The 287,522-nt window shown below is 47.6% G+C and overlaps 1 protein-coding gene across 4 annotated transcripts; it reads left to right on the plus strand.

The window, feature by feature from the left end:
* The first annotated feature begins 1,243 nt into the window (after positions 1-1,243).
* CLEC16A (C-type lectin domain containing 16A) lies at positions 1,244-243,158 on the plus strand. Of its 4 annotated transcripts, XM_049904934.1 has the most exons (24): positions 1,244-1,514; positions 17,443-17,571; positions 23,463-23,596; positions 27,697-27,845; positions 31,942-32,047; positions 33,858-33,981; positions 37,508-37,682; positions 39,541-39,594; positions 43,027-43,140; positions 79,119-79,350; positions 97,662-97,797; positions 101,938-102,038; positions 116,654-116,776; positions 119,594-119,703; positions 120,746-120,790; positions 123,459-123,509; positions 126,372-126,500; positions 134,701-134,821; positions 188,255-188,406; positions 193,370-193,574; positions 195,466-195,633; positions 230,644-230,808; positions 236,907-237,030; positions 240,323-240,381. In XM_049904934.1, the coding sequence occupies exons 1-23, from the start codon at positions 1,435-1,437 to the stop codon at positions 236,981-236,983; spliced, it is 2,880 nt and encodes a 959-aa protein (XP_049760891.1). In that variant the 5' UTR covers positions 1,244-1,434; the 3' UTR covers positions 236,984-237,030; positions 240,323-240,381. The 4 variants fall into 4 exon arrangements, with proteins under 4 accessions (XP_049760891.1, XP_049760889.1, XP_049760890.1 ...); XM_049904932.1 differs by lacking the exon at positions 236,907-237,030 and having other exon boundaries at positions 240,323-243,158; XM_049904933.1 differs by lacking the exon at positions 236,907-237,030 and having other exon boundaries at positions 79,119-79,302; positions 240,323-243,158.
* The last annotated feature ends 44,364 nt before the right edge of the window (positions 243,159-287,522 follow it).

Raw genomic sequence — 287,522 nt, forward strand, 5'->3', positions numbered from 1 at the left:
CCAGTATTTGTTGAACACCTACTATGTGCTAACTCTCGTACTGGGCATTGGGGAAAACATTGGCCCGTGGCCCAGTTGTTTCCTTAGTACAGGTAATAAGAGAGTAGGCCTTTGTTGACTATTGTTGACTATGAGGTGTAAAAATGAATGAATGAATGGTGAGCAGGGCAGTTTTGCTTCCATGGAGCTTACCACTACTAATCTAGAAGAGAAATTCCGATACATATTCTTGGCTCTTTTTTTTTTTTTTTAATGTGATAGTTTGGGAAATGGCATGGATTTTGGGTGCAGACCAAAGAAATCCACTGAAAGGACAAGATGTTCAATTTTGTACACTGTTGCTTGAAATCCTTTCAATAAACATTAAAAAAAATTGAAGTAGAAAAAGAAAAAGCCCACGAGGACAGATAAGTCCATTACAGATTTGGTGCAGTTTTGGTTATTGGGCAGTAAAAGTAAGGATGCCTGAGTTTGAACTCTGGTTCTGCCTCTTATTAACTGCGTGACCTTGAGCAAGGAAACCTCTCTGTAACTCAGTTTCTTCGACAGTGAAATGAGATTAATAATTTTTTTCATAGGGTTGTTGTGAAAGCTAAGTAACTAAACATATGTGAAGAGTTTAGTACAGGGGTGCCTAGTATACTTCCTGCAATAGCTATTCTTATTCTTATCATAAAGCTGATAATTGTTCATAGTGGGTTGCTATGAGTCGGAATCGACTCGACGGCACTGGGTTTGGGTGGGTGGTTGCTTTTATAATTGCACACACGCCGACACTAGTTTGCGGCAGTTGGTCTCCGTTCCCCGTTATCTGCAAAACACAAGAGACGATGGCATTGAGAAGCGGCGGCCGGCGAGCTACCTCAACACTAGCTATTAGACGCCTACTTTGTGCCGGGTTTCAGGCGCGTTTCTCGCACCCGACAGCTTCTGGCAGCCCAGCAGCATCCCCGCTCCCGCCCCGATCCCCAAAAAAAAAAAAATTTTTTTTTTTTTTTTTTATCATCAACATCGCCACTATCCCCACCGGTGCCCTTCTCAAGGCTCCGCCCATAGGCCTCTTATTCCCACCCACTCTGACGATACCGCGGCTTCGCCTCCTGTCGCCCCGCCCCTTTACGAGGGTCGCGGGCCTGCTGATCCATGATGCGCGCCGGTCCTTGTAGTCCGTTCACAGAGTCCCGTCGTCGGAGGCCTCGCGGGAGTACTGCATTTCCCAGTGTTCTTTGCGGCGGCAGCCGTAAAGCGCAGCGGCCGAACGGCCGGTTCCGGCTGAATGTCAGTGCGGGGTTGTGGGCTGGGGAGGAAGGTGGTTGGCGGTATCTCCACCACCCCCGCCTCTGCCTCCTCTTCTTGAGCTGCCCCGCGGGCGCCAGGCTGCTCCGCCGCTCGGGCATGAGACCGTGAAGCAAACGTCGGGGCTGGGCCGCGGACATGTTTGGCCGCTCGCGGAGCTGGGTGGGCGGGGGCCATGGCAAGTCTTCCCGCAACATCCATTCCTTGGACCACCTCAAGTGAGTGTGTTGGGGAGCGGACAGGGGGGAGGCCGCGGGGCTGGGTACGGGGGTGGAGGCGCACGGTCCTGGGGCGGGGACCCTGTGAGGTGTAAGAGCGGAGGTGGGGCGGAGAGGGGCGCCTGGGGAAGGCTGTATGGTGGTTACGAACGAGCACTTTGGAGTCGGAGCGCCTGGGTTCGAACCCTGACCCCGTCGTTCCTGTTTGTGACCTTGGGCAAGTTGCTTAGCATTTCAGGGTCTCAATTTCCTCACGTATAAAGTAAGGGGATGAGCTTTCAGTTTATGGGCACGGACTTCTTTCTTGACGGGACAGACAGTGGGCACCAAGCTTCCTTCGGGTTGTACTTTGGCTGGATAGTGTAGGAGTCAAAGGCCTAGAGTCTTGGAGTGGGACAGACCTGGGTTCGACTTTCCATTTGTGACTCTAGGCCTTAGTTCCCTCAGTTGTAAAATGGATATAGTGACAGCACTTCTTCCTAGGGTTGTTTTGAGGTTTGAATAAGAGAATGTAGGTAAACCTGAGAGAACTTATAAGGGTGCAATAAATGACAGTAGTTTAAATGCAAACAGAACAATTTTGGGGGGGCGGAGGGTAAGAGAACCGTCAGAAATAATGCTCTGGGAGAGGACAGGTGGCAAAAGGGTTCTTGGATTCAGCAGTGCCAGGGTATGAAGACACTGGCTTTGCAGTCAGATTTCTGTTCCAGTCCTGACTCCACCACTTGATAGCTGTGTGACCTTGTGCAAATTACTTCACTTCTCTGAGCTTCAGATTCGCTACCTACAAATGGTGACCGTGATCCTCATACAAGGACTCAGTAATGTCATGCAGTGAACTGTCACATAGTAGGTGACCAATAGTGGTAGCTGTGTTCATTAGCTTGGCAAGCCCTTCCCAGATCACCCTACCTAAAATTCACCCCCCACCCAGTCCGTTTCCATCAGATCTTTCTCTGGATTCTTTTCATTGTACTTCTACTATTTGCAATTACCCTGTTTATTTTTACTTCTTTTCTGTCTCCTGCTTGTTTGGTTCACAGCTGTATTCCCAGCATCCAGCACGGTATGCCTGGCACATAGTAGGAACTTAATGAATACCTAAAAAATGAAAAAATGAGTGAACAAACAAATGATTGAGTTGGGAAGAAGCACAGAGCAGGCAGGCAGAGACCAAGGATTTGGAGGAGGGGTGTGATGGAACATAGAGACCTTTGAGGAGGGAGTGACTCTGGGGAGGAAAACGTGTGTGTGGCGGGGGAGAAGTAAGGGGTTGACTGGGAGTAGGCAAACCCTGGGTGGTAAGAAATAGTCAGGTGTCCAAAGGGAGCTCCCAGAGTTACTAATGGAAAAGGAAGAGGGTTGGAGGGGCAACAATAGGAGGAAGACAGGAGGCCGTGGAAAGGGACTGGTAGGAGGGGAATTGGGTGAGAGACTTCTCATTGAGGGGAGAGACTGAGATTCTCAGCTGTGCCCTTTCTAGCATGGAACAGACATTAATACATGTCTGTGAGTCTCAAACAGTGGGGCAGGGGGGCTCATTGTGTGGTGAGGGATAGTTTTGTGGGTAGTGAGAGAAAGGGAGTGGGCAGGGAATCAGGAATCTTAAATGTGAGGGCAGCTGGATGGTGAAGGGGGAGGCTGGAGGATTTCAGGGAGAGGCTGAAGGATTTGAGGAATTTACAGGGTGGGTGGATGTGGCTGAGAAGGGAAAGGTGGTAATCTAGAGAAGGCACAGCCTCCTGCCAGCCCCCAGGAACCTTCAGGCTCTCACCTAGCTCTGCCAGACTTTAGCCCTCTTAATTATTTTAGTATTTATTTAATGGTCTGTTCTCTGCCAGGTACTTGGTGAGGACTTCTTGTGTGTTATCTCCTTTAGTCCTTACAATACTGTGAGTTATAGGAATTATTTTTATTTCCACTTTATAGATACAGAAACTAAGGCTCAAAGAGTTTAAGTCACTTGCCTCAAGGTGGCAACAACTGAAAAGCGACAGAAACAGGATTTGAACCAAGGTAGTCTGACTCCAGAGCTTGCACTCATTACACTGTGTTTCTGAATAAAATTTCCCCATAAATCAATTTGGGGAGACTTCTGACTTGGCTGAGTCTCCCTACCAGTCGGCATCCTTGCCAGCCAGCCAAGGAATGGTAAAGGTTTTCAGGTTCCTTTGAAGTATCTTGGGAACTGCTCAGGTTAATTGTTTAGTTCATGAGTCTGTCGGGTGCTTTTTTGGAAACCGGAACTGCTTGGCATGGATCAGGCAGATTCGCTTAATCCATGTTACAACCTAAAGAATATGGCCATTTGCGTATTGGAGCGGGGCTTAGAAGGCCACAGGGTGATTTGGAAAAGAGTGCCATGCCAGCTGAGTTCCTACCCCAAGGCTTGTGGTACTCTTTGTGTGACTCTGATAGTAAGCATCTTGGGCCGTGAGTACAGAACAGCTCATTCCCCAGGGAGCTCACATGAGGCTGGTGGGGGAGACAGCCATAGAGACAAGGGCCGTGCAGTGTGACAAGTGCTGGCATTGCCGGAGTCCCAAGGTTCTTGGAAATTTCCGGAGGAGCCAAAACCAGAGCGGGAGTCTTCAAGAGCCCTAGGAGTTACCATGTGGCGCTGGGGTGAAATACTGTAACCTGGACCCTTGGTTTTGTAGGAGTGTCAAGGTGGAGGCAGGCAGTTGTGGGAAACAAGGCTGGAGGTTGAACCTGCCTTGGGCGTTATCTGACATGTGGAGTGACCAACACTCCCGGTTTACCTGGGCCTGAGGGGTTTCTCAGTTTTCAGGGCTAAAACTGAGAGAGCCCTGGGCAAGCCGGGACAAATTGGTGACCCTACCAATGACAAAGGAGCCCTGGTGGTGCATTGGCTAAGCACTCGGCTGCTAGCTAGAAGATTTGTGGTTAGAACCCACCAGCCGCTCCACAGGAGAAAGATCTGGCAATCTGTTCCCATAAGGCTTACAGCCTGAGAAACCCTATAGGGCAGTTCTACTCTGTCATATAGGATTGCCCTGAGTTGGAATTGACTCGACAGCATACAGGTGGCAAGTGACAGGCCTTGACATAGGGCAGTGTGGGTAGGGAGGAGAAGTCAGGATATTTAAAATAATTTAGAATTGGCAATTATTTATATATATATATATATATATATACACACACATATATATATTTTTTGCATGGTGTTAGAACACCTGGGAACCTTTTTTTAAAAGTAGACTTTATTTTTTAGAACAGTTTGATATTTGCAGGAGAATTGAGATGATAGTATAGAGTTGGAAATGTTTTTTAACCACAGCATTCTTCATCACATTCCCAGCTTGCAAACTGGAAAGAACAATGAAGGAATCTTCCTGTTAGACAGGGTTTCACTTTTGCTGAACGATGGAAATCTGTACCTGTGTTCTTTGTCTGCTGAATTGAGGTAGTGATTTAGCTGAGAAGGATTGAAATAGTCAAGCGGTAATTTGCCATGTATCACAGGTAGTTTATTGTCCAGGTTAGTGAATGGCGAGGGTATGACATTTCCTGATGCATGCCAACCATTGAGCAGAACCTTTACCAATGGAGTCATCTGAATGCTACTAGAACATCACCTTTACCAGGAGCTGCCAGTCCACAAACTGATAGAACTTTTCTCTTGTTATGTTGTTGCCTTTGTTCTGGTCACCTTTGTGTGGGGGTCAAGATTCTTGGTTGCATTTGGCAGAAACCCAACTCAAATTGCCTTAACCCAAATGGAATTTATTTACTCCTGTCACTGAATGGTCTATCATGGCCAAGCCATGGCCGGATCCAGATGTCAGTTGTCAGGACACTTCCTCTTTTCATCTTTCAGCTCTGCTTCTTATTGGTGTCATTCTAAGGCAGGCTCCAGGCTTACATCACAATCAGTTTAGCAATCCCTGGGAGAAAGAGAGCTTTTTAAAATACTGCTAACAGAAGGCCAGAATTGAGGACCAGTCTGGGGTCTTATGCCCATCCCTGAGCTAATCACTGTGGCCAGAGGCTGGGGTACCCTGACTGGCCAAGCCAGATTCATTCTCCCTTCCCTGGAGCCATGGGGATGGGATGAACCTCACACAAGCTAGTGGAAAGAGAATGGGAAAGGGGAGTGGTTCCCATAGGAAAATCCGGGGTTATTACCCAAAAAAGGTAGAGGATATATACCTAGCAGACAGATGCTCACCAAAACCAAAACCGTGGATCCATGATTCCGACTCATGGTGACCCCATGTGCTGTAGAGTGTGGTGTACACTCCGAAGGGTTTTCAGTGGCTGTGATCTTTTGGACGTAGATCACCAGGCCTTTCTTCCGAGGCACCTCTGGGTGAATTTGAATCACCAACCTTTTGGTTAATAGCAGGGTGCTTGACTGTTTGTACCACCTAGGGACTTCAGATGCTCACTACTCTTGGTATAGTCAACTTTTGGCTAAGGTAGCACTGGTATCTTTAGAACTTGGGGTACAATATTGTCAGATACGTTTTCTTAAACTATAATATTCACCATATCACACTCCCAGCACCACTTATAATGGTCCCAGGCAGCAACTATGCCATGTCCAAGTTCTTATATTACTTCAAAAAGCTCCAGACTCTGTTCTTACCCATCTGGTTAGGGAGTACCTAGGTGGGTCCTTTAACCCAGGCTAGGGGGTCAGGAACGTCCTTGGTAGGTAGGCAGCCATGTAGTTGGAGACCTAAAGGATGAGTAGTTGTTATCTGGCCATAAGGGGACAGGGTAGGAGGGAAGATATTTCAGGCAGAGGAGAGAACATATGAGAAAGCCTGGGGTGGGGGGTGGTGGTGGGGTGGTGTGCAGAGAACAGGGTCCTCGGGAAGACTGGGTCATGGAGTAAGGGCGTGTGCACAGGGTGAGGGGGTATAGGATAGGGAGTGGAGTGAGGAGGCAGGAGAGGCCTCCAGAGGCCAGGGCCCGCTGGGCCTTGCAAATCATGTTAAGGAATTTGGACTTAGGCTGAGAACGACACGGAGCTATGGAAGGTTTTTAACCAGAGGAGTGCTGTGGTCGGCTAAAGTTTGGAGGAGGCCAGACTGGAGGTGGGGCACCCACTCAGGAGGCTGCTGCTGCCTGGTGGTGAGTTCTGGTATAGCCAGCCATAGTCCAAGCTTACTTCTCTAACTTCTCTTGTACTCTAAGTTCCATGCATACAATTAACATATTATTATATTATCTTCTCATTGCCAAAGGGTGGCCTAGCTTTGAGTCCTGTAGGTTTTTCATGCTTTATCCCAACATTAAGTCAGGTTCCCAGGAAGCTGGTCAGGGTTCCTCACGAATGCCCTTATATAATTTCAGCCTAACTGTCCTGTTTTGGGCTTTTATCTAGGTTTGCTGGAAGACCTTTTATGGACTTTGGCCATTATATCTTTCAAATAAAGACCTAAGTATGTGACATCCTTATCCCACCCCACTCCAACCCTTTCTCAGAACGAGGAAGAAGCCCCTGCCTCCTGACCAGCGGTTCTCCTTCCTCTTATTAGGCAGCAGGGGAGCTGTGTAGCCATTACAGAGTCCTCTGTGTTGGCTGTGAGGAAGCTCAAAACTGAGTGTTTTCCTCAATTGTGGGAGTTTTCATTATCTTAGGTTTTCTGGAATAATTGTTCTCTTTGGCCTCTTCTTCCTTATCATTTGACTTTTTCTGCTTTAAGAGTTTTCTGTCTAGACTTTTGGCTTCTGTTTAGTGTAAGCGTCAAGATGTTTTTAGTTCAAATAATAGACTGACTCAAACAATTGGCACTGGCTTGGTTAAGGGAATTTCCTGCTTCATGTTACAGAAAAGCCTATAAGTTTGCAGGGTTCAAGTAGGGGTTGATTGGGGCACCAGCTCCAGTTCTCGTGTTCTTTTGCTCTGCCCTCCTCTGTGTGAGTCCTTTGCCCTCGGGTTGACTTTTTTGTGGCTATAAAATATACGCCTAAAAGCGCAGGTGGCATAAGCGGTCCACAATCCCCTGCCAACCTGAAGGTTGACAGTTAAACCCACCCAGCAGCTCCATGGGAGAAAAGCCAAGAAAACCTTATGGAACAGTTCTACTCTGTCAACATGGGGTCATCCATGGGATTGCCGTGAGTTGGGGCCAACTGGACGGTAGCTAACAACAACAAAATATCCGTAGCCCACCACACTGTCCACTTGGTTGTCTTAGAAGCCGGGAGTGGAGTCAGCCCTATCCAAATTCCACTCAGTGCGGGTAGGGTGGGATGGATGCTGGGGAGGAAGCCAGCCATGTCTACCACAGTAAACCTTCTCAAGAAACCTTAAAGAGCCTGGGGACCCTGATGAGAAGGACATCCTTCCTACTCCCCTGCTCACCGGTTGCTTGCTCCCCACTGTTGGAAGCTCTTGTGAGACGTGGACCTGTGCCTAGCTCTGTCTGAGTCAAGTGCAGGGACAGACCTCTTATTGTTTGTGACTTAAACAGCTGAGCCAGGTGAGAGCAGCCTCCTAACTGGCCTCCCTGCCTCTTCCTTTGCTCCCTTCCGTCCATTCTCCATTCAGAAGCCAGAATGCTCTTTTAAATTTTAAATCAGCTCTCCTCAGGTCTCCATTGGCTTCCCGTGCACTGGGAATAATATCCAACCAACTTTCTCTGGCCAACAAGGCCCTGCATGACCTGGCCCCTACGTCCACCCTCTCTCTCTGTTCACGGTGTTCGAGCACACTGGCAATTTTGTGGCAAACTATTAGCTAGGGTCTTTGCACTAACAACTGCCTCTGCCTAGAACACACTTCTCCTAGATCAGTGAAAGGGCCCTGGGTGGCACAAATGGTTTGTACTTGACTATTAACCTAAAGGTTGGTGATTTGAACCTGCCCAGCAGCACTGTGGAAGGAAGACCTGGCAATCTGCTTCTGTAAAGATTACAGCCAAGAAAACCCTGTGGAGCAGTTCTACCATGTAACACATGGGGTCGCCAAGAGTTGGAATGGTTGTAACAGTGAGTTAGAGTTTTGGTTTAGCACATGCTTCCCCTAGATGAGTGGTTCTCCAACTGTAGTGTGTGCCAGGGCAGTCTGGGTAGCCTGTTAAAATGCAAACCCAGGCCGTCCTCTGGCTCAGTGGGCCTGGGGTGGCCCAGGGAGTCTGCTCTCAGCACATTGGGAAACACCGCCACCATTCTGAGCAGGGCCCAGCTCAAGTGACACCTCCCCAGAACCTTCCCTGACCACCGTCTTTGAAGTAGACCTTGCCCTGTTACCCTGATTGATTTTATTCAGTGCAGTTTTTGCCATCAGAGATCATCTTATTTTGTTATGTGTCTGTCTGTCTGTCTCCCTCAGTTTGAATACATAGCAAGTGATCAATGAGGCAGTGACTGAGAGAGGCTAGTTCTGGGCAGCCCTTTGCTCCATAGCTGCTTGCTCTTGTGGCCAGTTTGGTCACAGCGCCTGTGCCAGAGCCATGACTTCTAGAGTGGAAAGCCCTGCTGGAGGTTCAGCCTACACCCTCATGGTGATTGCTGGCTCCCAGGCCTCCCAGTCCTCATCTCACTCGCTGGCCCAGTTTGACATTTTTGGGGGGTAATTCATCAGCAGAAGCAACGCCTATGAACACCTTTCCCTAATCTCCCAGCCTGATTCTACCCTGGGTGGGGCTTGTTCTGCTGGCTGGATGCTGACCAGAGGGAGATTTTCAAGGCCCAGGGTGGGGCTCTTTGGGGACACCTGGTGCTGAGCAGGCCCAGCAGACAGGCTCCGTGTCCCCACCTCTCCCTACCCCCACACCTGGGACAGTGTTACTTGGAGGTGTGTGTGTGGTGGGACGGATTTCTAGTCCTGCCTCCATCACTATAGTTATTCTTTCTCAAGTTCTGGCTTGCAGATAAGCTTCAGGATCTTCCAGGAGAAGCACCCTAAGAGGCATGTTTTGTTCTGTGGTACCTGGGGTCGCTGTGAGCTGGAACCGACTCGAGGGCACCTAACAACAACAAGAGGCGTATTATTATACACGTCATAAAAGTTGGAGCTGTTTTCTGAAAATGCAGTCATTAAGATGAACTTAGTATGTCTGTTCCTGAAATGGACGTGATTGCTGATTTCTGCAGGGTGTGAGGGTTGATGACTAAAGTTTTCACTTGTGAAATAAGCGCTCTCTTGAGAAAGCAGGGTCTGTCGAGGCCAGGTTTGTTTACAGTCCGGAGACCTTGGTGATGAGTCCCTCGGGTGTTGGCTGTAGGTTGGCAATAGGTTGCGGTTTGTCAGTCTCTAGGCATTTCAAACTCTTAAGATCATTGTCAGTGTGAAGTTTACTAATGTGCAAGGGTCTCAACTGGGACTCTCCTGCAGCACTTATGTTACCCATTGACCCATTGCCCTCAAGTGAATTCCAACTCATAGTGAACCTAATGCTGGCTCTTTAAAGAAATGGAGTATGGATGAGGTATAAGGACTTGAGATCTGATAAATATTATCATGCTTTTGGGGTGGGGTTGGGTTTTAGTATATTTATCGATTTGGTTTTCTTGTATGTTTGGCATTCATAACTTCATGTAAATGCTTAGTAATAAAAGTGCTACTTCTGTCGTTGTTTGCGTTTTCTCTAGTATAGTGGTTGAAAGGTCCAGAGTCGGACTGCCTGGGTTCTAATGCTGGCTCCACCCCCGCTATGCTGGGACCTTGGGCAGGCCAGCTGGCCTCCCAGAGTACCAGCCCACAGGGTTGTCGAGGGTGAAATGAGTGACTCCACTAGAAGCACTCACAACAGAGCCTGACAACTTGCTTTTATGATGATGATGATAAAAATATACACACACAGACTTTGGAAGAAAACGTTATTAATTTAACAGTTGTTATCGTTGTAAGGGAAAATGTAATCAAAATCTTAATTTCTGTAGTTGACTGTATGCCCAAGGTAGTCACTCTGTCCTCGGGAACTTACCATACCTGAGACGGAGACACAGCTTTGTACGCAAAGATAGTCATGGTGGCATTGTTGACCATCGTAAACAATCAGGGACCTTAATGCCAGCAGGAGAGTACGTAGCTGCTGAGCTTCTCTTCAGTGGCTTACTATATGCAGTTACAGGTGTTTCAGCATGAGCTCCACTACATAAAAGCAGGAGCCTGGTGGTGCAGTGGCTAAGCACTTGGCTGCTAACCAAAAGGTTGGCGATTTAAACCCACAAGCTGCCCCATGGGGGGAAGCTGTGACAGTCTGCTTCCATAGAGATTACAGCCTTGGAAATGCTATGGGGCCGTTCTCTGTCCTTTAGAGTCGCTGCTTAGCAATGGGTATGTAAAAACAGGAAGGAAAAAGACCAGGGAAACACATCACAACTCCAAAAGTGGTCATCTCTGGGCAGTGGCCTGATTGACAATTGCCATTTTCTTTATTTTTTGAAAGTTTCCAACCTTTATAAAATGAGTGTTACTTTCATCATACAGTTATTGAGTTATGTTTGTGTCTCTGAGGTGGTTGAATCACTTGGTCTTTCAAAGCTCTGGAATTAGATGCTGCATCAAAAGATTAAATCTTAATCCATTCAGCTGTTTTTTTTTTAAATACATGTAAGCAAACATACATTGATGGTCTCGCCCTAAAATATTACCTTAATATAGTATGCTAGGCATTGTGTGGACAAAAAGATGAACAAGACTCAGGTATCATCATCTTAGAGCTTGAAATCCAGAGTGTATTTCTTTCCTTTTTTTAAATATTGTGTTTTAGGTGGAAGTTTACACAGCAAATTAAGATTTCCGTTCAACAATTTATACACAGACTGTTCAGTGACACTGGTTACATTCCTGCAATATGTCAACACTCTCACCATTTCCACCCCGCCTGCCCTGTTTCCATCCATCCAGTTTCCCTGCCCCTCCTTGCCTTCTCATCTTTGCTTGGGGTAAATGTTGGCTGTTTTGTTTCCTATACTGTAATTGTTTAAAGGAGCGTATTCTTCACAGGAGTTGTTTATTTTATTGGCCAATCTCTTATTTAGCTGAAAGGTGACCTCTGGGAGTGGCTTCAGTTCCAAGTTAAAAAGGTACTTTAGGGCAGTGGTCTCGGGGGTTACACTAGTCTCTGCCAGTCCAGTAAGTCTGGGCTTTTTTATGATTATGAGTTTTGTTCTACATTTTTTCTCTCATTCTAACCAGGACCTTCTATTGTGTCCCTGGTCAGAACAGTCAGTGGTGGTAGCCGGGCTCCAGTGTGTATTTCTGTGTATTAGCAACAACCATTTAGAAAATAAGTATTCCACACAATACCATTTACAATAACATCAGAAACATCAAATACCTAGGAATAAATCCAGCCAAAGATGTGCATGACCTCTACCCAGCAAGCACTGAAAGAAATGTAAATATTGTAAAGACGTCTGTTCTTTCCAAATGTAGCTATAGATTTAGAGTAATCGCAAAGGAAATATCAGCAGGTATTTTTGTGGAAATTGACAGGATGATTTTTAAATTTATATGGAAATGCAAAGGGCCAAGAGTAGCTAATATAATACTGAAAAAGCAGAAGGAAAGAAGTTGGAGGACTTTAAAAAAAAAGAACAGTTGCCGAGGTGTCATTTCCGACTTTCGGCAACCCTATGTGTGTCAGAATACAACTGTGCTCCATAGGGTTTTTGTTAGCTGATTTTTCGGAAGTAGATCAACAGGCCTTTCTTCCAAGGCACCTCTGGGTGCAGCCAAATGTGCAAACCGGATTTACATTACCATATAACAAGATTTATTTTGAAGCTACAGTAATCAGGCAATCTGGTATTATGTAAGGTAGGCAAATAGATCAATGAAATTAGAGAGTCCAGAAAGAGATCCTCGTATATACAGTCACCTGATGAATGACAAAGGTGACACTCGAGTGCAGTGGAGAAATGAGGGCCTTTTGAGTAAAATATAGGGGGAAAAAAGCATTTTGGCCAATGCCTCATACCATGTACAAAATCTGTTCTAGGTGTACTCTTAAGTCAAAATGTGAAGGGTAAAACTGTAACATTTGTAATGGAAATTGTAGCATTTCTTCCTGACCTGGGGGTAGGTAAGAATTTCTTAAGCTTCATACAAAAAACACTCTCTGTCACAGGAAAGACTGATACATTGGACTGTGTTAAAATTAACAACTTCCATTCATCAACAGGCCACTATAGTGAGAGTGAGAAGGCAAGCCATAGTTAGAGAAAATATTGGCAGTGTGTTGACAATATGTATGTCCACTGAGGAGCCCTGGTTGCGCAGTGGTCAAAGTGCTAGACTGCTAACCAAAACGTTGGTGGTCCAACAGTCACTCCGCACGGGAAGGATGTCACAGTCTGCTTATATAAAGATTTACAGCCTTGAAAACCCTATGGGGTAGTTCTACTCTGTCCTGTAGGGTTGCTGTGAGCCAGAATTGGCTTGATGGTAACAGGTTTTTTTTTTTTTTTTTTTCTGTATATCCAGTAAAGGATCTAGATGCAAAATTAATAAAGAACTCTATCAAATAAGTAAGAAAAAGGTACCTAATAAAATATGGGCAAAAGACTCACACAGGCATCTCACAAAAGAAGATAACCATGTGGCCCATGAACGTATGAGAAGGCACTGGATTTCTTTAGTCATTGTGGAAGCATAAAATCCCAATGTAGTATCACTATACATCCAGCAAAATGGCTCAACTGAGGAGAGCAAAGAACACCAACATTGGGGAGGCAATGGAACCACTGGAACTCCCAGCTGTGGACAAGCGACTGGGTGTCCCCAAGGCTCAGCTGATGTATTGGCCTGTGCAGTAGTGGTAACAGTGTGCTGTGAGTATGAGAGTCATGTGCAGCCCCTTGCACAGAGCCAGACACGCAGTCGCCTACCACTGGGTTTGTCTGTAAGCACCCCTAGTAGTTACTAGAATTTCTTTCAGAGATCTTTAATGAAAGCTGTGACGATGACAACAACAGCAATAGCTAGTACTTGTATAAACCAAAACCAAACCTGTTGCCACCGAGTTGATTCTGACACATAGTGACCCTATAGGACAGAGTAGAACTGCCCCGTACGGTTTCCAAGGAGTGGCTGGTGGATTTGAACTGCCAGCCTTTTGGTTAGCAGCTGTAGCTCTGAACCACTACACCACCAGGGTTTCCAGTACTTGTATAGTACATACTAACTGCCAGGCACTATTAGTTAGTTATCTATTAACTTATTTATTCCTCCCAACAATACCATAGAGGTAGGTACTTAATTATTTAGATACTATTGTTGCACCCATTTTACAGATGAGATAACTGAGGTGCACAGAGGTTAAGTAACTTGTCGAAGGTCACCTAGCTAAGAAGTGATGGAGCCGTGCTCGACCAGGCATTCTTGAGTCAGTGTCTGTATTCATCTGTATGTTCTACCATCTGTCAAGAAATGACCCAAACATTCCACTTCCTGCTCTGGTTTTTCTGGAACTTCCCATTACAAGTCCCCCCTTGAATTCACTTTTTCCTGACTCCTTCCAGCCTGATCTGTCTTTCGTAAGTTCTGGAATATCCTTTGTATAGTTTAGAACAGCCCCTACCATAAGAACCATGACACAGTAGCAATAGTAGCAGCTGATGTCCTTTTGAGTGCTTACTGTGTCCCAGGCACCGTGCTTGGCTCTTACTGTGTGTTATCACATTGAATCCCTAGAACAACCCAGTGAGAGGCCTCGACTGTTACCACTGTTTTATAGAAACTAAGGTTCAGAGAGGTCAGATGCCAAGGCCACAGTTACCAGTGGCAGAGCCAGGATCAAGCCCAAGTCTTTCAGATCCAGAGCCTGAACTCTTCACTGCTCGGTGTTGCGATGGCTGCCTCTGGTATTTGCGTACGTGGCTATGTTCAGCCTCATGTGCTCTGATCTAACTTAGTTTATGCAGCCCTCCCCTTCAGCATTTATTGAGCACCTATCGTGTACCAGACATTTTGGAGTATAAGATTAATTAGATGACGTTTCCTACCTGGAGGAACTCGGATCTAGTAAGGGAGGCAGATCATTGCACACCTGGGTGGTCTGTGCAGTAGTAAATGTATCATGGGTACAGAGGTGTCAGAAAAAAGAGAGCGGTCAAATCCCCTGAGGAGTGGGATGGAGGAGGCAGGAGCTTCATTTACGAAGATTCTCAAAGGGATGCCTAAGCTGGGTTTTGAAATATGAGTTTGCTGGTTGGTCAGGGCAGCAAGGTCTAGGCAGAGGGCCCCATCAGTAGAAGTCATGCCTGATCTTAAAGATATTAAACTCTTCTATCCCTGTTAAAGGAGACCTAGTGGTACAGTGGTTAAAGTGCTTGGCTGCTGACTGAAAGGTATGTTGTTTGAACCCACCAGCTGCTCCTCGGGAGAAAGATATGGCAGTCTGCACATCCATAAAGATTACAGCCTTTTAAACCCTGTGGGGCAGCTCTACTCTGTCCTGTAGGATCACCATGAGTCAGAATCGACTCGATGGCAATGACTTGGCTTTTCTTTTTGGTATCCCTGTTGAGCATCTTCCCTATCTGAATTCCAAACCATTTGGGAAATAAGTCGAGAGAGCCAGCAGATGGAGAATCAGAATGCCGTCATTATTGCTGATAAACACCAGTTTGGGGGATGAGTGCAATAGGCTTACAAATCCCTCCCTTTAAGCAAGACCTTGAGGTCAGCCCACCCAAAGGAAAGTTTCAGTCTGCAGAGCTGATCCTCTCTCTGAGACTGCTGCCTCCCATTGGGCCAGGAGAGTGATGCCTGTGGATGGTATTCTATACACGGGAGGAAATGCCAGAGTGGGGGAGAATCTCCATGGCCTCCCTCCCCCAGTAATCCCTGACCATGGCAGGAGGTTAGGCATGTTGTGACTGCATCGAGGGTGTCACGCATAGCCATAGTGTGAGCGGTGCAGTGGCTCTGAAACTTCAGTGCGAGCTTGTTCAAAAACGCACGTTTGGGCTTCTACACCCACGAGTTGGATTCAGTGGGTCTGGGGTGGGCAGCTAGATAGAGCCTGCAACTTACACGGGCAGTTTTGATGCCGGCAGTCTGTGAACCACAGTTTGAAAAACTGTGCTCTTTGAGCCTCTTGGAAAAACTTGTGGGAAGGATGCACTGAGGGAGATGGAGGTGTATAGATTTAGGAGTAGATCCCCTGCGAAACATCCCAGCGTCTTCAGCTGCTGCAGAGCTACCTTATCACAGAGGGAAACAGACCTTGTGCCCCCACCTGCAGCCTTGTTGGTGTATTGGGCACTGGTGGCGGAGGATGTCTGTTTTTGGAGAATTATCCTAGTTATTGCTTGCGGTTTTAATTAAGTAAATTAATTGCTTAATTAAATGATTATACTATATATTTAAAATATGACAAATGGCAACAATGTTAATAAATGAAACTCAGCTCCCCTTAAGCTGTATATTCCTTTTTATTGTTTCATTTTCAATGTTCTGCCTCTTATACCTTACCCAATTCTAGAAATTTAGATGGAACCAGCTTACCTAAAGGAGACCTGGTGGACGGTGGTTAAGTGCTTGGCTGCTAACCGAATGGTTGGTGGTTTGAACCTACTATTTGCTTTGCGGGAGAAAGATGTGGCAGTCTGCTTCTGTAACGATTATAGCCTTGGAAATCCTATGGGGCAGCTCTCCTCTGTCCTGTAGGGTCACTATGAGTCAGAATTGACTCGATGGCGGTGGGTTGGGTTGATACTCTGCCTAATCCTTCTCTGATTTGCTCTCCCCAGTCTCTGTCCCCATCCTCACCCCCCCCCCATCCCTACAACTGAAGGTGGCGGTAAAAGAAATTAGGAGGTGACTTCCTGAGTCACTTCCTTCTTGGCATCCCCTTTTCCTTCCCGGGCCGAGGCCCCAGTGACGGGTGAAGTCACCTCCATCTGTGGGCCCTGGAGAAGCCATCTCTCAAAAGCCACATCAGGCAATGCTCCCAGGGTAACTGGTCAGACTGCTGGCCCCCATGCTGATCAGGCCTGGCCTCGGCAGTCCTTTTGGTCTCTGTCACTACAGGCAGAGAGGGCCACAAGGATAGGACTGTGTCCAGCTGTCTCTGCCCAGCATCTGGCACAGGTTGAGGCAGCCAAAGCCTTCCATGCCTGTTTGATGGATGAAGTACAGTGACATAGTCCCTTAGCTTTGTGAATTTAACAGTTGATACTCATCAAATAAGATCATTGCCAAACACTTGAGTCATCGTTTGCAACAGGCATGCTGCACTTTATGGGAGTCCCTGAATCGTGCAGATGGTTAACATGCTCGACTGCTAACCAAAAGGTTGGTGGATTGAGTCCACCCAGGAGTGCCTTGGTAGAAAGGCTTGGCAGTTTACTTCCAGAAAATCAGCCTCTGGGAAACGCTGTGGAGCAGAGCTCTGACACACATGGGGTCACCATGAGTCGGAATCGACATGACAGTGACTGGTTTTACCAAGCATTTCAAGAGTAATCTTAATTGCACGTGATTTTTGCCCCAGCCACCAGCTTTGGAACCCAGCATCCCTGAGCTGTGACACCACCTTTCTAAATCTCTGCACGCAGCCTGGCTGCAGGTTTCATGCTCGGCATTTGGCACTGAGCCATGTTGCTCCACTTGCCCCACCAGCATCAGAATTGCCTGGGGAGCAAGTGAAAAAGGCTGATTCCTGGGCCTCCCCTCAGCCCTGCTGAGTCACCTCCCCGAGTGGGCTCTGGAAGGTCCCACTTCATCCGCTGTCTTGGCGATTCCCTTATACGCTGGAGTTTGAGAATGGCTGTCTGCCTTAGTTGCATTTGTGTGTCCTTGGTTATTTAACACTTCAAAGCATTGTTTGCCATTTTTCTTGGATGATGTGTTATGTCTAATCTGAATGGGAAATTGTGCTAACTGAATCTGAAAAAGCACAGCATTTTGTCCCCAAAATACTGCGGATGGTCATCGAGCATGGCTTTTATTTCAGTTGGTAATTTTTAATTTTGTTTTTTCCCTTTCTCTTAGGTATCTGTACCATGTTTTGACCAAAAACACCACGGTCACAGAACAGAACCGGAACCTGCTAGTGGAGACCATCCGTTCCATCACTGAGATCCTGATTTGGGGAGATCAAAATGACAGCTCTGTCTTTGAGTACGGGTTTCTGATGTTTCTTGTTTTTTTTTTTTTAATTCTTCTTCTCCCTTTGACTGTTTTTTCCAGAAGTATCCCATAAGTTCTGATGATGTCAGGATTTGATGCTAGTTTGGTCGTGTACATTTATCTATCTATCTGTATAAACGTCCTGAAACATGGTGGAAATGCAAGTCAAAAATGGGCAAGTTGTGGAAATGAGTGTCTCTAGAAAATCTGAAAATATTGTGGATAATTTTCCAAGTAGTGTCTGATTATCTCCTTGGGGAGGAGAAAAGGTCCTGGGCAGTTAGGTTCTAAGTGAACTGTAGAACCTTGTCCTGGGGGAGTCACTGAACTCTTGATACCATAATCCTTTTCACTTAAGTTTCCAAGCAACCACAGGGTGGAGCCCCTGTCGCTATCTCCATGTCCTAGAGGAGGACACTGGAGCTGGAAGAGATGGTGTCACTTGCTCAGGGTCACTAGCTGGTCATTGGTGGAGCAGTGGCTCACACTCAGGGCCATGGAGGGCTTTTCTCCTCATCCTTGCACTTCCTAGATGAGCAGCTTTAGGCCAGGCTCTCTACCTCCCCGAGCTGCAGCTTCCTCATCTTTAAAGGCGCAAGTAGAAAGTTCCTTGACTAGTGTTTGGTACAGAGTAGGCCCTAGCAAATGAAAACACACGATAATAACAAAGGTGCCCCTTTGTCATTGTTAGCTACTGGTTGACCCCTGTTCACGGCAGATTCACGCATGAGGGAAAAAAATGTTGACCGGTCCTGCACCATCTGCATGATCAAATATGGATCAGACTGTTGTGATTCGTGGGGTTTTTACTGGCTCATTTTCGGAAGTAGATCACCAGGCCTTTCTTCACAGCCTGTCTTAGTCTGGAAGCGCCACTGAAACCCGTTCAGCATCAGAGCCACACACAAGCCTTCAATGACAGATGCGTAGTGGCTGCACATGAGGTACATTGGCCGAGAATTGAACCTGGGTCTCCTGCATGGAAGGGGGGAGAATTCTATTACTGAACCACCAATGTCCTTCTAATGGTATCTCTGCTAGACTGTTAAAACCAAAGGCTGTAAGCCATGTCCTACCCTGCCAGCAGACCTGTCTCAATATCTGAGTGCAGAAGGATTTCGAATTGGGTATGACAGCCCACCAAACACAGATTACAAATATTATAATCTCAATTATAAACACTGAGACCACTTTTAAAACTCATTAAAAAACAAAAAGGGGTTCCATTTTCCAGCTTGGCCACTTATGTTGTTGTTGTTGGGTGCCATCGAGTCGGTTCCAACTCAGCGACACTTTGCACAACAGAACGAAACCCTGCCCGGTCCTGCGCCATCCTTACAATCGTTGTTATGCTTGAGCTCATTGTTGCAGCCACTGTGTCAATCCACCTTGTTGAGGGCCTTCCTCTTTTCCGCTGACCCTGTACTCTGCCAAGCATGATGTCCTTCTCCAGGGACTCATCCCTCCTGACAACATGTCCAAAGTATGTAAGACGCAGTCTCGCCATCCTTGCCTCTAAGGAGCATCCTGGCCGCACTTCTTCCAAGGCAGATTTGTTTGTCCTTTTGGCAGTCCATGGTATATTCAATATTCTTTGCCAGCACCACAATTCAAAGCCATCAACTCTTCTTCGGTCTTCCTTATTCATTGTCCAGCTTTCACATGCATACGATGTGATTGAAAATACCATGGCTTGGGTCAGGCGCACTTTGATCTTCACGGTGACATCTTTGCTCTTCAACAGTTTGAAGAGGTCCTTTGCAGCAGATTGGCCCAATGCAATGCCTCTTTTGATTTCTTGACTGCTGCTTCCATGGTTGTTGATTGTGGATCCAAGTAAAATGAAATCCTTGACAACTTCAGTCTTTTCTCTGTTTATCATGATGTTGCTCATTGTGAGGATTTTTGTTTTCTTTATGTTGAGGTGTAATCCATACTGAAGGCTGTGGTCTTTGATCTTCATTAGTAAGTGCCTCAAGTCCTCTTCACTTTCAGCAAGCAAGGTTGTGACATCTGCATAACGCAGGTTGTTAATGAGTCTTCCCCCAATTCTGATGCCCTATTTTTCTTCATATAGTCCAGCTTCTCATATTACTTACAAAAAAAAAAAAATTAGGGGGTAGCTCGCTCTCTTCATCAGTAAGGTGGTCTGAGATAAAGTTACTTGTGGAAAACGCGAACTTCTTAAAATGCGAACCTTCTATAACTCTGGCCATGATCACCAAAGGAAAGCATATGAGTAATGAAGTGAGGTGTTGCTTATAGATGGGACTAACTTTCTTTAAGGAACCATGGGGAATGAGAAGAAAAAAATCTTTTTTTGTATCTTGTTTTTGGAAATGAGAAAGACCCTTGGGAAAATGATCCAAAACTGTGTCCTCCCTTTACTAGCATGGACTTTCTTAGTCCCTCTGTAATCTAAGAGAAACTACTGAGACGCTTACAGTTCAGTGGTTTCTAAATGGCCACCCAACAGAATCCCCAAAAGAGTTGGTTTTTAATAAACTTCCTATTTTGCAATAATTTTAGATTTACAGAAAAGTTACAAGGGTAGTACGGAGAGTTCCTGTGTACCCCTCACCTGGTTCCCCCCATGTTAACATCTTCCTTCACCACGTGCATCTGTCACAGCCCAGAAACGTGGGCACAGTACTATTAACCAAACTCCAGACATTAATTGGATTTTACCAGTTTTTCCATTATTGTCCTCCGTCTGTTCCAGGACCCCATCCAGGGTACCTCATTGCTTTTTGTTGTCACGCGTCTCCGGTCTGCTCTGGTCTGTGATGGTTTCCATTTTCTGTGACCTTGACAGCTTTGAGGAGTACTGGCCAGGTGTCCTGTAGAAAGTCCCATAGTCTGGGTTTGTCTGGTGTTTTTCTCATGGTTACTCTGGGGTTATGAGTTTTGGGAAAGAAGACCACAGAGGTGAAGTGCCTTCTTAGCACATATTGTCAGGGTATATGTGATATCAGTAGATGTTGACCTAACCACTTGGTTAAAGTGTTTGCCACGTTTCTCCACTGGAAAGTTGCTCTTTTCTCTTTATCTATGCTATACTTTGAAAGTGAGTCACTCAACTATAGCCCATCTTCAGGGGAGTAGGGTGCAGGTGGGAATTAAGCTCCACTTCCTGGAGGGAAGAGTATCTCCATCTGTTGCTTGGAATTGTGCATGGAAGATTAGTCTCCCACACTTATTTATGTATTCAGTCATTTATTCATATCAGTGTGAGCTCATGGATATTATTCTCTGGGTTATTATCCAATTCTAAGTTGTATATTTTGTTGCCCAGATTGTTCCAGCTTTGGAATTGTAAACTCTTTAGGTGGCTCTTGCATCCCTTTAACATGCCCCATCCTTTTGTTTTTTTGAGCACTTTCTGGCACTACAAGATGCTCTAGGCTCGTCTTGTGTTTTCCCTCCCCCGGCCCCAGAATCAGCCATTTCTCCAAGGAATCCCCCACTTCCGTAGGGAGTTTTTAAAAATCCAGGTTCCTAGATTTGATGCTAGACCTACTGAATCAATCTTTGGGGCAAGGCCTAGGTACTAGCATTTTCACAAGTTCCCTCTGGCTGCTGTGCTGCAGTGAGTTTGTTGGGTAATTCTTGGGAGCCACTGACTTATACATCCTGAAGTGAAAACCAAGCAAACTGATGGCCATTGGGTCGATTCCAACTCAATAGCGACCCTATAGGACAGAGTAGAACTGCCCCGTAGGGTTTCCAAGGCTATAATCTTTATGGAAGCTGTCGTGGATTGAACTGTATCCCCCTCCCCCCACCAAAATGTGTCAACTTGGCTAGGCCATGATTTCCAGTATTGTGTGATTGTCCACCATTTTGTCATTTGATGTGATTTTCCTAAGTGATGTAAATCCTAACTCTATTATGTTAATGAGACAGGATTAGAGGCAGTTATGTTAATGAGGCAGGTCTCAATCTACAGAATTAGGTTGTGTCTTAAGTCAGCCTCTTTTGAGATATAAGAAAGACAAGTGAGCAGAGAGACATGGGGACCTCCTGCCACCAAGAGTGAAGAACCAGGAGGGGAGCACATCTTTTGGGCTCCGGATCCCTGTGCTGAGAAGCTCCTTGACTGAGGAAGACTGATGACAAGGACCTTCCCCCAGAGCCGACAGAGAGACAAAGTCTTCCCCTAGAGCTGGCAACCTGAATTAGGACTTCTAGCCTCCTAGACTGAGCGAATAAATTTCTGTTTGTTAGAGCCATTCACTTGTGGTGTTTCTGTTATAGCAGCACTAGATAACTAAGGCAGAAGTGGACTGCCACATGTTTCTCCCACGGAGCAGCTAGTGGATTCGAATCACTGACCTCTCAGTTAGCAGCCGAGCACTTAACCACTGTGCCACCAGAGTTCCTTTCATGAAGCGAAGGAGGCCAAAATGGGCCAAATGATAAAGATAAGCTGGGGATTAATGTGAACAGCATTGTAGACAAACCAGCTTCCAGAATCAGAGCTGGAAAATATTTCAGGGATCTTTTCTAGGTCATATTTATTCGTTCATTCACCCTTGTATGGATTCAAACAGAAGTTCCACAGCACTGAGCAAGTGCCATACCCAGGATCCTGCCACTGTGGAGCTGACAGGCGAGGGGAGAGAGATGCCCAAGACAACGTTGACCAGCAGACACAAGTAACTATGGGGATTCCTTCTGAGTCTCCCAAAAAAGAGGTTTATGGTCTTAGCTTGAATACGGAGAATGCCTAACCAGAAACATGTTCTCCTTTAAAGAAGGGCGTTAGGGGCTTTGCTTCTTTTTCAAGATTAAAAGAAGCAACATGTATCTCAAAGAGCTAGTGCTGCCCAGGCTGCAGGCAGACAAGTGCTCTGTCCAGAGTGAGAAAGGTAGAGACGCACTGGGAGACTGGCTAGGTGCCACCACACATCAGCATCTTCGTCTTTCCTCCTAGTTCTTTTTCCCTATCTGTGGAAACTATAAGCTTTACGATTTGGAAACGAAAACTCTTTAAATTTAGCATTATCTCACTCCTCTGCAGAGAATTCCAGTTTGTTTGTTTTTAAACCTTCAAAGATGAGAAGAACAAAGGGAAGAGGCTAGTAAGTACATTCATTTCCTGCAGCTTCCATTACAGACTAGCTGGCGTATTACAGCAGAAATGTATCCTCTCCCAGCTCCAGAGGCCAGCAGCCTGAAGTCAAGGCGTGGGCAGGGTCATGCTCTTGTGGAAGGCTCTAGGGAAGAATCTGTTCCATGCCTTTCCCTTAGCTTCTGGTGTCACCGGCATTCTTTGGTGATCCTTGGCTTGTAGATGCATCACTGCAATCCCTGCCTCTGTTTTCACACGGACTTCTCCCTGGTGTGTATCTCAGTGTCTCATCTTAGGAGGACACCAGTCAGATTGGGGCCTGCCCTAATCTGGTTTGACCTCATCTTTACTTGATTATGTCTCCAGAGTCCCTATTTCCATACAAGGTCACAGACACAGGTACTGGGGGGTTAGGACTTTTAACATATCTTTTGGGGGGACACAGTTCAACCCATAACAGTAGGGGAAACTAAGGAAATAAAGTCTTTGATGGAAAAATGCCGCTTGTCAAGATTACATAGGTGAGTGTGTGATCATTTAGTAGGTATAAGTCTTTACCGTTCTGTCAGAAATCTAGTTCACTGCTTCCCAGAATCAACACTGTTCTCGTGTCCTGGGAAGAGAGCTTGGGAGGATGCATTTTAGCCAGGATGGAAGATGGCATTGTGAGAACTGGCTAGTGTGGAAGCCAAGGGCATGCAGGTGGTGTGATGGTTGGGAGGCTGACATGCATGTGCCCTGTATGTAACCACAGGATGAGCTGTCACATGTAGAAAGTAAACCACTGACTCTCCTGTTCTTTCCCCAGCTTCTTCCTGGAGAAGAACATGTTTGTTTTCTTCTTGAACATCCTGCGGCAGAAATCGGGTCGCTACGTGTGTGTTCAGCTGCTGCAAACCTTGAACATCCTTTTTGAGAATATCAGCCACGAGACCTCGCTCTGTAAGGACACATTCCTTGACCTTTGACTCTGAGTCCCTGTGCGTCGGCAGCATGTAGCTCTGCATCGCTTTCGTGTTGGTTTTTGAACGTTGTGTTTACTGCAGTCATGTCTGCAGCACTATGAGGGCTAAGAGAGGGCTCCTCTCTTCTGAGCGCTTCTGGGGTGTTTGTATTTCTCTTTTTAGCTTAATAAAGAATTGGGGTCCCTCAAAATCAGCCAATGGAATAAGCATTGGAAGAAGCAGGAGGGAGAAGAACTTGGCCAAAAAGCGTACAAGGGCATGAGCTTTGGCACCTGACACCCCTGGTTCAGACCCAGCTCCCTGACTCACGAGGGTGTGACTTGAGCTTACTGCTGGCCCGCGCTGAGCCCCAGTTTCATCAGTAACAACTACCCTGAGAGGCAGGTGCTGTTGGACCCTTATTTTAACACTGAGTCTGAGTCACTGCCCCATGGTTACAAGCAAGACCAGAATAGAGGAAGGGTTTCAGCTTAAGTGAGTTTAGCTCAGTGATTCTCAACCCGAGGGCAACATGTGGAAACATGTCACAATTGGATGAAGCGGGTACTACTGACATCTGGTGGGTAGGGGCCAAAGATGTTGCTAAATATCCTACAATGCACAAGATAGCCCCCACACCAAAGAATTTTCTAAGCTAAAACGTTTGAATAGTCCCAAGGTTGAGAAACTCTGGTTTAGCTCCCACTAGCTTTATTCCAAGATGATTAAAGCAAGCCCCAGGCCCTACCTATGAGAAGGAAGGAAGAGAAGACACATGGCTGAAAGGTCAGCATCAAAGGCAGGTACGAATAGAAGATTCTGGTGGGTAGTGGGAGAGGTGGTGGTGTTCCTCCCGGGCAAAGGAGGGGAAGAGGCAAGAGCTGCTGAATTGTGGCTCTTGGAAGCAGCCACTAGGTGGTGCTGCTGTCTCAGCAGCCTTCTCTCACAACGTCCGATGAATGGGGGTTGACACATGTCACCCAAAGTGGTTTCCCTTGTGATCAGCGTCTGTTACGCTGGATCAGAAATGAGTGCAGTTTCTGAAAACTCAGACCAGACTGGGTCCACAGCCGGTTCTGCCTTGTGCTCCTCATATGTGCTCCGGGGTGTTAGCTCTCCGGGGTGTTAGCTCTCCAGGCTGCAGCTTCTGCATCTGTAAAGTGGAGAACATACTAGTAGTGTGGGATAGAGTTGTATGAGGGTCCGTGTGATAGCATGTGTACAGAGCTTAGCACGTGGCCTGGCAGATGGGAATGGTCAGTAGCGTTAATTACTTCAAATTAACATCCGGCATTCCCCGAAGGTTTGCTCCGTGGTAACCTTTTCTGAGCTCACCAAGGCTCAGGGCTGCTGGATTAAAGATGGGGGCTGGGGTAGTAAAAAATGGCTTTTGGAGGATATTTCTGGATCACATGACTTTTCTTGTCCTGGGACTGAAAACCGTGCCCTGCCACGAGAAACACAGGCAGACGCCACTGGCTTCATGGAGGCTTCACCAGAGTGCTCTTTTAAGCTCTGCAAAGGCAGCAGCAACCACTGACTCTTCACAAAACTTGGATGTGCAGGGGGTGAGAAGGATAGGGAACCTTTGTTTTTTTATTTTTGTTTTCTAATCAAAGAAAACGTCCTCATTGTAAAAAACAAAACAGAAAAATCAAACATCGCTAAAATACAGAAAGTAAAAGTTCCTTATGTTCTCACTTAGCAGTTCAGTGTTCATGTGCATTTGTGCAGTTTGCTTTATTTTATTTTTTCCCAACCTGTATCCTAAGTCTTTTCATTGTCTGTTACCTGTCTCTGCCTGGTTTGGTTTAAGAGTTGCATCTGGCTGTCCCATCATTTTTTTTTTGCCTGACCGATGGGCATTTAGGTGGTTTCCAGTTTTTCATTATTACAAGCCACCCTTTCACAAATGCACCTGGTGTCTGTTGGGTTTGGTGACCTAAGTGATAGAAGGCCCAAGAGACTGAGGTTACTTACAGACTCCTGGGTTTATTATAAAAGGATACCACAGGAAGTCAGCCACACAATGAGGGTGTAATAGAAAAATCCCAGCCAAATAATAGAGGTACCTCTGCGGCTCCCAGGGTGCTTCTGCCACCCACAGAGTCCTTTCTTGGAGGCCCTGGAGAAGTCTCCGCTGGGGAGTGGATGGAGCCTGGGGTCGCTCCAGCTCCACAGTGCAGCTGGGGGCTCATATTCGCAGGCGCACAGCTACAGCAGTCAGCATAGGCACATGTGTCTCTGATGGCACAGAAGCCACTTGCCAGTCATAGCTGGGCTCAACAAAACATCCATCTGGTCACTTCTGCCAAGCCACTTGTCCCCAACCACAGCCAGAATGGCACAGAATGGGGAGAAGAGGTGCTGTAGGCACCAGAGTCACCTGGACTGCTTGTTACCAGTTAAGACTCTAGGTGGGTAAATAAATTGTGAACAATTCAAAGAATACAATACTACATAGCCAAAAAAAAAAAAAAAAAAAAAAGGAATGAACTACTACCACCAAACACAGCAATGTGGATAACTCTCAGGCATGGTGATGAGTGGCAGAAGCCAGACGGGAAGCAAGCGTATCGTACGACTGCATTTATGTGAACTTCCAGAACAGGCACAACGAATCGAGGTGACAGAGTTAGGATTGAGCTGCCTTTGGAGTGGGGGCATTGACTGGGTAGAGGCACGAAGGAGCCTTCTGGGGAGCTGGATACGCACTGTGTCTGATCTGGGCGGGGGTGGGCCTACACAGTGTGTGGACGCAAAAATCTACCACGCCGGACACTTAAGATTCATGAGAGAGATGTGTATGTATATGTGTGCATGTGTATATTTAAGATACGTCTAGTTTCACACATATCAAGCTGACCCTCTACCAAGCATGATGTCCTTCTCCAGGGACTGGTCCCTCCTGATAACATGTCCAAAGTATTTAAGAAGTCTTGCCATCCTCGCTTCTAAGGAGCATTCTGGCTGTACTTCTCCCAAGGCAGATTTGTTCGTTCTTCTGGCAGTCCATGGTATAGTCGATATTCTTCACCAACACCACAGTTCAAAGGCGTCAGCTCCTCGGTCTTCCTCATTCATTGTCCAGCTTTTGCATGGATGTGAGCCGTTTGAAAATATGGCTTGGGTCAGGCGCATCTTAGTCCTCAAGGTGACATCTTTGCTTTTTAACACTGTAAAGAGGCCTTTTGCAGCGGATTTGCCCAGTGTTCATCTAGCAGCCAGTGTTTCAGAATCAGCAGATGTAGCACTAAACTCTCTTCTCCAGCTTCCCTTGCCCAGTCAGAGCTCTTGACCCACTGGTCTTGCATTTCCTCTGGGCTGCTCTCTAGCCGGCCTCAATGACCCAGGCCCTTATCACCCAGTTTTTATTGTTGGCCCCTACTGGTGACATCAGGCCTTGGTTCGAATCCTGTCTCTGCCACTTACTTTCTCTGTGTCCTTGGGCAAGGTAATCAACCACTGTGAGCTCTTTTTACTCACCTGCAAAATGGGAAGAATGCGAACTACGCTGCAGTACTGTAGTATTGTCATGATGATGAATTACACTGGGAAGCCCTCAACTCCAGCGCCATGCCGCCATAGAGTAGGGCTCAGCGTAGGGGGCCTGTGTGAAATTGTGTTGCTATATAGGGAGGGAAGAAAACACGTGTAGCTTTTTTGGTATTCAGGGATGATTATGTAATTTTTTTTTTGTGGCAAAATGGGGAAGCTTTTTATAGAACACAGTGCTTTTTACCCTCATCTGTGGGTGGTTTGTGATCATGCCTACGCACCAGTTAACCTCCCCACCCGTCTCTTGTTGAACGTTGTCAACAGTGAAACCAAAACGGTCAAGTGTTTTTTCTATTTGGTGGGGGCTGGGGGCCTTTCTCTGGTATTGCCTTTGAACTTCCTAGTGACTATGTGTAGATGACTTCTGGGTCAAGAGGAAGCTGCTCTCTGTTAGTTTGTCTAATCCCAGCAACCCAGGAGCGCAGTTGGTTCAGAATCATTAATGTGGTCATCTACTTGTTAGTGACATTTTTTTTTCCTGTCTTTATGGCCACCATGAGTTAACCTGTCTGTTTTGCTTTGTTTTTTTTTTTCTTCTAGATTACTTACTCTCTAATAACTATGTAAATTCTATCATTGTCCATAAGTTTGACTTTTCTGACGAGGAGATTATGGCATATTATATATCATTCCTGAAAACGCTTTCGTTAAAACTCAACAACCACACTGTCCATTTCTTTTACAACGAGGTAAGTAACTGCCAAAGGGGCACATTTGGGGGTGAAGCCATCCAGCCATAGCAGCACCTTGTTGGGCCTAGGAGGCCTTGTGTCTGTTGATGAAGCAATTATGTGTCTGCTATTTCATGATTTTCCTAGCGACACTGTTTGGCATGCTGAAGTTTTTTTTTTTTTTTTAATTTGACAAATTAACTGTCCATTTTTAATGTCACGTTCAGTTTGTGCCACCTGAGAGCAGGGCGGAGAAATGCCAGGACGTTTTGACCTGGAATAGTGTTGGAAAAACAGTGGGAAGAATAGGAACTTTCCTTCTCTGTGGGAAAAACAGGAACTTGAGTCAGACCCAGCTTTGCCACTTCTCTGCTGTGTGACCTTAGGGAAGTCCTGGTTCCTCTCTGAGCCTCAGCTTCCTCATCTGGAAAATGGGGGTTACTAATACAGTAAAACCTGTAAAAGCCCAAACCCCTGTAAGGCGGAAACCTGTCAGAGAAGGACAACTCAAATATTTTCCATTAAAATGAGCAACAGGTAAGTGGTAGGACTGTACCCGGTCAAAGTGGAACAGTTGTGAGACCCAGAAAAGCAAGATGGCCCTGCAGAGTTCTTGCCCTCACAGGTTTCACTGTGTATACCTGGCAGGGTTTTTCAGTAATTAGATGAAATGAGACGATGTCCTCAAAGCACCTTATGTGTACCTGGCTCCCTAAAATGTAGCCGTTGCCATCCTTTGCATGCTTATGTCACTGCTGTTCCTTGGGAGAATTATTAACCACTTAAATGAATAGCTGCAGCTCTCACCCTGGATTGCACTAGACAGTTCAAAGGAGCTTGAACAATGAGACCAGTTTATTTCACACACCCTAAAGTACCGACACCAGCTACCCTGGGCTGGTTCATCCAGTGGCTCAACCCACACCGTCAAGGACCCGGGCTTTCCCATCGTCCTGTTCTCCTTGCCGTACAGTTGGCATCTTCCTCAGGCTCAACCCCTCATGGTCTCAAGATGGCTGCAGCAGCTCCGAACACCACATACTCACATGCCACCACTGAAAAGCCTGAGGAGATCATTTGCCTTCCTGTATCCCTTTTTAACTTCCAAACAACTTTCCCAGAAGCCTCCCAGCAGACTTCCTCTCATGTCTCCCTGGTCTGAATCCCCTCACCTTTCTCTGTCAGTGTGTCAGGAACTTGGGTGGCCTGGCAGAGAAGACCTAGCTTGGTCTTTCATGAGGCTGCAGTCATCTGAAGGCTGGGCCAGGGTTGAAGGATCTGCTTCCTCACATGGCTGGCCAGCTAGAGGGAGGCCTTAGTTCCTTTCACCATGGGTGTCTCTGCGGGGCTGCTCGAGCGACTAGGGATTCACAGCACAGTGCAGCCATCCCCCTAAGCGGATGGTCCAGGAGACCTCAGCAGGCTGCAATGTCTTTCATAATCTAGCCTCAGAAGTCACGCACCATCACTTCCACCATATTCTTTTGGTCACATAGGCCAGCCCTGATTCAGTGCGGGAGAGGACGACACTGTGTGTGAATATAGGAGGTGAGGCTCATTGGGGCCCTCTTGGAGGCCACTTAGCATGCAGCCACGTGGTATTTTTGGGCAAGTGTCGTCTTCAGGTTAGCGGGTCATGTAGTCTGGACAGCCGATATTTGCAGTCAGACCATATTCCCATGCATGTTCTCTAAGTTTGGGCCCAGTCCATCCAGCTGTCCTGATAGAATGTGGCAGTAATATCCTGGACTTTGTTTTTATTTGGTCCTCAAATAGAAATATTAGCCACAAAATGTGTGACAGTTTTTAAAACATCACTTAGCCTAGCACCTGGCACATCATAAAAACCAAAAAAACCAAACCCAGTGCTGTTGAGTCGATTCCAACTCATGGCGACCCTAGAGGACAGAGTAGAACTGCCCTGTAGAGTTTCCAAGGAGCGCCTGGGGGATTTGAACTGCTGACCCTTGGGTTAGCAGCTGTAGCACTTAACCACTATGCCACCGGGGTTTCTGGCACATCATAGGTGCTCAGTAAATATGTCCAGGAAACAAATGAGTGGTTTGTTCCCAAGGCTATCCCAGGTGCAAGAAAATGCACCTGTGAGGGTGAGATCAAGGAGATGGCCGGGTTCTCCCTCCATTCGAGTGTGGCCAGGCTTGTGTGCACCCAGCAGAGGGCAGGCGCCGGGGTTCTGTGCAGCTGATGGAGGGCAGTTACTGGGGTTCTGGGGCCAGGGCGATGCTTCTGGAAGAACACCCTGCTGTTATCAGAGGAATGCTGGGCTCCTCCTTTTTGAGGTGGGCTTGGTTTCCTCTTTTATGTGGGCCAATACAGAAGCTACCACTTGTTAAGTGCATGCTGGACTTTTAGTAGTCAAGGTGGCATTGTCCCTACTTTCCCACAGTCAATATCTTAGTCACCTAGTGTTGCCCTAAACAGAAATATCACAAGTGGGTGGCTTTAAAGGACAGAGGTTTATTCCTTCACAGTTCTGGAGGCTAAAAGTCCAAATCTGGGCCTTGGCCCTGTAGATTACTTCTGTGGCCTCTCTCCTAAGTTTTCTGGTGTCTGCCTGTAGTCTTTGGCGCTCCTTTGTTTGTAGATGGGCACTCACATGGCATATTAGTCATCTAGTGCTGCTGTAACAGAAATACCACAAGTGGATGGCTTTAACAAAGATAAATTTATTCTGTCACAGTCTAGGAGGCTAGAAGTCTGAATTCAGGGTGCCAGCTTCAGGAGAAGGCTTTCTTTCTCTGCCAACTCTGGAGGAAGGTCCTTGTCATCAATCTTCCCTGGTTGAGGAGCTTCTCAGCACAGGGCCCCTGGGTCCAAAGGATTACACTAGTCTTCTAGCTTTTGTTACTTGGTAGTATGAGGTCCCACTGTCTCTCTGCCTGCTTCTTTCTTTTTTTTTAATATCTCAAGAGATTAACTCAAGATACAATCTAATCTTGTAGATTGAGTCCTGCCTCATTAACATAACTGCCTCTAATCCCGCCTCATTAACAGCGTAGAGGTGGGATTTACAACGCATAGGAAAATCACATCAGATGACAAAATGGTGAATTGTCCCACAGTACTGGGAGCCTAGCCAAGTTGTGGCACACATTTTTTCAGGGACACAATTCAGTCCATAACACATGGCGTATGCTTTCCCTGTGTGTGTGTCTCTGTGTCTGTTCTGCTTGTTTTGTAACTCAGAACTGATTAGGTTTAGGACCCACCCTATACTGGTATGACCTCATCAACATGACAAAAGGAAACCCCTATTCCCAAACAGGTATAGGGGCCAGGACTCCAATATATATTTTGGGGGGACACAATTTAACCCATAACAGCCAGTTAGGAAGGATTGGTGTAGAGGGTGATGGTCGCCTCAAAGCTCATGGCTCTCCTCTTCCCCAGATCCCAAGTGCTGCCGAAAAATTGGCCACAAGAGGGCAGCAGAGTATGCCTCTCTGTGGTTCTGGGCCCCGATGCTGATGGACTTTTCCCTGAGGCTCAGACCGTGGTTTTCTCTGGTTCTGAATGGTTTTGATTATCTCTTTTTAATGTCATAAGATTCCTGGGACCCTCTTCCTCCCTGAAAATGTTAATTTACATTTTTAGTATTTCCAAGTAGAGAAATACATTTTAGCCAAAAGAGACTAAATTTAGTAAAACCTTATACCATTTGCCTTTATTAGTTGAATAGCAGCTAATGATAGCAGCTTTATTACTGAGTGCTTATTAGGGTCAGGCACTAGACTAAGCCCTGTTCCTGAAATGATATTATTTAATTCTAAGCACCACGAAGTAGGTATTATTTATAGATGAGTAAACTGAAGCTTGGCAATACGACATCACACAGCTAAGAAGTGGAAGAGCAGATTATGAACTCAGTCCTCTTAATTTATGTTGTGAATCCCTTTCTGTTTTCTCCATGGTCCCGCCTGCATGCTAGGATCTGCACTCTCTCTTCCCTCGTCCCCCATGGGGAATGAACCACTGGCTTAAGGTTCATGTTGGTGGCATTTTTTTGACCTCTGATAGAATTCAGAAAGTTGGGATGGGGGGCAGGTCCCTCTTACGGGCTTATAACTTGTTCCTGATACTTTTTATGTTCTAGCACACTAACGACTTTGCCCTGTACACAGAAGCCATCAAATTTTTTAATCATCCTGAAAGCATGGTTAGAATTGCTGTAAGAACCATAACCCTGAACGTTTACAAAGGTAAGTTTCCTCACAAGGTCGTGCCTCGTCTGTGCTCGTGCTTGTGTGTCTGTGCATACACTTCTCTGGAGAGAACTATGGAGCTAATTTATTAGAAGCTGTGATTGCTTGTCTTGTAAAAAGCTGGTAACCGCCGAGCATTTAGCTGGCCTTCTGTAAATTTTTCTCCCTCTGACTTCATGTGTACACATGGTGACAGAAGTGCTAAAAGGAGTACTGGTGTCCTGAGAGGCACACATGGGATTCAGAGCAACCATGTTGTACAGTAAAACCTGTGAAAGCCGGAACCTGGGTAAGGCGGAAACCTGTCACTAAAATGAATGATAGGAAAGTGGTAAGACTGCACCCTGTGAATGGAGGAAAACTGTAGTTTGATACAGCAAAAAAAAAAAAAACCTGTTACCGTCAAGTTGATAAAGTTGCCTTTTAAATATTAGATTTTGACTTTGTGCTTCGGCTTGTAAAATACACTTCAATACAGCTAAAAAACAATACAGCTAGGGGGTATTTATCTTTGAGTAATATATAAAGGCAGTTCATGTTACAAACAGCAGGGGGCAATGTTGCATTCTCAAGTAGCTGCAAAGCTCAAGCAGTAACAAATTCCTCCTGTGAGAGGTACTTAATCCCCAAAACATTGGCTCCAGGAGAAAACCCTTTTGTGGCTCCCTGCCTGTGCTTAGCACAAAGGCTGGCTGGATACAAGTTTCCCAAACGGGAGAAGCCATCCAAGGCATCACCTTGAAAGTTCTCTCCCTGATTCTGGGGCTATTTTCCCTGTAGTCACCACTCTGGAGCTGGGTTTCTATATTCACAGGGATCAGAGGCCTTTGACCATCCTATGTTGGGGTGTTACCACTTGAGGACCCCCATTAGGGGTGGGGGTTCATGCCAGCTGAGTTCTGGAATTGCCTTAAGTTTAAAAGTCTGTCTCAGAACCCACCCAGAGGTCGCAAACTCAGGGCCTGATGGCCAAATATGGGCTTCAGACATGCTTTAATTTGGCTTAGATGGTTTTTTTTGGGGGTGGGGGGAAGTGTGGTTGCCAATATTCTTAAATTGGGAATTCTTGCGTAAGAATCTGGATTTCCGACTTGAAAATGTGTGGATTTGGCAGCCCTGACCTCACAGCCCTTCAGAGCAGTGGTCAGCTGGTGCTGAGCGCTGCCCCCTCTGGGGTCCAGGCCCCAGCTCCCCAGTTCACATGCTGGGCCTACCAGCTTTGTGCACTGAATCAATCCCACAGGCTTCTGAGATTGTGACCCTGGTCCACAGTGAGGTTCTGCTGCCTTCTGCTCTCTGTTTTCTCTTGCTGTCTCCTAACTTGGGTCTTTCTGTTTAGATGCCCCTGCCCTAGCTCCTATCCCTGAGAGGTGTCTCATCACCCCAGTTCCTAACCCTGTTAACTGTTGTCTGTTTTTGCCTCTCCTTCAATGACGATTCCTGTGTTCCTTATTCCAGTGTCATGTAAGTTATTAACCTCTGGTTTTCTGCTTTCTTAACTTATCCTTGCATATAAATACAGGAAACTTGCTTGAGAATGGTCTAGTTTTTATCGTAGACTCTTTAGTGCACTATTAATGGTTAGCATAATTAACGTATTTTATAAATTTAAAAACAGCATCAGAACTGCCTTGATAAGTACAGGTTTATGAATAAGATAAACATTTTCAAGCATTTTCAGGAAAGACAGAAAAGATTCAGGCTGATAGTAGAGGGCATTTTCTTTGCGTGTGTGTTTTTTTTAAACTCCCCCGAGTTATTTTTGGTAGCTTAACTTTTTTGTTTTTCCCTTTGTGAATTTTCTCAGTGGATAACCAGGCCATGCTGCACTATATCAGAGACAAAACTGCTGTTCCTTACTTCTCCAATTTGGTTTGGTTCATTGGGAGCCATGTGATCGAACTTGATAACTGTGTGCAGACGGACGAGGAGTAAGTGACCTTCTCTGGTGCTTAGTAGGTGGACAGAGTGGTTAGGGGAGAATTTGGTTTTCAGTAAGGAAACACAGGCACTAGAACAAAACTTATCAACCTGTGTGTAGTCAGAGTATGGACTTCATACGCTAAAAGGCTCTACCTGCTGGTTTATAACAGTGGAAAGTGGGAAACAACTCAGGTGCCTCGCAGAAGGGACTGGGGTCAATTAAGTGTGGCACACTCATAGATGGTGTACCCATTACCAAAACCAAACCGTACCAAACTGATTGCTGGCAAGTTGATTCTGACTCATAGCCACCCCGTAGGACAGAGTAGAACTGCCCCCATAGGGTTTCTAAGGCTGTAAACTTTACAGAAGCAGATGCCCACATCTTTCCCCTGCGAAGTGGCTGGTGGGTTCAAACTGACCCATTACTAGGCAGTTGGTAAAATGATTAAGGTGATCCATCAACTGGGGAAAGGATTTAAAAAAAAAAAAAAGTGGACTGTTCATACGTGGAATATTATTCATCAATGAAAAGGACTGGAGTACTGATACCTGCTACAGTGTGGAAGGACCTTGCAAACACCCTGAGCGAAGGAAGTCAGACACAAAGGGCTCCACGTCGTATGATTCCATTTACAGGAAATGCCCAGAATAGGAAAATCTATAGAGACAGAAGATTAGTGGTTGCCCAGAGCTCGGGGGAAATTGTCAGGGGGAAATGGGGAGCAACTGCTAATGAGAGTGAGGCATGAGGCAAATGTTCTAAAATGGATTGTGGTAATGTTGCCCAGCTCTGTGAAGATACTGAAAGTCAGTGAAGTGTACACACTAAATAGGTGAATTTTATTGTGTGTGAATCATATTGCAGTAAATTTTATCTGTTAAAAAAAAAAAAAAGATTACAGTGGTGATTTGTCACTAGTGATGAATAGAAACCTCAGAGCAAGATTTCTAAACCTCGGCACTATTAGGAATCAACTCGATGGCAACAGGTTTGGGGTTTGATTCTGTGTTGTGGGGAGATGTCTTGTGCATTGTGGGATGTTTAGCAGCATCCCTAGCCTCTACCTGCTAGGTGCCAGTAGCAAACCCCCACCCCCAGTTGTGAAAACCACAGATAGCTCATTTGTGCCAGATGTTCCCTGGGAGGCAAACTGGCCCCGTTAAGAACTCTTGCCCCAGTGTGAGAGCTTTGCATAGGCCTGGTGAGAGCATGCCTGCATGGGTCAGAATGGTAAGGGGATCCAGGAAGGAGGTCCCCTGGAGGTGGTAGTGGGGGCTAGGTAGAGGATTAGATCTGATATTGGGAGAGAAGCAAAGATTGGTAGATGGAAGATCTAATGGGGCATTTGGCAAAACTAAGGACATGTGAGGATACAGAAAATCACTGCTATGAAACATTCTGAGGCACTTAGCTCCAGAAAGAATGAAAAGCCGTACAAGGAAGAAAACGAAACCCTCGTTCTCTATTTGGCTGTGTCAACACCAGTTATCAATAACTGTTGGGGGAGCCCTGGTGGTGCAGTGGTTAAAGCACTCGCCTGCTAACTGAAAGGTCAGTGATTCAAACCCATCCAGCCACTCTGCGGCAGAAAGACCTGGCAATCAGCCCCCGTAAAAATGACAGCTTAGGAAAGCCTATGGGGCAGTTCTGCTCTGTAACACGAGGTCCCTGTAAGTCGAAAATCGACTCGACGGCACCCAACAACAACAACAACACTGGGGGAAAGAGTGCGGAGGGCACACAAGGAATTCTGTCATGGCAGGAAGTCAGTAGGTCATGTAGCAAGTGTATCAGTCGCAAAATAGACGTCCATGCAGATTTTAGAGAAATAATGGAAGGAAGCACCTGCAGAGACAACTGTCAGAGTTAAAAATCGCCTCCTCTAAGCGTTGGGTCGGGAGGCTGGGCCAGGAGCTGCTAGTTTTCAGTATCAGGGAGTTAGTACTCATGGATTTTTAAATCTGTCTACATATGTTGCTTTGATAATTTTTAAAGTAACGGTGTAAAAAAAAGGGGGGTGCATTAAATATCCTGATATAGAGAAGTGCTCACAATATCTTATTAAGTGTGGAAAAAGTTGTGAAACATGATGCATGTTCTAGGTCTTGGGTAGGATGGAGAGTTCGTAGATATTCATTGTGTTATTAGGCTTTATAACCTGGAAACCCTGGTGGTGTAGTGGTTAAGAGCAATGGTTGCTAACCAAAAGGTCGGCACTTCGAATCTGTCGGGTGCTCTTTGGAAACTGCATGGGGTAGTTCTACTTTATCCTATAGAGTCACTATGAGTCGGAATCGACTCGACGGGAACAGGTTTAACCTGTATTTGCTATGGATCCTTACTAAACATTTTAAAAATATAGTAGAGGAATAATTAAAATTATGTGAAAGAAGTAAAATTAATCCTGTTTTTACTTCTTTTTTTTAAAAAAGTATATAGTTAAGTGGATAACGTGCATTTTATATGTGACTATAGGGAGGGAGGAAACCCTGGTTGCGTAGTGGTTAAGTGCTATGGCTGCTAACCAAAGAGCTGGCAGTTCATATCCACCGGGTGCTGCTTGGAAACTCTATGGGGCAGTTCTACTCTGTACTGTAAGGTTGCTATGAGTTGGAATCGACTTGATGGCAATGGATTTGGTTTGGTTTATAGGGAGGGAATATAAATATATAAAAACAAACTGTAAGGTCCTAGATCCCAAAATGTTCTTAGTGAGTATCTGTTAGTTGTGGGAGTATAGAAGACTTCTTTCTTCTTGCTTTTTTATTCTTTAATTTTCTATTTTCAAAAATGACCATCTCTTACTTTAGTAAGAGTAATAATACAAACAAACAGTCTCACCTTTGCTAGATTGTTCTTTGCAAGAGGTATGGTGTTGAGGGTGGTGCAAGTGTGACCACTGGCCATTTGGCAGCTCTGTGCTTTTAGGGTGTGAGACAGATTCCACCTGAGGGGCCCACCCAGCACGCTGTTGCTGAGCTGCAAGGAGACAGAAACCTCTGGGGCAGGGACCGGACAGGGGGCTATCTTGTCCTTCCCTGTGCCCTATGTGTGGCTGGGGCCAGTGGGAAGGACGCAGCTGCTAAGGCCTGCTCTTCTCTTCAGGATGCCTCTGGAGCCTTTTAATTATCGAGGATTTATTGCTCCATTAATATTGCTTATCCTGGGAGCCAGGGAATCTTGCCACATTGGCTAGTGACTACTCTTGTGAAATGGCTTGCCGTTTTGCTGCTTTTTGCATTGTTTACCCCATTTGTTTTGAGCTGTGGTGGTGTTGGTGCTGGGGTGAGTTGTACTGAGGTCTCCCTAGGGTGAGGGCCCCCCAGGAGTCCCCTGAAATCAGTTGTGGCAGACCCGCCCATTTTCTCTTTGTGTTTCCCCCCAGAAGGGCCAGGGTAGGTGTCTTGAGACTGGCTTAAATTTTGGTTGCTTGAATGAATGCACCCCCAGTGACCCGAGTTCCAGGCCATTGATTTTTGGCCTGAGTGCTCTGGGCTTTGGCTTTTAGCTGAGGTTGTTTTTCTCTGCAGGCACCGGAATCGGGGGAAACTGAGTGACCTGGTGGCTGAGCACCTGGACCACCTGCACTATCTCAATGACATCCTCATCATCAACTGTGAGTTCCTCAACGATGTGCTCACAGACCACCTGCTCAACAGGCTTTTCCTGCCCCTCTATGTGTACTCGCTGGAGAATCAGGACAAGGTGGGTCTGCGGGGTAGGGCTGGGCCTCCTACTCCTGTTGGTTCAAGCAGCTTCAAAAGGGGTAAAGTGTGGGCTGGGGGAAAAGAAACATCACCGTGAAAAAGACTGAGCTTTGCAAGGAACCAAGGCTTGGAGCCTGAGAGATTCCTTGCAAAGCACACTGAATTTCCTTTCCTCTTATTTCTTGTGTCAGTGAGTGTGTGTGTGTGAGACAGTGTGTGTGAGACAGTATGTGTATGTGTGAGTGTGTGTATGTATGTGTGTATGACAGTATATGTGTGAATGTAGGTGGGTGTGTGTATGCGGGTGTGTGTGTATGAGAGAGAGAGTGTGTGTGTGTATGTGTGTAGACTGTGTAAGTGAATGAGAGAAGATGATTTCTGACATTAGAAGGAAACAGGAAACCTCTACAAATTTAGGTTTTTGGTTTCTGTGCATCTTTCTCTTGAGGTGTTTCCATCCCCAGTAACTTTTCCTCATGGCTGTCAGTGCTAATTGACTTGGAGAAGATCCAGACAGCGACCAGACTTGCTCAGTGGGATGGGAAGGGATGGCCATGTAAAACTTAGAAACACATGCAAGACAGTGATTGTCCACCTTCAGCCAGCCTCGAATCCTTTGGGGGTGCTGCGCAGACCCTCAGGCCACCTCCTCCCCTGAGGGATCTAGTTCAGTAGGTCTAGGGTGGGGCCGGGAAGCTGCATATTTCACCTGCCCCACACGTGATTCTGAGTTGGTGGTTCTGGATACCCCATGAGAAATACCGGTTCAGGGAGGGGAGCCCCATGCCCAGTGTCTCTCAGGTTAATGTGTGTGTGTGAGAGAGAGTGTGTGTGTATATGTGAGAGAGAGAAGAGGGCAGGGCAGAGCCAGTAGCTTCCTCTGCAGGGGTTTGGTCCTTTTCATCTGTGTCCCAAGGGAATGTAGTTTTCCTTTTGGAGATGGAACCTGTGATTCTTGCTAAAAATAAGCCAACTGCAGCCCTAATTAGATCTACCAAAGGCAGCTCTGAGGGGTGTGGAAAAAGCAGAATTGGAGTTCTCAGACCTGGGTTCAAATTGCGCCCTCCTTTTGCTAACCTTGGACAAGGCAGTTAACCTCTCTGAGCCTCTTTCAAACAGGGCTTCGAACCAGTTCATTCTGGTTCGAGCCCTACTGAGAATTTGCATTTCCACCCCCAGATAAACCAAGCCAGAATCTACATTTTAACAAGATCCCCAGGAGATTCTTATGTATAATAAATTTTGAGAGCCAGCTGCTCTGTTAGCTGTTCTCAAAATTGGTCCCTAACCAACAGCATTAGCATCGGCTGGGAACTTGTTAGAAATGCAAATTCTCAGCAGGGGTTTGAACCTGAATGAAGTCCTGGTTTCAAAAGAAGCTGCAAAATGCTGGTCCTACAGATACCTCACGGGGTTGGTGTGAACTGAGGCACATTGAAGCTCAGTACAAATAAGGCCAGAGAGACCCAAACCTTTCCCCGTCCTCCTGTTTTGAAAGCCCCTTCCTGAGAACAGGCTCCCTGGGGGCTCCGTGCCCCCCAGATGGGGGACATCGACATACTTGGTAATTTAAGAAGCAGGTTCTTCTCGGGGACCCAGCCTTTAACCCGTGATTAATAACAGGAGCTTTCTCAAATGGAAAAGCAGCTGCCTTAGAGATGGTGTTATATGGGATTAGGCTGCAAGTTCAGTTTGCAAAGTGGACTTTTGCACGAGGGAAAGGGCAGCCCCAGGGTCGCAGAGGAAGTTGGGGACAGGGAGCTCCCTTGTTCGTACAGAGCTTTTGGCTTCATATATTTTGTGTCGCTCACTTGCGTGATGTGAACCTCTCTCTCTCTCCCTCCAACTTTCTCTAGGGAGGAGAACGCCCGAAAATCAGCCTGCCGGTTTCTCTCTATCTTCTCTCCCAGGTATGCTGACCGCTCACCTGTGTCCCTGCCACACGTGGAGGGTCCTTAGAACACTGCTGCTGCCTCTCAGAAACCTCCCAGACCACATTGTTCCACCGTCTCTCCCTGTGTCCCCAACTTGAAAGAAATAACAATAAACAGAAAGGGGAGTTCTAGTTTGTAGACATCAAATACAGGTGGTATGTATCCTCATTGTGGTAGTGGGTGGAAGTTTAAAGAGAAGCGAAATTAAAAAGATACCAAACCTGGCATGTAGGCAGTTGATTTTTACAGTGAGATGGAGTTTTCCAGAATGACGAGGGAGTGCACCAAGGAAGTATCTTGGAGATGTGGGCTGCATTAGTCTTATTCACAGCATTTTGAAATCAGCCCCAAACTGCAGGACCTTGTGTGTGCAGAGTGATCAAACACACAGCAGCTCGGTTTAACACACATCCTCCAATAAGGCTGTTTTTTAAGGCTTTTGTTGTTTTTCTAGCTCCCCCATTACCTTCTGGAAGGTACCTTGTAGGAACCGCAGCTCCCAGATCTGCATCTTGAGCCAATTTATCCTCCTCCCCCCTTAAACAAGTGTGCTCCCTTCTCGTAATTACGTAATATTTACAAGAAGGGAAAAACTCCATGGTGATCCAGTTACATAACTGTAAAAATATTTTTTTTACGGGCAGTCCAGCCTCTTGAGCCATCTCGTTAGACTGTCAAGTAGTTGAACGTTTGAGCAGAGCCCTGTCTCTACTTCTGCAATGGCACGGGGATTTATTTGCTTTGATCAGAGCAGGCCCTTCTAACGTGATCTCCTTGGCTGTTTTGAGTTTCCGGTTGGCCTGAAGAGAGAGATTCCAATGCAGCTCCTCCCAGGAGGCAGACTGATGGGGACCCAGTGCAGCCTGGTCACTGTTCGCATCCTGAGCCTTGCCTTGCCCTGGAAGCACTGTTTGCTCAGGCTTCTTCCCCTGCTGAATGCTCCTTTGTGTGGCGGGGCTCAGCACAAACCCCAGATTCTTCTGGCAGCTTTGTCTGCCACCTCCTCATGAATCCACCAGCATCGTCTGCTTGGGATTCTGGGAGTCTGGCAGGACTGAGCAGGTCAGCTGCACCAGCCATAGGAATCCCGTGGGAGCATTCTTAGGACCCTTTCAGCTGTTGAACGTTGCAGGGGCAGGGGCTCCCTCAAACCCCCATGCTGACACTTGAGGGAGAGGGCCAGACCGTTGTTTGAGAAGCCTTTCTCTTGTTTTCTTCATGAGAGAACAGTAGCTTAGGCACCTAATTGTTTCATTGTCTGCCCAAAAACATAGCTTGTAATTTGGTATTTTTCAAACTTGAGTAATAGACCCTGTTTAAACGTAAAAAATTTGCACACACACACCCTGCATTTTCATTTAGTTTTATTATCCAGAAATAAATAATGTTGCCTAAATGCATGAAAATCAAAAATGAGTTGTAAATCCCTTGTCCGGAAAGCCCCGATAGGCCTTGACATCACTATAAAATGAAACATGCATACAAATTATGTTACAAGCACAGCTACAAAATCAAGAAAAATCATGTTAACAACATTAATAAACACTAAAACTGGACTGCTGCAACCACAGGAACGGGGCGGGCAGCGTGGCCTGAACACGTATCCATGGCCACACAGTCACTTTCCCTCTCACCGCTGTCGCCGCTCAGAGACTGGGGTCCACAGGCATGAATCATCTTTGTCCACTGGACCTTAATAGGTGCTCACTGAATGCTGTGGACTGAATAAAAGAGATGAGTAAGTGATCAGCCAAGGTAACATCCCTCCAAGGTGCACAGTAAATATTTGTGGAATGAGTGGACTCCGTGATTTGGGGTTTTGTTTTATGGTCGGGTGGAATGTGGTGGTTATTTCGACACGAGGAAGGTAAGAGGAATCACCATCCTCGCAGTGGCTAACATCTGAGTGCCTGCCGCAGCCTCGAACACGGGCCACTCTTTTGATCTCATGATAGAGTCTCCCTTGGATTTTAAAAGCAGACGTGCTTTGTTCAGTTAGGTGCCACATTTGGGTATTCTGCCTGAACCTTTTTATTTAATTGGAATTATGTTTGTTTTGTGAACATGCGTTCACCCTGTTGCACAGTGCAGACCGATGTATGGGGAGGCTCTCTCTTGCCCCTGTCCCCAGGCACCTGGTCCTACATACACAGAGGCAACTAGTGTTACCAGTTTCTGCCTTTACTTTTTATTAACAAAAAAAAAAAAAAGAAAGAAAAAATTTTGAAGCCTAGAATTCAAAGAAGTGAAAATCAAGTTTTCTTTTCACTTTTGGTCAGTCTGCTGGTTTCTGTCCCCTGAGACAGCTACAGCTGTAGGTCTCTTTTGTGTCTTTCCAGAGATGTTCTGTGCCAGGGCTTCTCAAACGGGGTGATTTCACCCGGCAGAGGACATTGGGCAATGTATGGAGATGTTTTTGGTTGACACAAATCGGGGAGGGAGAGTTATTGGCATCTAGGGGATGGAGGCCAGGGATGCTGCTAAACATCCTACAGTGCACAGGACAGCCCCCCACAACAGGGTATGATCTGGCCCAGCATGTCAGTAGCGCCAAGGTTGAGGAACCCTGTCCTGTGTGTATAGAAGCAAATACAAAGTGTCCACACACATACACACCCTTTTCCTAAACAAATGGTAGGTACATCACTCGCAGTTCTATACCTTGTCGCTTTTACATTTTAAAACCAAGTAGCAAGTGTGTCCGAGCTGCCTTTGCTGGCGGCTTTGAATTCCCTGAGCCTCTGGATATTGTGCAATAGGGAAGCAGAGCAGGGTCATCCCACACAGCCCAGTGCCTTCTGATTGTGCGTCCTGCCATGACTGGGTCTGTCTCTTGTGCATGTGGCTTTTCTGCCCCCCAGTTTCCACACCCTTCACAGCTGCAATGAGACCCAGTGTGCTGAACCTACCACAGAGACCGGAGCCCATTCCACTGATGGCAACCATGTAACCCACCCTCTGCCAAGTCCATGACTGGAACAAGGCTGCCCACCCCTGTTCCCCTATAACTAAAGTTTGGGATAGTGCCTTCTAGCCTTACCATGATTGAATTTGACATGAAAATGCCTGTGGAAAGGAAGGAGCGTGCTGGTTTGGCTGTTCCTCTCCCACATTGCGCCATTCCAGCCGGATTTGGCTTCAACCAGCCATGAAGGATAGTCTTGTTTTAATGTGCTTCCTTCTGGTGCAGAGCAGCCAGCCAAGTAAGTCTGAGAGAGGGAGGGACCTCAGAAGGGGAAAGCAGCAACTATTTCTTCTAAATGTGGCACATTCTTTGAATTTTGTATTACAGTGATTGCTGCTTAATACAGGATGTACGTAGCCCAGCTCTGTTGTTTCAGATTAAGGAAGGGAGAGGTTGAAAAACTGCACACTTTAATGCAAGTCCCATTTCTTCTTTTTCACCAGGTTTTCTTAATTATACATCATGCACCCCTGGTAAACTCCTTAGCTGAGGTCATTCTGAATGGTGATCCGTCTGAGATGCACGCTAAGACTGAGCAGGATGTTCAGAGAAGCTCTGTAAGTCATTAGCTTTGGCACTGTTTCTCGACCTTGAAAAGAAGCCCTTGCTCACTTTGTTAATGCGTGTGTTTCTCTAAAAGTAGAAATTATCATTATGCGCATACACAATGATGGTACATCAGCTGGTCAGCCAGTGAAAACCTTATGGAGCACAGTTCTACTCTGACACACGTGGAGTCACCAGGATTGAGAATCAGCTCGACTGGTTTTTAATCAGAGCCTTGAAATTTGCACCCAGGAATATCTCAGATTACGTACTAATAATGAATTCGAATGATCATTGTTATTGGACATGGAATTGTACTGCTCTGGGCTTCAGATTGCATGTCTCTGAGACACTGATATTGGGATAGATTGAGAGAGTATGTGGGAAAATAATTTATAAATTCTATGGCACAAATATCAACAGAGGCTGGGCAGGGAACATCTATGAATGAAGCAAGCTCTTGTGAGACAGTAGGGAGCGGTGGGGACTGTGGCAAATTGGACTCACATACCTCCTCATTGAGCCGTTCAACCCTGGCCTGTACTTGCTCTGTAGGAATATGGATGCAGTATTGCCAAGTCTTCTCATGTTGCCTGAGAAGATAGAAATGAGCATTTTTATGTAAAATCTCCTAGTTTCTAAATTTTCACAGAACTGTGGTCTAAACTGTGGTCTGCAGAAGCCTACAGGTTGCACTTTGTACATCACTAAAGGAAAACACTTGAAGACCAATATGATGACTTCTCCAGAGGCTGGCCCACTTTGACCCCTGCATATCTCCTCTGTTTCCCTCCTACCATCCCGCATGTTGTCCTGAGCTACAGGCCACCTTAGTACTGATCCAGCTTCCTGTGTTTTCTGTCTCTGCACCTGGGCCCTTACTACACCCACCTCCTGGTTTTCTCTTGTCCAGGATCTTCCTCACTCTGAGCCCAGAATGGCAGGTATCTTGTCTGTCGGACATCTTTTGTGTGTGTGTGTGTGTGCGCGCGTGTGTGGTTTATTTTTTATTGTGTTTTAGGTGAAAGTTTACAAATGAAGTCAGACTCTTATTGAAAACCTTATATACACCTTTCTATATACTCTCCTAGTTGCTCTCCCCCAATGAGACAGCACACTCCTCCTTTCCACCCCGCATTCCCATGTCCATTCAGCCAGGTCCTGTCCTCCTGTGCCTTCTCATCTTCCCTCCAGACGGGAGCTGCGCACATAGTCTTATGTGTCTACTTGAGCCAAGAAACTCACTTCTCACCAGTATCATTTTCTGTCTTTTAGTCCAGTCCAATCCCTGCCTGAAGAGCTGGCTTTGGGAATGGTTCCATTCTTGGGCTAACAGAAGGTCTGGGGACCATGACCTCCGGGGTCTTTCTAATCTCAGTTAGACCATTAAGTCTGGTCTTTTTATGAGAACTTGAGGTCTGCATCCAGCTGTTCTCCTGCTCCATTAGGGATTCTCTGTTGTGTTCCCTGTCAGGGCAATCATCAGTTGTAGCCAGGTACCATCTAGTTCTTCTGGCCTCAGGCTGATGTAGTCTCTGGTTTATGTGGCCCTTTCTTTCTCTTGGGCTCATGTTTTCCTTGTGTCATTGGTGTTCTTCATTCTCCTTTGTCGGTGAGTTGAGACCAATTCATGCATCTTAGATGACCGCTTGCTAGCATTTGAGACCCCAGATGCCACTTACCAAAGTGGGATGCAGAATGTTTTCTTAATAGATTTATTATGCCAGTTGACCTGGATGTCCTCTGAAACCATGGTTCACAGACCCCAGCCCCTGCTACTCTGACCTTCAAAGTATTTGGTTGTATTCAGGAAACTTCTTTGCTTTTGGTTTAGTCCAGTTGTGCTGACCTCTCCTGTACTGTGTGTTGTCTTTCCCTTCACCTAAAATAGTTCTTGTCTACTATCTAATTAATGAATAACCCTCTCCCTCCCTCCCTCCCCACCCTCGTAACCATCAAAGAATATTTTCTTCTGAGTTTAAACTATTTCTTGAGTTCTTATAATAGTGGTTTCATATAATATTTGTCCTTTGGCAACTGACTAATTTCACTCAGCATAATGCCTTCCAGATACCTCCATGTTATATTTCACGGATTCGTTGTTTTTTTCGTTGCATAGTATTCCATTGTGTGAATATACCATAATTTATCCATTCATCTATTGATGGGCACCTTGGTTGCTTCCATCTTCTTGCTATTGTAAACAGCGCTGCAGTGAACATGAGTGTGCATATATCTGTTTGTGTGAAGGCTCTTATTTCTCTAGGATATATTCCAAGGAGTGGGATTGCTGGATTGTGTGGTCGTTCTAGCTTTTTAAGGAAGCACCAAATCGATTTCCAAAGTGGTTGTACCATTTTACATTCCCACCAGCAGTGTATAAGTGTTCCAGTCTCTCCATAACTTCTCCAACATGTATTATTTTGTGTTTTTTGGATTAATACCAGCTTTGTTGGAGTGAGATGGAATCTCATTGTAGTTTTGATTTGCATTTCTCTAATGGCTAATGATCGTGAGCATTTCCTCATGTATCTGTTAGCTGCCTGAATGTCTTCTTTGGTGAAGTGCCTGTTCATATCCTTTGCCCATTTTTGAATTGGGTTATTTGTCTTTTTGTAGTTGAGTTTTTGCAGTATCATGTAGATTTTAGAGATCAGATGCTGATCCGAATTGTAGCTAAAAATTTTTTCTCAGTCTGTAGGTAATCTTTTTACTCTTTTGGTGAAGTCTTTGGCTGTGCATAGGTGTTTGATTTTTAGGAGCTCCCAGTTATCTAGTTTCTCTTCTGCATTGTTAGTAATGTTTTGTATACTGTTTATGCTGTGTATTAGGGCTCCTAACATTGTCCCTATTTTTTCTTCCATGATCTTTATCGTTTTAGATTTGATATTCAGGACTTTGATCCATTTTGAGTTCGTTTTTGTGCATGATGTGAGGTATGGGTTTTGCTTCACGTTTTTGCAGATGGATATGCAGTTATGCCAGCACCATTTCTTAAAGAGACTGTCTTTTACCCAGTTAACTGACTTGGGCCTTTGTCAAATATCAGCCACTCATATGTGGATGAATTTATGTCTGGATTCTCAATTCTGTTCCATTGGTCTGTGTATCTTGTTGTACCAGTACTAGGCTGTTTTGACTACTGTGGCGGTATAATAGGTTCTAAAATCAGGTAGAGTAAGGCCTCCCACTTTGTTCTTCTTTTTCAGTAATGCTTTACTTATCCAGGTGCTCTTTACTTTCCATATGAAGTTAGTGATTTGTCTCTCCATCTCATTAAAAAATGCCATTGGAATTTGGATCAGAATTGCATTATATCTATAGATGGCTTTTGGCAGAATAGACATTTTTACAATGTTAAGTCTTCCTATCCACGAGCAAGGTGTTTTTTTCCACTTACGTAGGTCTCTTTTGGATTCTTGCAGTTGTGTGTTGTAGTTTTCTTTGTATAGGTCTTTTGCATCTCTGGTTAAATTTATTCCTAAGCATTTTATCTTCTTGGAGGCTGTTGTAAATGGTATCGATTTGGCGATTTCCTCTTTGACTTCCTTTTTGTTGGTGTAGAGGAATCCAACTGATTTTTGTGTGTTTATCTTGTATTCCGATACTCTGCTGAACTCTCAGTTTCAGTAGTTTTCTTGAGGATTCTTAAGGGTTTTCTGTATATAAGGTTGTGTCATCTGCACATAGAGATACTTTTACTTCTTCCTTACCAATCTGGAGATGCTTTATTTCTTTATCTAGCCTAATTGCTCTGGCTTAGACCTCCAGTACAATGTTGAATAAGAGTGGTGATAAAAGGCATCCTTGTCTGGTTCCCGATCTCAAGGAGAATGCTTTCAGACTCTCCATTTAGGATGATGTTGGCTGTTGGCTTTGTTTAAATGCCCTTTATTACATTGAGGAATTTTCCTTCTATTCCTTTTTCTCTGAGAGTTTTTATCATGAATAGGTTTTGGACTTTGTCAGATGCATTATCTGCATCAATTGATAAGATCATGTGGTTCTTGCCTTTTGTTTTATTTATATGGTGGGTTACACTGATTGTTTTCCTAGTGTTGAACCATCCCTGCGTACCTGGTATGACTCCCACTTGGTCATGGTGAATTATTTTTTTGATGTGTCGTTGAATTCTATTTGCTAGAATTTTGTTGAGGATTTTTGCATCTAAGTTCATGAAGGATATAGATAGGTCTGTAATTTTCTTTTTTTGTGGTGTCTTTACCTGGTTTTGGCATCAGGGATATGGTGGCTTCATAGAATCAGTTTGGGAGTATTCCTTCCTTTTCTATGCTCTGAAATACCTTTAGTAGTAGTGGTGTTAACTCTTCTCTGAAAGTATGGTAGACTTTCCAGTGAAGCTGTCAGGGTCAGGGCTTTTTTGTTGTTGTTGTTGGGAGTTTTTTAATTACCTTTTCAATCTCTTCTTTTGTTATGGGTTTATTTAGTTGTTCTACCTCTGTGTTAGTTTAGCTAGGTAATGTGCTTCTAGAAATTTGTCCATTTCTTCTAGGTTTTCAAATTTGTTAGAGTATAATTTTTCATAGTAATCTGATGTGAGTCTTTTAATTTCAGTTGGGTATGTCGTGATATCACCTATCTCATTTCTTATTCAGGTTATTTTTCTTCCACTCCTTTTTACCTTTTGTCAGTTTGGCCAATGGTTTATCGATTTCGTGAATGTTTTCTCAAAGAACCAGCTTTTGGTCTTGTTTACTCTTTCAATTGTTTTTCTATTCTCTATTTCATTTAATTCTGTTCTAATTTTTATTATTTGCTTTCTTCTGGTGCCTGAGGGCTTCTTTTGTTGCTCTCTATTTGTTCAAGTTTTAGGGATAGTTCTTTGATTTTGGCTTTCTCTTTGTATGTGTGCATTTATTGATATAAATTGACCTCTGAGCACTGCTTTAGATGTGTCCCAAAGGTTCTGATAGCAAGTATTTTCATTCTCATTGGGTTCTATGAATTTCTTTTTTCTGTCTTTAATTTCTTGTATAACCCAGTTGTTTTTGAGTGAGGTGTTGTTCAGTTTCCAAGTGTTTGATTCCTTTTCCCTGCTTTTCTGTTACTGCCTTCTGCTCTTATGGCTTTATGGTCAGAGGAGATGCTTTGCCATATTTCGATGTTTTGGATTCTGTTAAGGCTTGTTTTATGACCTCATATGCGGTCTATTCTAGAGAATGTTCCATGTGCATTGGAAAAGAAAGTATTATCGGCTGCTGTTGGGTGGAGTGTTCTGTACATGTCTGTGAGGTTAAGTTGGTTGATTGTGTCTTTATTGATATTCTTCCTGGATATTCTGTCCTTCACCAAAAGTGGTGTGTTGAAGCCTCCTGCTATTATTGTGGAGCTGTCTATCTCACTTTTCAGCGCCGTTAGAGTTTGTTTTGTGTATCTTGAAGCCCTGACATGGGCTGTGTAAATATTTAATATGTTTATATCCTCCTGGTATATTGTCCCTTTAATCATTTAGTGTCCTTCCTTATCCTTTGTGGTGGATTTAACTTTTAAGACCATTTTGTCAGAAATTATTATTGCCACTCCTGCCCTTTTTTGATTGCTGTTTGCTTGATGTATTTTTTCCACCCTTTGAGTTTTAGTTTGTGTTTTTAAGTCTAAGGTGTGTCTCTTGTACGCAGCACATAGACAGATCTTTTTTTTTTTTTAAATCCATTCTGCTTACTTTCTGTCTCTTATTGGTGTGTGTAGTCCATTTACATTCAGCGTAATCAGGAATAGGTATGAGTTTTTTTTTTTTTAATTTTTTTTTTATGAGTTTAGTACTGTGATTTTGATGTCTTTTTTGTGTGTTGTTGACAGTTCCTTTTTTCCACTTAATTTTTTGTGCTGAGTAGTTTATATGTTGTCTTTTCTTCTTTTTCATTTTTGTTGATTCTGTTTTTGCTGAGTCTTTATGCTTTTCTTGTGTTTTATTTTCATGTGTAGGATTGTTAGTTTCATTTGCAGTTACCTTAATATTTACCCCTGTTTTTCTAAGTTTAAAACAAATTTTATTTATGTTGACTTAACTTCCTCTCCATATGAAAAATCTATGACTGCATTTTTTAGTTCCTCTTTATTGATTTAATGTTGTTATCTTTTACATTATGACATTGCTGTTTCCCTTTTTTTTTTTTTTTTTAATCTTTATTTTTGTGATTTCCCTATCTGAGTTGATATCTGGTTGATCTGTCCTGTGTTCTAGTGTCGGGTTGGTATCTGATGTTATTGGTTTTCTAACCAGAGAACTCCCTTTAGTATTTGTTGTAGTTTTAGTTTGGTTTTTGCAGATTCCCTAAACTTCTGTTTATCTGGAAATGGCCTAATTTCACCTTCTTATTTGAGAGATAGCTTTTCTGGATATATGATTCTTGGCTAGCAGTTTTTTTCCTTCAATGCTTTTTATATGTCATCCCATTTGTCTTCTTGCCTGCATGGTTTCTGCTAAGTACTTTGAGCTTATTCTTACTGACTGTCCTTTGTAGATGACTTTTCACTTATCCCTAGCTGCTCTTAAAATTCTCTCTTCATCCTTTCGTTTTGGCAGTTTAATTATAATACGTCTTGGTGACTTTCTTTTGGGATCTACCTTATGTGGGGTTCGATGAGTATCTTGGATGGATATCTTCTCACCTCTCACCATATCAGGGAAGTGTTCTGCCAACAAATTTTCAACAATTCTCTATTTTCTGTTTTCCCTCCCTTTTCTCATACTCCTATCACTTGTAGGTTATTTTTCTTGATATGGTCCCACGTGATTCTTAGGGTTTCTTCTTCTTCTTTTTTTTTTTTTATAATTCTTTTATCTGATTTTTTTTCGAATATATTGGTGCCAAGTGTTTTATCTTCAGTCTCACTAATTCTGACTTCTAGTTCCTTAATTCTGCTCCTCTGACTTTCTTTTGAGTTGTCTAATTTTGTAATTTTATTGTTAATCTCCTGTATTTCTGATTGCTGTCTCTCTATGGAATTTTGCAGCCTATCAAGTTTTTCATTATGCTCTTGAATAACCTTCTTAATTTCCCCCGCTGCTTTATCTGTGTGTTCCTCGGCTTATTCTGTGTTTTGCTTGATCTCCTTCCTGATTTCTGTAAATTAATCTTGTATTCTGCCTCTGGTAATTCCAAGAAGACCTCTATGTCCGAAAAATTCCTTGATACCTTGTTTTGAGAGCTTTTTGAAGTGATAATGGTCTGCTTCTTTATGTGATTTTGTTATTGACTCTTGTTACCGAGCCATCTATAAGTTATTGTAGTAATTTATTTTATGTTTGCTTACTGTATCCTAGCCTGTTTGTTTTGTTTTGATATGCCTAAATAGGCTGCTTGAGAGAGTTGGCTTGATTATTTGCACCTTTGAAGCTCCGATGTCCTGTCACCAGATGGCTAGAGCTGTTACCAGGTATATGAGCCTAGGAGTCCATTCACTTTTCTTGTATGGATGCAACTTAGGTGTCCAGGTAGTCGGTCACCAAGTGTGTGGTGCAGGCTCTCATCTATAGTCTTAGAGGGGCACGGGTGATTGGTGTAGGCACAGGTATCTGGTTGCAGCAGGGGGTCATGCCCTGAGCAAGGCAGGGGCTGGCAATTGTCTCCTGAGTGTCTGTGAGGAAAGCGCATCCCTGTTCCCTAGAGGGCAGAGGTGAATGTGTTCTGCAGCTGGACCATGGGGACCCAGTGCTTTTGGTTGTAAGGATTGGGAGGCACCACTTATCCTTGGACCCCTGTCGTGGGTGGCTAGGTGGCATGGGTGGAGCTACAAGTCCTCAGGGCCCTGATGTGGGTAGGTGAGAACCCTGTTTAATAGGCAGAGCGGTGTCAAACATCAAAAACCCACCTTTTCAGCACACAGCTGAAACAACCGAAGTCAGATCTCAGGCACATACACTATTGTAGGCTGCGAGCAAGGGCCTAAGCTCCTGAAATGGGCCCCCACAGGTCCATGCAGAGGTGAAAGACATTCAGAGTTTGTGGACCATTTGTGGCTGGACAGGAGCTACTTCTGCCTGAGTTCCTAGCTTAGGGGAGCTGGCAGATTATCTTTTCCCCAATTGTTATTCTTTTTCCAAGGCTGGGAGAATGGCTCAGGACACGCAGCAGCACCTATCTCAGGCTCAGGGAACCTGGCTTGGGTGTAGTAAATTAGGCTCAAGTACTTAGCTTTTGCCAAGAGCACTGTTCTCCTTTGATGCCAGAGGCGTGAGTAGACTATGCGGCTCACTGTTTCTCCCTGAAGAAACCAAGTCCCGAATGCTACCAGCCCCACTGTGGTCATGACAGGGGATCGTGCCTGAGGGGCTCCAGTTCCTGCTGAGTCAGATCTGGCAACTCCTCACCGCTTCTGAACCGTCTCTCCCTTCCCCTTCCGCTTAATCCGATTTCCTAACTTTGCCTTTGTGTTCAGGGCTCCTGACTTGTCATATATATAATTGCTTCTCTTGTTTTTTGGGGTCTTTGTTGTAGAGGGATCACTGGAAGCATCTGACTATGCTGCCATCTTGGCCCCTCCTCTCATGTCTCTGTCGGACATCTTGTCTGTCATGTATCTGTTGCAGACAGGGCTTGACATACATGTTTACGATGAGCATAGCGCATTTACACAAAGGCTGTTTCATAAGTGTTCTATTTCTGCAGCCAGGTTCTCTGGCAGTACCCATACAGATAAAAGGGCTGGGCTTGCCTGGGGCAGTCAGCTCTGCCTGTCTGAAGAAGCAGGTGGAATGTGATCCTGCTGCCTGAGAGGCCTGGACTGCATGGAGTATAATTACCGGACACCCTTGCCCTTGTGGTTTATCAGTGTATTATAGTCTGGGTGAGCTGTTTTGCCATTCAAGGGAGCATTAGAGTCCCTGAAAAGGTTCCCAGAGACTTTCTGTCCTTGTTGGTGGTGGCGTTGATTCAGCTGAATTGAATGGGGCCTTTTCATGGCCCTTGTCTGGCCTAGCCCTTTATTGATTAATTCAACAAGTGTTTCTTAAGCTCTTCCTTTGGGCCAGGTATCATGCTGTTCTGGGGATCTACAAAAATATAAAAAGTCTCCTTGCTGCAAGGGAGCTTTCCAGTAGAAGAGATAGTCATTGATCAGATATACAAATGATACGCATAAAGGGAAGGTGTAGTGGCCAGTGGGCAGTGGCAAGTGCTGACCAGGAAAGACTTCCCTTAGTGGTCCATCCCATGACAAGGCTTGGTCTGAAAATGTGGAGTTGGTTCAGTGTTCATGTAGAGGAAAAAAAAAAATTTTTTTTTTTTTTTTGAACTATTTCTCTGCAACTTAAACTAGATTTTGCTGAATGGTCATGCTGGATGGAATGTCAACTGAGCAGAATCGTCAGGGCTTCCCAGTCACAGCCGCCAAGCACTTGACCTCCTGGGCAACCTTGGGCATGTTATTTCACCCTTTTATAACATAAAGAATAAGTCCTACTCAGAGGGCTGTTGAAAATATATTTAAAGTGTCTAGCAAGGGCCTGACAGGTGGCGGCCTGACCATCAGACCCATTAGGTTGAATCCTCATGGTGCATATAAGTAAATTGTTTGAATTGTCAACGTTTAAAATTTAGGAAGTTTAACGTAAAAGCCTGGATTTCCGAATTCTTTAGAACAACTGGAAGTTCTGGTCCTCATTGTGCAAAGGTTTCTGCAGGATTCTGCAGAGGCAGCCTCCTTCAGCCAAGGCATGTGCTCATCATTAAATTTACTCCATCTCCCCAGACCACTGATTTACAATGTTCTTGTTGTTCGGCGCCTTTGAGTCGCTTCGATTCATGGTGACGCCATGTTTCCGAGTAGAACTGCAGATTGCTGGGTCTTTCTCCACAAAGCCTCTGGGTGGGTTTGAACTACTAACCTTTCAGTTAGCAGCCAAGTGCTTAACTGTTGTACCACCAGGGTTCCTTACACTGTATTTACATCAGTAACAATTTGTGATGTATTGGGTCCCTTTTGACTTTCTTCTGTGGCGTGATTTCTCAGGAGCTCAAGATGGCACCTAAGAATGTCAAAGAATGTCTTCCTATGTGACACTCACTTCAGCGCTGAAGCTAGCCTTGGTGTTCCAAGCAGTAAATCCAGATGTTATTGGGGCTCTAGGTTTTGCAGTTTCTACCAGCTCTCCACCCCGGTCATTTCTTTTCTCTAAATTTTATTTATTTTGTTGTTGAGAATATGAATGGCAAAACATGCACCAATTCAATAGTTTCTACATGCACAACTTAGTGACATTGATTACTGTATTTTTACACAAATGACGCATGTCTTCTACATTTGTTTGCCAACCACACTCTCCCCCCCACCGAGGTGTTTTCATAAGCATACTATGCTAAATTTTTTTTTACAGCAACATGTAAAAAAATTGGCATAGCAGCATTTATGAAAATACCTCACAGGGGGTGATTGGCAAACAAATGTAAGAGGCATGTATTATTTGTGTAAAACTACGGTACATTCTTCGGGTTGTGCAACCATTCTCACCCTACTTTGCTCAGTTTTTCCTCCCTCATTTATATAAACTCACTGGGCCCTAAGGTTCCTATCTAATTTTTCAAACTGCTGTTGTTGATTTGGTCCCATATAGATAGTTCTTAAAAGAGCATAATGCTCAAGGCAGACCTTTTTTTTTTTTTTTTAAATAATTTTTATTGTGCTTTAAGTCAAAGTTTACAAACCAAGTCAGTCTCTCACACAAAAACCCATATACACCTTGCTACACACTCCGTATTACTCTCCCCCTAATGAGACAGCGCGCTCTCTCCCTCCACTCTCTCTTTTCATGTCCATTGCACCAGCTTCTAACCCCCTCCACCCTCTCATCTCCCCTCCGGGCAGGAGATGCCAACGTAGTCTCAAGTGTCCACCTGATCCAAGAAGCTCACTCCTCACCAGCACCCCTCTCCAATCCATTGTCCAGTCCAATCCACGTCTGAAGAGTTGGCTTCGGGAATGGTTTCTGTCCTGGGCCAACAGAAGGTCTGGGGGCCATGACCACCGGGGTCCTTCTAGTGTCTGTCAGATCATTAAGTCTGGTCTTATGAGAATTTGGGGTCTGCATCCCACTGCTCTCCTGCTCCCTCAGGGGTTCTCTGTTGTGTTCCTTGAAGGCAGACCTTTTTCACTAGTTAAGCTAAACTATTGTCCGGTTTTAAGAAGACTTCAGGGGATATTTTTGGTTTAAGGTCAGGGCAATAGTTATAGGAATTTATCCACCTCCATGGCTCCAGAAAGTCTAGAGTCGGTGAGAATTTGACATTCTGCTCTGTATTTCCCCCCTCATGATCAGAATTTTTCTATGGAATCTTTGATCAAAATGTTCAATAATGGTAGCTGGGCATCATTCAGTTCTGGACTCATGGCAAAGGAGGCAGTTGTTCGTGGAGGCAATCAGCCACACATTCCATATCCTCCTCCTAATCCTGACTCTCCTTTCTATGTTGCTTCAGGTGAATAGAGACCAAGTGTTGTGCCTTTGATGGCCACTTGCAAGCTTTTAAGACCCTGGGCACTATGCAACAAACTAGGAGGCAGAACAGAAGCACTAAACACATTATTAGGACAATTAACTGGGATGTCCTATGAAACCACAACCCTAAACCTCCAAACCAAAGAACCAGATCCTGTGAGGCATTTGGCTGTACATAAGCAGCCTCAGCAGCTGCTTTTTTTTTTTTTTCATTTTGGTCATTGTTGTAAATATATCTTTCACACAACTTTTGCCAATTCAACTTTTTAAAGGTGTACAGCTTATTGACAGCAGTACAATAATTGGCTCTGCAACTCTTAATGCAATTTTTCCATCACCATTAATCCCCCTTTTCCTCCTCATTCCTGGCCCTGGCAACTACTAATAAACTCTGGTCTCTATACATTTGCCTTTTCTTGTCTTTTTATATAAATGAGGTCATACAATATTTGCCCTTTTGTGATTGGCTTATTTCACTCAGCATAATGTCTTCAAGCTCCATCCATTCTGTAGCATGTATCAAGACTTCATTTCTCCTACTGGCTGAGTAGTATTCCTTTGTATGTGCCACATTTTGTTTATCCATTCATCCGTTGATGAGCATGTAGGTTGTTTCCAACTTTTGGCTGTTGTAAATAGTGCTACAATGAAGATTGATATACAAGTCTCTTTTTTAGTATCTTCTTTCAAGCCTTTTGAGTATATACCTAGGAGTGGAATTGCTGGGTCACATGGGAGTTCTATTTTTAGTGCAATTTTTTTTTTTTAATGTTTATTGTGCTTTAAGTGAAAGTTTACAAATCAAGTCAGCCTCTCACACAAAAACTTATATACACCTTGCTACATACTCCCAGTTGCACTCCCCCTAATGAGACAGCCCGCTCCCTCCCTCCACTCTCTCCTTTTCTGTCCATTTCACCAGCTTCTAACTCCCTAAAATCTCTCATCTCTGCTCCAGGCAGGAGATGCTAACATAGTCTCAAGTATCCACCTGATCCAAGAAGCTCACTCCTCACCAGCATCCCTCTCTAACCCATTGTCCAGTCCAATCCCTGTCTGAAGAGTTGGCTTTGGGAATGGTTCCTGTCCTGGGCCAACAGAAGGTCTGGAAGCCATGATAACCAGGGTCCTTCTAGTGTCAGTCAGACCATTTAGTCTGGACTTTTGCGAGAATTTGGGGTGTGCATCCCACTGCTCTCCTGTTCCCTTAGGGGTTCTCTGTTGTGTTCCCTATCAGGGCAGGCATCAGTTGTAGCCAGGCACCATCTAGTTCTTCTGGTCTCAGACTGATGTAGTCTTTGGTTTATGTGGCCCTTTCTGTCTCTCGGGCTCATAATTACCTTGTGTCCTTGGTGTTCATTCTCCTTTGATCCATGTAGGTTAAGACCAATTGATGCATCTTAGATGGCCGCTTGCTAGTGTTTAAGACCCCAGACACCACTCTCCAAAATGAGATGGAGAATGTTTTCTTAATAGATTTTATTATGCCGGTTGACTTAGATGTCCCCTGAAACCATGGTCCCCAAAGCCCTGCCCCTGCTACACTGGCCTTCAAAACATTCAGTTTACTTCTTTGCTTTTGGTTTAGTCCAGTTGTGCTGACCTCTCCTGTATTGTGTGTTTTCCTTCCCTTCACCTAAAGTAGTTCTTATCTACTATCTAATTAGTGAATACCCGTCTCCCACCCTCCCTCCTTCCCCCCTCTTGTAACCATCAAAGAATAGTTTCTTCTCTGTTTAAACTGTTTCTCGAGTTCTTATGATAGTGGTCTTACGCAATATTATTCCTTTAGCAACTGACTGATTTCACTCAGCATAATGCCTTCCAGATCCCTTCATGTTATGAAATGTTTCACAGACTCATCACTGCTCTTTATCGATGCGTAGTATTCCATTGTGTGAATATACCATAATTTATCCATTCATCTGTTGATGGGCACCTTGGTTGCCTCCATCTTTTTGCTATTGTAAATAGTGCTCTGGTGAACATGAGTGTGCATGTATCTGTTCGCGTAAAGACTCTTATTTCTCTAGGATATATTCCAAGGAGTGGGATTGCTGGATCGTATGGTAGTTCTATTTCTAGCTTTTTAATGAAGCGCCAAATCAATTTCCAAGGTGGTTGTACCATTTGACATTCCCACCAGCAGTGTATAAGTGTTCCAGTCTCTCCACAGCCTCTCCAACATTTATTGTTTAGTGTTTTTTGGATTTCCGCAGCCTTCTTGGAGTGAGATGAAATCTCATTGTAGTTTTGATTTGCATTTCTCTAATGGCTAGCAATCGTGAGCATTTCCTCATGTGTCTGTTAGCTATCTGAATGTCTTCTTTAGTGAAGTGTCTGTTCATATCTTTTGCCCATTTTTGAATTGGGTTATTTGTCTTTTTGTAGTCGAGTTTTTGCAGTATCATGTAGATTTACAGATCACGCACTGATCGGAAATGTCATAGCTAAAAACTTTTTCCCAGTCTGTAGGTAGTCTTTTTACTCTTTTGGTGAAGTCTTTGGATGAGCATAGGTGTTTGGTTTTTAGGAACTCCCAGTTACCTAGTTTTTCTTCTGTATTGTTAGTAATGTTTTACATACTGTTTATGCCATGTATTAGGGCTCCTAACGTTGTCCCTATTTTTTCTTCCATGATTTTTATCATTTTAGATTTGATATTTAGGACTTTGATCCATTTTGAGTTCATTTTTGTACATGGAGTGAGGTATGGGTCTTGTTTCATTTTTTTACAGGTGAGTATCCAGTTATGCCAGCACCATTTGTTAAAGAGACTGTCTTTTCCACATTTAACTGTTTTGGGGCCTTCGTCAAATATCAACTGCTCATATGTGGATGGATTTATGTCTGGTTTCTCAATTCTGTTCCATTGGTCTATGTATCTGTTGTTGTACCAGTACCAGGCTGTTTTGATTGCTGTGGCAGTATAATAGGCTCTAAAATCAGGTTGAGTAAGGCCTCCCACCTTGTTCTTCTTTTTCAGTAATGCTTTACTTATCCATGGCCTCTTTCCCTTCCATATGAAGTTGGTGATTTGTTTCTCCGTCTCATTAAAGAATGTCGTTGGAATTTGGATCGGAATTGCATTATATGTATAGATGGCTTTTGGTAGAATAGACGTTTTCATAATGTTAAGTCTTCCTATCCGTGAGCAAGATATATTTTCCCACTTATGTAGGTCTCTTGGTTTCTTGCAGAAATATTTTGTAGTTTTCTTTGTACAAGTATTTTACATCTCTGGTAAGAGTTATTCCTAAGTATTTTATCTTCTTTGGGCTACTGTAAATGGTATTGATTTGGTGATTTCCTCTCCAATGTTCTTTTTGTTGGTGTAGAAGAATCCAACTGATTTTTGTATGTTTATCTTGTGTCCTGATACTCTGCTGAATTCTTCTATCAGTTTCAGTAGTTTTCTGGAGGATTCCTTAGGGTTTTCTGTGTATAAGATCATGTTATCTGCAAATAGAGATAATTTTACTTCTTCCTTACCAATCTGGATGCCCTTTATTTCTTTATATAGCCTAAATGCCCTGGCTAGGACCTCTAGCACAGTGTTGAATAAGAGTGGAGATAAAAGGCATCCTTGTCTGTTTCCTGATCTCAAGGGGAATGCTTTCAGACTCTTTCCATTTAGGATGATGTTGGCTATTGGCTTTGTATAAATGCCCTTTATTACGTTGAGGAATTTTTCTTCTATTCCTATTTTGCTGAGAGTTTTTATCATGAATGGGTGTTGAACTTTGTCAAATGCCTTTTCAGCATCAGTTGATAAAATCATGTGGTTCTTTTGTTCATGTGATAGTTTACATTAATTGTTTTTCCAGTGTTGACACATCCCTTCATACCTGGTATGAATCCCACTTGGTCATGGTGAATTATTTTTTTGATATGTTGTTGAATTCCATTGGCTAGAATTTTGTTGAGGATTTTTCCATCTAAGTTCATGAGAGATATAATAGGTCTGTAATTTTCTTTTTTTGTGGTGTCGTTACTTGGTTTTGGTATCAGGGATGTGGTGGCTTCATAGAATGAGTTTGGGAGCATTCTGTCCTTTTCTATGCCCTGAAATACCTTTAGTAGTAGTGGTGTGAACTCTCCTCTGAAAGCTTGGTAGAGCGCTGCAGTGAAGCTGTCTGGACCAGGGCTTTTTTTTTGTTGGGAGTTTTTCGATTACCTTTTCAGTCTCTTCTTTTGTCATGGGTCTATTTAGCTGCTCTATTTCTGTTTGTGTTAGTTTAGGTAGGTAGTGCGTTTCTAGGAATTCATCCATTTCTTCTAGGTTTTCAAATTTGTTAGAGTATAATTTTTCATAGTAATCTGATATGATTCTTTTAATTTCAGCTGGGTCTGTTATGATATCGCTTATTTCTTGTTTGGGCTATTTGCTTCCTCTCCTGTTTTTCTTTTGTCAGTTTGGCCAATGTTTTATCAATTTTGTTAATTTTTTTCAAAGAACCAGCTTTTGGTCTTGTTAGTTCTTTCAGGTTTTCTGTTTTCTATTTCATTTAGTTCAGCTCTAATATTTATTATTTGTTTTCTTCTAGTGCCTGAGGGTTTCTTTTGTTGCTGTCTTTCTATTTGTTCAAGTTGTGGGGATAATTCTTTGATTTTGGCCCTTTCTTCTTTTTGTATGTGTGCATTTATTGATAAAAATTGACCTCTGAGCACTGCTTTCGCTCTGTCCCAAAGGTTCTGATAGGAAGTTTTCTCATTCTCATTGGATTCTGTGATTTCTTTATTCCATCCTTAATGTCTTCTATAATCCAGTCTTCTTTGAGCAGAGTATTGTTCATTTTCCAAGTATTTGATTTCTTTTCCCTGCTTTTTATGTTATTGATTTCCGCTTTTATGACCTTATGGTCAGAGAAGATGCTTTGTAATATTTCAGTGTTTTGGATTCTGCTAAGGCTTGCTTTATGCCCTAATATGTGGTCTATTCTAGAGAATGTTCCATATGCACTAGACAAGAAAGTATACTTGGTTGCTTTTGGGTGGAGTGTTGTGTATATGTCTACGAGGTCAAGTTGGTTGATTGTGGCATTTAGATCTTCTGTGTCTTTATTGAGCTTCTTTCTGGATGTCCTGTCCTTCACCGAAAGTGGTGTGTTGAAGTCTCCTACTATTATTGTGGAGCTGTCTATCTCACTTTTCAATGCTGATAGAGTTTGTTTTATGTATCTTGAAGCCCTGTCATTGGGTGTGTAAATATTTAATATGGTTATATCTTCTTGGTATATTGTCCCTTTAATCATTATATACTGTCCTTCCTTATCCTTTATGATGGATTTAACTTTAAAGTCTATCTTGTCAGAAATTAATATTGCCACTGCTGCTTTTTTTATTGTTGTTTACTTGGTATATTTTTTCCATCCTTTGAGTTTTAGTTTGTGTCTCTAAGTCTAAGGTGTGTCTCTTGTAGGCAGCATATAGATGGATCTTGTTTTTTAATCCATTCTGCCACTCTCTGTCTCTTTATTGGTGCCTTTAGTCCATTTACATTCAGGGTAATTATGGATAGGTATGAATTTAATGCTATCATTTTGGTGTCTTTTTTTTGTGTGTTGTTAACCGTTTCTTTTTCCCATTTAATTTTATGTGCTGAGTAGATTATATATTGTCCTTTCTTCATATTCGTTCTTGTTGATTTTGTCTCTATTTTTTTCTTGTATTTTGTGGTTACCTTATTATTTACCCCTATTTTTCTAAACTTAAACCTAACTTTTATTTCTTTTTGTTGCTTTGTCTTCCTCTCTGTATGGAAGATCTGTGATATTTCTTAGTCCCTCTTTATTGTTTTAACGTTGTCTCCTTTAACATAATAACATTGCTGTTAACCCTGTTTTGAGCATTTTTTTTATCTTGAATTATTTTTTTGATTTCCCTCTCTGGGTTGAGTTCTGATTGATCTACCCAGTGTTCTTGTCTTGAGTTGATACCTGATATTATTGATTTTCTAACCGAAGAGCTCCCTTTAGTTTTTCTTATAGCTTTGGTTTGGTTTTTACGAATTCCCTAAACTTCTGTTTATCTGGGACTGTCCTAATTTCACCTTCATATTTGAGGGACAGTTTTGCTGGACATATGATTCTTGGCTGACAATTTTTTTCCTTCTATTTTTTATAGAAGTCATCCCATTGCCTTCTTGCCTGCGTGGTTTCTGCTGAGTAGTCCGAGCTTATTCTTATTGGCTGTCTTTTGTAGGTGACTTTTTGTTTATCCCTAGCTGCTCTTAAAATTCTCTTTATCTTTGGTTTTGGCAAGTTTGATTATAATATGTCTTGGTGACTTTCTTTTAAGATCTACCTTACCTGGAGTTCGATGAGCATCTTGGATAGATAGCTTCTCATTCTTCACGACAGCAGGGAAGTTTTCTGCCAACAAATCTTCAACAATTCTCTCTGTATTTTCTGTTATCCCTCCCTGTTCTGGTATTCCAATCACTCGTAGGCTGTTTCTTTTGACAGAGCCCCACGTGACTCTTAGGGTTTCTTCATTTTTTTAAATTCTTTTATCTGATTTTTCTTTAAATATATTACTGCCAAGTGCTTTACCTTGAAGTTCAGAAATTCTGCCTTCCACTTCCTCAGTTCTGCTCCTCTGACTTTCTCTTGAGTTGTCTGCTTCTGTAATTTTATTGTTAATCATCTATATTTGTGATTGGTGTCTATGGATTTTTCCAGCTTATTAAATTTTTCATTATGTTCCTGAATAATCTTTTTAATTTCTTCACTTGCTTTATCTGTGTGTTCCTTGGCTTGTTATATGTATTGCTTCATTTCCTTCCTGATGTCTTGAAGGGTTCTGTATATTAACCTTTTGTATCCTGCCTGTGGTAATTCCAGGAATGCACTTTCATCTAGAAGATCCCTGGATTGTTTGTTTCGAGAGCTTGTTGAGGTGATCATGGTCTGTTTCTTTATGTGACTTGATACTGACTGTTGTCTCTGAGCCATCTGTAAGTTATTATGTTAGTTTTTTTTATTTTTGCTTACTGTGTCATAGCTTCTTGCTTTGTTTTGTTTTGATATGTCCAAATGAGTTGCTTGAGTGAGCAAGCTTGATTATTTTCACCTTTGGAGCTCTGACGTCCTGTCCCCAGCTAGCTGGAGTTGTTCTCAGGTATATCAGTCTAGGAGTCCATTCACTTTTCTTGTATGAGTTCAGCTCAGGTGTCCAGGTAGCTGATCATCAAGTGTGTGGTACAGGCTCTGCCCTACAGTCTTAGGGGGCGGGGGTGATTGGTGTTGGTACTGGTATCTGGTTGCCTCAGGGGGTCACACTCTGAACAAGGCAGGGAGCTGAGAATCGTCCCCTACGTGTCTCTGAGGAAAGTGTGTCCCTGTTCCCTAGAGTGTACACATAGGTGGGTTCTGAAGACGGACCATGGGCATCCAGTGTTTTTGGTTGTAAGGACTGGGAGGTACCAGTTATCCCTGGACCCCAGTTGTGGGTGGCTGGGTAAGCTGAGTGGAGCTACCAGTCCTTAGGCCCCTGATGTGGATAGGTGACAACCCTGTTTAATAGGCAAAGCAATGTCAAACATCAAACACCCACCTCTCCGCCGCACAGCTGAAACGGTTGGAGCCTGCCAACAGGGGCCTGTTCTCCTGAAATAGGCCCACACAGGTCCACACGGAGGGGAAATGTACTCAAAGTCCACGGACCGTTTATGCCTTGACAGGAGCCACTTCTGTCCTGAGCTCCCCCGGTTAGTGGAGCTGGCAAATTATCTTGCCCCCTAATTGCAAATTTATTCCTTCTCCAAGGCTGAAAGGATGGCTCTAGGCACTGAGCAGGGCCCATCACAGGCCCAGGGAAGTCAGCCCCTGAAGCTGGCTTGGGGGTGGGGGGGCATGGTAACATATATGCCGAGAGCACCGTTCTTCTCAGGTTCCGGAGGTGTGAGTAGGCTGTGTGGCTGGCTCCTTCTCCCTGAGGAAACTGCGGCCGAATGTTAGTACCAGCCCGCTGCCGCTCCAGGAATGGTGCCTGAGGGCTCCCCGCAATTCAGGTCCGGTAACTCCTCTCCACTTCTGAACTGTCTCTTCCTCCCCTTGCCCTTCAGTTTGTTTTCTAAGGTTGCCTTTGATGCTCAGGCCTCCTAACTTGTCATAAATATACTTGTTTCACTTGGTTTTTTTGGGTCTTTGTTGTAAAGAGGGCTCGCTGGAAGTGTCTGTCTATTCCCCATATTGGCTCCGCCTCTTTAGTGCAATTTTTTAAGTGAATCTTTTTACTGAGATTATTGTAGATTTGCATGTGGTCGTTAGAAGCAATGCAAAGAGATCCTCTGTACCCTTTACCCAGTTTCCCCCAATGGCAGCATCTTGCAAAACTGCAGTACAGCATTACAATCAGGATATTCACATGGATAAGTGGGATTCACAATTTTAGTAAAAGCAAATTGCAAAATGTTACACTGGCCTCCGAAGGAGCCCTGGTAGCACAACAGTTAAGCGCCTGACTGCTAATCGAAAGGTTGGTGGTTTGAACTCTCCTGGTGGCTCCATGGGAGAACAACCTGGCGATCTGTTCCTGCAAAGATTACAGCTTAGAAAACCGTATGGGTCAGTTCTACTCTGTTACGTGGAGTGGCTCTGAGTCGGAATTGACTCGATGGCACCTAATGACAGCACAACATATTGGCCTCTCACTGAGGACAACCACTTTTGTTGAGCCCTCTAAGCAGAGGGAGCGCAGAGGAGATCTCTCTGGCTGCAGAAGGCTTGCTCTGGGATGCAGTTCCCATTTCCATGGTGATAGACGCACAAGCTGCCTGCGGGACACAACAACTCATTGTGGCGGATGCTTAAATGGAAAATGCGATGGGGAAAGGAATGGCCAGCCAGATGAAAGTGCCGGCTTTCAACTTCCGATTATTGCCGTTCCTCATGTGCAGAATAGAAGCTTGTTGTATTCTGGTGACCACAATTGAAATTCAGGAAGAGTGCAAGGTGACTCTCGTATGTGACTTGTTTGACAATAGTCATGGTAAGACCTACCTTCCTTCCCTATGAGTGAGAACAGTCTCCTATTGTTTCCTGTCTAACTCGGATGTGGTCTGATCAGACTTGTTTTAAGTTTCTTGGTCTTTTTTAACCTACTTTCTCCTTCCCGTAATTTGTAGATAAGTTACTGGTATTGCTTCATTTTTACCAGCAGACCTTTCACAAAACCAAACCAAAATTGAAGAGAGAGAAGCCGATGGGAGAGCACAGTCAGTTGAAAGGGCTGTAATTTAGGGTTAAATTTAAAACACATCAGCATGGTTAGATAAATGTGTAATTGAAATTCGTCTCTGCATTAAAATCATATGGTTCTTGCTGAGGGATAATTCTTGCTGTAACTCTAATGCTTAGCAGATAGAGTTTCTTGCCTGGGGATGTAGAGTAAGAGAATACTAATTCTGAAACTGCTAACATCTCATTACTTTTGCAGAATGTATGTAGCGAAAAGCCTATGGGACCTGCATCATTACCTGTAGGTACTTTTTTTTTAAAGGGATTTTTTTCATCCCGGGTTTATATAAATAGTCTTCTTAGTTGTTAATTCTTTGGCCAGTTCCTTCAGCATACATCTGTGGTGTGCCTGTGCTAGAAGATTAGGGGTACTGCCGTGCCCAAGAAAGACACCATCCCTGCCCTCCCAGGCTCCTCATGCCCCGTGAGGATGGGGCTGTGTGTTGGAGATCTCTGCACACCAGAGCCTTCGCGGGCTGGCCACAGGGGGTACATGCAGGAGTGTTCGCTTCAGGGATGAAAGACTCACTGGGGATGAGCATGTGGCGGGGTCAAAAGGCCTCTCGTGATGTTCTTGATGGTTCTCCTTCATGTGCTACCTTCCCTTTGGCTCAGAGGCAGGGTTGGGGGAAAGGAGTGCTGAATGGGTTACTGTTGGTGCCATTCCACATCCCACCCATGATGCCGGCTTGGGGAGGGTTAAGAGGGTGGGCTCTGGATCCAGACCGAGGAGGCTCAAATCTTGGCTCCTGATCTTCCTGGGTGTTTGACTAGGACATGTCATCCATCTTGAAGATGAGAGTAACAGCAGCTTCCTCGTGGGTTTGTGGTGAGGATTAAATGCAGTTAAGTTGATCATTCCAGAGCCTAACACACATCAGGGGCATCAATAGTAGATGCTCTGATTATAAGAATCTTCATTTCTGAGCTGTAAAACAGTCCTACACCCCCTACTTGGGCCCTGCCTTCTGGGGCTGGTGAGCAGACCCGATACCTGACTACCGTGGACGTACACAGACTTTCCCTCTGGGAGGGGCTTTACACCGGGTCCGGAAGGCGTACTACCAGCTGCTGTCCAGTCATTCCGACTCATGGCGATCCCATGTGTGCCAGAGCAGAACTGCACTCCATAGGTTTTCAGTGGCTGTGATCTTTCAGAAGTAGATTGCTAGGCCTTTCTTCTAAGGAGCCTCTGGGTGAATTCAAACTGCCAACCTTTTGGTTAGTAGGTGAGCACTTAACCATTTGTGTCACCCAGGGATTACAGAAAGCATAAAGGGGCTGAGTATAGCAACAGTGATAACAGCAGCTCTAATATTAAATGTTACTGTTTATTGGCAGTGGGCTAAGGCCTCTGTGTGTATCCTGTGTCCTTTGACTCAGCTGGCTCCAGCTTTCATCTCTGGGAATTGCGAATACTTAACCAGCTAACATGTGTTCATGTGGGTGGCTGGCTATGAATTGAGAATAGGGACTGGGGTTTCTGGATCAGAGTAGGCCTGCTTATCCCAAAATAATGACATTGACTTTGTCTCCGTAGGCTCCAGACTCTAATCTGGTCGGTTGGGTTGAGCTCCAAATGATTCTCTGGGGATCCAAAAGAGTGAGCACTCCCCTAAAATGTCAGCCACCCCTTCTCTGCAAGTCACCTGTCATTCCAAGTAGCCAGACCCTCTGCAGAGCAGCATACAGCACCAGGCTATGGCATGTAGAGTCAGTTGCTGGGGAAGTAGCAGCCCTGCTTCTGGGCTTCTGTGTTTGCAGACTCAGAGCATTCATCATTGGCTAGGGTCTCCTCGTTGCTGCTGGAGGGTTGTCTTTCCCACCCGGGCTTTAACCAGATGTGAGCCAAGGCTCCCTCCCATGCACTGAGTGTGTCAGGCAGAATAGTCCCCCTTTAGCCAGGATTATAGAGCCCCCCCATGTTGTTCAGTGACCCTGACCTCACTTGTGAACCCCCAGTTAATCAATGCTGCTTCTCAAGTGCACACATTCTTCTTTCCTTGAAAGTGGTAGTAGACTTCTGGGAGAGAGCTGGTTGTGAACACAGAAGGAAAAAAATAGACTTCTGTAAATCAAGGCCCTTAATTGGTGTGGTAGCCAACATTCCCACAAAAGAATAGAACTCACTGTGTACTTCCCCTTCTGTGTGTGGCTATTGTGGTCTATCCCTTATTACCTCCATGGGATGAGAGCTCCAGGGTACCATTATCGCCCACAGAGGTGTTGAGTGTGGTAGCTCTGGTTCACATATGAGGAGTTGATGGAATCAAAGAAAATTCAGAGTGCAGACATGTTCCAGATATGAAGGGGGCATTATTGTAGATGAGATAACCATTGGAAACAATTTCCCCTCCCTTTCTGCCAGAGCAGAAGGTGGGGCTTGCCAACTGATGTGAGTCCTGTGGGGTTGTGGCTCCAGGAGGGAGCAGCCTTCAGGCAGGGCGGCTGGGATGCTTTGGAACAGAAGGGCCAGTGGTGGTGGCACCTGGTCCAGTTGGCCAGAGAAGACCAGGGACCCTACGGATTGCCATGGAGGAACCAGCGGGGAAGAACAGTGGACGAGAGTGGGTGGGTGTAGGTGAGAGAGGAAGGCCCTCTGACTCAGACGCTGGCTGACTTTCCTGAGTCTGTCCTGCAGTATGTCACAGATCAGGCTGGGGCGGCCCCAAGGCTGGAGACTGCTCCCTGGCGGGGGGCGTATCACATGTACACGCTGATTGGTGCCCTTCCCTAGTCTGCACTGGGCCATTTGTGACTTCTTCCAGGTTTTGGCAAAAGTCAGGACAATTGAGGGTAGGAAGCAGAAAAAAGATGCTCATACTTCTTGTCTGTCTGTCCATCCTGGGGCTTTGTTAGTTTTCATTACCAGGATGGCTCCCTTTGGGCATTGAAGTTTTCTTTCTTTTAATAATATTTTATTGAGTTTTTGGTGAAAGTTTACATGGCAAGTTAGATTCCCACTTAACAATTTCCACACAAATTGTTAAGTGACATTAGTTATATTTATCAAAACGTATCAACAGTCTCTTGAAGTATGTTTGTTCCCTTTCCAGTACTCTAGATTCCCTGCCCCCTTCTCATCTTTGCTTTTGAGAAATTGTTGACCTTTTGGTCTCCTCCTGATGGTTTTCTTAAGTAGGACATTGCGCTTATGGGTAATATCCTTTATTTTGGGTGCCACTCTGCTATTTTGCTAAAAAGTGATGTCAGGATAGGCTTGGTTCTAGGTTTAAAGAGTGTCTCAGGGCAGTAGTCTCAGGAAGGCCTCTGCTTTCTACTGTTTCAGTCGTCTGGCCTTTTTTGTTTTTTTATATAAGAATTTGATATGTGCTCCATACTTTTTATCCCATTCTATCTGGGACCAACTATTGTGACCCCTATCAGAATGGTCAGTGGTGGTAGCTAGGTACCATCTAGTTCTTCTAGTCTCAGGTTAAATGAGGTTGTGGCTCTTGTAGACTCGTTTCTTCTCTGCAGTTTTGGTTACCATCTTATTGTTTTGCTCCTGGCAAGTAGAAACCTATAGTTGTGGCTTAGATGGCTGCTCACAAGCCTTTAAGACCCCAGACGGTATTCACTTCACCAGGAGGGCATTGGAGTTTTTTAACGAGACTCTGAGTCTCTCGAACCTGGGTCAGTATATATTCATCAAATAATTACTGGACATGCCAGGCACTGTTCTAGGCAGTAGAGCTACAACAGTGCACAAAGCAAAGAGCCTTGAGCTCTAGGAGCCTCCATTCTAGTAGGAGGAGCAATGAAATGACTAGTAACCATGGCAGCATGTTAGAATGTGAAAAGTGCTCTGCAAAAGTAGAGGTAAAGCAGAGAAGCAAGAGGGGGTTGCTAGGAAAGTGGGTGGTGTTGCTCTCAATAGCGCAGCCAGGATAGGCCTCATTGGGAAGGTGATGTATGCACATAGACTTGAAGGAAGCAAGGCAGTGAGCCATATCCATACTGGGGAAAGAACATTTGGGGCGGAGAGATCAGCCAGTGCAAAGGCCCTGAGGTGGGAGCATGCCTGGTGTGTTGGAGGAACAGTGAGCAGCGTGGTGAAGGGGAGCATGGTAGGAGAAGAGGTCAGGGAGGGAGTGAGGGTCCAAGAGCTTGAAAATTTTCACGGAGGGAGATGGGCACGTCCTCGTCTTTGCGTCCCCAGTGTCCAGCATGGTTCTTGATTGATAGAAAGTGCAGTAAACATTGGTTGTCTTGAAATAACGAGCCTCTTTCTCTTCCTCAATGGGAGAACCAAGCACTGATTTCACTCTAATGAGACTAGGACATCCAGTCCTGGTCAGTGCCAGTCCTCAAGCCAGGAAGTCCAGTTCTGCTTGTCGGCTGGGGGGCTGCACATGGGTCAACCCCTGCCCTCTCCAGGTACCTCAGCAGAAATAACAACAGCAGGGGATCAGGGAGAAGGAGATCACTCATTTCATGATTGAGGGCAGTAAACACGGCAGGTATGTAACTGCCATCCCAGGAGATGATCAGTGGGGCTTACCTAGAGGATGCTGGCCTGAGCATAATTGGCCACTGGTCACTTGCTGGGATGCTGATAACATCACCGCGGGAGATCCTTGTGGTAGTCCCCAGCCAGGCACTCAGACAGATTCGAAAGCTTCATGGGCAAAGAGAAGAAATAATCACATTTAAAGGCTGTGTTTACTCAGCAACATTCTTCTGGGTGATTGTTCGACTGTGGCCGAGTCTCTCCCTGTTTGGAGTAGCGTTATCTGTTGAGTGCTCTCTGTGTGCCAGGCTGGCTTGCCTGCTCACCCTTCTTTATGCCTTCCTGTGACCGCCTATTGGGTTCCCCCACCTTCCAGGGAGGCACTCTGCTGGCCACAGGGACACAGGATGAACTATACAGACAAGGCCCTGTCTGGACATTCCAGGGGGAGACAGACCATAAACACATGACCAGGGCATCCCAGATTGCTTATCTGGGTCTGTGAAAGGAGTTGAAACTTTGGGTGGTGACAGTGAGGGACGTGCCCCAATGAGTGACATTGTACTTGAGAACCAAAGGATAAGAAGTAAGTCCTGCTAAGGAAAGGGGGTGGGGTAGGGGTGGGTGCTGAGATGGTCAAGGCCTCCAGAACGTCAAATCAGAGGCCTACGGTGGGAGTGAGCTGGGCTTGTTGGGATTAAAAACGAGGCTGGCATGCAGGAGATGCCTAGGCCAGCGGGAGCAGGGGATGCTGCTTCACTTTATAGAGTGAGAACATGCTTTTGCCGGTGCCTCCTTTAATGCTCATGATAACCCAGAGAGCACAGTGCCGCTACCATCCACACTTTGCCCTACAGAAACCGAGGCTGCAGGAGGTTACGTGGTGGCCTGTCGTCACGAGCTCCAAACCCCATGCTGTTTCTGTGCCATGCCCTTTTGTCACCCTCTGCATGATCGCCAGTTCAGTGAAGCTTGCCATGTGGGGTCGAGGGCTCTGGACTGAACGTTTTGGGTAGCTGAGAGTCAGCAATACTTTATGGTTCATTACCTTTCTTAGAGAGCAGAATGTAGCAGGGTACTTACTCTTTATAAAGAAGCACCAAATACGTGCTTGGCTTAGTGAGTATACGATGTTTGATTTGATTTTTTGTGATCAAAGAGGCAATTTAGATGCTCGTAAGTATTATGCAATCAGTTCATCCCACAATCATTTATTATTGGTGATGGTCGAGTGCCAGGTATGGATGGGTGTTACAGAGCACAGAGAAGGTGGCCTGAAATGGGAAAGGTAAGGGGGCTGAGGCTGGTCTTCTGCAGACCGAACAGCACCCCAGAGGTTGCTTTCTAAGAATAAATCACAGTGACCTCTTGATAGCACCTGCTATTTGTCTCAAAGCTGGAGTGCTGAGCACGTGTGCACATGTGAGTCCTGTGAGCCTGGTGCAGTTCTGCCTAAATGGGCACTTCTTTGGTTGATGCCTCTGCAGCTGCGATACTCCCTGATAATCAGCCAATCCGTGGAGAAGAATCCCGTATGCCTCTTGTTAATGGAAGTGGCCTGTTACCTCTTCATGTTTCCCCACTCAATAGGTTTTATTTTCCCCATTAAATTTGGCAGCGTTATCAAATCTCCTCAATGAAGTGGTTGTGATTACGCGTTCTGGGTGCGTGTTTGGGCTTTGGTTCAGCAGCCCCGCATTACTCACAGTCTGGCATGTAGCACATGCACCCATACATCACCCAAGGGCGTATTCCATCAGGTGTTTGCTTGCTAATCACCTCGTTCTGGAATGAGAATAGGCTCGCCCTACGCCAATTATTGGCCCAGCTTCACTTTGCAGCCAGTTACAAGGCCATGTGCTGTGGCGCCGTTAGTTACATTTGGTACAAACCTGGGCCACGGTGATCCCCTGTGTCTTTTGGGTAACATGGTGCTCTGTGTATATGAGACAAAAATGCAAAATAATTACATGTTGAGGACAACCAAAATCATTGTCAGAGGGCCACTTAATGAGGGACATGTAAACTTTCTGACCTTTTGTCCCATTAGCATGCCAGGAACATGGCTTAGTTTTTATGTTGGGAGCCTCAGCAGGCGTTTACTGAAAGAATTTAATGTTTGAGCAGTGTAGTATGGTGGTTATTCATGTGGGCACCAGAGCTAGGCTTCCTGGACTCAGATCCCAGTGCTGCTTCTCACCAGCGGGTGACCTTTGTCAAGTCCATTGCTCTTGTAGCTCCCTTTCTCATTCAGTCGTCGGGGGATAAAATGAGTCAGGGTACGTAAAGTGCTCAGAACAGTGCTGGGCACATTTGAACTGCTCACTGAGTATTCATGGTGGTTGTTCTTAGCTGGGTTATACAATAAAGTGTGCTACCTCTTGACACCTCACAGCGGTCCTGTGAGGGAGGTGTTCATATACTGCCCGTTTGATGGACGTGGAAACAGGCCCAGAGAGGAGACGGGACTTGTCTAAGTCACACAGGCAGTGGAGTCAGGACTCAAACCGTGGAGGGTGGGACTTGAACCTGAGCTTCAGCTGTCCCAGCGTTCAGCCCCTGGATCCCATGCTGACTTTATGTCTGTGCCCCCCTCGTCCCAGAGATTGGGAAGGTCGGCCAGGGGCCCAGGAGTGCCTCCAGGAGGCTGAGCCTAGCCCAGTAACAAACCAGAAGGAGGGAATAGTAAGTTGCTAGGAGCTAGGGAGTCAAGTTTAAAATGAAGAATGTGATTAAAAAAAAAAAAAATAGCCTCCCCCCCCCCCATTTCTTCCATCCTAGTGATCGGAATTGAAGGAAGACTCATTAACAACCTGCTTTATGCAGATGACACAACCTTGCTGGCTGAAAGTGAAGAGGACTTGAAGCACTTCCTGATGGAAGATCAGAGACCACTGCCTTCAGTGTGGATTACACCTCAACATAAAACAAAAACCCTCACAACTGGACAAGTGAGCAATATCATGATAAATGGAGAAAAGATTGAAGTTGTCAAGGATTTCATTTTACTCGGATTCACAATCAATGCCCATGGAAGCAGCAGCCAAGCTATAAACAACACATTGCATTGGGCAAATCTGCTGCAAAAGACCTCATTAAAGTGTTAAAAAGCAAAGGTGTCACTTTGAGGACTAAGGTGCGCCTGACACAAGCCATGATATTTTCAGTCGCCTCATACACATGCAAAAGCTGGGCGATGAATAAGGAAGACCGAAGAAGAATTGATGCCTTTGGATCGTGGTGCTGGTGAAGGTTATTGAGTACACCACCAAGTGCCAAAAGAACAAACAGTCTGTCTTGGAAGAAGTATAGCCAGAATGCTCCTTAGAAGCAAGGATGGTGAAACTTTGGCTCACTTACTTTGGACGTGTTATCAGGAAGGGTTGCTATGAGTTGAAACCAGCTTGATGGCACCTAACAGCAAGAGTAACGACTAAAATTAAGTCTCTGGGTGGTGCAAATAGTTAAACATCCTCAGCTGCCAACCAAAAGGTTGGAGGTTCAAGTCTACCCAGAGGTGCCTCAGAAGAAAGGCCTGGCAACCTACTGCTGAAAAATCAGCCATTGAAAACCCTATGGAGTGCAGTTCTACTCTGACACATGTGGAGTCACCATGAGTCAGAGTCAACTCAATGGCAGCTGGTTACTAAAATTAAAATACAAAATAAAATGCAACAGGTACCTGCGGCCTCTTCCGGGTGTACGTTCCAAACAGCTCCTGCTGGAGCTCTGAGCTGGCCTTCCCACCATTCTCTTCTTCCTGGGTTTCTGGTGAATTCCTGTTAACAGTCAAAACTTGGATCAGGCATTTCCTTCTCTATGAAGACCTCCTGTGCTTTCCCCGGCGCCAGTTCTGCCAAGTCTCCCCACTGCTTCCTCTCCCCTCATCGCTCCTTGTGCAAACCTGCTTTGGTATTTGACGCATGGCCACATGCTACTCTACAGTACATTGCGGGATGCTTGCTGTCCCCAGAGCTGGACTTCCCCTGTTCTTTTTTTTGTGTGTGTGTCTGTGTGTATGTGCTTTAAGTGAAAGTTTACAGCTCAAGTTAGTTTCTCATACGAAAATTTGTACACACATTGTTATGTGATCCTAGTTGCTATTCTTATAATATGTCAGCACACTCCTTTCCACCCCAGATTTCCCTTGTCCATTCAACCAACTCCTATCCCTTTCTGCTTTCTCATCCTGCCTCCGGACAGAAGCTGCCCACTTAGTCTCAGGTATCTACTTGAACTAGGAAGCACATTCTTCACAAGCATCATTTTATGTCTTACAGCCCAGTCTAATCTTTGAAGAGCTGCTTCAGGAATGGTTTTAGTTCTGGGTTAGCAGAGAGTCCGGGGCCATGTCTTCGGAGGTTCCTTCAGTCTCAGTCAGATCATTAAGCCTGGTCTTTTTACTGGAATTTGAGTTCTGCACCCCACTTTTTTCCTGCTCTGTCAGGGACTCTGGACTTCCCCTCTTACCCCAGTACTCGCCACTCAGTCTGTGCTCTGTGAATGAAGAGTTCAGATCTCTGGTGACCCCAGCGAATTCAGCTCCCAAGTCATTTAATTTGCTCCTAGCTTGTCTTTGGGGCCTAACCTCTGGTAACCTTTTAATTTTTTCATTGAGGGTTACCATAAATGCAGTAAAGTGCATAAAGTGCACTCGTCTTAGGTGTACTGCTTGATGATTGTGTAATGTGATTAGGTTTGTGTGTCATTCAGATCAGGACAGAAAGCCTTTCTGGCACCCCACATGGTTCCTTCTCAGTCGGTAACTCACACCTCCCACCCCCAGGGTAATCGCCATTCTGACTTATAAAGGTGCCTTTTTAAAAGGTCTTTTTTGCATTTAAATGGTGCTGGCAAAGTTTTCTTGGGGTATAACTACTTGCTGGTATAGAAGCGTGTAGAGTAGAAAGTGAAAGTTCCCCAGCCTCAGGATCTTCCCCAGAGGGAATCACTGTCTTCAGTTTGTGTGTCTTTCCAGGCCTTTCTCTGTGTACTTTCATATAAATATCCATACCCAGCAATACATGATATATACGTATACGCATGTTTCAGATCTTTGGTTTTGTTTTCTAACCATAAATGGAATTACTTGTTTATTCATTCCTTTTACAACTTTCTTTTTCACTTACAATCTTACAGTCTGTCTCGGGTCTTCCAGACCTGGTGGAGATCATATCTGTTTCACATCTGTGCCATTGGCCATGTCTGCCTCACTCCTTCACTGGGGGACCCAGGCCTTGCTCTCAGATCCTCCATTAAAAAAAAAAAAATTTTTTTTTAATTGCCGGTCTGTGGGAATTCACCTTCCCTGGAAGATCTGACATTTAAGCAAGGACCCAACCGTAGGTTTGAGGGATGCAAAGCTGGTGGAAGGTGGCAGTAACCGGCAGGTGCAGATACTTTAGGGAGTAGTTAAGCCCTCTGGGCACCCCTGAAGTCACACTGCCGGCCTTCAGCTGGCCTTGACCCTGAAGCCAGCCTGAGGGTCCAGCCACAGAGGGGGCCTGGTCGATTCACTGCAGTCAGCAAGAAAGGCCCCATCTCCATGTTCCTCTTAAAGCTCAGGCTGCAGTTACTGGGAGGTGAGCCAGTGGCAAATCTTGAACCTGACTGTAGGTACAGCATTTGGGAAACACTGACCTTGTTTGCAAAATCCTACTTTCTGGGGCACGTGTGTTGTGTACTTTACGAGATGATAAACCCAAAGGCCTTCTAAATTTTGACTCTCAAGTGGGCTTTTTTCCCACTTCTTTGTGTTGGTTTCATTGAGCTTTTTTACTGTACTGAGTTTGGCTTCTGAGGGTGTTAGGCTCTTTTCTTTTCTCCCCCCCTTCCTTCCTTCCATTTTCTTCTTTCTCTGTTGCTGGCTCTTTCACTCTGGGATCAGTATGGTGCAAGCGTTCATTCCTGCATTCACTCAGCAGCAACATGGGAAGCCTCTGCACTGCCCTCTAGTGTAGAAAACAGGGTGGGCCCTTCTCCTGGTGGGTTTCTAGTCTGGGACATCTGGACTGGCACATGACAGACTCCTGGAGGAATCTGTTGTTGTTGTTAAGAAATTTTATACACAAATTATTTTATGACATTAGTTGCAATCCCCACAATATGTCCACTCCCCCCATTTCCTTTTCCACCCTGGGTTCTCAGTGTTCATTCATCCAGTTTTCCTGTCCATTTCTCCCTTCTCATCTTTGCTTTTGGACAGGTGTTGCCCATTTGGTCTTGTATACTTGATTGAACTAAGGCACATTCCTCACGTGTGTTATTGTTTGTTTTGTAGGCCTGTCTAATCTTTGGCTAAAAGGTGGACTTTGGGAGTGGCTTCAGCTCTGAGTTAGCAAGGTGTCTGGGGGCCATAGTCTCGGGGGTTCCTCTAGTCACACTCAAACCAGTAAGTCTGGTCTTTTTTTGTGGTGGTAGCTGGGCACTGTCTATTTCTTCTGGGCTCAGGCTGGTGGAGGCTATGGTCCATGTGGTCCATTCGTCCTCTGGACTAATATTTTCCTTGTCTTCAGTTTTCTTCATTCTCCTTTGCTTCCAATGGGATGGACCAATAGATGTATCTTAGATGACTGCTCGCAAGCTTTTAGGACTTTAGACACTACTCACCAAAGTAGGATGTCCAACAGTTCTTTATGAACTGTGTTATGCCAGTTGACCTAGATGCCCCCCAAGACCATCGTCCCCAGCTCTCAGAGCCAGTTATGCAGTCCCTCAAGGTGTTTGGATACGTCTAGGGAGCTTCTGTGACTTTGCCTTAGTCAAGTTGTGCTGACTTCCCCTATATTGTGTGTTGTCTTTCCCTTTACCAAAGTTAACACTTGTCTACTATCTAGTTAGTGATTCCCCCTCCCTAGCCCTCTGTCTTAGTCATCTAGTGCTGCCATAACAGAAATACCACAAGTGGATGGCTTTAACAAAGAGAAATTTATTTTCCCACAGTCTAGTAGGTTACAAGTCCAAAGCCAGGGCTTCAGCTCCAGGAGAAGGCTTTCTTTCTCTGTCAGCTCTGGAGGAAGGTCCCTGTCCTCAATCTTCCCCTGGTTGAGAAGCTTCTCAGGTGCAGGGACCCCATGTCCAAAGGCATGCTCTGCTTCTGGTGCTGCTTTCTTGGTAGCATGAGGTCCCCAGCTCTCTGCCTGCTTCCCTTTCCTTTTACCTCTTGAGAGATGAAAGGTGGTGCAGGCCACACCCCAGGGAAAATCCCTTTACCTTGGATCAGGGAGGTGACCTGAATAATCCTTTTAACCACAGGCAGAGATTATGATTTATAACACATAGGAAAATCACCAAATGCAGGACAACTACACATGGCCTAACTAAGTTAACACATATTTTGGGGGGGACACAATTCAATCTATTATACCCTCCCTTCCCTCATAACCATCAATCCTGGAGGAATCTTGATGGGAGCAGCAGGAATGATCACAAATCTCAGCCTACATTACCCAGCCATGTTCTTCTCAACTTCTCTGTGATGATTGTGGTATTTTGACATCGTTGATATTAAAACCAATGTACCAACCAATCTACCCAGGTTTTTCACATATAGAAGAATAAAAAGGAAACAAAACTCATCCATAATTCCAGTGTCCAAAGGACCCTTATCACATTTTTAAGAAGTTAATATATGTACATGATTACATTTCAAACCAAATGGAAATGTATAAAAATGAAACAGTAACAGCACACGTGTGGATGTGCACACACAGTGCATCGGCTTGCTTTCTCTCCCCACAGATGAAATGCTAGTGCATTTTTAAGTATCTTCCCAGGAAAAGCTGGGCGTACACCATCATGTCTAGCCTTTGAACAGCTTTAAATGTCTGCTCACTACTTTTGTTTTTTCATTCTGCAGCTGTTTCTGCAGCAGTACATCTAGATATGCGTCAGTCTTTTTGCCAAATACATGCGTTCCCACTTCATTGCCAGGCCATAATGACTTAACCACTCCCCTATTGATGGACATTTAGGTTATTTCCAACTGTTTACTGGATAGCTGCATTTTAAAGGTTTGAAATTTCCCTGGTAAGCACGCCTTTTTGTTTCCCCCAGACACTTTATCTTCAAGAGAAGTAGATCCCTTTTGAAGGTTTTCTTATTTTTACAGTTGACTTTTTTTTTTCCCAATGCAGGCAGGGAAAGGAAGGTAGCTGCTTTTTGTTGGATGCTTACTGTATCGCCAAGCTCTGAAGACCTTTATATCCATGATTATGTTCAGAACTAAAAAGGCCAGAATTATTTGTCCCTTGTTTTAGATGAGGGACCTGTGGTTCAGAGAGGCCCTACAGCCCAGAACCCATGGGCTTTGTTACAGCCCTTCCATTCTGCCCATTGTTCTGTACATCTGAGTTCATGTACGGTTTAAAAAACCACTTGCTGTCAGGTCACTTCTGACTCATGGTGACCCCATGTGTGTCCGAGTAGAACTGTGCTCTGTAGATTTTTCAGTGGCTGAATTTTTGGAGGTAGATCACTAGACCTTTATTCCGAGGCTCCTCTGGGTGAGCTTGAAACACCAATCTGTCCACGTTAACTGTTCTGCACCCTCCAGGGACTCCGTATAAAGCTTAGGGAGAAGTTTCTGCATCAATCCATTACAGAGAACTTCTCTGTAACTTCTAACTCGATAGTGTTTTGCTCTGTGTTCGGTCTCACTTTTCTGTTTTGGAAAGATTTTGACTGCTGTGTGACATGCTATAAAATTCACTGGGAGTAGGTAGTGAACAGAGGAAGCCAGTCACTTAACCTTGGGGCCTAGTTTGTGGGTCCCTGTCCTTCAGAAGGAGAGTAGGGCACCCAGGACTGTGTTCCGTCACACAGCGTCCTAAGTGAGCTCCGGTGGATCCTCTCCATCGGGCAATGCATGCAGGGACTCACCCTCTCTGCACTCTGGCTTGCTGGCATCTGTGATATGCTGTCTGGGTTTCCTGGATAGTAGCTTCTGTCTCGATTCATCTGTCATTTTGTGGATGATTAATCCAAAGTGGGTGAATAATAAAAATTAATGTTTAGGTTTGGATGTAAATTCGGCTTTCAATTAGGTTTTGTTTTGAGCATTATTAAAATTAATCTGAGCTCCTTGAGCTCAGTCCACTTATTGGCAAGATCTGGGCCCTGGAATAAAATTGATAGTTGTTTGGGGTAAATTCATAAGGTGGGTAATACATATCAAGATAATGGAGGAGTCGCCTTTTAAACTCTTTGCTTTGTCCTTTTTTTAAGTGACAAAATCATGGCCAACATCATCCAGACTCTAAAAAGAGAAAAACACTTCAATTAGAAACCTGCCCGCAAATGGCCAGATAGTTTTCTTTTGTCTTTGCCCCTTTCTAGACCTGATCCACTTGGCATATAGATACACTTTTTAAAGAGCACTAAATCTGGAGGCAAGTTTGAGCCGGATAAAACTCTTTATTATTTTAGGAAGAGCTTGGGCTTCAGAGTCAGAGAAACTTAGATTCAAATTCTGACTTTCTAGCTCAGTAGCTGTGTGACATTGAGCAAGTTACCTAACCCTTCTGAGCCTCTATTTTCTCATCTCTAAAATGGGACTAATAATCCTTATATCCTGATTGTTAAAAGGACTGAGATCGAGTCATGTTTTCCACCATGTGGGACCACTGGTGACACTTGGGCCTTTTTAAATTGTCTTTCAAGTCTTCTGGTTTTTTAGGGAAAAACTTCTTCCTTTGGAGCAAGCTGACCTTTAACCTCCTTCCTGATACTTGTTAGGCTCCTTTTTTTCTTTTTAAATAATTTATTTTGTTTTTGTTGTTGTTGAGAGTATACACAGCAGAACATACACCAATTCAAGTTTCTCTGTGTAGAATTCAGTGACATTGATTATATTCTGTGCAACCATTCTCACCATGCTCCCTTTCTAAAGAGAGCCCACATTTGACCTGCCTTGGAAGTACAGCCAGAATGCTCCTTAGAAGCGAGGATGGTGAGACTTTGTTTCATGGGCTTTGGACCTGGTATCAGGAGAGACCAGTCCCTGGAGAAAGGCATCAAGCTTGGTAAAGTAGAGAGTCAGTGAAAAAGAGGAAGGCCCTCAGCAAGATGGATTGACACAGTGGCTGCAACATTAGGCTCAAACACAGCAACAATTGTGAGGATGGCGTGGGACTTCTTGCAGTGTTTTGTTCTGTTCTGCATAGGGTCGCTGTGAGTCGGAACCAACTTGAGGACAGCTAACAACAACAGTATACCTTATATACCTTGCTTTTTATTTTTTTTATTTTTATGATGGCAGGTACGCCATTGTTTTATTTGCTACAGTGATACACAGTTTCTTTAAAAAATACGCTCACATAAGTTAAGAAGGTAATGACTTTGGTGTGCTGGAGCTAAGTTGCAAATTGTGTGGGTGGAGTGTGGGTTTGAATCCCAGGTGTGCTACTCCTCGGCTATAACCTTGGGCAGACCTCTGAGCCTCAGTTTCCTCATCTGTAAAATCAGGATAGCGACAGTACTACCTTGTGGGGTTGTAGAGTTTAAATGAGATACTTTACCCAGAGCCTTTAGAACAGCATCTGGCAAATATGCAGGACTATAGGCATGTTAACCAGAAGTATTTTTCTATGTGACTAACTGACATTCGGGGAACATTGAGCTGGTGGTGTTGAATTGCTTAGCAGAATTTCCACTTGGCAACAGAGAGCAATTAATGGTAGCTGAGGCTACTTTTATTGTTCAATAATAACACAGTATATTAATACACGTCATGTTGGTGCTTAATTTCTTGGTCACAGGAGCTGTCAGGCAGCAAGGTAGCATCAGGTGAGTTTCTAGCGTTCACACCTGTCTCTTGTCTCTGTTGGACTTTTGTAGGCCAAGCCCAGCATTCGGTGTTTCATTAAACCCACCGAGTCGCTAGAGAGGTCCCTTGAGATGAACAAGCACAAGGGCAAGAGACGGGTGCAAAAGAGACCCAACTACAAAAATGTTGGGGAGGAAGAAGACGAGGAGAAAGGGGCTGCCGAGGATGGTCAAGAAGACGCCGAGAAGCCTAAAGGTACAGAGGGTGGTTCAAAAGGCATCAAGACGAGTGGGGAGAGTGAAGGTGAGTGCGCCCGTGAACGTTGTCCATCCCACCCCATGGGGAGCCAGGCTGCCTTTCCTGCCTTCTCCATCCTAACTGCTGGTCCCCTCCTGTGTGTTCATTCCTGGCACTGTGTACCTCATTCTGTACAACCCAGCCATCGAGACTGTGTGGCTGTGTGTCACACACACAACCCACACAAGTCCCAGCCCTCGCTGAATGGAGGACCTGGAGCAGGGTTCTTTACTTCCATGTGCCTCGATTTCCTCGTCTGTGAAAAGAGGCTAACAGAGTGCGTACTTTGTAGGGTTGTTGTAAGAATGAAATGACTTTATGTATGTAACATGATTAGAACAGTGCCTAGCCCCATGGTAAATGCTGGACAGTTAGCTACTACCGCCACTGCTACTTATCACCGTTATCATCATTGCTGTTGTAGTTTTCCCCACGGCCCAGGATTATGATTTTTGAGAGAAGTCATTATTTCCAGGGCACTGTAGGAAGGAAGGGGCTCCATGTTTAATGAAATTATATGCTTCTAACATGATGATTTTGTTTTTTGAAATCAAAATAATCTCCTAAGTTCATACATTTAGATTTTTAAAAAGCCCTGGCTGCTTAGAGTGAGGTACACTGTGTTAGGTGCCTGTGTGCTCAGTGAGCAGAATCATTCATTCCTCTTTTTTCCCTTGTCAAGGATGATTCTGGTTGATTTTTCACCTCGCTCTCATTTAGATGCTAAAACCTTCCCAGACTGGAGAGCATTGTCTGCTGTGGGATTACACGCAAGACTGAACTGTCCAGTCCCTTGTGTCATGGGCCAGGCTCACAGCCATGCAGATGGGGTCTCTGGCCAACGTCGCACCACACCTCCTGGGATGAATCTGGCCTCTCCTCACCAGCCTGGCTGGGGTCTGCTGGGGTGTGGGTAACACTGCATGTGAGCCATCCACCTGGGACCTGGGTTTGAGGTGGCTGCACCAGCCTGGTGGTAGGAGGCCCCTAGTCAAGGGCATCTGAAGTTGTAAAACAGAGCAGCTCTCTGAATCAGTAACTGAGAGCTTGTTTGCTTTTAGAAGTTTACCGGGATTCTACAGTCAAATTGCGCCCCCATCCCATCCCGCCAGCCCCATGATGGTTTTCTTGGCAGTTGTCAGTGAATGCCATGATCTCATTTTGATAAATGTAACTAAAACATCTCTCTGATGTCACCAGGGCTCTGTTTAATCCCTGAGGTCACCAGCATACTTTTTTTGCTGTTCAAAGCGTGCAGTGAGCATTTTGGTTTAAGAATGCTTTATTTTTTATTTTTGGTTTGAGAAACCTTTGCCAACAAATATCACTTTGGTGGGGAAGTGAGGGGCAAACTCAAGGTAAGTCACACTTAAACTTGCCTATTTGGGTCCTTTCGATTTTTTTTTTTTTTTTTTTAACTTGGAAGCACATTGCCTGCTAACCCCAGTGTCTAGCTATCCTATAGCCATGTTGGGGGAAGAATGGATGTCCTCAACCCATTTTCATACACTGTGTCCTTGTCAGTTTTATTTTGGAAAGATGTTTTGTTTTTTGGGTTTTTGTTTTGTTTTGTTCCAGTCCTTTTAAGGGATGCTCTCTCACCAGGCCCCAGCCATGACTAACAGTGGTGTGGATGGGACGTGGCAAGCTTGGCCTCAGCAGTACAATCCAACTAGTCAGCCGAGCAGCCAGGCACATCCACTGTTTCTGCTGGCCCAGCACCCATCCCCCTTCTGCTGATAAAGAGACCTCATTTTTTATTTGGTGTGCAGACTTCTTGGGTGCTGAGCCCACCTGCCATGTGCAGGGCACCAGGGGAGGGATTTTTTTCATGTCTCCAGAAGTGTTTTCCAGGCAGCTCCTCTGCCAGGGCATGCCAAGCAAGGCCCAGGAATGCCCCCAGAGACTTTGCCTGGACAGTCGATGCTGAGTCTGGAGCCGCTCAATCGTGGCTCTCAGCTGCCCCCTCAGCAGTTTTGTCACTCCTGTTTTCTTGAACGTACTAGCTATCCCAGAGTGTGATGGGCCTGCCATCTCCTCACCCAACTTGCCGTAAATAAATACAACTCTCCCAGGCCCATCCTGCAATGAGACACCCAACTTGACAGCAGCAGTTGTGTTCCTGAACTTTCTGAATCGTATGCTTGTTCTCCTAGCTAGTCTCATATCTGAAGATGCAGTTAGTATGTTTCTCTCCTTAGACTGTGTCTGTTTGAGTGAAGCTGCACAGCTGTTAATTCCTATGACTTGGGAAGGTGTCAGGCACATTTTTTCATTCACATCTCGAGCCGAAGTGTAGCATTGGGTGGGGTGTGTCTGAAGGTGGGAGAGCTGACCCCTAGGCCTGTCTCAGTATCTAGATTTCCTGTGTGCTTTGGACAGTGTCATTAACCTGATGTTTTCCTATCTGGAAATTGTGAATATAGAAAATATAATTGCCATGCTGCTTTCTATTTTCTTAATGAGGATGCGTTAGGACTTTTGTGATTGTAAGATGCAGAAATCCAACTCAGATTGGCTTAAGCAGATAGGGTGATTATTGTTCACGTAACTGGGAGGCTTGGGCAGGGCTGGATCCAGGCGCAAAGATGACAATAGGCCACTCCAGGCTTGCATGCCGCCAACTTTGCCACGTTCTAGTGGCACTGGCTGAGATTTGGGGGCTGATGCTCTGTGGAGCTGCTGACCCTCACTAGGGTCCTGTGCCCACCTCTATGTGGGATGATTGTGCAGGCCTGGGTCATGTGTCTACCCCTTGAGCTACAGAGAGATGTTGCCCCACTCAGATGACATGGACAGAGTGGGGGGAGGTAGCTTCCCAAATGAAAAGTGAGGTGCCTTCATCAGAAGAAGGGGGCATCGGTGCTGGACCGGCAGAAACACAGATGTGGCCTAGGGAGGGCTCCCCTAACCAGCCAGTTAGAGAGTCACCGTGTCCCTGTTGCTCATCTCTCTCAGGGCCATCTTTCCTCTGTCATGTTGAGATGATATGTGGCCATTTTCTCCTCCACACAATTTCTTCCCCGGCAACCTTCTGTCAGGAGCCCTGGTGGCACAACAATTAAGTGCTTGGCTGCTAACTGAAAGATTGATGGTTTGTCCATCCCTGAAGCCAACTCTTCAGACAAAGATTAGACTGATGACACTCATGAAGAGTGTGCTTCTTAGTTCAAGTAGGTACGCGAGACTAAATGGGCAGCTCCTGTCCAGAGGTGAGATGAGAAGGCAGAAAGGGACAGGAGCTCATTGAATGGACACAGGAAATCTGGCGTGGAAAGGAGGAATGTACTGTCACATGATAGCGATGGCAACTAGGGTCACACAACAATGTGTGTATAAATTTTTGTATGAGAAACTAACTTGAGCTGTAAATTTCACCTAAAGCTCAATTTAAAAAAAAAGATGGTTTGAACCCACCCAGTGGCTTTATGAGAGAAAGGCCTAGAAAACCCTGTGGGGCAGTTCTGCTCTGGGATCCCTATGAGTCAGAATTGGCTCGATGGCACCTAACAACAATAATCTTCTTTCATTGTCCCTGGATCTGGGGTTGATGACAGCCTGGTTGTAGCCGAGAAACAGACACAAATGACTCTTTTTTTTTTTTTTTAAAATAAATTTATCTTTTTTGTTATTGTTGAAAATATACACAGTAGAACATACACCAATTCAACGATTTCTACAGCAAGTAACTCTTGAGTACAGAGCTGCTAGCACCAACTCCCCAACCCCCTGCCACCCCCACTGAGTAATGACATCTTTACTTAAAAAGATGGGCTAGAGCATATGAGTAAAAAGGGCATGTGGTCATAAGTCACGATTTTGCCATGACCTGAATTGAGCGTGGCATCAATGTATTTTTTTCTACAGATGCAGCACCCAGAATTCGCACCTCCTCCACAGTTAAGCCCAGACAAGGAAGCTGTGTGAAATGAATGTGTGTCCCTAACCCATCCACTTCCACCCCCAGTTTGCAAAGAAATTTGCTCTCCCTTGGGTCCCAAGTGATGGGTCACTCATTCTGAAACCCAGAAAATCACAGGGCCCCTAAATTTGCAGAAATAGAATACTGAAAGGAAGAGGAGGTATGTCATCATCCTTGTAGCCCTGCCCAGGAAGTCAGATGTCCCAGGATGCACAGTGTTCTCTTAGCCTGCTCTTTTTGGGAGGATGGCCACCCTCTCCTTCGGATTCACTGAGAGCAGTAAGCTAATAAGCAGACCCAAGGGAGAAAATGAATTGTTACAACTTCTCATTTGAAAAATGGATATTTGTCTTTTGTATTTTGCTTATGGAAAAAGTAGGCATTGATTTCACGGCCTTACCTTCAAAGCTGCTCTTTCCTTGGAATTCTAGCCAGGGCATGGAGTGAAGGCAGCAGGGCAGGCTTTGAATCGGTCCATGCAGGTGGGACTGAGGGATACCTGACGTTTGGAGTGCCGGCTTTGCTTTTTTTTTTCTCTGAAATGAAATGGAACCTGGCCTCATTCCTGGCTCCTATGACAAAGCCAGAGCCAACCCTAGGCCTGGCGGAGTTTTCTGATTGGGGCGAGCCAGGTGCAGGAGCTGTAAGGCTGGGCTCTGAATCCCAGCCCTGCCCCTGAGCAGCTCTGTGACTTTGGGGAGGCCGTCTCTGTCTCTGAAGAGGGGACTTCCATTGTGCCTACCCCCGTCGTCATGCATGAGAATGTGAGCGCTGCAACATTTGGCACGTGACACCTGAGCACTGAATAGAGTGGATCCTGGCCAAGAGGGAGGGTGGAGCAGGGGTCTTGGAAGGGACATTGAGTTTGGTTGGGTGGACTCTGTGCTTGGGCATCCTGGCGAGTGTGTGTGCACATGTGTGCATCAGTGTGAAAGAGAGTGGGAGGGGGGAGGAGAAGGACCGGTTAGGACCGGGCTGCTGGCGTGGAGGGCTGGGAGTGCCAGCTTCTCACTGAGGCTAATTCATCTAAGGAGGAGGGTTGAAGGCACACCCTCTGAAAGGAAACTCCAGAAACCGTTCTGCACTCCAAACCAAACCAAACCTGTTGCTGTCGAGTTGATTCTGACTCGTAGCGACCCCATAGGAGAGAGTAGAACTGCCCCATAGGGTTTCCAAGGGGTGGCTGGTGGATTCAAATTGCTGACCTTTTGGTTAGCAGCCCACCTCTTAAACTACTATGCCACCAGGGTTCTACTCAGTCTCCTGTTATTCAGTAGAAGATGACTGAAAAAAAAAAAAAAGGAAGAGTTGCCCCCAAATGTACAACACACTCACCCTGTCACTGCAGATGCTGTTTGCCTCCTGAAAGTCTCCTCCAAAGCCAGCCAGCAACATGCCGTTCTTCTGTTGTTTCCTTGGCAATCAGCAGCGGCATCTTTCCCCTTGCTCGTTTCACCTTCTTTGAAGGCGTTCTTTTTCTTCCCTAACCCCGTTTTTATGGCCTGTCCTTGCTGTGTTTGCTGGAATACAGAACACAGAGGACAGTTGATAAAATTCCTGAATTTGTGGAGTCAAAGAGGATTAAGAGGTCATGCCTACCATTTCCCTGAAAAGCACTTCATTTACCGAATATTCATCAGATTAGAATGTACATCATCCGCAGCAGGCTGACGAATTGTTGCTGTTATTTCTAAAAACCAGAGTGTCACAGGCATTGGGGAAGCTCAAGGGTTTGGCCAGAGTTGTCATCTTGAGAGGCAGAACTTGATATCTTTGGGTCCCAAGGGTCTGAAGGTCTCACCTAGCCTGCCCTGGCTCTTCCCAGCAAAGCCACTGCCTGGACAGTGGGTGGGTACACATAGTCTTTCCTGCTTTTGAGGATTTTGTGGAAATGATGCAGGCTGCAGAGGGTCTGGGTGGGGGCCAGCCAGAGTGAGAAGGGTTGGAGATGTGGGTTCCTGATCTCTGCATTGTAGCCCAGCCAGCTGTGAAACCAGGAGCAGTTATTCAGACTCGTGAGAAGAGGGGCTTCAGCTATGTAGTGGGGTCGCACTATACCGCCCAGGCTAGGGTATTGGAGCATGTGAGATTACGGGCCAAGGTGCCTGGCACGGGATACCAAACAGGCCGTTTCTACAAAGCAGCTGATGGTCATTGCAGTGTAGAGGAGAGCAGCCTGGGGCAGGGGCACACCACCTAAATCTCTCTGTGCCTCAATTTCCCCTTCTCCAGAATGCAGAGATTAGCTAGATTACCATCACCCAAGTGTTGGTTACAGAGATGATGTTAGGTGGTGCAGAAAGGCCGTTGAATAACGTAGTGAGAGAATCTTACTCCGAGGGACTCCGAAGCCTTCCTGTTTGGTGTGAGGGGTCTTTAACACCTAACAGTTTGAATTTCCGCTTTAAACACACACAGCAGGCCCAGCACCTCTTTATTTATTCATCATGTGTATTTTTATGGCTGCTTTCTATTTATACCAGTTTTGTATTTATATTAGTAACTTTTAAAACTTTTTTTTAGAAAATAATTTCAAATTTGCAAAGAGCTGCTAAAATAAAAATAGTATAAAGAACACCTGTTTGCCATTTACCCAGTTTCACCTTTTAACATTTTACCCCATTTGCTTTCTCATTTGCATCCCCCACTCTCTCTCACATGTACACACACACACACACACACACACACACACCCCTCTTTTTTCTGGGTAAGTTAACGTGCATCATGTCCCTTCACCCCTAAATACTTCAGCGTGCATTTCCTGTGCATAGGATAGTCTCTTTCGTAGCAACAGTACCATTATCAATGTCACCGCACTGTCCACTGTCCATGTTCCAGTTTTGTCCGTTGACCTAGTAATGTCCTTTAAAGCAATTTCCCACCCTCCAGCACCAAATCCAATCTGGGGTCAGCTAGTACCCTCACTTATCACATTTCTTTAGGCTCTTTAATCTGGAACATTTCCACAACCTTCTTCTGACTTTCATGACACTGACCTTTTTGAAGATTATGGAACCCTCCTCCCTTTTATGTTACTAGAACATTCCTGATTTTGTTGTTCCTCATTGTCTGATGTGTCCTCATGATTAAATGGAAGCTATGTGTTCTTGGCTGGAATGGGACACAGATGAGGTGGTGTCATTCTCTGGGTATTACAGATGGAGGCACATGGTGTCTCTCCATCCCTTGCTGGTGATGTTAATTTTGGTTATTTGGTTAAGATGTTACCTTGTTTCTTCACTGTATAATTACTTTTTTTCCTTTGCAACTAATAAGCAGTCTGAGGGGACACACTTTGGGACAGTGTGAATCTCCTGCTTCTCAAGAAAATTTGCCCCTAGATTTGGCATCTGTTGATGATTCTTGCCTGATCCAGTCTGTATCATTGTGGTTACGAAATGACAATCTTCCAACTTCAGCGCTCCCTCTGCCTTTAAGCAGTCAGTCCTTGGCATTCTACTGCATTCAACATCCCTCCTTTTCCCCCCATTTATTTATTTATTTGTTATTGATATGGACTTGTGAATTCCAATTTTTTTTAGTGTTTATAATTCATTATGAGTCGGAATCGACTCGATGGCACTGGGTTGGGTTACTGTATTTTATTATTTTGGTGCTCAAATTGTCCCACATTTGGCCAGTGCGAACTCTTGCAAGTAGGCTGCTATGTCCCTGTGATAAGTCCCATTGTGTTTTTGAGCATCCCCTTCCTTTCTGGCATAACAAGGTGCTCCAGGTTCATCTGGCATCTCCCTTGCCCATCCCCAGAAAAGTCCTGGTTTCTCTGCACGGGAGTGGTTTTAGAGACTAAGATCTGGGTACTTCATGTGCGCATTGCTGTTGAGCTGTCTTTTCCTCTTGGCCCTGTAGTGGACAGAGCTAGGAAATACGTACATGTATATACACAAGATACACATTTATACACATATCTGTCTACATACATGCAAGCATGTATATGTTATGGGGTGCTGTCGAATCGATTCCAACTCATAGCAACTCTGTATGACAAAGTAGAGCTCCCTCATAGGGTTCCCTAGGCTGTAATTTTTATGGGAGCAGATCTCCAGGTCTTTGTCCCACAGAGCCGCTACGTGGGTTCGAACTTCCAATCTTTCAGTGAGCAGCCAAGAGCTTAACCTTTGTGCCACCAGGGCTCCTACATATACGTACTTTAGCAGCCGTAAGTTCATACCAATACCTCCGATTCTAACTGATTCCCACAGGGTTCTTTCTTGCCTTCCCCCATTCTACATTATGTGTCTCTTCTTCCCCGGCTCCCAGCAACATTGTACATTTATCTTCTCAATCCTATAATACATTTAAAAACATTTCAGAATTGTTTCACCTATGCCACTATAATAAACAAAGGACTAAAGAGAGTTCAGGATTTGTTTACAGTTCTCTCCCCTACCCCCAATACCTTGCCTATCCCAAAGCTGAGGGTAATAATCAATCATTGTGTTCATAAACTACTTGGATGAAGCTGTCCTTCCTTTCTTTCCCCCTTCAGGGTGGTCTTCATTTGAAGTAAATTTAGGCTTATATATTTTCCCAGTTTGCTTTCAGTTTTAGGGTTCCCTCCTTCCAATTGTGATTGATTTAATTTCTTTTTTTGAATATGTAAATATTAATATACTTCCAAAACTATACATATGTTGAAAGAAGTGTCCTTCCCTCTTACATCCCTCCCATCCCATGCCCCCCACCTCTTGTAGATAGCTAACTAGATTGCTTTCTGCCATATCCTTGCCGCTTACGTTTTTGTAGAGATAAGCAGATACATGCCTGTTTTCCTGCCTTCCCTTCTTTTTGACACACAGGCTGGTATACTGTGCCTGTCCTTTGCACTTTGCTCTTTTCACTTAGCAGCATCTCTGGAAACCGCTCCGTATCAGCTCCCAGAGACCTTCCTCATTCTTTTTTGCAGCTGCACTGTGTGTGTACACCATATACACACAGCCCCTCTGCCTGGGCATTTAGGTAGTTTCCAGTGTTGTGCAATTGCAAATAATGCTGTGTGTGTACATTTTCACGTTGTTGGAGGTGTGTCTTCTGGATAAATTCCTACAAGTGGGCTTACTCAGTTGAAAGGTATTAAAAAACAAACAAAAACCTGGTGCCGTCGGGTGGATTCCGTCTCATAGCGACCGTATAGGACAGAGTAGAACTGCCTTATAGGGTTTCCAAGGAGTGCCTAGTGGATTCGAACTGCCGACCCTTTGGTTAGCAGCCAAGCTCTTAACTACTACTCTACCAGGGCTCCTTTGAGGGGTATAATAGTGATTTAAAGTTTCCTTTTAAATTGTGTTCATTAAAAATAAAAAGGGCAAGACAGTTCAAATAAAATGATTAAATAAATAACAAATAGTACAGGTGGCACACAGACATGGCAGAAATCTTAAAGACAGGCAAATGACTGAGATTTAAGCAAAACTGGACTAGATTGTCTCTGGTTTATGTGGCCCTTTCTGTCTCTTGGGCTCATAGTTACCTTGTGTCCTTCATTCTCCTTTGCCCCAGGTGGGGTGACTGAGGTTTAAGCAGACTCCAAAATAGTACCTGGTGGGGAGGTGATGGGCTCAAGGTCTAATAAGTGAGGTTCGGACAGAGCCCCCAGAGATGCATCCTTAGAGCCTGAGTCCCAGCCTTGGGCCATCAGGTGAAGTCCGTGTCCACGTGAGCCCACTGAGCTGCTTCCTTGGTGGTGGCAGCATGGCGGTGTGCAGGGTGGGAAGGTGGGTGCGTGTCCCCAGGGAGGAGGGGGAGTGGCTGCACAGAGCCAGGTCTGACGCTCCTGTGTGGGATAAAGATGGGCTCACTGTGACCCTGAGTCTCCACGCACGGCCACACTTCTCCCGCATCATCTTTAAAAGGTGGCCGTGGAATCCATTTTAGAGAGTGGTGGTTGAGAACCTGGCAAGACCCTCTCCCCAAAAACATCACCTACCACCCCCACACCCATGTAAAATTCCGCCTACAGATCGAGTGAGTTAGACTCTAGACCAGTGTTATTTTTAAGGTTTTTTTTTTTTATATAAAACCATTAAAAAGAAGAAAAAAACTATTATAAGAACTCAAGAAATAGTTTAAACAGAGAAGAAAATATTCTTTGATGGTTACGAGAGTGGGGAGGGAGGGAGGGAGAGGGGTATTCACTAATTAGTAGACAAGAACTATTTTAGGTGAAGGGAAAGACAACACACAATACAGGAGAGGTCAGCACCACTGGACTAAACCGAAAGCAAAGAAGTTTCCTGAATAAAATGAACGCTTCGAAGGCCAGCACAGCAGGGGTGGGATTTTAGGGACCATGGTTTCAGGGGACATCTCGGTCAATTGGCATAATAAAATCTATTAAGAAAACATTCTGCATTCCACTTTGGAGAGTGGCGTCTGGGGTCTTAAACACTAGCAAGTGGCCATCTAAGATGCATGAATTGGTTTCAACCCACCTGGGGCAAAGGAGAATGAAGAACACCAAAGACACAGGGTAACTATGAGCCCAAGAGACAGAAAGGGCCACATAAACCAGAGACTCCATCAGCCGGAGATCAGAAGAACTAGATGGTGCCCAGCTACAACCAATGACCGCCCTGACAGGGAACACAACAGAGAACTCCTGAGGGAGTAGGAGAGCAGTGGGATGTAGACCCCAAATTCATGTAAAAAGACCAAACTTCATGGTCTGACTGAGACTAGAAGGACCTCAGAGATCATGGTCCCCAGACCTTCTGTTAGCCCAAGACAGGAACCAACTCTTCAGACAGGGATTGGACTGGACTATGGGATAGAAAATGATACTGGTGAGGAGTGAGCTTCTTGGATCAAGTAGACGCATGAGACTATGTGGGAAACTCCTGTCTGGAGGGGAGATGAGAGGGCAGAGGGGGTCAGAAGCTGGCTGAATGGACATGAAAATAGAGAGTGGAGAGAAGGAGTGTGCTGTCTCAGGGGGAGAGCCACTAGGAGTATATAGCAAGGTGTATATAAATTTTTGTATGAGAGACTGACTTGATTTGTAAACTTTCACTTAAAGCACAATAAAAATTAAAAAAAAAAAAAAGATCTGCTGAAGTCCTTAAAAAAAGAAGAAGAAGGAAAAAGACTGGGCATTGAAAAAACTAATCTGCATTCATCTAGAAAATTAATCTTTGTAATAGCTCATTCCACAGCTCTCCTGGCTGGATGACACATGCGGGGTTGGGGGAGGTATGGTACAGCTGTAAGGACCAGGGTGCAGCCAGTTTGGGGACCTCACTCTGCATGGTGCTGGTGGGGGTGCTCTTGGCAGGGACCCTCCTGGCTTCCTTTGCCACATCTCCAGTTGTGTGGCCTCAGAAAAGTTGCTCTTGTCTGGATTCTTATTTCCTGTATACAACATCCAGGGCTGGACCAAACCAGTGGTTTTCAGGCACTTTTGTGGGAAGCCCCAGAGTTCCGGAAAGGGAACTTAGGGGCCTCTGTGGAGTGGCTGAGGGAACTGGTGAATGGGAGGGGTTTGGGCAGTCACCCATCCTTCACCCAAGCAGTAGCTCTGCTTTCATCTGCTTTCTGCACATGGAAAACGCCATCCACAGGCCCCAACTGCTCAAAAAGAAGACCAGGAAGCACTGGACTGAATTAGCTTTAGCCTCTCCCCTCCTCCAGAATTCTCATGGTATCCAGGGAGAGTGAAAAGCCAGAAAAGGAACAGCCATATCACAGCAAGCTTGGTCTGTAGGCTGAGACATGAGGGCTTGGCCCTGTAAGGCTGGGGAGCCCATGGAGCTGAGTTCCCACCATATCAGCCCCACAGGGGTTAGGGCTATGCCTGGGGAGCAGGGACCTACAGTGTGGGCAGTGGCTACACAGGCCAGGGCTGTAGCCAGAGGCCTGAGACAGGGCTATCAGCATAGTCTCGCTTGGTAGACTTCAGGTGTCTTTGCCAGCATGCCCCATCAGTAAAAACAAACAAGTAAATTCAAATATGCACCCCCCAAAATGTATGAGTATTTATTTATTATAAATACATATTTGTATTACTGTGCTACTGTTATGTACGTTACAGTGGACAAAACAGATTTTAAAAAGATGAAAATAACTAAAAGACTCACTGCCCAATGATTCACCCTGCATGCTCACTGCAGAGTATGTCCTCAACTTTGGGGAGGGGAAGGGTTGCCCGACACAGGTTACTAGAGGTGAAAATGCAAGGAGATAGAGAAGATGAGACCCCCCCAAGCAGCTAGGTGGCTGCTCTTGGCCATACTCGTGCCCTGCCTGTACTACAGGCCCTGGCCTAAACACACAAGGCCGCTACTCATGTGAAGCCCACATTCTCATGGCAGACTCCAGACAAGCAGTAAATGTTGTTGTTGTTAGGTGCCTTCGAGTTGGTTCCGACTCATAGCGACCCTATCCACCACAGAGCAAAACACTTCCAGGTCCTGCACCATCCTTACAATCGTTGTTACGCTTGAGCTCATTGTTGCAGCCACTGTGTCAGTCCCCCCCGTTGAGGGTCTTCTTCTTTTCTGCTGACCTTGTACTTTGCCAAGCCTGATGTCCTTCTCCAGGGACTGATACCTCCTGACAACATGTCCAGAGTATATAAGACACAGTCTCATCATCCTTGCTTCTAAGGAGCACTCTGGCTGCACTTCTTCCAAGACAGATTTGTTCATTCTTTTGGCAGTCCATGGTATATTCAATATTCTTCGCTAACACCACAATTCAGAGGCGTCAATTCTTCTTCAGTCTTCCTTATTCATTGTCCAGCTTTCACATGCATATGATGCGATTGAAAATACCATGGCTTGGGTCAGGCGCATCTTAGTCTTCAAGGTGACACCTTTGCTTTTCAACACTTTAAAGAGTTCCTTTGCAGCAGATTTACCCAATGCAATGCGTCTTTTGATTTCTTGGCTGCTGCTTCCACGGCTGTTGATTGTGGATGCAAGTAAAATGAAATCCTCGACAGCTTCAATCTTTTCTCCGTTTATCATGATGTTGCTCCTTGGTCCAGTTGTGAGAATTTTTGTTTTATGTTGAGGCGCACAATCCATACTGAAGGCTGTGGTCTTTGATCTTCATTAGTAAGTGCTTCAAGTCATCTTCATTTTCAGCAAGCAAGGTTGTGTCATCTGCATAACTCAGGTTGTTAATGAGTCTTCCTCCAATCCTGATGCCCCGTTCTTCTTCATATAGTCCAGTTTCTTGGGTCATTTCCTCGGCAAACAGGTTGAATAAGGTATGGTGAAAGGATACAACCCTGGCGCACACCTTTCCTGACTCTAAACCAATCAGCATCCCCTTTTTCTGTCCGAACAACTGCCTCTTGACATATGTAAATGTTCCTCATGAGCACAATTAAGTGTTCTGGAATTCCCATTCTTCGCAATGTTACCCATAATTTGTTATGACCCACACAGTTGAATGCCTTTGCATAGTCAATAAAACACAGGTAAACATCCTTCCTTTTTATTTTAAACATCCTTCTAGTATTCTCTGCTTTCAGCCAGGATCCATCTGACATCAGCAATGATATCCCTGGTTCCACGTCCTCTTCTGAAACCGGCCTGAATTCCTAGCAGTTCCCTGTCGATAAACTGCTGCAGCTGTTTTTGAATGCTCTTCAGCAAAATTTTGCTTGCGGGTGGTATTAATGATATTGTTGTATTAATTTCTGCATTCAGTTGGATCACCTTTCTTGGGAATAGGCATAAATATGGATCTCTTCCAGTCAGTTGGCCAGGAAGCTGTCTTCCATATTTCTTGGCATAGACGAGTGAGCACCTCTAGTACTGCATCCATTTGTTGAAAATCTCAGTTGATATTCCATCAATTCCCTGGAGCCTTGTTTTTCACCAGTGCCTTCAGAGCAGCTTGGACTTCTTCCTTCACTACCATCAGTTCCTGATCATATGCTACCTCTTGAAATGGTTGAACATCGACTAATTCTTTTTGGTATAATGACTCTGTATTCCTTCCATCTTCTTTTGATGCTTCCTGTGTCGTTTTTTTCCCCATAGAATCCTTCAGTATTGCCACTCGAGGCTTGAATTTTTTCTTCAGTTCTTTCAGCTTGAGAAATGCCGAGCATGTTCTTCCCTTTTGGTTTTCCATCTCCAGCTCTTTGCATGTGTCATTATAATACTTTACTTTGCCTTCTCAAGCCGCCCTTTGAAATCTTCTGTTCAGTTCCTTTACTTCATCGTTTCTTCTTTTTGCTATAGCTGCTCGACATTCATGAGCAAGTTTCAGAGTCTCCTCTGACATCCATCTTGGTCTTTTCTTTCTTTCCTGTCTTTTCAGTGACTTCTTGCTTTCTTCATGGATGATGTCCCTGATGTCATTCCACAACTCGTCTGGTCTTTGATCACTAGTGTTCAATGCATCAAATCTGTTCTTGAGATGGTCTCTAAATTCAGGTGGGATATACTCGAGGTCATATTTTGGCTCTCGTGGACTTGTTCTAATTTTCTTCAGTTTCAGCTTGAACCTGCGTATGAACAATTGATGGCCTGTTCCACAGTCAGCCCCTGGCCTTGTTCTGACTGATGATACTGAGCTTTTCCATTGTCTCTTTCCACAAATATAGTCAATTTGATTCCTGTCTGTTCCTTCTCATGAGGTCCATCTGTATAGTCACGTTTATGTTGGTGAAAGAAGGTATTTGTAACGGAAAAGTCGTTGGTCTTGCAAATTCTATCATTCGATCTCCGGCGTTGTTTCTATCACCAAGGCCATATTTTCCAACTACTGATCCTTCTTTGTTTCCAACTACTGATCCTTCTTCTTTGTTTCCAACTTTCTCATTCCAATCACCAGTGATTATTAGTGCATCCTGATTGTATGTTCAATCAATTTTAGACTGCAGCAGCTGATAAAAATCTTCTATTCATCTTTGGCCTTAGCGGTTGGTGCGTAAATTTGAATAATAGTCATATTAACTGGTCTTCCTTGTAGGCTTATGGATATTATCCTATCACTGACAGTGTCGTACTTCAGTATAGATCTTGAAATGTTCTTTTTGACCGTGAATGCAACACCATTCCTCTTCAAGTTGTCATTCCTAGCATAGTAGACTATATGATTCTCTGATTCAGAATGGCCAATACCAGTCCATTTCCGCTCACTAATGCCTAGAATATCGATGTTTATGCATTCCATTTCATTTTTGACAATTTTCCTAGATTCATACTTCGTACATTCCAGGTTCCGATTATTAATGGATGTTTGCAGCTGTTTCTTCTCTTTTTGAGTCGTGCCACATTAGCAGATGAAGGTTCCGAAAGCCTTACTCCATCCATGTCATTAAGGTCGACTCTGCTTTGAGGAGGAGCTCTTCCCCAGTTGTCTTTTGAGTGCCTTCGAACCTGGGGGGGCTCACCTTCCAGCACTATATCACACAGTGTTCCGCTGCTACTCATAAGGTTTTCACTGGCTAATGCTTTTCAGAAGTAGACTGCTGGGTCCTTCTTCCTTGTCTGTCTGAGCCTGGAAGCTCACCTGAAACCTTTCCTCCATGGGTGACCCTGTTGGTATCTGAATACTGGTGGCATAGCTTCCAGCATCAGAGCAACACGCAAGCCCCCACAATATGACAAACTGACAGTAAATAGAGAATATAAAATCCAGGTAGTCATAAATGCTATAAAGTAAAAACAGGGTAAAGGGTGGGACAAGGGAGCGGGAGACAAATCTCCAGGACAGAAGAATTCAAATAATTTATGTAGATACTCGCCCCTCAAGGAGGTGCAATATTACTCCCCACTCCTTAAACTTGCGCTGCGCTTAGTGACTTCCTGCCAAAGAGTGCAGTGTGGAGAGAGGGGGACAGTAGCTGTATGGTGGGGAAACCTCATGAACAATGGCTTGGCCACGTGATGAAGGTCAGCATCAACAGGGAGAAGTTTTGATGATGGGATGGGATAAGAAGGGTACTCTCTTAGTCATCCAGTGCTGCAGTAACAGAAATACCACAAGTGGATGGCTTTAACAAAGAGAAATTTATTTTCTCACAGTCTAGTAGATTACAAGTCCAAATTCAGGGCGTTGGCTCCACGGGAAGGCTCTCTCTTTCTGTTGGCTCTTGAGGAAGGTCGTTGTCCTCAACCTTCCCCTGGTCGAAGAGCTTCTCAGGCGCAGGGACCCTGCATCCAAAGGATGTGCTCTGTTCCTGGTGCTGCTTTCTTGGTAGTATGAGTTCCCCAACTCTCTGCCTGCTTCCCCTTTCCTTTTATCCCCTTACCTTGGATCAGGGAGGTGACTTGGGTAAGGGTAGTGTTACAATCACACCCTAATCCTCTTTAACATAAAATTACAATCACAAAATGGAGGACAATCACAGAATACTGGGAATCATGGCCTAGCCAAGTTAATACACACGTTTTTTGGGGGGGAAATAATTCAGTCCATGACAGGTACTTTCCCTCTGTGGTCTTCCTCCCCAAAAAGTGTAACTTCAGCCTAACCAGGAGAAAAACATCAGACGAACCTAGATTTAGAGACATTCTGCAAAATACCCAACCAGTATTCACAAACTCTGAAGGTATTCAAAACCAAGGAAAGTCTCAGAAGCTGTCAGCCCAAAGGAGCCTAAGGAGACATGCAACTAAATGCAATGTGATACACTGGAAAAGAAAAGGGACCTTACAGGTAATTAGTATAATTTGGATAAGATAGGGAGTTTGTTGTTGTTGTTAGTTGCCATCAAGTTGGCTCTGATTCATGGCGAACCAGTATATAATAGAACAAAATGTTGCCTGGTCTTTCACCGTCTTCCAGCACTATATTGGACAACATTTTGTTGTGATCCATAGGACTTTCATTGGCTAATTTTCAGAAGTAGATCGCAGGGCTTTCTTTCTAGTCTATCTCAGTCTGGAAGCTCTGCTGAAATGCTGAAACCTTCCACCATGGGTGATTCTGCTGGTATTTGAAACACCAGTGGCATAGTTTCCAGTATGACACACTGACAGACAGGTGGTGGATATGGAGTTTAGTTAATAATAATTCAAAAAGAAGTAAAGGGAAAAGTGGTAGGGGAGGGCGTCTGAGAACATGTCTCCCAGGAAGCGACATTTGTGCTGAGTCTTGAATGATGTGATTGAGCCATGGGAAGAGAAGACCTGGGTTAGAGTGTTCTAGGCTGGCAGTTCAGATCCACCAGGCACTCCTTGGAAACTCTTTGGGGCAGTTCTGCTCTGTCCTATAGGGTCGCTGTGAGTCAGAATTAACTCGATGGCAGTGGGTTGGGTTTGGCAGAGGATATGGCTGTTTAAAGATCCTGAGGTAGAAACAGGCTTGGGGCATTCAGGAACTAGGGAGAACTCCAGCACAGCTGGTGTGACTTGAGCCGGGTGGAGGGGGCGGGGAGGTGAGCTCAGAGGTGGACAGGGGCCAGCCCATGTAAGGCATTTGGATTTCATCCTAAGTGTGACAGGAGGGTGTTGGAGAGTTTTGAACAGAAGGGTGACATGTGCTAATTTCCATTTATAATAATTTCATGTCTGTGTGGAGAACAGACTGGGGTGCAGGAAAGGAAGAGGAGGCCAGTTAGGAGGCCCTGCAGGAGGACAGGAGAAGATGGGGGGGGGCTAGACTAGAGTGGTACCAGCGCAGGCAGCATCTGGGTCCACGGTATACGTTGTCATCCTTTCAGAAGTAGGAATGCAGGTTCACATTTCATCATCTTTATTTTTTTCATCATGTCTCCTCAAGATGGGGGAAATGGTATTAGAGGGCCCACATGTGCACAGCAAAGAACCCCATTTTTTTGAGAGACCTTAAAGTGCAGTGACCCTCCATCTTTAATTCAAGATGCTCTTTCTTTAGTGGTTCGTACATTTTTCTGAAAAGTGAAATGCTTACCCGTGCTTCAGTCAGTCACCATAAGTTGCCTTTATTTAGTTGGGAAAAAATAAAATAAGGCACGTAAACTCTCCCTTCCTTCTGGAAGTTGTGAGTGGAAAGGGAAAAACACAGGCTTTTGGAGTTATGTCAAAGACTTTTCTGAAGTATATATAGCTTTAGAATATTTTCAGTGAATTTGGTTGTATTTTACTGACCACAAATAATTTCTCCTAAGCTACCTCAAATCCTTTGGGGAGAAAGCGTGTTATTGATAAAGGGTCTCTGTTTTGATCCTGAAATAAATGATTGCAATTCACGTTTTCTTGTCAAAATCAGGCACACATCTCTTGGTCTTTCTGAGATGAATGGAAAGAGAGGTCCTAGCCTCTGTCTTACTTGTCCTCCAGTGTGTTGTTGATGTTCGTGGCGCCGCTGTGGAACACTTGCTGGACACATGAGGAGCAGTTTTTACGTGTCCTACTTTTCGAACATGAGTATGTCTGTTAATACAGGTCTGTAAGCTGTCCGACCTCATCCCAGTTTCCGTGTTTGTTTCCAGAGATAGAGATGGTGATCATGGAACGTAGCAAGCTCTCAGAAGTGACCGCCAGCACCTCCATGCAGGAGCAGAACACCACGGACGAGGAGAAGAGTGCCGCTGCCACGGGCTGCAGCGAAAGCGTGCAGTGGAGCAGGTAGCTGGCCAGCAGAGGGGGCCCGCCCTGCTGCTGAGTGTGCTGTGTGCCGCGGGTGGGGGTGCCCAGCAGCCAGCCATCTGTCTGTCCGTGGGGATTGTTGCTGTCTTACGATGAGGAAATGGGTTCAGCACTAAGGTTAAGTGTCTTGGCCAGTGTCGCCCAGCCCAGGGTGATACAAAGAGTAACCCAGAATCTCTTCCCACCACACCAAATGGCCTCTTCTGTCTCTTAGCCCAACCCTCCTGCTTCCTTTCCTTTCTCTGCCCTTCCTCCAGCCTCTAATCACCAGAGATATGGTCTCTCTTGAGAGGCCAGGGGGACAGAGCCCATGTGACATTGTAGTGCTCACCCCTTGGGAAGAGACTGACAGGGCTATATCACCACCACACCCAGAGTACTTTGGTGCTGGGCCCTGTCCTAAAGGGTGTGGCCTTGCCTTACATTGGCTGTTCCTAAGAAGGCTACCCCTTGGGGTCAACCTTGGATCCCCCTGTTCCCATTCATTCACTACTGTGCGCACCACCGTCCAGGGAGCCTGCCCCCACTGACTGAGCCGGCATGATCTAATGTTGCTGTCCATCTTCGACTCTTTGCCTGATTGTTCATTTCAGTGATCGCCTGCTGAACCTAAACTCTCTCAAACCTCTGGGACACCACCCCTCAAGAATGGGGTTGGGTGGAAGCTGCTCCCAGTCTATGCAGTGAGCTGTCTGTCAGGAACTTCCTCATTTCAGGGTGATGGCCTCATAAAGTGGCCCCACAGCCCAGACCACAGAGTCCCTCTGGTCCTACCTTGTGTTAGTAAATGCACAAAAAGCCTTTCAGTTCCTCAGTCAGCCTACTCGGCACTCACTTCTGAAACACACAGCTCCCATCCTTTGTATTAATCCAAAGCAGAGTGAAAAGTTGAAGCACACTCATTTTTTCCTCCACATCTTGTTTATCTCTGCTTGGCAAATGTCTCAGTTACCTAACAGATGGAATTAATTTTTATCAGATGCACAGGGAGCCGTTTTTAGTTTTTGTTAAATAAAAAACATATTGGAGGGTGGTGCAGGCTATCAATTGCTGTACCTTATAAAGACCTCTTTGATTTTGTTTGACAGCAAAAAATGTAACACATGAAGCTCTGAAAATTAGGGAAATCATTCTAGACATAGAAAGGGAGGGGAAGAGACCTTTAGATGCTCAGCACAGAGTTATTTAGAATATGCATAATTGGTAAAACCAGGAATGACTAGCCTTGGGGAATGCTTAAGCAAATTAAGGTATATTTGCTTAATAGAATATGAACTGCCTTTAGATGAATAGTGTCATGATGTATCCAATTTTTTAGGAGCTAATAAACGGAAATACGGCACATATTTTACATAGTATGGTAATACTGTAGCTTTGCTACAGGAAGCAAAACACCTGGGTATTGCCAAACCAAAAAAAAAGTTGGGGCGGGGGGAAGAAACTGACCAAAACATTATGCTTGAATATAGAGTTGGTAGCTTCTTTGTTTCTAAATCTTAGTAAAGGGAGAGGTTTTCTTAGGGTTGATTGAGGTGGTTTCTTAACGTTGCATGGCTTTAACTGACATCTTCCACCACTTGGCTTATGATGAGAACTGATGCGGGTGCCTGGAGTTGGGCCACGCCTGGCCTTGTGAGCACACAGCCCAGGAGCCCCTGGGCCAGATCTCTGCACCTCACTGAGCCCGAATGCTAGGAAGAGACTGGCCCAGGGCGACAGCTGCCTTCTCCTCTGCAGGTGTCCAGTTGTTGGTGATCAGAAACACCGCCTTGCCCTCTGTTACCCCAGCTCCCAGCACCCAAGCAGGGAGGGTGCTGAGGTGAGGGAGGGTGGAAATTTGCTTTCCACAATGCAAATTGGATCTTGACATTGAGCCACAGCCCAAAGAAACAGCCTAGAAAAGGCAGAACTGTTCTTATAGCCCTCATACATTCTGGGCTGTATCTCCATTTGGAGTTTAATATAGACATAGCTAAGGAAAAACTATTTTAAAAAATTGTTTTTAATTGCAAAAATAATTCACATTAATAAAATATTAAAAACCTTAAAATGTGTAAAGAAGAAAAAAAGTCTCCATGAGCCCAGCATTCATAGGCGACTGCTATTAACATTTTGGTTGTTTCCTACTGGTCTTTTTTTTTTTTTGCCAATGTTTTGGGAATTCTGCCCTCTTTCCCACCAATGTTTTGGGAATTCTACCCTCTTTCCCACCAATAGCTTGGACCATACCATGTTCATCATTTTTTATTCTTTTTTTCTTCATCTGTATCAAACTTCAAGTGTCTTTTTTCATTTTGTTGTGCGCTTAGTAAACAAAATGTGTTATGGCTATATGATACCTCATCTTGTGAAAGATGGGATGTCCACTCAGCGCTTCCCTTACGATGGGGCATTTAGTTATTCAGTATTATTCCCAAATGAAACTACAGCCTGATTTCCAAGTAGCTGATTTACCAGAAAATATTTTATACTTTATCCTGCTCCCAAGTTTGGAAGTGTTATCATGGGTGGCTTACAGAAGCCCAGACTCACATGTGATAAAACCATCAACACAGCCAGGACGTGATTGATGCCCAGTCCGGGGCGAGGAAGGTACGGTGGGCTCAGGAGAAATGGAGACTGGACATAAGTGCCCCCTCCCCTGAGGTTTCTTTTTTAATTTTAGTGTCTCATGTATTTTTTTGAAATGTTATGACAAGTACATTTTCACTGTTTTTTCTTTTGCCTCTTTGAATTTAATATTTTGATTCAGTGGTACATTTACAGGGTTCAAAGTTCAAAAAGTATAAAAGGTTACGTGGTGAAAAGTCTCCCTGTTCCTCAGCTCCACCCAGTTTTACTCCCTTTAGGCAACTCTTATAGATAGTGAACCTTGTGTCCTTCTGGGGTTAAGCGTGCCCTTAGTCACTCATTGAGGTGATCTGCTGTCTTGGCCTTAGAATTGCATCCAGAGAAGACAGCTGCAGAGGGCCACAGGGTCAGAGCTTCCTGCCAGCAGGCCCTGTCTGTTCATACACTATTATCATTGGGTTGAAGAATCTTTCTGAACTGAGCCCTTTGTCTGGAAGGGCAACATCTGGGGCGTGCTGTTTCTGATGTTTGTAGCTGCTGTCCAGATCTCACCCACAAAGCATCAGAGGCAGGAGACCTCGTTATGGATTCTTACCAGTCGGGGAAGGTTGGTCCAAGAAATTGCTGCGATCAAGAGAAAGTACCCTTGGAATATAAAAATTGTTGTTGTCATGTGCCATCAAGTTGATTCCAGTTCATACTGACCCTATAAGGATGGAGTAGAACTGCCCCATAGGATTTCCTAGGCGGTAATCTTTATGGCAGCAAATCGCCAGGGCTTTCTCCCATGGAGCCACTGAGTTAGCAGCTTAACCATTGCGCCACCAGGGCTCCTTGGGTATTAAAAATAGAAACCAAGTAGCAGCTTCCATGTCCTGAGCCCTTTCCAGTGTGTGCCTGGCCCTGAGCGGAATGCCTGTAAACCATCGTTTCATGTGAGTTCTCGCAATAACCCAGCAAAGCTGCAATCCTCATTTTCACAGATGGGGAAATAGAGAGGTTTTAGGTAACTCGCCCAGTGGCATACAGCTAGGAAATGAAAGAACCAGAATTGGAACTCGGCAAGTCTGGCTCTAGGGCCCACATTTTTTAAATCGTTTGAACCTGTGTGGATTTCGTCTGGTACTGTTTGTCTACCACATTACCTTGTTTTCTTTCCCCATTCTCTTGTCACTCTTTGAAATGAGGATGTGTGTCTATTGATTCTCAGTCTCTGCCCCCTCGTCTGGCATGCGACCTCTACAGGAGCAGGGACTCTCATTTTCCCCCAGTGTCTGGGGCACCTAGTGAACGATTGTTGAACCACTCAGTGGTCTGTTCCTTGGTCAGTTTCCCCCTCTAAACAGCACCTCTTTTTGGGCATAACCACGCTCTGATTTGTCCTTGCGGCCTCAGTGCCTGGTGCTGGATGGGATACCGGGAGTGCGATGAACGTTGGTGGGCTCATGAGTGCAGAGCTGTAGGAGAGAAGGGCAGCCCACCCCCCATGTGCAGGTGGGAGGAGAGGGGTGTTCACGAGGCTCAGGCGCATCCCTCCCTCTTTTCTAGACCCTTCCTGGATATGGTGTACCATGCCCTGGACAGCCCGGAGGATGACTACCACGCCCTCTTCGTGCTTTGCCTCCTCTATGCCATGTCACATAACAAAGGTAAGCACGTCCCTCGCCTGCCTTCCTACCTGTGGCTTGAGTGCCTATTATCATCCCTCTCCTCTGCTGTATGAGGTGGAAGGAAAACTGCTTTCTTTGAGGAATTTCTTTCCTGACTTCAGCAGACTCCCACAAAACTTCTCTGCAACCTTGTTAGAATGTCTCAGGTGTTTCTCTGCAGACTGAAGTCACAGGAATTAGTTACTCAGGTAGTATGGGGGAAAAGGGTTAAAATGTTGACTGTGCAAAACCCAATATGACTGTGTTCACACTGTGGTTTTCTTTCAGCCCCTTGCTTGATGAACTGACTTAGTATCAGACCTCTTTCCTAACATCAGAACTGAAATTGGTCAAATTGTAACCTTGGTTTTGCTATTTATAATAGTTGGTGTTATTGCTCAGGGTTCAGAGCTAAAACAGACCCTTGGTGGAGCTGTGGAAGCATAGGTTTCCTTTCTGAAGAAAGGTGTGGCTCTCTGGCTTCCATTGTTGAGCCTGTGTGATCAGGATCAGCTCTTGTGGAATTAGTGGGTTTGATTAGAATTCATTCACTCACTCGCCCACTGCTGACTGCTAGGAGCAGCACCACCTGCCTTGGCGTGGACAAGCTCTGAACCTCCACCTCAGAATCTCTTAGAAGAAGTCAAGAATATTCCATCTGTCTCCTGCGGCAAGTGGGGCTTGCTGTAGATGAGACATTGATTACATCGAGTGATATTTTAGTAGGTTTTTTGTAAGCTTATTGGGGAGCTTGTGGAGGTAGTTTTTACTAAGATAGCCTATGACTAGAGACATTTAAGAAACACTCAGCATAACTGTAGTAGGCTAATTGGTCACCCCCAAAGATATCAGGTCGTAATCCCCAAAACTGGTAAGTGTTACCTTATTTGCAGATGTGATTAAATTAAGATTTCGAGACGAGGGGATTATTCTGGATGCTTTGGGTAGGCCCTGAAAGCCATCACAAGTGTCTTTATCAGGGTGAGGCAGAGGGAGATTGGACACAGACTCACAGAGGAGAAGGTAGTGTGAAGACAGAGCAGAGAGGAGGTCTGAAGATACTGTGGAGGGGTACAGCCACCGAGAAGGCATGCCGGGAGCCATCAGAAGCTGAGAGAGGCAGAGACTGGATCCTGCCATAGAGCCTCCGGGTAGCGCGGCACTGCCGGCACCTTTTCAGCCCGGTGATACTGATTAGAACTTCTGGCCTCCAGAACTGCGAGAGAATAAATGTCTATTGTTTTAAGCCACCAAAATTGTGGCAAATTGCTTTAACAACTAAGTGTTTGTTTATTCTTAAATCGTTAATACATGTGCATATATAAATAAGTCAATTGTTGAGGAAAAAACATGCTGTGAAAAAGGTCCCCCTCCTCTGTTGTCCCCCAGCTTTCCACTTCAAAGGCAGTTTATGTTCCCAGTTCCTTGGGTGTCTTTTTAAAAAACATCACTGCAAATCCAAATATAAGCACGTATGATTTTGCTTCTACTACTGCCCCCCTTAAACAGAAAATGAGTTATCCCATGTTGTCTGTTCTAAACCTTTTCCTGTATATCCTATATCAGCACGTCATTCTGCATCTGTGTACAATGTGTAGAACTGCCTTGTTCTTTTTAATCGTATGTCTAAGCCTGGCTTATTCTGCCATCCTCTTACTGAGTGATGTTTAGACTCTTACCAGGCTTTTCCTATTACAGACAGGACCGCAGCGGCTCTTCTCATATGTAATTCATTGTGTTCCCATGCAAGTCTGCGGATAGAGCCCAAGATTTTTTTAATTATTATTAGTTTCTCATTCAAAAATTTACACACAAATTGTTTTGTGACATTGGTTGCAATTCCTGCAATGTGTCAGTACTCCCTTCCTTTCCATCCCGGGTTTCCCTTGTCCGTTTGTCTAATTTTCCTGTCTTCCTGCCTTCTTGTCTTTGCTTTGGGTGGGTGTTGCCCATTCGGTCTCTTTGATTGAACAAAGAAGCATGCTCCTCTAATGTGTTATTGTTTGTTTTTTAGGCCTGTCTAATCCTTGGCCAAAAGGTTGACTTTGGGAGTGGCTTCAGCTGAGTTAGCAGGGTGTCTGGGGAACTATAGTCTTGGAGAGTTCCTTTAGTCACTGTCAGACCAGTAAGTCTGGTCTTTTTTTGTGCTTTTGAATTTTGTTCTACGTTTTTCTCCCGCCCTGTCTGGGACCCTCTGGTGTGATCCCTGTTGGAGCGGTCGATGGTGGTAGCCGGATACCATCTAGGTATTTGGGGCTCAGGTTGGTGGAGGCTGTGGTTCATATGGTCAGTTAGTGCTTTGGACTCATATTTTTCTTGTGTCTTTGGATTTCTTCATTCTTCTTTGCTTCAGATGGGATGGGACCAATAGAGATATCTTAGATGGCTGCTCATAAGCTTTTAAGACCCCAGACATTACTCACCAAAGTTGGATGTAGAACATTTTCTTTATGAACTATGTTATGCCAGTTGGCCTAGATGTCCCTCAAGGCTATGGTCTCCAGCCCTCAGTCCTAGTAACTCGGTCCCTCAAGGTATTTGGATTTATCTAGGAAGCTTCTATGACTTTGCCTTGGTCAAGTTATGCTAGCTTCCTCTATATTGTGTGTTGTCTTGCCCTTAACCAAAGTTAACACTTGTCTACTATCTGGTTATTGATTTTCCCTCCCCTCCCTGTGTAACTATCAAAGATTGTTTTTTTCGGTGTGTAAACCTTTTCTTGAGTTTTTATAATTGTGTGTCTCATACAACATTTGTCCTTTGTGATTGACTCATTTCACTCAGCAGAATACTCTCCAGATTCATCCATGTCGTGAGGTGTTTTGTGGATTCATCATTGTTCTTTTTCTTTACCTAATAGTCTGAGGTTTTTAAAAGAAGCACAGCAGACTCCAAATCCTGCAGACATTCCTCTCTACAGTCTCGTTCACTCCTGTGACTTCTGAAATCCCCTCGAGCTCAAGGCTCTGTGCCAGGCACACGGGTCCTCAGCTACTGTGGAGTGAACAGAACTCCATGAAGCAGACACACAGGGGTCCTCAGCTACTATAGAGTGAACAGAACTCCACGAGACTGACCAGCTCCCACCCATGGATTGACCACCACACCCCCGGCCCCCGCCCTCTATGCCCCCTATCTAGTCCTGCAGTCTTAACTCCTGCTTGTTGCATGCTGGAAACTCCTACCAAGATATTTCAGCAACACTACAAAAACGCCTGTCTAACATTATACTCATCTGCTCTATAAGTATCCCCCAGCCCTGTCACACTTCCTGGCATTCTGGTTTAGTTGAAATTGTCACCCAAGGCTGAAAGTGCCATGACGTTTACCTCTTTCCCTCCTTTATTCCCAGGATTTAGTCATCAAGCCTTGTCAGTTCTTCCTCTTCAGTCTCTCTGATGAGCAGACTTTAACTGAGTGCCTGCTTTGGTGCCTGGCCCTAAGTTAGGGGCTAGAGGAGGGCACCAAAGGCATGGGAGCAAGAGGGATCTGGGCGTGCCATCCCAATGGCCTTTATCTCAGCCTCCCTGAAGGGTCAAATGTATTGCCATTTTATCGTCCACTCTTCATAGCACTGCCAGGTATCTTCTTAATAAGGTCATTTTGATCATGTCCCTCCCCTGTTCAGAAACTTCAGTGTCTTCCCCTGTCCCTTAAACTCCATCCTACTAAGCCTGTCATCTGGGGTAACCAGATGCCACCCATTTTTCCAACTTGATCTGATGCCCACGACTTCCTTCATAGACCCTTGGCTGTGTCCCAGGGGTTTTCAAATTTTTATTTAGTGACAGAACTCTTTCATGGAGATTAATTTATGACTGCTGTCATAGTATTCCCTGAACTATTAGTATTCACTTGGTTGCAAGCAACAAAAACCCTTCTCATTAGCTGAGGCTAAAATGGAAAGTCTATAGAAAGGCCACTGGGGAAGCTCACAGGATCCAAGAAGTTGCTGAAAGGCCTAGGGAAGGACAGAAGCACACCCAGTTTTAGGAGCTTTGGCAACAAGAGATCATAGACCTTTCCTCAAGGGTTCTGATTTGGCCCCAGCAAATCCCAGGCTGGGAGTGTGTCTCAGCCAAGTTTCAAATTCTTGGGCAAGTGATCTGATTGTTCCAGCTTGTTGGTGTCTAACTCTGGAACCATCAGTCATGGCTGGGGGCAGGGTCCTGTAGCGCAGACTTGGCCCCGAGGGGATCAGCCTGTGTCTGGGACTGTTCCTATAGGAAGAAGCTTCTTTGGAAGCTTGGCGGCAGTGCCTAACACACTTACCTGTCACCAAATAGTTCTGCCATCTTCTTGTATTCATTTGAGGTTTTTTTTTTTTTTTTTTTCCTGCCATTTCCTCTTCCCCTTTGACCCTATTGAAATTCTTCTTGTCTGTCAGGGTTCCACTCAGAAGTCACCTTCTCTAGGAAGAGCTCTCTGATCCCTTCAAGTGGTGTTCATACTGTGTTAGCACCATCTAATGCCACCACTCATCTGTCAGTTTGTCGTACTGTGGTGGCTTGTGTGTGGCTGTGATGCTGAAAGTTATGCCATAGGTATTTCAAATACCAACAAGGTCACTCATAGTAGATAGGTTTCAGCAGAGCTTCCAGACTAAGACAGGCTAGGTAGAAGGACCTGGTGATCTACTTATGAAAAAACTGGCCAGCGAAAACCATATGAATAGCAGTGAAACATTGTCTGATACACTGCTGCAAGATGATCCCCTCAGGTTGGAAGCACTCAAAATACAACTGGGGAAGAACTGCTTCCTCAAAGTAGAGGCAACCTTAATGACGTGAATAGAGTCAAGCTTTTGGGACCTTCATTTGCTGATGTGGCACAACTCAAAATGAGAAGAAACAGCTGCAAACATCTGTGAATAATTGGAATGTGGAATGTATGAATCAAGGAAAATTGGAAGTTGTCAAAAATGAAATAGAATGCTTGAAGATCAATATCGTAGAGATTAGTGAGCCAGAATTAACTGGTTTTGGCCATTTTGAATCGAGCAATCATATGGTCTCCTACGCTGGGAATGACAATTTGAAGAAGAATGGAGTTGCATTCGTTGTCAAAAAGAACTTTTCGAGATCTATCCTGAAGTACAGCACTGTCAGTGATAGGATAATATCCATGCACCTACAAGGAAATCCAGTTAATATGAATATTATTCAAATTCATGCATCAACCACTAAGGCCAAAGATGAAAAAATTGAAGATATTTACCAACTTTTGGAATCTGAAATTGATCGAATATGCATTCAGGATGTACTGATAATTACTGGTGATTGGAATGCGAAAGTTAGAAACAAAGAAGTAGGATCAGTAGTTGGAAAATATGGCCTTGGTGATAGAAACAATGCCGGAGACGGCATGATTGAATTTTGCAAGACCAACGACTTCTTCGTTGCAGATACCTTTTTTCACCAACATAAACGGCGACTATACACATGGGCCTTGCCAGGTGGAATACACAGGGATCAAATCAACTACATCTGTGGAAAGAGATGATGGAAAAGCTCAAATATCATCAGTCAGAACAAGGCCAGGGGCAGACAGCAGATCAGGCTATCAGTTACGCATATGCAAGTTCAAGTTGAAACTGAAGAAAATTAGAACAAGTCCACGAGAGCCATAGTACAACCTTGAGTGTATCCCACCTGAATTTAGAGACCATCTCAAGAATAGATTTGATGCCTTGAACACTAATGACCGAAGACCAGGCAAGTTGTGCAAGGACATCATACATGAAGAATGCAAGAGGTCATTAAAAAGACAGGAGAGAAAGAGAAGACCTAAATGGATGTGAGAAGAAACTCTGAAACTTGCTCTTGAATGTCAAGTAGCTAAAGCAAAAGGAAAAAATGATGAAGTAAAAGAGCTAAACAGAAGATTTCAAAGGTGGATCGAGAAGACAAAGTAAAGAATTATGATGACATGTGCAGAGACCTAGAGATAGAAAACCAAAAAGGAAGAACATGCTCAGCATTTCTCAAGCTGAAAGAACTGAAGAAAAAATTCAAGCCTCAAGTTGCAATACTGACGGATTCTACGGGGAAAATATTAAACAATGCAGGAATCATCAAAAGAAGATGGAAGGAATACACAGAGTCACTATACCAAAAAGAATTGGTTGACTTTCAACCGTTTCAGGAGGTAGCATATGTTCATTTACTCATTTGATTGATTCTTTCACCCTTCCAACAAATATTTTGAAGCCCCTCCAAGATGCCAGGCATGTGGTTAGTATTGGGAATACAGTGGTAAACCAAACAAATAGGGCCCCTGTTTTCATGGAGTCTGCATCCTGTTAGAGGAAGCAATGAACCAGTAAACAGATGAGAACAATAATTCCATGTAGTGAAAAGTGCAGTGGTGAAAATAAAACTGCGAGGGCTGAGGACAGAGGGCACCATGTTAGGTTGGGCTGTCAGGCAGGCAGGCAATGTGCCCATAGTGGGCAGGTGCTCTGAGAGTGGTGGGCTGGAGCCAGGCTGCAGGGGGTGGGTGGGCCACGACTATGAACAATCTGCATCCTGAGCGCCGCGTGGGGCTGCTGAGGAACGTTAGCCAGGAAATGATCTGACCCCCATAGAGCCCCCAGAATGAGTTTGTAGTCATTCAACCAGAAGACAGGAGGGATAGAGGGATGTGTGGGCAGTGTTTAGGGGGTGAAACTAGAAAAGTCTCTCAGCATTCAGCAGATATTTACTGATATGTGAAGCACTGTTCTGAGCACTGGAACAAATCTGATGAGCCTCATTCAAGTGATAACATGTGATTGTGAGAAATGACAGAAGGTGATAAGCAGGGTGAGGTTCGGTAAGGAGTAGCCGGTGGTGGTGGTGTGGTGGCAACCAACAGGGTGGTTAAGGCTTCTCCAAGGAAGGTGCGTGAGAGCCAAGGCTCACAGAGTAAGAAGGAGCCTGCTCTGTAAAGAGCTGGAGCCACAGTACTCCAGGCAAAGGGAACGGCATGTGCAAAGGCCCCGAGTTGGTAAAGAGCTTACAGGTCAAGGAGCAGAAAGCAGTCCAAGGTTAGCCTGGCCAGGCGAGCAGGGACTAGATGGTGAAAGGCTTTGAAGGCCATGAAAAGGAATTTAGATTTTACTCCAAACGCAGTGGGGAACCACTGATGGCTTTTTAAGTAGGAGAGTGACATGATCAGATGGAAGTTTTCAAAGAATACTCTGGCTGCTGGGTACAGAGTGGATTACTGGGGGCTGGGGGTGAGCTACAAGAAGGGAAGCTGGAAGACTTGTTAGGAAGCTGTTGCAGTAGTCCAGTCAAGAGATGATGTGGATCGGATTGGGCTGTTGGCTCTAGTGATGGGGAAAGCTGGAAGGATTTAACGTACATTGTGGAGCTAGAGCCAGGATGTGCTGATGGATTGGATGGGGGAGTTGAGTGAAAGGGAAGAGTCAAGGGAGACTGCTGCATTTTGGCTTGAGTGGCTGTGGTACCATCTGCTGGGATGGGGAGTCTAGGAGAGGAGCAGGGCTGAGGGGTTCTGCTTGATTTGGATGGGAGGGAGCACTGAGGGAAGATGGGGTGAAGCCCAGGTTCCTGGCTCCTGCCAGTGTGTGAGTAGTCGTGCTGTCTCCAGAACCAACAAGCATGGGTGTGGAGAGGAAGCAGGAGAGTTCAGGTTTGGAACCCTCATTCCAGGTGCCAGAGGACCCCAGGGGAAGCCGCCTAGTGGGGGAGCTGTCACCTGGTTTATGTTCCAGTCCTGGCCTGTGGGCACAAGGTCTGCATTTGGTAGTTTTTTGGTTTGTGTGTTTTTTTTGCTAGGTAGCAGGTGGTTTGCTGTACTTAACACTCAGCCTCTCTTTTCCAGACCCTTACCCCCAAGTAGGCCCCCTAACGTGATGGTATCTTTCTGATAGGTTTTTCATCATAAGACAGTTTTAACATAAAAGCAATGTTAATAAAAACCAAATGTTAGCTCAGGCCTTCCAGTAAATCATAATAGATTAGATGCTGCACATAAATGAATATCCCACAATGGAGAGGGTTGGATGGTTGGAGAGAACGTGCTTGCTGTGATTCAGTTGGGCCACGTAATGAATTCGAGTTCATATCTGTAATAGAAAATGCAGCCTCTCTCCTTTGTCAAGTCTGCCTAGCCCTGGTCCAGCGTGTGTGTAGGGGGTGGGGGTTTATAGCTTTTGTGTTTTTAAAGGCCTCCACTCCACCCCCGACACTCCTACTCCTGTCCCTCCACTTCTCATTGTTTCCCCAAGAGGAATCTTGGCCTTTTTTGTTTTGCTGAGAAGTTACTGGAACATGGATGACAGGTATGGGAAAGGTCGAAAGGTAATGGGATAAAGAGAAGCTTTAGCCATGCCAGGAGCTGGCAAAACATCTTGGATCTCGGCTGACACATGATCAGAACTGGAAGTACGTTGGAAATCAGCCCAACATCTGGTTAGCTTTTGAAATTGTTGGTCTATAGTTTTCCATACCTGGCAAGGCTTGCGTGACTGCAGCCAACGAGACCTTGTGTGGTCAAAAGAAAATACAATTGAATATTATTTACCTGGTGCTGTCATAGTCTCTCTATTTAGGTTTGTCTCTCTAATTCTTTTTATGTAGCTTTGGTCTGAATCTTTTTCATCCCTACCCTGAATGGGTGCTGCTGCTATGGGGGAAGAATCTAGAACTTAGAAAAGAAGCTTAGTAACTAGTTACTGACATCGTGGAGCCACACTCTTCCCTCCTGCTTTTGGATTCTTTGAATTAGTTGGTTGGGAGTTTGGTCCCCACCCCCACCCCTGTGGCTGTTGGGTGAAGCGGTAGAGTGGGGAGACCCGTTCTGATTCACTTGGGCAGAGCAGGACCTGACCCCAGTGGGAAGGGAGCAAGGAAGCATGTGGTCTGCCAGAAGTCTAAGAGTGCTGGTGTGTCTTCACAGGCCATGTGAAGTGCATCAGGGTTTCTGTGGAATTTGTCCATTGCCAGGCACTTAAGGCTGGAAGCAAACAGGACAATGTATTATCCACAGTGTTTATTTCAGCCAGAAGGAAAATGTCTAGCAAAAAAACTGTTGGGTTTGCAACTATAGCTGCCTTTCTTGACTAAGGACCTCAGTGTGTGTGTGTGCCGATTTTCTTTCCTGTGCATAATCCTGTCATACTGTGACAGGTCTGTCAGCCATCATTTTGTTTCAGTAGGTGGTTTAAACCCAAATCAAATGCTTCTCCACAAAGTCAGGGCCTTCCTGATAATCGTGGTGATGATGATATAATGCTTGTTGTAGAAAATAGAGTAAATTTTTTTTTTCACTTGCCTATGATTATACCACCTTAAGACAATCAGCTGCTAACAATTTTGTGATATTTCTTCCCAGCCTTGTTTGGGTGGGGTGATAGTTGGGTTGTTCTGCATGGCCGTCATATTGGAGCTTCTGTGTTCTGTGTGTGTGTGTGTCCCCACTTATGAGATATGTGCCCCCAATTTTGAGATATGCCTGATTCTTCTCCCCCTCTTTCTTTTGTAGTGGGCTAAATTTGATCAAAACTAGTTAACTCCTTTACAAATTATTTAGTTAATTAAACAGACATTTATAGAGCTCCGTCTTTGTGCCAGAGAACTGCTAGATCATGTGGTTCACAGAGTTTGCGCAGGTGGAAGAGAAGAACTAGCAAGCAAGAAGAAAGTGATGCGGCCTAGAGAGCTCCAGACTCTGATGGGCTCGGGAGTCTGGGTCTGCATTCCGCTCTGGGCTTCTCCACTCTCTGCGTTACCTCAGGCGGGCTTCATAACTTATTTACACCTCAGTTTCTTCATCTATGAAATGGAAATAATAATACCTACTTCACTGAGTGTAAGAGTTAAATGTAACCTGCCTGCCTAATGGTTACCATTTATTCTGTGCTTACTATGTGAAGGAAAAGGAGCCCTGATGGTACAATGATTAAGCACTCAGCTACTAAGCTACCAGTGGCTCTGTGAGAGAAAAGACCTGGCAGTCTGTTCCTGTAAAAATTATAGCCTTGGAAACCCTATGAGGCAGTTTACCCTGTCCTATAGGGGCACTCTGTCCAGAGAGGCTTGATTTGTTGTGTTGTTTGTTTTTGAGTGAGTACTATGCTAAATGATGAGGTCTGCTTGAGAATTACTTGATAGTCACGCAACTGTTTTTTAAGGCTGTGGGACTCGGGGGTGTCTGGAGCTTTTAAATTGCTGTCCAGGCCTTGTAAGCCAAGGGCTGGGGCAATTCAGAATAGCAGAGGGGATTTTAGAGGCTGTGGTGGGAGAGAGAGAGACAGGGGAGAGGAGTTGAGGCACCTGGCCCAGGAGGAACTTTGGGGAAAGAACGGAGGGGTTTTTTCCATGGTTTGCCATGTGTTGTGTGGAATCTAGTGTGTTCTCTGTCTTCCCATGGCCCGTGGTAGAGTCCGCCTTGCATGAATGCGTTGCAGCATCAGGTCTGTTTTGGGGGAAATGCTGGAAGAGTGGGATCACCTTGAGTGGGCATGAGGGGATGGAGGCCACCCAAGTCAGGCCAGAGTACAGCCAGAGCACATCAACTCTGCAGCTGCCTTGGAGTGGGTTCCTGCCACCTGCCACAGGTCCTGGCATCCAAGCCTTGCCTGCTCCCTCCCCTGACCTTTTTGCCTCCTCGTATCTTCCTCAGTCCCTTTCCCAGCCGTCTCCAAGCTTTGCCAGATGCCCTACAATCTGCCTCTAGCCCTTCCTGTCCAGCTCAAGAGAGATCCTGCCTGTCCTTCAGAATCCATCCTGAGTTGCTCGTCCCTGAGAAGGGGCCCAAGCATCAGCTCTACCAGCCCTGTTGTCATTCTTGTTGGGTGTTGTCCAGTCGATTCCGACTCATAGCGATCCCATGCAACAGAGTAGAGCTGCCCCGCAGGGTTTCCTAGGCTGAGATCTTTACAGAAGCAGAACTCCATGTTTTCTCCTGTGAAGCCACTGGTGGGTTCAAACCACTAACCTTTCAATTAGCAGCCAAGAGCTTAACCATTGTGCCAACAGGGCTTCTTGCCGGCCCCCTTAGGCCCTCTTGTAGCTTGATTTTGGCTTTTATTAGGTGATTTTTTTCTTTTTCTAACACACATGATTCAGAAATACATAAACCATGCTCAGATTAAAAACTGCCATCAAAACCTGTTGCTGCCAAGTCAATTCCTACTCATAGCGACCCTATAGGGCAGAGTAGAACTGCCCCATAGGGTTTCCAAGGAGTAGCTGGTGGATTCAAACTGCCGACCTTTTGGTTAGCCTAACTCTTAACCACTGCGCCACCAGGGCTCCAAAATTGCCGTCAGGGCACAATAAAGGCACCTAACAGTATTTGAACCATGACTACATGCTTCTTCTCACTCGATTCTGACCACCCTAATGCGTAATCCTTCCCACTTTACAGGTAAAGAGTCTTAGGTTCAAAATAAAATTCTCCCCTGTCCCACCCCCGAGCCTCTCAATACTCCTGGCACCCTGCACCCTGGCACTCTGCCCCTTCGTCCCAGCCGCAGACTAGAAGGTATATGGAAGGGAACAAGCCTGTTGGAGGGCACAGAGGAGGCCTTGGAGGCAATGGCTGTGGTCAGCGTGAGAGGTCAGGCACTTGGCACACTGCTCGACTTTGTTGGCTTCCTCGCTGTGTGCTCGCTATGTGAATGGTGCTCCCCTCTCCTCTGGCCACCCTCCCCACTTGCATTCCACCCACCTTTGGAATCATCCTGGCCCTAGCTGTGCCTCTCACTGCTCTGTGCTCTTGGGGAAAGGACTTACCATTTCTGGGCCTCCATTTCCTCCCTTCAGGAGGGAGTTGGACTTGGGAATATGGTTCTGCCAAGCTCTTGAAGTGTCTCAGCCTTGTGGGCCCCTCCTTTCACAGGAAGCAGAGCCTCAGTCGAGGAAGATCAAGATCACCTTGCAGTGTTTTCTCTTCCCATCCCGAGAAGACTTTGCTACAGATTCCTCATTTTTGTCAGGTGCTAAGGAGAAAACCAAAAACTCGTTGCCATCATGTCGATTCTGACTCATAGACCCTATAGGACAGAGTAGAACACCCCACAGAGTTTCCAAGGAGCACCTAGTGAATTCGAACTGCCAACCTTTTGGTTAACAGCCATAGCTCTTAACCACTATGCCACCAGGGTTTCAAAATTAGGGAAGCTGGCAGTTATCAACCAAGTCCTGGCCATTTGAGGGCTGATTTCTGCAGAGATTGTGATTTGTAGAACTGCCCTACAGGGTTTGCAAGGAGCGGCTGGCAGATTCAAACCGCTCACCTTTGGTTAGCAGCCAAACTCTTGAATACTTTGCCACCAGGCCTATCCTAAGGAGGGAGGGCAATAATATGAAAGAGACAAAATGGACCTTCCCATGAAAATTAAAGAACTGGTCGAGTTTGCTCCTGTCCCTGGGTTTTGTGGGCCACCCCACATTCTGGAGGAAGCAACGTTGAACTCTCTCTGCCATCTTTTTGGAAGGAGAGTGATTGGTGGTCAGATCATGGAGTTGGGTGATGCCTCAGGGAAGCAGAGGAGCCTTTCCTTCCCTAGAACCACTGACTGAGAGTTCACAAAGGGCCAGGAAGAAGAGGACAGATAGATGTTAGGAGGACATTGCCATCTCTGGAAAAGCAAATGCCAAAAAAACCTAGTTGAGGTTCTAAAAAAAAAAAAAAAAATTTTTTTTTTCTACTTACCATTTAATAAACCATAACACTTCAGAGTTAGACATTTAGCATCAAAACGGAATAGCAAATCCACAAAATAAATTTTCACTGCAATCAGATTTTTTGAGGAAGCTGCGTTTGTGGTTTGTGAGAGAGAAAGCACTGCCCAGTGCGGCCCTCAGGCCGTCCCTCACTGGTGTCATCTCTTTGGCATGGCTTCGCCTCTCAGTCGAAGCTGGAAGGAATTCAGTAAAGCAAGATATATTGTTATGGTTTATTACGTCAGCGTGTATGTGGGAGTTACTGAGAATCCAGACAATCAGCTCTTCAATGCTATCCTCCGCTATTTTGTCAAGGTTCTAAATGAAGCGTCACCTGGTACTCAAAGGGCCGTATTTCAGGAGTTCCCAGAAGTGCCACCTTCCCCCTCTTTTGGAGAATAACAGGAAGAGACGTGCTTCAAGCACAAACAATCCCTTCGGTTCTCAAAGCTTGAATCAAGCAGAATGTTTGTTTCTACGAGTGTATTTTTCAAGAGCCATGTTAGAAGCATTTGGAACTCATCGTTCGTGAGGTATCTTAGGTATCTAGTGCTGCTATAACAGAAATACCACAAGTGGATTGGCTTTAACAGCACAGCTTAAAAAAAAAAATTTTTTTTTTTTTTCCGGCTTAGGAGGTTAGAATTTAGAGTGCCGGCTCTAGGGGAAGGCTTTCTCTGTCTGTCAGCCCTGGGGGAAGGTCCTTGCCTCTTCAGCTTCTGTTTCCTGGTTTCTTGGCGATCTCCATGTGTTTTGGCATCTATCTCAGCCCATCTCTTCTTTGCTTGCTTTTTTAAATCTCTTTTGTATCTCGAAAGAGATTGAAGATAAAATAAAATATTATATATAGTAACCCTACTCTAATCCTTTCTCATTAATATTACAAAGACAACCCATTCCCAAAAGGAATTATAACCACAGGCATAAAACCAAAAACCCGTTGCCAATTCCATCTCATAGGTTAGGATTTACAACACATATTTTTTGGGGGACACAATTCAATCCAAATCATGAGGCCTGGGCCACTTTAGTAGCCCTACCAGGTCTCTGGTCTCCCCAGCTCCCAGCAGTGTTTACAGTGCCCATTCCCTCTTTTTTCTCCGACCCACCTGTCCCCCATCTTGTCTTTTGTCTTTAAAATGTTGTTAGTTGAGCTTTCATTGGAGAAAAACATGATTTTTTTTTTTGCCACCTAGTGATGATCTGCTTTCTTGGTTTCACTGTGTTCCCATCTTTCCCCCACTCTCCTGTAATGAAGGTTGGGCTTTGTCTAGTTCTGCTAAGGCCACACTCTCAGAGGCAGGGCGGAGTCTGTCTCCCTGCGTGTTTGTTGGATGGCCAGCCTGCCATTGTTCGAGGATGTGATTGTTGAGTCTGGCTGTACTTTTCTTTATATCTGGTTTCTCTTTCTTTGGTCTCTGTTTCTCTAAGTGTGGCATGTGTCTGTTACAGGGGTGGCCTCAGGTGGCACACAGACCTGGCACAAAATGGCAGGGAAATAACCACCTCATGCACTTTACTTCCTCCTCCGTTCTCTTTCCATCCCTTCTGGTTGCGTCCAGGAGAATGTCAGTTTGGGGTCAGCCTGTCCTCAATGCCTTGTATCTGCCAGTGTCCCCCTTTACCCAAGACAGACCAGGCCTCAGGCCATAGTGAGTACACAGGCACTCAGCAATTTTTGGCTGGAATGTAAAAACATTGTTTGATTTTCATTTTCTTTATATAATGACTGTCAATTATTGCAGCAATGCTGATGTCCTGTTTACAAGTAATGATAGAAAATGTACTTAAATTTGCTTTACAGAAAAGTGAGGTAAGTTATAGTACAGGCAGCACCCAGTTATGGCAGGAATCATGATAACAACTCGGGGCGAAAGGTGAGGAAGCTCTCGATGAGGCAGCTCTGCTGACATCTTGACCCTTTCTTTGTTTCAGGCATGGATCCGGAAAAATTAGAACGAATCCAGCTCCCGGTGCCAAATGCAGCTGAGAAGACCACTTATAACCATCTCCTGGCCGAAAGACTCATTAGGATAATGAATAACGCTGCCCAGCCAGGTGCCTGGGGGCGTGAAAGCCATTGGCTGGGGTGATGGGGTCAGAGGGACCAGGCCCACAGACTGGCCACCAGGACACTGGGCTCTGGACCTGGGCCCCCTGGGAATCCAGGCCGATTTCACTCACTTCTCTCCACCTCAGCCACTGCCACGAGACACCATGCCGTTTGTTACCAGTACCTTCCTGCTTGCTGCAGCCTGTGTCTCCCCTTCTCTTCTTGGTTCTTTTCTCCCTCCATACCAACCCTTCTTTTGCCATTTTTGCTGACATCTACCACCCTCTTCTCTAGGTGGCCCAAAGCCATATGAGGATGAACCAGGCTGAGAATTGGAGGGAGGGCAGGGGTTTGGATTGGGTGCTCCTGATAATAAAAGCCAGCCCCCAGTGTTACTGCTCTGTGCCCTTCGGGAGGAAGTTCTGAGGCTTTGGCCAACACCTCTCTGCAGCCAGGGGGAAGGGCTAGAAAGAGCAGGCAGAATGATCTAGCACGTGTTTCTCAACAAGGGGTGATCTTGCAATGTCAGAGGACGTTTTTGGCCATCGCTAGGAGAGGGGTGCTCCTGGCATGTAGTGGGCAGAGGCCAGGGATGCTGCTAAACATCCTGAAGTACACACGACAGGTGCCCCCAACAGAGAATGTTCTGGCCCTAAACGTCAACGGTGCTGAGGTTGAGAAATCCTGATCTCAAGGTGAATTCTTTGCAGTGAGGGCACAATCAGTCCCAACCACGGCACTGGCCTGGCAGAGAGAAGGACTACCAAGCTGTGCCATCAGGAGCATCCAGGATGTGGGCCCAGGTTGGGCTCAGGATGAGTGCAGGGGTGGGTTTTACAAGGCCATGGCTAGAGAAAATGTCAGAAGGCTAGGGTGTGGGTTCCAAGTGGTGGCCAGAGCGGAGGATGACTGTGCTGGGGCCCGAGTGGAAGGGCCTGGAGATGACGACAGTGCATTGGGTCAGTGGTCTTAAGGGCATCAACAGACATTTGAGTATTTACTCATTTGCCACACATTTATTGAGTGCCTCCTGCATGCCAGGCACTGCGTGTGAGTGATGAAGGGACAGGGAAATGTGGGACAGGTGTGGTTCCTGCCCTCAAGGAGCCTTAGCCGATAGTCTGTGAAGTCCCAGAGTCATCAACTTCCATGCAGAAATCGAGGTCGAGAGCTCAGAGGAGGTCAGGGCTGGAGCTGACAGTGGGTGGCATGAGCATGGGAGAAGAGAGAGGGGAGTCCAGGACTGAGCCCAGGCACTGCATATCTCAAGGTGGCCTTGAGGAGCTCCCAGAAAAGGAGTCAGAGGCAAGACCCACTAGGAATAGTAGTGGCGGGAGAGTGGGGCACAGGACAAATGGGGACTCAGTGAGTCCCATTTCTGCTGAGAGGTGCAGGAGGGTGTGGGGAGTGTATCCCTGCCCTCATTTGGCATCAGGACATGCCCCAGAAGTAAACTGTAGAGACCCATGGAGGGGTTTGCATGGGAAGTGATTGCACTTCCATCAGGCAGTCACAGATGCTTTTGTGAGAGGTACCAGATATGGGGGGTCTTGGTGTTCAGAACCCCTGCAGTCCACCCAGCCCATGTGAAAGACCTTGGGCAAGTCATTTCACTTGTCTAAATCGCAGTCCTTGAGGGAACATAGAGATAAAGCACCTGACTCATAGTAGGATAGCAGGCTGTGTTGGTCAAAACTTGGTTGCAGTTGACAGCAACCCAACTCTGACTGGCTTAAACAGTACAACAGAAATACACAGACATACTTGTTGACTTGGGTAACTGAAAAGTCTGTTGTTTCTGGCTTCAGGCACAGCTGTATCCAGGGCCTCTTTGGTCTCTGCAGCCTTCCAGATGAGCAGGATAACTGCCAGCAGCTCCAGCCATCCGTCTTCTCTGTCCAGCTTCTAAACTCACTATACAGGAGCCACTTAGGCTTGGGCAGTCTGGCTGGAAGGCAGGACTTGCAGCTCTAGCTGCAGAGCACTTTAGGAAAGATTAAAGCCACTGGCAAGGGAGGGGAGGTAGCTGGTGTGGATGCTTGTGCTCCTCGGGGTTCACCTCTAGACATGTCCTCGCCAGCCCAGCACAAGGATAGATTCTTTTGCCCAGTGATTCCAGCAAATTGTGGAACAAGCCTGACTGGCCCTGCCTCGCTCCCTTGCCCGTCCCCTACACAGTTAGTGCGACCAGGGGATTGGGACACCCTGACTGGCCTGGATGGGTGGAAGGGTTCAGCTCCAACCAGATCACATGACCAAATGGGACCAGTGGTTCTCCGAAGGAAAGTGGGGGTACTTTCCCTGAAAAGAGGAAAGAATGCTAGACAAGTGATAAAACCACAGATAGCGACTTTCTAGGCCTTCAGTTCTAATTATCAGTTGCCGTCGAGTCAGTCCTGACTCATGGTGACCCCGTGTGTGTCAGAGTAGATCTCAGCTCCACAGGGCTTGCAATGGCTGATTTTCAGAAATTGGTCGCTAGGCCTTTCTTCTGAGGCACCTCTGGGTGGACTCAAACTCCCAGTCTTTTGGTTAGCAGCTGAGCTCGTTAACCGTTTGCACCACCCAGGGTGTCAATTATAATCAATTATCGTCTTTTTCTTGTCTCCTCTCCCCCTGATAGGAGGACTTCAGGGAACTATTTGGTACAGGCAGTTTTGTTGGGGGGCTATGAATTGTAATTGATTGGGGAGGAGGGGCATGTGGGGGCTCCTTCTGTGTCTCCCCTGGATGTTGGGGGCGTGAGCAGTGGTAAGCCAGGAGACTGTTGAAGGGTGCACAGCAGGGGGCAGGCCTGAGGCTGACCACAGTGTGCTCTGCAGATGGGAAGATCCGGTTGGCGACACTGGAGCTGAGTTGCCTGCTCCTAAAGCAGCAAGTTCTGACCAGCAGCGGCTGCATCATCAAGGACGTGCATCTGGCCTGCCTGGAGGTGAGGCCTCTCCTTCCCGCTTCCGTGTGCACTGGCCCGGAGAGGTGCAGTAGGCCAGAAGGGCTACTGCTGGTGTCCAGATCATAGGCCCCTGTCTGTGGCATCCACAGCAGCAGCCAGCAGCAGCTGGGCCTGATGTCCACTCCAACCCCCTTGTTCAACTGGGAACTTCCTGCAGCTGAGATTTGCTTGACCCAAAACCAAACCCGTTGCCATCGAGTTGATTCTGACTCATAGCAACCCTATAAACCAAAAAAAACCATTGCTGTCGAGTTGATTCTGACCCATAGTGACCCTGTAGGACAAAGTCGAACTGCCCCATAGGGTTTCCAAGTAGCTGCTGGTAGATTCAAACTGCTGACCTTTTGGTTAGCAGCCATATCACTTAACCACTGCGCCACCAGGGCTCCAAGATGTACTTGAAGAGGCCGCTTAACTATTGAATTTTAGTGATTTTTCTATTACAGTTATTTGGCTTCTGCGTTTGACTCCAGGATTTTTCTTTTTGTATTACAAAAGTAATATAAGTATACACACACAGTTTGTGAAGTTTTCAATAGCTTTTCTTGTTTTCCCTTTTATTTTCCATATTTATTTTAGAAAATTTAGAAAATACAGAGGCAAAAAGTGTTGACTGTAGTTACCACTTTTGTGTGAGTCTTTATACTGTGTGTGTATATGTGTGCATGCATGTATATGTACATACACATGTATATCCATGTACACATATATACATGTATACATACAAATGAACTTTTTATAAAAATGGAGTGATAATGATTATATTTTGTAACCTATTTTTTCCGCATTTAACTGTATATTAACAACTCTCCATGCCATTAAATTGAATTGCTTGTTATTTCCCCACTTTCATTTGGAGGTCACTGCTTCTCCCCCTTTTTCTCTCTGGTAAGAACCATTTTACATATTAAGGATACTAGCCCAGCGTCTATTTTATATCCACTCAGACTTTAGACTTAGCAATTTACCCCACTCATTGGCTTTCACAACCTCCTTCACGCCTTTGTCCTCTTTTTAACAGGGCGCAAGAGAAGAAAGCGTTCACCTGGTGCGCCATTTTTATAAGGTAAATGGCAGAGCATCATTGTGTGTCTTACGTAAACAGGGTAGTGGTGTCTAGGCTTGTATACGTCAAGGTCATGGGTCTTGGGTTATTTTTTTAATTGAATAAAAATGCTCAGTTTCATAATCTCCAGAGCAGTGGTCTCTGAACTTTGCTGCCCATCTGTAAAATATTTTGAGTACACATCTCTTGTATATGATGGTTTGTTTATGAATTATACATGCACTTGTTTATGAATTTGTATATAAATTATGAATTGTAGACATATATACATGTGTGGATAAATTGTGGATGATGAACTTATATGTGAATATATGAAGTCTGTATGTTCTATACATGTGACTTATTTGTGAATTATATATGTATATGTATAAATTATGAGTTATATCATGTATATTATATACATAAGAAATATAGGCTTCTAAAGTATTTGTCATTAAGCTTAGTGAGATTTTATAAAGCACCAGCATGATATTCAATATCTGCAAAATTCATAGACATTTGTCTTCAGGTTCCAGATGATAAGTTTTGAAATATCTAATCATGGTGGTTTTCTTTGGCTCATATCTTAAGGCATAATATATTCTTAAGCAAGGCTCGTCATTTTTTAGCAATAGTGGATTAATCCATATTCTAAGTAGATGTATTAATTTTTACATCTCTTGGCCTATGTATCAGATACCATTGGTGGTGGTTTCCCCTCCAAATGTGGCTGGCAAAGGGGCCCTGAGAGGAGGAGGAAGCATGTCAGCTCTGCCCTTTTGTTGTTTGCCTGTGCTTTCGTTATCTGTACTCTGTTCAAATTGCCGTTTCTTTGTTGGAGTCTTTTTAAGCCACTTGTCCATTTTTGTCAGGGTTCCTTGAGATAAAACCAGGTCATATAATCTGGAAATCCACCTGCCAGGCTCCGATGGCCCCATCCAGCTGCAGCACAATGGACGTGCCCAGACAAGGGTGGCACCACTGCTGGCCCCATGCACTGGGAGGAAAGCCCAGTCTCCCCTTAGACTGGAAATCCCAGCTTCCCACCCCACCCCCCCGCCGTGGCCTCTAGTGAGGACAGACCTCCTTCAGCAAAGCTGAGAAGGAAGCAAAACCCTCATGGTTGCCTTTGCCATCTTTGGGCCTCTTTCTAGTATAGCTTTAAGTTTATTTCCCCACTAGAAAGCTCACAGTGGCTGCAACAATGGACTCAAACATAGCAATGATTGTGAGGTTGGCACAGGACCGGGCAGTGTTTCATTCTGTTGTACATGGCGTCACTATGAGTCAAAACTGACTTGGCAGCACCTAACAAGAACAACAGAAAGCTCTTGGATTGCAAAAAAATATAAAGATGTATAGACAAGCATTCTCCCAGAAGGTTTTTCTTTTTTATTAACAAATGGAGTGTTACATTTGAGTTTGGGCTTTCACCTAACTCGAATTTTTTTTTTCTATAAGGTTTATACTCCAAGTGGAATGTCTCAAAAACTGTTGGATGCTTTCAGGGGTTGTCATTGCCGTTGATGGTACCCATACCATGCAAGAATATTCAAGTTTACCCGTAGTTCTGACAACTGGAAAAGTATAAAAAGAACCTCTTCCCTTCTTTTTTGGCTCATTCAGAACTTACGGAGAGACAAGGACAGTTCTAACAGAGCATCACCATTCAGCTGAATCTCCCCTCCCATCCATAGCTCTGTTCCTGTGCGGTAGTGATCATAAAGGCAGTGAGTGTTAATGTTCATCCAACCCCGACTGAGTGGCGGGCTCCATGCTCCATACTTCAGGCATGTTAACATTTCTCGTCTTCTTCACAATGACCCAGACGGACATGGGCCCATCTTGCAGTGGAACAAAGAGAGGCTCCAAGAGGTAGAGCTTGGCTTTGGACCCTGGTGTACATGTCCAAGGAGTCTCCAGGTGGCACAAATGATAAAGCACTCAGCTACTAACCATAAAGGTTGGTGGTTCAAATCCACCAGAGGCACCTCAGCGAAAGGCCTGGCAATCTACTTCTGAAAAATCACTGCCATTGAAAACTCTATGGAGCACAGTTCTGCTCTGACACACCTGGAGTTGCCATGAGTTAGAATCTACTTGATGGCAACTTTTCTTGGTTTTTGGTTTTACATGTCTCGGAGCCAAGTTCTTATCCCCGACCCTGTTCTGAGGGGACCTCCTGGACAGAGTCATGGCCCTGAGGAACTACACAATCCTGAAGGGAGCACCTGTTAGGTGCTGTCAAGTTGCTTCTGACTCATAGTGACCCTGTGTACAACAGAAGGAAACCTTGCAGAGGTGTGGAGCCTTCTATTTTATTATGGCAACTTAACTGGGTTTCCCCATTTCTCCAACCATTCTGGACAAATTGATGTTGTTAACGCTTGAAATATTAACTTTGTCTACGTTTTAATTATATATGGTGTTATTTTTAATTAATTTCTTTGACCAAAGAAATTACATGTTTAAAGAAAAAATGGAGAAAAACATCCAGTGGTGCAATTTGATATTCCGTCTTTCATTTGAGCGTGTGTGTTTGTGTTCACGTGTGTGTCTTACTTCCTGGTGATTTACGAGAACTCGCTAATGAGAAACAGATGGCCCCAAAAGCCTCAAACTGGAGCTTATAATACTTTGTTGTTTGTCGGAGGGGAAAGGAATAATCTTTTTCCTCCTTTCTTTTTAGGGAGAAGAAATTTTTCTGGACATGTTTGAAGATGAGTACAGGAGCATGACGGTAAGAGACTGGCCAGAATGCCCATGGGTTGGGGTGTGCCTCTGGCCTGTGGCCTGCTGAGCCCACTCCGCCTAGATTTAGAGACTCTGTCTGACTTTGGGCTTTCTGACTGAGTGGCAAAGACTGATCGGCAAGTGCACTTGACGTGATGCCTTTCCATCTCCACCACTGTGGAGACTGCAGGTTAAGCCACCCCACCCAGGCTGGCCTGTGACATAAGATGGGTCAGAAAGATTCACTTTGATATGAATCATGTTTTTACAGGATTTTTTTTTTTTTTGCAATTAGGTTTTTTTTTTCTTTTTCCTGAAGCAGTTGATGATAAGCTCATGACTCTTCATTCCTAAATATGTCAGCATGTTTCTCTTAAGACCAAGGACATTCTCTTACATATCCTTAGGACAATTATCAAATCCAGGAAACGTCATTGGTACAATGCTCTTCTCTAATACACAGTGCATATTTAATTTTGCTCTTTGTCCCAGTACTGTCTTTTTTTTTAAAAATTGTGGTAAGTACACATGTCACAAAATATTTGCCATTTCAGCGTTTTTGACATGTACCATTTTAGTGACATTATCCATGTTCCTCATGTTGTCCAGCTATCAACACTGCCTGTTTCTGCTTTTTTCCATCACTTTTTTTTTATTGGGCTTTAAGTGAAAGGTTACAAACCGAGTCAGTCTCTCATACGAAAACTTATATACACTTTGCTATATACTCTAGTTGCTCTCCCTCTAATGAGGCAGTGCACTCTTTCCCTCCACTCTCTATTTTCCTATCCATTCAGCCAGCTTCTGGCCCCCTCTGCCCTCTCATCTCCTCTCCATACAGGAGCTGCCCACATAGTCTGATGTGTCTGTTTGATCCAAGAAGCTCACTCCTCACCTGTATCATTTTCTGTCCCATAGTCCAGTCCAGTCCCTGTCTGAAGAGTTGGTTTTTTTTCCATCACTCTTAGCAGACATTCGGGGAGGTTCTTTTTACTGAGGACTTACTCTGTGCCAACTGTGTGAAGTACATTGTATGTATTAAATCTCTTAATCCTCACGTCAACCCAAAGGGTATAGCTGCTGTTGTTTTACCTCTTTTGCCCATCAGAAAACTGAGTCAGAGAGTGCCCAGATCTGCCTGGTGAGTGGCAGAGCCGGGATTCCAAAGCCAAGCTGTTCTCTTCCCAATCCCTTGCCCCTCTCTATATGTCGTGCTGCCCCCCTCTTTTCCGCTTCACTGGAATGTTCCAGTGTGTGGCTTTTCCATGAATCTGCAGCACCAGCAGAGGGTCTTCCTTCCACCGTCCAGCAGGCCAAGTCATGGGAAACAATAGGTTTAGAAGTCGGCAGCTTTCTCTGTTTTGTTCATCTCTGCATCCCCAACACCTGCCGCTAAGGAGGCACTCAATCAGTAGATGATGAATGGTCCTTCTCGTGGATATTACTCACCCAAGAGTGAAGTGACAAGGGAAGTTTATAATAAACCTAAGTGTGTAAAGTGTCAGAAAGAAAAAGGCAGGCAGGGAGTGCTAAGTGGCTCCTTGGCTTCCCAGACTCTTCACTGGGGGTCTGTGGACACCTGGGCCTCACGGCATCCTTGCTCACAGCATGTGTGAGGCCTCTGTGGAGCCTTTGCAGGGGGCAAACATAAATTGGCATAATTCATCTCCAGGAATGCCCAAGGAGCCCCCAGCAGCCCGTGCCCAGGCCTCCTCATGGTGACGTGGGGCTGCATGAGTCCACCACTTGCCTCTCGTACGGCATCATCCTTTTGTATCCTCTGGCCCCTGACAATAGCGTCTCTTTCTTCAGACCATTGGTCAGAGTGAAGTGGACTGGGTGCTTAGTCACCGTTTTATCTCCCTTGGTAGCATCCCCTCCACAGTTTGGTTTCCTGTTGGGAATCGTAGAGCTTATCTGTTGCTTGACAGTGCAGAAAAGCTTGAGCTCTTAAACCCCTGCTCAGTCTCTGCTTTTGCTGCTTATTAACTGTGTGATCTTGGGTAGGCTGCTTCAATTCTGAGCCTTGTTTTTTTCATCTGTGAAATGCAGACCATTACATGTGGCTGCCCAGGCAGGGTATCACATACCCAGGGAGGAGCCTGCTGTAGAGCTTGTGCCCCACAAATGATCCTCTTCTCTCCCCTCTCCTGCCTAGGGAGCATCCAGGTTCTATTTGTTTGTCTGTTTGAGTCAAATGCTTATTGTGTGTCCTGTACAATGCTCTGCACTCTAGAGAAATGCAAAGGCAATACCTACAGGTCTGTATCTGAAAGTCAGTCCTCAGCACAGTCTTGAGGAAACGCACTGCTGAGTGAAATGAAGTAGGTACAGGCCCTTGGGTAGCTGCACTAAACCCAGGCCTTGACTTTTGCACTGATGGTCTCCCGTTTAATGCACAAAGTATGATGAGCCCGACAGCAGCAGGCCAGAAGGGGCTGCTCATTAAACAGGAGGCGCCGTTACTACACCTGTTACCATCGAGGCAGGCACAAGGCAGGCTCACCCTCCTAGGGGTAAGCCATCCTGGAGGGACCGGCCTCCTTAGTGACTCCCCCCAATCCCTGCTGGGGTGCAGGGGGGATGAGAGGGTGAGAAGGTAAAGCTGTTCACTGCAAGGAAGATAATTCTCCAGAGTGTCTAAGCTGTTGCTTCAGTTAAAGGAAAAATCCGCAACTTAGAAAAACAAACAGGGCACGTGGCTCACAGACCTGGCTGCCTCAAGGCGTCCCCTCAGTGTAAATCCAGGACTCACACAGCTAGGTTTACTGTGTGCTGGGGAAGGTGAGAGGCCTGTGTGCCCTTCCCCACCCCATCCTCCTCAGGTGAGTGCCCTTCTTTAAAGTTTTTCTTGCTGTCTTGTTCCTAGATGAAGCCCATGAATGTCGAGTACCTCATGATGGACGCCTCTATCCTGCTACCCCCGACAGGCACGCCGCTGACAGGCATTGACTTTGTAAAGCGCCTGCCCTGCGGCGATGTGGAGAAGACCCGGCGGGTGAGTGAGCTCTGCCTGTCCTTTCCCAGGAAGCTGTCCCCACAGTCATTCCCAGGGCAGGAGGAAAGGGTCCCTGACCAAGTCAGGAGCCACCTTCCAGCACAAGTTTAGATAACTTCCCAAAGAATGTTGCCTTTGCAACATGGGGCTTGGAATTCCATTTTCTTTGGCACTGGACATCAGCTGCAGGCAGGCTGCCTCTGGGTACAGAGCACAGCAGCACCCACCCCTGAGCCCTGAGAGGAAGCCAGGAGGCTGGGTTTCTGTAACATGTATGTGTGGAGGGGGCCGGGGGGCGGGAGCCCACTGAATACACCACAGGTGAGCTCAGTTCGATGTGCCGGGACCCCGGGAGATGCAATGTTAAGGTATCTGGCTGATCTCGGGTGAGGCCCACGCAGATGCGCCGGTGGTTCTGGCGCCTGCTAACGGACGTGTATGAGCAGCATAGTGTGGTTCTCAGAACTCTGCTGGAGCGTTGGCTACTGTTACCAGCACACTTTTTTTCTGAAGCAGGCGCTCTAGGAGGCAGCTCAGTAAGGCTGTTCATGGTATTTTATCACCCTTGTGAGATCACAGTTTCTTTGTTAGAAAGCACCAGAACCTTTTCCTAGAAAATCCTTCCCTGGAGACTGAATATTAATGGATAATTTAAAGGAGTTCATTGCACTCAGCTCCCGTCATCAGCTTGTGTGTTCCTCCGAGTTAAGCCAACTGCGATCAGAGCAGGAGAGGTGTTATACTTTTGTTTTTTGAAAAGCAGGAGTGGCATGCTGTGCCGGCCTCAGACAAAAGGATTCTGTGGCCTTCCTCCACCCTACCTGGCCGGCGACTCTGCCTCGGGGGCCTGGCGGGTGCCGAGGAAGTCAGACCCATGCATCTTATGTCAGTCCACATTCCCTGCTGTCTGAGCAAAACCACAAACCTCACCACAGGACGCACCCTGTCTAAGCCACTGACGCCTTCCTTCCATGTGCCCAGCCAGCTCTGCAGCCCCCGCTAGCTGGACGCATGGTGTCGTTTGTGGGTGGCAATGTTTGCCCTGGTTGTCCCTGGCTTCGGTGCCCACGGAGGACTGGTTCTGACAACTGTGTATCATGTCAGCAACTCTGTCTTGATGTTGCATGCTCACCCTGCACCTTGGCTGGCCCAAGAGATGCTGCTGCGTAAGGGTTCTCCTCAGTTATGGAGAGGTCACATGCCTGCCAGGCGGCAGCATCCCCACACCGGAGAGGCCCAGCCTTGGAGGCCCGCCTCGGCCCCTGAGCCAAAAGGTCCAGAGGCTGTGAGCATCAAGAGCTGCTGCTCTGGGCTACATTCTGCCTTCTTTTTGGTTCGTGGCTCCTTGGGTTTTCCTAACATTTACATATGCTTATGTCTTTTGTGACAGAGTGTTTCATTCATTATCAGTTTTTTACCTGGATTTCTTCATTTAATCCTTACAACCACCATAGAAGATTGGCACAGTTATCCCCATTTTACAGAGGAAGAAACTGAGGCACAGAGAGGTCAAGTGATTTGCTTAAGGTCACCCAGCTAGTAAGGAGCAAAGCCAGGATTCAATCCAGGCTGTATGCCTCCAGAGACTAAACTTTAAACCCCTCTGGCTGGATAGCAGGGATTCAGAAAGCACAGCCCAGTCCTCAAGGAACCACCGTGTGGAGGGCGAGGTCTGTGTGGTCGGGACATTACAAATCCTGCCTGGGGAGGCGTCAGAAGGGATGATTCTTAAGGCGGAAGATGGGGGTGGGCTGGGCAGCTGTGGGAGGCAAAGGCCCAGAGAGACGCAGCGTATTTTGCCACCTTCCAGGATTGATGGCCACTGGAGCCGAGTGAGGGAGGCTGAGTAGGAAGTGATGAGGCCAGAGAGCTGGCAGTGCAGGGTCCTGGGGGTCTTGGAGCCCAGGGAGGACCTTGGCTGTTGCCTGTGAGCTCACCTAATGACATCATGCCCTGCTTGGGGCTGTGGGGGGAAGGTAGTCCTGACCCACAGGAGAGAAATGGAGAAATCCAGGGCAGAGGCTGTCAGGTTCATGGCAGAGGAAGCTGGCCTGGGCTTTGGGATTCTGACTCCCCTCTGAGCCGCTATCTCTTCATCATAAAGCAGCATGTGCCGCTTTTCCAGAGTTGACTGTGGGGACTCAATGGAAAGCTTAACTGCAAAAGGCCACTGGCAGGTCCCTAATGACAGGTGTGCTCGTCTTCCTTCTGCCCCTTGCGCATTGTGAGCCCCCTGGATGCCAGTTTCCTGGGGTAGCAGCCCACCCTACCCCTTGTCCCATGTGGGATGCTTGGCCCATGTTGCTGACCGAAGCACCGACACAGCCCCTGAGAACACCAGGACTCCCCTGGGGTCTCTTGTTAGGCTTTTGTCTGCCTTACAAGTTCACAAAAGCAACTCTCAAATCACAGGACCCGTGGGTTTTGGAGCAAGGGAGAAGACAATCAAATGGTGTCAAATAGCAAAGGCACCCTCAAAGCAGAGTCATCCACCTTAGAAATGCTTGCTTTTGTGACTTTAAGAATCAATTTCTGAATGGGAATTTTGGCCGTTCACCTCAGTCTAGTTCTTGTGGCAAGGCAGGAATCATCCAGGAGCTTAGCTCCTCAAGCCCATTCCAGAAATCAGAACATAGCAGTGTGCTTTGAATTTGAGCTAAAGGAAGTATATGGTTTAGCAAGCAATTGAGGGCTTGTGTGGTTTGTTTCAAGAGTTTTGCTTGTATCCAAAGAACATTCCACTTCATCCTTTTGGATTCGGAGGTCATTGCTTTTTTCTTTGGGGTTGTTTTTTTCCACCCCTGCCAAGTAGATATAACTTTTAGGAGGCTGACTCTTTTCAAAAACCCCATGCTTTATATTCCTTAAGGACTTGTCAAAGGAGTTCAAACAACCCTTACTAGTAAATCACTCCTAACTTGGATATTCATTCATATATTCATCAAAGAGCTGCCCGATTCCTGTAATCTGCCAGGCACTGTGCTATGCCCAGGAGCGTAGAATAGAAGCAGGCAGAAAGTTCCTGCCTTCTGCACACCTAAGATGACATTGGGGGAGACAAAAAATAAGTGAACATACAGCAGGTTTGATACCAGACTGTAGTAGAAGCTACAAAGGAAAGAAAGGGCAGGGGGACAAGGAGGTGGCAGTGCTTTAGACAGCCATACCAAACACATTGCCATCGAGTTGATCCTGACTCATGGCAACCCCCAAGTTACAGAGTAGAACTGCCCCATAGGGTTTTCTTGGCTGTAATCTTTACGGAATCAGATTGCCAGGCCTTTCTTCCATGGCACCATTGGTTGTGTTTGAACCACCAATTTTTAGGTTAGTAATCAAGAGCAAACTCTTTGCACTACCCAGGGACCTGTGCTTTAGATGGAGTGGTCAGGAAAAGCTAGTGTGTGAAGGTGACATTCATGCTGACGCCTGAAGAATGAGGAGTTAAAGGAGGAGCTTTCTAGACAGAGAGAACAGATGCTTTCCAGACAGACAGAAGTGCAAAGACCGAGGTGAGAAAGAGTCTGGCTATTCAAGGAGCAGGGCGCCTGGAGTGGAGCGAGGGAGCGGGGAGGAAAGCTGGCGGGGAAGAAGCCAGAGAGGAGGGTGGCTGGGCATTGCAGCCAGAGGGAGGCTGGGACAGTGAAGTAGTGAGTGCTTTTGGCCTTGCGTTTTGTGAGTTACACTGTTTATTCTTTCAATGGACATACTTGTCAAGCAGTTTCTAGGGGCACAGTGCAAGGATAGAGGAGTGAGTAAGACCAAAATAGCAAGACTGGCTCCCAGCTATACCAGCTGAGAAGGGAAACTCACATTGAAATGAAGGGCCCTGGAGCTGTGGGAAGAAGGCCTGGTGGTGCAGTGGTTAACTGCTCAGCTACTAACCAAAAGGTTGACGGTGCAAACCCACAAGCCACTTCGAGGGGGAAAGATGTGACAGTCTGCTTCGGTGAAGATTTACAGCCTTGGAAACCCTGTGGGACAGTTCTGCTCTGTCCTACAGGGTCTCTATGAGTTGAAATCGACTTGACGGCAGCGGGTTAACAGGGAGCTGTTGGGGTCCGATAATATTCCAGCAGAACTGCAGACTTCGGCTGGACCCATCCATATGTCAGGGCAGTTGAGAAAATCGGTTACAAAAGAACGCTGGCTCATGAGTCAGACCAACCTCAGGTCAAGTCCCAGCTAGCTGTACGAGCAAGGTGCCCGCCTCCTGAGCCTCTGGTTCCCCGTGTGCCACCTCACAGCTGTTACCCCGAGCAGATGAGGAGGGTGGCTGCAAAGTGACGAGCCCACCGCCTGACAGAGAGCGAGCACTCAGGAAACGCTGGCAGCGCAGTGGTGGAACATTCTAGCATCTTAGGTGGGAAATAAGTGGGATCGTAAGTGAGCTAAATCCACCCACGTTTAATGCTGTAGAGATTTAGGGACAGGGTTTTTTTGGTGAAGGTCAAATCTCAAACCAGCCACCTTTATCTAGTGACCTTGGAAGCCATTATGAAATCGCTGTATTTGCATTTGGTTTTATTTGTCCCTGCATTCTGTTGCCTGGTTCCCTTGTAAAACCGTAATTAGCTTTTGTGTTTATCTCTATTGACCTGGAGGAAATAGGATATTTTGCTTTACTCTTTGGATGTGTATTATGCATAAGAGAAAATAAAATTGTACCTCATAAAGTTTTGAAAGTAAAGGAAGAATTATTCCCTGTGATTTCATCACCTTATACAAACACCTAGGCATTTTTGGTGTCTCTCTCAATCTTTGTAACCACACCTCCTGGTTTCAGAGTGTCCCGTGGTCCTGTCCTCCTCCAGCGCCACCCCCACTTTTCTCTCTTTTCATTGTAGAGTAAGAATTTTCCCATGTTGTGGTAGTTTTAATAACTGATTTTTTTTTCTGAGTAAAAGTTTATTTGTGACTTTTGCCATAATTTATGTAACCATTTTCCTGCTTGTAGACATTTCAGTTACTTCCAATATTACGTGATTTTCAACTAAACTATAATGAAGAGCTTTGTGAATTCAGCGTTTTCTTTCTTTTGGATTATTTCTTTAGAATAAGTTCCCAGAAGCGGAATTTCTTGTTCAAAGGGTACGAATGTTTTCTTGTGACTCTCTGCATATCGCCACATTGCTTTCCCAATGGGTTGTGCTCATTTTAAACTGCTTCAGCACCCTTTTAAGAATGACTGACTTTCACAGCCATTTCCATGGGCTTGGTGGGCTTCTAACCTACGTGGCTGTCACCCAAACTAAGCAGCTTGCAAAATAAATGCAGCAAGGGAAGTGGGAACAAGGGCGAGAATGGAGCATTTGTCCCAGGCGAGCCCCAGGGCTTTGTACATTATCTGTGTCATCTTGGTGCACCTTCGTGGTGCCTCCATGAGCAGGGGTGGTGGGTACCCCACATCCAGTCCGTAGGGCCTGGACTTGGGGAATTTGACTGAGCTAAGGTCTGTCTGATGCCGAAGCTCTTCTCCTGCCCAACTCACTGGGCTGTTTCCCTGGGGACTGTCCTTGCCAGTGTTTGCTCTCAGACACCTGGACACAAAGAAACTGCGGGAGTCTCTTCTGCATGTTTGAGATTGGCACCATCACCTCTTTCACAATCTAATCTGTTAATTCTTCCAGGTCAGTCTCCTTAGTATTCTATGGAAGAATAATCATCTGTTTTTTTTTTTCTTTTTAGTAATACTTTTAAATTTGCATCTTCTTTTAGCAAAGAAAGGTCCCTGGGTGGCACAAATGGTTTGCATTGACTGCTAACCTAAAAGAGGAGCCCTGGTGACACGGTGGTTAAAACAACCTTTTGGTTAATAGCTGAGCACTTAACCACCACACCATCAGGGCTCCTAAAATAGAATATAAAATCCGTCAAATCCAATCCTCAATACTGTTCCTGGTTCCTGCCTCCACTCCGCAGAGAAGGCTGGGGCACAGAACCCCATGCCTGGGACTGTGAGGTGGGCAGACCCCACTGGACAAAGGCTGGGCTTCCACGGGGATCTCTCATGCCCTGGAAGGCACATTGACTAGCCATGCAACTCTGCAAATCCCTTCTCTCAGGACTCATAAGAGAAAGCCAAAAAACAAGCGTGAGGGTTATAAAAGTCATCCAGCACCCTCTAAAACCATAACCATACCCTCTGATTACCCTCTGCATGCCAGGTACCGTGCCAGGGGCTGTGCAGGCGTCATCTGTTTTAAGCCTATGGAGTTTCCATTGTACAGAAGGAAAACTCAAGCCCGAGGTGTCAGGCAACCTGCCCACAGTCACTCAGTTACTAACTGGATTCCAAACTCTGAGTTCTTCCAACCCCACTCCTTTGCCTTGGAAAATGTAAGGCTTAGATCCCAGGGTTATATCGAGTGCTTTTGTTTTCTTTGCCAAAAACCACAATCTGTTGCCATAAAGTCAATCCTGACTCATGGCACCCCCATGTGTTGCAGAGTAGAACTGTGCTCCATAGGGTTTTCTTGTCTGCAGTCTTTATGGAAGCAGATCGCTCGGACTTTCTTGCACAGTGCCACTGTGTGGGTTAACACCCCCGACCTTTAGGTTAGTTTTTAAACAAAAGCAAAAACCACTGTCATCGAGTCAATTCCAACTCATGGTGATCCTGTAGGACGGAGTAGAACAGCCCCACAGAGTTTCGAAGGCTGTGATCTTTATAGAAGCAGGCTGCCACATCTTTTTCCTGAGGAGCTGCTGGTGGGTTTGAACGGATACTAGTGCCACCATCATCATATAAAAGCTGACCTTTCTGTGGTGCTTTGTAGTTTACAGAGGGAAATACATGACCTCAGAATAGGTCCAGGCGGTAGGATTGCTCTTCCAGTCTTCCATATAAGGAGATGAAGTAATTGGTCCCAGGTCTCCTGCTGGTCCTGGGCTGAGGTGGGTTAGGGCTAGATCTGCCAGTCAGCCTTTGTGTTGCCTGAGCCATCAGGAGCAGTGCCAGCCCAGCTCTGTGCAGGCACTGATTTGTCCCCCGTCCTATTTCGGGAGGAACCTTGCTGTGTTAAGCCAGCGTCCCCTTGCAGTGGGACAGGCTGTAGGCCTCGGTGCTGTGAACAAAAAGGTGTGAAAGTGCTGGCAACCGCCCTTGTGTGGCTCGCCAGTGACGACAGTGGTTTGTCCGCTGCCCCTCCAGCGATATCACAGAACCTCCCAGCAGCCCTGCAAGGTAGGGATGACCATCCTCATTTCACAGATGAGGAAATGAAGCCCATGGAGGGCAGCTGACCTGCCCAGCATCATGGGGCTGGTCATCGGATACAGACCTATCTGTCTAGCTCCACACTGTCTCCCTCAGCACTCTGTCCTCAGACAGGCCCATCAGCTAGAAGCCAGGGAAGGACCTGGAGGTGACCATTCATGGTGACTGCCCCCCTGCTTACTGTCTTCTCATTGGTGTGCCAGCCAGCCCCAACCAGGATTCAGGGGAGGGTGCCCTCAGATCAAGCTGCCACCCACCTCCCCACCCTGGAGGTGAAGGCTGCTTTTGCACAAACTGCTGGCGTTGGGGTCTGGGGTGCTGCTGCTTTCTGCTCTCTGGGAATGCCTCGTGGCCACCCTGGACCCTGAGCAGATACCTCTTCTGTGGCCGGGAGATGCAGGGAAGCCTGGGTTACACCTGCCAGGCGCCAGACCCTCAGCCTCTGTCATCCACGGCACACTCACTGTAAGGCCGAGGTGTGGAAGCTCCAAGAGGGGAAGGGACGTGTCCTTCTGGTCTTGCTGGCTCCAAAGCAACACGCACGCACGCACGCACGCACGCACACACGCACACACACGTTGACCCCCTCCAGATTCCATGCTGGGTTAGTTTGAAAAGGCCTGGTTTCCATCCTCACTAGAAGCACTTCACGTCTGTAGTCTTGGCTGCCTTGTCTATGAAATGTGGCTGAGGCTTCCAGGACAGGGGTGTAATGAAGGTCGCAGGACACTTGGAAAGGGCTGACAGACGACAGATGACCCAAACCTGAGCCCGTGGTAGCTGAGAACAGGCTGCTGCCCTCTGATCTTTGGCCTGGCTCTGAGAACGCCAGTACCATGCTACTGGGAAAGGTGGGCTTTTTTGGTTTTGCTTCTCTCTCTTTTAAATCAAGAGTCACTGTGTGATTTCCTGCTGGGGGGGCATCTCCCTGACGCAGCTGTGCAGTTTCATTCTTCTCTGCTCTCTGACCTGTTTGTCCAGGCCATCCGGGTGTTCTTCATGCTCCGTGCCCTGTCACTGCAGCTGCGAGGTGAGCCCGAGACCCAGTTGCCACTCACGAGGGAGGAGGACCTGATCAAAACCGATGATGTCCTGGATCTGAGTGAGTGGACTGTCCCACGCTGAGGCAGGGGGCTGGGAACACCAACCCACTGACTTACGTGCCACTGTGGGGGTCAGCATATGACATACGTTTTGTTCTGTGGCCCATCTGTGACCGTCTGTGAAACTTTTGAAGAAAGGACCCCAGATTCTGGGTACCTGAGGCACATCTGGGGCTCTGCTTTCTGCAGCTGTGCTGGTGGTTTGTTCAGAAGTCTGTGGAGGGTGAGTGGGGTCTCAAGTACAGGTAGGCAAAGTGCCAGTGCCAGGATCCCTGCCCTCCACATACCCATAATAGCACCAGTTTTACTGGTTTGGTGTATTGGAGATTTTCTGTATGGTTCCAATGATAAAAGGATTCTGCTGATAAAAAGAAAAGCTTATGAAGCAAATCACTGATGTTTAGATAACTATGAGGGCTTTGGAGTCCCATGTGCTCAGCTACTTATTCAACCACTCATGCCTCAGTGTTCTCATCTGTAGCATGGGATGGAATTTAAAGGAGGCAACAGATGTAAAGCCTACTCCCTGGTGCCTGTCACCTCTTTTGTATCTGTCTAGTTTCTCTTTCCTCCATTTGCTATGGGCTGTGTGCGCACTCATGAGCAAAATGGTTTTCTGTCTCTCAAAGGCACATGGTATGTTCAGACTCATTGGTCCTAAGAGATAGAAAATGCAACTTAGGCTGGCTTAAGGAAAAAGAAAGGGGAATTGGGTGATGCCACTGGAAACTCTGGAAGTAGTCCACCTTCAGGCGTGGCTGGATCTGGGTCCTCAAGCAGTGTCACCAGGAAGCTGCCATATTCCACCTCTCAGCTCTGCATTCCTCTGTCCCAACTTCATCCTCAGGAGGGCTCTCCCAGGTAGCAACAAGGATTCTCCCATCAGCAGCTCCAAGATTTGCTAGGCCCACTAAATAGCCCTGACAGAAAGAGAGCTTCTCTTTCCTTGTAACTTATGTAAAAGTCCAGGGTAGGACTCTCATTGGACTCGCTTGACACTGGAGAATCCCTGAAGCAGGAAGTGGTCAAAAGGAATGTGATTCACTGATTGGCTAGGCCGGGGTCACATGTCCAGTCCTGGAGCTGGGAGGTGGGGCCAGTTATTTCTGAACCACATCACCCAAGAGTGAGGAAGGAGGAGGCCCTCAGAGGAAAATCCTAGAGAAGGATTGCACGCTGGGGAGACAGAAACAACAGATAGACACTCTTTGTATAAGATGAGGACAGGGTCATTGTCGTCATCATTGTTGTTGTTTTAATCAGCTTTTTTGTGGTACAATTTACATACAGTAAAATTCACCAAGTTTTAATGTACAGTTCAACGAATTTTGACAAAACAGCTCAGTTGCCTAACCAGCAATCGTGATAGAAAACATTGAGGATCAGCTCTCAAGCCAGTCATCCCTGTATTACCTGCTCTCTATTACCTTGAGCAAATGACTTAAACCTCCCCAGCCATCCTGTCCTCACCTGTGAAATGGGAATGATTTTTCTCATATTACGAGGCTGTTTTGAGGATTGAGTGAAATATATGACCAACCGGTAAAAAAAAAAAAAAAACATTGATGTCAAGTTGATTCTGACTCATGATGAATAAAGCTGCTCCGTGAAGTTTTCTTGTCTGCAGTATTTACGGGAGCAGTTCTCCAGGCCTTTCTTCAGTGGAGCCACTAGGTGGTTTGAATTGTTAGCCTTTAGGTTAGCAGCAGATCACGAACTGCCTGTGCGACCCAGGCTCCATGACCAAGCATGTAACTCCTCAGCACACTGTAGTCAATATTTAAAAAAAAAAAAGTTGCCACTGAGTCGACTAACTCATGGTGACCCAATGTATGTCAGAGTAGAACTGTGCTCTGCAGGGTTTTCAATGGCTGTGATCTTTCTGAAGTAGATCACCAGGGCCTTTCTTTCAAGGTGCCTCTAGATAGACTCACTCCTCCAACCTTTTGGTTAGCAGCTGAACGTGTTCACCATTTGTTGCACCACCCAGGGACTCACCTGCTAATTAAATAAGGTGATGCGTATAAAGAGCATAGCACCCTGCCTGACTTGTAGAAGATCCTCAGTCAATGATTATCATGAGCGGTACCTGGTTGTCTAGCTTCCTTTTGTTGCCTTCTTCCTGCCCTTCTCCTTTCCCTTTCTTGGGAGAACAAGAAGCTATTTCCTCTCTGTGCTCTATGCCCGTCTGCTTTGGCCCTTTCACCCTTGAGGGATGGGATTTCTGCAAGGGTTTAAATGGCCCGAGTTGGTTGGGGAGAACCATAAAGCTGTCTTTCAGAGAAAGACAGGGAAACAGCTTGCTTTAAGGGAAGCCACTCCATCAGGACGTCAACAATGTTTGCATCCGTGAAATGGAATTGAATTTCATGCTGGGAATTCACATTCCTGCCCTCCTCCACCTAGGAATGGCCTACTGGAATAAAGGTTAAAAGTGTTTCACTTATCAATTTTAATTGATTAGATTGCTAGTTGAGATCACTTAACTGAGCCTTTTTGTGTAGTTGGCCATTAAGAAAGTAATGGCTGTCTGTCTTTACCCAGCCTGATTAAAAACTATGTCTTTTGCTAAAGAAGGCGACACCAGAAAAACACTAGGAATTATGGACCTTAGAAGTACATGGTACTAGAATAAGTTGTGCCTGTATCCATGTTGGTTAGTTTTGATTTTTTTTTTTTTTTAAGTGATTGTTTTTAAATGCTGGAACTTCCCACCTCCCATTGGGGAAAAAAAAATCAACCTACTTTGCATTTCACAAAATGCCTTCAGTGTATAAAAAAAATGTAGGAAGCATCCCAAGGGAGGGCATTCCTATTTGCTGAATGACAGCAGCTGGGCTTGCATATTTTCTCTCCCTGCTGGAGTTTGAGAAACATGTTGGCGCTGGTAAACCTTTATCTAATTTTATATGGTTGGACAGACTTAAAGGAATGCCACCGGCAGGCAGCAGGAAGGAGGTGACATAAGTGTATTTACTGAACTTGTCACACACTGATAAGAAACTACCACATAAGGAGTACTTCCCAGAGGCCATCTCACCAGGGTGATGAAAGCAGCAAATGGTGACTATCTCGGGCCAGGTATGACAGATGCACCTTGGCAGGAAAGCTTCTGACAAAGAGCATGGAAGATGCAGTCACCGCTCAGGAAAGAAGCAACTGGACTGTGTATGAAAGCAGAGACCTGCTTTGTTTTTCACTGGAGAGGAGAGTATCATGGGGTGGAGGTCACGGACAGGCAGCTGTGCAGGTGGAGGGCGGGAGGCAGGGAGGATTAAATAAAATAGATTAGATTTCTAGAGAGCAGTGTAATGAATCTCCATATACCCAGCCCTCAGCTTCAACATTTATTACCATTTGGCTAAGTTTTATTTCATCTGCCCCACTGTCTCTCTTTTTAAAATATTACCACTACCACCCCCTCTAGCCCAGAGTATTTTAAAGCAAATGGAAGACATATTGTTTCACCTATAAACACTTATCTCTAACAGATAAGGACTCTGGGTCACTCTTCCTAATTGAGTTGGTTGCCACCATTTGAAAATGGTGAGCTTCCCCAGCCCGGCTCTGGGCTGAAGTCAGGACAGGACAGTCCCTGTGGATGGGGCCTGTGCTCTTCTGTGTGCTGCCAGCCTGAACCATTGACATTTGACCAGGTAACCAGAGTGGTGACCTTGCTCAGGGTCTTCATGTTTGTGACACTCAGTGACCTCACCTTTAACACGGCTCTAAAATAGCCTCTAAGGACGCTGGGTGATCACCAAGTTCATACGGCACTGTAGCGCATAGCAGGTGCTCAGTGAGTGAGAGCTGGCTTCGTCTCTGCCCTCACTGCCAAGTTAGTGACATATGGCTCACTGCTGGGCTCCAAGGGGCTGGTATTTTCTGCTGGAACAACATTCTGAGAACGTGTCCTAAAATACTTAAACCAGTTTGTCATTCGTATGGCGTCGTTTTGGGAGTAAGAAAAACAACTCTGACTGCTTTGGCCCAGATGAAGGGTGCTGTACCCCTCCCAGGCAGTGGCACCCCCTTCACCCCAATGAAGGGTGAAGTCTGATTTCTCTCCCAGGCCTTGGACATACTTTCCAGGGGCCTGGGAAATGTCTTTCATGGTAGAGAGCAGCCATTTTCAGACCTTGGGAACGCACACTCATAGGGTCGCTATGAGTCAGAATTGACTCAACGACACTGGGTTTGGTTTTTGGTTTTGGGAACGCACAGCCCAGTAAGACATCAAAACCAAAAACCTCTGGGAATAGGATTGCTAACTTTTCATTTTACCAAGTAGTCATGTTTTTTCAAAAAGTGTTTACTATCTGTTGTTGTTGTTGTTAAGTGCTGTCGAGTCAGCTCCGACTCATGGCAACCCTGTGCACAACAGAACGAAACACTGCCCAGTCCTGCGCCATCCTCACTATTGTTTCTATGCTTGAACTCATTGTTGCAGCCATTGTGTCAGTACATCTTGTTAAGGGTTGTTCTCTTTTTCACTGACCCTCCACTTTACCAGGCACGATGTCCTTCTCCAGGGACTGATCCCTCCTGATAACATGTCCAGAGTATGTGGATATAGTCTTGCCATCCTTGCTTCTAAGAAGCATTCTGGTTGTAGTTCTTCCAAGGCAGATTTGTTTGCCCTTTTGGCAGTCCATGGTATGTTCAATATTCTTCTCCAGCATCCCAATTCAAAGGCGTCAATTCTTTTTCGATCTTCTTATTCATTGCCCAGGTTTCGCGTGCATATGAGGCGACTGAAAACACCATGGCTCGAGTCAGGCGCACCTTAGTCCTCAAGGTGACATCCTTGCTTTTCAATACTTTAAAGAGATCTTCTGCAGCTGATTTGCCCAATACAATGCTTCTTTTGATTTCTTGACTACTGCTTCCATGGGTGTTGATTGTGAATCCAAACAAAATGAAATCCTTGACAGCCTCAGTCACCTCTCCGTTTATCATGATGTCGCCTATTGGCCCAGTTGTGAGGATTTTTGTTTTCTTTTTGTTGAGGTGTAATCCATACTGAAAGCTGTGGTCTTTGATGTTCACCAGTAAATGCTTCAAGTCCTCTTCACTTTCACCAAGCAAGTTGTGTCATCTGCATAATCCAGGCTGTTAATGAGTCTTCCTCCAATCCTGTTGCCCCATTGTTCTTCATATAGTCCAGCTTCTCGAATTATGTGCTCTGCAATTAATTCAGCTAGTTAGTAGTTAATTTACTAACTAGCATTTCATAAAAGAAAGGACATTGTTGATAACCAGATAAGTAGGAAGGGCATCATTTCAGAATGAGGGACAGTCTTTCCAAAGAAAAAGCAGTGGCAACTGTATGCCCGCATACTGTGTTTTAATGAAGTATGTTTAAAAAAAAACTGAAGTGCCAACCAGTTAGTTGCAAGAGGGAAACCGGTGTCTGTCTTTAGAGCTCATGGTCTCATGGGCAAACACTGACTATAGCATTGCACATATCAGTGTCAGGTGGCCCCATGCTAACATGCCCAAGAGCAGATAACAGGAGAGTGGACCTATCAGGAGGCCAGGGAAGGCTTCTGTGGGAGCAAAGACTGATCTGAGGGCTGCATGGGAATGTGGGTGCCAGGAAGGGGCACAGCCAAAGCAAAGGCCCTGTGGCAGATGGGGAGTTCAGGAAGATGTGAGATGGCACTGTGGGTGGAGGGCAGGGCAGGGCAAGTGGTGAAAGGGGTGGTGAGGTGAAGCTGAGGAGGATGGCCTGGGCCAACCTTTTGGGCCTTGTAGGTAGAGCAAGGATTTGAGGTTTTATCCTAAAAAACAGTAGAAGAGTTACTAACTGGGTAATGTGACCAGATTTTTGGATCAAAAGGCCCTCTCTGGCCTCGGTGTGAAGAACAGCTTTATGGGGATAGTATTAAAGCAGCCATGTTCCCACCTCAGGGGCTTTGTTTTAGCTCTGCCCCCCCCCCCCCCCCCCCCCGCAAACCATTTGTTCCCTACATGTCCCCATGGCTTGCTTCCTTCAGGTCTTTGCACATTCATCACTTATCCACTGAGATCACTCCTGGCCTCCCTGTTAAACATGGCAATCGCTCTTTCCCTGCCACGCCCCCCATATTTTGTGCCTCTCAAAAAAAAATTTTTTTTGCCTCTATTCATCACAGTACTTGCGATAAATTTTACCGTCATTTATTGCCTGTCTACACACACACACAGGCGCTCAAATGGAGGCTACACAAGGGCACGTAGCCTGGAACAGCAGGAACTCAAGTTGAGGTTTATGAAAGTCTAGTCTCATAGACCGCCACCATCAGTCACCTGGGATATTGGTTAAAAATGTAGTTCCCTGTACCCACCCTGAACATCCTAAGCTGCACTCGCTGTTTCCACACACCTAAGGTAGAGAACCATGGGGTCCTGCGGCCCACAAAGGATTCAGATTTTTGAAAAGAAATGACAGACAGAATCCCAGAGTATAAAACAGAGAAGCAGAGTTTGTTTGTTGACTGGGTCAGGGTGGCACGCTGGAATCCTGTCTCTTTCTGCAGCCACCTTGCCTCCAGGCAGCACCTGTATAGAACAGTGAGGCCCTGTGGGGCCCGGCCTGGGAAACAGCACGTGGGTCTTTGGGACCCTGTTGTGTAACGTCCCTGCCTGGCCCTGCATTCCAGGTAAGGGGCTTGACAGAGTCCATGCTTTCTGAACAAAGACACCTCAGCCCAGAGGGAGGAGCCATCAGGAGTTGTCCCACCCACTGTGGCCCCTGCCTTGTGAGTACCTAACAGATGGGCAACAACCATGCTACAGAGTCTCCCTCCGCGCTTGAGTTCTGGGCCAAGTTCCCATCTTTATTACCCATTCCTTTGTTGTGGTGCTCCACGGGGGGTTCCCAGTTCCTAACATTCGGCACTCATCCCACTCTCTTTAGGCAAAGTGGAGGTCCCTGAGCCCAGAGATCCATTTCCAGCAAAAGTATCATGAAGTTCCTGAAGCAAGTTACTTGGTTTGATTATAGGTCCCCAAGAATGTAAGCTCACTGATCTGTTTCTCTTCAATGGCCAGTGATAGCTTTGTGGTCCTGTCTTGTCAGTTCTGGAAAATTCTCAGTCATATGCTTCATCCTGATGAAAAACAAGAAAACAACATAAATAATAAATTCTGTGAAAGACAAATCCAGAATGTAGAACGTTCTGCAAGGCAGGTGACCTGGACTTTTGAAAAATGTGAATGTTATGAAAGACCAAAAGAAAAAAAGATAGAGGAGCTGCTTTAGATTATTGTAATGAAAGAAACATGACAGCTGTGAACCTGGATTAGACCTCAGATTGAGGGAAAAAAATAGCTTTAAAGGGCGTGTTTTGGGACAATTGGGAAAATTTGTATATGGATTATAATTGGATAATATTGTTGAGGTCAATATTATATTTCTTGGGTGTGATAATGGCGTTGTGGATCTGTGGGAGGATTTACTTGTCCTTAGGAAGTGCAGGCTGACGTGTTCGGGGGTAAAGGGCCATGATGCCTGTAACTTGGGAATAATTTAGAAAATAAAAAATGTGTGTATGAGTGTGTGTGTGTGTAGGAGAAAGAAAGCAAATGTGGGTAAATATTAATAACCTATGATGAATCTGTGGAAGCCCCGGTGGTGTAGTGGTTAAGTGCTACAGCTGCTAACCAAGAGGTTGGCAGTTCAAATCTACCAGGCGCTCCTTGGAAACTCTATGGGGGCATTCCACTCTGTCCTATAGGGTCAATATGAGTTGGAACCAACTGGACAGCAGTGGGTTTGGTTTTGGTTTATGATGAATCTAGGTGAAGGGTATATGTTTGCCTATTATACTATTTTTAAAACTTTTCCGGAAGTTTGACATTTTTCAAAGCAAAAGCTTAAGGAAGGGGAAGGAGACAATAGATTGAGTCCTTGAAAATCCAAAAGTTAATTAATTGGGGGTGGGGGGTGTAACGTTTAGGACCCAAAGCCCTGGATTCAGAAAAGTCTGAGTTGGAATCCTGGTTGTGTGACCTTGGGTAAATGTGTTAGCCTCTCTGAACCTTTCTTTCTTGTCTGTAAAGCGGGGGCAGCAGTGGCTGCTCCAAGATGATTCTGTAGATTGAAAGAGAATTTATCAAAAGTGCACAGCATCATACTCGGTGTGTGGAGGCTTTCACAATAAAAAGTCATTAGCATTTATCGTCTTGGCTGCACGTTGGTCGTAGAAGTATTTGTCTTCCCATTAGAAGGTTCTCTGCAGGTGTTTTGACGAAGTTCAGCCTCACAACTATGCCTGTTCACACGACACACTGAGAATTGGCAGAGGTCACACAGGCTTGCTAATTAAATAAGTTTCTTGGAAACATGACTTTCAGGAAAGTGGGTGCCAGCTGATTGGAGAAGCACTGAAACCTGCAGGGGAGGTTGATTCAGGTCCAGATGGCTCCTTGGGGGCAGTTTATTCAGGTGTTGACCGTGCAGACCCAGAGAAGTATGTTACGCTCTGCCACTGAAGTGGACTAGTGCTGTTAATGTGAAATCCAAGAGGCAAGTACGTACATGGCACTTGAAACATAGGAGGGCATGGCAAGTGTGATTTTGTGGCTCTTCAGCCTGCAGACAACTCCTCCTCCCCATGTTCTGTCTTTAAAGGGAGTAGAGTCCGCACTGGGTCTCTTTCCATGGAGATGTGTGGTAAGTGTATGGTGGCCATTCCCCCGTGCCTGTCACCCACGCTGCCTATTTGGACTGATTCCTGAAGCCCCTTCTTTCCGCCACCATCAGAGGTCACCAGCTGTCTCACCTCTGCAGGCTGCCCTCCCCAGTCAAGGCTCTTCACACCTCTGGCCTGCTAGGTATCTTCCATGTGGTATCCCAGCCCACAGCCTTCCCCACACCAGCCTGTGCCACCTGCTGCTCCATGTCTAAAAGACACAGCTAATCTGTCCTCATAGTCCCTGGGCAGCTCATACAGTTAAGCACTCAACTACTAGCCTAAAGTTGGTGGGGTTTGGACCCATCCAGAGACCTTGGAAGAAAGGCCTGGCAATCTGCTTCTGAAAAGTCACAGCCTGGAAAACTCTACAGAGCACTTCTACTCTGTACACATGGGGTGGCCATGAGTCGTAATCGAATCTGCAGCAACCAGCAACAACAACAACACGTTGTCATGTCCTTGCTTACAACACTCTCCGAGCTCCTCCGCTCATCTCTTTTGCCTGATGTCTTGCTGCGACTGAGCCCACCAGCGCCCAACCTGTGCTTCTCTTCTCGGGGCCTCTGCCCAGGCTGTCCCTCTGCCTGACATGCCCTCCCAAGCCCCCTCACTACTGATCAGGTGACAACCTCCACTCTCCTCATGCACCTTACAAACCTGCCTAGCTCACTTCATCTTCATATCCCTCGTGCTTGGTGCAGTGCCTGCCTGGCACACGGTAGGCGCTCAACAAGGGCTTGTCAGCTGAACCCTGAGGCTTTAGCAGTAGCTTTAAGGCACTTTCATTAACATGAAAGTGGCATTTCCAAATGCTGTCTGGAGTAATTTCAGGCAGTGGGAATGTGAGTTAAGAGAATGTCTTTTCTTCATCATCACCATATATTTGATAGTCAGGATCCTGATAAAGACTTTTTTCTACTGAAATACACCAAGAATTGTAAACTCACCTTGGTGTTTTTTAAAAATCTAGATTATCTTAATTTCAACAGTGAGCTACCCCGAATCATTCCACCTCTTTAAAGGTGAAAATGCTGCTGCTGCCTTTTTTCTGTTTTTGGTCCCCTTTGAAACTAGGACCCTGAGCTAGACCAATCAGGAAAGAGCATGTTTGAATTAAACTGCAGATTCTCTGAGGGAACAGAAAACATGGAATTCACAGCATTTCCTCTCTCTCTATGAATTAGACTTCTCCTCCCCGCGCTTGATGAATGACATTGCTGGCCCCTTTCCAGAAATGAAGTAGAAATACGGAGAAATGAAATTTGGGTCTCATAAACTGACTGGAAATGTGATTATAATACAGCTGTCAGTTTTGTTCAAGCGGACGATTTTTAAAGAAATCCAATTGCGGTGGTATTTGGTTCTTTCAAAGTAGGGTGGTGTAGTTGTTTCCTGGGTATTGATTATTGGATTGGTACCTGTCTGCTGGACCTTTGTTTTTTCCTCAGCATTCATTGATGTGGTTTAATGTATATTCCTGTAATCTTTCCCTGTTTTATAAACTTACAGTCATAATTGAGCTACATTAGAGAGACACGATCTGCTGAAATCACAAGGTCGCCTAATGGCGGTGCCCTCGTTTGGTGGTTTATGGGCTGAAGTACTCCTAGAGCAGTTCTTCTGAAAAGACAAAAAGTACTTCTCTTCCTCTGCAGAGCAGGATTTCTAGATTCCGTCCTGTGCATTGGGAAATGAGGCATTTGAGCAGTAGCGCTTTTTGCTTCTTTGCATATTAAATTTAGTATTTCTGCTGAACATGGTCTACAATTCAAATGTTTTTTTCCAAACCCCAGTCCTTCCCATGCATTTGAAAGTGGATCTGGGGTTTTAACTTAGATTGGAGGGGACCTGGTGGCTTAGATGTGTTCAAGAAGCTACATCTTCTGGGGCCTGTCCCAGCCCCCGGGTGGTGGACGAGTTCTGGATGTGGCTGTATCTCAGGGCGGTTGGAGTGCAGACACTGGGCCCAGTCGAGTCCCGGCCCCAGCACTCTAGCTCTGTGAGCTTGGTTTGTTTCTTAACTTTGCTAACTGCAGATCTCCTAGTCTGTAAAACAGAGATTCACAGTGCTGTTTGGAGGATCCTGTAGGGCTGAGCACAGTGCCTGGCAGGACCCTAGTCAGCATTGGCATGATTCTAGTCAGCATTGGCTGACAAAGAAGCATCTTAAACTGGGCATGCTAAAAACTGAGCTTTGGGGTTTTTATCCACACCCTGCTCCTCGCACCGTCTTCCCCAGCTCATAGATGGTCATTTTGTCCTTCCCACTCCTCTCAGTCTTCCCCAGCTCATAGATGGCCATTCTATTCTTCCCACTCCTCCCACTATCTTCCCCAGCTCATAGATGGCCATTTCATCCTTCCCATTCCTCCCACTATCTTCCCCAGTTCATAGATAGCCATTCCATCCTTTCCACTCCTCCCACAGTCATCCCCAGCTCAGAGATGGCCATTCCATCCTTCCTACTTCTCCCACCATCTTCCCCAGCTAAGAGATGGCCATTCCATCCTTCCTACTTCTCCCACAATCTTCCCCAGCTCATAGATGGCCATTTCCTCCTTCCTGCTGCTCAGCCCACGAACATTGCTATGTCTTTGTCTCCTCTCTTTCTCTCATACATACAACCAAGGTATTAGCAAATCCTACCCACTCAAGCTTCAAAGTAGATCCAGAACCTTGTCTCCTCTTACCACCTTAAGTGCCTCCATTCTAGCCTGGACCCAGACTCCAAAAGCAGCTCTCTGGCTGGGGTGCCAGCTTCTTCTACTCCCCTTTCTGTACCCACAGCTAGTGGCATCCTTTTGAAGTATACACCAGAACCCTCCAGTGGCCCTACTTGATGTGTGTTCCACATCCACACGCGCAGCACACACCACCCTTCTCTCCCTCATTCTGCTACTCCAGTCATACATAAGGAGCACGGGAGACTGCCTCTAGAGCAGCTCCCTTCAGAATGGCTCCCCAGTCCCCCATTGCCTTGCCTTACTCTAAAACCAGCCTCTTCTGCCACATCTGGCTGATGGGGGAGGCATTGAAATCACCTCAGGAAACTGAAGTTCATGGGGGGAGTGGGTTGAGGGTTAATGTTGACTTTCAAGATGTCCCAGGCCCCGGCCCACTCGGTGAGGCCGTCTGGGGCTCTGCCCACACAGGGCTGTTGGTAGCAGGGCTCCACCAGTTTCCCACCCACCACATGCCCACCTCCACCTCGTGGCCTCACCCCAGATCAGACACGAGTGAGGTGGCATGGGATTCCAGGGATGGCTCAGGCTTCTGCGGGAGGAGGCTTGGCTTCTGGCCCTGATAGCTGATCAACCACAGATCACCCAAAACAAATCTCTGGGGAGACTGAACCAGTGACAGACAGCGTGACCTTTACAGAAGGTCTCAGTCAGGAGAACGCCTCTCTCCCCAGGAAGTGGGCGGGCACTTTCCCCACCACCTTTCCTCTTGACTCCACTCCGCCTCCACCAGGCCTTTCCACCCACCCTGTGCCCACCAGGAAGAATGGGGATGGGGGAAACCGACCAGCAGCTCCTTCCTACCCTTTTGTAGGGGGAAAAATATTCCATGTAGAGATTAGGATGAATTCCTAGGAAGCATTGCCACCCAGAATCCCCGATAAGGGTCAAAATCAAAGCATAGGAAGCACCTGGATTAGTGTGGCGTGACCGTCAGGGTCTCTTTATTCAAAAACCGAAAGCAAGTATCTTGATTTAGAACTTGAGGACTCCCAGATGAAAGTGGTCCAAGTGCAGTGTCCCAGTGCCAACCTAATGCACAGCACAGTAGGCGGCCTGGACCAATTTAGAACTGGAGGGGGACTCCTGGATGAGGGTGGCAATGCGTACAGTGTCCCGGTGCCTGTGTAAAGCACAGCACGGTAGGCAGCCTAGACCAATTTAGAACTGGAGGACTCCCAGATGAGGGTGGTCTGGGCACAGCGTCCTGGTGCCCGCCTAATGCACAGCGCAGTAGGCGGCCTGGACCGATTTAGAGCTGGAAGGGGACTCCTGGATGAGGGTGGTCCACGTGCTGTGTCCTGGTGCCCACGTAATGCACCTTGAAGTAGGAGGCCTGGAATGATTTTCCAGGTGAACGTTAAGGGCAGTTTGCTCTGCTGAGCCGTTAAGGAATGTATAGGATACTGAACTTCGAACATTCAAAAGCTTAAATTGTCATTTCCACTTTGACCTGCTGGAAAATAGAAGCGAAATCAGTTTGCCGCTCTGCCCTCGCATGTGACTGCACGTCGGAGGAACGGCTCTCGATATTCTAATTTGCCCCTAACTCTAGGCCAGGGCAGGGCCATGGCAGTGAGCCAGTGGTAGGAGAGCTGGTTGTTTCTGGCCGGGGGCTCTCTGTGTAAGAAAAGGACCACAGCAGAGGTCCTCAAGCCAACTTGTACCTTAAACTCACCGTAAGAGCTTCAGAAACTGCCCAGGGCCTGTCCCACGAGATTCTGATTCTGTAGTTCCAGAGTAGGGCCTGGAATCTGCATTTTTAAATGCTCCTTCAGAGTACTCCACAGCGCAGCCAGTGTTGAGAACCACTGGGCTTGGCAGAATGAGGGCTATTCTGGAACCAGCACTTAGTCTCTGCTTTGCCACTCTCCGGGAATCCTAGTTCCCTCCTGCAGCTCTCCTGCCCACCTCCTAATCAACCAGATGCCAGGGAGGCTGGCTTTGGTGGCACGATGTGGCAGTCACATCTCTGCAGGTTCTGAAGATGCTTTCTGAAGTAGAAACCTTATGCCATCAAAGCCACCCTCAGAAGGTGACACTTTGGAGAGTGACAATTCTTAAAAGACCTGACACAGCCGGACTTCCCCCCAGGGCTGAAATAGACCTAGGACCTTGAGCACCAGTGATGACAGTGGTTGGACTAAAGTTAGGCCCACCTGTGTGGGAACTGGGTCTCTTTAGCCAGGAAAATCTGGGCACTGCAAGGGTACTCAGGGGAGAGGCAGGAGCAGCCAGGCCCATAGAGCAAAGCACAGATCCCCGTCTGCCCTGCAGGCTCACTGTTAACATGTCTCTCCCCTCTCTCCTTTCCCCTTCTCCTGAATGCACGGAGTTGACGTTGTGTAAGTTAACCGTTCGTAGGATGTGCCTCTACCTGAAAAAAACAAAATCCAAACCAGTTGCCGTTGAGTCAACTCTGATTCATGGCAACCCTGTGTGTATCACAGTAGAACTGTGTTCCACAGAGTTTTTAATGGTTGTTTTTTCAGAAGTAAATCGCCAGGCCTTTCTTCAGAGGTACCTCTGGGTGGAATCCAACTTTTCAGTTAGCAGCTGAGAGCAGTAACCATTTGCACCACCCGGAGGACTCCTTGCCTCTTCCTTAGTTGAAGACAACTCACTGAGACTCTGAAGCCTTGGGCACCGTGTTGGAGATAGGAAGGCCCTGGGTGATAGATACGCCCCCTGACACGGGTCCCTCCAGCTGCATGTGTGTGCTCAATCACTGAACTGTCCTGTGTATAATTGACGCAGGCAGGGCTGGAGAGACCCACACAGAGTCATACTCTCTACCGCACTAAAACCCCAGTTGTCAGTCCTTAACTCTCCTGGCCATCCTGAGTCAGCCAGCGCCAGTCCAAAAACGGCCTGTTCTGTTTCAGGCAGAGTTGTAAAAATGCTTTGAGAGTAGACAGAGTCGCTCCAGGCTGGAGTCAGAGAGCCAGACCCAGAGGCAGAGAAGTCAGCAGGGCTGAGCAGGTGTTCTCAGTCCTCATGACTCTGTGAAGTCATTTATTTACAATTAAAAGCTAAAAGTTCCCATCACATCTTCCCCTCCAGCCCTGGGTCTGGTCAGGGCACCATTTTTTATACCAGGTTCAAGGTGAGCTAGACCTTTCTTTCCTCTCCCTGCCCAGCCCTTGTGTAGAAAAGCCCCTTGCAACTTCCTGATTTTTCAACCTGGTATATCCACATTATCTTTTTCATTCATCTGTTGTTATCACCCACCCAGGCCTTCGAGTTTTATACTGTGCTTTGCATTTCTCTAAATGCAATCGGGGTTTTCCAGAGCTGTGCAAAGCCAGGAAATATGCATGTCATTTAAATGACTCTGGTTAACCTTTAGCCTTTTACTGGTTGCTCATAAAGCTCGCCTCTCTCACAGTGATAGTTTGCATTCTCCAGAGCAACAAAATTGATGAAGACCTACAGCTTTCTTTGTTGCCTGCTGGGCCCCTCCCTCTGTTGTCTCCACTCCACTGCCCCCGGTACCAGACTCTCGTAGGGGAAGCTGGAGGTGGAAACGTGAGTCCCAAGCCATGTCTAGCGGAAGGTTCCAGGCTAGGCTAATGCAGCCCTTGTTGCCACTCCCTGAGGTCTCCTACGGCCCCGAGCTTCTGCTGCTTCCCTTCCTGTTACTGCATCCACTGCTGAAGAAGGTAGTGATGGTAACAGATACCATCTGTCAATCCGTTTCTTTGGGCAAGGCACGGTTCTAAGTATTTTACACCAGTTAACTCATGTTAACTCACAACTTGGCAAAGTAGATTCTGTTGTTACGCCCATTTTACAGACAAGGAAGCTGAAGCACAGTGAGGTTAAGTAACTTGTCGAAGGTCATCCCTGCCACAAAGTGGGGGAGCCAGGACACAAATACAAGATTCTGACTCTAGAACTTGTACACTGGACTCTAGGTAGGGACTCACTCACTCATAGATCCATCTGTCCACCCACCCACCCATCTTTCCATCCAGCCATCATTTATTGAGTGGTAGACACTATGCTGGTTGCCAGAAACACGAGGATAAGACCCAGGCCTCTCTTCAAGCAGCTGGTAGCATCCTGGCAGGTGTTTTGATGGGGCCTGCAGAGTGCAGCAGGGAGAACGGAGAGAGTTGGGGATAAATGGGCGCAGGAAATGCTTCTGAGAGCCTCGGCTATCTTTGAGCTGAGTCTTGTTTTCAGCTGGTGTTCAGCAGGCTTACAGGTTGGGGAAGAATATTCCAGGCAGAGGGGGCATTCGGAGTGAAGACATAAAGTGTGTTTGGCAACCCTGGTTGATACTCCATGCCTGGAACATGGGATGGTGTATTTACTTTTCTCTTGCTGCTGTAACAGATTCCTACAAACTTAGGGACTTAAAACAGCATGCTCTGGTTATCTTACATGCCTGTAGGTCAGAAGTCTGTTGTGGGTCTTCCTGGGCTGAAATCAAAGTGTTGGCAGAGCTGTGGTCGTTTCTGGAGGCTCTAGGGGAGAATCCATTTTCTTGCCTTTTCCAGCTCCTAGAGGCTGCCCACGTGCCTTGGTTCATGGCCCTTCCTAGTGCTGGCAGGCTGCGTCCTTTTCGTACCACATCACTCTGACCTCTTACTTTTGAGGACTCTTGTGACAACGTTGAGCCCACTTGGATAATCCAGGATCGTCTCCCCATCTCAAGGTCCTTAACTCAGTCACGTCCGCTAAGTACCTTTCACCATGTAAGGTGACATATTCACAGGTTCCAGGGATTAGGAGGTAGACATGTTTGGAGGCCGTTATTCTGTTTCCCACAGAGGGGCAGTGAAAGCTGACAGCAGATGATGCTGGAGGGTAGGCGAAGGCAATCCATGATACCCTGAGGATTCCCTGAGTACCAGTGACAGATGAATAGGCAAGGAACAGTTGGTTACCCCTCGGACATTGTTCAGTTATATGACCCGGGCCTCTGACCTCCCAGCCCCAGTGCAGGGCTGAGGCCTGTCCAGCAGGCCCCTGGTCTCAGAAACCGCGAGCTCCTTTTCTATCTGGACCTAAGGCATACTTTGGTTGAAACTCTTCCCTCAGCAGCTCCCTCCTGTGTCTCAGGGCATCCCTGGTCTGCCCACTGACATTCCCCAGTGGCCTCTCCCAGTGCCAGGACCCAGCCACTTCCTACCTTCCTTGCTGTGTACTCCATCCTCCACCCCCCACCACCACCCCAGGAGGTTCTCACTATCCTAGGCACTTCCCCCCCACAGCTCAGGCTCACCTCTCTCCAATCAGAAGGCTCAAGTGTCACTCTCCATGGCCATCTGACCCCCTAATCCTAGACCACCCCTTACACACACCCAAGGCATCCACTCACGCAGGCCCCCAAACCAGGAGCCATCGTTCTTTCTTCTCACGTTTCGTTTGTCCAGGATGATAGTACTTCCCTTACGTTGTGGCCCCCTTGAGCCCGGAAGAGAATGGGGCTTTTCTGCAGCCAGTTCTGGCCAGGAGGGGTTTTAATCAAAAGCCTAAATGAAGTTTTGCAGGGGCTTTTTATCCAGGGAAGAATTAAGGAATTCCTTCCAGTCTTTAACTGGTCTGCTGCAGACTGTTAGTCCTTGACAGAAGTGGTGGGATTTCAAAATAAAATAAAATAAAATATTTGTTTTTCCCCCAAGGAATGAGAACATTGTTGACCATGATGGAAAAACATTCCTGATTTAGGCCTTAAGTATATGTATGAGAATTGAGGTTCTGCGAAGTTCTGCAAATCCCTCCCTCGATTGTGATGGCTTTGTTAAAAAACAAACCCACAATACCCTTCGATACTGTGTGTGTGTGTGAGAGAGAGAGAGAGAGAGAGAGACACTGTGTGTATGTGAGAGAGATACTTACCTGTGTTTGAGATACTGTGTATGTGTGTGAGATACTGTGCGTGTGTGAGAGAGAGAGAGATACTGCATGTGTGTGTGTGGGAGATACTGTATGTATGTATGTGGGTGCCTGCATACCCACGGGCATGTATGTAACAGGAAATCACAGTAACTTGCTTTATAGAAATCCAGGTCTGCCTGTTTACTAGTATTCAGCTCTCTGGGGCCAGGGACCGTGGAACTCATGGTGGCTGCTGCTTCCCCTTTGAGTTGGCCCCTCCTCCAGAAGTCCCAGGTTTATGCTTTCACTTCTTTCCCTGCTATGCAAAAAGTGTTTCTCTTGAAAATAGGTGACACCTTCACACCCACTGCCTAAATGATGTTGGGTGGCACCAAAGTTAGGAGCTCACTTGGGTGGAAAATTGGGGGTTAGAAGTAAAACTCGAGGAGGCTTAGATCCCAACGGACTCAGCCAGTGAGCAGGGACTGAGTGGTGTGTGAAGGAGGCTGAAGAGGCTCCTCATTTGTCCAGCAGCTATTCACTGAGGCCCTACTGTTTGTCCCCAGGGCCTGAGAAATAGGCAGGCCCTGTTTCTTCACTAACTGAAAGACTGAGGGTTCGAATACACCCCACAATGCCATGGAAGAAAGGCTTGGTACTCTACTTCCAGAAGATAACAGGCATTGAAAACCCTATGGAGCTGTTTTACTCTGACCCACGTGGATCACTGTGAGTCAGAATCAATCTGAAGGCAACTGATTTCTTGATTTGGTCTCTTCATTGCCTCTCCAGAGCCTTCTGTCTTTGCTGAAAAGAAAGAGGTGGTCCTTCCCAAGGTCATACCCACTCACAGCTGGGACCAGGCTAGCAGGGCCCTCCTACTCCAGATGGAACATTTTTTCAGACTTCCATATTTGCTTGTGAGTCTGTATCCTACTTTTGTTGTTTGGGTGGGTGCAAGTGGCTATGGGAGATTGTATTTAGGACTGGACACCGTTGGAGATGGAGAGGTGGCTGCACTTTGATGACTTCCCTGCCTAGTTAGGGAGGACATGGGAGCTCCCTGCCAGGCCTGAGCTTGTGGCTTCTTCTCTGGCAGATCTTTGGATTTACCCTCCTGGCCCCAGTCCCCCACCATAGCAACGGCCCCTGGAGGCCCCAGTCAAAGGCTCTGAGAAGTCCTGCAGCCACAAAGCTGGCCACACAGTAGGAGCCACCTTCAGCGAGAGCTTATCGTGTGCCATGTGACATCTGAGGGTCACGTGTGGAGGGTCCCACTCAGAAGGGCCAAGCTGTCTCTGACCCCAGGCATACCTAGCTCCAGAGCCTGTGTTCTCGCCCGCACACCCTGCCCCTCTCATTCCATCCCAGCATCGCTCAAGCACTTTCAACTCTGGAGGCTTGTTCTTCCTCAGTGCAGGTAATACCAAAAAAAACCAAACCCACTGCCAAGCATAAAGGACAGAGTAGAACTGCCCCATAGGGTTTCCAAGGCTATAAATCTTTACAGAATCAGACTGCCACATCTTTCTCCCATGGAGCAGCATATGAGTTCAAACTGCAGACTTTTTGGTTAGCAGCTGAGCACCCTCTCCTAAACAGTTGCCCCAACACTGGTTTGGGCTAAAAGTGGGCAAGGGCCCAGAATAAACATATTGCCCTAGTCCTTAGCCACAGTCCACCCTCCTGAATCATGGTGAGCCCTCTTTTCCCAGCCCCTCTCTCTGCTGGGAGGGTGGGGAAGCCCGCCTAAGGGGGATGCGTCATGAATTCACTGTGTGAAGGGAGAATGGCAGCTTGGATCTCCTGAGTCTGTGTTTAATCGCTCTACGAGGGGTGGGAACCTGTGGTGGGCTTTGACACCTTGTCCAGGACATGGGGGCTGGGGTCACAGCTCCTTGCCTCTCTGGAAGGCAGCCACGTCCAACTCAGGCCTCCCCTCTTTCACCCACTTCGGTTTTTCTCTGTTCACCAGCAGGCTCGAGGCTGGATCCCTGCCAGGGCCCACAGACCCTGCAAGGCCTGACACACAGCCTCCTCTCCATCCACACCACCCAACTCGGGGACCCGCCACCCTGACCCTCTTCAGGTCCTTGACCACGCTGAGCATGCTCGTGTCTGCTCTGGACCTCAGCCAGGGCTGGCCCACTGCCTGGAATGCTCTTTCGTGCCACTACAGTCCCCTTTGCTTGGCCACCTCCTTTACATCCTTCGGGTCCCTGGGTCCAGGTCACTTCCCAGCAAAACACTTTCGGACCCCAGCTTGCTGTCTTTGCACAGCATTTGTACTGTTCTGTTTTGTGTGGTTATTTGGTTGACATAAGCACCAAGGTGCTTGGGGCAAAAACTCTGACTGTTCTATTCGCGGTTGAATCCCAGGGCTGACAACATTTTAGGTGCTCACTGAGATTTGCCGGATATGAACGAACGGAAATGAGAGGGGATTAGGAGCAGAGCCCGTACATCAGGACACCGGCCTTCATTTTAGCAAATGGACCATGGTCCAGGGCCCACTGGTGTACTTGACAAACATCTGACCTTCCTCCCCGCTTTTGCTTGAGCGCTTTTCTCACTGGGAAGTTGGAATGAGATCAAGACTTTACTCGAGGGCCCAGCATTAGTTTCCTGAATTCGCCCGAGCTGTATGAGTCATCTTCACCATGGAGGCAGGCACTTTTTAAACTCTAAAGGTCAACCAATACCTCAGAATATCTAGTAAATCATATTGCATTTTACCTGGCTCTCCCTCTGTTCCCTTGAAAAGTCTGCCCTTGTTCAGCTCCCCTTGAAGAAGCTGCTTGGGAAGGAGCCACCCAGGCCAGGACGGTGATTACCTCGAGGAAAATTAATGCGTGCCATCAATCCTGAAGGCATAAAAGGCCCACAGCCAGATGGCTGCACACTGGCTGGAATAACGCATGTTGTTCCTCCGCCGGCCCCAGGTTTGGAGATGCCTCTCCTTGGCCCTGAGTATAAATCAGCCGCCCTTTTACAAAGAGTGAGTGGGCCCTTGTGGGGGTGGGGGAAGGGAGCCAGCTCCAGAGCCCCTCTCCGCCAGACATCTGTCACCATGTGAGAGGTTTAAAGCCACCTCCCTGAGACCCCTTCTCAGCCGACTCAAGCTCAGGGTTCATGTGTGGACCGTGCTGTGGAACCACATCCCTGCTTCCTGGAGGACCATGTGAACGGCTTCCCACCTGCCTGCCAGTGTGGAGCAGCTGACCCATTTTCATTCTGCAAGCCTTAATTGGGTGGTCAAAGGGCACATCTGTGGATTATAAAAAACAAAAGCCACTATGGTTTTAGTGAAGGAGGAAGAAAACTTGCCTCTGATTGCATCTCCAGGGAGAGGGAGGCTGGGAGCAGTGCTGCGGGGTGACAACAGGCACAGGGGGATGGAGTTCCAATCTTGTTGACTGTCATGAGGCCTTGTTTGAGCTCTCTCTTTCCAAGTCTCTGCTTCGTCATCTGTAAAATAGGGATAATTAGGCTTACAACACAGGGTTATACAGAGAATTTGTGAGAAAAAGCTTTTGAACTATTTATCCCAGTGCCTGTGGGCTATAAGCCCCCACCGCCGCCATCATCATTGTTTCCTTGGTCTCTGTCGCCTGGTGTAGGCGAGGGTACAGGCCGAGACCTGGCACGCACCTTCTCTCTCCTCATTTTAATTTTCTCTCAAGTGGTTCCACCTCACTGTCTGTGGGCTCCTGGTCCCAGATGCCATGTACCTGACTGTACACATCAGGACAGGCTATGGTGCAGTATAAAGGAACTTTGCTGTCTCCGTGGCGTAACACGACTATTTCTTGTTCACACTACATGTCCCACATAGGTTGGGGGGAGGGGAGTGCCGTTCGCCATGGGAGACCAGGCTAATGGAGGCACAACTATCTTGTAGCTGCACTGTTGGGCACCCACCATGTCCTCTATTGCCTCGTGTGATGGTTAAGCATGTGTGTCAACTCAACTGGGCCATGATTCTCAGTGGTTTGGCAGTTATGATGTAGTTGGGTAGTCATATGATGTTGTGATTACTTCCATGATGAGATTTGATATAATGTAATCACCTCCATGATGGGATCTGCTGTGAGTGACCAGTCAGCTTAAAGGGAGTTTCATTGGGGGTGTGGCCTGCACGCAATATAGGTGGACTCTTTGGCAAGGCTTTTGCGTGCTCTGGATCTTGGATCTGGATGTCATGTTTGTCTGACCTCTGGTTCTTCGGACTTGAGCTAGCAGCTTACGTGCCATCTTGCCTATTGATCTTGGAAATTGTTGGTCTTCGCAGCCTGTGAGCAAGAGCCTTGCACTCTGATCTGCCGATCTTGGGTTCACCAGCCACTGCAGCTGCGTGAATCAGGGGAAGCCTCCAACCTTACCCACAGACTTGGGACATTTCAGCCTCTACAACATGTGAGCCATTTCCTTGATAGAAATCTCTTTATATAGATATTTATACGCTTTACTGGTTTTTCTTCTCTAGGGAACCCAGCTTAAGACACCATGAAAGAGCTGGAGGGCCTGCCCTATCCCTTTAGTGCTGCAGCCCAAAGGAACACACTTTTTGCTCACTGCCCTATTGGGGGGGCGGGGCATGCCTATGGTGAGCAGTGAATGTCTCAGCCATACTGGTGAGGGCACCTCCTCTGTCTACTACCCCTGGGAACCTTACATCAGCAACTGGGATGTGGGTGTTTGGGGGACCAGGAACACACAAGCCAGGGAGAAATCTGAGGAACTAAAAATGAGGGAGGAGCAAAGAATGAAACCAAAAGGGAAAGCGAAGTACTCAGTGAGCTAAGGCCTTGCTCAACTTCAAGAGGGTAGGCAAATACCAGGCCGTTAGAGCGGGGCAGAGGTTTGATTTGCAAATGATCATGTCCTCACACCCTCACTGTTGCTGGCTTACCGTCAGGCCCCAGAGGAAGCTCCAGAACTACTCTGGGTTATAAGCATTAATGTCCCCCTTGCGTCTACCGCTGCAGATAGAGGGATGCTAGTGGGAGCGTGGATGTGCCCCAGCAGTGGCCCAGAGCTGGTGTAGACTGAGAGAGCTCACTTCAGGAGCTTTTGTAGGATTCTGGAAGCCTTCGTGTAGAGGAAGCGGGAGAGTGTGGCAGGTATGAACATGAGCTTCGGGGTCTTACCCAGCCTGGGTCCAGCCCAGCTCTGCCACCTGGGAAGTACTTCACCTCTTAGGTCCCCAGTTGCCTCCTTTGTGAAATAGGCATGATAATAATAACAGCTTACTCAACAGGGGTGTTGTGAGGATGAAATAATGTGTGTAAGAGCACAGAGCTACGGTTTGTTGAGAGTGCGCTATTACTGTTACTGCCATTGTTGTTGTTGTGCTTGTTTTTTGATGAAGACCCAGCCTGGGAACTTTGGCTTCCTTGGTTTCTGGGGTGTGGGCAAGACCACCAAAGCTAAGGATAAAGCCCAAATAGGGATCCCTGGGCTTGCGTCTCTGGGAGAGGCCCAGTTGTGTGGTAACCGGGAACTCTGGGGCCCAGCCCCACCTGACTCAAGTTCCCACTTGCTGTCTCTGTGACCATGGGCAAGTGATTTAACCTCATCTGTAAAATGGAGATATGGACCATTTTCCACTTACTGTGGGGTTGTTAGGAGCCCTGTGGCACAGTGGTTAAGAGCTTGGCTGCTAACCAAAAGGTCAGCACAGTTCGAGTCCAACAGCTGCTCTTTGCAAACCCAACGGGGCAGTTCTCCTCTGTCCTACAGGGTCGCTATGAGCCGGAATTAACTTGACAGCAACAGGTTTGGTTTGTTTTTGGTTTTCGTACACCACAAGTACCTGCGGAAATGTTGATTATTACTATTAATTTACAGATAGATTATTACCCTGTTAAAGACATAGCCAAGATTTGTGACATTCAGATGGTGGTGGGAGCAGAGCCATTGTATATCACTGCTCACAGGAGACCGCTGTGACCACCGAGTGCCTGGGAGCGGCCAGGCATGCCGTTCAGAACCTGTCCTCATCTTTCCCATCTTGCTGCCCCACCTGCCTCCACTAACTTCCGGTTGACCTCTGCTCGGCAGAGGCAGCTCTGTGGCTGGTTATCAGAACCAGTCTTCCCCGCCTTTAAGATGCTTGCCATGTCCAGAAACCAAATGTTATTATTCTGTTTAATATTTTTCTTTTATTCTATTCACAATTTATATCTCTCAGAGCAAGGTAGGATAGGTTAAGCGAGTCCTAAACTATACCCATGAAATGGTGGGATCGATATAGTCAACATATGTTTTTCCATTGTATATGAAGATAAATATATAACAATTAAAATAAAATTTAAAATCATTCACACATGAACCATCTCATAGTCCCTGTGGCCTGTGCACCACTTTCTGGAACCCTGCCTGCCCACAGAGCCCTTGACTAGTCCCTCTAGGGTCCACCAAGAAGCCTTCCTTTCTCTTGGAGTTAGGATGAGATTTTCACCCAACACCAGTGGGAGGGCAAGACAGTTTTAAAGCCCATATTTAACATTTGATATTGTCATCTATGCCAAGAAATTTGAAGACAGCTACCTGGCCAACCGACTGGATGAGATCCATGTTTGTGCCCATTCCAAAAAAAAGGTGACCCAACAGACTGTGGAAATTATGTAACAAAGTATCATTAATATCACAAACAAAAATTTTGCTGAAGATAATTGAAAAATGGTTGCAGCAGCATATCGACAGGCAACTGCCAGAAATTCAAGCCAGATTCAGAAGAGGATGTGGAACCAGGGATATCATTGCTGATGTCAGATGAATCTTGACTGAAAGCAGAGAATGCCAGAAAGATGTTTGCCTGTGTTTTATTGACTATGCAAAGGCATTTGACTCTGTGGATCATAACATATTATGGATAAACATTGCAAAGAATGGGAATTCCAGAACACTTAATTGTGCTCATGAGGAACCTGTACGTAGACCAAGAGGCAGTCGTTTGAACAGAACAGAAGGATGCTGTGTGGTTTAAAATCAGGGAAGGTGTGCGTCAGGGTTGTGGCCTTTCACCACAATCTGTATGCTGAGCAAATAATCCGAGAAGCTGGACTATATGAAGACGAACACATCAGAATTGGAGGAAGACTCAAGGTCATGCAGGTGACACAACCTTACTTGCTGAAAGTGAAGAGGACTTGAAGCACTTACTGATGAAGCTTAGAGACTGCAGCCCTCAGTATGGATTACACCTCAGCATAAAAACAAAAATCCTCACACCTGGACTAATAAGCAACATCATGATAAACAGAAAAAAGGTTGAGGTTGTCAGGGACTTCATTTTAGCTGGATCCGCAATCAATACTCATGGAAGCAGCAGTCAAGATATCAGATGATGTATTGCATTGGGCAGATCTGCTGCTGCTGCAAAAAAAAAAAAAACCCATTGCCATCGAGTCAATTCCAACTCATAGCGACCCTATAGGACAGAGTAGAACTGCCCCATAGGATTTCTAAGGAGCGGCTGATGGACTCAAACTGCCAACCTTTTGATTAGCAGCCAAGTTCCTAACCACCGCACCACCAGGGCTCCTCTGCTGCAAAAGACCTCCTTAAAAAGTGTTTCAAAAAAAAAAAAAAGCGTAGATGTCACTTTGATGACCAGGTGAACCTAACCCAAGCCATGGTATTTTCAGTCATCTCATATGCATGCGAAAGCTGGACAATGAATAAAGAAGACCGAAGAAGAATTGATGCCTTTGAATTATGGTGTTGGTGAAGAATATTGAATATACCATGAACTGCCAAAAGAAGGAACAGATCTGTCTTGGAAGAAGCACAGCCAGAGTGCTCCTTAGAAGCGAAGATGGCAAGACTTTGTCTCGTGTACTTTGGACATATTATCAGAAAGGACCAGTCCCTGGAGAAGGGACATCATGCTTGGTAGAGGGTTGGCAGAAAAGAGGAAGACCCTTAACGAGATGGATTGACACAGTGGCTGCAACAGTGGGCTCAAACATAGCAATGATTGTGAGAATGGCAAAGGACTGGGCAGTGTTTTGCTGTGTTGTACATAGGGTTGCTATGAGTCAGAATTGACTCTATGGTACCTAACAGTAACAACAACTGTCATTTTTAATTGATGAAATGAACCTAAACTGCTTCTTGCTTTTTTAAGGCCACCTATTTTTTATTAGTATTAAGGAAACCTTGGTGGCATAGTGGCTGCTGACCAAAAGGTCGGCAGTTCGAATCCACCAGGCGCTCCTTGGAAACTCTATGGGGCAGTTCTATTCTGTCCTGTAGGGTCGCTATGAGTTGGAATTGACTCGATGGCAACAGGTTTTGGTTTGGGTTTTTTTTTTAATAAGTATTAAGGAGCCCTGTTGTGCACAGTGGTTAAGCTCTCGGCTGCTAACTGAAAGGTTGGTAGTTCAAACCCACGAGCTGCACTTCAAGAGAAGGATGTGGCAATCTGCTCCCGTGAAAATTACAGGCTTGGAAACCCTACGGGCAGTTCTGCGTTGCCCTATAGGGTTGTTATGAGTTGGAATCAACGCAGTGGGTTTGGTTTTTGGTTGTAGATATTAAGGAGCCCTGCTAGTGCAGTGGTTAAGCTCTCGGCTGCTAACCAGAAGGTGGGCAGTTCAAACCTACCAGCCACTCTGAAGGAGAAAGATGTGGCAGCCTGCTTCTGTAAAGATTACACCCTTGGAAACACCATGGGTCAGCTCTACTCTGCCCTATGGGGTCACTATGAGTCAGAATTGCCTCGATAGCAATGAGTTTGATTTTTGGTATAGGTATTAAATGTGGGCAGATTGAGCTTGGTAGAACACGACTTTGAAGGCCTGGGTTTAGCCCTGTGTTTGAGTAATAGTAGAATTCAACCACAGCTTCTTTTGGCTCCAGTCACGAAAGTTCTACACCTGCCTCATCAACGCTTCTTCCAGGGAGGCAAGGAATCATATTAAAAACAAATTATTTTTCACAATCACCGGGGATAGGTATTGAAAATGCTGGTTTCTTGCCCCACCACAGTGAAACCTGTGCGAGATCTGTGTGATCTTGTTAGACCCCTCCAGCCTCTCTAGCATAGCTCCCAGCTTCAGCTTGGTGTGTGTCCTTGCGGACCATGTACTCTGCACTTGCACACATATGTGTTCCTGTTCATACACATAGACTTTGACTTGTTCACCAGTGCCACCCCAGCCCTGGCACGGGGCCTGGCAATTAGTAAGCACTCAGTAAGTATTTATTCAGTGAATGACATACCTGAAGTTTTTGAACAAATGAAACCATGAACGTCTTATTCTGCAACTTGGTTTTTGCATTTAAAAATAGGATTTCCCATTCCTTCTTTGGAATATTCCATGGGGTCTGGCACAGGGCTCATTACCAGTTGCTGGCGAGTTGACTCTGACTCATGGCGACCCCATGTGTGTCGGAGTAGAACTTCCCCATAGGGTTTTCAATGGTTGAATTTTTAGAAGTAGATCACTAGTTCGTTCTTCTGAGGTGCCTGTGGGTGGACTTGAACCTCCAGCCTTTCAGTTAGCAGCCGAATGTGTTTACCATGTGCACTACCCAGGAAGAGAGACCCAGCCCTCGAGGAGCTTCTAGGGAAATGGAAGGTCCTGTACACACATACACACACATATCATATCAGGGCACATGAGCAGAACTTATCTGCATATTATTGCATTCCACTGAAGTGCCCTTAAGTGCCATCCCTTGGGCAGCCATGGCACATGGTTGATGTTGATGGCATTTAGAGCATTTCTAGTTGCTGACTATTACAAAGGACCCAGGAGTGGACAGCCTATGAGTAGCTGTTCACGAGTGCAGTACTTTGGTCGAAGTTGGAGAGTCCCCAAGACTGTGGCCCTGAGTTGTGCTTCAGACCTTGAATTTACTCCCAAATTCACCTTTAAACTAAGTAACAGTTTAGTCCAAAGAGTAAAGAGTGTCACCCTTGAGTATTGCATAACTTGTATCTGTATAAGACCAAAGGTCACCAGCTACTCTAAAGCATAGACGAGAAGGCTGGGGGGCAGGGAGTTTAAGTCAATGGAAGTGAAACAACTGGAACAGAAACAACAAGAATGTTGACGCAGTATGAGGGATGTAACCACTGTCACTAATCATTATGTCTAGAGACTATGGAAAGGGAGGGGGTTTTGCTGTGTATATTTTCACCAAAAAAAAAAAAAAAATGTTTTTTTTAGAGAGTTAGGTATCTTAGTATTTATGGTAGTTGTCATCACTGGCGGCAGTGGTACCCTTCACAAAAGAAGCTATTCCCATCACACCTCCTATCACCAGTGTAGGGGAGTGCCCATGTCCTCGCTCCTCCCCCGCACTGACCACTGTCAACCTTTGTAACTGGTGCCAGTGTAGTGGGCAAAAGCACACATGCCCACTAAGCATCATCAGCCCGGCTAAACTGGTCAAAGCAGGGTTAGATTGCAGGAATTCCCCCTTCCATACCCACCCGGGGTGCTGGGGTGGGGTGCGGGGCAGCTCTGGGAAGGCACTGGAAAGAATGCCAAGGCAGCTTGCTGTGGAACATCCGGCACAGCTCGATCCCTGGCCTCAGCCCACCCATCCGTCATGAGGTGCCATCCAAACCAACCAACCCTGTGTTCTGCCCCGCTTTTTCCATCCTGTCTTTGCTCATCAGAGAGGTGCCAGAAAAGACTGCCTGCCTGTGGTTGGGATGCCTGCCTCCTTCATGTGTGTTTAGAGAACACGCAGCTGCATTCTCTCAAACCTCCACCATCCTTCACTCTCCAAGTATCTGTTTAGGTATCCCGGCCCTCTGCTGGGTCGTTGTTTATTTTAAGACAGTAACAGAAATACGCATGCTTCACAATTTATTTCTCAGCCAAACGCTCCATCACATGAAATACTACCTCTGCGTGGATCCGGGTTCATCAGAAGAACTGCGTAAAGGGGACCTGCCCCATGAGACTGAAACCTCATCAGTTGTGCAAGTGACCCAGCAGCCAGTTCACTTGGAAATTCTTTGCTTGAAGCAGAACTTTAAAAAAAGTTCATCTTTTCCTGTGTTGGTGGATTAATTGAATGATTCTTGGGGGCTGTCAGAAAAGGGACCATGGGGAGACCAAATTGGAATTCTTGCATGATGAATGTCTCAAGGAGCAGAATGTGATGCCAACGGACACCTGAAATCTCACCGTGTCTCTCTGGTGGGCCATTTTAGACTGCATTTCTTCCAGTAACACTCCACCCCCACCCACCCCACCCCACCTTACGCCCATAGAGCCTACAGTCATGTCTTAGGAAGCTCCCAAGAATTTGGTTATGAAAGCTCCCAGCCTCCTTTCTCAGTAAAGTTCTGAGATAAACAGTTTTGTCTCCTATGTTTATATCTGCCCCAACTCACACCATGAACTGCTTCTATTAAAAGAAGCAGAAGATTGATAACTGGTCTTGAGAAAGATATCACTTATTTCAGAGAGTTAAAGGGAAGTTATGTGTGGCTTTCAGTGAAAGCTCACTGGCCTGCTCAATGCCAGCCACTTGATAAAGAAGCCATACTTCATGGTGGATGCTCCAGTGCCCAGTTCCTAATGGCTTTTGAGAGGCAGCAGAGTGGAGAGGCAAGAGCAGGCTTTGTTGTTGTTGTTGGGTGCTGTCAAGTTAATTTTGACTCATAGGGATCCCATGCGACCGAGTGGAACTAGGCGGTAATCTTTACAGGACAGATCACCAGGCCTTTCTCCCACGAAGCTGCTGGGTGAGTTCCAACCGCCAACCTTTCAGTTATCAGCCAAGCACTTAACTGTTTGCTCTACCAGGGCTCCTTAGAGCAGGCTTAAACCAAAAAACCAAACTGTTGCTGTTGGGTCAATTTCAACTCATAGCAGCTCAGTAGGACAGAGTAGAACTGCCCCATGAGGATGAGGAGAGCAGGCTTAAAACCAAAAACCAAACCCATTGCCATCAAGTCAGTTCCAACTCATAGTGACCCTATAGGACAGTGTAGAACTGCCTTCTAAGAAGTGCAGACTAAAGAAAAAAAAAAAAGGAGGTGGGAATTCTGGCCCTGTGGCTTCTGAATGGGTGGAGCCGTGTGCCCTGCACAGCTTTCTGCCCTGCTGAGTCTTGGGGCCTCCTGCCCACCACTGCATAGGTGAGGGCGCCAGCACGGAGGCAGTACCTGATTGAGGGTGAGTGGGCGTGCTCCAGAGTCCTACCGCCTGCACTAAAGCCCAGCTCCACCACTTGCCATCTGTGTGACCTTGAGCAAGTCACTTAACCCAAGCCTAAGGTGTCCTTCATCAGAAAACTGAGAATTGTTAGTAGTGCCTGAGCCCAGAGCCTGAAACACAGTAGTAGGCCCTCTTAACAAGTGTCAGCTAGTTTTATGACTGAGGCTGCAAAGTACCCTGCTAGGCTTTCTGGTAACCGAGCTGCAGCCCATCTGAAGCCTCACCTCTTCTTTCTGAGTCAACCCACTTTTCTTTATATTGAACATTTTATTCTGTTTTAGGTAAAAGTTAACACAGCAATTAGTTTCCCGTTCAACAATTTATACACAATTTATTCCATGAGATTGGTTACTATCCCCGCAATGTGTCATTACTCTTTCCATTTCCACCCTGACTTCCCTGTTTCTGTCCCTCCAGCTTTCCTACCCCTCCTTGCCTTCTCATCTTTGCTTTTGAGCAGATGTTGACCGTTTGGTTGTTGATTGTTCTAAGGAGCACATTCCTCACAGATGTTATTGTTTATTGCATAGGCCAATCTATTACTTGGCTGAAAGGTGACTCCTGGGAGTGGCTTCAGTTCCAGGTTAAAAGGGTGGCTTGGGGTGATAGTCTCAGGGATTCCTCTAGTCTCTGAGTCCAGTAAGTCTGATCTTTTTTATGAATTTGAATTTTCTTCTACAGTTTTCTCCCATTCTAACCAAGACCTTCTATTGTGTCCCTGGTCAAAGCGATAGGTAGTGGTAGTGGGGCACCATCTAGTTCTTCTGGTCTCAGGGTAGAGGAGGCTGTGGTTTGTGTGGGCCATTAGTCCTGTGGACTAATTGCTTCCTTGAATCTTTGGTTTCCTTCGCTCTCGTTTGCTCCAGACAGGAAAAGACTAATAGTTTATCATAGATGGCAGCTTACAAGCTTTTAAGACCCCAGACACTGCTCACCAAGTCAGGATATAGAACATTAACCCCACTCTTTGTAGGAAAGGGGTGCTCTGACACCGTGGGGTAATTTTGAACATTGTCACACTCCCAGCTGCTATGGGTGGCTCGATGGGAAGCCCCACCACCACCATCCAGCCTTCTCTCACAGGAGGATCTATTTGTGCTCAATATGCATGAGCCCTCCACCCTTGGTTGAAAATAAGCATTTTAAATGCATTTTAAAAATTGACGTATTTAAAGCACTCTCTTTTTTTTTTTTCTGCCTTGAAGGCTTTCCAGAGATTCCTTGGAAAGTTGTTTTTGTAAACACTAATTTGAGCCTAATTGATTCAGTTCTCACTCCAAACCCTTTTTTTTTTTTCTTTCCTTCTTTCTTTCTTTCATTCTTGGCACTGTGGTAAGCATTGGGCCTCTGGAGTTAGAATGTATCAGGGTTAGGGTAACAGATGGGCTTCAGTTTCCTTATCTGTGAAACAGGGTTGCTGTGAGAATTCAATTACATAATATACCACAAATATACCACATAGGATATCTGCTGTGGGCGTGTGGCCCATAGCAGAATGTCCAGTCCTTGTGAGCTGTTGTTACGGCCCTTGTCTTCACGATGGACCCTGGTCTGGTGGGAGACAGGCAGGAGGAAGGCAGTCCCCCACGGAGTTTTGAGGTCTCCCGGGAGCAGACAGGAGCTGGGACATTTTCACCTGGACCATCCCTCCAGACCCATCCCAGGAGCCACCTCCTCCTGACCACCTATATTCCTTGCCCCGCCTCTCAGCAACCTTCGGGGGCGCAGCATGGAATGCAACTTTATCTCATGTGAATTCAGCTAGACCTGTTCAGCAAAGTAGAGAGAGAGAGAGAGGAGAGTCCGGTTAGGTGCCGTGGCCATCCTGCCATCCTCTCTCAGTGTTCCTGGTCCCGACCAAGAGAGCCTGGGTGACCGAGCCACTTTCCCCCAGGGAGTATGAGTCTAGGGCTCAAAGATGTGTATTGTGTACACCCAAACTAAGCCTATTGCTGTTGAGTTGATTCCAATTCAGCGACCCTATAGGACAGAGTAGAACTGCCCTATAGGGTTTCCAAGACTGTTATCTTTACGGGAGCAGATTGCCACAACTTTCACCCATGGAGCAGCTGGTTGGTTCTAACTGCTGAGCTTTGGGTTGGTAGCTGAGCACTTAACCACTGCACTGCCAGGGCTCCTTTTGTGTGCATCATGGCCCCTTACACACCAGCCAGCACATGCTCTGGTGCTTAGCCAAAGAAATGGCAGTCTCCCCATTCTGAGGGAAGCTGCACGGCCTGCGCTTGGTAGACAGCAGAGTGACGTTACCCCAACTGAGTTTTCTTTCAGGTCTCTGTCTCCCCTGCCCTGTTGCTGAAGGAGGGCAATAACCAGTCTGCTGTCTGGCAGAGTGGCTGCCAAATAAATATCTTGGGATCAAAGTGAACTTGTTTTCAAAGTTGTTTTTGAAGGATGGGTGGAAGAACACCAGGCAGAGGGCACAGGGCAGGGCCAGGTGTGTGCAGGGACTGAGCGTGGGTAGGTTGGGTAGACTGTAGAGTGGAAGAGACAGCAAGGCACAAAGGGCGAGGCACTGTCAAGTATGGCAACCCTCCAAAGAAAGAAAAGTTTTGCCTTGAGCAGAGGAGTAGGTGCTGAGATGTGTGTTCCAGAACAGGTACTTGCCCGGCCACAGGTATGGGTGATGGCAAGGAAGCAAGATTAGAGGCAGACGGCTGGTGGGAAACCCTTTCTCATTGGACCTAGAAGGGGAGGATGATGGCCTGAACCCACATGGGTGACAGGAAGGGGGCAGTGGGGCCTGCCTCAGTGCAGATGCAGAGAGAGAGCCCCAGGCAGAGGAGGTAACAGCCTGTGGATGATGGACAGCCCCCTCATGCCCACACAAGTGGCCATGGCAACTTATTTCTAAATCTTTTATAGCGGCGGCATTGCAGGATAGACCCCATTCTTCGAAATGGTGCCCACTCTCAAACTTTTCTACTGGCACTTGCTAGCTCTCCAGGGTCCCTTCCCAGCCTGTCCTAATGAGTCATGTTTAACAGGACCTGCTGTATCACCTTTGGGTAACAGAGATGCAGGCTCCGAGTACTCAAAGGGAAACTAAAAGGTGGGGTGAGTCAGGTCTTCCAGAGGCCTCGACCCAGAAGCTCCTCGCCGCCCCAGTCAGGCCGTGCTGGAGCAATTTCCAACCCAAATGTGTGATTACAGTAAACAGGCTTGATCTCGAAGGCCAAGGCCAGCTTCACGTACAGGTGCAAGTCTGTGGGAGGAGGCAGGCGTGCTCTTGTGGCTTAACGGACCCTCTTGGCTCCAGCTGCTCAGAAGGAGGGCAGCCTGTGCCCTCTGAAGTTTGAGGCTTTTGCAGGCGCCACCCCCATCCCAGCCTTGGTTGCCACAGCTGACCGTGCATACTGCTGCAGACCACACCAGTCATTTCCCTTCTGGAGAACCTGACCTCGTGTATCCCTTCTGCATCTGAGTTCTTCAGAAAGAATCTCCTTTTTTTTCTTTGGGGCCCTGTATGCCTGCCTTGGCCCTGCTGCCCAAATATGCCTTTTCTCATTTCCCTACTGCCTCTGCCGTGTAGTTCATAATATAACTCAAATGTGAAAAATTAGCTTTGCATGGTTGCAATGAATTTCACATGAATCATATTTAATTAAATGAAGGCCATAGAATGAATCAATTTATGCTTATGAGGAAGGGAGGCTACTTAAAGGTGCTGTGTACCTTTAAACACATCCCCTCCCCCCGCCCCCCATAAGTGGAGGAAAAAGTTGTCCACTGGTGGATCTTCTCGCGGTCCTGGGCTCCCTAGGCACCCGAACTGCCTTTGAAGTGTGTACTTGCTTCCTGGGAGGTGTGATCAAACAGAACCAGCTTGAAAGTCACATTTTCCATGACTTGTTTTTTCTTTGAACAGTTGCTAATCTTTTTTTTTTTAAATTGGTAATCTTTTAAATGGCATTCTGTCTTAAATGTGTGAACTTGGGATCTTTGATGTAAATAGCAGGAAAAAGTGGGCGGTAATGCTAGGGAAGGTGGAAAGCCTGCTTTTTCTAGGCCCTGCTTTAAAAGTGAACGAGAAAGAAGAACGGCAGTAAGGGCAATAAGTTTAAAAAATAATAAAAAAGGGTAGGCGGGGGGTAGGGGAGAGTGGAGAATAAAGCAGGAAAAAACCCACATAGGGATTGCGCTGTGTGGGTCGGAATCCCAGCCCAGCTACGTCACTTTCCGACCGTGGTCCTCGGCTCTCCCCGTCTCCCCACCTGTACCTCCATCAGCCCTGGCCTTCTCTCCAGTCTGCTCTGTTCTGGGGGGAATATTCCAGACCATCCACAGGACTGAGAGTGTGCCACATACCCTCTGCATAGCTGAGCAAGATCGTAGCTAGAAGTGTGGCAATGGCATGAGATCAGCACCAAACGGGGCCTCCCCTTTGGCAGTTAATGTTTTCCATTAACTCTTAATTACTCAAATACTGTGTAAATACATTGTGCTCATAAGAAAACGAAATGCAGTAATTCCTGCCCATCCCTCCCGCTTCCCCAGAGAGAACCATGGTTATAGCTGGATGTGTTTCCTTCCAGATCTGTCTCCGAGGAAGCGCATGAGGACCCATAGGACAAAGATAGGATCACTGACATGCTTTTCATTTTTCTATTTTTGGATTATAAAGGTTTTATCAGTTCATTGTAGAAAATTTAGTAAATAAGAGAGTAGCATTTTCAAAATCACTTACAAGCCAAAGACAGCCACATGAGTTTGACAAAACTGAGGTCGTCCTGTGCTTGCTGTTTGGTAATCTTCATTTTCCAGCCAGGCCCTAAGGGTGCACCTTTCCACACCATCCGCCATGGTTGCCTGAGATGGGTTTTGGTGGTGCACATGGGAATTTTTTTCAATGTAAATGATTGTGTTTCTTTTGACAAAAAAAAAAAATCCAGTTGCCATCAAGTTGATTCCAATTCATGGCGGCCTCACGTATGTCGCTCATGTCATGTATGTCAGAGTAGAACTGTGCTCCATAGGTTTACAATTGATTTTTCTGAAGCAGATCTCCAGGCGTTTCTTCTGAGGCACCTCTGGTTGGACTTGAACCTCCAGCCTTTCAGTTAGCAGCTGAGCACATTAAGCATTTACACCACCATTTTGCATTTATAGAAATTAGATAAAGTTTTCTCATAAAACAAATTCAAGCTAAAAAGGAGAGATAAGATTTAAAGAAAATAGCAAATAAATGGTGCCAGTGGTTCCCAACTATCATAAAAGCTTGAGGTGGTAAAGGAATGATGAAGGTTAGGAAACACTATGTTAACAGCATTTTCTAAACTGACTATATAGTATTCCGTCATGAAGCTCGGCAGGGGTTTATTTTCCCATTATCTGGCAGTTTTTCCCTATTTTAGCCCTCCCTTGCATCCCCCATCCTGGGTTTGAACTTCGTTGTAGCTGATTCTCCCTACCTATCCATGACAGTGACCGTAGCATAAAATTCTAGAAGTGGACTTACGGGTTCAAGGGCAAGCCCGGTTGACAGGTTTTCTGTGTCTGTTCCCAAGTTGCCCTCCAGAAACGCTATACCCCAGCGAGCAGGTGGCTGGATGAGTAAGGAGGGCTCTTTTCCTGATTTATATTCACAGCCGTAAGTAAATACCTCCCATCACTTATGAATTCCCTTATCTGAAAGATTTAATCCGTTCCTTCACCCTTGACAGATTTCATGCTCTCCCTGTGTTCTGGGGACCTCTGTAAGTGCCTTTTAATATTTTCATTGTGTGTGTTAATCTTTAATTAGAATTTGATGTATCAAATATTTTTAAAAGGCTCAGCTCAATTAATTTTATTCTCTGTCCTATTCTTTTATGTCTTTCTTTACCTGAATCATTAATGGCAAAGAGTGCTGACATGTAGGGCTGCGTTGAGTGCCGTTCTAATTAACTCCTGAGGACATGGTTCACAATCCAACAGCCTCAGGCTTGCATTACAGCCTCCTGTGTTTAACCAGCATGTTTTTCCCGGCCCTCCCTGTGCATCTGAACTGCACCTGCTTCTTGGCCCTATTGGACATCTGTTTTATGATTGGCTGGAAACATCTTTCCCCCCGCCCCCCCCCCGCCCCGCCTCAGAGTAAGAGGAGGAAAAGGATTTTGTGTTTTGTTTTGAATTAGCCCTGGGCTGTAAGCTCTGTGCATTATACGGTAAAACCTGTGAAAGTCAGAGTCTGTGTAAGACAGAAACCTATCAGAGGAGGACAACTCAAATATTTTTCACTAAAAAATGAGCAACAGAAAAGTGCTAAGACTGCACCCTGTCAAAGGTGGAAAACTTTCGAGGCTCGGGAAAGCAAGGCAGTCCCGTCTAGCTGGCTTTCACAGGGTTTCACTATAATAGCAGGAGCACAAGTCTCTGTCAAGCATAGTCGAGTTCACCATTGGCTCAGCAGTGTGACCTGGCCCAGTCTGTGTCCTCAGCCATGAAGTGGGGGCTGTGAGGTTGGCCTCCTCAGGTGATGCTCTAGGCAGTGGTTTGCAAGCCTTGCTGCATGGTAAGTAAGATCACCTGCAGAGCTTTTCAAACTCCCAAGGGTAGTTAACTCAGACCTCTGAGATGGGAGCAGGCATTAGTGTTTTTTATAAAGCTCCCCAAACCCAGCCCAACCCAACCCATTGCCATCAAGTTGATTCTGACTCATAGTGACCCTGTAGGACAGAGTAGAACCACCCCATAGCGTTTCCAAGGCTGTAAACCTTTACAGAAGCAGACTGCCACATCTCTGTCCTGCAGAGCAGTTGTTGGGTTCGAACCACTGACCTTTTGGCTAGCAGCCGAGCACTTTAATCACTGCACCACCAGGACTCCTTTAAAGCTCCCCAGGTGAGTCCATGTGCAGCAAAGTTTGGAACCACTGCTGCATTAACTGAGGCCAGGAGCAGCAAGCCCCCAGCAGAGTGCCTGGCAGAGTGGGTGCTCAGGGCCCACCCCGCAAAAAAACTAAGCCAGTTTCGGGGGAAGATGGGAAGAAAACAATCAGGTTCTGCTCAGCCTTCTGTCTGTGTAAGCTTCTGTGTGTTGGGGACAAGAGGGGACGAGAGAACTGAGCGGCCCATCAGCTCTTGTTCTAAATGGCCACCAGCTCTCTCTATATCCTGGTCCGTACAGTGTCTCTGCTGAGCCCCCTCCTTGAAGAATTGTTAGGCTCCAGCCATGGCTTCTCCATGAAGAGCCATGAGCGCCGGACCTCACGTAACCATCTGTAATCATATTGGGGAACTAACAGGGGCTCTCGGACGAGTGTCTGTAGGCTCTCCCAGGCCCCTCCTCTTAGGAGTCAGGGTCTGGAGACCTGAAGTCTGCACTTCCCACCAGTGCCCCAGCTGTCGTGGCCCTCCTTTGGAGAAATCCTGATCCCTTCCAAGTCCATGTGGCTGAGCCTCGACTTTTTCAGTTCTCTGCATGTTCCCATTTCAAGGGATAGATATGTGGGAACAACTCTCCCACGCATGTGTTCAGTGAGCACTTCCTGCCCCACTGTGTGCCCAGCCCCACATAGCAGCCAGACACTCATGTGGTAAACATGCCAGGCCCTGCTGCCCCTCAGAGGCCTCAACAGAGAGAAACAGGCACCCATGAGGAGTTCCCACCAGGGCGGAGACATGAACGGTGTCGTGCGCTTGGGTCTCGTCAGTCCTAGTACCCCAGTCTTCCTTCCCCAGGTCTGTTTATTGTGCCATTTGGCCCTCCTTGCATGGAGAACTGTGCAGGAATGTGTCCTTCTGTGAGATCTGTGAGGGGCATGTTGACACATTTGGCTCCGTGTTGAGTGAGCCGAGAGCCAAGATCACGTGTGGCCAGAGCACTTCATCCCTTCCAGGTCAGGGAGCTCTGAGCAGTGGGTCACACTGCCTCTGTTTCACCAGGGTCTCCTAAACAGTCGTTCTCACATGGAGTGCTAGCCAGAAGTCAAGTGCACCTGTTTCCCACAGGCCCAGTGGGTGGTCGGTGTTTCTCCTGTTTGGTTTCCTCCAGCCTGGCACTGTCCAGTACAGCAGCTACTTGGTAGCCCACATGTGACTATGTAATAAAACTGAAATAAAATTAAGAATGCTATTCCTCAGTCACAGCAGCCACATCTGAATTGCTCATTAGCCACATTTGGCTAGTTTGACAGAGGAATGAAATTTTTTTTTTTTTTTTAATTTTTGTTAAACTATCATTTTTACATAAGGGTAAGGTACGGATACATTTTTTTTTTTCCTTCTTCCAGATGCATACCAATTCTATTTCATTTTAATTTAAGTTTAAAGTCATATGTGGCCAGTAGCTACCATACTAGAGAACACAGATTGAGAGCATTTCCATCAACTGTCTAGCCTGTGAGGGTAAAGTCCGGAGATGGGGAAGGCTCAGGTCTTGGAGTCTTCCAGAACCCCAGCTCCACCACTTTCTGGTGTGTGAGTGTGAGGGCATGTTTCACCCTGGCAGCGCCTCGAATATCCTCATGGGAGCAATGGAGGTAACAGCAGAGGGACAACAAGGGTTTCTCATCCCTATAGTGCTGGTCACAGCACCTCCCTTGCTACACTATTTTGAGGATTAAATGACTTACTACTTGTAAAGCACTGAGCACAGGGACAGGGGTGATTAAATGCTCAATAAATGTAACTGTCACTATCGGAAAGGAGCACGGGTGTACATTTGCAAATGGAACATTCGAAGCCAGTCTCTTTATAAGCAGATTAAGCACTGCCTTCCCATTGTGTTAGAACTTATCGCAGTTTATGCTCCTAGATTTATTTAAGTTACTCGGTTATGGCCTGTCTGCACCCAGCAGACTGTGAGCTGCCTGAGGGTGGGGCCTTCTCCCCCCTCCGCCATCCCTAATACCTGGGTCCATGCTTGGCATGAAGCAGACACACAGTAAATATTGGCTGAATTAATAAATAAAAAAATGAATGGTAAATCTTGTTCATTTTTTTCATATCCATAGTAAACTCTTTATCATGTATAAGTTCCACTGGGGGTCTTAATTATACACTTCCAATTAAGTCTTAGTAAGCAACCATCAACAAAAACCTTTAGTTGCCATGAGGACTTTTCCTACAGTTCCTGGGCATCTGTTCATAGCCCTTGGTGTGACTTTAAGAAACCACCCTTACGGAGCAGCCCCACCCTTTTCGGCCTCACCCCCGACCAGTGTTCACTGCCTTATTCATGTACTCCAGCCCCACCAAAGGACAGAAGTTTCCCAAACACAGTATGGTCTCATATGCCTCTGGCCTGTGAAACATGCCCTTCCCTCGTCTGACTTCATCACATCCTTCAAAAGTCTGTGTGAGGACCCACCCTGCCCCCATACTCTGGTGTAGGAGCCTCAGCCCCCGGTGTCCTTGCCAGTCATACCATCACTGTCTGCTGTCTTTCACTCTGTTTTACCCCCACTGCCCTGTGAGCTCTTTTGAGAGTAGGGACAGAGCCTTCTAACTGCAGCTTCAACAACACCTTCCTCAGAGCCAGCATTACTTCTGTTGACAAACATGTGGTGAACACCTGCCATGCCAGTCCGTGAGCAAAACTGAGAAAAATGCTCACCCTTTGGAGCCAGCCTTCTCCAGGATACTCTGTAAAGGCTTCTGGAATGACGAAAGTAGAATGAATGAGTACAGTGTCCTTTCCTCGTTTTGTCCTTCATTAACTTCATAGACTATGTCACACAGAAGTATTTTTTAAAAGTAGAAAGAAGAAAAATTCAGAGGGAAAATAGTTGAGATTCTCAGTTTTTATGTGTTTGAAACATAGTTTAATAACTTAAAGAGGGCTATCTGATTGGGTGTGCAGAACTGTGCAGAGTTATGCAGGTAAGATTTAGCTTCATATCAACTATGTTACTTTAAGTCATAAGCTTTGAAAATGCTCTAGTGCCAAAAGCTTATTGATAATCTGTTTTAACACTAGAGATTAAAAACACAAAGCAGAGAATTTCGTTTGTGAAGTACACAGCTTTTGTTTAAGTCCAAAGGTATGGCGTGTCTCCACCAGAGGTCTCCCATATTTTACTGTTAATGCTTGAAGTGTACTGAATTCCCACAAGCTAATTAAAAATCATACTGCTTGCCGGTAAGCATTCACTCTGTGAACCAATTTCTGCCAAACAGCTGTAAATGTGTCCCCCGGTACGAAATTTAGACGTTCTTTCCCATCAGAAAAGAGGCGTGTGGTTTAGTCCCAACGGCTTCATTTGCAAGACCAGGAAACTGAGGCCCACCCAGATAGGCCACTGTCTTGACCAAGGCCAGGCAGCCTCGTCAGAGGGATTCAAACCCAGACCTCTTCTTGAATCCAGTTCACCCTTCTTCTCACCAAACCCTGCTTGCTCTCCTTGAGTTGAATTCAAAGAGCTTCTATTATTTCTAAGTGCCTGACACTGTTCTTGCACTTCACAGATGTCATTTAATCCTCATAGCAACTGTATAGGGAAAGAACAGTTATTATCACCCCCATTTGCCAGCCAAGGTTACACACTGGGAAATGGCAGGGCTGGGGTTTAAACACCCAGGCAGTCTGGCTTCAGCCACCACGCTCTGAGCTGCCCCAGGAGGCCCAGAGCCAGAGAAGTAACAGGTGTCAGGGAGGATCCAGGTAATGGGCAAGCGAACGTGTGCAGAAATGAGGCAAAGAGCCCAGAAGCCTGAAGGATTTGTGGGAAATGGGAGGCTAGCACTGGACAGGAAGGAAAGGCAGATGTAAGAACGTAGCAGAGGGGAGCCAGCATGATTCCCCCTGAAGCACCTCTCTCTTCCTTTGCTTTAAGAATTCAGTTAGAACATCCCCTCCTGAGGAAGCCTTCCCTGATCACTGCAGGCTGGGTCCATGCCCTTCCTCTGGCCTTTGAGAGCCCCCTGGTCTTCACCTGTTGTGGCCCTTGTCACACCATGATGTAATTGGTCACTTGGTCCTGTTCGTCTTCCACATCTCAGTGGCCCTCTTTGCCAAGCACAGGGCCCAGCATGGAGGAAAACACCCCAGAAATGTTTGAATGAAAAGCCTGATAATGAGGGGAAAAGTGGTTGTTAGTGGTTCCATCTGTAAAGCCATTTTCTTCCACCAACTGGCGTATTTTGAGAGGAGGGTCCATGTTGGATATTAGCAAGAGGGAACATTCTCTAATGTAACGAAGGCCTTGAATGCCAAGCTGAGAGCCATTTGACCGGGAGTGCTCCCTGAAGAATTCCCATCTTCTGTGGGTACAAGGGCCCCCTCCCCACAGATGGATATGTGACTCCCACGCATGCCTTCTCTAGTGGGGTTAAAAATATAAGTCCAAAGAGCTTAACGCTTGTGGAAAATACTCTCAGGGCTATGTTCTCCAATAGGAGGGGCTCCCTCTCGAGGGCGGAGAGGAGAGGTTGGAAGGGAGGATTCCCTGGGCCAGGACCTGCTCCCTAGAATACCCTTGAGCACTTTTCTTACATGAAGTAAGATGAAACCCAAGGGCAACAGAAGGTTTGGCCCTATCTTCGAGAACCTTCAATGCAGAGGGGAAAAGGAGATGTGTATCCATATAGCACATAGTGAAAAATTGAAGGCATTGGATGAAGCCCTTTCTGTACCTTACCTCATTCGCTCCTGAGAGCATCTCTGTGAAGTGAGTGGCGTCTCCCATTTTTCAGATAGGGAAACTGAGGCTGAGAGATCACCCAGAGCAGGGGTGTATCTGCCTCCCTCATTCTTGTAGCCCACCAGGCAGAGAGACAGATGAAAGGATGAAGGAAGGAAGGAACAGGCAAAGCCTGGATTCAGGCTGAGGTCTGCCTGACCACACCCTGTGAAGGGGCCCAGGGCAGAGGAATCACAGGGCAGTGGATGACAGGGTCCCTGGGCTCCTGAAGGCCAGGATATCCTTGTTCATCAGCTGTGAGGCTGCTGAGTGGCAGGAAGGAGGAAGCTGTACTGAAAGTCAGTTCTGTGGTAGTCTATCTCACCTCGCGCAGTGAGGAGTTTAGCTATTCAGATCTTTTCTTGGAAATCTCGAGTATTCCATTCGGCTGCTGTGCTGAGTTAGGTAACTTTATTTACTCATGCTAGACAGGGCCATTTTCACAGAGGAAATTATGCAATGTACTGTGCAAATGTGACATTCCAGAGAGCGAGCAGAGGTAAGTGTGGTTGCTGATGCAGTATGAAGATCTGACCACTGTGCCCCTGGGTGGCAGACAGGCTGTGTGTCACTTGATAAGGAGACATGCCATGCTCTACTTGGAATTGCTGCTCATTAGGATTCGGTTTCTGGTAATTCCATTTTCAGCGAGTTGTCTCTCTTTGAACTTCATTTAGTGCTAAGAAGGGGAACAGGAGTAAAGCTTTAGCAAGTTGCCCGTTCCCGTGTAGACTTGAGCTGTCCGAGGGAGCTGCCCTGTGCACATCCCGGACATGTGGAATAAGACATGTCCTTGTTCTCCCAAGAAGGAGGCTCTGGCAATTTTCCAAGAGGTAAAGGTAAAGAAATGAGACTGGTTCTCTTGGCTGCTTGTGGAAACCAGTCACATTATTTTACTAGATGTTTGCAGCATGAGCATTCCAAGCTAAGAGAAAGGAAGTAGCCAGGCACCATGGAAAAAACTCCACCTCGGGAATCAGGCGGAACTGAGGCCCCACCCAGTACTGCTGCTCCCAGCCTGTGGGCACCTGGGACAAGGCGCCTCCCCCCCCGCCCCAAGTCCGAAATTGGCACTAGTGTCCCTCCTTCTATTTAATTGTTGTCCCTGGGCCATTTACTAGACACTAAGACAGGCAGGCAGCCCATCAGATGATAACTGCCCAAATATTTGTTCAGTGAACAAATAGTGATAGACTTACCCCATCCATTTCAGCAAAGTGAACATTGCTATAATGTCCTTAGTGGCCCTTGAGACCCACTGGGTAACATGAAGATTCTATAGTTACCAGATGCTGGGAAGGGCACAAGTACCCTTCACACCCAAACTCTTCCTATTCAAATGCTTGCTATTCAAATTGGGGAACCAAGTAAATTTCCATAGCGAGGGCGATCAATCAGGTAGTAATCATTCAGCAGTGTGATATGAGGGAGGTCAGAAACTAGTAATGATCATATTGCAGGTACCATTTGTTCGCTGGCCACCACATGCTGATTTGAACTTCACAACAACCCTGGGAGGTCAGTGGTTTCCCGAATACTTTGAAAAATTTCAAGCATACAACCAAATGGAAAGAATTGTACAGTGAACACCCTTATATCCACCACCTAGAGCCTACCATTAGTTTTTTACTACATTGTTTTATCACATATATACTCTCCATCCTTTTTTTTAATTTTTTTTTTGCATGCATTTCCAAGTAAATTGCAGACATCAGTACCCTCCCCTCTAAATACTCCAGCATGCATTTTGTGGACCTGAGTTATAAAGTTATTTTATCGCCCCTAGTTTACAGACAAGGCAACTGAAGCAAAGTCACATGGCCAGGGTCATCATATTTACCGCTAGGACTCTACCCCAAGCAGCTGGCCTTTGGGCCTGACCCAGGACTGCCCCCCACCCTGGGCCTCCCTTCAGCTAGAGCTGTGGTTTTGGAGTTATTGGAGGGAAAGCGGAGCTGGAATGTTAAGAGGGCACCAGAGCCCGCACCACCATGCTTCTGGCAGTTGCCTCTTGGCCTCAGCCAGGGCAGGGTGTGTGTAAAAGGCTGAAGGCCTGGACATCCATTTCGAAGCTGTTGCCCTAGCCCCTTTGATGGTGGTTGAAATCTTGGAACTGAGCTTTGAGTCAGAATTTCCCTGAGTGACTGGGTTTCAACAAATGTCCTTATGTCTGCATTCCTAGTGGCTGCTCTCCTTTGCACATCCAAGGTCCACGACCGGTATGTTTTTCCCTTTATTCCACAAGGGGCCCAGCTCTTCTGCCTGGCAGCAGAAATGCACCAAACCCCACACTCCATCCAGGAAATGCCGTGTTTTACAGCTGCCTCCTGGCCATGCTGGGAAGGAATGCTTTAGGGATCTTCAAGGAAGACTGAGTAATTGATTGCTACTTGCAGCAAATAAACCCATAGGCTGTTGCTGGGTTGATGGAGAAATGGTTACTTAATTTTCTTCAAAGGATTGATTTGACTGTCAGAGAAAGCAGCCTGATTCAGTATGCCACTTTACACCCTGAGTGAGAACCAGCAGGGCTTGTTCTTCTTTGGCATTGAGTGCCATGGGCCATGCATGGAGGCTCCCCCTGTTGCTAACCAAGGCCCAGAGAAGGTCTGGGTGCCATTTGTGCTGGACTCTTCTCCCTCCTCTGTGGGGCCAGGTTCCTCCTATCCCAGCTCTGCCTGGTTGCACTGGAATCAGCATAGCCCTTCCTTTTCAACGCTCTCAAGGTAGTTCCCACACCAACGTGGTGTCCCTTTCTTATGCCCTAGAGCAGCTATCATCCTCATTTACGTAGTGGAGATTGTTAGAGTGGTGACGTGTAGGAGATGGATTGTACTTTCCTACTGGGCTTCTGATTCACAGCCTTGTACTGCCTGTGCCTGCCGCTATCCCTCTCTGAGTTACCTGGAGCCAATGGTTCATCAGTCACTTCCCAGCCAACATTATTGGTCAGTTAAGACCTCTCCCCACAGCAGGGTTCTGTTCTCAGGGAGCACTGCGATGCTGACCTTCCCAGGAGTCACCGTTACCACTTTATTCAGGGCCACCAAGTCCCTTCTCCCATCCCACACAAGCTCCAAAGGGCTATATCTGTGCACTGGCCTGCAGGCTCCACAAGGGCAGAGCTCAGCCTGTCTTGCCCACTGTCTTATCCCAGCACCTGAATGGAGCCGTAAGAGGCAGCAACACCCAGTGTGAATCTAACCTGCGTGCCAGGAAGAAAGGCAGCACTTCTGGGCTAAGGGACCTAGGTTGGTGGCTGGAATGGGCCCACCGAGTGCCCACTGAAGGGTAGGAACCACACCAAGGGCAGTCCAGGGGTGTGGGTGGCTCCAGGCCCTAGACCATCATGGGAACAAAGCCCCCAGAGACTGACCCCTGAGAGCTCAGGGGGCCTTCCTGTCTCCCTACCAGAATCACCCAGCACCCCCTCCCCTTGAGGGCTAGCCTGGGTGGGAGGTACCCAGAGTACTGGAACGCAGCCTGTTGAGGGCAGTGTAAAGATTACATGTCCCCACTCTGGCATCATCGCTCAGCCAGATCATCCATCAGTTGTGTGTTCTTGGGAGGTTGCTTGACCTCCCCGTGTGTCCTCTGGAATCAGTGAACATACCTCGTAGGATCTTGTGACCATGGAAGGCTCAGTGCCCAGCTGATAGAAGCACTTGATAAGATTGGTCATTGTGGCTGAGCAACCGCTGTGGATAAAACTGCAGGGGGTACTGCCCTATTCATACACTCAGCCCTGACCATCTTTAAGGATATGCCTTCAGAGAGCCAAAGCCAGCATGGCCCCCACATCTTATAGGAAGGTGGCCACCTCCAGTGACAGCCAGCCTGTTACAGAAGCTCCCTGCGTGGGCTCCCTAGCCACCTGCAGTTTCACCATCACTAATGCTGGGGACACATGCAGACCTTGGAATAGAAACCGGATTTGACTCTCAGATGTACAGGGTGGGCAGGACCCTTACACGTGGAGCCACGTGCCTTTCTGCTCACAGAGGAAGCCTGTGAAGTCTCAGCGTGCGCCCCAGTGTCTCGGAATCCTAGGGTGAGCCATCAGTGTGCCCTGTTCCACAGCCCCTTCCTGCCCTTTGATTACCAGCATGTGCCTCAAAGACCTCAAGAGTGTTTACAGAGCTGTACATCTAAACTCCAGCTGTGTTCTAAGAATTGGCCTGAAAGCCTGCAGTGTTGGATTTCAAAGCTCTAAAATTGACCTGTGTTGGATTTCAAAGCTCTAAAATTGAGCTGGCCTAGAGAACCCGTTGTAAGGATGAAGACTTCCCTTCTAAATGTATTTGAAGCCACCAACGCCAAGAATTAAATTACAGTCTTGGCATCCATATTTTATTATGAAGGCATCATTTAAATACAGCAAAAGTCAATCAGCCCCGTTTATTGCTCAATAATGAGCTACAAGCCTGTCAGAACAGGCTGTGGAGGGAGCCTTCAGCCCAGGGACTAAAAAGGATGGCTGGTCAAGAAGTCCTTTCCTCAGAATGGGAGCCAGAGGACATTAGCATTCTTCCATCCAGTCAACAAGTGCCTCCTGAGCAGTTGCTGGGGCTCAGGCCCCTCCTGGGGGTATAGTAGTGAATGAGACAGGCCAGGGCCCTGCCCTCTTGGGGCTTAACAGTTTAGAGAGGGAGGCAGACCTCAACAAGGAAGGATAATTCCAGAATGATAGGTACGTGCAGATATTGGTGGGGATACTGGGGATCCAGATATCCACTGTTTTGTGGGCATATTATACCTAGTTCCAATGGGTAGGGTACCAAGTTACTGCTAAGGATAAGCCTGAGACTTACTCAAATAAGGGAAACAGGATAAGGGACTTAAAATCATGATTCCTATTCCCATTCAAAAAAAAATTTTTTTGTGCCAACATTTTAGTGGGGAAGGGAAGGGAAGGATAAGGGGGTCAGAGAAGGGGCTCTTACTCTGTGAGTCCACAGGCATTCTGAGAAACAGCTGAAAACCATGATTCATTTTCTTCTTCGGAAGTGACTCGCTTAGTCAGGAGCCTATATGCAGAAAGCATGACTTTACCTTAAGCAGTAGAGTTCTGATTCAAGAGAATCAGGGCTCCAGAAGGTCAGAGCTCTTCCAAACAATCCAGCTTCCACCTGGGAGGACTTCCAGCCACTGGGAAGACCACAGCAGCTTGCATTTATGATAGGGCTGGGCAGGGCTCCTGTGCCTCTCAAATCCTGCCACAGCCCTGCAAGGACTTAGGTCTGATTTTTCTAAGTGAGGAACCTGAGACTCAGAGAAAGGAGGTGATTTATCCAAGGTCACAGTTATTAATGGCAGAGCTGGGATTTAAACCCACGTTTCCACAGCTCCAAAGCCCCAGCTCTTTTACCAGGCAAAATTAACCTGATTTTGCACTCCATGGCAAGGTAGCCCCTTCATTCAGGGGCGTTTTCCTCTTCTCTTCCTCTCTCCCAACATCATAAAAGGGAAATGGCTACACCAGTTTCCCTTCATTCTGCTGAACACTGCAGGACCTTCTGAGCTTCCAGAATATCTAGCCTCAAACCAGCTTTTCTGGGCCAGTGTTCTGAGGTATGGTATGCAGACCCTTGGTGGTGCTGAAAGAACTTGAGAATAGTAAGCATGCCTAGAGACAGCACTAAGTGACAGTAAATCACTGTTGCAATATGTTGCTGCATAACAAACCACCTCAAAACCTACAATGGTTTCATTTTGCTCACGGTTTGGTAATTTGGCCAGGGCTCAGTAGGAACAGCACATCTCTGCGCCACATGGCATCAGCCGAAGTGGCTCAACTGGGGACTAGAGACTAGAGGATCAAATGGGGCAGACAAATGTGGGCCTGGAGCCTTGGTTTCTCTCCACGTGGGCCTGCCCATCGGCTGCTTTGGCTTCCTCACAGCATGGCAGCTGGGTTCCGAGAGCGTTTTTATGACCTTGTCTCAGGAATCACATAGCATCACTTCCACCGTACTGTTAGTCAAGGCAATCACAGAGTCCCACCCAGGTTCAAGGAAGAAGGACATAGACCCACTCACTTGATGGGAGGGGAGAGTGCCAAGATCACATTGTAAGAAGAATCTCTAGGGTGGAGATACTGTCTTGGCCATCTTTGGAAAATTCAGTCCATACAAAAATTTATTTTAGTTCCCCTAGTCCTTTCTGTTACATCAAGGAAAGAGAGTCTCAGATTGTACAAGTTTGTCTTAGACCCTCTCTAACTCACGGAGCTCCCTTTTTAACAAAAAGAGCAGGCTTCAGGCTATTAATTTAATAAAGTGGTCTTTTTTCTTTCATCTCTTTTCATGGTTACCATCTTTTTATTGTAAGTATTTCTGTTTTTTCCGTTCATGATAGTGATACAAAGTTTCCTTTTTAAATTTTATTTTCATAAAATATAGTGCTTTAAAGAAAAAAAATAAGTACGAGCTCTAGTTTTCCACTGTTGATTTACTCTCATATGTTCACATGAATATGTATGCCCCTGGTCAGTGGTGGCAAAAGTTTAGAAACAACCTGAATATCCACCAGCCATACAGTGGGTTGGAGCGAAGCTGGGAAGAGCAAGGAGCGCCCACATGCGGGCGAGTCACCAAGATACGGGTTAGGTGGGCGCAGCACACTGCAGATGTAAATGCATAGTGGATATTGTTGGTGGTGGGTGCTGGCCAGTTGATTCTGACACATAGCAATCCCATGTGACAGAGTAGAACCGCCCCATAGGGTTTCCTAGGCCGTAACCTTTACAGGAGCAGATCGCTACCCTTTTTCCCGAGGAGCCACCACACGGGTTCAAATTGCCAACCTTTCAGCTAGCAGCCCAGCGCTTAACCATTGCGCCACCAGGGCTCCTTGCATAGTGGCTGGGTAACAAGAAATACACACAGTGGTTGCCTCTGGGGCGGGGGGTGGGGGTAGGGTAGGCTTATATCCACTGTAAACAGTTTCGTATCTTTTAAAATGGAAACATGTTAATGTGTTCTCTATTCAAAGAGATTAATAAGCTTAATATTTTCAAGTAAAGTAAATTTGCAGATCTTCTGCCTCCTCAAATAAATAAAACAGGAGGTAGTGCCTGGGAGTAGGAGGGAAATGTCATCGTACCCTGGAGTGAGGTTTCCACGTGAGGCACATTGTGCTTTCAGGGTTCTGGGGTGTGATGGGACGGCTGCCATTCCACCTGCTCCACCCGTGGGGTCTTCTTCCTCCCCCCAACAATCCCCCTGCCTCCCCCGCTCCCTGCCCTGAGCTCTTTGTGCAGTCCTGGGCCTCATTGGTCTCCAGATGGCTTCCTAGTGCCTCACAGGGGGCAAGCCTGAGTGGGCACCTGGACTGCCCACTCAGGGTGCTGAGCTGGGTGCGGGGTGGCTTGGAAAGCTGTACATGTCTTTCTTTTGGGAGAGACATGATCAGTCCAAGCTTGGCCTGGTGCTGCTCCCCAGCCCTGGCCAGGCCCCAGAACGCCCTAAGGCCCTTCTTATAAGGGTGTGGAAAGAGATTACTTTTTTCTTTATTTAATCTTAAGTATGTAAATAACGTACCTCTTTCCTCTTTGGAAAATCAGCATGTTGAATATAAACTAAAATACCCCCAGGCTCCTTGCCTCTTCCGCTCAAAAGAGGTAGTCATTGTGCATCCTACCAGGCTTTCATGTTGTTTTTGTGGTTGTTATACATACACGTGCTTAAGCCTGTAGAAAAGGCACAGTGTTGTTTTGTATGGCTTGATTTTACACAAATTGTGTTGTATATCGTGGTGCCACTTGGTTTTTCCACTCAACAGTATGTTCTTATAGACTGAACCCAGTTGAAATATCTAGAGATCCAGTTCATTCCTTTTCACTACCATAAAGCTTTGCATTGAAGGAATGTACATGCTTTATTTAGGCTTTCCTTCTTGCCAGACATTTGGGTCGTTACAGACCCAAACGCTGCTGTCTCCATCTGCATATAAGTCTCTGGGCCCACGTGTATGAGTGTTTTTCTTGGGAACAAATCACTTGTGAGGCTATAGGATGTGTGAAACTTTCAGTTTTAATAAATAATGCTAATTTGTCCTTCATGATAGCTGTGAAAAGTTATTCTCCAGCTAGATTGCCAGTTTCTCTTCATGTTCATCAGCACCTGATATTATCAGATGTTTTTATTTTTTGCCAGCTCAGTGCGTAGAAGATGCTATCTCGTTTCTCTTGAGGTGAGCGCCTTTGTGTGTATTTACCGGCATCCCCATCCCCAGGCCTCTGACTGGTCCCTCACACAGACTGATTTATCCATCTTGGGCAGATATAAATGTTTCCCCTAGCCTGTTTGTTTATAAAGTCATTTGTTACATATGAGTTAAGTTTTAATTTTGATGTAGTCAGTTTGCCAATCTTGTATTTATTTGTGTGTGTTGATTCTGCCTCTTTCTAAAGAAATCCTACCCTGCCCCTGAGGTCATACGGATATTTTCCTATATTGTCTTTTGATACTTTTCTGTGATCCTTTTTAAATGTAGAGAGCTAGCCCCCACCCTATTTGAAGTGAAGTTGGTGGCTTACTGGACCCAGGAGATTCAGATGGGCTGTGGGATTTGGGAAGCACCAGTGTATGGGTGACTGGGAAGTCTCGTTTCACCGTCACCTGCACTGGCCTCACCTGGCCACAGGTCACCCCTGAGAGGCAGGGAGGCTCACGAGGCCACCACACAGTAGAACCACTGAGCCCCTCACCAGGCCTCAGCACCCGGCGTGGCTCCCCGGGACTCAGTTCAAAATCCACATCTCTCCTTAGGGCTACTGCAGGGCTGGCTGCTCTGGCTGCCACCACCACCATCTGTGTCTTGGCGCCCTGTCCTGCAGCTGGGCGGAGCACACCAAGCACCTTTCTACCTTTGCACTTGCTGTTCCTCATGCTCGTGTTGCTCCTGGCCCAGCTCAGGGCTGAGGTTAAATATCCTCCTCAGGAAGCCTCTTCTGCCGTACCCATCTTGGCTGGGTGTTTTGCACATTTGCCTCCCTAGAAAGTAAGCTTCCTGAGGGCAGGGGCTGGGTCTGTCTGGCCCACGATAGAACCTAGCTGCGTGTCTGCTCCTTAATGGGCTTGTGGAAGTTTCCAGAGAGCATGTGCGTGCAGGCACGTGTGCATGGAAGCAACAGGTAAAGGACGTAGAGTGGGGGCAACATTGAGTTCCACTCCATAACTCAGGTACCTCCTTGTCCAAGACACTCGGTGACCCAAAGGGGAGCAGACAGCCATGCCCCGCCAGGTGCCACCTGGGAGAAAGCCTGCAGCCAGTGCGCAGGGCAGCCGCAGGCTGAAGTGGGTGAAGGAGTTCGCCAACATGATACCGAACAGGCGGCAAACGAGTCACACATAACCAGCGTTTCCTTGATCCCCTTCAGGATGTCGTTCTCTTTTCATCGGTAGGAGCTTGCTTCGTTTCACCTGAACTGCCCCCACAGCTTCTGAAAGGCGAGCGGCTCCACATTGCTCTGTCTCACCCGGGGACGGTTGCTTTTTCGTTTTCTTATGAACTCTCTCACTGTGTTCTCACAGGGCTTTGATGTCTCAGTTAATTTCTGAACATTGTTCCGCTTTGGGTTTTTTCCTTCCTTTTTTTTTTTTTTTCTTCTTTGTGGTGGAGGTGTGGTGTGTCTTTTTTTTTTTTTTTTCTCTTTCTCTCTGAAGCCCCCAAGGCTGCTGTGTTTTATGAAGGAGTCAGCTTGCATGTCAACAAACACTGTATGACTGTGCCTGGTCTCCCAGGTCAAACCCTCCAGTAGGCTTCTTTTGTGAATGTGGAAACAGAAGAAAGCTGAGTCTTTCTGGAGACTGGGGAAGAGGGAGAAAAGATGGGAGAAGAGGGGAGAGGAAGGAAAGAGAAAGTTGCTTTTTATTTATTGTTTGTTTAAAAATGTAAAAGATTCTCATTGTGTATGAGTTAAGAAAATAAAACCCACCTAACATTTATCTACCCCAGGGTGGTGGTAACAGGTAATACACTGAGCTGCTAACTGAAAGGTTGGCAGTTCAAGTCCACTCAGAGGCACCTCAGAAGAAAGGCCTGGTGATCTACTTCCAAAAAATCAGCCAGCGAAAACACTATGGAGCACAGTTCTACTCTGACACATGGGGTCACCGTGAGTCTGAGTTGACTTGGCAGCAACTGGTCTCTCTCACCATTTATCTAATCTGAGATTTCTGTTAATGTTTTGGTATATTTTCCTGCACTTGTATTTCTTTGTGTTGTTGTGAGGTGCTGTCGAGTTGATTTATGACTTATAGCAATCCTATGTGAAATAGTAGAACGGCCCCGACGATTTCTAGGCTGTAATCTTCACAGGAGCTGATAGTCCAGTCTTTCTGTCACGGAGCCACTGGTTGGGTTCGGACTGCCAGTGTTTCAGTTAGCAGCCGAGCATTTAACCATTGCCCTACCAGGGCTCCTGTTTCTTTGTAGGGATACTTATCTTTGTAACACATCAGGATCGTAGTTTTTATCTTCTTTTTCACTTAAAATTTTAATGTGTTTTCCAGTATCATTGCAATTATTTTTGTAAAGATGATTTTTGAATTTGTATATGTATTTTAGAAGTGGACCGCTGGTGGCGCAGTAGTTAAAAGTTTGTCTGCTAACTAAAAGGTTGGCAGTTTGAATCCACCAGCCACTCCTTGGAAACCTTGTGGGACAGTCTGCTCTGTCCCATAGGGTCGCTATGGGTTAGAATTGACTTGATGGCAACAGGTTTTGTTGTTGGTTTTTTAGTTTCAAAAGCACGTCATGAATACTTTCTCATTTTAAAATAATTTCAAGCAGTGTAGTGGTACATAGAGCAAAAATGAAAGTTCTCCCATTGATACCTCCCCCCCCAACCACCCAATTCAGTTCTCACTTCCCTCCCCATAGGTAACCACTGTTAGCGGTTTGGTTAAACACATAATTTTTAAATAGGTATATAATTTTCCCACCTGATGGAAAAAAATCATACTCAAACTGTTCCCCTCTTTCGGGGCATTTAGGTTGTTTCCTGGTTCGGCTGTTTCTTTTGAAACATATGTGGCAAAGGATTCCATTGGAGGAAACTCAAAATAGACCATAGATTTAATGGTCCTGTGTTCTTCTCATCATTTCAAAGCCTAGGACAGGCACTAAATTAGACATCGGATTTGAGGAGAACATCCAAGTAAGAGATGGGACCTGTCATGGATTGAATTATGTCCCCCCAAAAATGTGCGTATCAGTTGGCTGGGCCATGATTCCTGGTATTGTATGATTTTCCTATATGTTGTAAATCCTGCCTCTATGATGTTAATGAGGGAGGATGGGTGGCAGTTGTGTTAGTGAGGCAGGACTCAGTCTACAAGATTGGATTGTGTCTTGAGACAATCTCTTGAGATATAAAAGAGAAAAGCAAGGAGGCGGAGGGGGGTGGGGTGGGGGGGGGACCTCATACCACCAAGAAAGCAGTGCCGGGAGCAGAGCAGTCCTATAGACCCAGGGCCCCTGCGTGGAGAAGCTCCTAGTCCAGGGGAAGATGGGTGAGAAGGTCGACAGAGAGAAAAAGTGTTCCGCTGGAGCTGGTACCCTGAATTTGGACTTTTAGCCTACTTTACTGTGAAGAAAGAAATTTCTCTTCGTTAAAGCCATCTAACTGTGGTATTTCTGTTACAGCAGCACTAGATGATTAAGACAGGACCTAACATTTGCTGGGGACGCACTAAATGCGGGGCCCCATGCTGCATGCTTTATACTCTCTGCTCTGGTTTAATTCACCGAATGTCTCAAGCTAGGGGGCATTGTTCCATTTGACAGGCAGGAAAACTGTGATTCAGAGGGACCAAGTGCCTTGCTTAGTATCACATATTCACTTAGTGCACAGCTCGGCTTCAAGTTGCCAGCCACCAAGTTGGGGGCCTGGTGATTCTCTACCCGAGCAGGAAATGCTTGTTTTCCTGTCTTTACTTAATGTAGGCCAGCACCATCACAACTGGAAATGCCATCTGTGTACCAGGAAGCTCTCTGCATTAGTGGGATCATGGTTTATTGCTGATTTTTTAGCACCTATTTTTGAGCACCTAATATGAGGTGCTCAAAAATATCCTCCTAGTGCTTTATATGCGTTATATCAGTTAATCCTCACAGACAGTGCTTTGAGAGGGGTGGGCATTATCCCCATTTTTCTTATGAGCGGTTTGAGGCCCAGAGAGGTAAAGAAGTGCAAGTGTAACTGGCTGAGCAGGGGCTGGGACCTGGTCTGTGTAACTCCAAGCTGGGCTCTGACCACTGAGCTCCGCTGCCCACCAGAACCAGAGTCTGCTCAGGCTCTGTAGCCCCGGCTAGGCAGTCAGATCACGCCTTATTCTACTTTCCATCTCCCTCCTCCTAGATAACAGTGACCTGATAGCGTGCACAGTCATCACCAAGGATGGCAGCATGGTCCAGCGATTCCTGGCTGTGGATATTTACCAGATGAGTTTGGTGGAGCCCGACGTGTCCAGGCTTGGCTGGGGAGTGGTCAAGTTTGCAGGTCTTCTGCAGGTAAGGTGGCCAAGAACTCCAAAAGCCCGTCTTGGTTGTCTGTACAAATACATACACACACACACACAGTTACTGTTTTTGACAATTGATTTTAATGACACAAGGGAATACATGAACCAGTTCTCCTTGAGAAAAGTTAAAACATCTTACTGATACACAGATTAGTCCAAGTCCTCTACAGTGCCATGAACTACTTAATGTGACCCTTCTAGCCTTAGTGTTTGTGACTCATATGCAGTGATTGAGTGGGACTATGCTAATAAGGTATTTAGAACCCTAACAAAGGGATTGGTCAGTTTTGCCATCCCACTAGACTTAAAATGAGCCATCCCAGAGATGTGAAGAGAGGATCTCACCACCACCAAGGAAGAAGAGCCTGGAGTGGAGCATGTCTTGGACCCAGGATTTCTGCACTGAAAGCTCCTGGAACCAAGAGACTAAGAGAGAGAGAGAGCTGTAACACCAAAGATGGCAAGAAGTAACGGCAGCAGAACCAGGAGACAGCCCAGCCCGCAGAGCAAGAAAGCTGAGTGCCTTTGGGTAGGAGACTTGCTGATGGAGTAGGGTGCTGCTGGGCACTTGATGGAGCTAGTTTGCTGACTACAGAGCTAAAGCTGAGTGCCTTTGGGCAGAGGCCCACTAGGGGAGTGGAGTGCCTTGAGGCACTCATCGGCAGAGCTAAAAGCGTAGTAACACTTACCTGAGCAAGGCAGAGGCCAAGGGTCAGAGAGAGGCTTACCTGTAAGTACAGCGGGGAAGAGGCTGTCCTGATGGAAGAACTGTATCCTGAGCATTCCTGAACCTGAACCCTATTAAGCCCCATAATTGTGAGTATTATCTCTGAGTTCTGTGCGTCCGTTGCAATGAACTACCTAACCCAGCAGAGAAGTAGAAAGTGCTGTGGACGGGACAGTCGGTGTCAGAATTGGCAAAAGATGGTGGAGAGAGAAGGCATGTCTGACCTTCGCCTCACAGAAATTAGCCGTGGGCTGTTGACCTTAATTCTGTTTCCCCCTTGTGAAATTAGAGGAGGTCAGATGCTGCCCCCATGCCATTTTTCCATCCTCTTTGACTAAAGTCCTCAATCCTTGCACCTCCCCTTCTCCCCAAGAGACGCCCAGATTCCAGATCTTTTTCTCTGCCAAATGCATATGTGAATGTAACTACATGTACCTGTTTTTAAAAATCAGTGCATATTCTTAAGGAGCCCTGGTAGCACAGTGGTTAAAGCGTTCGGCTGCTAACCCAGAGGTCAGCAGTTCAAACCTACCAGCCACTCCGTGGGAGAAAGATTGGGCAGTCTGCACCCATAAAAATTACAGCCTTGGAAACCCTATGGGGCAGTTCTACTCTGTCTTATAGCGTCGCTGTGAGTCGAAATCGACTAGACATCAGTGGGTTTTGTTTGGGTTTTATGCGTGTACTTGAGTTTGAGTGATTTACTTAAATGGTGCCACATTGAACATATTCTAAACTTGGCTTTTTTTCACTCAATAGTATGACTTGGAGAGCTAACCGTGTTGGTATATAGAGACCTACTGGTTTTCTTTTAACTGCTGTGTGACTGTGTCAGAGCATATGTAGCCAGTGCCCTGCTGGTTGTTTGCAGTTTTTTACCTTTACAAGCGGTGCTGCTGTGAACAGAGCTGTTCCTGTTCTTCTGTGCTAGTACAAGGGCTTCCCTAGGGCAGAAACCAGGATGTTGGGGTGTGCATGTTTTAAATGTTAATAGGTACTGCCAGATTCCTCTCTCAAAGGATTGTCACCACCAGCACGGTTTTGGAGAGTTCCCTTTTGCTCACCCATTCTCCAGCCGAGCTAGGCTCTAAAGTTGAGAGTTTGGGGTTTTTTAATGCCTGTCACTGGCGTAGTGGTTAAAAGCTACAGCTGCTAATCAAAAGGTCGGTAGTTTGAATCCACTAGGCACTCCTTGGAAACTCTGTGGGGCAGTTCCTCTCTGTCCTGTAGGGTCGCTGTGAGTCAGAACTGACTCGATAGTAATAGGTTTGGTTTGGTTTTTTGGTCACTGTGATGAGTGACCAGTGCTAGCTCATGGAGTGAAGTAAAGAACCAGAAGGGATGAAAGTGGCCTGCCAGCTGACATCCCCATCATCCCCTCAGGCCCTAAAGGTCTAGCAGACACTTGCAGCCTGGGCCCTGCCATATTTTGAGACAGTCCATTTTCTTGTTGGGCAGTTCTAGTTGTTAGAAAGGCCTCACTCAGCCGACCCCCAGCCACTTCCTTGTAATATGACCTGCTGGCAGTGTCCATCCTCTCTGTGAGAACAACCCACATCTTCAAGGATGCTATTGCAACCTTTAAGGAGCCCTGGTGACACAGTGGTTAAGCGCTCAGCTGTTAACTGAAAGATTGGCAGTTCAAACCCACCCAGCAGCTGTCCTGGAGAAAGATCTGGCGATCTGCTCCCGTAAAAATTAGCCTAGAAAACCGTATGGGGCAGTTCCGCTGGGTCATATGGGGTTACTTTAAGTCAGAATCAACTCAAGGCACCCAACAACATGGCAGCCTTTCCACCAACCTACTGTTTCTCAGAGTCTCTCTTTCCATTTAAAAAATGTCTTTTACAGAGGGTAATGTGAGAAACAACTATATGACAAATCTTATTTTCACGTAAGGCACTGTCCATTAGGTGACTTAGTGCTTCTTATTTATCCAGGCTTATGATCAATTTTCTTTAAAATTTAGGGATCAATTTTCTTTAAAATTTAGTGTCAGGAAAGGGTTTTTCTCCCCTGAAGGATTAATATGTGTCCTCCATCAGACAATGAAAGCCAGGTCAACCTTTTTTCTTTTGGTCATCTTCCAATAGCTACTATTCGTCAGGTCGTTACTACGTGCCAAGCTCTCTGCTTTAAGTGTGTAATATCTCACCTATTTCTCACTGCAGCCTCTCGGTGCAGGTGTTATTTCCAAGGAGCCCGTGCCAGGTTCAATGCCTAAGGGTAGTATGTGCGTGTCTGACTTTATGTCTACCTCTCCTGTCTCATGCCTTTATCTTAAATCACCTCAAATGCTGGTGGAAAGCAAAATCCTTATGCAGAATCCAGTCTGAGATTTCAGATCGGATTCGTCCTTATTACACTTGCTTTGTGCTAGTTTCTTTTCTACGTTTCAAATGTAGCTTTCTTCAAATCGCTGTTAAATGGCCATCCCTGTTCCTTTCCCAGGGTTAGCTTTCTTCCCAAATTCTTTAGAGACCAGAAATTCTTCAAAAATACACTGATGGCTGCCAACAGTGCCCCTTCTTAAGAGAAACAAGGAAGAAATCGGTTGGTAGATAAGTGAGTACATCTAGTGGCATGCCAGATGGCAACAGGAATTTTGGTTTTTACCACTGGTTTCTTTATATTAAGAATTGTTGGAGCTCAACTGTTGAGTTACACGTGGGTGGAGTCTGTGGAGCATGTTTTTATCACAGGTGACTCTGCTTCTTGTTGTTGTTAGCTGCCATCGAGTCATCCTCTGGCTCATGGTGACGCCACACACAACAAGAATCAGACTGCTGTGATCCATGTGGTTTTCACTGGCTGATTTTCAAAATAGATCTCCAGGCCTTTCTTCCTAGTCTGAAAGCTTCACTGAAACCGATTCAGCATCATAGCAACGTGCAAGCCTCCGCCGAGAGATGGGTAGCGGCTACGCATGAGATGTATTGGCTGGAAATCAAACCCAGGTCTCCCACATGGAAGGCAAGAATTCTACCACTGAACTGCCACTGCCCCCGTGACTGTGCTTTTAGGGCCCATGTAACTTTTTAAAAATATAATTTTCAATTATACAAGTAATACATGACAACATTCTCCTTAGTGATGAATGGGAATACTTAGAGAAGGCAGAATTCTTATGGGCCACGACTTCTAATCCCAGCCCCTTGCCTAGATTGACCAGGGTCCTCTGTTTGGCATATGTCCTTCCACACCTTTTCCTGTATGTGTTCTCATGGGAAGTATATAGTACTTTTGGGGGAAAGTTGATTGCGTGTGTTTTAGATTAATCATATAAAACCATGCCTATTGTTCTCAGAGGAGCTCTGGTGGCGCAGTGGTTAAGTGCTCGGGCAGCTAACCAAAAGATCGATGGTTCGAACCCACGAGTGGCTCAATGAGAGAAAAGACCTAGCAATCTGCTCCTGTAAAGATTACGGCCTTGGAAACATTATGGGGCAGTTCTACTCTGTCCTACAGGGTGTCTATGAGTCAGAATTGACTCAATGGTAATGGGTATTGTTCTGCAACTTGCTTTTTCTGTCAGCAGTTTGTCTTGGAGGTCTTACAGTATTAATGCATGTAGAAATCTACCTCATCCTTTCCAATTTCTGCATGGTCTAACCCACTGCTGCTGGCTTAGCCTTCTACCTATTGCTGGGTGTTGAGGCTGCAGCCATTTCTCACTGTTTTATAACCTCATTGGCTGTTCTTACAAATAAAGCCTGCCTGAGCACATACGTGAGTATTTCTCTAGGCCAGATACAAAGAAGTGGACTTGCTGGGCCATAGGGCCGGAGCATTTTTTATATCTCAGTCAAGGGTGCTACGCTGCCCTCCAGAGTGGCTGCTCCCTTATGCCCTCCCTCCCACAGGGTGAGGGTGCCTGGTGCTCATGGTCTTGCTCTGTTAGACTTGGGAGATTGATGGTCTTCTTCAGAACAAAGGGAAAGTTGGATTTGAGGGACCTCTTTCTGGACTCTGCCTACTTACCTTGTTATTATTAGGTGCCATTCAGTCAATTCTGACTCATGGCTAGCCCATGTGACAGAGTAGAACTGTGCTCCATAGGGTATTCTTGCCTATAGTCTTTACTGGAGCAAATCGTCAGGTCTTTCTCCCGCGGAGCCGCTGGGTTGGAGGCCCTCTTTCTAGATGATCCATGGGTCCCCCAGCTTCTGAGCAGCTACCCTCCCCCTGAGCCTAAGAAAGACCCGTCCTTCTCCTTCCACTACAGGACATGCAGGTGACTGGCGTCGAGGATGACAGTCGTGCCCTGAACATCACCATCCACAAGCCTGCGTCCAGCCCCCATTCCAAGCCCTTCCCCATCCTCCAGGCCACGTTTGTCTTCTCAGACCATATCCGCTGCATCATTGCCAAGCAGCGCCTGGCCAAGGGCCGCATCCAGGCCAGGCGCATGAAGATGCAGAGAATAGCTGGTGAGTAGTGAGCCCTGGCAGAGGGTCCTCTGGGCCCTTAGAGGGCAGAAGCAGCCACAGGTACGAATGTGGTCTTCACACTGACCTTAGCACCCCCATAGCTCATCTGGAAGAGGATGGGTACGGCTCAGGAATTAACTGTGCTTTAGTGAGGAGAGACCACTCAGAATTTCCCACTTCTTAGGTGTTTGACTTCTAGAGAGTCTCTGGGGCTGCGTGAAGAGACAGAGAGCCCTCCCCAGCAGGCAGGAGGCCATGAAGAGGCAGGCATCAATGTGGGCGTTTAGCAAGGAGTGAATGTTCTCATTGCCCCACACTGAAACTCTCTGACTTACCTTTTCTCTACTACCTCTGATCCTTCCTTAAGACAACCTTTGAGATCAGTGGGACCTGTTTCACCCATTCTGCAGATGAGGAAACTGAGCTAAGTGACATCCAAAGTCACACAGGCAGCAAGTTGGCAGAAATTCCTACTCTGAATCGCAGCCCCTTCCTCCTCTCCCCTCCCAGTGCTCACAAGAGGCAGCCCTCCTTGGTGAGGGTTTTGAGACCAGCATGCCTGCATTCACAAGTCAATTTACCTTCCCTATCCCAAAAAAACCCAATGCCGTCGAGTCAATTCCGACTCATAGCGACCCTATAGGCCGGAGTAGAACTGCCCCGTAGAGGTGGTGAATTTGTGAGGAAGCCCAGTGCCTTCCAAGGGCAGGAAGGCCCAAGCTTTCTTAGAAGTCAAGGCCACTGAATGAGGGCATTTGCTCATTATGGTGAATGGCCTGGCAGCCCCTGGGGAAAAGGTATCTGTTGCCTCCTAAGATTATATACAGTCTTTCTCGGGATACGCAGCACCTTTCGGCTCAGGCACCAATCACTGATCCTTCTCAGGTGGTTGCTGGAAGGATTTCCAGCACATTGTGGGGCAAGGGGGGGCTTTCTCAAGGGATTGCCTTAAAATAAACCCTAGAGGGCTGGGTTTCTGGAGATGGCAGATTCCATTCCTGTCATGCCCGCCAAGGTCCTGGTTGATCTGGACGGACGGGCCTGTGTCCCGTGGCTCTCCTGACCTCGTTTTTCATTCAGCTGAAGCTTGGCCTGCAGAATCATTACAGAAGCATTTTGTAATGTGCAAAGTGACTGAAATCACTCAGGCCTTTCTTTTCAGATTTATTTTCAGAGGACTTTTTTTTTTTTTTTTTTTAGTGTAAAGCAATTTCCCACAGCTGGCATGGAGGCTAAATATTTCATTTGAAAATTGAGAATTATGCTGTACAGTGGCTGTTAGAACTAACGCTTTGGGTATTTCTTAAATTGATTTTAAAAAGCCCTACCAAATTGATATATCATGAGATTTGTTTATGGAAGGGAGGCTAGCAACTGTGACAGAAACACACCTACATAGTCATAGGTATTGTTTCTCACACACTTCTCCCCACACACACACGTGTGTGTGTGTGTGTGTAGATATAGATTGTGTGTGTGTGTGTGTGTGTGTGTATGAATGAGTGAATTTTCTGGGCAGAATTGATCCCATTTACTTTGGGGCCTGAAACAGCACCAGAAGCTGAGCCTTGGCGAGGGTCATTCGTGTTGGAAGCTGAGAATCTGAGGTGGAGACTGGCCTGGCATCAGTAACATTTGAGGAGCAGGCCTGGCTCCCCTTGCTCTCCTTCGTGGCCTGAATACCCCCCGGGCATCGGCTGTGTTTCAAATATCAGGCAGTATCTTTGGTGTTAAATTGTCTCTGCATCTCAAGGCTGCCTGCCTAGCACCTCCCAAGTGACACACCTGGCAGGGCCACAGCCACTCTGGTTATGATCCCCCCACACAAAGCCTCGTCTGTACCCCTACCCCCTTGGTGCTAAGAATGAACCATGGTATTGTTTAAATGTAGCCCTCCTGGACCTCCCAATCCAGCCGGCAACCGAAGTCCTGGGGTTTGGGCTTGGTTCCACCACTCCCACCCAGCACCTGCCTTTCCGCTTCTACGACCAGTGCCGCCGGGGCAGCAGTGACCCAACAGTGCAGCGCTCTGTGTTCGCATCCGTGGACAAGGTGCCAGGTAAGCCAGCCCCTATTCTGCGGTACGCCCTGTCCCCCCCTTGATGGGGCCCCGCAGGCTTGCTCTCTGTGATGCCTGTATGAGCTGTCTGTCCCTCCCAGCAATCCAGGCAGCTCGAAGCTCCAGTTTCTTAGAACTGATATAAGCACATCACAAGATTAAACACGAGCCCGGGAAAAAAATCTTGTCTTTGTTTTTGGTGTTTTGCTGCCTTGGTTTAGTTTTCCAGAGATTTGTTGGGTATGTGGAAGAACTTCTTAGAATTAAGACTAAGAAGTTTCTTGGAAATTTCTTGGAAATACTTAAATTATTAGTAATGAGGTTGTGGGAGAGCGATTTCCTTCTCCGCGTAAGATGACTAGAAAGAGATAGAGTGCGGTTCCTGCTCCAAACCTCTGAAGAAGTGAGACTTCATAGGAAGCAGCACTGCCCAGGATGGCTCCTTGTTTATCCCATCAGGGGGCGTCTCTTCCCACGTTCACTAAAGTCATCTCCAGCCCCTTTCTCCCTCCCTCCAACCCTCCAAAAGAAAAGCATAAATCGAAAGCTCAAGGTCAACTTGGCAGAGCACTTCCTCTACAGAGGAGTGGGCTCCCGCCTTCCTGTGCTGACACAGCAGCTTCAAGTAGCTCCACATGCGTCCTGATCCCTCGAAAGAGAACGTTTCTCTGGATTACAAAACTTCAGACAACCAGCCAAGCTCTCCTCTGCAACATAACCTCCCCACCACCACCCACCCACCACCACTGTTAGGGTTCAGAACTTAAGTTGCAAGTGTTGTGAAATATTTTCAAAAGCGACTATTAATTTACAAACAAAATGCAGCCAAAAGAACCTGTCCAAAATTAGGGTCTTTGTTTTCCCCCACATGATTCATTTTATTTTCAGTCTTTGGCTTAAAAAATATATACACTCCAGGCATATGATTTTTAAAAATCCAAGCAAGGATGTGGTAAAATGAAAAATCAGTTTTTCCCAGCTACGCACTGTCACCGAGCTCTTACATACCCTTCCAGAAATGCGTGTTTGGATGCCGGGTCTGTGCTTTTGCTCATTTGCTTTTGCACATGGGTTATACTGTACATGGGATGTTGCTGCACTTTGCCTTTTTTCACTTAGTGACAAGCCATTACACCTCAACGTCTGTAACTTACCTTCACTGCCATTAGCAGTTGTATGGTATCGTACCCAATGGGTGGACCAAAAAACCTTTTACAGCCATTTCCTATTGGTGGACGTTTGGGTCCGTTCCAGCGTTTGCCGTTTGCCATTACAGCATCACAGTGAACATCTCTGGGGTATCTCAGTGTGATCATGTAAGCCTTACTTGTCAGGGGTAATTCCCAGCAGTGGATCTGCCAGACCAAAGGGGACATGTTTTGTAATCTTGGTGTAGCCCCAACCTGCTCTCTAGAACAAAGTATACCAGTTGCTCACTCTGCCACTCGAAGTTTGTGACTGTTTTCATTCTTAAAACCAATCTTGGGCTTCAAGATTGATTATCTCTCCACCTCTGGCTTCAGCTGTGAGAATGGATATGATTCTGCCTGCCCCAAGGCCTGGTGGATTCTTCATTAAAAAAAATTCTCCAGGTTGCTCCATGTTCTGTACAGATGGTTGCTAAGTAAATATAAATTCTGACTGTGAGTCTAAATACAGATTGGCTTGGTAAAAAATCTTTGCTTTAGGGTCACTGGGGCTTATTTCAGCTTGGGAACTTACTGGTTAACGAGAAAAGCCCAGGCCTTATATCTGCTCCAGTCCTTTTTGGAACAAGGCGGGGTATGAATAAAGAAATGGAGCCAAGTGTCGAGTCATTTGGCATCTGCTGCATCCCTTTTCTGTTTGCAGAATGTATGACTTGTTACTGACTTCTTCCACCAGGCCTGGTCTTCCAGGGGAGGTGTGAGGTCACCAACTGTTGGGGGTGTGGTCCCAGGCTCAGGGCATTTGAGGCTGTGCCGGTCAGGACTGCATCAAGTCAAAGGCAGCCAGCGGCTGGAGGCAGCCATCCAACCCTTGACTGTGTCTCTCCCCTGACAGCCCCTGGGAAGTGCCACTCAGGTCCAGAGGATAGGGGGGCAGTAATACTTATATTCTCTTGGCCCTTGGGACTAGTGAAATGACCCAAAGAGCAAGTTGAAATCGCTGAGCTCTGTCTGAGTCAGAGGGAGGGAGCTGTGGGGGAGGGGCAGGAGCTGGCCTCACCTTCTCCTCCTGCGAACCTGCACCTCACTGTCAGCCCCACAGCAACTCAGTGCTCAAGCAAGCGTTCACCTTACTGCCTGTCTGCCCCCACCTACCAGATTGGCCAGTGCCACCTGCAAAACACACCCCCTTTCTTTCCCCCTCCCTGCCAGCAACATCTCTCCCCAAGATCATGGCAGCCACAGGATTCGCTGGACTCCAGTCCCATCCTCCTCCCTTCCATTCGGTCAGAGAGATCTCCTAAAACATAGGTGACGTCCTCCCCCTGCCTACAGCCCTCCGCTAGCTTCCTGCCACATACAGAATCCACGTCTGTCACTCTGACTGCCAGGCGCCGTGTGATTGGCCCCAGCCAACCGGTCAGACACAAGCAGCTCCCACACACACACCCACCTCGCCCCACACACTGAGCAGCAGCCTGCTGCTGCGCCCCTAAATCAGCACTTCTCCAGCTCACCTCAGGATCCCTGCATACTTTTCAGAATGACTGAGGACCCCAAAGAACTCTAGTTTATGTGGATTATATCTATCAATATTTATGGTATTAGAAATTAAACCCGAGGAATATTTACATATGTATGTATGTATTTAAAAATAGCAGTAGTACACTCATCACATGTTATGTAAATATCAGAGGTTTTGTGAAAAATACTTCTGCTTTCCAAAACAAAAAATAATGTTTTAAATTTTTGCAAATCTCTTTAATACCTGGCTTAGTAATAGAAGACAACTGGGTTCTCATATCAGCTTCTGCACTGTATCTATTGAGATGTCATACATAGTGCGGCCTCTGGAAGACTCTGTACACTCACGAGCCAATGTGTGTAAAAGGCCACTAATGTCTTATTATTTTTAATAAAGATAGCTTTGATCCTAGGAACCCTCTGAGGGTTCCCTGGACCAACCTTTGAGAACCAGTGCTCTAAGTCACAGCTCTTTCCCGCCTTGAGACTTTTCATTAGGTATACTCTCTAGTTCTTCATATGGCTACCTCATACTAATTGCTCAAGCCTCAGTCCGCACGCTGCCTCCTCCTTGGAGAGGCTAAGGTTTCCCCCTCCCCTCCCGTCACATTAGCCTGCTTCTATCTTGCCCTCTGCAGTTCCTTGCCTGGCTGACATGTTTGTGTACCTGACCGTGGTTTCTCCTGCGTGGAGAATGTCACCTCCGTGGGGCCTAGTCTGTCCTGTTCACCGCTGTGCCTAGCACCATGCCTGGCACATAGTAGGTGCTTAACAAATCTTCATCAAATGGCGAACGAGCTCATACATGTTCCCTGCACAGCCTTGGAGCAGATCCCACCTCCTGCCTTCTCCCTCTCTGGACACCATGAAGACGAGGAAATTCCCTGGACGTCTGTTGGTTTAGGCCTCGGCACTTTGACAAGGGAACTGAGGTGCATTCTGCTGCTTGATTTCTGTAGCAAAGGGAGTGAGATGTGTGTCTGGAGGCCAGGTGCCCCCGTGATAGCTTTGAGTTGGTCACACACAAACTAAATTTCACTACCCTCTCCTTATTCAGAGGATTGCAGTAGCCACAGAGTAGGACCTAAGGGAAGCCGGCGGGTGCTGGTCCCCTGAAGTGGCCATGTTTGCCTCTGGCTGCAGGGCTTCAGTGAGACCCTTTCCCGCCTTCTGTAATGGCGTTGCTCCTTGTCCCTCGCCGTAGGCCACACCATTGCAGAATCCCAGGCTGAGTGGGATCCTTGTTCTTCCTAGGGAATAATACACCAGGAAGAAAACAGCTCCTGGCCACGTGCCTCAAGGTGCCTTACAGAGGAGCTTACTTTATTATGACAAGTCTTTGGATTTTATCTGCAGGCTCAGGTAATTGTCATGCAGCAGTCCGGCTCCCCTTTAGAAGCTATAAACAATTATATTTGGTGAAAATATACCTTTCATTTCCTTTGAGGAGATATTAAAGTAGAATATAAATCAGGGCTAACAGATGACTAGCCACTTTGGTGTGTTTTTTTCTTCTTCCATTTGGCGTAGAAAGAAATCACAAATTCTGTTCATTGGCCGGTTTTATGTTGGTGGTGCTCTCCCCCACAGAGTGTTCAGCTCCATGAGGGCAGAGGCTTGTGGGCACCCCTGGCCCAGGGAGGGAGGGAGTCAGTGACAGCCAGGGTGGCAGTGGGCAGGTGCTGCCGGGTCTAGAGGCTGGCCTGAGCTCTTGGTGACTTTGACATGCAGCGTTCACATGGCTAGTGCCAGAGATAAGCTCTGTCCCACGGACCCACAGTGACAACAAATTTATAGACTATGCCACTGGTAGAGGAGGAGTCCAAATCTAGCCCATGAGGACAATCTTTACATAAATACTCAGTGAGCCTGTGGACCCCAGAACAGAAGCTGTTCCCTGGCAGTGACCCTGGAGCTTTGGGACAGCAGTCTCTATTCCAAGGGCTAGAGCTCCGGCTGGCTCCCCAGCGCAGTCTCATCCCTCATTCCTGGGGTGCCTCCCAGTCAAGAGTCTGCTCAGATGGTGACATTGTAGCAGAGCACCCTCAGGTTCACCTGGATGGAGGCTGGGGTCAGGTGGGGAGGGGAGGGTTGGCAGAATACCAGTCCTCTGGCTCAGTATCTCCCTGTGCCCTTCCTAACTCATACCCAACAGGGCTCTACTCCCAGCATGTGCTACAGGGATTTGAACAGGACAGCCGGGAAGGTTGATGCCCCCAGCCCTCACCGATGGGGATTTAGTGATATGACAAAAAATAAAGTCACTCCTCTCCACCTTGCCTGTCATCAGCTGCCCCGCCAGCCTGTCAGTTCTGGGGCAGGGACTGGGTCTGCCTTTCACAGCTCTCTACCCTGATAAACACCCCCCAGTACCTTCTGGAACACCAGCTCCTTTCTCCGACCCAGAGCCCTGAGGGATGGGGCCCCACCTCCTTCCCATATCAGTGTCATCCTCTCTCTGCCTCACTTCTCTTCAGATGCCTGTCTCTGCTGCACTGGCTTTCTGTCTGCCCTGCGAGGGCCACATTCACCCACCTCAGGCCACTCGTCCTCGAGCACCCTCCCTCTACCCTCGTGGCAGCTGCTGTATTTCCTGCACAGCCCTTACCACTAGCTGGAATGACCTCCTTTATTGTTTACCGTCACTGTCCTCCACTAGAGTGGCAGGCCCTCGGGAGGGGGGCTTTGTCTTGTCCTCGACAGTACCCGGTGCTGAGTCAGCAGGTGCTCAGCAAATATTGATGGCTGGTGGGAGGCGGGTTGGCGATTGGGAGGCTGGGGGTCAAGAGGCGAACGGCTCACTGTCCTATTTCCTGCAGACTGTAAATCCCTCCTGGTAGGGCAGTGGCTGTCTTGCTGCTGCTGGGCCTGGGCCTGGCCCTGGCCTGAGGTGAGGGCAGTACAGGGCACCAAGGGAGAGGCCGACTTCATCCCATCAGAGCTGAGCTCTTGTCTCAGCTTTGGGCAAATGTTTCAATCCCCTGAAAATCGGGGAGTGCCGTGTTTTTCTCAGGTATTAGTTTTATCAAAAGCAAGGAAACCGGCTGTATCAGTCACCTAACCCAGAACACTTAATCGTTCTGTGGAAAGGCAGAGCAGTTCCAAAGCCGGCTTTTGACAGCTGAGTAACCGAGGAAGAACACAAAGATTACTAGGGTGCTCTGAGTCAGAGCTGACCGTGAAGCCTCTGAGCAACATCCAAAAGAGAAAAGGAAAAGAAGTCGATGTTTGATTCACAGACAATGGTTTTGACTGTTCATCCCCTGGGGGTGGGGAAGCACTAGGTGCTAATGTCATCTCATGGTGGTGTTTCCCAGACACTAATTTTTTAGGCCTGTTATTTTTCTTGTTTCCGATTACAAAACTCCAGCCAATTCTTTCCTTCCAGCTCTCCAAGGCAAAAAATGCCCTTTCTGGAGTCGCACAGAAAGGAGAGCCGAGTCTGCCGGGGTTAACCCTTTCCCAGCCTGTAGCTACCTGGTGAGAGACTGGGGCCTGGGGTCTGGAGCCAGTGAGTTACGGAAACTGGATTCTGATTCTGAGGCCTTTATTTTTTTTTAAGCAAAATTTATTGAGCTGCTAAGCACTTTATGTATTCTTCTCATTAGACCTTCTCAACAACCTCCAGAGGAACAGTTCATCATTCTCCCTTTCCGATGTGAGGAAACGAAGGTTGAAAGGAGTCAGCAAGCCCAAGGTCACTGCAGGTCCCCACTGAGGCTTTGAACTCTGTCTGCCCCGGGGCCAGACCCTAAGCCCCACCACCAGGTTGAACCAACCACGTCTGACTTCCCGACTGAGCTCTGACACATCCAAAGTGAACTTTTCTTTTGAAGAGTTTAGAAATAAAGATTCTGGAAGTAAAGGCCTAAACCACGACCTCCCAGGGCCTCACTGGTACTGGGCAAAACCACACTGTGGGTTCCAACTCTATGCATGTTTCAGGCAGAAAGTCAGTTCTGTTTTTGGAAGCAGGGGCTATGGTTTGACCTGAAGACTTAACTGTGCCAGGCACTTTATGTGCACTAATTTTACCCTCTCAACAGCTCTGGAAGCTGGTGTCACTCATCCTGCTTTACAGAAAGGAAACTGGAGGCCCTGGCCAAGGCCACACAGCTCACACGAGAGGGACCGAGATCCGCACTCCACCTTCCCACCTTTGAGTCCATTTGCTTCAAGGCTGGCTCTGGTAGTCACTGAGCTGCTTTACATGTCCACTCTCTGAGTGTCAGAGGTTGGCGGGATGGACCCTCGTTGGAGGGAGCACACCTGGCCTAGCCTCAGTGTTTCCCAAACCCTTCTTCTGTATCCACACTGGCACACTCCCTGTGCTCCGAGACCTCACTTCCTAATGGATCAACAACAACCTTCTCCCTTGCACATCACTCTCCAGAAAGGCTAGCCATATAGCAGGATGTGAGCTCATTTCAAAGCTCTTTGTCCAAGAGATTGACCTTTACTGATCAATAGGGTAGGAAGTGTGGGGACCAGGCTCCCATTCAGAAGTCAGCCCTCAGCTGAGTCTAAGGGGTCCCCTGCTTGCCAGGCCACTTTTGGGGCTCTCAAAGCAGCTGTGAAGAAAGCCTCACACACAGCCCCAGAGGTACCCACATTCACGAATCAGGGTTGACAAGGTTTTCTCGCTTGGAACACGCCCCAAAAAGACGCTTTACCAATAGACACAATAGCACTTGTTGTCTGAGGAGCCCTCCTCTTGCGAAATACGGACACATAACAGGCAGAGCCAGCTGTCATGCCTCAGTTGAGATTTTCCTGGGAGGTGGAGGCGGGAAGGAAAAATAGTTCCAAAGAATTGAGAATTGCTTCACTTTTGGGGGTCATTACCCCCGTCATGTCCACATACTTTGGACATGTTATCTAGAAGAACCAGTCCCTGGAGAAGGACATCATACTTGGTAACGTAGGAGGTCAGCAGAAAAGAGGAAGACCCTCAACAAGGTGGGTAGACACAGTAGCTGCAACAGTGGACTCAAGCATAGCAACAGTGGTGAGGATGTTGCAGGACTGGGCAGTGTTTTGTTCTGTTGTACATAGGATTGCTTTGAGTTGGAGCTGACTCAGTGGCACCTCACAACAGACTACCCCTCTCAGAGCACTGAAGTGACCATGGGCCCTGAGCCTCTGGTCAGAGTGTATCAGAGCGGGGAGCACGCGCCTTGTGGTCAGAGTGTACCAGAGTGGGGAGCACGTACCTGGCCACTTCAGGAAAGAGCTTGTGGAGCCCTGCAGGGATGTGTAAGAAGACACCAAAACCCTACCGTTTGGTCTTGGCTATGCCTAGCATGTTCTGGAGGCTCTAGTGGGCCCATTGTGAGGCAGCCTCAGAGGCAGCGAAGGATGAGTGGGCCTGCACCAGCATCACAGTGCCGGGCAAATGGCACAGCTGCGGAAGCAACTCCTGCTGTTTCTCATTTCCTGACTTCTTAGTGCAGGCCAAGCACATTTATCGTAAAACAATTGGAAAGGATGGAAAAGCACCCAGAAGGGTGCAGTCACTAAATCTCGCCACCGTGAGGTATTCATGAAGTAAAATCTGCTGTCCATCTTTCCCATGGTTCTTTGTATTCACCTCTTATAGGGCTTCTTTTCCCAGTAGTAGAGCCTGCCCAGGAGCAAGTCAGCAGAGTGAGGTGGCTGAGCATAATCCCTGGAGCCAGGCGTCTGGGTTCCGGTCCCAGCCTCACCTTGTTCTGGTGTACTGCCTTGTGCCAGCTGCTTTCCTCTCTGGGCCTCAATTTATCCGTATTAAAAACAGGAATGATAATGTCACCTGCCTCATCAGGTTACTGTGAGCATTTGTTGTTGTGGAATTGCCTTTAATTCGTGGTGATCTTACATATAACAGAATGAAATATTGCCTGGTCCTGTGCCGTTTTCACGATCGTTGGTATGTTTGAGTCCATTGTTGTGGCATTTTGTCAGTCCTTATCGAGGGTTTCCCTCATTGTTGCTGACCCTCTGCTTAACTAAACATGGTGTCCTTTTCTAGTGATTGGTCTTTCCTGATGTCATGTCCAAAGTAAGTGAACCAAAACCTTGCCATCCTTGCTTCTAAGGAACATTTTGGTTGTATTTCTTCTAAGACTAATTTGTTTGTTCTTCTGGCAGTCCACAGTACATTCATTATTGTTCATCAGGATCACAATTTGAATGCCTCGATTCTTCTGTTTTCCTTTTTCAGAGTCTACTTTCTGTGTGTACATGAAGTGATTGAAAAGACTATGGCTTGGGTCAGGCATATCTTAGTCATTAAAGGGACATCTTTTTATAACTTTAAAGAGGTCTTTTGCAGCAGATTTGCCCAGTACAATACATAATTTGATTTCTTGACTGCTGCTTCCATGGACATTAATTATTGATCCAAATAGAGTGAAACTGTTGACAAATTGAATTTTTCCTCCATTTATCATCATGATGTTTATCGGTCCAGTTGTGAGGATTTTTGTTTCGTGTTCAGGCATAATCCAGACTGAAGGCTGTAGTCTTTGATTTTCTTCAGTAAGTGCTTCAAGTCATCTTCATTTTCGGCAAACAAAGTTCTTTCATCCGCATATCGCCGGTTGTTAATGAGTCTTCCTCCAATCCTGATGCCGTGTCCTTCTTCATATAGTACAGCTTCATGGATTATTTGTTCAGCATACATATTGAATAAGTAAGATGAGAGGATACAACCCTGCCGCATACCTTTTCCAATTTTAAACCACACAGAATCCCTCTTGTTCTATTCGAGCAAGTGCCTCTTGATCCGTGTTCAGGTTCCACATGAACACAAGTAAATGTTCTAGAACTCCCATTCTTCATAATGTTGATCCATATTTGAGTATAAAATGAGTTCACTCATGTGAAATGCCTACAACAATGCCTGGTACATATAAAGTATTCAATAAAGGTCAGCTGCTCCCAGCATTATTATTTTTGTTATTAGTTAGGAGCTAACCCTTGGGGCCTCAAAATAACAGGTTCGCTTTTATATACATTCAATCAGTTCGCACCAAAAAACTGATAATCCAATAGTCCCTTCTGCTGCAGATACCAAAGACATTTGCAGTTGTATAAATTTGCTCTTTTCAGAAGTGCTTTCATTAGCTACCAATACAACCCTGGTGTGGTAGGTTAGGCAGACATTTCCTCCTTCTGCAGAAGCAGCCATGAGCAATCAGGTTGTGTGGTTTGCCTGAGGCCCCCCAGTTCGTAGAGCCAGAGCTAGGGCCAGGGAAGAACTAAAATTCGTCTCCTGCAGCCCCCAACCCAGCACACATCTCCTCCTGGTGATAGTAGTTGTGGCACTGTTTGAGCCAGGCCACTCCCACAGAACCTCAGGGCAGCTCTGGGAAGCAGGTGCCCCTGCTCAGTCTACAAATCAGGACGCCCTAGCTCCAAGGACAGCCACATCCTCCCCGCATCACACTGTTCCAAGTCCAGGCTGCGCTCGAACCACGTTGTCTCCTTCCCATCAAGGAACCACAGTGTCTTCAGGTCTGAAGATTACCCAGTGGTAGGGTACCTGGTGGAGTTGGGTGTGCCTTGGGAGTCCCATGCCCCATTGCAGTAGGGTCCTTCCGTTATGTGAGCCCAGAGCGTGGAAACCAGCCAACAACATGACTGTCCTCTGTGGGTACAAGTCTCTGCATCTAAGAGAGAGCCCATCAGATCATTTCAAGAAGCTTTGTGAGCTGTTTCCCTGTTGATGCTTTTTTTGTTTCTGAGTCATTGTTTTATCAACTCTTAAGTCCTCAGTAGCAGACAAGTGATAGCAAATGCCATGGATCAAAGGCTCATTTACAGGAGAAAACCAAGAAACTGACAACATTCTAGCCGTTAATTTATCTGTGAATTGAGAAAAGACCACCTTGATTTTATTTTTGCCTTAGAATATCTCTGACTAGCTCAAGGAACCCAGGGTTCCCCCTGGGACAGGATTTGAGAACCACTTTCCAGGAGCTTTCCAAGAGCTAGTCATAGTGCCCACCTTGGACTCCAAGAGAATGAGATGGCCAAGTAAAGTGGCATTGCTGAGGATGTATACAGCCTGAAAGGAGAGTTAGTTGATTCATGAGGACCACTAGGAATGAGAAGAACCAAATCAGAAGATACGACGGGACAAAATAATTGTGCTGACTCTTCACAGAGAGGCATAAGCCATAGGGTCCTCCGCACAACCCTTTCCTTTATGCCTTGAGCTGGCCCTTCCAGGCATGTCAGCTGTGGAGGCTGGGATAGAGGACCGCTGTGTGAGATGGTCTAGAAGGAAGGGGCAGAGGGTGGCTGGCGTTTTTAAAAGGAACTTTAAAAATTCCGAGAAAGTTATATGACAGATGTACTAACCAGGGTCAGAAAAGGGAGGTTTATTCAGGAAGTACTTACTAAAGCTTTTGTGAATCATATGAATGCAGTGCCACGTGCTGGGCATGCAGAGGTGGACTGGATGGGGACAGGCCAAGATAACCAGGAGGCAGGCACAGGGAGCAATTCAGGGGGCTTTGGCATCCCATCCAGAGGGCACAGCGGTGTGAAGGCATGAGGGAGCAGGGCTGAGGGGAGGGGAGTGAGGAGAGACAGGCTGGAGAGCCAGGCGGGTTCAGATGTGAAGAGCCACGTAGGCCTCCTGGAGGAGGCAGCCCAAAGTAGGCACTATAATTAGGTCTTGGAAAATGATAAAGTGGTTCTCAAACCCTGTTCCAGAGTGAATCCTGGGCTCCTTGAGTCAGAGATATTCTAAGGCAAAAATCAAACAAAGGTGGCCTCTTCTCAATTCACAAATAATCCCAAAGTACCAGGAAGCCATGGAAGGTCCTAAAGCAAGGAATGAGGACTCAAGGGACATGGGTGGCAGGATGGATAGGCTAGAATCGGGAAGGGCCGGCAGAGCAGAGGGCAGGGGAGGGGGGAGCGTACAGGACAGACGCAGGCATAGTCGGCCCTCACTGTGCCCTCACCACCTGGACAGCACAGGACGAGGCGCCATCTAATGAATAAGTGGGGGAGGCTAGAGATGTGCCATCCCATGGTGGGGTGGGGTCTGGCTCTGAAGTCGGTCTCTGCTCTGCACCGTCACCTCATGGGCCACCCATAGGTTCCCGGAGAGGCAGTAAGGACCAAGATGCCAGCTGGGGTGGAAGGCTTTCCCGATGGACGGTTCACGCCCTACTTAAAAGGCCCCTCTGTAGAGGCAGCCCCCTCTTTACCTTGGCATGTACCCTTCTATGCCTTTCTCTGATCAGTTACTTGTTGTATTTGTACTATAGTATTATGCAACCTTTTTTTTTTTTTTTAATTAACTGACTACTACTTTCACTCAACAGTCTCTCGGAGATTTTTGTCATTTGAGTTCATAAGCAGAGTAATCCATCATCTGGGCCAACCACTGTTTATTTAGCCAGGCCCCTACTGACGGATGTTCTGTGTGTGGCCAATTCTTTGTCCTTAATAAATAGCAAGCACCTCCAAGCCTTTATGCAAGGGTTTCCATAGGGTAAGTAACCATGACATGAATCCTAAGAGGATCTGGTGACCAGTGAAGTATGTAGGAAGAGGCAGTAGGAAAGCACAAGACTAGGCAAGATATCAGTGAGCCTCAGTTTCTCTCTGAATGGTCTCTGTGCATTTAGCTAGCGAGGGCATTTTGATGATCCTGACTTCTGACCCAGAAAAATCCTTGCAGCTTACTGATATCCTTCTGGTCCAGGAGGCTGTGATGACAAGAAAGATCCCCAGGAGCTGGGGGCTGGCCCACCCATGGTCTGACTTGTCATCCCAGTGTCAGAGCCACTATGTCAGAGCCGCCACTGGATTCTGCTCCTGCCTCCTGGCACCTCTGCTTTTGGAGATCCCTTTCTCTCTGTACCAGCATACTAGAAATACGGTACAGCTTCCTTGATTTGTGGCTGTCCCACCATGATGTTTTGTATAAACGTGCTTCTCTCTAATAATACATACCTCTTTTTTTTTTTTTTTTTTTTAACATCTCAAATCCCCGAAGGCGTGAGAGTCAATATCTGAGTGTGACAGGACTGGCTGTTTTGTGGCATCTATTCAAACTTCAAAAGCTGACTTCCTTAAGCCCCAAGTCATCACAAAAACATCTTCCAGAGCACCTGGATTGGGGGTGATCAGTTGTTTACTCTGTCTCCACCGCTCCCTGCTGTGGGCACAAGTGGTTGAAAGCCGCCTCCCTTGGTTTCCATGTTGAACATGAGAAATTCATAGCATGACTCTGGGAGTCGATGCTTCTTTGCAGTCATTCCTCCACGACATTTGTTACTTGCCGAAAGCTCGGTATATGTGATGCATTTCTAGCATTGCAGGGTTTTTGTAAGCACCCAGCATAAGGTTCCAAACCAAAAAACCAAACCCATTGCCATCAAGTTGATTCAGATTTATGGCAACCCCATGTGTGACAGAGTAGATCTGAGCTCCATAGGGTTTTCTTGGCTGTAATCTTTGCAGAAGCAGATTGCCAGGCCTTTCTTCTGTGGCGCCGCTGGGTGGATTGAAACCACCAACCTTTGGATTAGTAGTTGAGAACAAACCATTTGTGTCACCCAGGGATCTAAGCATAAGGTTAAGTCCCATTTACTGAATCCCAGCTATGTGCTAAATACTAAGCTAGTTAGTTGCTTTGCATAAAATAAGGAAATAAATTTGTGAAAACTGTAGGGTTAACGATTTTTGCATCTGAGGCAAGCAAGACTCGAAAAGCACAGCTACTTGCCTGGAGTCCCAGAACTGGTAACCAGGGAGAGAGCCTGCCTTCAGACTCTGCTCTACCAACTGCACAGGCCTGCCTTCCTCTAATGGTTCTTGGGAAAAACGTTACCTCCTGCCCACAGACCTTCCCTTTCCTGCTAAATTCATCTGAAGGCTCTGTGGAGCTTCTGGTGGGAAGCTACCCTTTGTTGTGGCTTCCCGAGCCTTGCTTTCTTGACAGGCCCACAGTCAGGCCTCTCAGCACGCTGGTTTCCGTGCACACTTGGCCTCTAGGACCAAACACGTCCTTGTAAGCTGCAGGGCAGCCAGGGGTCAGGAAGAGTCGATGTTAATAAAAGGAGCCTTCCCCAAAAACTGCCACCCCAGCCCTTAGTAACCTGGAGAGTGCTCTGAAACAGTTGACATTTATAAAATCTTAAGAGTTTTGGAAAAATGTGTTTTTTGCCAGATTTCCAGGCTGATGCCAGAGGGAAATGCGCACCAGCTCAGAGCAGCATTCTGGGGTCTTGAAACAGTACCCAGGCCTGGGGGCCCATGACCCACACACCGTCCTATCTCCCTGACCTCTTCACCCCAAGCCCATCCAGTAGCAACTTCTCTCACCACTGAGTCTAGCAGAGGGACCCTTCATGGCGTCCCAGCACAAGACGCTCACAGGAAGCTGCCAGACCTGAGCTGTTTTAAAAGCTACTGTCATTTTAGCACCTACTGTGTGCCAGGTATATGTCATAGTGCTATTTCAACCATGCCACAACTCTGCCAGTGACATGCAATAAAGAGATGGGGACACAGACCCCGGAGCCAGACCATCAGGGTTCAAGTCCCCACTTGACCATGGAGCTGTGTGATGTTGAGAAGTTCTTTAAAGCCCCTGAGCCTCAGTTTCCTCTTCTATAAAATGGGGCTAGTGATGGGGCCCACCTCATGTGTTGTGGTGAGGGCTGAACACCTGGAAAGCCTCTTAGAGCCAAGCCAGCACTCTGTTGGTGTATACCAGCCATCATAATGCCATATTACCATTAGCAATGAGCACCATTACCAATGCTCAAGGGGCAAAGCAGCCTGCCTAGTAGGACAGCTCGCCCGGCTCCTCCAGGCCACTCGTCAGGTGCTGTGCTCACAAATATTCTAGCAGGTGTTCTCGGGCTCTGCCACCATGTGACTGGCACCAGGCAAGAGGACTTCTAGGCACCTGTTCAACTGAAGTTGTCACCAGAGAAGGTGCCCTCTGGAGCTTCATCATGTGTTCAGCCAGTGCATACTGAGCACTTCTTGGGGGCATCCCCATGTAGGCCCTAGTGCAGCTATCAGCCTACGTGGAGGAGGCAGGCATGTAAACAGGACAGCTGCTATGCAGGAGATAATGGGGCCGGGGGTCCCTGGCAGGGTGCATTTCGCAGAGGGTCCATGTAGCCAGAACAGAGGGAGGGAGGGGCACAGGGCAGGAGAGAAGGCCACTGAGATGGGCAAGGCCAGACCAAGGGGGCCAGGAAGGCCACAGGGGTGTGGCTTTCATCCTAAGGGCTCTGACGGACTTTAAGCAGGGGGCATGGCTTGACCTGAGTTCACTGAATAATGAGAGAGGACTGGATTGGAGACAGCCACACAGGGCCATTTGGGCCCCCCAAAAGCCGAGGGCAGCTGGACAGAGTAGGGATGGTGACATGGTCAGTGATGGGCTTGAGTCTGATCCTGCCTGGCATTGGCAGATCTGCTCTAAGGATGGCACTGACTCCATACATTCCACGGCACTTCCCCATTCATGGTTTCAGTCACCCCATGAAGGGAGTGTGCTCACCCCCCTCTGACAGAGGGAAACCAAGGCTCGAGAGTTGAGGTGACAGGGTCAGGTCACAGAAGGAAGAGACAGTGTGCTTTGCTCTTTGCCCACTGAGCATTCCTCAGGTCGAAATGTCTCAACAGCTAGGGTTCCTCCAAAGAGGAGTGTGTGTGGATGTTCACTGTACTGCCAGTACCATGTTGAGTGTCTTCCCACCCAAACCCGAAGAAGGAGACACTCTTGCTATCTGCACTTATCAGGGAGGAGGCCCGAGGCCCAGAGAGGTTAAGTAACTTGCCCCACGTCACACAGTGGTAAGCAGTGCAGCTGAAACCCATAGTCTGACACCACAGTCTACTCAGCCCGGTGTTCAGAGATCCTCCTCGGGGCTAGGACCTGAAGAAATTCTTGGCCTCACCCTCGGGAGAGCTGAGACACCATGATCTCAACCACACACACACACCTCCACATGTGGTTCCTGAGCCCCTGCCTTCACCGGCAGACCAGAGAGGGTTTTCTGTGCATGCCTGTCAGAACCAAACCAAAAACTAAACCCAGTGCCTTTGAGTCGATTCCGACTCATAGTGACCCTATAGGACAGAGTAGAACTGCCCCATAGAGTTTCCAAGGAGCGCTTGGTGGATTTGAACTGCCGACTCTTTGGTTCACAGCCGTAGCACTTAACCACTACGCCACCAGGGTTTCCATGCCTATAAGAAGTACTGATAAATCAGGTCCCAGATGCTCGTGCTTGGCCAGCAGCACTTTGAAACCTAGGAGGCTATGACTCTGCCCTTTGAGATCCAGGAGAGCATGGCCCCACCCTTTGAAACTGAGAAGGCCCTGCTTCCCATGCTCCTTCTAACAATTCTGCTGATCTCTGAGCTTCTCCAGGGATGGGCCTTTTCTTTTCTTGGAGGACAACAGATGGATAACAGATGTAGCTCCTTCAGCCTGTTTTCTGCCTGTAGAATTCCAAGAGGCAGACAGCATTCTTTCCTTTCATTCTTTCTTTCCCCTTCAGTGTAAGCTGATGGATTTTCTGCTGTGGTAGTTGGTTAGATCCATCACAGGCTTAATCTCTTTAACAAAAGGTTGCGAAGCCCTGTCCTTGGTGAACATTCTAGGACACGTGTCCTTAGTTTGTGCAACAGAATTTTCCAAATCTTTAAGTTCTGTTTTCATTTTTCAGTCCATCTCTTTCCTCTCACATTTTACTATAAGCAGCAAGGGGAAATCATCCAGCCCCTTTAGGATCTTGCTTAGAAATCTTACCAGCCAGTTACCCAAGTTCATCACTTACGAGTTCTACCTTCCATCAAACATTTGAACGTAATTGGCAAGTTCTTTGCCACTACATGAAAAGCATCACCTTTCCTCCATTGTCCAGTCACATGTTCATCATTTCCTTTTAAAAGTCACCAGAAGCACCTTTAACATCCACATTTCTAGCGACATTCTGTTGGCTGGTGTCATATGTATTCTCAAAAACGATGGATACTTTCTCCATAGCTCTCCTCACTTCCTTCTGAGCCCTCATCAGAATTGCCTTTGACATCCATAATTCTACCAACAGTCTCTTCAAGGCAATCTAGGCTTTTACTGTTAAAAAAAACCATTGCCGTCAAGTTGATTGCAACTCATTGCGACCCCTTATAGGACAGAGTAGAACCGCACCATAGAGTTTCCAAGGACCGCATGGTGGATTTGAACTGCCGACCTTTTGGTTAGCAGCCGTAGCACTTAACAACTACACCATCAGGGTTTTCAGGCTTTTACTATTAGACACCTTAAAACTCTTCCAGCTTCTACCCATTACCCAATTCCAAAACCACTTCTATATTTTAGGTATCTATTTGTTAGAGCAGCACCCCGCTTTTACGGTTGCAAATTCTGTCGTAGTTATCTAGTGCTGCTATAACAATATCACAAGTGAATGGCTTTAACAAACAAGTTTATTTTCTCAGTGTTTAGGAGGCTACCCAGAAACCCAGTCATCGAGTCGATTCCGACTCATAGCGACCCTATAGGACGGGGTGGAATTGCCCCATAGAGTTTCCAAGGAGTGCCTGGCAGATTCAAACTGCCGACCCTTTGGTTAGCAGCTGTAGCACTTAACCACTATGCCACCAGGGTTTCCATTAGGAGGCTAGAAGTCCGAATTCAGTGTGCTGACTCTAGGGGAAGCCCTTCTCCCTCTCAGCTCTGGAGGAAGGTCCTTGTCTCTTCTGAGCTTCTGCTCCTAGTCAAGCCTCATGTGGCTTGGGGCATCTCTTTCCCCATCCCTGCTAGCTTGTTTAATCTCTTTTATATCTCAATAGTGATTGACTGAAAATACACCCTACGTTAATCCTGCCTCATTAACATAACGAAGAACCCATTCCCAAATGGGATTATAAACACAGGTATAGAAGTTAGGATTTACACTAGGTATTTTGGGGAGACATAATTCAATCCATAACAGCCAGGTTGTAGGCTCATCTGGCATTTGGCATAGTTAGGAGTAAATGGGTTTGCAATTCCTTGTTAGGAGTTATAATCAAAACTAGGCATAAGAGCAAAGATAATGTTCTAAAGTTAATTGTGATGGTTGCACAAGTCCGTGAAAGTACTATAAACCCATGAATCGTTGCACTTTAAGTGGGTGAATTGTACAGTATGTCAAGTCTATCTCAATAAAGCTATTGTATTTTTTAAAAACTAGTTCTAAACTAGTCAGGCTCACAAAGCTGTCATCTCTTTCTGAAGACCGGATTATCTGATTTGTGTCCCATTTTTGATTATAAAATAGCCAGATTTATGCAACGTTTTCCTTAAAGCGGTCCAAATAGGAAAAAGAAAAATTGGAACCAGCAGCACATTCCGGGTTAATTTGGAAACCTCGATGCGATCCAGACTCACCTGGCGCTCTTCCTCATCCCCAGAACTTATCTTTTTTCCATTTCTTTTTGACTTTGAAAAACAAAAGTCTGTTCTTACTGGTAAAATAGGCTCCTGTTCCCTTTTCTTTCCTGTAAATTATGAGATAAGTTTGCATTTTGTACCTTTCCAGAAGTCTCTGTTAATTGTGGTCTGACCTCAGCGTCAAGACTTGTGGGAAAGAACAGAGGTATTAGAATCACTGCTGTGAGCTTTTGCTGCAAACCCCTGAAGTGCAGTGAGCAGCCTGTGCTGTGGATTTGAGACAGAAGACAGGTGAGCAGCACCTACTTGTTGCTCCGGAAGTTACCTCCTGGTTCTGGTAGATGCTATGCTACAAGCTTTGTCCAGCTCACTCCAGTGACTTTTTAAAAACTATGGTCCCAAATGTTCCATGTTATTTCTTGGAGATAATTAGGGCTAGTTGTGCTCCTGTTTTCATGTGGCAGAAACTGGTGAAGTGCTTCGGGAACAAATGCTCAGGCACCTCGCTTGTACTAAAAAACCAAAAAACACCACCGTTGCCATCAAGTCACTTCCAACTAATAGCAACCCTACATGAGCTTGAACTACAAATTAATACAGAATAGAACTGTGCTCCATAGAATTTTCTTGGCTGTAATTTTTATGGAAGCAGATTTGCAGACCTGTCTTCCGTGGCACACTAGGTAGGTTCACACTGCCAACCTTTATGTTAGCAGACAAGTACAAACCACTTGTGCCACCCAGAGACCTTCTGATAATACCAGCCTCCATTTATTGAGCAGTTACTGCATACTACCACATACCGCATACTACATACCAGCCACTGTGCTAAGAACAGTTGCATATATTCTTCTCACTTAATTTTCACAACAATGAATGAGGTAGGGATTATTTTCCTCGTATTACCAGTACCATTTGCCATCGAATTGACTCCAGCTCGTAGCAACCCCATGTGTGTCCAAGTAGAACTGTTCTCCATACAGTTTTCAATGGCAGATTTTTTGGAAGTAGATCACCAGGCTTTTCTTCCAAGGCACCTCTGGGTGGACTTGAACCTTCAACTTTTTGGTTAGCAGCCAATGTGTTAACTATTTGCATCACCCAGGGAAACCAAAGCTTAGAGCTACTGTCCCCATTACACAGCCAGTAAGCACAGGACTATGATTCAAACCCATGTCTGTTTGCCGACAAAGCCCATGCCTGTAACGTGTGTGTGTGTGTGCGCGCGTGTGTGTGTGTGTATGTGTGTTTAAGGTGAGAATTTACAGAGCAAGTTAGGTTCCCACACAAATTATTCAGTGATATTGGTTACATTTTTCCCAGTGTGTCACCGTTTTCATTCCTCCCATTCTGGTTGTACCATTTCCAGTTCTCTAGTGTTCCTGCCCCTTACCTTCTCATCTTTGCTTTAGAGTAATTTTTTCCCATAGATGATTTTCTTTAAAGAAGCTCATTACTCATGGGTGATAGTCTATTTTATGAGCCAATCTGTTGTCTAGCTAAAAGGTGACCTCAAAGGATAATTTCCGTTTAGGGTTTAAAGAGTAACTTAGGACGATAGTCTCAGGAAGTCCTCTAGTCTCAACCTGTCCAGTAAGCCTGGGCTTTTTAAGAATCTGAGCTCTGTTCCACATTTTTCTCCTGTTCTGTAAGGATGCATCTAACATGGCCCTGATCAGAACAGTCAGTAGTGCCCTGAACTCTTTGTTGTACCACTACTACTTACTTGTCCCCAGCGTTGAGACTCCCTGATCAGTGCTCAGTGCTCCCTGTCTCCCACCTGGAGGATGGCAGTGCAAGCACAACGTCCTCAGAGGACTGGGAACCGCTCAGAGAATGAGGACACTTTCGGCACCTTTCCCTGCGCGCGACAATGTTCCAAAATGCCTTCCCTTTTGTGGTGGGTGATGCACCTTCAGCACAGCCCAGAGTGGCACCACAGAGAAGCTCCGGCACTTCTGTGTGGGAGGCAGGATGTACCTCTGTCCAAAGAAGTGCTGTCATGATTATTTATTAATTGTGAAAGGGAAGGGAAAAAAATAATAATAGGGTTTCCTGGAAAGGGATAAAAGTTCAATATGATAAACTCCCGAAAAGCAATCAAAGGCCAAAGAGGGCAGAAAAATAAAGGACAGAGAGAGTAAGAGAGATGATGAATCAAAGTGGCAAGTGTGTTAGCAGAGGCCACAGGAGGGGCTGTATTTCATTGCTATGGAGGTGAGGACCGGCTCTGCTGAGCCATCAGCGCCATCACACCGGCGGCGGCAGCAGCGAGTCAGGGTGGCGGTGATGGTGGGGACTCGGGGGACTCGGCCCCAGGAGATCTCCAAGGCCCCAGGCCTGGGGATGAGCTGACAATGACAGGAATAGATGGAACCAGCTGACTCTGTTGCTATTACTGCAAACCCATTGTATTAATTTTATATGCATTAATACATGGAGGTAAAAAATTATAAATGAAAACTGTAAAGCTACAGGAAGAAGAATGCCCACAATGACGGTCCTACCACCCCAGAAACAAGCATCGTTAATATTTCAGTTTACTTCCCATCTGTGTATGTATCTCTCTCCCCTCCCCTGCCCTTCCCTCCTCTCTCCTCCCACCACCCTCCTCCTCTTTACCTCCTCCTTTTCCTCTCCTTTTTATTATTTTGCTTAATTTTTAGGTACCAAAGAAATATGTGAGTTTCTTCTTCCTTTAAAAAAAATTATAAATGAGGCCAAAGTCCCCTTTGACCACTCCCCTCCAGCCCCGTGCCAGAGGTAACCACAGTTATCAGGGGGCTTATCTCTCTCCAGACCCTTTTCTGTACAGTTGTATTCCATGTGTACCCATGGACAGGTCCACAGCCCCTAATCTTCAATTCTGAAACCCAGACAGCTCTGGAAACCAAAAGATTTCTTCCAAACTCATTTGGTGGCAGAATCTGCCCTTGAACTATTTGTGGGCTGTTGAGAGGGGTTGTCAGTGCCACTGGCAGCGAATATGCAAGCACCTTTCCTGCAGAAACTTCCTGTGTTTGGTTTTAGCTGCTCAGGACCTAGCGGAGGATGTAACAATGCATACATTCCACAGAACCTTTTTAATGCCTGAAGATTCAAATTCCAGAACACATCTGCCCCCAAGGGTTTAGGATAAGGAATATGAATCTGTCTTGTTTTGTGGATCGGGCCGTCTTTATCTTTTTTAATCTAAACAGAATCATAATTCTGTGTAGCATTCTGCAGCTTGATTTTTTTCAGTCACCCATGGGGACCAGAGCTCTCCGTGTGTTAGCATTGCAGATTTTGCACATTCCTTTTCGGGGCTGCATCTACTCCCCGGTAGGCATACTGACATTTCTTTGGCTGAGCATTTCGGTGGGTTCCAGGCTTCACTGTCATGGGCGGAGATGCAGAGGGCATCCTCAAATGTGCCACCCTGGGCTTCGTGCAGCCCTTTCTCCTGGAAGTTCCAGGAGCAGAACAGCAGGGCCACGGGGTTTGTTTTTAACAACGTTGTCATCGTGTCATACGCTTCTCCTTGTGCTACAGCGTGCCTCTTCATAAACTCCATTGTTGAGGGCTACCTAATAGTCCACTGTCTGGATTAGCCAAAATTTACCTAGGCAGTATCTCACATTGGCCATTTAGATGGTTTCTGTGACATCATGAATAGCCCAGTGCTGAACACTTTTATACAGAAATCTTGGTGTTTCCAATTATTCCTTTAGATTGGATTCCTTTAGGGTCAAAGGGAGCGTCCCTATTTAAGGCTCTTGATAGCATCTTGCCAAGTTGCTTTCCGGAAAGCAGAGCGGGAACGCCCACCAGGCCATGCCCAGACCCAGCATTTCACCCAAAAGGGTCTCCCTTCAGAGATGCAAGCTAGCATGGTGCTTCAGGGCAAAACCATCTTTCCGTGCGTGTGTGCCCGTATGCTGTTCACATGGGCACATGCATCCTTTCTGTCTTATTTCTATTTTATATCATATTCTTGCCAAAGACAGAGAGTACACAAGTTAACAGCACAGTAGAAACCATAGCTTACAATGTCTGTTTAGGGCATGTTCCCTTGCAACCGCATATAAGGATAAAGATTTCAGAAATACGGGCTCTCTGGACATGAGGCATTAAATCAATCAGTGAAATTTCACTCTCAGGGCAGCTTGCCAAGTGAGACCGAGAGAGAAGTAAGTTCTCTGATTCAGTGGAGTCCGTAAAGCCCACGGTAGCCTCCATCATCCCCCTGCTTCGGGAGGCAATCAAATAATGAGCACTCAGCTGCTCCAGGGAGGGGTCCTCAAGGGCAGCTCAATGCCAGCTGACCTGATGGCTTTTGGGGGGACATTGTGAGAGCTAGGGGCAGATAAATACCCCGGGAAGCTGGAGCTTAACTATGGGAACTTCAGAGAACTGGAGGCTCTGTATGCATGATGAACAAAGGGACAGGGCTAGGTGCTTGAGTAATCCAGCATTGGAAGGCAGACGCCTAACTCAGCAAGGAGTGGGCCAGCGCTGCCCGCCAGCTTAGTGCAACGACCAGAGAGCAGGATGCAGGGAAGGCTAAATTTAGCCCACGTTTCAGGGGAAAACATCGATCTCAAATGTAGTGCTGTCTTTTAAAGGAAAGTGGAAGCTGTAGGCCAGTCATTTGGGACAATTTCACTTGAACAGATAAAAGCCCAGGAAAAATGAATGATTGTAACCCGCTTGTCCTGCTAGAAATCTAGAGAATCTTCGTTTTGGCAGGAGGATGATTGGTTTCTGCATGGGCATGATGGATGGTCCATTCCCCCTTCCTTATTTGTTCCCAAGAAAAGGTGCTGCCCTGTTTTCTGGAAAGATTGGAGATTTATGTTTCCAGTCGCAAATGTTCATCTTCACAGGAGCAACACCCAGTCCAGGCCTCGGTGTTTGCTTGGCTGTTGGCCGGTTTCTGTCATCTGATGTGTTCCATGTGTCCCGAGCAGAGGCACCACCAGTCCCTCTCCCAGTTGTTGGTAGCTGAGCACAAGGCATCTGGTGGCTGTGGACAGTTTTTTGAACCGGGCACTTCCAGCATGCGTGCACACAGCCTCTCGGGCGTTGTTTCCCCTGCCCAAAGCCAAGGGACCCACGCACAGTCCCTCACAATAGCCTTCTGGCCTGTGACACTGCAGCAGCCTCACTTGTCTGTGGCAACAGTATCTTTCCTGTGGCCTCCCTCTGACACTGCTGTCTTGTCTGGGGGGGGAAGAAAGTCCAGCCTGTCAATATTTGGGGTACTAATTACCTGCATTCAGATATCAGGGGTCACAGGAAGGCCGAGACGTTTCCAGGAATTCTTGTCTCTAAAATGCGGGGCTGACCATAAAGAAGTTCCAGAGAGGATGTGAAAGAAAGAAGCCCAAACCTCAACCCCACCCCATGCTCCGGTCCTGAGCACTGTCCATTGTGTCTTGGGTTCTTGGGAAGAAATGAAGTCAACACACACAGTGGTACGGGTCCAAGTTAATAATAAATGTGGAGGAAGGAGAGAGGATGTTCAATATTTAAACATTTCAGAGCGCTGAGTTTGTTTTGCCAGTTACTGCCCTCTGCCTGCTTCCCGGATGGATTCTATAAACCTGAGCCTTTTCTCCCTAACACTGCCGCTGGCATCTGACGTCAGTAATTTTCACAAAGGGGAAACTGTTCCTTTTCTAGGCAGCCCCAAACTGGCAGGGTTTCTTCTTGTTTCTGTTGCCTTTCTTAAAGGAAGGAAGAGCAACAATGTGGAAACTAAAGTCTTTATGAATCTTGGAGCACTCGAAAGGAGTTTCTAAGCTTTGGGGTCATGTCTACAGTTGTCTTCATTTCCCGTATTGGCTTCTCCTAGAGCTTTCTTGTATTTTACTATAAATTTTGTGCTCTGCTTCTTACCTGTAACAGAAAAAGAGCCTTAACAATGAGACGCCCTGGCCACGTTTAGGAAATGTCTATCCAAGTATACATACTAGATAGGTTCCTTAAAAGTTGGCCTATAATGCTGAATTCTGTGAATCAATTCCTTTTTTCTTCTTGACACACGTTATATAAAAGGAAAAGCCTTCCTTTGAGGGGAGGAAAAAGCATTTGGCCCCAAGACGTAATAAAATCATGCCTAAGGATGCAGCAAACTTTAAGTCTTGTAGTTAAAGGAAATCAATACTTTTATGATGAAATATTAATAATACTAAAAAAAAAAAAAGTCAAAACTACAAATGCAGAATAGCCTGGGTGATTTTCACATTGAATGCGTTAGCTTAGCATTTGCAAGGAAACACAAAAGGAAGGCAGATCAAACTGTAGCCCAGCTGAGAAGGCCCTCAACCCTTCATAAGCCCCTTTTTTCATGGGTTTTCCATGAATACACACACCTCTCCCTAAATGCCCGGATGTGTTTCCAAGCATTTTGTTGAAGATGCTGACTTACGGAAATGAAAAGATGAGCCTAAGCTGGAGAGGAGCAAACATGCATGCCCAGACACGCATAGGCTCGCACACGTGCACACACCCACACGTTCAAGCACTTGCATGTGCACACGTGTGCATCCACACTGACAGCAGGGGGCCAGGTCCTGAGGCAAAGAGAAAGGGAGAGCTAGGGAAAGCTACTTCTTTGGACACATAGCCAGCTGTTTTCCTTGGTCCTCATCTTCTGCAGATTGTTCCAGTGAAGATCTGTGAGGGCCATATTCAAACTAGGCTGAGCCACACGCAGCTGCCCTTGTTGTAGTCACCTTGTTTGAATGGTGGCACGTTCATACAGTTCAACCTAACATATTCAACTCTCTTGCAAAGAAATATTAGCAAATAGAACACAGTTCTGTTTGTACAATGTTTAACGTATGCACACTGGTGTATGAGAAGCACCAAAGGGGATGGGAAGGAGAATCTCTGCAGATAGGGAGCCTCCTGCCTGTACCACAACCTCAGAGCCCTAGCAGTGAGGGAAGGGACATCATGTGGGTCTTGAACTCAAACATAACAGATAATTCTAAGAATTTTTGTGAAAATATAATAAATCTATTTTCTCATCACTGATTTTATATAGATTCTTTAAGCTTAGGTATTTAAAGTTACTTTAGAAAAGCTCTCTCGTGCCTCTCTTGTTTAACCCCCAAAACATTTAGTCACACTAGCTAAAATGATGAAGATATTTTTGTTGTTTTCTCTAAAAGAGCTGAGCCATTTCTTCTGCCGCGTGCCCGTATGTCTAAAGACACTTATAAAAAGGAAAAGCCCGTTCGGGCCCAGGTTCTGCACATTGTGCCAGTAAAGTAATCAAAACACCTAGCGCTAGCCAGACACTTAAAACATATTAATTGGTGTCATGCAATGTGGTGGTGTTCCCCCACTTTACTCACTTAACCAGTGAGGACACCGTTGGCCCGTAGGGTCACAGGCTCCCTCGGGGCCCCACACCCTGGCAAGGTGGTCCACCAGGCATGCCTTGTGCCTGGAGGGGAAACAGCAGCCCCTTCCTTCAGGCCCGGAGTTGAGTGTCTACCCCATGCCAAGGCCTCCCCTTGTAGGGATCAGAAGTGTTTTCAGAGCCCTGTGTGTAACCACCCGACTCGCTGTGCTCGCAGGTCTGCCAGGACAGAAGTTTACAGTCCTGTCTGCTTAACGACCTCAGTCATGGGCTGTTAAAAGCCTGTTCTGGCTGATACCTGTTGCGGTGTTCGTGTGGCTCTGCACACACTTCCTGATTCTATCTGACCCACGTAGTTCCAGATAGGATCTCCAGCTCCTTTTGTAGCTGGTGTGTAAGAGAACATCATTGTCTTTCAGGCTGGCCTAGCCCCAATCTGTAAGAGCACACGATGTAAGAGGCTCTGGTGACGCAGCTGGAGGCAGCAGCCCACCACGCCATTCTGGGAAATCAGAGCCCTGGCAGCAGCCAACCACCCCATTTAGTGTCTGTATGCGCCCATATGTCTGAAGACACTTATAAAAAGGAAAAGCCCAACTGGGCCCAGGTTCTAAACATTATAAGTGCCAGTTAAGTAATCAAAACACCTAGTGCTAGCCAAACACTTAGAACATATTAACTTGTTTCATGAGGTGTGGTGGTCTTCCCCCCACGTTACTCACTTAACCAGTAAGGACACTGCTTCAGGGGCACATTAAGTAGTGTCAGTTGCACTACCCCACTGATACACTCACACCTTGCCAACACACAAGGAGCCGCGGCAGGGTGTACCTCTTATGTGGGATACATACCCTATGGTCTCACGCCGTTCTACCGTAAAGGGATAGAGCAGGGCTGATGAGAAGACAGACTTGTAGGAAGAATCGGGCGATCCTGGGCTAGCAAGACCCTCAGGAGGTCATCCTGTGTAAGCAGGGCCATAGCTGACCCACCCTTCCCCGGGCCACCAGTCCCTAGCCTGGCTCCCATTGGCCCTTGGCAGAAGAGTAGGGGGCTGATGACCTCCTGTGTCTTAACGTGCTCCCTGATCACTGTCTAACCCGACTCCCTCTTGCTGCTTTTCAGCCCTGTCTGCTGCCTCAGTAGAGAGGCAGGCGAGGTGGTCGCTGGCAGGCTTTCTAGTCCCTTTGCTGAGAGACTGTTTTGGAACTCTTTTCTCACTAGTGTACAGACGGTAATGCCATCGGAAGAGGGAAGGGGCTGGGCAAGGCAGGGAACCCGGCCCTTAGGAGTCAAGCCCAAGGCCTGGCAACCTTTGCTTTTAAAAACCCACAGCAGGGCTGTGTCACCATAAGAGAGTCTCAGCCATGTAGCCCATACGGGATCCCGCACGCAGCTGTCCTGGATAGGTGTTTGTGTCCAAGGCAGCGAGCATGTCAAGATGCAGCCCTGTTGTAGAATTCTTGATGTTCACAGAACCCAGACACCCCCAGCAGCAATGGGGACCTTCAGACCTTGGATCTCTCCCATGGCTGGCAGCCCACTCAGGCAGGCCTTCACCCAAGAGCCACTTCCCAGGGCACAGTAGGGAGAGGATGGCCAAAGGGAAAGTAAGATACTGAAGACAATTTTTTCTTTTCTGCAGGTTTGCAAGTATAGTCTTTAAAAATCCAAGCGGATTTGCCCACGGATAAAGAGCTGTAGGCTAAACGATTCTACAAGTTCCCAGCTATTTTTGTATGTTGGACGTGCTATCTCTTTGAAAGCAACCAGAAATAAAAGTCTTTACACATTTGGAAGTGCAGCCAGTCAGTGACCTAGGGGGTTGCCGGTGGTGAGGTCCCAGAAACCAGCCTGGTGGTTCCAGCTGAGGCCGGAGAAGCCCCTTCCCCCAGGGGCCTCATTCGCTGACCTGTCTCCATTGCCTTCCCGGCTGGCAGTCAAGTGGCCAGTGCAGACAGAGAAAAATCAGAATCAGAGTTACCAGGGAGGGAAGCCCTTAACACGCCCATAGAATCTAGAGTTTGAGCACAAAGAGCTGAGCAGCAAATTATATGCAAGCTGGTGTGTGAGACGCACCAAAAGGGGTAGGAAGAAGAGTCTCCATGCAGATGTGTGAGCCTCCTGTCTTTACCAGAACCTCAGAGTCCTAGCAGTGAGGGAGGTGACTGCTGAGGGACCCCCATGGGTCCTGCTAGCCTGCAGGGTCATGACTACTTGGAACTCCTCCCACATGTCAATGGGTTCCTGTTTCTGAGAGGATCCGTAAGAGGAGTCCTGGGCCTGCACCCAGGCCTTGCCTGTTCTGTTCTGGGTGAGCCGTTGTTGAGTTTGAATTTGAACCCTGCTTCCTCAGCACCACTCACCACATGCTCTTTGAAGAGTTGTGGGTAATATGGGCCCCTACACCTGGCTTTTCAAAGTGGCTTTCCCAGTCATAGCCCTCTGTTTGGTGGCACCCACCCTCAGCTCTGCTCTCATCTTGCTGAGGGTGGGCTCCAGAGCTGGCCTCCTGAGTCATGCCCAGGACAAGGAACCAGTGTGTGCGCCTGCAGATCTTGCAAGCTGCCATCTTTGCAGAGCCACCAGCAGCTGTAATTCCAAACTCATCTCATCCCAGCCCCCCTCTCTCGCCCACGGGATTGGCAGCATGGGGAGGTGAAAGGGCAGAGCCGAGGAAGGAGCCAGCATGGGGAGAAGTGAGGCCACGGTCGTACTGGCTGTCTTCGGTTTTGTGCGCAGGGTCACAGGCCAATTGATTTCTTACTGTTTCCCAGCATCGTGAGGGCTGGTGAGAAAATATGAACACTGCGTCGTTGTCAGAAACCTGAGCTGCAGCTGCAGAATGAATTTGCTAATGACAGGCTCAGGGCTCTGCACCCCACCAGCCTCATTCACATCCCAGACTGTCCAAATGCACGGGCTGCCACTCCTGAATCAGTTGCCCTCAGACCCTGGTTTATTTTACGCTTTTCAGTCTGGAACAAGCAGAAATAAATGCTGGGGTTTTGTTACAACAGGCAGCTTTGCCTTCCAGATATTAGAGCTTTTTCTTAAAGAAGGTCTGTGGACAACTGCATCTCTTTGCAGCACACCTGTCTGAGACTTAACTGCCTTAGGGTCAGGTCCCTCAGGCTAAGAAGCCTCCTGTCTCAGGAGTTCGGGCATCGACACGTGATACCCCAGGGCCCAAAATAGAGGCTGGAGGACCTTGTCTCAGCCCAGAGCAGAGGTCGTGCACTGCCGGCCACTTGGCCAGGAGACGTGCTTGGCTTGGCTTGCCTGGGGTGGCCTCTTTATTATTTTTTGAAAACATGAATTCAGGTGCCAACACTTAAAAAAAAAAAAGTTTTACATAAAAATCCAGATATCCAGCTTCTCTTAAAGAACCCGAAACCCTGGCCACATGAAGGCCTATGGCTCATGCAACAGCAGTCAGGAGAAACTGGGGGCTGCACTTGCCAGTTTTCCCCAGCCTCCACCAGTCCCTGTCGTCCCCCTGACATGAAGGCCGAGTGTCCCACGAATCACATTTTCTCATGCTCGCACTGTTGTTTTCCTAATAGAAGAGAGCCGTTCCTCGGTGCCCATGTCTCTATCAAGCAAGGGAAAACGGGACAAGTGGAGAGGACTGTCAGCTTTTTACCTGTGGCCCCCTTATTCACATATGTCACCTATATGGCCCTTGTAGGCACTCGAGTTTGCACACCACAGGCTCATCTTTCAGGTGCCCACTTGCCACGTCTGTGGTTTTCAGAGGTCAGATCCAGAGAGGTGTCTGAAAAGCAAGGGGGAGACCACCCTTGGCACGGTGCTGTGCTCTTCCAGCCCCAGGCCCCCAGAGCTGCTCCGTTTTCATCTCATATGTAAGGAAACCTGTGAGAGCTGGAGCTCTACGGGACCACCTTGTTTTTCCGGGTCTCGCAAGTTTTCCACCTTTGACAGGGTGCAGTCTTACCACTTTTCTGTCACTTTCTATTAGTGAGAATATTTCAGTTTTCCTTCGCTAACAGGTTTCCACCTTACACAGGTTCTGGCTTTCACAGGTTCTGCTATGTAAATTGGAGTTCCACCATTTAGAAAATGGGATTTGAAAAAGCCCTGTCATATGGCATCATCATTCCAGAATGAGACTCCATCGCCAGCCAGGCAGCTGTGTCTTCCTCGCAGCTGCCTTCAAAGACATTACCTCAGGAGGGTTAATGGCACAGAAACTTAGGGTGAATTGGTGTGTCGTGAGAGCGCGGTCGCCTGGGACAGTTCTCCTTTAGGTCTGGGCTCCCAGGAAACCTAGAGCCAAAAGGTGGGAGAAACTTCGTTAGCATTCCCCGGCCGGAAGTCTCTTCAGTGTAACTTTTCCCTCCCATCCGCCTTTTATTCTTGGATTCGTTGTTTCGTTTTTGTTTTAGTGGCTGTCAGTATTTAGTATTTGTGGCATTTAAGTTTGGGTTTTAAAATACAGCCACCTCCAGTCCTTTCTGGAAGTAGGTAATATGTGGGCGCATCTGTAGGGGACGGGCTGAGGGGTGAGGTTAGTGCTGTCCAGGAGAACACAGAATCCCTGAAGTGAAGCCAGCTGGGTTCCTTCCACTTCAGCTCCCTGGAAGGGCGCCGTGGAATTCCCCCATATACTCAAGTGACTCCACGCCTTCCAGAGAGTAGGTTGTTGTTTTGTTGTTTTTTTTTAACCTGCACTGGTCACACTTTGACCCTGGAGCTAATATCCTCAGGGCAATTACAGTGTGCGAGGCAGCATGCATTCCAGGCAGATCACAGAGGTCAGCATGGCCCCCTGCTCCCAGGAGATTTAGGAAGCAATTGGCCAAAACCCCCCAGTTTTACCCCTGCGTACAGCCAAGCCCTTCCCACTCTTAGGCTCTTGTGGACCCCACTGTTTCTGGATCTTGGCCTCATGTGTCATCTCTGTGTGGCCTGGTATGAGCCACACAGAAACTCGGCCCCTTCACTATTTCCACCAAAAAAGTGCACCAAGCATGGAAAGAGTTGAGGGAGTGTTTCCTGACAATTTGGCAGTCATGAGGGCTCTCCTTCCTCATCTCACTTATTTCTTCTCTTCTTTCTAGTCACCCCACGGCTCCCAGATTGCCCACCGGAGATGCAGGGCCACTTTCCCTGTGCCAGAAGCTCTGGAGGCCAGCCAGTCCCTTGTCCCTATTGGGCTCAGCTCACATGCCTGCATTAGCAAAGCTTTCCCCAACTGTATCAGTTAAGATTAGGTTCAATTGCATACTAAAGAAAACCCAGAAGAGAAGTTATTTCCCCCTCTAGTGATGGAAGCCTAGACCCAGGTAGTCAAGGGCTCCACAAAGGGATTATCTTGGTCATCCAGTGCTGCTATAACAGAAACACTACAAGTGGATGGCTTTTACAAAGAGACGTTTATTCTCTCGCAGTCCAGTAGGCTAGAAGTCCGAATTCAGGGCACCCACACCAAGGGAAGGCTTTCTGTCTCTGTTGGCTCTGGAGGAAGGTCCTCGTGATACATCAGCCTTCCCTTGGTCTGGGAGCATCTCAGCGCGGGAACTTCAGGTCCAAAGGATGCACTCTGCTCCCAACACTGCTTTCTTGGTATGAGGTCCCCTTGTCTCTCTGCTTGCTTCTCTTTTATATCTCAAAAGAGATTGGTTTAAACCCTATCTAATTTTTTTAATCTTGTAGATCTCATCAATATAACTGTCACTAATCCATCTCATTACATTATAGTGATAGGATTTACAGCACATAGGGAAATCACATCAGATGATAAAATGGTAGACAGTCATACAAGACTGGGAATCATGACCTAGCCATGTTGACATCTATTTTGAGGGGGACACAATCACAGACATCAAGGACCGAAGCTCCTTCCTGCTCAGTGCTCTGCCATCCCTAATGTGTGGTTCATCCTCATGGTCCAAGATAGCTACTGGAGCTCCAGTGATCATATCCATGCTCCAGGAAGCAGAGTAGAGGAAGGTGCACCCCATTCCTTTTAAGGAGCCTTCCTGAAAGTCCCATGTGTTACCACCATTTCTGTCTCGTAGTCACATGGCCATGCCTAGCTTGCTAGATTCTATAACTGTAGGTGAAGAGAGAAGGGGTACTGGGAGACAGCTAGCAATATTGGGAGTCCCAAACTCTTAACTCTGGAGGATTCCAGGTGCAGCTGTGAAAGTAATGATCGCATCTTTGCAGTCAGGTTTCTTGTGCTCTGCTCAGGGAGACCAACTCCGATACCAGCATTTTTAACGGCAGCAGAGAATTTCGCTTGGACGTGTATTCGGCCTTTCCTAGTTGTTGGGCATGTAGGCCATCTCCAGTGCTCTATTATACACACCAATGCTTTAGTTCAATACCTCCGTCCTGTCACATAAATTCCTAGAGGCGGAGCTGGTTAGATGGCAGGGAAATCGGATGGCTTTTGACACATATACCACAGGCCATTCTTGAGACTTACCAAGGAAGAGCCCAGAATTTTATCTGCTGGAGAAGATCCTCAGGAAACCTGTCTACCTGCGCTCTTGTCCCCATAATCTAGACCCCACCCGTGTGTTTCCAAGTACTTGGCAGCCCATGTGTGTTTCACTCGCTTCCAGGAAGCCCCTGGTAACTCCACCAAAGCTAGTCCATCAGGAACTGCCTTGCTGGGGTGAAGCCAGAGCAGGAGGAAGGGTGCTCCTGCCATGGATTTAACTTCTCCCAGCATCACCCCAACCCGTCGACCCATCAGATGAACTTTCGAAGAGGTCACCAGCACCCCAGCCTTGAAATTACGGAGTTTCTTGGGCACCCAGCAAAAGAGCGTCACCAATGACCTTGAGGACGGGGAGAGGAGAGTGGGAAGTTGGGGGGAGGGAGGGCTTTGACAGCAGCAAGCAAGGGAAGGATTGTTCTGATAGCCCAACTAGGCCCTGCAAGCCAGTAGAATCGAGGTTGGCAATTTCTTTTCTATTCAACTCTCAGAGCCCGTGAAAGACTCACGGTATTTATTAGCCAGTTTATGGCTTGACCCGATCCACTCGCCAAATGAAGGAACTGTAGTACCAGGCCTGGGCATTTCGGGACTGCAGTTCCAGCATCTCAGTGGTTACCACACACCCTGTCTCAGCTGTCTTACGGTAACAAACCAGGGCTTGAGAGCAAGAGGAGACGTGTCTCCAGAGAAAGGGACTCACGACCACTTTGGTGACAGCATGCCCTTCATTCACTGGGGTTGGGGTCCTTGCCGGGAGCGGAAAAAGCTTCCTGTGGACTTTGTTCCGACCTCTCCCGGCCCCTCTGTTCATGGTAAATAAACAGCTCGGGAAAAGCCATCTTGACATTTTGATTTGTGAAGGGGTAATTCATTTTCGAGGCAAGTAAACAGCTTGTGAACTTGAGGGTTTACCACTTGAAGTGATTGAGAAGTCAGCAACTATAAAACTGGCTCTGTGGGGCTGTGGCTGATTGCCCCCTGGGAATCTTCCTCCCTGTTGTTTGGATTGGCTGAAGATGTTTGCCGTTGTTAATCTCAGGGCCACCCCCTCCACACACACTCACACACATAATATATCACACAATGCCTCTTCCTGAGAACTCCAAGTACGTTAGTCTGCCATCTTCCAGCAGGCAGACCTCAGCGGGAGGGAAGCTCGGAGCCTCATGCTGCGCCCATCTGGCCTCCAGCGACACACTGGTGTCAGCACATGTTACAAAGTCCCTAAAACCAGGAGGACCTGGCTAGGGTTATAAATAGAGTCCCTAACTTTTAAGGAAAAGGAGTCCCCGGATGGCAAAAGGTGGTTAAGTGCTCCACCACTAGCTGAAAGGTTGGCAGTTCAAATCCACCCAAGAGACGCCTTGGAAGACAGGCCTGGCAATCTGCTTCCAGAAGGTCACAACCTTAAGTCTTAGTTCTACTCTGCACACATGAGCTGGAATTGATTCAGTGACAACTAACAACAACAACAAACTTTTAAGGAGCTAATCCCTAGATGAAAATAATCTCACACCAGCACCAGTACAAGATAGCATCTCAGCGGGGCCAGGAGTGGGAGGGCCACAGAGCACAGGCTCCTTTGCCCCACCCTGCCAAGCACTTTGCCTGCCCGTCTGTGGATAGAGGGAGGCGCAGACCCTTGCCCAGGGTCCCACAGCTGGTGAGTGTACACATTGGGGTCAGAACCCAGGCTTGCTGGCACCAGAGCCCGTGCTCCACCATCTACACCAGGCTCGGCACACTGTTTCTGTCGAGGGCCAGGTAGTCTCTGTGGCAACTGCTCAACTCTTACTGTAGCGCGAAGGCTGCCATAGATGGTACGTATATGAAGCCTCTGGGCTGTGTTCCAATAAAACTTTATCAAAACAGGCAGTGGACTGTAGTTTGCATACCCCTGTGCTATACCCCACTGCCTTCCTGGGTTCTGAGAAAGACGAGGTCAGAGCCTGGGGAGAACCTTCTGGAAGAAGTGCCAACAGGGAGCTGAACCATGTGGGATTCAGGTAGTGCATGGTGGTGTGAGTGAGGTTTGGGGTAAGTGTGGTGTAAGGAGTGGCAAGTCTTGGTGTGAATGGCCAGGAGGGTTGTGGTCTCCTCTCCCAGCTAGGAGAAGGTCTTACTGCCCCACCCTCACCCCGCCCTATCCTGGTGCTGTGCTGACCCGGCCCAGAAGCAGCTCAGTTCTCTAAGCATTGCAACCTTAGTTTCTGCCCAGTCTCCAGTGGCTGTAGCAGAGACTGCCATGGTCTGCACAGGCTCCTGGGATTCTCAACAAGAATTTCTTCCACATATGGTTTTCATGGCCCTTTTAGAAAAGTGGGTGATAGAAGGGCAGACTTTTGGTAGTAGAAAACACCGTCCACTGGAGAAGGGGCTCCCGGGCTGGGAAACTGGCTGCATTTTACTGTAAAGGACGGCACATTGTCTGTACCCTCACCACGTGCCAAAGCCCAGGCGCTCTCAGTCAATCTTCACAACAGTTCTGAGTGTCGCTGATGCCCCCAGCTCCTCATTAGGGAAACTGAGACTCAGAGAAACATGGTAACTAGTCACTTGTTCCGGAGCTTCCTCAATGAAGCCAGACTTGGCCTGGGTCTGACTGGCTCTGCAACATGGGGCCTGACCGCTCCCCTGTGCTGAAGGGCCATGGGGACCACAGGGTTCCTGCTCCGCAGCGTCCTGAGGCCATTCACAGCTCTCTGCTTGGGAACTTTCTACCAGAGTGCTTGTTCCTGCTGCACCTGACTTCACCAGACTCAAGGTCTCTGGGGCTCTCCCCTTCCACCCAAGAGGGGCTTCAGAGCTTGGATCTGGAGCCTTCTTTGGCGGAGTGCTGGCATGTTAGCAAAGGCCCTGGGTTCTGCCACGAGGAGGTTAGCACCCCTGTCTGGACTTTGCTAGGAAGCCTAAGTCCTGCTACAGCTAGCTCATTTCATGGTGCAGAGCCAGGGTTTCAGGGAGTAGGCTGGCATGGTTTCCAGCGGCCCCTAGTCCTGCTTTTGAGGTACACAGAGGTGGGAAGTGCGGCTCCCCCTTCCCCCTGCCCAGCCCGTGAGCTTTCTCCCTGGTCATGTTGCACCTTGTCTTGTAGGCTTTGCTGTGGCCCAGTGCATAAACCAGCACAGCTCACCGCCCCTGTCCTCCCCATCGCCGCCGTCCACCAGCAGGAGCCCCAGCGGCAGTGGTACCACCAGCCATTGCGACTCAGCAGGCGCCAGCTTGTCATCCACACCTTCCGCAGCCCAGAGCCCATCAGGTACTGGCCACGTCTTCCAGAGTAGGAAAAAATCGGGTTTCAGTGTAGTGCGGGGGGTACCCTGTGACCACTTACTCTGCGACCACTGATGGGAGGTGGAGAGGGCTGTCCCGTGGGGGTGTTTCTCACTCTCAGATCATACCCAGGGCCAATGGCTCAGCTCCTGCTTTAGACTGGCCTACTGACAGGCCCCACCACCCTCGGAGCTGAGTGGGTGGATGGCCAGGGGCACACTGAATCCACCCCAGTACCACCTCTCGTGGTCTCGGGTCACGATGAGAAGGGGCTTTCCAGGTATAATTGTGTGAACCTTGGGGAGAGAATTAATGTCCTTGCTATTCCTTCTTCCTCCATAACATGCCAGCTTCTTCTTTAAATGCTTGGTGCGGTCCAAGTCCCCGTAACTAGAGGCACACCTGGTCGTCCTGTGAGAGCTTCATTAACTTTATACAAACTGCAAACCCAGCAGACGAGAGAACGTGTCTTCATCATGCACACCAGAGCAGAGCGTAGGGGGCCCAGAGTCAGCCTAGGATGAGTGGCGTGAGTGGTCCCTCCTTAACTCTCAGCTGCCACCTGTACAGGACCAGGGGGCGAAGACACCAGACTTGTTTCTTGAACGGCACTGCCCCAAAATGCAGCCAGAGAGGCAGGGCCCTAGCAGACCCAGGCGCCATGGTTCTGAGAGATGTGAGGCATCCTGTGGTCTGCAGAGGCCAAGCTCACTAATCCTACAGCCCGGGAGGCTCCAGCCTGCACCCTCAAGTGGGAGCCCTCAGTGTCCTTCACTGTTCCGCAGGGATCAGCCTTTTCTAGGGAACCTTACTGAGCCCACGTTCAGTTCTGAGTGGTGGGTTGTGACAACCAGGCGTGGCCGGGCATGGATCATGGTGGGCCCCTGTGTCAGGAAGCTGACATCTCCCTGGGTACCTGCACCTCCCTCTCTGGGTGCTCTCAGCTTTTGCATTCTCCCCAAAGGGCTAACCCAGCCTGGTCTGCCTATGGCATAGGCCCCTGGTCCATCTGCCCGCCTCCTCCCTTGGCCCTGTCGTCCCCTGAGCATCTCTTCCCTCCATCTGCTATTGACGTGCATGAGGAGACAGGACAGGCAGCAGGGTCACCCTCGAGCCACTGCATTTAGACCCTCTCCAGCCTACCCCGGCTCCTTTCTTGCCCCAGATTGGGCCACCTCTGAGCCTGTTGTGCCCTGGCTGGTACTTGGAAAATGCAGACAGGTTTCTCCAGAAGTCAAGAACAGATCTGTCTCCCCGACCCAAGCCTGGTCTTTGCTCGCCCTGAGGGATGTGCAAGGCTCCATGTTCATGTGTCATGTGTAACCACATTCTGCCTGCACATGTCCATTTCTGTGTCTGTGCTTGTGCACCCAAACACACACACACACACTTGCATTTTGGGTGAAAAGTCCCTTCCTAATGTAGCCAAGGACACTTTTTTTTTTTTTTTTTTCCATTTTTAAAGAGGCGTAGCCAGCAGCTACATGAACGGGCCACACACTTCTTTGCCTGAAACTGAAACTGCAAAGACCCCCGTTATCAAAGCCACGCCCCTATATACAGAAGGCTCTCACTGAGCAGGGCACGGGGCTCTGACCCGGCCTTCCCTGGAGCCTCAGTGAGCATTTCTCTTGGCCTCCATTTGCACCTCTGCGTACACCCCCACCATATCCTGTATGTGTTTTCTCATCTCAGAAATTGGGGTATCGCCTGGCTGCCAAGGATCCAGGCAGCCGCAGGGCCATGAGTCATGTCAGGGACCCCGCCACATCTGCCCTGCAGAGGCCACTGTGCCATCCCCGTTTTTTATGCCATGTGACAGTAAAAGCCCCGGGCCTAGCCTGCCTGCCTGACTCTGCAGACACCAGAATAACTCACTGCTGCTGAAGGGCGGCCTGTAGGCAGGTTGTACTGCAATCCAAACGGGAAGCAGGCGCCGAGGGGAGCCAGCTATTGATCCCTGGAAGGAATGTGGAGCCAGCATGGCGGGTCCAGAAGGCCCACCTATCGCACACCTCTCAGGGATGCCAGACTTCTGGGCAGCCTTTGGCTTCTCTGTCCATCCAGCTAGCAGCATCTGGGCTTCCGTGTTCCCTGTGGGAGTGGGACCAGCCAGATAGTTCCCACATCTGCCTGGTGTCCTGCCGAGCCATGCTGGGGAGCCAAGGACGGAAGAAGGGGTTGCTTCTGGTAGGCCAGCTGCCCTCCCACCACTTGCCCAGAGTGGTGGCCCAGTGCTCAGGTTCCCGATCAGGGGAGGCCACCCTGGACCACCTGCTCACCAAGCTGTCCTCTTACCAGGGCCCTGGCCACAGTCTGCCAGGGCAACATCCTCAGATGGCCAGCTGAGCTGCAGCTGGGCCAAGGCTTCTGCCTGCAGCCATCAGCCTGGACCAGAAAAAACAGCTGCAGGCCAGCCAAGGGGCCATTTGTCATCACAGAGGGTTTTGAGGGCACAGTCCTGAGTCAAAAACATTCCTAGAGTCCAGGAAGCTCCTCATTTGGATACAGCTGCTGCTGGGCCCTTTCAAACCCTGAATTAGCAAACTCCAGTTGTTTCTTCCCTCTGGAAGGCCCACTTTGCACGGGCAGGTGTTTAGTGGGCTATTCCAGGAAAGACACAACCCACAAGGTGACGGTGCCAGGCACAGTGTCCATAGCTCTGCTCTGCGGTTTTGAAGCTTGAATTGTACAAGGATATCATTAACTGTCGTAACAGTTGACATGGCATGGACTCCCACCCGTTAGCCCCTACATGGCCCTCTCGGCTCCTCCTAAAACTGGGCACCCACCATGTGCCAGGCATCATGGTCGTCAGCATATGGTAGATACTGTCAGTGAGTCCTGCTGTACTGCCACCCCCCAGGAACTCAGAAAAGGCCAAGCAGCTGGTCTAAGGGCTGAACCTTCATCTTGGCAACTCCAAGCCCATGTTCCACTTTCTGAGACAGCCCTGTGAAATCTCCGATTTGTTTCCTCAGTCCTGCTCAGACACCTCCCCAGGGTCTCCCAGAGACCCAGCTTTGGGTAGGGCAGCCCATGAAGGGCCTCTCCCCTGCCAATGTGTATGGTCTCCCTAGAGTGGTCCTCCTCACTGCCCCTTCCACACCCACCCTCTAAGTCCTCTTCACCAACGTCACCCTGAATCTTACCTACCTTGGGTTTGGGTCGCCCCACCTCTCCACCAGGTGTTTGTCAAGTATCTCCTATATGTAGGCCCTAGGGTGCATGTAGGACAGCACGGAGCTCACAGTCTGGCAGGGGAGGCTGATGTCAGTCAGAGGAGGTGCTCAGGGACTCTGACAGCACAGAACCGCTGCCTGAGGAGCTGGGAAGGCTTTCTGAGGTGGTGTCACTGGTGATGAAAGCAGAGGAGGAGGGAGTTAGCTAGGCTCAGGGTCCATGAAGAAGACACCTTTGAGTCTCACTGGAGTCCACAAGGCCAGAGCCCAGAGACAAGCTGATTCCCTTCCCCATCTCTCTGGGGTGTCCCTATAAATTCTACCCTTCTGGGTACAGACTGCAGGGCCTGTCTCTGGGAGACAGCAGCCTCACCTGCAGGCCCAGTGCAGGCGGAGGGCCTCTGAGCTGGGGAAGAGGCCCTGCCCAGAGGTCATCATGTGCCTGTCACCCAGAGGTGCCCCCAGGCAGTAGTCACCTGCTTGTGCATGTCTTTCTCAGAGACCTTCACGGAGGCTCTTGCGAGGATCTGCAACAGCAAGCGCTGGCACTTAAACTAGGGGCCCAAGAGACTGCGAATGAAAGGAAGGGTCAAATCTGAATTCTCCAACGAATAACAGAAGGAACCAACCAGAAAGAGTTGGGGACAGTTCTTAACCTCCTAATGCAGTGCCCCAGGGGACTTCACTGTCTGGTTTTAGCACCCAATGCCTGAGCCCATCTGTTGCCCATTGCCCTTTAGAGAAAGCACTCTGGGGTCCTCAGAGGGCAGTGGGTTGCACAAGTGCTTTCTGAGGAGGGCTAGGCACCCTGTGCTGCGGGAGTGTCCAGGAGCCAGCATCCTGTACCCACACATCCAGGATAAGGAGCCTGGGTGGCCCCTGCTTGATCCCTGGGGAGAAAATTACAGAGTTAGAGTCAGCTTTTTTTTTCCCCCTCTTAAACATTTCATGGTTTTGAGAAGCTGAGATTGCAAAGAACATACGGCAGGAAAGAAAAAATGGACCAAATTTTAGAGCCAAATGCAGGACCAGCGGGAATATTTTCAAATATTTTCTGGGTTACCCCTGTGCACACACACAATGACACATGCACACTGTCATGCACACTCACACGCACACACATCACACCCGTGTGCGCACATACACTCTTTGAGGGATTCTGGTAAGGAAACCGTTTCCTTATATGAGAGCTCTGTGACCCACACAGAGTTCCTCAAGCAGCCCCACATATCTCTTTCCAGTGTCCATGTTTAAGGCACATTAAATTATGAGCTGTGGTGACCTCTGACACTTACCCCAAGGTTCCATGGGAAAAACTGAAGTGGAAAGAAAGGAAGAAGAGCTTGGTTCCTGGTTGCGCCTGGTGTTGGGGGGCTGACCATGACAGGTTGTTCTCTGCCGTCATCTCGGCCCATCCTACCTGCTCACGGGACCATTTGTTTGAACAGAATTCATATTCCACCCAGCACAGAGTCCCACTCAAGCAGGGCTGAAATTGAGACAGCCAAGAGTGTTCCACGTGTCTCCAAATGTGCATGTCACAGACAGCCGGGACTCTCAGGGACAGAGCCTTGAGTGAGACGCATTTTCTTTCCTCCCTAGTCTTCTCCGTGCATTAATTCTAGACTTCACTTGTTTGACTCAGAAATTATGGTTCTTTCCTTCCCAGTGAGATATTCCTGACATTTTTGCTCCAGCCAGTTAGAACCAGGGCTTTGAAGCAGGTCTGCCCGATTCAGTCATGGCCAGTGAAGTGAAATCTGAACAGACCCGAATTTTTTTAACAATGTGGGTGAAGCAGAATGATGAGTGGAACCGGAAAAATGATGGGTTGAAGCCCTGCTAGAAACTTAATTTCCCTCTTTAAAAAAAAGGGCAGCATGCACGTTGCATACCAGCCAAATCCCTTGACTAGCAGAGTTGGAAACAGCAGTGCCCCACTCAAAGACGGCTGCCGACTGTGCCCCTTTGAATGTGTGTTGCTCTCCACAGTCCTGGCAATAATCCAGTCTCACACATCAGGCTCCTAAAAGAGCTCACTATGCCTCTTCCAAATATCCCGTTCCAGGGCTTCAGTCCATAATTTTTCCTGTTCTGCTGCTCCTTTTGCTGTACTCAAATTTGAAAAATTCAGGTCTGTTCCGGTTTTGCTTCATGGGCTGTGACTGAACTGGTTCGAACCAGTTCGAAGTCATGATTAGAACCCCTCTTGGCCTGCTCGCCCAGGGTCAGGCCTTGCCCTTGTGGTTCAGTCTTGGTTTTCAGAGGTCTTCAGATCGGAGCTAGGTGGGGCAGGGGGCCAGGGGAAAATGTGTGGACCGCCTTGCACATCAGGCTTTCCCAGAACTCTGCCCTTCTATGGACAGCCCTCCTGCCGTGGGATACTGGGAACTGTCACCTCATCAGTTGGGGTCAGAGATCTGCTTGTTTCTGCTGATGTGGCCACACCCCACCAGCCATACACCCTGCCCTTTTCCAGCAGTCCTGAAGATGCAAGGTTTTCACTTCTTCCTGAGTCCCATCAAAAACTGACAGCCAGTTTTGTTCTTCTGTCACCTGAGGTTTCTGACTGAGAACAGATGGTGCTGGTGATCCCAAATCTCACCTTTCCAACAGGACTGAGCCCTCGCTGTCTGTCCCTTGATGAGGCTGCACATGCGGGCCAGTTTGGTTCTTAGATGTCCTGACGCTGCCTCGTCCTGGGGGCCAGGTGGGGGCTGGCTCTTCCCTGTCCGTCCCCCTCAGTTGTCATCATGAACACACATGTGGACCCCTCAGCCTTTCCCCTGTGCTCTCGTTGATGCTTGGCATCCATTGCTGCTCTGTGTCCCCTCCCTCTGTGTCGCCTCTCACTGTTCCATTGTTAAAGGCTTTCTATGATCTGTCGCTGTGTTTCCTCTAGTCAGGAGTGGCAGGAAAGGACGCCGGCGTGTGTTCAGCCTGTCGGAGGCCGACAGTCACGGTGGCCACTGGGTTTAGTGCTTCGAGCAGCAGCTGCCACGGCGCCTCACGCACAGTCACCTCAGGCAGGTCTCCTCCGCTAGCCTCGGCGAGCCCCTCCACCCTGCGCCCCACGCCTACCAGCCTGTGGTCTGGACCAGCAAGGTGGGCCGAGCTGGGCCCAGGAGGGCATCTGCCCAGGCTGCTGACTGGAGAGCCGTTCGCCAGAGTCAGCGCTTCCTGAGCTCCAGCCCCTTTCTGGCATGTCTCCTCGGAGGACCAAGTCCCCACTGAGTTCCTTTTCCACCAGTTCTTCCTGACACACTGTCCATCCCCATGAAATACCCACCAGCATCAGGCTTGGCACAGGGTCCCCCAGCCAGCCCTGCAGGGCCCCCCAGTATAGGCAACGAGGATTGGGTAGTAGTTGCAAGAGAATTGGGACTTCGTAAAAAACAACCAAGAAGTCGAATAGTTTCTTTTTTATTTCCTGGTCGCCTTCAAAGTTAAGGGGTACGTTTACTCACATTCCAGCCAGCGGCCAAGAGTAATCTCACGTATAAATGTGTTGATGAATGTGACTTCATCATCTCCCCTTTTTACATCCAGCACTTCCAATAGCTGGCCAAGACTGGCCTGTGGGCTGCTGGGCCACCGCCCAGCCCCTCTGCCAGGGCCATCACCACTGCCTCTTTCTGGGACGTTTCCCTCGTGGCTTCCGACGCGTCCTCTCCCACAGCAGTTGTGCTTGTCAGCTGGGAGCCTTTTGCCTTCCTTTGAGTTTGAAAGCTGTTTCCTTCTGCGCTTTGCTCTCCAGCTAACTGTGCAGCTCACCCCCTCCTTCCTCTTGCCCCTGCTCCCTGCCTTTTCCCAGCCCGAGCACATGCAGTCCAGTTTTCACTGGAAACTGTCACTCAGTCAAGAAGAACCAGTTGAGTCCCAGCCCCAAAGCTACTGATCAGCTTCTTGAAGGGGCTGGACACCCCAGGGATGTAGGGGACCCACTGCCTCAGTGTCAGCCCAGGCTGGAGCTATGGCGAGGCCTGTCCCCTCGCGTGGAAATCTGGACTCCTGGACTGCCCGCTGCAGCTCACTCACTCCCTCAACCCATGGCCAGAAAGTCAGAATTGTCTCCAAATCACTTGTTTCCTAGGCCAGGCCCCAACGTGCAGCCTTCAAGCTCCAAACCCCAGCAAGTGACAGAGGCCTTTCAGCAGTGACCACTGCAGCTTAACACTTGGCCAGAAAATGGTCTCAGGGCGTCATTCCCCACCCTCACCTGCCTGGTGAAACCCTGACACAGTTCTCCTCCCCGTCCCACTTGGCTGGATAAATTTATAAATTACTTTCAGGAAGCGGTTATTAGTTTTAAAAAAAATAGGGACAGTATTGTGGGTGATGGGTAAGAGACTATTTTTTCCTATTATAAAAAAAGAAACAGTTTTTAAGGGAAAGAATTGACCCTTTTTTATAAAAACTATTGGTTTTCCAAAAAAAAAAAAAAAATTCTGTATATGTGGTATTGTCTATTTGTTTTTTAACGTATTTGACTGCAGCTCTCCCACATCCTTGATTTTTTTCATCACCAAAAACCCCACCAGGGATCAGGGAGAGATTTGCCAGCTTTTTTGAATATCCCTATGCAAATACAGATTTGAGCAGAGAGAGAAAACATGAAGGAAATGCTTTGTACCCAGTCCCCAGATGGTACGACAGGGCCATTTGGAGAGTCAGTCATTTCTAAACTGCCTTGTCAGCAGCTGAACCTCCGTGCATACACGTACCTATTTACATTTGTAGATCTGCTCACACTTACCTGATGCCAGCATGGAGGAGCCCACATTCTGTCGAACAACTGGTGGGTTACGCTGGGTCAGAATGTGACCCTGAGCAAACCAGCCTCCCACCACAAAGCCTACCTCTGAATGGAGCAAAAGAGCTGAGATTTAGAGAAACCTGAACTCCCGAGTAGTGTTGACTCAGTGTTCCTGGGCCCGGAGCTCAAGTCACTTTGTCCAGTACTGCCCACAGCGTCCACTGCCCCCTTCCTGCATGAGGACAGACCCAGGCCCAGTACACCAGTTTTCTCTAGACCTTCTTTCTCTCTGGGGGAAAAAAATTCTTTATGAAGAATTGGAACCTTCTAGAACTTGTCTTACTGGAGTCTTATTGGAAGAAACTCTGATGTGTGCTTGAGGAGGCTCACCCTGTTGCTGTGCCTTCTCTCCACAGTGGAGATTCTCTTCCTCTCCTTCATCCATTTCTGTGGCATTTGGTTTTATTTTGCTCCTGGTTTTTCCATTATTTTGCTCTATGTTCATTTTGCAGTTATGTTTTGTTTTAGCTTAACGCTTTTAAAAAAAAAAAAACCTAACTGGAATCACATTGAACAACAACAACAAAAAAATGCCGCCATTCCCAAGGCCCCAGGTATTTTCAAACTTAGCGCCAAACGGAATGTAGTCAGCACCTTCCGCCGGTAGCCTTTCAGCCCACGATCTGTACAAGTAAGACTTTGCTTTCCAAGCGGGTTGCCCACAGCCCTCTTATCCATGTTCTTAAATTACCACATCTGAATTCCAGAAGATGTTTTTCTCAATGAACTCCAGTCCCATCTGGCGTTCCTGCCCAGGCAGACTCATCACTGGAAAGCGAATCGGCAGTTTGTGTGTAATCTAATCAAGAACTCTGAAAAGCACTGAAAAAAGAAACCGCTCCTCCAAAAATAACTGCCTCAGGTGGAGCCTGGCCCGCCTTCCCCCTGCCTAGCCCTGTGGGGAAGTTTAGGAGAGAGGTGGCCCTGGGCGATTCCAGCCCCTTTCTGGATGCCAAGTCAGCGCTTAGGGAAGGGCGAGGCAAACCACAGTCCTAGGTTTTGTTTTGGTTTGCAAGCTGAAAAGTTCTCCAGAATTCCTTGTTTCTGTTTTTTTTTTTTTTTTCAATTGCAGTGGGTTCCCTCTTGGGTAAATGTCACCAAATTTAGACTCTGGAAATGGCCTGAAGTTATGATCCTCCCTGAGCCTGTGTTTATCAGCATGCTGGTGGAACAAGACTCACCCTCCAGAAAGCCTTCCCAGGCTTTCCTCTGTTTTCATAACCCAGTCACTGATCTTGCATGAGCCCCTGATTCTCCCCTCATCACAAGTCAGGGTGACCCTGGGCCCTGGCAGGTTCCCCGGGCCACTTGGTAAGACTGGATCTACCAGCATCTGCTTTCCTAGAAGGACTCAGAGGAGACAAGCTGGGCCCCCAACGCTAGCCACTTCCCACCCAGATCCCCCGGGACGTACACCGTCGAGGACTTCATTCAGGACAGGTGCCAGTGTGGGCAGAGCGCAAAGAGCTAAGCACACCTGTGTTTTCTCTCCTCCCACCCAGATGACCCCATGACTCCCGAACAGCCCCAGCCTCACCTTCCCGACCAGGTGGTGATCGTCCACGAAACGGAAGCAGACCCCAAGCCTAGCAAGAGCCTGGGGAGGAATGCGGACACAGAAACAGCCACCCTGTCCCCTAGCCTCATCCCAGCCCCGCAGCCTACCATCTCCCTGCTCTATGAGGACACTGCCGACACGCTGAGTGTGGAGTCACTGACCCTCGTCCCTCCTGTGGACCCCCACCACCTCCGCACCCTCGCCACCATCCCCCCACCTCCCACAGCCACCCCAGAACAGGAAGCTGCCCCCCCAGAGCCAGCAGGCCCCAGCGAGCACTGAGGGCCCTGCTGGAGGGGACCCAGTGGAGGTGACTCAAAGGACACGTGGGGAGGCACCACAGCGGCCCCCAGCAATCCATCGCAGCCACTCCTGTGCTCCCTTGAAATGGAAGACGAGCACTCTTTGCACCTCGTTACCGGCAGGCTGGGACCAGCAGAGACATTCTGCAACCACAGATGATAGGGCAGGTGTGCCCATCAGGGAAGATGTCAGCTTCTTGTCTCTGAGGCCGACAACCCAGAGTGGGCTCCTGCCACGCCCCACTGTGGCCTCCTCGGTCCTCTCTCACCATCCACGGTGTGCCCAGAAGAAATGGGCAGGGCCACTTTGGGAAGAAACATGTAGAAGAGCAAATTTAGATAGACATCTGCTTCTGATATTTATTTCCTCTTTGGGCAGCAGATGAAAGTACTTATTTAAAAAGCTTCTATTTAAAAAGTCCAAAAAATCCTCCACCCTGAGGTTTGAAGTCATGTTAAAAGTGTAATATTACTGTTAAGATTTCATTTTTGTTTTCCCTTGAACTTCCCAGTGTTTTATTTTTGAGTTCGTGGTATGGTTTTCTCCATTTTCTTAAATGATTCTTATTTCCCTATTACTCACTAACTCTGCCAGCCTGTGGAATGATAAAGTCCCTTTCTGGAAAGTTTGGATTATTTTTCAAAGAAAAATAAGGGAGATACACGTTTTCTCAGGTACACAGAGAGCTAAGAGGGCCGGAAGCTTCTCTGCTGTAGCCAAGAGGCCTTGCATGACCCAAATGAGATGTCATGGCCAGGGGAGGGTGCCGTCTGCTCCCCACCTCGGGCTGCGTTTCTCAGCTCTCTCTCACAATAACCAACCCAGGATAGTTTTCAAGCCTCATATTCCGTCATTGCCATCTTTGTCTAAGAAAGAAACACCTGGAACTTTGGATGCCTTGGACCCAGAGGCTGTAGTGGAACTACAAGGAAGGGAAGCGATGGTCAACATCCTCCTGTGCACTGATGGCATGTGCATGTCCGTGTGCAGAGACCAAGAGCCAGATCCCACCCCAGCTGCAAGGCCATGACGTCCGGACATTTGTAGTCATCCTGAGGGTGCCATTCCTCCTCCCTGCTACTGCTGCTGCTACTGCTGCTGCAAAGATGCAAGCTTGTTTGTAAAAGGAAAGCCCCATGGCTCCCTTCTCTATTTGGATTGAGTCTATTCGGGGAGGTATCAAATACCGCCCCCAAGACGTTGCTTTCTACTCAGCTGGCTCGGTGGCCAGACACAGAATGACTACTCCTCTCTGATCAGTGGTGAAACCTTATACGACCGCCCTCCAGGCCACAGATGTGTCCCTGGGAAGTGGATGCGCACCCCAGGGTCAGTGTCAGTGTGGGCCTGGCGGTGGGACGGGTCTCAGGACATGGCTGAGAGCTTGTGACCTGTTTGATAGAGGACACAGAATTTCATCTTCATGGGAGAGGGGTCAGTGCCTGTGGATGCAGCCTCCCCAGTTGTCAGAGGCCTTCCCGAGAAGGTGTGTCCACTCATACCATGGCCACAGGCACCTGGGCCTTTGCTTAAAGACCCAGCCTGGAAAGGAAGCCATTTAGCCAGGGCTGGCCCAGGAGCTTCGCCACAACCCCCAAGCACCCTTGCTGGTGAGGAGGGGAGCGCATGTCCTTGTCTGGGGGCCAGAGGAGGCAGGCAGCGGCCTTGGCTCTAATATGGGGCCCCAGTTACCCAGGTCTGGGCCATTTTGGCAGCCCGAGGTGCAACTGAGGGTCTTCGGGAGCAGCCAGCAAATGTAACAGCTGGCAGTGTGGGGTGGAGGGGGAACCTTTGGGAGAGCCCAGAGCTGGGGGCCTGGTGCCTCTGACCTGGGGTCAGCCGCAGAAACTCACCAACCCACCATTGCTACATCTCTGTAGAGTCATGCTGGAGCTGAATCCCAAGCACTCGGTGCCCTGGTCCGCCCCCCGCAAGTCCACCGTTGGGTGCTCCAAAGCCCGGGAGCAGGGCAGCCACATGAATCCCCAAAGGTCAGCTTTGAAAGTCGCTGTGGAGAAGCGAATGTCTCATCCTGGTTGGGAGCCCACCACACCACAGCTTGCTGGTGAGGGCAGGTCAGATGAGCCTGGAGTGGGAGGGAAGGAGGAGCCAGGGGCCAGGCGTGGCCTCCGGGTGAAGGGTCCTCCCTGCCATGTGCAGGCCCCGTCCCTGTGCCCATAACCTCTGCTTAGCCTGTCCTGCTTGTTGGCTTCTCCACGTAGAAGGCAGCCTCTCTCCACCACACTTGCTCAAGCCTATGACCTAAGTCTAAAGCAACCAAGGGGATAAGTGAAGAAACACACCCTTTAAATCTGACGCGCGCCACATTTCTCTGAGGTCCTGAGCCAGGCAAACTGAGTTCTGATCTTTTCATGATGCAATAAATGTGAGATACTTAATGTAGTCCTATCGGAATTTGGCACAAACTGCAAGAGTTCCTTATGTTCTTTGAGCTGAAAGTGTGTAAATAATCCTTGTCCCAGGGAGGGTGGGTGGGGCACTGGGAAACCTCATGCTGAGCCGAGGGACCATTCTAGGGAAGTACCTGCTTTTGCCAGCATGACTCATGCTTCCTGGGTACTGAACAAGGGTGGAAATGAAAACTGGAACTTCCTTGTAAATTTGAACTTGGCAATAAAAGAGAAGAAAGTTCCCAAGAATGTGGTGTGCCATTCCTTGTAGAGGTGGTGGCGCCTCTGTCCAGCAGGTTAGGTGCTCAGCTGCCAACCCCTCAGCCTGCCACAGCCTTTCCCCGGCCCGCCGAGCCAGGTCTTGTCTTCGTTTCCTAAGAGGGCTACAGAGCAAGCCTACTTCCCAGGCTAGGAATAAACTACCAGGTGCCGGTGGCTCCATTCCAGAAGTGCCACGCCCCGTCCAGTTCAGTGTGCTAGGTCCATGTTTTGCATCAGTCACTTTTTGGGTGGGTGGTTCCCCTACCTGAGCCTCAGGCTCTGCATCTGTGGAATGGGGTGGCTACAGAGCCCAGCACACCAAGGGCCCCAGGGGCAGCAGTGTTACTGCTGCTGGGTAGGGGTCTAGGGAGTGTGGTGTCCAGAGAGAGGGGCTCGGAAAAATGAAGGGCTCCCCCAGAGACAGAGGTGGGGTGACGTCAGTGCTCATCGGGCCCAGTTCCAGAGCACACCAACATGCACCCACCTGAGTCCTGGAAATCCCTGGACACGGGGGCAGAGGTTCTTTGGAAACTCGTGACACTCTGGCTTAAGTCTGGCCCTGAAATGGCCAAGTACTGGATGGCCCAGAGCCACACCAGATGAGGAGCTCTGCCACACCTGGGCCGTCGAAGTAGAGCCCAAGTTTGGCCCAAATGATAAAACTGGAATCCCCTCACACCAGGATCAAGGGGATGCTGACCGAAGGCGGATGGCCACTTCTGCATGCTCATTCCGCCTTGGGCACCCAAGCTCTGACCAGCTACCTTCCAGCATACCTCGAGGCCCAGCCCTGGAAGGAGCCCGGATCCCTTGAGTGGGGGGTTGGAATCCTGCTCTGCACTGTGGCCTGGTCACCTAGGGCATGTCACCGGATACCCTGGCTCTGGTCCAGGGCTCACCTGCATCCCCCACCCATCCCTCTCTGACTTGAGTCTCAAACAAGGGACTTGCTGGGAGGATGTCCAGGGAGAAGGTGGAACTTGGGCCTCAGGGAGGACAGAAGCAGGGCAGCAGCTCTACCCATGAGTCCACAGATTGTCTCAAGAAAATCAGACAACCCAGGGTCAGGGGCCTCCCCTCCAGTGAGGGAACACAGGGCAGACACCTGCAAGAGGTCTCCTACAGCGCAGCCCAGGTAAGGAAACTGAGGCTCAGTAGGGTTCAGCAACTTTCCCAAGGACCCCCAAACAGGAACCCAGGCCTGTGCCAGCTGGAACTCCAGATTGCTGTTCACACGCCCTAGAGTCATTGACAGGAAAAAGGAGGTAAAGCAGTGGTCTCCAGCCTGGAATGGGTGTTGGAATCATCTGGAACACTAGTCCAAAATCCAGAACCATGCCCCCCTCAGATTTAGGCCCCCGAGATGACAACAGGCTGAGAGCCCTTAGCCAGAGCCAGGCACCAAAGTTCTGCTCTGCCAAGCTCCAGCTGTGTGACAAGTTACCCCTCTGTGCTGGGATTCATCCTCAGCAACACGAAGAAGGCAGTAGGCCCACCCCACTGTAGTTAGGGTTCAAGACCCTGCCCTCATGCAAGGTGCTCAGCCCAGGACAGGGGCTGCAAGAGCCAGGCCCTGGATAGCACTACCCACTCGGCGACAGCAACCCCACCTGCTGTCCCAGCCAGATTCAGACCTGGAACTCGCCATTTGCTTGTTTGGCAGCCTCTTCAGATCTCTGGTTCCTCGTCTGGAGACTAGGGCTGGGAGCTGGCCTCGCGGGGTTTGAGGCTTCAACCAGAGCATGTGTGAGCCCTGCCCAGCTCGTTGTGGGCCACAGCTGCTGCTGATGCTGCCCGGTGTCTGCCCTGGTGGGTGTGTCTGGCAGGCCTGTCTGTGTGTCCCCTGCTGGCTCGCGGAAGGCAGCAGTCCTGCTGTGGACTGGCCTCAAGTTGCTGCACTCAAGGGGAACTGCTTCCCCAACCAACTGCTGGAAACTCCCTTCCCTCCTGCCCTGCCTCCTCGTGGCTCTTCAGGGCAGTGGGAAAAAACCCGCCACATCTGAAGTGCTTTTCTCCAAAGCAAAATCGGTTCTGAATCACCAAGCCGGGAACATGCGGGGCTTCCCAGGAATCCGCTTCGAAGGGTGCAACGGTGCCCCTACCTCCTCCTAAAACCTGGCTAGGCTGGCCGATGCCCATTCTCTCCCATTTGCTCCAGACACCCAGCCCGGTTTGGTTTCCTTCTGGAATGGCAGTACCCAATCAGCAACCACCCCAACTCACGCTGTTCAACGCTGAATTACTTACTTGACTCTTTTACCTTTTAAATTCTATTTATTTAAAAGAGGAACTCTACCGACAGTGAAATGGAAAACCAGTACACTTGCCATAAATTAAAGGTACCATTAAAAGAAATACAATAAAGGTAAATCCGTATAATTAAATTCTAACCAGGTCCCATTTCAGTGGCTGATTTTATGGAAGTAGATCACCAGGCCTTTCTTCCAAGGCACCTCTGGGTGGACTCAAACCTCCAACCTTTCAGTTAGCAGCTGATTGTGTTAACTGTTTGCACTACCCGGGGACTCCCCTCCCCCAGGGCTGACACCAAAAAAAGTAAAGTGACATCAAAAATGTGAACATGTATCAAGGAACGGTCACTGGGCTGTGTGCAAAGAAGCCCCTTTCGCCCAGAGGCAGGCACCAGCTTTCAGGGCCGGACAGGGGGCAGGCCAGTGCAGCCCTGGCATGCCTGCTTCCCCGCTACTCAGCCCTTAACCCCTGTGTGGCCCTGTAAACCGAGACATCTTGAAAGGAGCGGGCAGGGGCATCCAGCAGGGTGCCCACAGCACAGCCTGGATCACGGAAGGAGCTTCAGGAACCGCGGTCCTTCCTTTAGCTATTGGTGGCTGTTAAACATACTTTATTGAGGTGACATTCACTTAGCAAAAAGTTATGATTTTAAAGTACGCAATTCCGTGGCTTTAGTGCATTTACGGGTTGCGCAACCACCGCCTCTGCTTCCAAAACATTTCCTTCACTGGAAAGTAAAAGCCTGCACCCGTTAGCAACCAGCCCCCAACCCCCTCTTCAAGTCTCTGGCAACCACCAATCTGTGTTCTCTCTCTATGGATTTTCCTGTTCTGGGCATGTCATATAAGTGGGATCATACAACATGGACCCTTTTGTGTCTGGCTTCTTTCACTCAGCATAATGTTTTCAGGGTTCATCCACGTCATAGCATGTATCATTACTTCATTCCCTTTTATGGCTAAGTGATATTCCAGTGTATGGATAGACCATATTTTGTTTATCCATTCATCTGGTGGTGAGCATTTGGGCTGTTTCTACCTTCTGGTTATTGGGAACAGTGCTGTAGTGAACGTGTGTTTATAGGAATGGATTACCCGATAAGCAAGGTACAAAGAGGCTTAATTGTGTTTACTTTCTAATCTGTGGTGCACAATTTCACATGTTGTGCACTACAGATTAGTAAGTAAACACAAACCCGTGTATACCTTGCTTACTGTGATCCACCTAGTAAGCACAGCATGCAAATTTTTGTTTGAACACTTGTTTGCAATTCTTTTGGGGTATATATGCTATGAGTCAACAATAATGGGTTTGGATTTTTTGTTGTTGTTTTGGTTTTGCTTTGTTTTGTTTTTGGTAATTCTATTTTACTGCTGTACTTTACCAAGCCTGATGCCCTTCTCCAGGGATCGATCCCTCCCAATAATATGTCCAGAGTAAGTGGGTTGAAGTCTCACCATCCTCACTTCTAGGGAGCATTCTAAAGTAGAGGGTTGGCGAAAAAGAGGAAGACCCTTAGTGAGATGGATTGAAACAGTGGCTGCTACAGTGGGCTCAAACATAGCACTGATTGTGAGGATGGTGCAGGACCGGGCAGCGTTTTGTCCTGTTGTACATAGGGTCACTCTGAGTGGGAGCCGACTCGACAGCCCCTAAGAACAACGACAACATAGGGTGGCTATGAGTCGGAATCAACTCCACGGCACCTGCCAACAGCATGGTAATTCTATGTGTATGTTCATGAGGAGCAGTCAAACTGGTTGGCACAGCAGCTGCGCTATTTTGCGTTCCCACTAGCTCCTCTAGTTTTTGAACAAGCGCCTGACAGAGAGCCTGCACCCACCATTCATCCAAGTGGCCCATCCACTCCTTTCCCCATCCCTGTCTTCTTTGATGCATTTAATTTATCTCTTATTCTAGTTTTTTCCACTGGTTGCTGAAATATTGCATAGTTCTGGTAGGGCTTTGGCAAAGAATAGAAAAAAGTATTTCCCACAATCCCACTATCAAGGGACCACCCCTATTGACATACTGGCGGATTTCTTTCCAGTCATTTTTCTATGCATTTTAGCAATTGAAATATACAGTGGATGTCATTTCATGTCCTGCTTTTGACACTTGACATCCTGTCTGAGCGTTTCCCATGTTATTGTCACTCTCAGTTTGTCATACTGTGTTGGCTTGCATATTGTGATGCTGGAAGCTTTGCCACCAGTATTTCAAATACCAGCAGGGTCACCCATGAGGGACAGGTTTCAGCAGAACTTCCAGACTAAGATAGACTAGGAAGAAAGACCTGGTAATCTGAAAATTAACCAATGAAAACACTATGGGTCACAATAGAATACTGTTGGCCCTCTGTATCCCCAGGTTCCGCATTCATAGATTCAACCAACTGCCAATCAAAAATCTTTGAAAAAAAAAGGTTCCAAAAAGCAAACATGAATTTGCCACAAGCCAAGCATGCCACGTCACTGAAACCATGCAAGTGAAATGATGTGTAGCATACCCTGCTGTAGCCTCCCGCCGTTTCACAGATCCTCAGTCTCCCTCCATCTTGTTCGTTCACTACTTGTGTGCACACTTTGTTTCTTTGAAAAAAAGGCTCCTAAAAAGCAATGAGGTGGTCAGAGCAGTCCCTCAAATGCTAAGTGTGAGGGGGCAGAGGAGAGCGAGAGGAAGGAGTGTCAGGCTAGTAAGGATGGCTGGCTAACTATGGAAAGCACTACAGCCTCAAGAGCTTCAAGATCACAGGTGAATCAGCATCGCTGCTGCCCAGGCAGCATCAGCGTCCCCAGGAGAGTTTCAAAAACTCCTAGAAGAGAAAGGCTGCCTTCCAGAGCAAGTCTTCGATTGTGAGGAGACAACTATTTACATAGCACTTACATCGTATGAGGTATTATAAGTCATCTAGAGATGATTTAAAGTATACAGGAGAATGCGTGTAGGTTATATGCAAATACTATGTCCTTTTATGTAAGGGACTTGAGTATCCTCAGATTTTGGTATCCGCGGGAGGTCATAGAACCGATCCCCCTTGGATATCGAGGGACAACTGTATTGCCCGAGACTTGACTTACTTTGGATGCATCATCAGGAGGGACCGACTGCTGGAGAAGGACATCATGTTTGGTAAAGTGGAGGACCAGCAAAGGTGAAGGAAACCACCCATGAGATGGCTTGACAGAGTGGCTGCAGCAGTGAGCTCAAGCATACCAACAACCGTGAATGTGGTGCAGGACCGGGCAACGTTTCATTCTGTCGTACACAGGGCCACCATGAGTCAGAGCCTACTGGGAACCGAGACCCAGCTCAGAGAGGTCAAGTGACTTGCCTGAAGTCAGCTGCTGCTAAGCAGCGAAGCTAGGCTAGAACAAGAATGAACCGTTTAACACACTATCTACTACGTAAGCTAACACAAACAGAGGTAGAACAACTAAATACGTCCATAACAAAAGAAGAGATTGAAAAGGTAATCAAAAAACTCCCAACAAAAAGTCCTGGTCCAGACGGCTTCACTGCAGACCTCTACCAAACTTTGAGAGAAGAGTTAACACCACTACTACTAAAGGTATTTCAGAGCATAGAAAAGGACGAATACTTCCAAACTCATTCTATGAAGCCACCATATCCCTGATACCAAAACCAGGTAGAGACACCACAAGAAAAGAAAATTATAGACCTATATCCCTCATGAATGTAGATGCAAAAATCCTCAACAGAATTCTAGCCAATAGAATTCAACAACTATGAAAAAAATAATTCACCAGGACCAAGTGGGATTCATACCAGGTATGCAGAGATGCGTCAACATTAGAAAAACAATATAATCCATCACATAAATGAAACAAAAGACGAGAATCACATGATTTTATCAATTGATGCGGAAAAGGCATTTGACAAAGTTCAACACCCATTCATGATAAAAACTCTCAGCAAAATAGGAATAGAAGGAAAATTCCTCAACATAATAAAGGACATTTATACAAAGCCAACAGCCAACATCATCCTAAATGGAGAGTGCCTGAAAGCATTCCCACTGAGAACAGGAACCAGACAAGGATGCCCTTTATCACCACTCTTATTCAACATTGTTGGAGGTCCTAGCCAGAGCAGTTAGGCTAGACAAAGAAAGAAAGGGCATCCAGATTGGGAAGGAAGAAGTGAAAGTATCTCTGTTTGCTGATGACATGATTTTATATACAGAAAACCCTAAGGAATCCTCCAGAAAACTACTGAAACTAATAGTTCAGCAGAGTATCAGGATACAAAATAAACACACAAAAATCAGTTGGATTTCTCTACACCAACAAAAAGAACATCGAAGAGGAATTCACCAAATCAATACCATTTACCGTAGCCCCAAGAAGATAAAATACTTAGGAATAAATCTTACCAGAGATGTAAAAGACTTATACAAAGAAAACTACAGCACACTTCTGCAGGAAACCGAAAGAGACCTACATAAGTGAAACAACATACCTTGCTCATGGATAGGAAGACTTAACATTATAAAAACGTCTATTCTACCAAAAGCCATCTATAGATATAATGCAATTCCGATCCAAATTCCAACGACATTCTTTAATGAGATGGAGAAACAAATCATCAACTTCATATGGAAGGGAAAGAGGCCCCAGATAAGTAAGGCATTACTGAAAAAGAAAAACAAAGTGGGAGGCCTTACTTTACCTGATTTTAGAACCTATTATACCGCCACAGTAGTCAAAACAGCCTGGTACTTGTACAACAACAGATACATAGACCAGTGGAACAGAATTAAGAATCCAGACATAAATCCATCCACATATGAGCAGTTGATATTTGACAAAGGCCCCAAAACAGTTAAGTGGGGAAAAGACAGTCTTTTTAACAAATGGTGCTGGCATAACTGGATATCCATCTGCAAAAAAATGAAACAGGACCCATACCTCACTCCATGCACAAAAACAAGCTCAAAATGGATCAAAGACTAAAATCTAAAACGATAAAGATCATGGAAGAAAAAATAGGGACAACGTTAGGAACCCTAATACATGGCATAAACAGTATACGAAACACTATTAAGAATGCAGAAGAAAAACTAGATAACTGGGAGCTCCTAAAAATCAAACACCTAGGCTCATCCAAAGACTTCATCAAAAGAGTAAAAAGACTGCCTACAGACTGGGAAAAAGTTTTTAGCTATGACATTTCCGATCAGTGCCTGATCTGTAAATCTACATGATACTGCAAAAACTCAACTACAAAAAGACAAATAACTCTATTAAAAAATGGGCAAAAGATATGAATAAAACATTTCACTAAAGAAGACATGCAGGTAGCTAACAGATACATGAGGAAATGCTCACAATCATCAGCCATTAGAGAAATGCAAATCAAAACTACAATGAGATTTCATCTCACTCCAACAAGGCTGGCATTAATCCAAAAAACACAAAATAATAAATGTTGGAGAGGCTGTGGAGAGATTGGAACACTTCTACACTGCTGGTGGGAATGCAAAGTGGTACAACCACTTTGGTAATTGATTTGGTGCTTCCTTAAAAAGCTAGAAATAGAACTACCATACGACCCAGCATCCCACTACTTGGAATATATCCTAGAGAAATAAGAGTCTTTACACAAACAGATACATGCACACCCATGTTTATTGCAGCACTGTTTACAGTGGCAAAAAGATGGAAGCAACCAAGGTGCCCATCAACGGATGAATGGGTAAATAAATTATGGTATATTCACACAATGGAATACTATGCGTCGACAAAGAACAGTGAGAAATCTGTGAAATATTTCATAACATGGAGGAACCTGGAAGGCATTATGCTGAGTGAAATTAGTCAGTTGCAAAAGGACAAATACTGTATAAGACCACGAGAAATAGTTTAAACTGAGAAGAAAACACTCTTTTGTGGTTATGAGACGGGGGAGGGAGGGAGGGTGGGAGATGAGTAGCCACTAATTAGATAGTAGATGAGAACTACTTTAGGTGAAGGGAAAGACAACACACAATACAGGAGAGGTCAGCACAACGGGACTAAACCAAAAGCAGTTTCCTGAATAAACTGAATGCTTCGAAGGCCAGCATAGCAGGGGCAGGGGTCTGGGGACCGTGGTTTCAGGGAACATCTAAGTCAATTGACATAATAAAATCTATTTAAGAAAACATTCTGCATCCCACTTTGAAGAGTGGTGTCTGGGGTCTTAAACGCTAGCAACCGGCCATCTCAAATGTTTCAATGAGTCTCAACCCACCTGGATCAAAGGAGAATGAAGAACACCAAGGACACAAGGTAATTACGAGCCCAAGAGACAGAAAGGGCCATGTGAACCAGAGACTACATCATCCTGAGACCAGAAGGATTAGATGGTGCCCAGCTACAACCGATGACTGCCCTGACAGGGAACACAACAGAGAACCCCTGAGGGAGCAGGAAAGCAGTAGGATACAGACCCCAAATTCTCATAAGACCAGATTTAATGGTCTGACTGAGACTGAAAGGACCCCGGTGGTCATGGCCCCCAGACCTTCTGTTAGCCCGGGACAGGAACCATTCCCGAAGCCAACTCTTCAGACGTGGATTGGACTGGACAACAGGTTGGAGAGGGATGCTGGTGAGGAGTGAGCTCCTCGGATCAGGTGGACACTTGAGACTATGTTGGTATCTCCTGTCTGGAAGGGAGATGAGAGGGTAGAAGGGATTAGAAGCTGGCGAAATGGATACGAAAAGAGAGAGTGGAAGGAGGGAGCGGGCTGTCTCATTAGGGGGGAGAGTAATTGGGAGTAGGTAGCAAGGTGTATATAAGTTTTTGAGTGAGAGACTGACTTAATTTGTAAACTTTCACTTAAAGCACAATAAAAATTATTAAAAAAAAAAATGAACCGTTTGCCAAGCACTTTCTATGTGCCAGGCCCTGCGCTAAGCGATGGACATGCCTGATCTCAGTTCCTCCTCCCAGCAGCCCTTCCAGGTGGGTACTATTATCCCCACCTTATAGCTGAGCAACCAGTGACCCAGGGACACCCAGCTCAGAAATGCAGAGCCAGGGCATGAACTCTGAAGTCCCAGGCCTGACTGGCCTCTAGCCTAGTCTGAGGCTCCTGATTCCGGGCTCCAGGCCTTACGCCCTTTGCCCTCAGGGAGCAAGGCCAGGGCGGCAAAGAACAGAGGCACTTGAACTTGGGCTCCAGCTGCCCTGGCAGGGTCCCTCCCCGCACACCCTCCCAGAGAATTCTCAGGAACTGCTTGGAGCTCACCCTGTCACAGTCTTCACCCAAACCTGCTTATCTCCCTACTTTATCGACTCTGGCCTTTTCCTGCCAATCTGCCTGGGAGCCAACAGGCCTTGTGGGGCAGCCACTGCCAAAAAGCATTGGAAGCCAAACCTTTATCCCTGCCTGGGTGCAGAGCCTCCCCTACCCCTCCCTGGGATGCCTCAGTGGATGGGGAGGGTCTTGCTTCCCCAGTGATTCAAGCATTTATTCAGCGAACACTTATCAAGCACCTACTGTATCCCCGGCACTATTCCAAGCCCTGGAGGTTTGGCAGGAAACAAGTCAGCCCTCCTGGAGCTGGTGTCCTAGAAGGGGAGGGAGACACTAAACAAAATACGTAAGTAAATTCTATAATGAGTTAAGGCAGCGCTGGTGGCACAGTGGTTAAGCACTCAGCTGCTAACCAAAAGGTTGGCAGTTTGAACCTACCAGTGGCTCCATGGGAAAAAGACATGGCAGTCTGCTCCTGTAAAGATTACAGCCTTGGAAACCCTATGGGGTGGTTCTGTTCTGTCCTATAGTGTTGCTGTGAGTCAAGGGCAATGGGTTTGGGTTTTGGTATAATGGGTTAGAAAGTGCTGAGGGCAAGAGAAAATAAAATTTGAGCTGGGAAAGGGAGGCACAGGGGTCTGCAAGGAGAAGAAAGGGACTGCAGTTTTAAACAGGGACGTCAGGGAAGGTCACGCTGAGAAAGAACATTTGAGCAGAGACTGAAGGAGGCAAGGGAGGGAGCCTGGCAGATGTGTGGAGAAGAGTATCCCAGGCAGAGGGAACAGCCACTACAAACGCCTTGGGGTCTGTTGGAGAAACTGTGAGAGGCTGGTGTGGCTGGAGGGAAGCTGGGGGGTGGAGGGGCAAGCTCTGCAGGAGAAAGGCCTGGCGATCTGCTTCCATAAAGATTACAGCCTAGAAGATCCTATGGGGCAGTTCTACCCTGTCACATGGGGTTACCATGAGTTGGAATAAACTCAACAGCACCTAACAATAACAACAGGTCTTTTTCCTAGGAGTCCCTGGGTGGTGCAAACAGTAGGCGCTCGACTACTAGCCCACCCACTGGCGCCTTAGAAGACAGGCCTGGTGATCTGCTTCCAAAGATCACAGCCTTGAAAACTCTATGGAGCAGTTCTACTTTGTCACGTGGAGTCGCTATGAGTTGAAAATCAACTTGACAGCACCCAACAACAACAATCTCATTTTATCCTCTCAACAACCCTGTGAGGTGGATACTATTATTTCCTCCATTGTCCAGATGAGGAAACAGAGCCACAGAAAGGTTATGTGACTTGCCCAAGGTCATAGAGCTAGGAAATGGTGTGGGACTGATTGCCACCCAGACAGCCTGGCTCCCGAGCCTGCAACCGGAGCCCTAGAGGCAGCCCTGGGTGGAGGCTGAGAGCCAACCTGACCTGGCCCCCATCCCTCCTGGGCTTACCTCCCTCCTTCCTTGCCTCCAGCCCAGCAGGGAAGCCCTGGCGGCAGCCTGGGCCTGGTAGGCGGGCTTCACACACAGGCCCTGCCCTTGACTGATACCTGGCCCCATCCACATCTGCCGTGATGCTCTTCTCCTTGGCCCATTTCCCAGAGGGGGCAGCTAAGGCAGGGAAGAGCCAGTGACTGGCCCAAGTACTCTTCCCACACTGCCCCCACAGAGGACAGGCAAGGGGCAGCAGCCTTGAGGTGTGGGGACAGTGGTATCATCCACAGAGCATGGCCACGTCCACCTCAGCTGAAGAACCAGGGTCTCAGCAATGTCATCTCACAGCCCTGGCACAGGAGGGCTCGATAATGGAGTGTGTGTGTGTGTGATCGTGCAGTGCCAAGGGCACAAGTCCTCAACCTGAGCCGGGAAGTTGCCTTGCCCAATTCTTTGAAGGAAATCTACAGGTATCCTGGTTCCTAGAAGGAAGCGCCACACCCGGTGTTTACCTGCAGGCACAGTGCCAGTGGCCAGATGGCACCTGTGGCCACGTGTCCACTTCCAGGGAAGGAGGGAGTGGTAAGGCAGCTTCAGGCTGGAGCTCTATTGGGTCCAGCCTCCCTGGCTGCAGCACTCCAGTGCGGGGACAGGCCCTGGGGGTAAGCGAAAAAGAGGCCTGCCCCCCCCCCCCCCGCCCTCGTACCTCGACACCAGGCAGGGCTGCTTCCACCTATCCTGAGCAACACAGCCCCACTCGGAGCCTCAGTTTCTCCATCTGTATCAGGGCCACAATACAATGTTGTTAGCTGCCACCAAGTTGGCCCCAACTCATGGCGACCCTATGCGCAATGGAACAAAACACTGCCCAGTCCCACACCATTCCCATGATTGGTTTCAGATCAGATTGTTGTGATCCATATGGTTTTCGTTGGCTAATGTTTGGAAGTAGATCACCAGGCCTTTCTTCCTAGTTTGTGTTAGCCTAGAAGCTGCTATATTCAGCATCATAGCAAAGCGCAAGCTGGAGTTGTGTAAATTAAATGAAATCACGTGTAGGGCCTGCAGACCTGTTTCCAAAGAGTCTGAACTTTATCCTGAGAGCAGTGGGAAGCCCTGGTGGAGTTTTTAGGGGTACAGGATATAATAAATAGAACTAAATTTCTAGCAGTACATCTTGGTAAGCTCAAAAGAAAGAAAATCAAATCCCTGGGGGCCAGCAATAAAAACGCAACTAACTTATCCAGATCAGTAAGTGAGAGAGGCCCAGACCAAGAGGCATGAACATTATCAGACTGGATGTGACCCTGAGGTGGGGCTGGAACTTTCTGCCCACCTGTAGCCAGGAGACCTGGCCTTGGACTGGAGCATGGAGGGGAACAGGAGTCGAGAACCCATTATGAAGGCGGGACCCTAAAGGGCTGCACCTTCCATGAAAGGGGACTTAGCTCTACCCACCAACCCAGGGTCAGGACGAACACCTGTCCCTGCCAAGGGAGCTAGGTAGGGGAAGAAGTTGCTCATGAGACATTGAAAGCCCAAGCCTGCCTCTGTGTGTGGGGAAAGGGTTGGAGGAATCATCTGAGGTCTGAGTTGCTGGAATCTCAAGCCAAGATATCACTATGAAAACTGGTCCCCAGCTGGTGAAGCCCCTGGAACATCAGCCAGAGCAAACACAACTGTGACATCCTAAGTCCACATCTCCCTGCTGCAGATGACCTCACAGTAACAACTTACAAACCACCAGAGAAATGCCAATATGAGGGAGAGGCCGCAGACACTACATGAGGCAGGTGGAGCATGTGTGCCTGGGTGGTCTATAGCAGCGCTTTTAACAGCACTGCAGATGTCAACCTGAAATAGCTGGCACTCCAGCTTCAGAACTCCTCTGTGTTGGTTAAGATTGTGTGTCAGCTTGGCTGGGCCATGATTCTCAGTGTTTATATGGGATCACTCCCATGATGAAATCTGCTGTGAGTAGCCAGTCAGTTGAAGGGGATTTTCCTTGGGGATGTGGCCTGCATCTGAATGTAGGCAGATGTTCTGGCTTTTTGCTTGCTCTGGGTCCTGCAGCTGCCTCCTGTTCGTCTGACCTCCAGTTCTATCAGCTTATTTGCTGAGCTTGGGGTTCAGCGATCTTCACAGCCTACGGACAAGAGCCCTGCCCTCCAACCTACCAATCTTGGGTTCGCCAGCCCCTGCAGCTACATGAATCAGGAGAAGCCTTGCCGTCTTGCCTGCCAATCTTGGAATTGGTCTATCTTCACAGTCTGAGCAAGAGCCCTGCTCCCTGACCTGCCGATCTTGGGTTCACCAGCCCCAGAGGCTACATAAATCGACAGAAGCCTCTATCCTGATCCATGGGCTTGGGACGTTCCAGCCTCTACAATCATGTGAGCTATTTCCTTGATAAAAATCTCTGTATATATTTGTACACTTTACTGGTTTTGCTTCTCTAGAGAACCCAGCCTAAGATACCCTCCTCGTCTGCGCTGCCAAATCTTTAGAAACTTGATTGAGCTTCTCACAAGTACCTGTGGGAGCGTGGGTTTTGTTTTGAGGAATTCATGGAAGGGCAGAGTTTTTCACCTGGGCCTGCAAGATGAGGAACAGAGAGATATCCAAAAACTAGTCTAGTTCAGACGATTCCAGAGCCTGGGTGGAGAGGCTGTGAGTCCCTGGAAATTCTCTGAGGTCTGATTGGAGAGCGTTGGTCTTTCACAGCGGGTATAATAGAGGCTTAGGGGATCTTACATGGACTCAGAGGGCTGGGGGCCTCAACCCACATCTCTGTAAGATGGTTGACCCTCATGAGACAAATCTCCAAGAGCCAAGGGTGAGCTAACTGTGCTGGGCACAGGGACACAGGTGGTCAGGCAAGGTCCCTGTCCTCATGAGTCGAAGTCAGGAGGCAAGATTGATCAAGGTTTGCTGTTGTTAGTTGGCATCGCGTTGGCTCTGACTCAGGGTGACCTTCTGTATAACAGAGTGAAACATTACCCAGTCTTGTGCCATCTGCATGATCATGGGTATCTTTGAGTCCATTGTTGTGGGTATTGTATCAACCCACCTCACTGAGGGTTTCCCTGGTTTTCACTGACCCTCTACCTAACATGATGCCCTTTTCTAGCATGACTCTCACTTCTAAGGGTCATTCTGGCTGGTTTTCACTGACCCTCTACCTAACATGATGTCCTTTTCTAGCATGACTCTCACTTCTAAGGGTCATTCTGGCTGTATTTCTTGTAGGCCTAATTTGTTCATTCTTCTAGTAGTCCGTGGTATATTCAGTATCTTCGCCAACACCACAGTTTAAATGCATCAGTCCTTCAGTCTTCCTTTTTCTGCTAGCCAGCGTATGAAGTGATTGAAAAGATCAGAGCTTGGGTCAGATGCACTTAGTCATCGAAGTAACATCTTTGGTTTTTAATGCTTTGTTGTTAAGTGCCATGGATATGATTTTGACTACAGCAACCCTATGTGACAGAATAGAACTGCCCCAGAGGGTTTCCTACACTATAATCTTTACAGGAGCAGATTGCCAGGTCTTTCTCCCTCAGAGCCACTGGGTGGGTTACAAACCACCAAACTTTCGGTTAGCAGCCAAGCTAACAAGCTAATGTAAGCCTATTGCACCACCAGGGCTCCTTTCAAAACTAAAGAGGTTTTTTGTAGCAGATTTGTCCAATGCAGTGTGGTTTGATTTCTTGACTGCTGCTTTAATGAATATTGATCGTCTAGGTAACAGATACCTTACCACCTGGTGGTCAAGCTGTCGTGGGGTACCCTGGGCTGTTACAGGAGGTCAGAGGAGGGGTGTCCAACCCAGCAGGGGAGGGGGGCACAGCTTGAAACACACGGTGCTTCTGAGAGTTGAAGGCTGGCATTTTTTTCTAGAGATAATAGCAGGTCTTGATTCGAATCCTGTTTTCCTGTGCCTCAGTTTCCTTCTCTGTAGAATGGGGATAATTATATCCCTTCCTCCTGGGTGTTGAAAGGATTGAATGAGAAAATGCAGGTGGCACAGCAGGGGGCAAGGAGTCCAGCTAATGGTTGCTGAGCTCGTTACTAATGAATGAAAGGATGGACCAGCTGATGAGTCATAGGAGTGAGCCACCAGTGACTGATCCAGCGAGATGAATGGATAAATGTTACTTGAGCCAGTAACAGAAATGGAGCAATGAATGAAATGTTTAGCTGCCTGTTTAGCTGCCTGCCTCCCAGCACTGCAGAGACGGGGCACAGCACCGGAGAGGGGAAGAGAGGGGAGGAGAGGGTCGCCCCGAGTTGGCTCCTGGCAGCCCCAGCTCAGGGAAAGGTCAGAGGTCAGGTGATGGCTCCCCCACTGCACCCCTCTTAATCACTCGCTGACATCGAAGTCGTGTCAGGGACCCAGCAGGATTCCCCTGAGTCACCTTTCCTGCAGGCCAGCTCCCAGGCACTGCTGCTCATACTTCCTCCCCAGACCTGGCCACCATGAATCAGGGATTTTCAGGGGAAATGAGAATCGAAGGACTCAGCAAGGAGTGTCCAGCATGGTGCGTCAGGGGTTGTAGCCAGGCTGGGGGAGGGTCTCCTGGCACTTCCCTGCTCACAGAGGGGAACTTGCCATGGGACAAGTGGACCCCTGCCCATGGAACAGGGCTGGGAGATCCCTGGGGTGGGATGGGGGTGGCCCCACTGCCCCATCTGCCCGCCAGGAATGGATTACCCAGTGAGTGACGTATGCACACTCTTGCTTGTGCTTACTTACTAATCTAGTGCACAATTTCACCTGTTTTTCACCACATCAAAAATGTAGTGAAACTCATGTGAAATTGCACACTACAGATTAGTAAATAAACGCAAGTAAACCCGTGCATACCTTGCTTCGTGTAAGCCCATGCATATTCTGCTTACTGGTTAATCTGACCCTGGCTCTGCCCACCACAATAATAGTAATAACGATAAACATTCACTGAGCCTGGCAAGATGCCATGGGCTTCTTGTTCAACTCCAATAACAGCCCCAGGGGGTAGGTGTCAGATGGAGCAGGATGAAATTGCCAGTATTTTGACCTGCAGAAGTGACAGCCTCAAAGAGTTCAGCCTGAGTATGGTTCTCCCCATTTGCTCTGCCTGCCCCAGTGAGTGGGGGCAGGGATGCAGGTAAACACCCCAGGGCCGAGCTCCTCTGTCCCTGACCTGTGGAAGGGAGGTGGGGCAGACATAACATGCTGACAATGACATTGGTGATGGAGGGCTGTGTCCCTGGTGATCCCCGGGCCGGGGGAATTTGGTCCTTGGGGATTTTCTGCAGTTGAAGGCTAGGTAGGGGTTTTCTTGTCCTCTTGAAGGGGGCCCTTTTGGAGTGGGTAGTTGTGCTTCCATCCGTCTGACTGACCGTCCAGGGAGTCCCTCTGTCCCCAGTGGGGAACCTTACCAGAGCAGTCTGCAGAGCCTCCTGGGGTGTCATTTACATATAAAAAGGGTAAGCCAGGGAGGGAGTGATGCCGAACCAAAGGAAGAGGTTTGTGAAGATGGTGTCTCAGGCATAACTAAGTATGGCTTTCTCCCCCCAGAAAGGGGGTTGCTTTTCTAGAATTCTGTGACTCCTGGGGCAGAGCACCCTGGTTCTGGGAATTGGGAGACCAGGAACCATGAAGTGATTCTGACGCTTCCTGTAGAAAGGGGGTGGGGAGAGGAGGTGGGGCCTCAGAGTACCTTCCCCCTCTGCTTCCATCTGTGGTCACACATGAACCCTTCACTCCCCAGACCCAGGACTCGGATTTTTTTTTTTTCCTAAAGTAATGTGTGTGGTGCAAGCTGTTTTGTTTGTTTTTCATTTAGGGTTTCATTTTTATTTTTAAGTATAGAAAACCTTGTTGAACTGCCCTCGGCTCTGACTTCCCAGCAGGAGAGGAGCAGGGTCCCATGGGCCCGCCCACCAGGCTTGATTCCACCAGTGCCCTGTCCTTGATGGTGGCCCACATGTCCTGGGGAAGGAGCATGCCGGCTGATGGGGGTCTAAAGACCGTTGAGTGAGGGAGAGAATGGGGGGGCCCCAGGTGGTAAGGTGCAGGGGCTCTGCGGGGTGGGTGAGAGGGTCTTGGGGAAGGCACAGTGGATACCATGGCGATGGCCATGGCCTTTGCCCGTGCTGACTCTTCTGCCTGGGATGCCTCCTCTTCCACCCTTGTTACCATACATGTTGGTCCTTGACACTAGCTCAGACACCCCCTTCTCCAGGAAGCCTCCCTAGATGTCCTAGCCAGGCATGTGCCTTTCTCAGCCCTTCTCTGGACTCCTTGTGCAGGACTTAGTGCTTTCAGACTCTCCCCCTCAACTCTGACCTCTCTGAGGTCCATGGGCACAGGCACGGGGGATTTATTTCTGTAACCCCAGCCCCTCCCATGAGGGGCTGCTCAAAAGTTGAGCTTCACTACCACTTGGGGGGCTCCTGGTCACCTCTTGTATCTCTCCTCTCACCAGCCTTTTTCCTGAATTATCACTTTTAATCCTCACACAAGCCTAAGGAGAAGGTACACTCACTATTCACTCCCACCTCACAGAAGCAAAAACAGGCTCAGAGAGGTCAAGGAGCTTTCCCTAAGTCATAAGGCCAGCAAGTGGCAGAGCCAGGATCCAAACCTGGGTGAGGCCCTGTCTATCTACAAGGGTGTCTCAGAGGGTACTGATGTTCCACTGGCCATACAGCATCTTTATAGAGAGTTAAAATCAGTTTTCTCTTTCAATAGCTGCCATGGACTAAGGCAGAGTTGGGCTCTAGACTTGTAGTGACTAGCATTTCTATGCTCGCAGAGTTTCCCCTCCTGTCAACCTGGAGAGGTAGGCACGTGTGTCCCCATCGTAGAGACAGGAAGACTGAGGCCCGGAGGGTCCAGGGCTCCAAGGCCACCTGGAACCCTGGCCTGCTTCCAGAACTCCTGGTTGAGCCCCACCCAGCATCTGGTGAGGGGCATCTGAGCAAAGGCTTCCTGCTCAAACCCTCACTTTCCAGAACTGGCTAGGGGATTAGGTAGCGGACGGTGAGCTTCCTGCAGGAGGAAGGTCTGTCCCGTCATTTCTAGGAACCGGAACTGATAGCTCAGCGATAGCGTGCTTTGACCCTTGCGGTGGGCCCAGCTGTCACTGTTGACCAAGCCCCTTCCTTCCCGGGGGACACAGCCAGCCTGCTTTGAGTCTTCATGTCTAACATCCCTGTGGGCCCAGGGACAGCATCAGCCTATCTGGCCACCTGCCCAGCCAGCAGACAGGGTGCCCACCTGGGGCTCTGCCAGGTTCCCTGATAGCACCTGGGCAAGGTCATGGAGCTGAGCCCCAGCCCATGCTGATGAAGCCATGCTTCCTGTTTCCTGTTACCGAAGCTATGCAAATGGGAGGAAATCAGGGCCTCTCCTGGGGCAGGCTTCCTGGAATGCTGGCATCCTTATTCCTGAGACACCTGGCCCCAGCAGGCCCCTCTGGGGTGAGTGTATATGTAAATGGATCAAGATCCCTCTCTTTCCTGAGCATCTCTCAGCACCAGATCCTGAAACGGGAGCAGGAAGCAGAAGTGGCCCACAGGCTCTTGCTCATCATCCCAGAGATCACTACACCCAGGCCCCTCCACTCACAAACAAGGAAACTGAGGACACCATGGGGGACAGGGACTCACCCAGGGCTCGCCTTTCTCCCAGTCGCCCAAACAAGTACATCTGGTCTCTCCTGCTTGCCACCTGACCAGATCGGAACCTCTGAATTCCTTATCTGGTCTCTACTGCTTCATCAGGCCCAGTCTCAACCCAAGCCTGACCCCTCGGGCCTCAGGCCATGCCCCAGCTGGTCACCAGCCCCGGTCATTGCATTGCCCTGATGTCAAGCCCAAGTCAACCCCAGGCCCCTTGCACCCTGGATAACATCATCTCCTGGCACCCCTGCCTCATATGTTACCTCAGAGGCTCCCCTTGTACCTCGTCCACTCACACTCCGTGGCCTTGCTTATGCTGCTGTTTCCTCTCACCTTTGTTTCTCCAACACCTATTCATCCTTCAAGACTCAGAATTGCCACCTCCAGGAAGGCTTCCTGGATGCTCCCAGCTGAACTGGGTGCCTCCTCTGGGCCCCCGCCCAGCTCCCTACACACCCTTCCACTACAATAGTACCATGCTGGGCTGTCATTGTCCAGTGTATCTGTCACTTCCACTGGACTGGGGGCTTGTTGAGGAGCTGGCACAGAGAAGGTGGTGGGGTTGCAGAAACACAAATGGACCTAAGACATGTTTAAGGAGTTCAGCCTACAAAGGTCGATGCAGGGCCAGACATGGGAATGAGGCAGAGGGAGGTGGGAAGGACAGAGTAACCAGATGCTCCATGTGCCTATCCCACAATGGGGGATGTTGGGGTCAGGAAGCTTTGGTAATATTTTAAGACCCCCACCATCCAAACCTGCTTCCCACATTTAGGGAATTTCCCACCATATGAGCCTTGGTGCCAGGTGTAGCCCACCTCCCACTGGAGGAGCCTCAAATAGCCCACACTCACTTTCCTGGCCTCCCCTGCAGCCAGGGTGTGGCCACGTGACCTGGGCTTAGCCAGTCAGAGGCACCTGCTCTGAAATTTGAATTAGGCGCTGGTTCTGCAAAGAAAGGCTCAAGGAGAACTTGCCGGAGGGAGTCTTAGCACCATCGAGTTCCCGGGACGGCTGCAGAGAAGTGAGATGTCACCAGGCTGGCTCTGCAGCAGGACTGGGGTCGGAGTCTTGCATGCCCCATTCTGCCTGCTTCTTCACGTGGGCCTCCTGCCCTCCTGGCACTTCTGAGAGCACCCCAATATCTGTTAACTATGTTCTCCCGTTTAAATCAGCAGCAGTTGGTTCTGTCGTTTGCCTCCAAGAGACCTGGAGGATACAGAAGTCTCTCCTGAGCAGGCACCCCAGGACCAACTGTGAAAGAAAGAGTCTGTGTCCATGGGAAGGACAGGAAGCTCATTTGGGTTACAGGGGTCACTGAGCAAAGTCAAGGTCAGGTTATAGAGAGGATGCAGGGAATGCTGGAGACAACAACTCGTCGGGGTCAAAGTGTGGGGCTAGGGTGGAAGATGGGGTCCTAGGTTGGCTGGGACAGGTCCCAGATAGCCCTTCATGGCAGGCCAACGGCAAGGTTGGACTTTATCTGGCAGACAGTGGGTAGCTAATGACATGATTTAACTGGAGATGTGACTCAATCAGGTTTGTGTTTTTTAACCCTCTGCTGCCAGGGGGAAGCTAGATCAGATAGGGCAAGACTGGAAGAGCAGGAGACCAGGCAAGAGACTGCTGCACCAGCCCAAGCAGATAGTCCTAGAGGCCAGAGAGAAGATGGAGGTGGCGGGAATGGGCAAGGGCAGAGCTGGGATTTGGTGTGGCTGGCAATGGGGAGCCATTGAAGGTCTGAGTGATTTGATGACCATAAGAAAGATGGGTTTGAACTCCGTGGCTGCCTGGACACAGGTTCTGAGAGTCTCGCCCTCGGTCAGCCCTCATTGCTTCTCAGAGTCTCCGAACCTGGGGATCACTCTGAGCTGGCTGCCTCCTAGCCAAACAGGTGCCAGACCTTCACACCCAATTTAGGAACGGAAGACAGGTCTGTGAACTGCATGCCACATGCCCCTTACCCCCGGTCTGGAAGGAAGGACACAGCCAGAGGGCCACCCCTGTCCAGAAAGAGGGGTTCAGACGGGGCGGCTGGGGTCCAGGGATATGTGAGGAAAGGCCAAAGAGGTCAGGAGGGATACGGGGCACCCAGCTGCCCCTGCCAGCCCAGGAGTTCATGGCTGGGCCAGCAGGGCAGGAGCTGGATGAGGGTGGTGAAATCTCTGGGTCAGAGAGTAGCGAGATGGAGACCCAGCCCAGGGTCAGCATGTAGCCCTGGAAGTTTCACCCCCCTTAACCCCAGATAGTACTGCCTGGTGCCTCAGGGTGGGGGAGAACATTGGAGGCTTCTTCTCCTGTTTTGGAGCCCTGGTAGCACAGTTGTTTAAGAGCTCAGCTGCTAACCAGAAAGTCAGCAATTCAAATCCACCAGCTGGTCCTCAGAAACCCTATAGGGCAGTTCTCCTCTGTCCCGTAGGGTCACTATGAGCTGGAATCAACTCATTGACAACAGGTGGTTTGGTTTCCTATTTTACACATGAAAACCTGGGACACAGAGTTGTATAAGGTACTTTATTTTTTCTCTTTCCCCAAATAACACAATTTAAAGGTCAAGTGGGGGCCCTAGAACCTTCGTAGGTTCTCCATCTGTGCCAGCCCCTTAGCCTTGCTGTGCCTCAGTTTCCTCCTCTGGAGGATGAGGATGGTAACAGTGGCCTGCTTGAACCAGATGGAATGTATAGGGCCTTCAGCAGACAACCCGTGAGTCCATGGGAAGCCCCTCTAGAGTCCCTCCCCAAACCCCAGCCAGAGAGCCCCTGAGGGCACCCAGCGTCCCTGGGGAAAACAGATCGCCAAGGAGCAAGCAATTGCATTTTGACCATCAGAACCAAGCCCTGCTGGAGAAAAAGACAAGGAAAAGAACCACGCAGAAAGGCAGGTCCTGGCTCCAGGCAGGGCTTGTGGAAGCCAGAAGGGAAGTGGCTCTGGGACAGGTGACATCTGGTGGCAGCTTGACAAGAGCAGCAGGGGGGATGGGAGGGGTCGCACATGCATTGGAATCCTGGCTCCACCCCTTTCCCAGCTGGGTGACCTTGGGCCGGCCACCTTACAGGGGAGGACAGGAGGGCGAAAACCTATTCCTGAATGTGGACAGGAGCTGTTTTAGGGACCTTGTCCCTTCTTGGATCTTGGAGGGCTTTCCAGATTTTTACCTCTTCCCCCTCCCCCCAGCGTCCCAGAACATGTGTGGGACATATCTGCCCTCATAGATGGGCCAGGGCCTGAACCCCTCCTGCCCACCCCAGGTCCCCAGCTCACCTTTCCCTTCCAAATGTCCTGCTCCAGGACCTTCGCGCACGCCATCCCTTGGCCCTATACAACTGTTAGTTGGTACCTAGCAAGGCCTGCCCTGTTTGGGCCCCACCTGAGCCCTCCACTCCCCCACAGCCTGCTCCATCCACACCGAGCAGAGGGCCAGTGCCTTGTCTTCTCAGAGGTGAGCACATCTCAACCCCATCTCCATCCCACGGCGCACCTGGAGAGGGCTGTGGTCTCTTACAGGCCACCCTTACCATGCATTGCACCACCTTTCCTGCCCTGGAGGCAGCTGAGCCCCACCCCACCCCCCCCCACCCCCCCCCCCCCACCCCCGCCCCACAGGATCAGGAAGTTCTCTCGGGCTCAGACATGTCCTTGGGACTCTCCCTCTGGCTCCAGGGCGCACTGGTGAGAGACTGTGGGGACCAGAAGAAGCACACGTTTCCCAGAAATAATTAAATGTCAAATCGAGAGCATCTGGGGATTGCAGCAGGCACTACCGGGACCAGCCTATGTCACCCCAATCCCTTTGTCTCCTCTAGGGGCTCTCAAACCAGCACACACCCTTCTGTACACTGTCTTTGGGCTGCAACAACGAGCTGTGCCTGCACCTGTGGAGAACCAGGCCCCCAGCTCCATGTCCACGGTGCTTCCCTTACCCACCATGGACAAAAAAACCCAAAACCCATTGCCATCTAGTAGATTCCAACTTGTAGCAACCCTAAAGGACAGAGTAGAACTGCCCTATAGGGTTTCCAAGGCTGTAATCTTTATGGGAGCAGATTGCCAGGTCTTTTCTCCCACAGAGCAGCCAGTAGGTTCGAACTGCCAAACTTTTGGTTAGCAGCCAAGCACTTAACAACTGCACTACCAGGGCATGGGGACATAAAAACTCCAGCTCCTTGCCTTGGTAAGGACCCTCAGAGGTGGCCCTCGCTGTCCTGGGACCTTGCCTAGTCTTATATCCTTGCTTAGCAACCGCCCCGCTCCTTCCTGGGGGACCCTGCCTCAGGTATCCAGTTCACATGAATCATTGCCTCAGGGGTCTACTCTGGGCAGCCCCCTGGACGTCAGTGAATGGTCTGATTTGGGGGCTAACAGGAGAGGAGGAGGGAGACAAGAGTCCAGATTTTGTGTGTGCCAGGGTGGTGGGTCCTGAGATGGGTGCACTGGGCGGGCAGCCCCTACGGGGGTAAGCAGGGGGGAATGTGGGATTTCAGCGTTAGGTCAACACAATGGGGCAGTGACTGGGCACCGGTGCAGCCACGATTGACCATCCAGTAAAAAGCGCCCCCTCCCTGAGGTCTGCATGAGCCAGAGAGAGCCCGACCTGGGCCTTCCTGGCAAGTGGCTCCCAGGGGACAAGTCTGGTCCCAGAAACAGTGAGTCATGAGCAAACCAACCCTAACCAAGCCTTTCCCCTAGGCCAGGCGGGCATGCCTCCCCTGGGCTTGTCCCAAAGGGCACCATCCCCTGGCATCCCCAGGGTCAGGACAGGGATGGGCACCCCCCCGCCCCACCCCGCATCTGCCTTGCTCCTCGATAGCCCGTAAACCCCCAGGGCCAGGCAACGTGCTCATTTAACAGATGGGAAAACCATGCCCAGAAAGAGAAGTGACTTGCCGAGGCCACACATTGACACAACCTCAGCCCGTCCTTCCTGACACCCTCTGGCCCCACCAGGGCAATGGCCAGGTTTCCCACAGGGGAAGTCCCGTGCCCGCCCCGCACCCCACGGAGTCATCAGGCGTGTGGGTGCCAGTCATCCCACCAGGGGTGAGAGGAGCTCTGGGCACTCTGAGCCCTGGCACCCTGACCTCAGGGGCCCTTCAGCCCCTCCCACACCTCCAAGTGATGCCTTGTGGTTGGTGGGCACTCGGTCCATCAGAGCTGCAGTGAGGCCCCTGCCCTGCCCCTTCCTGGCTGCATGTCCCTGGGACATAAAGCCCCTGGCCCATCCCAGGGCCCAGGGGGAGGGTGTGCAACACAAGCCATGTCCTACTTTGACTTGCCCCCAGGCCTGTGTTGGGGAGCAGTCAGCAGTCAGGGCTGATCCCCTCCCCCCCGTATAGGGAAGGATGGAGGCCTGGGGGAGCAGGTTGTCCTAGAGTGGGTTTCTTGCTCTCCGGTGGCCCCCTGCCTTCATAACCCCCTCACCCAGCATCTACCCTGGGAGGTTGGCTTGCTGGTCCCCTGAGGCCACATCCCCCAGCCTGCCTCAAGGGCTCAAGACCAGGGGCTCAAGAAGGGATTCCCCCCTTCTCCTTGCCCAGGGCAGGATCTTTTAATCTTATTAATAATAACAGCCAAATTTATTAAGCGTTTACCCTATGCCTTGTCTTCAGCTAGACATTTGGCCCACATCATTGTACTGATAATCCTCATTTTTCAGTAAGGAAACTGAGGCTCAGAGAGGCTCAGCAACCTGCCCCCAGGCACACAGCTAGTACATGGTGGAGCTCCTGTGTGATTCTCAAGCCCCAGCTTTCCCTAGTTTTCCTAAATGCATGTTGCAGACGTAGTCACACACAGGGTCATCATGGCATGTGGGTGCTAGCCATCCCAACACCCCTTCCCAGCACAGCAGGCGGGGAAGGAGCCATGCTCCTCAAGGGGTGCTTCTGGACGCTTGTGAAGTATTTGTGGAATGAATAATCATGGCTGGTACTTGAGAATTGATGCATTTGGAGAAGAACATTGAATATACCATGGACTGTCAGAAGAACAAACCAATCTGTCTTGGAGGAAGCACAGCCAGAATGCTCCTTAGAAACGAGGAGGACGAGACTTCGTCTCACATACTTTGGACATGTTATCAGGAGGGACCAGTCCCTGGAGAAGAACATCATGCTTGGTAAAGTAATCAGTGAAAAAGAGAAAGACCCTCAATGAGAAGGATTGACACAATGGCCACACAATGGGCTCAAACATAGCAATGATTGTGAGGATGGCACAGGACTAGGCCGCGTTTTGTTCTGTTACATAGCATCGCTACGAGTTGGACCCACCTTGATGGCAGTCATTGAGGTCCAGCTAATTTGTGCCAAGCACTGTATTCGTTTTTATTTTCATTTGGTCGATCTTTTTGAAAAGATGTTTCAAAATGCAAAAGGGCTCCCTGTCTCTCTTTTCTATCCCTCAGCCATCTAGTTCCTCCTTGATACCAGTTTTTTCTATTTCCTTCCAGAGGTACTTAATGCATTCACTCAAATGTTAGTATACTATTATTGTTGTTGTGGGCCTGTTGAGTTGATTTCAACTCATAGCGACCCTATAGAACAGAGTAGAACTGCCCCACAGGGTTTCCTAGGCTGTAATCTTTACAGGAGCAGATTGCCACATTTTTCTCCCACAGAGCAGCTGGTGGGATCAAATTCAAGACCTTTTGGTAAGCCGCTGAGCGCTTAACCATTTCGTCACCAGGGCTCATTGTTAGTATACTCCCACTGCCATCAAGTCGGTTTAGACTCATAGCGACCCAACAGGACAGGATAGAACTGCCCCATAAGTTTCCCCATAATCTTTACAGAAGCAGACCGCCACATTTTTCTCCTGCCGAGTGGTCAGTGGGTTCCAACCACCGCCTTTTCAGTTAGCAGCTGAGTGCTTAACCATTGCATCACCAGGGATCCTTATATTTACCATAAAAACCTGTTGCCGTTGAGTCAATTCCAACTCATAGTAACCCTACAGGACAGAGTAGAACTGCCCCCATAGGGTTCCCAAGGCTGTAACTAGAAAGCAGATTAGTGGTTGCCCAGGGCTGGAGGTCAGTCAGGTGGGAGGATGGGGAGCAACTGCCGATGGGTACAGGGCTTCTTTTTGGGGTTGATGAAAGTGTTCTGGATCTAGATAGAAGCAGTGGTTGCACACCAGTGTGAGTGCACTAAATGCCACTGAGTCGCGCACATTTTGGGATGGTTAAAGTGGTGAACTTTATATGATTCACTAAAATTATTTTACTATAATTTTTTTTAAAAAGTAATTGACGGTAAAACCAAAAACTCAAACTTCGCTCTTAATCCTCACAATAACCCCACGTGTGCTGCTCGGTTTTCCCAGTTTTGCAGGTGAGGAAGCTGAGGCTCAGAGAGGTGAATGACGCACCCAAGGTCACACAGCATTGTGGGCTCCCCGGGCCTGGGCAGTGCACATCTGCCGCGGGTTCAGAAAGTGTTCCTGGAAAGCAGACTAGCTGAGTTCCTCGTAGAGATCAGAGGAGCCCCACATTCCCCAGGCCAGAGCTGAGGTCCCCACCCTGGACGCAGGCGACACTTCCCGCCCCCGTAGGCGGGCGGGGCTGGGGACATGAGGCCGCAGCCCTGAACACTGCGTCCTCTCGGCTGGCAGTTCTTGGTAGGCTTGAAACAGCCTGTCCTCGAGTTTCCTGTTGCCTCCCCTTGCTGCCCGCAGGCTGCACAGTGTCCCACCAGCCCCGGGCCCAGGAGAGGCTGGTCTCTGGGGCTCCCCACGGGGAGGGAGGCCCTTGGGGCCATCAGGCCTCAATGGCCCTGACAGCTTACAATCCATCTCCCCACTGGACCCTCTCTGAAAACAAGTTTTTTTTTTTTTTTTTTCTTATTAACCCAAGTAAGTCATCAAAGGCAATGTGACAAAGGCTTAAAATGCAGAGACAGAAGGAATGTCCCACACCTGGAAAGGGCATGGATTGCCATCCTCCTCCCTGCTTCCCTCTCTCCTTCTCTTCCTTCCTCCCTCCTTCCCTTCTTCCTTCTGCAAACATTAAGCATCTGCTGTGTGCCAGGTACTGACCTAGGCTCTAGGGACATAGCCATAAACAAAACAAAGTTCCTGTTCCTGTGCCATTTACACTCCAGAGGGACCTCCCTGTATGTGTGTTTGTAACCATGTATGTAGATGATTGATAATAAAAGCTAAGGGGTTTACTACGTACTTACTCTGGGCCAGACACTCTCCCATATGCTTTAGTCACTCGGCTCAGCTCACCGTGACACTCCCACAAAGCAGGTCTAGAGACCCAGAGAGATTAAGTGACCTGCCCAAGATCACACAGCCAGCAAGTGACAGGGCAGGATTGGAATCCGGGCCGCCAGCTGCAGAGTCTGTGTGCTTAACAGCTGCACCGAAGTGCTGCTAGAGACAGCGACAGCCAATTTTGGAGACACTGGTACATCGATTCCTCTTCATGACACAGGCTTCTGTGTCACAGGCTTTTTTGTCTTGATGGGTTTTCCCAGTCCCCAGATCCTGTAATCTCGCATAATAGATTCAAGTGATGCAGAAGTTGGTATAAAGTCAGTAGTGAAACCCTTCTGCCCCCAGACACTGCCTTCACCCCCCAAATCCATTCCCACAGTTTGAGGCATCCACCTGAACCTGCCAAGAAGGAGAAATGGGAACAAGGCCAGGTAGGAGCTGCTTGGGTTAGCAAGACCCTGGCTGCAGGTCTCGCCAGCTCCCCTAGGCTCAGGGGCCATCCACTCCCACTCTCCTCCCCCAGAGTGGGCCCTGGCCTCCTCTACCCTGTCCCCACCCCCCCACCCCACCCCATCCCTGCAGGGGGCCCAGCCCAGTTTCTCTTTCTGGCAGCATCTTTAGCCCCTGACTTCTGTCACCCGCAGCTATTCTCAGCCTCTGGCCCCTTTCACTTTCTGCCCTGCCTCTTCCTGCCTTGGTGGTTCCCCGACATCCCCTACCCACCCCCAAGACTGTGCCCTGCCCCCTTTGCCTTCCGAACTCTCTCTCTCTGCCCCTATCTCACCATGGCTGGCCCTGTCTTTGCCCAAAAGCTCATGGAGACCAGATGCAGGGCATAGTGAGGTCTGGGTTCTAATCCTCCTCTGTCCCTTCCTGGCCTTGTGACTTGGCAAGGCTCTTCCCTCTGAGTCTCAGTGTCCCCAGCTGGAAAGGGGGATGCTGCTTGTGCCCACCTTGTAAGACCTTTGGGAGGATGAGTGGTCCCAGTGGAGGCTCCCAGGAGGCCCTCCCAGGAGTCTCATCCAAGCACAGGGCCCAGCACATAGCAAGAGGACAGGTATCCTCTCTCCCCCATTGGATGGCCACACCCTGTGCTGAGGCGCTGTAGGTGGGGCAGTAGAGTGCAGGCGAGGCCACTGAGTGACCTTGGACAAGTCACTTTCCCTCTCTGGGCCTCAGTTTCCACATCTGTGAAGTGAGGCAGCTGGACTGAAAGATAAGCAGTCACAATACAGAGTGATGAAGGCTGGGCTAGAGGAAGCCCGGGGGGGCATGGGAGCCCAGAAGAGGCTCCTAACCCAGCCTGGGCGGGGGCGGGGGGATGGTCCTGGAGGCGTTTCCTTGGGGGAGGGAACAACTGAGTGAGTCTCAAAGGAGAAAGAGTGTTCTTAAGTCATGGGAGGTGGGCCAGAGCCACCTAGATGGAGAAATCAGCAGGTGCAAAGGCTGGGAGGTAGAGAGTGTGGGGCTTGGTGAAGGGCAGAGGGACTGGGAGGAGGAAGGAATGAGGCTGGTCTGCAGGAGCCAACCACACAGGCCTGCTAAACCTGGGTCAGATTCTGCTCCATGGGCAGGGGGAAGCCACGGAGGGCTGTAAGCTTCCATCCAGACTGGGAGCTTTCTTATCAGTCTTCTAGTTTCCCATGACTAGCACAACAGCTGCACAGAGTGGGCAACGGGATGTATTCAATGGATAGATGGATGATGGATGGATAGAGGATGGATGGGTGGATGGATGGATGGATGGATGGAGAGATGAATGGGTGGGTGGGTGGATGGAGGAAGGTTGGTAGATGGGTGGATGATGATGGATAGATGGATGCGTGGATGGATGGATGGAGGATGGGTGGATGGAGAATGAATGGATGGAGGATGGATGGTGGTTGGATGAACAATGGATGGATGGAGGATGGATGGTGGTTCGATGGATGATGGGTGGATGGTGGATGGATGGATGGATGAATGAATGGTACTTCCTGCCCCTCCAAAGGGCCTAGCCCCTAACAAGTGGCTGACTGCATGAGGTGATCATTGTTGTTGACTCCCTGTATCAGTTAGCTGTTGCTGTGTAACAAATCACTCTGGGATGAGTGGTTTAAAGCAATAAGCATTTATTATTGCTCATGAGTCTATGGGTCAGCTGAGTGGTTCTTCTGTTCTGGGCAGGGCTAGGCCAACCTAGGCTAGGCTTGCTCTTGTATCTCTGTAGTCAGCAAATGGGTCTTTGCAGCTGCTATTTCCTCTGCCTAGAATGCTCTTTCCAGATGCAAATGTTAGCTGATTTACCCCAGTTAGCCCTCTTATCCTCAGAGGGGCCTCCACTGTCCATCCAAGTAAAATAGCAACTCACCCCTGGCACCCCTGACACTCCTGCCTGCTTTATGTTTCTCCATAGCACCAACTTCCATCTGACATACGATTTATTATGTTTACTGGTTGTGGTCTGTCTCTCTCCCTCATAAGCTCCTTGAGGGCAGGGGACTTGGTCAGTTTTGTTTACTGCTGGAAGCCAGTGCTAAGAAAAATGCCTAGCATATAGTAGGTGCTCAATAAATGTTTGTTGAGTATATGAGTGAACAGATATCCCTGTAAAGAAAATGGCAGTATTGTTCCCATTTTCTAGCTGGGAAGCATGAGTTCAGGGAAGGGAACTTGCCCCAGGTCACACATTAGAAGGAATCATGATAGCACTCTAACTCGGAGCTGACAGATTCCAGGCCCAAGACTGCAGGGCAGAGCCTCAAAGCCCAGCACCTGCTGCGGATCCCCCCTTTCCCTTCACAGCTCTGCTCCTGAATCTGCAGGATGAGGCCTTGTGCAGGGCTAGACTCCAGCCTGCCCTCCCTGTCAGGGCCTCTGCAGAGTCTCATGTGTTTTCTGATGGCAGCATGTGGCGGTGAAAGCCACAGGGCTTGGAGCAGGACCAGGGAACACCACAGTGAACAAAGGTCTTTCCAAGGAGAAAGGAGGTAATAGGAGCAAGCCCCAGGGGACTGGGCCAGCCCTAGAGGTCAGCAAACCTTGCAGCTCAGGGGTCAGAGGGGGGTCTCCTTGATGGCTCAATGCAGGCCCACAGACCCTGCCTGAGCTCTCTTGGCTGGTCACTGGGATTCTGGGGATGTTTCAGACCCAGGTATTAGAATCAGAGTCGGGGACAAAATCAGACCTGACAGACCTGTGTTGACTCCTTCAAGGGCTGTTATTCACTTCAGCCCTATTCTGATCCTGCCAGTAAGCAGTGGCTCCTCATTTCACAGATGTGGAAACTGAGGCACTGAGGCTTCAAGAGGTTAAGAGACCTTCCCAAGGTCACTTAGCTAGGAAGGAATTTATCTGGGTTGATGACAATGATAATAATAATAATGTGACTTCTGAGGCTAGGTCATAAAAGAAACTGCAGTCTCCACCTTGCTCTCTGTTGGATCACTGGGGGAAGCCAGCGGCCATGTTGGGAGGACACTCAAGCAGCCCTACGGAGAGGTTCATGTGTCAAGAAACCGATGCATACTGCCAACAGCCATATGAGTAAGCCATTGTGGAAACGGATCTTGCAGTCCCAGTCACACGTGACTGTAGCCCCAGTCAACATTTTGACTGCAACCTCCTGTAAGACACCAAGCCAGAGCCACCCAGCTAAGATACTCCCAAATTCCTGAGCCACAGAAGCTATGTGAGACAATAAACATTTGTTGCTTTAAGCTGATATATTAGTTTTTTATTGCTGTGTTAGCAGCTTGCAACAACACAAATTTATTATCTCACAGTTTCTGCAGGTCAGAAGTTTGTCTGGACTCTCTCTCTGCTCAGGGTATCCCTGGACTAACATCAGGTGTTGGCTGGGGCTACAGTTTTCATGTGGAGGCTCTGGGGGAAAAAATCCACTTCCAAGCTCATTCTTGATCATGACAAAATTCAGTTCCGGCACTTGTAGAACTAAGGTCCCCCATGTCTTTGCTGAATGTCAGCCAAGAGCCGCTGTCAGTTTTAGAGGCCACTCACATTCCTTGACATGCGTCCCCTCCATTTTCAAGCCAGCAATGGTACGTCATCTTTCTCGTGCTTCAAATCTCTGACTTCCTGTTCCGGTACTAGCCAGAGAAAATTCTCTGATTTTAAAGGGCTCTTGTGATAAGGGTTGGACCACATGGCTCATCTACCTTTCTTTAAAGGCAACTGTGCCACAGAATGTAACCTAACGACAGAGTAAAATGCATCAGATTCACAATCCCAGGGATTAAGTGTGGTGGCAGGGAACCTTTGGGCCCGTCTTAGAATTCTGCCTACCACAGCCACTAAGCGTTAAGGTAATTTGTTACACAGCAATGGATAACTAATGTGATATTTGGTGAGCTTTCCCAATATGGCAGGAGTCCTGGTGGTGCAGTGGTTAAAGTACTTGGCTACTAAGCAAAAGGTGGGTGGTTCAAGCCCACCAGCTGCTCTGCGGGAGAAAGATGTGGCAGTCTGCTTCCGTAATGATTTACAGCCTTGGGAACCTTATGGGGCAGTTCTACTCTGTCCTATAGGGTCGCTATGAGTCGGAATTAGCTTGATGACAGTGGGTTGAGTTTCCAGTGTGGAAGCTCATGGCCTTCAGTTTTAGGAATTTCTTTTTGTAGTCTATATTTGATCATGTTTTCCCTCCATTTTCTCCATTCTCTCTTTAACTCCTATCAGTTGAGTGTTGTGGGCTAATCCTCAAATTTTCTCATCTTTTCTCTCCTAGTTTCTATCTTTTTGTTTTTCTGGAAGGTTTCCTCAACCTTCTCATACAGTGCATGCATCAGTCTTTATTTCTGCTGTCATCTTTTTAGCTCTTTCTTATTGTCTGAATGTTCCTTTTTGTAGCATCTTGTTCTTGTTTTATGGATGCAATAGCTCCTATTTTTCTGAGGATTCTTTCACTTTTGAAGATTTTTCTTGCTCTCTGTTTTCTTGGAGTTCTTCTTGTGTGTTGGTTTTGATCTCTGACTTTCCGTTTACAAGCTTTCCTCAAGTGTCCAGTGATTCTTGGCAGTGAGTTCATATCCAAGAGCAAGGAACTAAAAAGGATGAGTGGTTGCTCCAACCCTGTAGGCAGGACATGCAGACAGGTGAGTCTCATTCCGGCAACCATGTGGGGATCTGGCTGTCATTACAGCATCCCAGGGTCAAGGTCTGAGGTGCTTACTACTCCTGGGCAGGAGTAGACCACGCCCCCCCATCCTCCTGCCTGGGGGGAAAGCAGGGCTGCTAGCTTCTGGGGCTACGCAGGGAGACTATGGACTGGGGCATCTTAATGACAGGCATCTCTTCTTTCAGGCCTGACCTCTCCTTCATTTCACCCTGCCACCCTCAAGTTCAAGGCCTCAAAGCACTATTTTAATTTATAGCATATGTTCATGACTGGTGGCTGGGGGAGGGTATTTGACGGACACCCTCAAATGAAAACCAAAGAAATTCCTAAACCTGAAGGCCATGAGCTTCCATACTGGAAACCCAACCCACTGCCATCAAGTCAATTCTGACACATAAAGACTCTGACACATAGGGCAGAGTAGAACAGCCTCAGGGGATTTCCAAGGCTGTAAATCTTTACAGAAGCACACTGCCACATCTTTCTCTGATGGAGTGGCTGGTGGGCTCGAACCACCCACTTTTCAGTTAGCAGAGGAGCACTTCAACCACAACTCCACCAGGGCTCCTTTGAAGGACTAAAGGTTCCCCAAATCATCCTCTGGCACCACCATAATGCTAGGTGGTGGGGTATAAAGATGCACCAGACATGCTCTGCCATTAAGGTTGAAGACCTACTAATTACTGAGCACCTACTATGTGCCAGGCACTAAGTCTACATCAATGGTTCTCAACCAGGGGTGACTTTGCCCCCACATGGGAGGCAGCGTTTAGTGATGTCTGGAGACAATTTTGGTTGTCTCAATGGGGCTGGGGGGCGTGTGCTACTGGCAACTAATGGGTGGAGGCCAAGGATGCAGCTGAACATCCTATAACACATAGGACAGCCTCCAGAACAGAGAACAATCCAACCCAGGTGTCAACAGTGCTGAGGCTGAGAAACCCTGCTTTAGAAGACATGTTTTCCTGACTTCACGGGAAATGAGAAAAGAATTTCTGTTTCCTCAGCACCTACTAGGTACCAGGGGGAGCACTAAGCTCTTTGCCTTCATCTCCCTTTTGATTTTGATTCATAGCGACTCCATGTGATAAAGTAGAATTGGCCCATAGGGCTGTCTAGGCTGTAAGCTTTATGGGAACAGATCACCGGGTCTTTCTCCCAAGAAGCTGCTGGGTTGGTTCGAACTGCCAACCTTTCAGTTACCAACAGAAAGCGTAATCGTTGCCCCACCAGGGCTCCTAGGGATTCTCACCCCATTTGCTGGATGGGGAGTCAGAGTCTGTGCCAACTGCAGGGGGTGATACGATAGGAAAACAGGGGACATGGCTGCCCTCGGCCTGTGTCAGGCATCTGGGAGGGGGAAGCCACAAATGGCCACCTTCCTGTCCCAGCCCCCTCATCCCTCTTCAGCTTCTTGCGGGGAAGCAGGGGGTGGCGGCAGCTGCCGGGTGCAAGTCGGCCCGGACCTGTGGCCCTGCCTGACGTTGGTCCCCACCGAGCCATGTGATGAGACCAGGCCACAAGAAAGAGGTTTCAACAAGCGTTATCGCTTCCTGGAACTCCGACTCGGCGACTTCCCCGAAGACCGGCTGTGCCTGGCAGGCGGGCTGTGCGCTGCGGGGACCAGGCTGCCTGCCCCTCTCCTCCTCCGCCGCCCCCCGCAGCTGCCGCAGTCTAGCTCAGTCTGACTACCTGGAAACGCTCCGCCCTCCGGCCCCGGCCCCTTCCGCCGGCTGTCGGCAACCCCAGGAACCGCTAGACAGGCTGGCACTGAGGCCATGGCCCTTCCACCTGCCTCTGGGATGCTCGGTGGTGGACTTGAGCTTGGCACAGATCTCCTCGGTGTTACTCCCAGAAAAATGGACACATATCTTCCACCCTGTCACATCTGGCCCACCAGACAGGGCCACGTGGCATGTGGGCACGGATTTCTCTCTTGCTGGGCTGGACCCTGGAAATCCATAGAGGGGGAAAAAAATCCCGTATTTTTGTTTATTTGTTTTTGGGTTTTGTTGGTGGTGGTTTTGGGGGGTTTTGTTTGTTTGTTTCACTTTTTTTTTTTTTTTTTTTTTGGTGAGGGGTTCGTCCAGAAACTCAGGGTTCTTGGATGCCATCATCTCTGAGCGTTGGTGACGACTCTCTGGAATAAGTCACTTCCTCGATTCCTCAGTTCACAGAAACCGGGGCGTAAATATAGACCCCGCCACAATGGGTGGGGCCTGGGCCCACGGCAGCTAAGAAAAGAGGGTGGGCGAAGAAAAGGAACCCAGCACAAAATCCGAATCCTCTGAGAAGACTTTGCCAATGGGGTTTTCCTAACCGGCGTCTGGGAAGGAAAAACCTGGCATGTGACCCTTTGTGGGCCTCAGTTTCGTTATCTGTAAAATGGAGATGCTATGGGCTGAACTATATGAAATTGCCGATGCTTTAGTGTTTGTGACCGTCAAGAACGGCGATTTCATATGGTTCAGGCTAACAGGATCGACTCATAAGATTGTTCTAAGAATTCAGTGGGATTCTGTGAAGTGCTTAGCCCAGCACAGTGCTTGTGCACAATAAGTGCTCAATACAGAATGGCCCTTATGTTATAATAATACATATTTTATATATCATATCTAACAATTTACACCAGTGATAATAATCATATGAAGTATTACCAGTTCTTTCATGGTTCTCAGAGCAACTTCCCTTTATTGAGCATGTACTGTGTGCGGCAGTGGTGGCTCAGTGGGGGAATTCTCACCTTCCATGCAGGAGACCTGGGTTGGATTCCCGGCCAGTGCACCTCATGTGCAGCCATCACCCCCCGTCAGTGGAGGCCTGCGTGTTGCTATGATGCTGAACAGGTTTCAGTGGAGCTTCCAGACTAAGCAGACTTGGAAGAAAGGCCTGTGATCTACTTCCAAAAATCAGCCAGTGAAAACCCTATGGGTCACAACCATCCAATCTGCAACCGATTGTGGGGATGGTGCAGAACTGGGCAGCTTTTCATTCCATTGTGTATGGGGTCGCCATGACTTGGGGGCTGACTTGACGGCAGCTAACAACTACCGTGTGCTCTGGATAGGTGTAAGCATTCTGCATTCAAGTACCCACACCCAACATCAGCTGTGATTCCTGAGCACCTGCCGTGTGTAGGCCTGGGGGGAGGTGCTAGACATTCGTGTACACAAGGCACAGAAGCCAACCGTGTCTCATTTTGGGTCTGGGCTTGTTCTGAGCATTCTTGTTGGGAAAGTCCAGTTGCTACTTTAACATGCTCAAGCCACACCATGCTCATGGATAATTTTGAGCTTATACCCATCTATCCTACTGAGGCTAGAAGTAATCCTGCACTGAGGCAATTATTTGAACCCCAATGTAGGACTTTACATTAATGTGTTACAGTTCGCCTCTGCACCTGCTCAATGTCCTAACTCAGAAGTCATTTGGTATCCTGACTCTTGCCCAGACGGCTCACTGCCCTTGCAATAAGCAGGTTGTCTGGCTTCTCATGAAAGAATCGGGGAAGATGGAAGGAAGGACGGAACTGAGGCCCGAGCCCTGTGGCACACCATGCAGGACCGCCCAGCTGGTTGGCGTGAACAGAGTTAACAGTTTCAAAGTCAGAAACTGGAGCCTGGGTATTGATGCTTCTGTTGGGCTTCAGACCTCACTGAGGTCTAATTTTGGCTTTGCCACAGTTAGCTATGTGACCCCAGGTAAATCATCATCTCTCTGACCCTCAGTTTCCTCATCTGAAAAATGGGGATAATAACAGGTCTGCCCCGTGGACTCATAGGAAGGATTAACCAAGGACATATATGTAGTGCTGTTGGCAATCCCAATACCCAGTAAACACTTAGCATGTGCTCATGCCGTAGACCTGTGGCTTTCCCACGCTAGACGGATCTCGCAAAGTTAGGCAGTGGAGTGTCCCCAAGGGCAGCAATTTGGCCAAGGCAAGGGTGAAGCAAGGCTGTCCCTCAGGGACAAGGCTCCCAGAGCCCCTGGCTTCATGGGGGCTGTCTAGGGGCCCCTTCACATCCTGCCAAGGGAGGAGATCACAGTGGGCCCCCGCACCTAGCAAAACTAGGCCTTGGCTCTTCCAGACCAGGGGATTTTTCATCTCTTCTTAAGACTCACGGTTCCATTTCACTTGGCTTGCCCTTCATTCCAGCCCAACCTGAGCCCTGCTGCTTTTCAAATGCTGAATGCCCAGGACTCTTTGGGTTGCAAGTGACAGAAACACAACTCAGACAGGCATAAGGAAAAAAAAGGAAACCTGTAGTACATGTTAACAGGGAAGACCTGAGGTGGATTCCAGGCTTGGCTGGATTCAGGGGCTCCCACAGTGCATCTGGGCTGTCTTGTGCTTCTTTCTACAACTCTCTGGGCACAATGGCTGCCAGCCTGTCCCAGCTTAGAGGAAGGAGTCAGCCTTCTGTTAGCTCGGGCAGAAAAGTCCCAGGAAGGTCTCTGATGGGTCCAGCATAGGCCATGTACCTGCCCTGAACTGTAACTTAGGGGACTGTGATTGGCCAGGTCTGATCCATGCTCGCCTACCACCAGGGCACTGTGATTAACAACCGCTTCAGGGCCATACAGAACTGGGTTGGGACAGTTCCCTAGAGCAAAGCAGGATGTTGCCCTGCACAGCCCTAAGCCCAAACCTGTTGCCACTGAGTCAATTCCGACTCATGGTGACACTATAAAAAAAATTTTTTTTTTTTTTTAATACTATAAAAACCAAAAAACCAAACCCAGTGCCATCGAGTCGATTCTGACCCTATAAAAACAAATTGCCCCATAGGGTTTCCAAGGCTGTAATCTTTACAGAAGCAGACTGCCACATCTTTCTCCCAAGAAGCGCTGGTGGGCTTGAACCGCTGACCTTTCGGTTAGCAGCTGAGCACTTAACCCCTGGGTCACCAGGGCTCTTTGCGCTGCGGAAGGGACCTGAGAAAGCACATGAGGCAGGCAAAGCTCCAGTTTCCCAGCACCATACCTGGGTTCTGCTCTCTGGCCACTGAGGCTTTGCACTTGCTCTCCCCTCCATGTCCTTAGACTCAGTCAGCTCAGGTCTGTGTTTTCAGGGCCTGGACACCTCATGCAGAGAAAAAAGCGGGCACTTTGGGATCCGACAAACCTGAGTATGAATCCTAGCTCTGCCCCCGCCAGGCTGTGTGACCTAGGCAAGTCACGATGCCTCTCTGAGCCCTATTTTTCTTCCCAACAGCATCTCTTCCCAATGAAGTGGATTTAAACAGGACACTGCAGGTGAGTGGGGTTCCGGGCCTGGTGCAGGTGGTAGGCTCTCCAGCTGTGCCAGCAGTGATGAAGATCTGGTTGCTGGTGTCCCATTTGGGAGAGGTTAGGCACACAGGCTGTGTTTGGATCTCCCCTCTAGCTGTGAGCTCTTGGGCATGTAAACCACTACACTGCTCCAAGCCTCATTTTCTACACCTTGGAGAAAGAGAGAAACATGCCTACTTCAAGGCGTAGTTACATGGATTACGGGAGATAACACAGGTCAATTTCCAGAGCTCCTGCTGCAGTTATTTCATGCCTCTAGGCCTTAGCATATTCTGTTCCCTCTGCCTGAGATGCTCTTCCTTCCTTCTTACTCATACTTCGAGACTCAGATAACCAACCATTCCTCCAGGGAGCCTGCCTCCACACCAGCATCCTCCGACCCACAACTCCCTAGCCCTAATTAGTTATTCTTTCCTCTGTGGCCCGCACCAACGCTCCAGCCAGCCCCCTGTCAAGGCTGGAACAGTTGATAGGGTCACCATGCCTAAGTCCTTTTTCTCCTAACACTGTGCATGGCTCAGATTCATCCACTGCCCCAGGCCCCAGCACACAAGGGGCACTGGAAAAATGTTTGTGGAATGAATGTGCGACCTCCAAGCTTTCTGGGGGTCGCCCAACTCTAGCCCATGCCTCTCCAGGTTTCTCTAGGACCTCGGCCACCACCCCCGTGGACCTGGACCTCTGGCCGTGTCTCTGCTGGCAGCCTGGTGCCCACCTGGAGGAGGGGGCCGTTGGGTTGGGGAGGAAGTCCAGGCTGCAGGTGCAAACCCAGGCAGCTGATTTCTAAGAAACCAGCTGAGGGACAGGAAGGCTGGGCCAAGGGATGCTTATGGCTTTTGCTTTCAGTTTTCTGGGGCTGGAACAGAGTAGGCACCCTGGGTTCTTGGCTGTTGGGGCGAGGGTGTTGCAGGCACAGGCTCCCTTGGTCGAGGATGAAGCCACCACCTGAGGCATGGACTAGGCCTTGAGCCCAGAGCTGCCCCATGTGGCCCAACCATACAACCATACAGGGGGCTCCCAGGCCAGAGGGCTTCCTGGGCAGGGATCCGGCTCAGCCACCACTGCTTCCCCTTCCTTCACTTGCCCTTTCTTTCATACATGCCTTGGTTCATCCACTCCTTCACTCACTCATTCATTTATTCCCCCATCCCTTCATGTGTCCTTTCTTTTGTTCTTAGGTTCTCTGTTTTCTCTTTCCTTCTTCTCCTGTTTCCTCTACCCTTCCCTTCCCTCCTCTCGCCATCTCTGGCTTTCTCCTCCCTCTCCATCTCTCAGTCTCTTTCTATCTCTCTCTCACTCTCTTTTCTTTCATTTATCCGCCATTCCTCAAACTCCATCATTCATCTATGACAATTTTTACCAATTTTTTAAATCAACTACCCCCCAAACTTCTTAAAAATTCTGAATACCTACTTCAGTTTTGCTCCAGGCAATAATGCCAGAACAAATCAGGTTTGATATAATCATTTTCCCCCTAATACACATGAAAATAAATACATAACCTTTAAGAGAATGTTTGCTGGGCTTATGGCTAACATAGCCACGGGCACGGGGGTGGCCGGCTACGTGGGAGGGCTGAGTGGGAAATGTCTCCTTCACCAGCAATCCCGGTGTGTGCATCTTTTTCATCATTTACCATCATTCTCTTGGCCTTTCAAGCCCCTGGGGAAAGCCTTTTATGTTCCTCCAATTGCACCTCCATTTAGCCTCATCAGTACTCGCTGGGGGATCGTTATCCCATTTTTTGAGCGCTTTCTTTATACCAGACATCTTTCTAGGCACTATGCTGGTATTAACACATTTAGTCCCTCTAACAGCCCTGGTGGTACAGTGGTTAAGCACTCAGCTTCTAACTGAAAGGTCAGCAGTTCGAACCTACCCACTGGCTCTGCTGGGGAGAAGGCCTGGCAATCTGCTCCCCTAAAGATTACAGCCTAGAAAACCTTATGGGGCAGTTAGTTCTACTCTGTTCTGTAGGGTCGCCGGGAGTCGGAATCAACTTCACGGTGCACAACAACAGTCCTGGGAAATAGTGACAGTAATACGTCACACTTAACAGGTAAAGCGAGGCACAGAGCAACTACTTGACTTGCCTGTATCATGCAGCTAACAATATGGTTTCTGCCCTCCTGGTGCTCACAGTCTAGAAGACAGAGCAAAGCTCTGGGACTCTGTGATGGCAGCTCTAACAGAGCCTCAGACAGACACAGGGAAGGCCCAGCAGCGAAGTCAGGGATGGCTTCCTAGAGGAGGCAAGGGCTGAGCTGGGCTTTGATGATTGAGTAGGAGTTTGCCAAGTGAAGAGGAAGCAAGGGAAGCATCAGAGGATTTCCCTAGGGTGGGGTGGAGCTTAAAAGGCCAAGGGCATGATGAGAAATTGGGGATGACCAGAGCAGAAGGGGAATGTGAAGGGGATGATGTGGGTCTGGAAGTAGCTGTTGGGGCCAGATGGTGAAAGACCTCAAATCCCAGGGAAAAGAGGTCGTAGTTTAGCATCTAGCAGTTGAGAGCTGCTGGAACACTCTGGAGCCACCTTGCTTGGTTCGAATCCTATTTCGCCTACTTTTACTAGCTGTGACACCATGGACAAGGAACTCAACCTTTCTTGGCCTTAGTTTCCTCAACTGTAAAATGGGGCAATAATGGTACCTACCTAGAAATGCTGAGAGCTGATGGTAATGATCATTTGCAGTGGTAGCTAAGGGGTGTGTGTGACCAGGGGGTGTGAGGTGATCAGGTTGTGATTTGGGGAGATCATACCCAGTTCTCTCCTAGTGTCTGCAAAGGGGGTTGGAGTCCCCATCTCCAGACCTCAAGTTACCCATATGGAATCCAGGAGAGGGGGTGCTACATTCAGGCTCAAGTGTGCATTCTCCCCCTGCCCCCAAAACCCTGCCCTCCTGCATCGGGGGAGCCCGTAGACACCCCCCCCGACCAACCTGTGGTAGTTTCACTTTGACCCACTTTCGGGGAACTGTGGCCCTTCCTGTCACTCGGCTTGTGTGGAGGGCACTTGGCCAAAGGTGAGATGAATGGCACTGAGGAGCCCGAATGGAGCCAGATCAGCTGTGTCACGGTTTCATTTTCAGTGGTCCAAGCTGGAGGTGGGGGGACAGCGCGGGGCTCCCTGACATGGGGCCCAGCCCACCCTGAGGACACCGTGCATACCTCTTACTCTGTGCGTTAACAGTGTATAATCACATCCTTTTAATCTTCCATGCCCTGTGAGCTCTGGATGCTTACCCCATTTCGCATATGAGGACACTGAGGCTCAGAGTCAGGGAAGGGACTACTTGCCCACAGCCACACAGCTGGCAGCCAAGCTGGGTAGTGCTTCCCCAAGTGTGGAATAGGTGCCCTGGAGAGTCTTCAGGTAGTTCTAGGTGGGACACAGCCTCAGGATTTTTATAAAACAGGAGCCCCTACCACCTACCCCAGTGATCTCCTATTTCTATTTTTTGTCATCTTTCTGCTTAAGTCAAGGAGAAAATCTTATTGGTGCTATTGTGTCTTAAACGTCTCTCTAACACTTGCTAATCTCTCTCTCTCTACCAAACACAGAACAAACTTCTGCTCAGAGCACAGCAGGACACCAATATCTAAGCTAGAACTTAATACCACTGTTTGGCTTTCATTGCATTTTTTAAGAGTTACCTCTTTGTGGCAGGCGATTCTGACTTTCCATGTATGGTAATGGTGAGTTTCCCCTTAAAAGAAACTTACATAAGGAAACCAAGTAACTTGATTTGAAGAAAATATTGACGATCAGAACAGCTGGAATTTGGATAGATCTGGCAAAAACCTTAAAAGTGGAGCTCAGGTGACTGACAGTTTGCCAGCTTCAACCTAGAGTTTAAAATAAAGGAGTGACACAACAGGTAGGCTGCCCATGTTCAAATCCTGGCCCCCTTCTGCCCTAAACTTGCTGTGTGGCCCTGGAAATTCTGTTCAATCTCTCTGTGCCCCAGTTTTCTCATCCGTAAAATGAGAATAATAACAATTATCACTATTTCACATAGTTCTTGTGAGGCCTAAACAAGATAGCATGCATGAATTGGAGTCCCTGGGTGGTGCGAACAATTAAAGCATTTGGCTGCTAACCAAAAGATTGGTGGTTTGAGTCCACCCAAAGGTACTTTGGAAGAAAGGCTTAGTGATCTACTTCTGAAAAGTCAGACATTGAAATCCCTATGGAGCACAGTTCTGCTTGGACACACACGGGGTCACCATAAGTCAATGGCAGCTGGTTGTGGTGGTGGATGCATGAATTACTTAGAACAGTTTCTGGCTTCTGGTGAGCATTTGACATGGGTAAGCTGGTAGCCACCACTGTTATTATCAAGTGGCCAGCTGAGAATGGGACTAAGTCCACCTGCCTTCATGGCTATGCTGATTTAAATACATCTGGGCAGCCTGTGTGATGCATAATGATAATTACTATAGTTCTTTCATTTGGGTGGTGATCAGTTTCTTTCCACTTACATTAAATCATTTGATCATCCAGACACCTCTCTGAAGCAGGGGAGAATAGGCATAATTGAGTATAAACCAAAAACGAAACCTGTTGCTGTGGAGTCCATTCTGGCTCCTAGCAACCCTGTTGGACAGAGTAGAACTGCCCCATAGGGTTTCCAAGGAGTGGCTGGTGAATTCGAACTGCTGACTTTTTGGTTAGCAGCTGAACTGTTAACCACTGCACCACCAGGGCTCTATAATTGAGTATAATCCCTGTTTTATGAATGAAACCACTAAGGCTGCATTGTTGCAGTGAGGCTTGAACCCACGTACCAGATTCCAGCTCTTTCTCCTCCTGCATGCTGCTACCCAGAGTGAAACGTCGGTAGGGAAGGGCCCTCCAAGGCTGATTTGTCCAGGTCTTGTCCCCCTCCCCTTGTTCATCCTGCCTCTGGCTGCCCCTCCCAGGTGGATCCACATGTGAGAGGAGGGAGTCTGTCTCAAGGCACAGGTCCCTGTAGGTCCCCAGGTGGGGCCACCCCTGAATGTCACCCTCCCAGCCCTGCTCTTGCACAGGATCCAGCTTTCTGGCTCATACCATCCGTGTCCCTGCCCATCCTCATTTGCATTCACAGCCCCCCACCAGCTGCCAGGGCTCCTGGCTGCCCCAGAGCCACTTCTCCAGGGTCCCTTCTGACCAAGCAGCCCTGGGTGCTCTGCAAGACTGCGTTCTAAAACAGTCTTTCAGATAAGCCCAGGGCCTCTCTCAGCTTCCCAGGCTGTCCTGTGGAGAAAGGACCTGGCTGATTCTGTGGCTTCACACATCCTTTAGGTGGTCTTTGGTGTCAGAAACAAACAAACCCGTGAACCCTTAAGCTGGCACTGCAGTGTGTAAGAGCGTGAGCTTGGCTGTCAGTCGTACCCAGGGTCAAACTCTGTTTCTGCTATTTACAGAATGCAATGGAGTCAATTCCTCACCTTTCTGAGCCTTAGTTTCCTCACAAGGTAACCTAGGCAAAGTATCTAGTGCCCATTAGGTGTGCAATAAGTACCATTATTTTAAAACAGCAGCAATGCCAGAGTCATCAAGAAGCAGAGAGGGCAATGCCAATTACTGGACATCTATCCCATATTAAGGTTCCTGGGTGGTGCAAGTGGTTTGCTCTCAGCTACTAACTGAAAGATTGGCAGTTCGAACCACCCAGCAGCATCGAGGAAGAAAGGCCTGGAGATCTGCCTTCATAAAGATTATAGCCAAGAAAACCCTATAGAGCTCAGTGTACTCTGTAACACATGGGGCTGCCATGAGTCGGGATTGACTGGACAGCAACGGGTTTGGGTTTTTTTTTTTTTTTTGGATCCCGTATTAAGTATTTTATGGGCGTTCTTCCACGAGATCTTCGCCCATGTGGTTTGTGCCCCACTTCCAGAGGAAGAAAAGAGGCTCAGGACCTAAGGGCTGTGAGTTGGGGGTCAGGCAGGGCTCTGTGTGGTGGACTAGAAGGGAATGGGAACGCTTTTTGCTCTCTGAGAACTCAGCAGGTGGAGGGAGATCCGCTGTGATGGTCTTCTACTGGCATGCCCACGGGACACGCCCTCCTTGGGCCTCGGAGACTTTGAAGACTCCCGGAGAGTCCGCAGATAAGACAAGGGGCAGCACGCATTTGGCGGTGTTAGGACCCTGCGGGGGCGACAAAAACCCGGGAACTGAGCTCACTTCCAGAGGGTCGGTGGTGGCTGCTGGGGAGGGTGGCGCCATGGCGTCATCAGAGCGCGGCACGTGGTGCTGGAGGACCGGAGCGGTGGGGACTCTCGGGCGGGGGCGACGGCCTCTCGGTGGGGCCCCTGACCCAGACTCCACTAGAACTGGCACACTGCCCTGCAACCGGCTGGGAATCACCAATGAGGAGGCATGAAGCGAGAGGACAGCGCACGCAAAGGCCCAGTGGCTGGAAGGCGAGTGGTGAGTTCTAAGGCCAGACCCGTGGGCAGAGGCCACTTGAAGGCCTCGTGGGACCCGTTGGGAGGTGGGCCTTCTGAGAGAAGTAGGGTGTCATTGAAAGGCTGGGGCTTCGCGATGCCCGACCCGGGTGGGGGGGGGGGCTTGTATTGGGACCAGGCACTTGGAGAACCTGGAATCCCAGCTTTCCTTGATGGTTCTCTATTAAGTCCCAGGGTCATGACCAGGGTAGGAGGAGCAGTCTGAAGACCAACTTTGGACCCATTGGTCCCGCTGGAATTTGCTTTGGTGAAAAAACGCACTCCTCTCTGAGGAAACTTGAGACTCCCAAAATCAAGCCACGCCCACCATGTTATTCCCCCTGGAAGCCTAGCCCCTGGAGATCCCTGGGTGATGGCAGTGGGAGGGCAGGTAGGGGGCAGGAGGGGCAGATCAGGAGGATGCAAAGCAGGCATCAGGTGTCACTGACTACATCCACCTCCTTTTAGATCCTGTGTGCTCTTCCTCAC

Source organism: Elephas maximus, chromosome 12 (genome assembly GCF_024166365.1).
Source record: "Elephas maximus indicus isolate mEleMax1 chromosome 12, mEleMax1 primary haplotype, whole genome shotgun sequence".
Taxonomy (NCBI): domain Eukaryota; kingdom Metazoa; phylum Chordata; class Mammalia; order Proboscidea; family Elephantidae; genus Elephas; species Elephas maximus.

Excerpts from the sequence above, each read along its gene's own strand:
- CLEC16A (XM_049904932.1), top strand. The coding sequence starts at position 1,435 with ATGTTTGGCCGCTCGCGGAGCTGGGTGGGCGGGGGCCATGGCAAGTCT. Across the intron at positions 33,982-37,507 it reads TGTGTGCAGACGGACGAGGA|GCACCGGAATCGGGGGAAAC; the intron begins GTAAGTGACCTT and ends TTTTCTCTGCAG. Across the intron at positions 193,575-195,465 it reads GAAGATGCAGAGAATAGCTG|CCCTCCTGGACCTCCCAATC; the intron begins GTGAGTAGTGAG and ends GTTTAAATGTAG.